This window comes from Tursiops truncatus, chromosome 15, assembly GCF_011762595.2.
Source record: "Tursiops truncatus isolate mTurTru1 chromosome 15, mTurTru1.mat.Y, whole genome shotgun sequence".
Classification (NCBI taxonomy): Eukaryota; Metazoa; Chordata; class Mammalia; order Artiodactyla; family Delphinidae; genus Tursiops; species Tursiops truncatus.
In genome coordinates this window covers 20218641-20456928 of record NC_047048.1, presented here as the reverse complement: position 1 = coordinate 20456928, position 238288 = coordinate 20218641, and the positions used below count along the sequence as shown (strand labels likewise).

Genomic DNA, 238288 nt, shown 5'->3' with positions numbered 1-238288 from the left:
GTACTGAGGGCCGGGGTGAAGATGGATAATGGCCCCATCTCCAAAAGCAGGCTCTGGGTCAGACAGACAGGCATTCCTCTCCCCTCCGGATCTAGAGGAGATACAGGCTGTCCTATTCCTACTCTGGGTTCCCATTAGAGCCGTTTAAGGGTGACAAATTAGTCTAGCAGGGCCAAAATTGCCCAGAAAAATGGCATTCTGTAATTCCCTCCTCTACCCGCAAAGGGAAGGTAGGTTACAGACGCTAGAGGACTACGAAATTAGCAGCTATTGTGCACTTGCTACATGCTGTTGCTCCCACTGTGTCTCAGTGGCTCTTCAAATAACCCTATGAGTTAGGTACCGTTATGACCCCTGTTTTTCGGATTAGGAAATGAGGCTCAGAGAGGCTAATGACTTTCCCAAGGTCACACAGCTGAAAGGTGGCAAAGCTGGGAATCAAGACCAAGCCTGTCCTAGTGGCACTCACCCACACTGGCACAGAGGTCACTGCAAAGAGGTTTCCACTTCAAAGCAGCTCTTTTCACCTTCCAGGTGACCAGCTCCCACTCCAAGGCGGGAGCCAGGCTCAAGCCCTGCCAGACACTCTGTGATCCACCACATGAGAAACCAAAATATTTTTCTTGGTGTGGATTCACAGCTGATGCTCTTTCGGGGCCAGCCAAACTGGTTCCCAAGATGTGGGGACAGAATGTGTGGGAAGCCCTGGATGACAAGCCCAGAGAGACACGGCCCTGGCAGCCCAGTGGGGCTGGTTCAGAGGCCACATTCGCGGCAGTGCCCCTCCGGAGGGCTGGCACAAGCAGGCTAAACCAGCTGGGATTATCCTTTCCTGCCGAATCCTCAGTGCAGACAGCACAGCACATGAGAAGCACCCAAATATTCACTGAGGAAAGAAAACAGCCTTCTTTCATTTCATAGTACTTATTAATTGCACTTTCAAGACAGGATCATTTAAAAAATCATCTGAAAATTCCTCCCTGATAAATAATACACCTCTAATTTACAACCTTTTTTTTTGATTATACAAATGAACCACATCTTTTTGAAATGAATTCTGCCCAATCCCAGGCGGATTTTTAGAGCAAATCCATTCTGGGGGCTTCTCTGGCCCCGGAACTCCAGCCCCGACCCTCTTACCAGCCGGGCGCGTGGGGGTCAGTAGTCCACAGCCCGCATGGCGGCCACCGTGGTGGCGAGGCGGCGGGGCAGGCCTTTGCTGACCTGTCTGTAATCCTCGGGTTTGGCCTTCAGGAGCATCAGGATGTTCTGGAGGGTGCGGGACGGCTGCAGGCCCAGGGCGTCCATCACGTTGATCAGGTAGTCTGCGGGGAGGGAGCAGACAGACACAGCTCGACAGACTCAGCACCGAGAGGATGAGCCCCAAAGGCCTCGCCGCGGTAAGGGACAAGACACACCCCCAACCCCCAAGTGCTGGCTGCCAGGTCTGCCCTCAGCCCACAAGCCTTCACTCTGAGGGCTTTTCCAAGGGGTCAGACCTGCCTGTGAGCTCGGCCCGGGTCCAGGAATTCTAGTCTCATAAAGGAGTTGCCAACATCGCCCCATCCCCGCCACTCCCACTGCACACTCAGCTCTACAGCCTAGCCGACCTCAGCCGAAGCTCTACCCTCGGGACCCCTGCGTTCCCAGCCCTGCTCCCCAGCGGACCCCACTGACGACATGGAAAACCCAAGGGGTCAGGAGACACAGGGCTTATCTAAGCAGCTCCCGAAGATTTCCCAGCAGAGCCCCTACAGGCGGGACTTTGGACGGTGCAGGGGGCCAGGCCTGGTGTAACGCAGTTCCCACACCTCCCAGATAACCCCTTAGGGTACGAGTTAGGACAGATTACTGAGCCCACCCCCAGGCCAAGTCGATGAGCATTTCCAAGAGAGGGTCTGAGGCTCCTGTCCTTCTGAAAAGCAGCAGTGCCCTCCAAGCGGCAGGCAAGCTCGGGCAGCGCCGGCGGAGTGGAGGAGAAAAACGGGTTTCCGAGGTCAGGGTGACCTCAGTGACTCCATCCACCTCCCGAGTCTCTACTTCCACCTGTGGATGCAGTTTGTACCCATCAGGCAGCATGTTCGGGGGATGAAGTGGGACAAGGACCGGGGACGTGCCTGACGTGACGCGGGTGGTCAGTAACCGGCTGCTCCTTCCCTTCCTCTTCCTGGGCAGCACGGCTGGCCGAGCCCGAGGCAGGGCGCTCTCCAGCCCCTCCCTCTTCCTGCTCTGCGGGACTGGGAGACGCATCACCCGGCAGGTCCCTCCTTATGTTCTGATGACCACCCACGTTAATCTTTTCTGCCCAACTAGGCTGGAGCTCCAGGCACGGCTCTATCTTCCCTGTGTCTTCTTTATGAGGCCCGGCTCAGGGCAGAGCCCATAGGAGATGCCTGCTCTGCCCTGGCTGCCTGACTCATGTCCTAGCGAGCCGCTTCCCAGGAAGGGCACCACCAACCAGTCAGGCACCTGCCTCTGGCACATATTCACCCATGAAACTGTGAATTCCCTTCGACTGTCGGCCAGGACCTGCGAAACGGCAGCCCATGATCTACCATGACATCTTCTGTTCAGACGGCAAGAGTGTTTTTGGTTTTGTTACTTTTATTTTTTTTCTGGCTGTGTTGGGTCTTCGTTTCTGTGCGAGGGCTTTCTCCAGTTGCGGCAAGTGGGGGCTACTCTTCATCGCGGTGCGCGGGCCTCTCACTATCGCAGCCTCTCTTGTTGCGGAGCATAGGCTCCAGATGCGCAGGCTCAGTAGTTGTGGCTCACGGGCCTAGTTGCTCTGCGGCATGTGGGATCTTCCCAGACCAGGGCACGAACCCACGTCCCCTGCATCGGCAGGCGGACTCTCAACCACTGCGCCACCAGGGAAGCCCCTTGGTTTTGTTACATTTTAATGCTTAATTTGAGCGTCTTTAAGGCGGCCACACACTGCCACAGACCTCTCCGCTCTCTATCGTGTTACCACCTGGCAACTTCCCGGCCCTTAAGCACACTCCCTCACAGCATAAGCTCAGTGAGCACAGGAACTGTCCAAACCTCTCTTGCATCCCATCTCCTAGCACAATGGCTGGCACATAACAGACACTCACAGTCAATGCTGAGCGAGTGAGCAGATGGATGTGGACAGCAGCTTAACGGAGGAAGATGCGATGTGGACAAGTGAACTGTAGGGACCACCCCCAAATCTCACTCACTAGTTCCGCTGGTTCTCTCCTCAATGCTCCCGCCTATACCAACGGGGACCACCGACGAACATTTAAACCTCTTCATCTCTTCTCTGAACCTGTGCCCAGTGAGATGACAAAAGCTGGCTGCTGCCCTGTAACGGCTGAGAGCTAACCACGAATTAGCACAGAGCTGGGAGCTGGGGCAGCTGGGTTCCAGGCCTGGCCCCATCACTCACTGCTCTGGGACCCGGAGCAAAGGGCCTCACGTCCATTTCTCCCTCAGCAAACAAGAGGCTGGCTCGGGCCTGGGGTCACCCAGGGCAAAGCTCTGGCTGGGTCCCCAAGGAGGTAATCTTTAAGGCTCCCACCACCCTCTCCCTCACCCACTCCAAGAGCTGCCTCCAGCTAAAAAACAGGCAGGCAATGGACTGATACCAAGAGGCTGGGGAGACGCCCCGACCACCTGCCTGCAGTACCCCCAGCCTCAGAGCACCCTGCAGGCGGCATCACCTCCAGGGACGTGCGCCAGCAGGAGCAGGTGGGCACACGCCCCTGTGACCCGGGAGGCAGACAGGTACTCGGATGGAGACCACGGGGCAACCCCGGCTGGGTGGCCTGGTGTTGCACGTGCTCTGTGCCCCGCTTCCTCATCAGTGATGAAGGCAGGGGCGCTGAGCTCACAGGGGATTTGAAGATTGCGTAAGCCCGTGGGTGCGTGAGCGCCTGGTTCAGCACCTGCCATGCCTGCGCACAGTGAGAGCTTATTCAATGTCAGTTTGCATGATGATTCTGTCGGTGGGCAGAAGGCAAGGCGGGGCAAGGCGGCATCACACAAGTCTGCCTCACTCATCCCAGCCCATCTCGGCAAAGCGCCCCTTAATGGCTCTTAGCCTCAGCAGCTATCCGAGTCCACAGGGACACCTGTCAAAACACTGGTGTCTAGGCTTCTATCCTAGGCTTATTATGTCAGAATCTCTGGGGGTGGGGCCTGGGGAGTCCACATGTTTAACAAAGCTTCACAGACAAACCCAGAGCTGAAGTTGAGAGGAGACCTGGGACGACACACCTGGAGGGCAGGGGGCCTGACGGATGCAACAGGGCAGAGCTGACCCTCCCCCCACCCGTCCCAGAGACCCACCGATGTCGGTGGCCAGCTGCTTGGTGGAGTGCGGGGTGAGCTCAGGGATCTGGAGGACCGCGTCACAGTAGGTCTGCATCGTGGCTCTGGCGATAGAGCCCAGCCAGCTGTCGGCCATGTTGTCCAGCTCGGGCAGTTCGTCCCCTGGAAAGGGAAAGAGGGTCACCAAAGAAACACAGCCTGGCCAGGAAGAACCAGCCACCAACAGCTCTTATGGGGCTCTTCAGGGTGACCAGGCCCCATGATAGGGGCCACATGCAATATGCAAAGCTACAGTCTCCAAGGACAACGCAGGAAACAGAGGACAATTACATCTTAGGTCAACTGGTATTGACTCAGTACAATGAGGATTCAGAAAAGAAAGCAATCAGGTGAGGCGGGACAACCTCAGAGGTCTCAAAGGCTGGGGGCAGATGCAGCCAGGCAGGCCAGGAGGAGTTCTGCAGACAGAGCAAGAGGGAGGGGGGCCCACACCACAGGTGAGAGGGTGGAGAACTGGCACAGCCCAGCAGGAGACAGATGGCAGTGCTGAAGACACAGGCGGCACATCAGAACCGAGACCTGGGTTCAAGACCAAGCCTGCCACTAATGAGCCGGGTGCCACCTGACTGTTTGCTTCATCGGTAAAATAGAGATAACATCAGTCCTGGCTTTTCAGGACCAGTGCACAGTAGCCATTAGTGCTAGAATGATTATTGGGGGTGGGGGGAGTATGTACAGGGAGCAGAGGGAAGTGTGTTAGGGGATTGGACTGGGTCACAGAGGGCACCCCGAGGACCGCGTGCACCCCATGTAGTAGGGTGGAGGCAGTGACTGCAGCTTCCCTGCAAGGTTGTGAGAAGACGAGCCCATGTTGGGAGGGCCTGCCAGGCCAGGGCGGGGTGAAGGAGGGAGATGCAGTGGCCATCCAGGCACGAGAGGCACGGGCCTGACACCTGAGGGCAAGGGGGATACCTCGCAGCAGAAGTGGAAAGAAGGGGAGAAATGAGAGCAACATTTTTTTATAAGTAAGTATGGAGCCAAGCAGTGGAAAATTAGAAGAAGATAAGCAAAATGCTACTACTACCACCACTAATAATAATAGTAACAGAGAATATAAAGTTACTTATAAACACCATCTGCTTAGAGAAGAGCCCAAAGGGCACGTGGGAACACGGCAACACCTGTGAGTGCAACGGTGGGATGATGTGATCTAGTTTCTTTGAAAACTGTGACCTGTTTAACACAGAGCATCTGTACAACAAATACAAGCCAGAAGGCTAAAAATCAAAACAGGATAAACACAAATGAGGACAAGGACAATAATGTGTGATCTAGCGTTTCCGCCTTGGAACTGGACTGGCTATAGTGTGGCCAGAAACACAGCTGGGAGGGAGGCTGGTCTGGGGGACAAAGCTTCTTCTCACTGACTCTGACCCAGAAAGGGCTGAACCTAACAGGTCAGAGCACCAAACACCTAGATTCTAGGGTTGTCGGACAGAACTGAAAGCTGATAGAAATGGATGAGAGGGAGACATGAAAATGAGTAAGAGACTTAGGCTGGTGCCTTGGGAGACCCTCCAGGTCAGGGGAAGAGGAGCCCAGAGACACAGATACATGGACACAGCGGGTGGCGGGCAGTCGTGTGTTAATTGCATTAAGTCCCATTTGTGGAGACCCTGCCGGGTCTGGCACTGTCCTGGGTGGCCCTGCCCTTCAGGCACCCTCTGGCCAGGCAACAAAGACAGACCTCAGTGAGGTCAGGGCTGCAGCAGCTGCACATTCTGAGTCCAGCAGGAGCCCACAACCAGGAGCGAGTGCCTGTGCTTACTTGGACAGATGGGCAGTTTGCCAAATGCACACAAGGAAAAAGAGCATTCTGAGCAGAGAGAACAAAACTCATTTTTTTTTTTTTTTGCGGTACACGGGCCTCTCACTGTTGTGGCCTCTCCCATTGCGGAGCACAGGCTCTGGACGCGCAGGCTCAGCGGCCATGGCTCACGGGCCCAGCCACTCCGCGGCATGTGGGATCTTCCAGACTAGGGCACGAACCTGTGTCCCCTGGATCGTCAGGCAGACTCTCAACCACTGCGCCACCAGGGAAGCCCAAAACTCATTTTTAAAAAGTGCCCATGATAAACAGAGCACATGTGAGATGATCCTGTTTGTGAAGAAGTGCGGGTACGTGCAGATCCGTAGAGAAAAGCACATGGGGAGAATAGTCCCTCAGATGCTACCAGTGACTGTCTCAGGGCAGTAGATTTTTTTTTTTTTTTTTTTTTTTTTTTTGTGGTATGCGGGCCTCTCACTGTTGTGGCCTCTCCCGTTGCGGAGCACAGGCTCAGCGGCCATGGCTCACGGGCCCAGCCGCTCCGCGGCATGTGGGATCTTCCAGGACCAGGGCAGGAACCCGTGTCCCCTGCATCGGCAGGCGGACTCTCAACCACTGCGCCACCAGGGAAACCCAGGGCAGTGGATTTTTAATCAAAACTTTTTTTTAATTTTGAAAATGAAGAAAAAAATCCTTCTGAGTGGCTGGAATGTGAGCACGTGGGGCACAGGAGAGACAGAAAGGGAGGCGATGAGGCCGCAAGCACTCCCCTGGGCAGGACTGGGAAGGGTCCCCAGTGCCAGGCCACGAGGAGTTTGGATTTAGGACCTTAGGACCTGTAGGTCCTAAGGGGCCATCAGAGGTTTTTAAGTGGGCAGGGAATCATTAGTCAGAGGGTGAGGGCAAGAACCAGGAAAGAGAAGCAAGACAGACAAAATGCAGGAAAGAAAAGAAATCTCAAGAAAAAGGGGTTTAAAAAGGCCAGGCTGGGCTCAGCAACGCTTGAGCTTTTGCACTGACTTCAGCAATGGCCTGGCCACGACAGATGGCGGCCCCTTCCTGAGCCATAGTCCCCGCAGGGCTGGCTCTTCCCGACCGAGGGCCCACCACGCAGCAGCAGCTCCGCAGAGAGGCTGCACCTGCCCATCAGATGACCTGCCGGAACCAGGAGCTGGGCCCTCTGCCTGTCACCAGGCCAGAGAGAGTGCAGGAGCCTCCCGGGCCCAGTGCCACACCTGGGAAGCACTTTTTCCCAGTGCCCAGAATCATGACTCCACGGCAGCTCCGGCTGCCTCCACAGATCTCCCAAGTCCACTGCAGCCAAACCTGGTAACTCCACAAAGGAAGAGGACCATGACATGTGGAGATTGGAGTTTTCCTGCAAATGCCTCTGCTCTAACCCACTGTGTTTGTGACCCTTGGACACATCCCTTTACAATTCCCAAAGTTCAATTTCCTCACAGGAAAAAGACTCACAATGATTTTTAAATCTCCCTCCTACTTATCATTTATCTAAGCCAAAAAGCTCCTATTGGCTGTTTAACCATCTGCTTCATAAAACTTTCAATGTTAAAACGGGAGAAAACTAGAACTAGTGCCAACTATTATATATAGGATGGCTAAACAATAAGGTCCTGCTACTGTATAGCACAGGGAACTATATTCAATATCCTGTGATACACCATAATGGTAAAGAATATGAAAAAAATATACGTATATGTATAATTGAATCAGTTTACTGTATACCAGAAACTAACACAACACTGCAAATCAACTATACTTCAATAAAATTTTTAAAAAAGAAAAAGAAAACTAGAACTAGAATGCTAGTTCACTGGGTAATTCTTTCCTATTTTCTGTATGCCTGAAAATTTTCATAATAAAACGTTGAATGAAAGGTAAAAACAAAAAAATTACCTGGATCAGCTTCTTGTTGTTGTTATGTTTTCAACCATTGTTACAATGTTACTTTATGGCCGGGAGGTTTTTCCTTCTGAACAATGCTCAACCCAGAGCCCAGCACACAGAACGATTAATAAACATTTCTTAAGTGAGTGAATGAATGAACGAGTGAGCAAATGAAAACAATCATATATTCACTAAATCTGTATATATTTATTTGCAGTGGAACAATAAGACATTATGTTCTTCCTGATGTAAGGCAACAGACAATGAACAGAGAACCACATTTTCTTGCCAAAGAATCTGAACCTGAATTTAATCCTTATCAGTATGAGATACATAATGAAGTATTTATAGATGAAATAACATGATGCCTGGGATGTGATTTAAATACTCTAGCAAAAAATGTGAGCAGAATACATGAAACAAGAAGCCATTCTTGAAGCCAGGTGACAAGTGTCTGGGTTTCCTTGTACTAGTCTCACTACTTTTGTGTGTGAGTTTGTTTACGTGAAAAGTTCTATGAAAAAAAAGTTAAAAAAATTTTTAAACTTAAAAAGTGTATTAGCCAATAGATGAAAATAAGAATCACTTGGAGCCCTTGAGTACAAGATGGCAGCACAGGAAGACCCTGAATTCACCTCTTCCCCCAGCACACCACACCCACAACTATTCATGAAATCACACCCACTGCATAAGAACTGAAAACCAGCTGAACAGCTTCCTCCGCAGCAAGGGAGAAGAGGGCCACACGAAGATGGGGAGGAGAGGCAAGATACAGCCTCACCAAACGCCCCACACAGTAGGGCAGGATCTCATGGGCAGAGCCCCTTCCTGAGCAGCAAGAGGTCTGTCTGTGCCCCGCGTCGGGCACCCCAACCCTGGGACCTGCAGCCAGACGAAGCCCCCCAAACATCTGGCTTTGAAACCAATGGAGTTTATGTGCAGGGGACCCAGGGGTCTGTGGGAATCTGAGGTACTCCTGTTGAGGAGCTCGTGCACAGACTCACCCCAGGAACCAGCGCAAAGGCAGCAGTTTGAGAGGTGACTAGATTCTATGTGAAGGAGATTCCGCTGCTAATCTTAAAGCATCTGCCAATGGGGCAGGGAGTATCTAGGGTTGACCTCGGGGACAAAGGGGCTGGAAAAAGCCATTTTGCACTCTCCCTCTCCCTCGGGCGCAGTGGACAGGCGCAGACATGGCCTCGGGAAAGCTGAGGGTGTGCCCGGCTCCACACTCTCTTCCCACATCGCTAAAAGCACAGGTGTGCCCTGCCCCCAGGGCTCCTTCCCAACCTTGCTAACGCCAGTGGGCAAGTGCAGTCCACACAGGGAACACCTCGACGGGCCTGGCTCTGATAACCAGAGGGCTTGTGCTCCTGGGCACAGGACTGTAACAATCAGAAAGTCAGTTCTGGGCAGGATATCACACCCAGGACACTATGCAGCAGACTGAGTCACATCCCCAGTCTGCAGGTGAAAAAGGGCCATTTAATTGTCCTGGAGCTTCAACCTGAGGGATAGGCTTCAGGGCTACAGAGGTGCTCTCAGGGAAGCAGGCAGGGAGGCACCATTCTTGCACCCTCCCTTGGCCTCACCACTGCTCACTGGTACCTCCTAGCAAGGAGCTTATACACTCGTCTGAAGTCCCGATGCTTGCAACTGTTGCCCAGGAGACACCTCCAGATCTCCCAGTCTGGAGGTCAGTAGGGTCTATGATTGCAGTCCCATAGGACTGTATACATCTGCATACTTCAAAAGCTGCTGCCTGAGTATCTGGCTTCCAATCAGCCTGAATCTGGGTGCTGAGTGAGATCATTCCCTTTGGAACACTGACAGGTCTTGGTGCATCCTCAACAACGGGAGCCTATCAAGAATAAGCCAGGCTACTCAGACAATCACAGAGGTTTGAGAGACAACCAAGAGCTAGGGAAAGGTTGAATGATAAGGCTCATCTCCTATACAAGGTCACTCCTTCAAGACTGGGAGAGGTGGCTCCTTTGCCTATTACATAGAAGCCAACATAGAGAGTCAAGCAAAATGAGGAAACAGAGGAATAATTTCCAAATGAAAGAATAAGACAAAACCTGAGAAAAAGGTCTGAATGAAACAGAGATAAGTAATCTACCTGATAAAGAGGCTCACCCAACTTGGGCAAAGAATGGATAAACATAATGAGAACATCTACAAAAAGGTAGAAAATGTAAGCAAGTACCAAACAGAAGCTGGAGAGCTGAAGAATACAATAAGAGAACTAAAAAATACATTAGAGCGGTTCAATAGCAGACTAGATAAAGTAGAAGAACAAATCACTGACCTGGAAGACAGAGCAGTGGAACTCATTCAAACAGATCAGCAAAAAGAAAAAAGAATTTTAAAAAGTGAAGATAATTTAAGAGACCTATGGGACAACATCAAGTAGATATAACATTTGCATTATAGGGGTCCCAGAAGGAGAAGAGAGAGAGAAATGGGAAGAAAACTTATTTGAAGAAATAATGGCTAAAAACTTCCCTAACCTGGGGAAGGAAACAGACATTGAGGTCCAGGACACACAGAGTTCCAAACAAGATGAACCCCTAAGAGATTCCCACCAAGATACATTATAATTAAAATGTCAGAAGTTAAAGAAAGAATCTTAAAAACAGCAAGAAAAAAAACCCAACTTGTATGTGCAAGGAAACCACCATAAGATTATCAGCTGATTTTTTCAACAGAAACTCTAAAAGCCAGAGGGACTGGCATGTTATATTCAAAGTACTGAAAGGAAAAAACTTCCAACCCAGAATACTCTACCAGGCAAGGCTATCATTCAGAATTGAAAGAGAGATAGTTTTCAAGACAAGCAAAACTTAAAGGAGTTCACACCACTAAACCAGCCTTATAAGAAATATTAAAGGGTCTTCTTTAAGCTGAAAAGAAAAGGTACTAATAACAAGAAAACATATGAAAATAAAAATCTCTCTCGTGAAAGATGAATATATAGTAAAGGTAGTAGATTACTTATAAAGCTAGTATGAAAGTTAAAAGAAAAAAGTAGTAAAATTAACTACAATAATTAGTTAAGGGATACTCAAAATAAAAAGATGTAAAATACGACATCAAAAACATTTAACGTGACAGGGGGGAGTAAAAATGTAGAGTTTTTAAAATGCATTCAAGGGCTTCCCTGGTGGTGCATTGGTTGAGAGTCCGCCTGCCGATGCAGGGGACATGGGTTCGTGCCCCGGTCCAGGAAGATCCCACATGCCGCGGAGTGGCTGGGCCTGTGAGCCATGGCCACTAAGCCTGCGCGTCCGGAGCCTGTGCTCCGCAGCGGGAGAGGCCACAACAGTGAGAGGCCCGCGTACCGAAAAAAATAAATAAATAAATAAAATGCATTCAAATTTAAGTTGCTACTGGGCTTCCCTGGTGGCGTAGTGGTTAGGAATCCACCTGTCAAAGCAGGGGACACAGGTTCAAGCCCTGGTCCGGGAAGATCCCACAAGCCTCAGAGCAACTAAGCCCGTGTGCCACAGCTACTGAGCCTGCACTCTAGAGCCTGAGAGCCACAACTACTGAAGCCTGCATGCCTAAAGCCTGTGCTCCACAACGAGAGAAGCCAACACGATAAGAAGCCCACGCACTGCAACAAAGAGTAGCCCCTGCTCGCCGCAACTAGAGAAAGCCCGCATGCAACAACGAAGACCCAACGCAGCCAAAAAATAAATAAGTAAATTTAAAAAAAAATTTAAGTTGCTACCAACTTAAATTATACTGCCATATATATATATATATTTGGCAGTATGCTATATATACATATTTATATATATATTTAATATATATTAGTATATTTATATATGCTAATATAGTACATATTTTTATATATACTAATATAGTATATTTTATATATATGTGTGTGTGTGTATATATATATATATATATATAGAGAGAGAGAGAGAGGGAGAAAGAGCGAGAGAGAGAGAGAGAGAGAGAGCCACTGTTATATGTGAACCTCATAGTAAGCACAAAGCAAAAACCTACAGTAGATACACAAAATATAACGAGAAAGGAATATAAACATAATACTAAAGAAATTCATCAAACCACAAGGGAAGAGAAGAAGGAACAGAGAGGAACTACAAAACAGCCAGAAAATAATGAACAAAATGGCAGTAAGTTCATACTTATTACTTTAAATGTAAATGGACTAAATTCTCCAATTAAAAGACACAGAGTGGCTGAATGGATAAAAAACAAGACTCATCTATGCTTCCTACAAGAGACTCACTTCAGATCTAAGGACACACACAGACTGAAAGTGAAGGGATAGAAAAAGATTTTCCATGCAAATGGAAATGAAAAGAAAGCCAGTGTAGCTATACTTATATCAGACAAAACAGACTTTAAAACGAAGAATGTAATAAAAGACAAAGAATGTCATTACATAATGATTAAGGGGTCAGTCCATCAAGAGGGTGTAACATTTGTAAACATTTATGCACCCAACATAGAAGCACCTAAATATATAAAGCGAATATTAACACATCTAAAGGGAGAAATTGACAGCAATACAATAATAGTAGGGGGCTTTAATATCCCACTTACATCATTGGATAGATCATCCAGACAGAAAATCAAGAAAATATCAGCCTCAAATAACCTGTTAGACTAGATGGCCACGTGTGTGTGTGTGTGTGTGTGTGTATGAAACATTCCAGCCAAAAAGCAGCAGCAGCAGAATACACACTCTTCTCAAGTGTACATGGAACATTCTCCAGGACATATCACATGTTAGGCCACAAAACAAGTCAATAAATTTAAGAAGATTGAGACCATATCAAGCATCTTTTCCAATTACAATGGTATGACACTAGAAATCAAGAAGAAAACTGGAAAAATCACAAATATGTGGAGATTAAACAACATGCTACTGAACAACCGATGGGTCAATGAAGAAATCATAAGGGAAATCAAAAATACCTTGAAACAAATGAAAATGGAGGTACAACCACCCCAATCTATAGAATGCAGCAAAAGCAGTTCTAAGCAGGAAGTTCAAAACAATACAGACCTACCTCAAGAAACAAGAAAATTTTCAAATAAATAATCTAACTTAACACCTAAAAGAGCTAGAAAAAAGAAGAAGAAATGAAGCCCAAAGTTAGTAGAAGGAAGTAAATAATAAAGATGAAAATGGAAATAAATGAAATAGAAACTAAAAAACAACAGAAAAGATCAATAAAACTAAGAGCTGGTTCTTTGAAAGGATAAACAAAATTGACAAACCTTTAGCTAGACTCACCAAGAAAAAAAGAGAGAAGTCTCAAATAAATAAAAGCAGAAATGAAAAGAGGAGAATGATATCACAGAAATACAAAGGATCATATAAGACTACTATGAACAATTATACACCAAAAAACTGGATAACATAGAAGAAATGGATAACTTCCTAGAAACATACAATCTTCTATGATTGACTCACGAAGAAATAGAAAATCTGAATAGACCAATTACTAGAAAGGAGATTGAATCAGTAGTCAAAAACCTCCCAACAAACGTAAGTCCAGGACAACACAGCTTCACTGGTGAATTCTACCAAACATTCAAAGAAGATTTAATACATATCCATCTCAAACTCTTCCAAAAAACTGAAGAGGGGGAACATTTCCAAACTTAATTCATAAGAACAGCATTACTCTGATACCAAAACCAGAAAAGACACCACAAAAAAATAAAACTACAGGCCAATATCCCTGGTGAACATAGATGCAAAAATTCTCAACCAAATATCAGCAAACGAGGAAGTCCCATCAGCCTCGTGCACTACCTTCCCTCCCCTCTCTTCCTCGGCGCTGCCTACGGAGGTGGCCACCATCTCCTACTCAGCATCATGGCTGCCCTCAGACCCCTCGTGAAGCCCAAGATGGTCAAAAAGAGGACCAAGAAGTTCATCCGGCACCAGTCAGACCGATATGCCAAAATTAAGCGGAACTGGCGGAAACCCAGAGGCATTGACAACAGGGTGCGCAGGAGATTCAAGGGCCAGATCTTGATGCCCAACATCGGTTACGGGAGCAACAAGAAAACAAAGCACATGCTGCCCAGCGGCTTCCGGAAGTTCCTGGTCCACAATGTCAAGGAGCTTTAAATGCTGCTGATGTGCAACAAGTCTTACTGTGCTGAGATTGTGCACAACGTCTCCTCCAAGAACCGCAAAGCCATTGTGGAGAGAGCAGCCCAGCTGGCCATCAGAGTCACCAATCCCAACACCAGGCTGCACAGCGAAGAAAATGAATAGACAGCGTGTGCAAGTTTTGTTTAATAAAACTGCAATAACAGCCATCTGGCATTTCCCCCTTGGTTTTACTCTTCAGTTTGTTTGACAGCTTGTCACAGAGATTGCTCTTTTGCCTGTTCGTGCTCTGTGGAACCTTCTGTTTGGAAGGCGCTTTTGTAAAGGATATGTGATCCCTCCTTCATGGGGCCCAGGCCTCAGGCGCCCAGAGCAGCCTTGGTCAGCTCCAGGTGGGCTCGGGAAGATGTGGCCCTCAGACCACGGTAGGTTCTGAGACCCCTGGTTGAAGGACCTTCCATCTTGGAGCAAGTAGTCATTTTTAGCCTCACTTTATAAAGTTAGGAATTACCCTGTGTGGTTCTTGTGAAGATTGAGGACAATCAAGTTTCCTTTTCAACTACAGTCCTCGACCTTAGTCAACAGTACCTAGAATTCAGCTGTTTTATGAGGCTAAGAGGCCATTTTTCCAAGACATGGTATTAAGTGGCAGCCCAGGTCACATGGAATAGGGCATGTGGCACTCTATAGCACAAGATCGGATTTAAGGCCCTTAGTTCAGTAGATAAATGTCTTACAGATTGGCTCCTGTTCAAAACTCAGTCTGAAACATTTGAGTAAATTGTTGGTCATTGTGTGACTGCTTTGAATTGACATGGGAAGCATTCTGATAGTCTTTTGACTACTGAGTAGAGGAACTGTGCGGAGAAAACAGTAACAGTTTAGGATCTGTCCTTTATTAACCTGGGATAGCAGAAAATTCTTTGGCCTGTCGCTTAATGTTTCTGTGTCCTTGATACTAAAAACTAGAAAGGACGTGTTCACAAACCACCTGGTTACATCTCGATGGGGGGACATGAAAGGTGGTTTGTACTTTTTCATTTGTGCTTTCCTGTCTCTCAGTTTGCTACGTTAAGAGTTTTGGGATTAGAAAAAAACATTACATCTAATTCCCTACCCCACTCACCTGCCTCTGCAAAAATAATACACATTTCTGATTTATCACTGCCAATGAGAAATAAAGCATTTTGGATTCTAAAGTGTGAAAAAAATATATATATATTAGCAAACGAAATTCAACGATACATTAAAAAGATCATACACCATGATCAAGTGGGATTTATCCCAGGGATACAATATTCACAAATCAATGTGATATACCACATTGACAAAATGAAGGATAGAAATCATAGGATCATCTCAATTGACATTTGACAAAATTTGACATTTGACAAAATTCAACATCCATTTATGATAAAAACTCTCAACAAAGTAAGTATAGAGTGAGTATCTCAACATAATAAGGGCCGTATATGACAAACCTACAACTAATATCATACTCACTGATGAAAAGCTGAAAGTTTCTCCTCTAAGATCAGGAAGAAGACAAGGATGCCCACTCTTGCCACTTTTATTCAACTTAGTGTTGGTAGTCCTAATCATGGTAATTAGGCAAGAAAAAGAAATAAAAGGCATCCAAATAGGAAAGTAAGAAGTAAAACCATCACTATTTGCAGATGACACAATTCTACATATAGAAAACGTTAATAGACTCCAGCAAAAAACTCTTAGAACTAATAAATGAATTCAGTAAAGTTGCAGGATATAAAATCAATATACAGAATACTGATTGGGTTTCTGTACACTAATAACAAACTATCAGAAAGGGAAATCAGCAATGCAATCCCATTTACAATTGCATCAAAAAGAAAAAATACCCAGGAGTAAATTTAACCAAGGAAGTGAACCACCTGTATACTGAAAACTGTAAGACACTGATGGAAGAAATTTAAAAAGACACATATACGTGAACAGATATTCCATGGTCATGGACTGGAAGAATTAATATTGTTAAAATGTCTGTACTACCCAAAGCAATCTACAGATTCAGTGCAATCCCTATCAAAATTTCAAAGGCATTTTTCACAGAATTAGAACAAATAATTATAAAATTTGTATGGAACCACAGAAGACCCTAAATAACCAAAGCAGTCTTGAGAAACAAGGACAAAGCTGGAGAAATCACACTCCCTGATTTCAAACTATATTACAAAGCTATAGTAATCAAAACGGTATGGTATTGGCATAAAAACACAAAGATCGATGGAACAGATTACAGAGCCCAGAAATAAACCCACACATATATGGTCAATTAATTTGTGACAAAGGAAGCAAAAATATACAAAGTGGACAGGACAGCCTCTTCAAAAAACGGTGTTAGCAAAACTGGACAACCACATGCAAAAGAACGAAACTGGACCACTGTCTTACATCATATACAAAAATTAACTCAAAATAGATTAAAGACTTGAATGTAAAACCAAAAACCATAAAATATCTAGGCAGTAAGCTCCCTGACATTGTTCTTAGCAATATTTTTTTGGATCTGACTCCAGAGGCAATGGCAATAAAAGAAAAAATAAACAAATGAACTACATCAAACTAAAAAGCTCCTGGGGGCTTCCCTGGTGGTGCAGTGGTTAAGAATCCGCCTGCCAATGCAGGGGACATGGGTTTGAGCCCTGGTCCAGGATGATCCCACATGCTGCAGAGCAACTATTGAGCCTGCCACAACTATTGAGCCTGCACTCTAGAGCCCATGAGCCACAACTACTGAAGCCCACGTGTCTAGAGCCCAGACTCCACAACAAGAGAAGCCACAGCAATGAGAAGCCTGCACACTGCAATGAAGAGTAGTCCCCAGCTGCCACAACTACAGAAAGCCCACGCACAGCAACGAAGACCCAACACAGCCAAAAATAAATAAATAAAATAAATAAATAAATAAATAAATATTTAAAATAAATAAATAAAAAGCTCCTGTACAGCAAAGGAAACCATCAACAGAACAAAAAGGCAACCTACTGAATAGAAGAAGGTACAGTAGTCCCCCCTTATCTGTGGTTTTGCTTTTTGAGATTTCAGTTACCTAAAGTCAACTACAGTCCAAAAACAGTAAATGGAAAATTCCAGAAAAAAAACAATCCATATAGCAAGCTTTAAAACGCATTAAGTAGCATGATGAAATCTCATCCTGTCCCACCCTGCCCCACCCTGTCCCGCCTGGGACATGAGTCATCCCTTTGTCCAGTGTATTGTTACTGTATATACCACCCACGCATTAGTATAGGAGAAAACACAGTATATACAGGGTTCAGTACTATCCATAGTTTCAGGCATCCATTGGCGGTCTTGGAACACAACCCCTGTGGATAAGGGGGCACTACTGTATTTGCAAATCATATAATCAATAAGGGGCTAATATCCAAATATATAAAGAACTCAATAACAAAAAACAACAATCTGATTAAAAAAATGGGCAGAGGGCTTCCCTGGTGGCGCAGTGGTTGAGAGTCTGCCTGCCGATGCAGGGGACATGGGTTCATGCCCCAGTCCGGGAGGATCCCACATGCCGCAGAGCAACTAAGCCCGTGCGCCACAACTACTGAGCCTGTGCGCCACAACTACTGAGCCTGTGTGCCACAGCTACTGAAGCCCGTGTGCCTAGAGCCCACGCTCCACAACAAGAGAAGCCACCGCAATGAGAAGCCCGCCCACCACAACGAAGAGTAGCTCCCGCTCGCCACAACTAGAGAAAGCCCACGTGCAGCAACAAAGACCCAACGCAGCCAAAATAAATTAATTAACTAATTAAATTTATTTAAAAAATAAATAAATAAAAATAAAATAAAATATATGCCTGTATATATAGTCAATTTGATAGGCTGCAAAATGATCTATCCTACTTTCATTTGCAGCTCTGAGGATTATTAAAGTTAAAACATTTCTTTATATGTTTTAGCTTATTTGAATGCCTTCATGTTGTTTACTTATTCTTCCGTGGGTGTTCATCTTTTTCTTACTGACTTGTAAGAAATTTTATAAAATGAGGATATTAACCATCATCTATCATATATGTTGCTATTATTTTCCAGTTTATCATTTATCTTTCAATTTACTTTACAGTTTCTTTTTTTTTTAAATATTTATTTGTTTATTTATTTGGCTGCACCGGGTCTTAGTTGCGGCACGTGGGATCTTAGCTGCACCATGCAGGATCTTTAGTTGTGGCAGATGGGATCTAGTTCCCTGACCGGGGATCAAACCCGGGCCCCCCGCGCTGGGAGCATGGAGTCTTAGCCACTAGACCACCAGGGAAGTCCCCTCCTTTACAGTTTCTATCTTTCATTTCAAAAAAGTCTTCCCTTCCCTATCACGAAGATTAATTAATATTCACTCATAGTTTAGCTTAGCAGGTTTCACATTTTAAATTTGAATTTTAAATAGAATTTTTTTTCAAAAATTATATAAGTACCATTAATGTTTATAATCCTATGAAACTTATGGAGATTTTATTTGTATTACTTTTGCAAACAGTTTATAGAAATTTGACAACTATGCCTATTCTGTGGGATAAAAATCTTGACATATTGATTCAATCAAATGTGCTTATTATACGGAACAATTCCTCTTTTCTTCTCATTAATTTTCCTTTTCGATCTGTCAAAGCCTAAACGAGAGGTACAAGATTTTCTCAGTACTAATGTGGTTTTGTCATACGTCTGCCAGCTTCTTCTTTATATACTTCAGTGCTGTGTTACTGGCCACATAAGGGTACCTGACTACTACAGGTTCACTGTGGAATCCACCCGTTATTGACATAAAGAATCATTTAGTCTCATTTATTATCTTTTGATTTGATTCAACTTCTTTAATAATGATGCAGTCATCTTGTTTTCTTTTTATTTGAATTTACATGAGATGTCTTTTAGCAACCCTTTATTTTTAACCTTTCGATGTGATTTTATTTTCAGTGCAGTACCTTCTCTTGAGCTGCTGAATCCTTTATATACCAAGTGATTTTTTTTCTGTCTCTTCAGTATTACAGAGGGAGGCCTATAATGCCCAATGTTAGGGATAAGATGATTTTGGATCAGAGAGTATGTGGTCCCTGTTCAATCTGTCAGGCCCAGACAATGAGAAAAAGGAAAAGTGTTAACATATTATATTTTTTTTACCTTGCCAGTTTAGAGATCCACGAGCCTTGGGGAGTTGGAAGCTCACTACAGCCAGAGGCATTTGGACAGAAGTGTTGTTAACCTCTACACTGAAGAGCTTATTTTTTATTTATTTATTTATTTTTTTCAACAAATTTAGTTAGTTAGTTTTGGCTGCATTGGGTCTTCGTTGCTGCGTGCAGGCTTTCTCTAGTTACGGCTAGCGGGGGCTACTCTTCGCTGCAGTGAGCGGGCTTCTCATTGCGGTGGCCTCTCTCGTTGCGGAGCACGGGCTCTAGGCGCACAGGCTTCAGTAGTTGTGGCCCGCGGGCTCTAGAGCGCAGGCTCAGTAGTTGTGGCACATGGGCTTAGCCGCTCCGCGGCACGTGGGATCCTCCCAGACCAGGGCTCAAACCCATGTCCCCTGCACCGGCAGGCGAACTCCCAACCACTGCGCCACCAGGGAAGTCCCTGAAGAGTTTATTTTTGTCTTGACAAGAAAAACTCTTCTTATGAGGTGCCACTTTACTTGACAGGTGGTCCACACAGAGGGGGAACAAAGAGAGAGAAAACACCTGGCGGGTCCCTTGCCCTGTGACCTCCCTTCTATCACCAATGAATGCCTACGACCCCAGGCCCACCTGCCACCACCTCCCAACTGACGGCACTGGGGGAGTTCCCCAGGGATGCCCTGCATACAGTAAGCCTTCCCTAATCCACTCTGTCCCGCAGAAGTCCCTCAGAGGGTGCAAAAAGAGAACCCCAATCTTTCTCAGTCACGACTGTACACTTTGACAACTATTTCAGTGCGAGTGTGGAGGACGGGTATGATGAGGGTAAGGTGCTACAAGGGGCATGCGATCACATCCAAGCCCGCCGCTCTCTTTCCTGCAGGTCTCTCTTACCTTGCTCAGGAGGAAACGGCAGCTTTCCAGCGTGCAAAGCCAGCTCTAGGGCTGAGTCCTCCTGAGTCACAAATGGCTCAAGGTTCAGGGGGAGGGACATGATATACTGCCCGATCTGAAACAAAAGAAAGCACTGTCAGCCCAACGTTGACACATGCGGCGGTAATTATTTCATGCAGTACGTTTATGTGAAGGCAAATGGTGGACAGACAAAACTGCAAGACCTTACAGCAGCTCCAGGTCTGATCTTTCCAGTGTGTGGTAATACTGGTGAGGCAACATCTGAAAAAAAAGTCACCGGTAGTTTGCACATAGATCATAGATTCATCCTTCTCACTCATGGCCTCAGTTTTTTGGAATGCATTCAGTGCGAGCTCTACCTCAAATGAGTAATGGATACTGAAATGCTTTGTAAAATTTAAAGCACTTGTGTAAATATAAGTCATTATTACTGTTCATAGATGAAAAACCAGTAAGATGCTAATGTCAACAAGTGCATGGTCAAGCAAGAATTTCAATCCTGTCTTCTGGATTTGGATCTGGGTCTCTTCCTTCTAAGTGATTTAACCAGGCGAAGGAAGGAATTTTGTTGGGGAAAAAAGCAGTTTATAATTATAAATTAATCTGGAGGGAAAACTGTATGTTTTCATAATACAAACTCTAGAAAATAAACCTTCTTGGTTGGTTAGGAATCGCAAAGGCAGGGTTACAAGACATTTGGGATAAGCCCATGAGTAATTCAGGATTTGTCATGTGTTTGTCAGATACACATGACTGTCATCATGGATACATTTTAGACACCTATTTCTATCACAACTCACAACTGTTTAGCATTTTAAGGTAAGTATATGTGTCATTTCAAAATGAGGTTGATTTTCAGGTTATGACAACGTAATATATATTTTCTTCAAAAGGTATTGGAGCCTGTTGTTGATTTTTTTGGCTCCATATTGATTTCACACATTCATTCCATCTTAGAGTTGATACTGATTCTGCAAGCTAAAAGTCCAAGGACTGTTAGAGAAAGATCTTCTCGATCTGGCCTTACATACACCTATACGGTAGCAGGTGTCCAGAAGTTAAGACAGACTCCCAAAATCTACCAGCCCAGAGGACTACAGGATGGTTACACCTTCATCTCCAAACACTTAATGTGGCCCATCGTGCTAACAAAAAATTGTGTTTGGTCTCCCTTTAAAGCGCTATGTACATAGATGGTAAAATGAAAAAAATCAGCACCTTTTCCTTTCATTTACTTAGTAAGTAAAACACTCTAGTTTGAGTGTCTTTCACTCAAACTAGACAAGTGGTCACTTACATCACTAATAACCACAACCACTGTACATTATTTCAGCTTGAAATGGCAACAAATTCATCATTTTTCCCCAAGGCTGGAGGAAGGGAAGGATGCTGACTTCTGGGGTTAGGATTTCTCCATTGTAATTCCACTCAGCAAGCACTTCCTGAATACCTACTATGTGCAGAGACCACAGGCATATTCCTGTATTTGGTACCCCTTTCATCTGTAGCCATCACCTCTTGGCTAAATCCACAAACCCAGCTTTACTTGAAATAAAGAATCATCATCGATATGCCTTGCATCTATGTTGTTTTATTTCTTCAAAGGATTTTCTCCTATTTCATCCCTTTATAATGCTCACACAGTTCTGCATGGGTGAGGGCATTCACCAGCAAGGCAAAGCATCGGTTAGGTGCAAATTTTCAATAATCTGACATCTCAAACTTGAATTAAATGGCCTTAGACTGTGAGGATTGCTGTGTTTCCTAGAGAGATTCCACAATGCCAAGTTTTTCTTGGGAGTTCTGTCTATGTTTATTTCTTGGAAATCAACGTGGGAAGGGATGCTCACCATCACACCTGTAGATGTTTGTCTGCTATTCTCCCATATTCAATAAATACTCCTTGATATCCTGGCTGGGTAAGCGCAGTGACTCAGGAAAAATGAACAGCTCTGTGGTCAGAAGGACCTGGGTTTGAGTTCTGCCTCTACCACTGTGTGACGTTGGGCAACTTACTTAATCTGTCGGGGCCTTGGTTTCGCCATCTCTGAAATGAGGGTGATCTCATACTTACTTCAGAGGGCTGTGGCAAAGATGAAACTAATATGCGTGAGACACACATAAAGCACCAGGCTTCCTAACAGAGTGACTGCTGAATGAGTGGCTTCCCTGCCCCACTCCCATCCCCCAGAGCCTTGGTGCTTCTGACCGCAAAACACGGCTGCCACCAACCGGCTCACAAAGTTGTTGTTAAGATAAAATTCGGTCTATACTGCACACTATCTCATGGCACCAATAAGAGCCTAGCACTGCCCCTGTACACAGTACGTGCTCAGTAGATATTCATTTCCTGAGCCGAGGTCATCAGGAGATGACCTCATAAGGACGATGCCTACCTGGGGGCTGACAAGTGGCAGCCGGTGGGAAAAGAGTCCTGGCCTGAAAACGCCCCCTCGCCTTCCTTACTCCCCTGTGTTTAAAATCAACTCGATAGCCTTTCGAGTTCCTTCTAAGCAACATCGTTTCTGGAATCAATTTCGATTGCAATACACATGTCTCAATTCTAAAAATAAGATTATTCTCATTGGTTGTAAAGACCAACCAACATTTTTAGTTCCATCCGTCCAGGGTATTGAATAATGCCCTGAAAAACAGAGGAAAACAATTGCTGTTTTGGACTTGCTCAGTGAACAGAGAGAGGAAAGCCATCCTCCTTGCTACTCACCAGTGGGATCACACACACTTCCTCTAACTGTACAATATTTACTTCTAAAATTCCTTTGCAGGGGCCTCCCTGGTGGTCCAGTGGGTAAGAGTCCACACTCCCAATGCAGGGGGCCCGGGTTCGATCCCTGGTTGGGGAACTAGATTCCGCATGCATGCTGCAACTAAGAGTTCGCATGCCGCAACTAAGGAGCCCGCATGCCGCAACTAAGAGCCCACATGTCACAACTAAAGATCCCGCATGCTGCAACAAAGATCCCACATGCCGCAACTAAGACCCAGCGCAGCCAAAATAAATAAATAAATATTTTAAAAAATAAAATAGGGCTTCCCTGTGGCGCAGTGGTTGAGAGTCCGCCTGCTGATGGAGGGGACATGGGTTCGTGCCCCGGTCTGGGAAGATCACACATACCGCGGAGCAGCTAGGCCTGTGACCCATGGCCGCTGAGCCTGCACATCCGGAGCCTGTGCTCCGCAATGGGAGAGGCCACAACAGTGAGAGGCCCGCGTACGGCAAAAAATAAAATAAAAAATAAAATAAAAATAAAATAAAATTCCTTCGTATCTATTACAACAGTCATAACTTACACAGGGGTGGGTTCTAAAGTGAGAGCTCAAGGCAGAAATCACCTATCTCAAAATCACCCCTGAAAATTGCAGAACTCCCTCATAGTGTGAGGAAGACACAGTTGGGGTCTATCATTCCTGTACAGCATTTCTTATGCTCACTGACATTTAAGAGCAATGGAGCTGGACTCATACTCTGAGGCCCTCAGGCACTGGCCACACCTCATATTGAGAGGGATGGGGGAGGGGCGGGAATGTGTTAGGCTTTGAAATCAGCATGTGTTTCATCAGCTGATTTAAGGAAATCAACCGCATTTCCTTAAAGTCATGGATATGGATGGGGACTATCCAAAAGCAAAGGTCCAGACAGAACCGATGCAGCAAGGACCGCTTTACCCAGAAGGGCCAGACAAGACAAGGTCTCAGATGCTGTGACCAGCGCAGAGAAAAGCGCACAGAGTCTCTTACATTGCTGATGTACTCAAGAGGAGTGAGACTGAAGGTGGGCAGGTCATCGGTCAGGGTTTCTCCAATGCCGGCGGTGTTCCAGCTCTAGGGGAGGAAGGAGAGGAAAGAGTCAATGTCACAGCACCCAGGCAGCACACGAAAGCACCACATGCTGGAAACTACATGAAGAACGCAGCATCACCACAGGCACTATCTTTTCTCAGAGCTGGCCTTTGGAATCATCACCACGTGGCAGACCAGGGATTTCTCTTCTTTAAGGCATCACCTTGAAGCCTGCCATAGAGAATGTAATCCTCTCTCTCTCTGCATCCTTTCAGATCCATAAAGCAGGAAATCCCACCTTCACCCCTCAACTGTTTGATGGGAACTGATCCCTTCTGTGTTTACCCGCTCAGAACGTGAAAGGAAGAGTTGGATATTCTTGTTCTGAGTTTCTCTACAGGGTGAGGGCAACCGGTTAACACCTGCTGGCACAGGTAGCCTCACTAACTCCCGGGTCATCAGCCAGCACTCTGAAGAGACCAGGACCCCCTAAAATCCTCCACAGAGACCATATGTGAATTGGAAGCCCTGTCTGGTTGCAGGAATATCCAAACCACATTCACCAACACTGCTTTACTAAGTTAAAGGTGCTGCTTTTATTCCACCTGCTTTCTGTATCTATGTCTCAACTGACTCAGAACTCAAAGGGAAAGGGATGAGAAGGAGCCTCCAAACTCCACCAACAGCTCCTTTGTCCTCTTCAGGACCCCCTGTCTGGAGACCTGCAGCACCAACACGTCTTCTTTCATTATTCAATGGGACTATGACGTCACTGTGGGAGCCTTCCCAGCCTCCCCTACAGAGTCAGGCCAATTACCAGCACACAGGTGGTTAATTATCAGTATGGCACAGCTTTCCACAGAAATCTAGTTGCTTAATTCTTACCTGAGTCACCCTAAGGCCAGCCTGGAAAACAAGGCCCTTTCTGGCTGGACTCCTGGAGTGACTCCCAAGGTCACGTGGTAGCTGCTCTCTGCAGCCACCTGATGCCCGATCTGGTTGCTTGATCCTTTAAGGAGCTTTCCGGGAATGTCATGACCGTGTCCACCCCTGGGATCCCAGCCCAGGCCAAGCCTCAGCCGTCCTCCCCACACTCTCTAGCACCAACTCGACTCTAATTTTCCTGCTCTAGACAAAGCCTTTTCTTCCCCACCCCTGCCCCTATAGTTTTCTAAACTCCTTGTTGTTTTTTTATAGATGTATTTATTTGTTTTTATTTTTGGCTGTGTTGGGTCTTTGTTCCTGTGCGTGGGCTTTCTCTAGCTGTGGTGAGTGGGGGCTACTCTTCGTTGCTGTGCGCGGGCTTCTCATTGCAGTGGCTTCTCTTGTTGCAGAGCACGGGCTCTAGGCACGTGGACTTCAGTAGTTGTGGCACGCAGGCTCAGCAGTTGTGGCTCGTGGGCTCTAGAGCACAGCCTCAGTAGTTGTGGTGCACAGGCTCAGTTGTTCCATGGCATGTGGGATCTTCCCGGACCAGGGATCGAACATGAGTCCCCTCCATTAGCAGGTGGATTCTTAACCACTGTGCCACCAGGGAAGCCCTCCTTGCTGTTTTTTGAGAATCGTCTTTCGTTTCAAAATATCCTCCTTTTTTCAGTTAACTCCCACCCCACAGGGAAGGAACACGCCAATCATGCACGTGCACCGAGTGCCCATGCTGCATAGCACCCTGTGCCAGGTTTTGTAGGGAGGAGACAAAGAATTGGCAATCTTAGTTCTTGCTCTCCTTGGGGAACCAAGACCCCTGACACACTCCCACCCTATACCCCCTACACCTACACACACACACACACACACACACGCACAGGCTTCCACTTCAAGAGTTCTCAGTGGTAGGGCTTCCCTGGTGGCGCAGTGGTTGAGAGTCCGCCTGCCGATGCAGGAAATACGGGTTCGTGCCCCGGTCCGGGAGGATCCCGCATGCCGCGGAGCAGCTGGACCCGTGAGCCATGGACGCTGAGCCTGCGCATCCGGAGCCTGTGCTCCGCGGCGGGAGAGGCCACAACAGTGAGAGGCCCGCGTATCGCAAAAAAAAAAAAAAAAAAAAAAAAAAAGTTCTCAGTGGCAGAAGTTCTCAGTCAGGTTTTATACAATAAGAGTTCAGAGAAGCAAGAACCTAGGGTGGCTAGAGAAGGGGCCGGCCACAGGATGCATGAGGTGCAGAGAGGGAAGGCTAGAAAGAGAATGCACAGCTGTGAACACCAGGCTAAGAAAAGAGAAAATGACGGGGCTTCCCTGGTGGCGCAGTGGTTAAGAATCCGCCTACCAGTGCAGGGGACACAGGTTCGAGCCCTGGTACGGGAAGATCCCACATGCCGCTGAGCAACGAAGCCCTCGTGCCACAACTCCTGAAGCCCGGGTGCCGAGAGCCTGTGCTCTGCATCAAGAGAAGCCGCCGCAATGAGAAGCCCGCGCACCGCAATGAAGAGTAGCCCCCGCTCACCGCAACTAGAGAAAGCCTGCGCACAGCAACAAAGACCCAACACAGCCAAAAATATATAAATAAATAAAATAAATTTTAAAAAAAGAAAAGAAAAGGGAAAATGAAAGAGAGAGAGAGAGAAGAGGGAGGGAAGGAGGGAGGTTGGGAGGCAGATAGAGAGAGATGGAAAGGTAACCTGTAGAGTTCAAAAGACACGTAAAAGACACATCACACATCCCCCAATCCCAATGTGCAGAACTAATCTGGACCCTGATTCAAACAGTTAAAGCATCACATTTATAAAACAACTGGAAATTTGAACACTGATGATATTAAGGAATTATTTTTAATTGTATTTTTTTTAAATTATTTTATTTTATTTTATTTTAATTTTGGCTGTGTTGGGTCTTCGCCTCTGCGCGAGGGCTCTCTCCAGTTGCGGCGAGCGGGGGCCACTCCTCATCGCGGTGCGTGGGCCTCTCACCATTGCGGGCTCTCCCGTCGGAGCACAGGCTCCAGACACGCAGGCTCAGCAGATGTGGCTCATGGGCCCAGCCGCTCCGCGGCATGCGGGATCCTCCCATACCAGGGCCCGAACCCATGTCCCCTGCACTGGCAGGCAGACTCCCCACCACTGCGCCACCAGGGAAGCCCTTTAATTGTATTTTTTAAAGGTGATTATGATACTGTGATTTTTTAGAGTTCTTATTTTAGATAAGGGGTATACATGAAACAGAACGGCCAGGAGTTGATCACTGACGAAACAGGATGGTGAGGACACCCTCTACTCGTGCATATGTATGAAAATTTCCATAGCAAAATGTTGTTTGAAATAGACGATCACACTGACTGGGGGGAGCCAAGCAAGGGATCTGAATGCGGAGAGACAAAATCAGAGCGATGCTTTAGGAAGATTCATGCAGCAACTCTGAGAAGGGCTGTGGGCGGAGAGGAAGATGAAAGGCTCGAGAAACAATTCAGAGATGACGAGAACCCAAACCAGGGCAGTGGCCATGGAAACAGACAGAGACAGATTTAAAAAGAAGGAACAATACAACCTGGTGGTGAAGTCCTGGCACAGAGGAGCACAGGAGGGAGCAGAGGTGGTGAGGGTCAGTGAGGCAGAGAAGGGGAGGCCAGGAGCAAGGTCTGAGTTGCGGGGAAAGAGCACATCACCGGAGTGCATCTAAAGGACCAGCACCGTGGGCTGCAGGCCCCGGGAAGGCTTCACAGAGGAGGCGGGAGGAGCGAAGTTGGAAGGTGATCGGGCGGAGGGCAGAGGGAAAGAAGGGCCAGAGTGGAAAAGTACTTTAGAATAAGGGCGAGACAGAGTGGGCTGATGAGGGAGGGCCTGAAAAAGCAGACAGAGAGGGGTGGACCTGAAGAGGGTCAATAGGGAAATGATGCAGATTATTTTTGAATTTAAAATTTCCTTCAAAGGGCCACCTGTCACCAGGTAATGCAGGTAAACTTCCCTGTTTTGAAAGGGAATATAGTGCTGGTTTATATTCTTGTAATGTACAAGAGCAATACAATTTACCAGCAAACATTAAAAACAAACATTGAATGACCAGGGTTTAATTTTCAAATCCTTAAGGCCAAAGTGTTTGCCTTTGTATTGTGTGCTTTCACGCTGGCACTCTGGGAGAATTCCTCCTAATCGCCAAAGCTGCCTGCGTCCATTCCCAGCGCCCCAGCCATTGTGGTGAGGCCTGAATGAGAAGGCGAGACCAGGCAACCAAGGACCGGGACAGAACAATGAGTGTGGAATGCAGAAGTAGAGGAAAAAGGACAGGTGGGAAGCACCGAGCTGGGCTCAATGGAGAAGAAGACTAAATAACTGGCAAAATTAAGGTTTCAGAACAGAAGGTCAAGACTTTAACCTCTGACAAAATAAAAATAATAAAAACCACCAAACCGGGGAGGTTGGGAAGGAAGATGAGAGATGTAAGGAATGCTAATCCCATCAGCTTTCAGGGCAGGTGAATCAATGTCAATTTCTATCTAAAACAGAAACATGATTAACAAAAACCAAAGACTCCCATCTATCAGTAGTTTTCATAATCTTTCTTTCTTAATCTTGAAGAGATCTTCTGGGAACTGATACCTTTCATGGTGAAGAAACTATTATCTCAAGTTCAACCATTCCTTTGGTTTCATTTATCTTCTTTTTCTAGTTAAATTCAAATAACATTTATATTGTATACATTTTATGTTTTTTGAACAACAGCATGTGTAGCACAATTCCATTTCTTCCTATGGATCATTTCCCTACCAATGCCCGTCCAGCCTTCAACATGTGAGTGGGTAGGAAGAGATGTCTGGCTTGATGATTTCTGGTCACTGGGACTTTGAAGGGGTTTACTGCTTTTTTTCTTTGTACTTTCCTATATTGCTTGAATTTCTGAAAATGAATATATGTAATTTCTATTTTTAAAAACTGTCATTAGTCTTGAGGATCACAGAAAAAAAGAAAACCACCACGTATTAAGCATCTACTCTGTGACAGGGGCTGTGCTAAATTCTATCATATACACACTCTCACTTAATCCTCACATACCCATATGGTGAGAATTACTGTATCCCCATTTTAAAGATAAGGAGATGAGGCTCACAGAGGAGGTAACAGCCTCAGCCATGTGACCCAACAAGACCACGCATGGGCGGTGCCCGGTACAGCTCCATCGACAGCACTTCCACTAGGATGTGACAGCAGGGGCCCCACACCACCAACCCCACACACAGCCCTGCCCCAGCCAGGCCAGAAGTGCAAAATCTGGTTGGAGTAGATCTCACGGCATTTCGCACAGACCTAACCAGATCATACGGTGAATAAAGCGAGTGGCCCTTGGCTCCCGGCCTAGTATGCTTTCCAGAGGGCAGCAAAAAGCAAAGGACTTCCTTAAAGGATCTCTTGGTTAGTAAAAGCCCATAACTGGATCTTTCCCAAAAGACCATCTTTACTGTTTTGTTTTGTTTTGTTTTGGCCGCGTTGGGTCTTCGTCTCTGCGTGCGGCCTTTCTCTAGCTGCGGCAAGCGGGGGCTACTCTTCATTGCGGTGCGCGGGCTTCTCATTGCGGTGGCTTCTCTTGTTGCGGAGCATGGGCTCTAGGCACGCGGGCTTCAGTAGTTGCAGCATGCGGGCTCAGCAGTTGTGGCACGTGGGCCCTAGAGTGCACGGGCTTCAGTAGTTGTGGCACGCGGGCTTAGCTGCTCTGCAGCATGTAGGATCTTCCCAGACCAGGGATCAAACCCATGTCCCCTGCATTGGCAGAAGGATTCTTAACCACTGCACCACCAGGGAAGTCCCAAGACTATCTTTAAAATAAGCCAAATCCAGATAGACTTGAGGAGTCAGTGAGAAAAATTAATCAGGGGACTGTCTCAGAAATCTGAAAGGAAAGTCATGCGATCTGGACCCAGGGAAAGTCAGAGCCAGTAGAGAAAACAGGACTGATAGGCAATTCCTTGAAAAGGAATAAGGACAACCAGAAAAGAAAAGAGTGTGCAAGGCAAGGAAAGTGAGATGTTCTACGAATAGCCAAATAGAAAGAGTATCAAGGATAGAAAAGAGCAGAACCCTTCAAAGTCTCCTCAAAAACACCAGATCAAATCTAGTAAGGCACTCTCCTGAACAAAGTTCCAGAACCAAGTCTCCACAAATGTTTGGCACGAAAACAATTCAACCTCATCAGTCAATTAGCTCCTCTGACCGGCCCCAACTTTTCCAGTGGCACATAATCTCCCTTACTTCTCCCTGAGAGGGCACAGCTAAGCTGCTGTGAAAGTTAATCAAGCAATAGTAATAATCCCAAGAAACAGTCTGAAAACGCAGCATCACGGTAACTACAATTAAGATAGGACAGTCTCGCTAAGCAATGAGTTGCAAGGGAACAGTGACTCTACAGCTGGACTTCTAGCCTAGGAGAGTCAGAGGGGGCACCACCCAAAGCTCGGGGAAGGGGACATTAGGCCTAGGCTGGGGGGTGAAGGGGCACGTTTTCCAGTTGGTGGGAAACTTACATCCATCTTGGAAATGAGGAGCAGCTGCTGTTTGATGCGCAGGAAGACGGAATCGAAAGCCAGCTGGTGGGCCTGCTGGTTAAGCCGAGTCAGAGCCGCTCGAGACGCCGACAGCAGGTTGTGGTTACCTGACCCTTTTTCCTAAGACGAGAAAATGCAGAAGGCATGTTGTTATGCCCTGAATCCAACCAAGGTATTAGCTAAGGGTTTTGAAAGGCCACTGAAAGGAAAATAGTAAGAGGGTTCTCTACTACAGTAGCTTCCAAACCTGGCTGTGCCCCAGGACCCCCTGGAGAGCACGCTGAGTTACAGATACCCAGGGTCTACCACAGAACTACTGCATCTGGATCCAGTGGGGTTCTGGAGCCCAGGAAACTATTGATATATTTTTCATTCACTTTCCCAGGTGACTCTGATGCATTTAAGCTAATATAAGCTCATGGATTGGTAGTTTAGGAAAAATTAACCTGTGACTGTCCCTCAGGGATAGAGGAAGAAGGAAAAAATGATCGGAAGTGTCATGTAGAAACAAGAGTGATAGACAGAGCCCTGATTCCCAGTGAGGTCAGGTCAATTATACTCGGCTGTACACCAGAGTGTGCACCACCTGTGTGAGTCCTGAGGTATTCCAAACAGCCTGAGAAAACACAGAGGTGGAAAATGTAACCTTAGTTTTGCTATTATAAATGAACTGATTACAACAAACAGACATAAATCAGATCAGCAATAAAGATAAACAGAGTTGCTTTAACGTAATCACAGAAGCACGGATGAATGAACTTGCAGAATGGCTTCAAGAAGTGTTTGTCAAGCTCAAATGCAGCCAGTTGGTGGGTCAAGGTACAGAGGGATGGGGGAGACCCTGTGAGGGCAACGCTGAGGCCTCAGACACATCCTGAGGCACACTGTGCAGTCACCTCCAGAGCTCGTGGCCCATCAGGATAATTTCAGATTGAACTTGGTGCTATGGGAACAGCCGTACCTCCTTGGCTTATCACCGAGAGTGAGGTTCAACTAGACTGGGGGTGGGGGTGGCTCTGGAAAGGAGGCCGTGGCCCTCTAAGAACCCTGAGGCCATTCCCAGGGAGCGTGTGGCTCACTCCATTTGCTGGGAGGTCCCCCGTCCCTGGACCCCAAGAGGCCCAAAGCTCAAAGTCAAGGGCCATTTTATGGTAGACAAACGAACAGTTTAAACCAAAGGAACAGCCAGGAGGGAACACTGATTCCCACGTCGTCGTGTTGCCACACGGAAGAACCTGCACCCGAGGGGCGCTCCTGGCTCCTCCCCACCTTGCTCCTCCTCTGGCTCCTGGGTTGGGGTCCACCTTCCCAGGTTCTGCCCACGCCCAGGCAGTACAGGAGTTCCGGTCCCCTCTCTGCCACTCAGTACGGGGGGGTGGGGGCTGTGCCCGCGTGGGGGCCCGGGGCCGTCCAGCTCCGCTCACCCTGCTGACGGGCCTAACTCCGGAGAGGAGAACAGCGAGCTCCCGCGGCTGCAGATCGAGAGCCACACTCTCCAGCCTCCCTTTCGTCGGTAATAAAGCTCCATTTATCCAACTCCTCCTACAGCTGTGTTTCAATTGCTTCGACCCCAGTTTAGTTGATTAGCTTCTTAAAACACCAACATAAACGAGACAGAGACGTGGGAGGGCATGCCACAGCCCAGGGCCCACACACAGGGGCAGAAAGCCTGGGTTAGGGAAAGGGTGAGTGGCAAGGGAAAAGTTTTCATTTGCAAGAATGCCATCAGTCAGGTCTCATACCTTGAGGGTATAGAGTATTTCCATTAAACTGCCATATTCGGCAGGGCTGTCTTTCTGAAGGTAATTATATTCTTGCCATGGGTTCCTGGCAGAGCTCTTCTTGTCTGTCAAGATGCTATCCTGAAAACCGGTCAGGCTCCGAGGGCTGTAGGACTCAGAGAGATACTTCCCAGCTGTGGACAAAATCCTGTAATGAAAGTGATGACCATTATGCCCCAAGCTATTTGTATGGAATTTTCTTCTTGGAGCATTCAGACTGCTCCTTACTAAATCCCAGAATATCCTCATGAGGCAGATTGATTTAGGGTCCATTTCATAAGGAAATGGAGACGCCCTTGATCCTTTAGGAGGGAGCTGGACCTCAGGTACACAATAAACACCAGGTGTTTTTATTTCCTATTTAACACTCTAACAGAATATGCCATCTTCCTAATATAATGCACAGCCTACAGGGCAGCCGTCAATTCACTACAATCCGGGAATACTGTGCACTTTCTATATACGAGCTATATTAGCATCACTCTTTGGAACAGCCAAAGCCAGGGGAGCCACTGGCACCGCAGTCAGAGGCACGAGACACAACAGTGCCCCTGGAGAAGAGTGACAGCAGCTCGCTGCACACCTCTACCCACAGGACTCACACTCTCGCACACGCTGGGCTCGTGTGGTGTTTGTGTTCATCGGCACCGTAAAGTTTACTTCTGAGGTTTAGAGAGATCTACTGAGAGAACCTGGTGCTTTCCTGAGAAAGAACAATGCCTGGAGGAGGTTCTATGGGATGATCAACCTCTGGCGCTGCTTGGGAGCAGGATCTCTGTCTCCAACAAGGATGACTTCCCTTGACGGATGCCGAAAATCCTCACTCTGTTTCCTCCTTAGCCCAACCTCACCATTCGGCCTATACGTTTAAATGTGTACAGAATTATACAAACCTATGTAGCCAGAAGACTAGACACTGTAGTACATCCCAACTGTGCCTAGTTCCCCAGTGCCTCCTTTACCACAATTTCTTATAAAAAAGATCACTTTAGACATGGCAGCCTGTAGGCACTCACTTCTTCAAAAACAAATCCCATGAGCTTGTCAAGAAATGCCTGTACTTGCAAACAAATCCTGGGGACAGGACTTTCCTCAGGAACCACTGCTGACACAAGTAGCCACCTGCCTCTGCCACTAAGGTCAAGTTACAGTTTTCCCTGTTGGTTACACCTACCGGTAATTTCGGTTGCATCTCTTCTCTGTGAAACTGTGGCCTGTCCCTGCCGCTGCATTACTTCCAAGTCTTCACTATTTCTTGTCTGGATCATAGTTGCCTTCCCTTCCACACTCCATTTAATCTGTCCTCCTAAGGGTTACTGGAATGATCTTTCCAAAAGGCAAATCTGATTTTGTCTTTTTCCCAAAGATCCTTCAGTGCTCCCCAAGATAAAACTAAAAATGCCTAGGCATGGCCCCCAGCGCCCTCCATCGCTGGAGCCCCTGTATCCTTACAAACATTCCCGCTACCATGCCAACCGCCCCCAGCCCACACACCATGCTTCACGCCCTTGCGTGTCTTGCTCGCACGCTACTGTGATCTGAAATGCTCTCCCCTCCTTGGTGCACCTGGAAAAATCCTACTCCGTCTTCAAGGACCGGTCCCAGGGGCATCCCCCCAGGCACTCAGTCTTCTAACTTCACCAGCCTTCACCTCTCTTACACACTAGATGGTGAGGCTAAACCACAGAGTGGTCTTCATCTCTGAATTCCCAGCACTTAGCACAGTGCCGGGAACATAGCAGGCGCTCCGTAATTATTCTTTGACTGACAGGTGACCCTGGGTTTGGTGAGCAGGAAGTTGACAGCTGAGCTTTCGTCTCTGCCCTCCGGGAAGTCAGCTCTCCTTCCTGGGGTTACTGCAATATGTGTCTCAGTCTCAGGCTGCCAGGGGCAAGTGGCATCAGTCTGCCATCCAAGCTGAAGAAAAACAGTTATGCTGGGAATGTTTTGAGTATTAAAGATTATAGTTTAAGGGACTTCCCTGGTGGCGCAGTGGGTAGGAGTCCTCCTGCCAATGCAGGGGACACGGGTTCGAGCCCTGGTCCGGGAAGATCCCACATGCCACAGAGCAATTAGGTCCGTGAGCTACAACTACTGAGCCTGCGCTCTAGAGCCCGCGAGCCGCAACTGCTGAGCCCGCGTGCCACAACTACTGAAGCCCGCGCGCCTAGAGCCCGTGCTCCGCACCAAGAGAAGCCACCACAATGAGAAGCCCGCGCACCGCAATGAAGAGTAGCCCCTGCTCACCACAACTAGAGAAAGCCCACGTGCAGCAACAAAGACCCAGTGCAGCCAAAAATTAATTAATTTTAAAAAATTATACTTTAAAATGTCACAATAGTGTGCTCTAGAATAAAAACCAAATCTAATATGGGCTTCCCTGGTGGCGCAGTGGTTGGGGGTCCGCCTGCCGATGCAGGGGACACGGGTTCATGCCCCGGTCTGGGAAGATCCCACATGCTGTGGAGCCGCTGGGCCCGTGAGCCATGGCCGCTGAGCCTGAGCGTCCGGAGCCTGTGCTCCACAGCAGGAGAGGCCGCAGCAGTGAGAGGCCCGCGTACCGCAAAAAAAAAAGAAACATTTTCTCAGGACTTCCCTGGTGGCGCAGTGGTTAAGAATCCGTCTGCCAATGCAGGGGACACGGTTCGATCCCTGGTCCAGGAAGATCCCACGTGCCACAGAGCAACTAAGCCCGTGCACCACAACTACTGAGCCTGCGCTCTAGAGCCCATGAGCCACAACTACTGAGCCCACATGCTGCAACTACTGAAGTTGGTGCACCTGGAGCTCGTGCTCCACAAGAGAAGCCACTGCAATGAGAAGCCCCCCCTCGCCGCAACTAGAGAAAGCCTGTGCGCAACAATGAAGACCCAATGCAGCCAAAAATAAAGAAAAAAAAAAAAAAGAAACGTTTTCTCATCATTTTAATGGGCTCTAAGCCAGGTCTTGGCGATTATCAGATGATTATACATAGAGCTTGCCCTCAGAAGCTCAGAGATTAACAGGAGAGTCCATTATGTGCCAGTGCTGTGCTACCTGCTGAGCCAGGAGAAGGCAGTGAGTATGAGCAGAGGTGGGAGGGACTAACATCCCAATTCCATCTCCTTCCTCAACTCATCTCCTTTTCTGGAAAAGTTGCTGCCCACTCCTCAGCCATAGGAACCTGGACATTTATTTTGGATTCCCCAAACCTCACTGTCCCACTGAACTGTGCCACTAAAACCTTGCCCTAGTGAAAATACCTCTGTTCCAAAAATAAGTGGTGGGCACCATAAGAGTATAGCGGAACCACAGCAATCTCCCTGTATGTCACCCAAGTACAAGAGAAATCCCTCGCGTGACACCCAACTCAACCTTGCTTTACTCGCCCCACTAATCACAAAACGATCTCTGTCTGCAAACAGGTGATCTTAAAAGCCCAGTAGCCAATGTCACTCCTGTTACTGAAGTAATCTGCAGTGTTTCGAGCTACTGCCTCTGCCACCCGAGGGGAGTGGCCCTAAGTTGCAGCCTGGGTCTGCCAGTGAAACCGGCAGGGAGGTAAGCTTCATAGGTGGCAGTCACATGCATAGGCTCCCTGATGGGAACACAGATGATGACTGTTACTCTTTTCCCTTCCCAGGCTCAGTGCTTCCAGAATGACGTCATCTCTTAAAAAGGCTCCCTTGGATACACCCAATCTGTTCTCACCTCACACCAAAGCTCGGGCCAGGCTCTCAGCCTCTCTGGGCTGCAAAATGCAGTTAGAGGGGCTCAACCTTTAACTGTCATGCCCCCATTCACCTTCTTAACCAGATCCTTCCTTACCCTTTAGAAGGTAATACTCATCTTCATTAAAAGATTAAGGCAAGTCTATACGTTCTGATATGGAAAGACGTCTGATATATATGCAGAGAAACCCAAGTCTGAGGACGGACACTCATCTGTGAGGAAGGACAGTGTGGAGGTGATACACACTCGGGATGACTCAGCTGATGTCCAGGTTCAGATCACTGCCTCTTAGATGCATCACCTTAGACACAGCTCTTTCCACAGATAATTCCTTTTACTTAAAAAGTTACTACCGGTGCCAAATTCTATGCCTCAATGTCTCTTCATGTGTAAAAATGGGGGTAAGAATAGTACCTATCTCTTTGGACGCCCCGGGAGGATTGAGGAGTTAATTCATGTAAAGCCTTTCATGGCAGAGCTCAACAAATGCGATGTGGGGGCTTCCCTGGTGGTGCAGTTGTTGAGAGTCCGCCTGCCGATGCAGGGGACACGGGTTCGTGCCCCGGTCCGGGAAGATCCCACATGCCATGGAGCGGCTGGGCCCGTGAGCCATGGCCGCGGAGCCTGCGCGTCCGGAGCCTGTGCAGGAGAGGCACAGGCTCCGGACGCGGGAGAGGCCGCAGCAGTGAGAGGCCCGCGTACTGCAAAAAACAAAATAAAACAAAACAAAAAAAAACAAATGCGATGGGGGCAGGGGGGCTGTTAACGTTTCTTCTCAAGAATTTTTGGGGTGAGTAGATTTTCAGTTTTTAATACTTTGTACACTCGTGAACTTTTAATTTTTGAGCTGGGCCCAGGCTGTAATCACCACCGTAATCAAGAAACTAATAAGCTACATGGCTTTCTTTTAAATATATAAATGTCAAATTTTCATCTTTTCTTAGGGGCCCTTCGTGAACCCAGACCTACTCACCCTTCCGCCATAGGCTCCCCTCACTGTGTGCGTGTCTGTGTGCACGCACACACGTGCATATAAACATGAGCATACGTGTGTGTGGGAATGGGGAGGGAGGAAGGGGGCGTTTACCTCATCATTTATAATATTTATACACACTCTGCTGTATGCTTGTGGTGCTCTGGTTTTATTCATTCCAAGAAGTCACATGAGCTCTATGCTGGGCTGTTTGGGAGCTATGAACTGCAACAGCTGCCCATTCCAACCCACCCCCGCACCCCTGGCCCCCGCAAGGCTTTCTCCATAATGAGAACCATGCTAAAAAGTCTTGGGACTTGAAGGCAACCCGTGGGTTCAGAAATGAAAGGAGACAAAGAGTGGCGAGGAGAAGAAATGACCAACTCAGAGCCCGGACCCTGCGGCCGGTCTGACGACCTTCCCCAGCAGTTCAGCCCTACTGCCCACCCAGTCTCGAGGCCTCAGCTTGCTTTTCACTTTGTACCACTGCCAGAAATTCCCTCCTGCAGAGATAACTTTCTGAGTTATCCCAGAAAGAGGTGAAGGGACTGCCGCTAGGCCCTAACACCGTTGTAGGAAACAGACTTCTTCCCCTGAATTCCTGCAGGACAGAGAAAGCAGCTGCACCACGGCAATCAGAAATTCCGCTGAAGAAGTGAGGACATTTGGGAAGCCTGAAGCCCTTGGAGGGAAAAGCAGGTCCGAATGGGGTCACTTCGGGGCAGTGTAAAAGCCCTGGCAGGTATCAGAATGGAGGGCCTGACCCCAGACATCCTCCTTTGACACACACACCGGCTTCCGCAGCACAGAATCCTACTGCAGAACCCAGAAGGCAGGCTGGCAGGATTCATCCCGATTCTGTGGGCTGGCCCAGGGGACCTCGCACCACCTATAACTTTCCATCCCCAATAACTGACTTGCAAACATGCAGCGGGAGCCCTGCCCACTCATAATTTGGAGACAACATGTACTGCTTCCTCATTTAGGCTGAAACTTCCATATCTAACTAAAGTTATGTGCCAAGGAGGTCAGAGCCTTGCTCCTTTTAGGTGCTCAATAAATGCTGAATGGTGACAACACTGACACCTCGTATCCTAGGTACAGAGAGTCCTCAAGCTCTGTGGCTTCAGACGGTGCTGCGCACTCTATCAAGGTTTTCCCCAGCTGAGAGCCCAGGGGCCGGCCCACAGCCCTCTCCTACCTGTTGGCTAGCTGCTGCTCCAAGTCCCCGCACTGCCGCAGGAGCTCTCCACAGGTGGCTATTATCCTAAACGAAACAAAAAGCACTTCAAGTATCTGGAATGCCGACATTTACAGGACAAACACTGTCCCATTCATAAAAATTCTAACTATTCACCACTTTTGGTGGTGTGCTTGTTTGTGGGAAAGCAGTTAACCATTTGAGGGCCTACCTGAAACGTTCCATTCATTAGTAATTCATGTAAAAGGGAAATGCTGGTCCCTTCTAATATCCTCCTGTCATGTGTCTCTCTGCTATGAATCACAATTCTATCCAACATGATCTCAAATAATTTTACATTTCCAAAAATACTGAGGTTGCTTTTGGGCTTTGTCCTCAAGAAAATGGGTTGGAGGGAATTCCCTGGAGGTCCCGTGGTTAAGACTCCACGCTTCCACTGCAGGGAGCACGGGTTCGATCCCTGGTCAGGGAACTAGGATCCCACAAGCTGCACAGCGTGGACAAAAAAGAAAAACAAACAAAACAAAACAAACAAACAAATAAAATGGGTTGGAAATTCTTTGTATCTAAAATTTAAAAACCAAAATTCATTAATATTTGTCAGCTGCCTGCTATTTGCCAGGCATAGAAGAGAAAACTGTTTTGATCTTAGAATTGTTTCTCTCTGATCACATGAAAGGCAGATGAAGATTAATCCATTTGTTTCTCAGAGATAAGCCTGAATGATCATTTCTGTATTTAATAATCCTTTAATTTTCAAGTAATTTTATGCTAGGCCTCAAACTCCAGCTACTGAGTCCTTCAACACCAAACTATAATGTCAGGACAAATCCAAGGATTAAAAACATCTTAGGTCTAGTTAACTTTTAACTTTCTCCGAAAGTGTCTATCATCACCAGGATATCTAGGCATTCCATCATAAGAAAGGTTTATGAGAAAGTGAAATATTCCACTCACGCCAGTTACAAGAGAACAACCTTGCGCATAATATTTTCTGGTGTACCAAGCTGCCACAGCTGATAAGGGATATTGGCATCTAGAACATTAAATTTCATCAAAAAAAAAAGTTCAGATCAGAGCCCATGAGGAGACACTCCAAATGGTCCTGGGAGGCCCCGGGTTTACCCTGATTAAAGACAGCTTTTGGAGGGTCTGGATCTGCACTGAGACCCACATGTGCCATGGGCACTCTGCACATACCACCTAGGCCGGGGGTCAGGCAAGAAATGTAAGTGGGGGGAGAGCAGCTTGCCTTTTCAGAACGTATGTCTGCAAAGAATGGTTGTAAGGAAAAGAAATTTCTAGATCGCTTTTTATCTCAGGCTGATAGTACAGTTGTTAGACCTCATAGGAGTGGGAGAACCACAGCACAACAGAGAACATACACCCTAGTCAACCGAGGCTTCGGGTCACAGCCTTGGGACGATGCAGGCCCAGTGCTTCCAGAGCTTCCGTCTTTTGTGTTTTTTTTGGGCCGCCCCGAGCAGCTTTCAGAATCTTAGTGCCCCGCCCAGGGATCAAACCTGTGCCCCCTGCAGTGGAAGCACGGAGTCCTAACCACTGGACTGCCAGGGCATTCCCTCAGGCTGGACACATCAAGGGCCAAACTCCTCAGGCCACTGCCAATCACACTCCCACCAGACCTCAGGGCTTAGGGCAACATGGTGTCTACCTAGTGGCCCACAGGTCACACAGGCTACGCCAGAATCTGTCTGTCAACAACGACTTGGGAGGGTCACCTCAAGGCCTTTCACGGGAACTCTTACACGGCTCTTTGCAGGCCAAATAGCATTGACTTACCATTTAGTTCTGTGGCACAGATCCAGAAACAGGATCTAATCAGCTGTGCATTTTCTAAAATAAAAGCTCTAACTTATTTTACGTTTGTAGAAACTATAGGCTAAGGGGAAAAAAAAAATCTCAAACCAAACATAAGAAAACTTAAGTCACCAAAGGAGATGAGTTCATAAAGAACTTTTAAAAATATTTTAAGAGCAAGAGGGGTCTTTTTGGTGTTTGTTTGGTTTGCCTTGTTTTTTTTGTTTATTGGCTTGTTTTCAGAGTCTAGAGTATTTGCTTTAAAAAAGGGGGGGGCAGTGAAAGAGAAAAAAGAACGCCTACACACACATTTATCATTTTTATATACTATATTATGCATGTTTACCCCCACTTTACCTAATGGAATTCTGAAAAGCCGCCCAATCTTCTTGAAAAAGGGAGTTGAGAGGAATATCATCCAGCCTATACTTCTTTCGTATTGAGTAGAGAGTACTGGTGAAATCAGACACATACCTATGGGGACAGAAAAAAATGACAGTGGTATCATCATAAACTCCTCAGACCTAGAGACACCTGGAATTACACAGCTTGGGACAAACTGCTAATGACCTTGAGAGCACCTTCAGAGGCTATCCTACCAAGGGTTGTCACTACTTATAAAGCTCTGACCACAAAAAGGTCTCCTCTATGTGGCAAGGCTGTCTTTCTCACCTGGCAGAGTGGCTTTAAGAGATGCTCAAGATGAGGGGGGAAGGGGATGGCCACTAAGACCAAGACTCTGACCAACCAGGTGAGAGATGATGCTGGTTAATTACTCCCTCATCCTAACAGGGGCATTTCTTTGGAAGCTGATTCAAAGAACTGTTTGAAAACGTCATGGTCCCACTATAATACCCAACTGTCACCTAGGATACCATAAGGCAGTTCACTGATATCCAGGGTACTTCTATACCACTCAAATCCTTGAATTTAGATTAAACAGCCAAGCTCCATGGCAGGCAAGAGCCCGACTTTAATGGTACAGGAGCATGAAACTGGATTCAAAACTGAAAACCCTCCCTCCTCACAGACTGCTGTCTGCTCCCACCTATACCACATACTTTCCTTCATAGCACTTAACACAAGTATAATTAAATAGCTTATTTAATGTATGTGTTTAATGTTTATTGCTGTCATCAGACTAGAAGCTCTGGGAGAATAGGGACTATCCATTTGTAGGTCATAATCGTATCCCCAGGAATTAACACAGACCTGGGCATAAAGGAAACATCCAGAAATAGGTCCTGAGTCAATGACAGACCTGCACTGCAAGTACCTAGCTGTCTTTGGGCCTCAGTTTCCTCATCTTTAAAATGGACTTAATGATGACTTCTGTACTGCCCCACAGACTTGTCATGATGATAAAATAAAATAAAATGAATGAAATAGTAGGCACAAAAGCTCCCTGAAAAGTATAAAATGAAAGCTGATGTGCAGTGGTATCGTTTTTATGTATAGTACTCCTTGGGCAGCCATGAGGGACTGATTTCAGGATTGCCCCCCTCCTCCCCCAAAGATACAAAAATCCATGGATGCTCAAGTTTTTTATATAGGCATAGTATTTGCATAGAACCTAGGCACATTTTCCCGTATACTTTAATAGATCATCTCTAGATTACTTACAATACCTAACACAACATAAATGTTATGTAAATAATTGTAAATACAATGTAAATGCTACATAAAGAGTTGCCAGCATGCAGCAAATTCACGTTTTGCTTTTTGGTACTTTCTGGAAATTTTTTTTCTGAATATTTTTGATCCACAGTTGGTTGAACCCGCAGATAAGGAACGCTGGATACACAGGGCCAGCTGTATAGTTCTTGGAACATGAACACATAAGTCCTTGGGAGGGTGTGGTAAGGAGGACAGGGGTGGATGGTCATGTGCTCTGGAAGCCAATAGGCTCCCTAAAACCCACGACACCTGCATACATCACAAGAAGTCTCGCCTCTCTCCCTTCCCAAACCACGAGCTCTAGTGAGGACAGTGGGCTGTGATGACCCAGGGCACGGCTCTGAAGAGTAAGTCTGTGTGGTGGAGAGAAAGGCCGCTCAGAGAAGCAAGTGGAAGGAACTGCTGCAGACCACTCCAGTGAGGGACAAACGCCACTGCTGCTCCCTTCACACAGGGCCGAAAAGCTACAAAACCAAAATGCCACAGACAGCACCTTCCCTTTGCACCCAGAGAGGTGACAGCTTTCCTTGGGGAGGGGGAGGGCCCTCAGGACACACTGACAGGGAGCTGTTGAAGAACGTTTTAATTGTGCTTTAGCTGAAGGACGTTAAACAAGAAGAACACTCCGTCCAACAAGACATGAGCTCCACAGAACCTCCCGACAGAGTCCCCGGAACAGTGAGCAGCCGCTGAGCACTGAGGCGGGGCCGGGGGGAGACGGGGGGTGGCTGTTTAGCCATAGCGGGGCTCGCACGTGATGTGTGTATCACGTCACATTTTTATGGCATTTGTACCAAAACCTTCTGATTCTCTCACAATACACGTTTCCAAGTGTCTCTACCATGTAAGAGCTGCTGCATTAGGTGCTTTAATTATATGCTTTCACTCAATATTCACAACCACCATGGAAAGGAGATATTATCACCATCAGTTTACCCAAATAAAAGATACCAAGACTCAGAAAGGCACACTAACCCACCCAAGGTCCCCACTAGTAAGTGCCTGAGACAGGATCTGAGCCCAGGTGGCTACAACTCCAGGGCCCAGGCTCCCGTCACAGCTGTAACACCCCTCACCCTGCAACACCCCATCAGCAGCTATATTCTACAGCTTCAGCAGAGTGCAAGTTAGGCCAATCTCCTCCTGCTCTGCCTGCGTCCTCCATCCTCCCTATCCCTGCCTTCCTGAACACCATCCCCACACCCTCCCCACTCCTGAACAAGGTCCCACTTGAACCCTGGGCAAGTTAGCATCATCCTCATTTCCCTAATTTTATAAACATCAGCTGTCTTGGTAGCTTCAAAACCTTCCCTTCTAGAGCAGGTGACCTGTTTTCATCATACGTCCTTTTGTACATTTTGAATTTTTAATATGGATTTGTATTACTTTTTTTTTTTTTTTTTTTTTTTTGCGGTACGCGGGCCTCTCACTGTTGTGGCCTCTCCTGTTGCGGAGCACAGGCCCCGGACGCGCAGGCCCAGCCGCCATGGCTCACGGGTCCAGCCGCTCCGCAGCATGAGGGATCTTCCCGGACCGGGGCACGAACCCGTGTCCCCTGCATCGGCAGGTGGACTCCCAACCACTGCGCCACCAGGGAAGCCCCTGTATTACTTTTTAAAATGAAGTAATTGAAGTAACCAACAGAAGAACTAAAAGTGAAAATATCACCAACAAGAGGAGGAGGAGAGGGGATAAGAGACAGCACCAGCCTCAAGGAGGCTCAGTTCCTCACCTTTCAGAGTTGCCTCAAGACATAATAGTTAAAGGTAATAAACAAAAAAATCTTTAAGGTCTGGAGAGAAGAATGAGAAGACTCAAAGCAAAATGTTTAAAACTTGTGACTCCTGAGGACTGCCTAAGGATGCGCAGGAAAGAAGGAAGACTTTCACCTTTTTACACCTTTTCATATTTAAATATATATGTATTTCTAGAAGCATTACTTTTTAAATTTTATAATAAAATTTTTAGATCTCAAAAAAAATTATTTTATCCACAAGATCCCAGCTGGTGGCAGAGAGAGAAAGAGATAAATTTTATTTCATTAAACTTGTTGCTGATGGGCTTCCCTGGTGCACAGTGGTTGAGAGTCCGCCTGCCGATGCAGGGGACACGGGTTCGTGCCCCAGTCCGGGGGGGATCCCACATGCCGCGGAGTGACTAGGCCTATGAGCCATGGCCGCTGAGCCTGTGCGTCCGGAGCCTGTGCTCTGCCACGGGAGAGGCCACAACAGTGAGAGGCCCGCGTACCGGAAAAAAAAAAAAACAACTTTTTGCTGATGTTTCTCTTCCTGAGGGACATGTCTGGGCTCACCTGGCTCCCCCTGTCCTATGCAGGGGACATGATCTCGCAGCCCTCAGTGCCTTCCTGTGAGCCACCCTGGAAGGTGCAGACTGCCCATGGCAGTGACCAACAGTACTGGGTCCAAGGACCCTCAGAGCTCACAGGGGCATGCTCAGCATTTCTGGAATGACAAGAGCTCCCTAAACTTACAGCAGCAAAAGAGCATTCAGTTCAGTATGAGGAATTTCTTGAGACTCGTGGCAACTTCACTCTAGAACAAGATTTCTTGGAGAGCCTAAGAATGTATTTGTCTATAAGCTAGAGACTAAAGCATCTAACCTCCTGAGGGCCCTTACATCTCAATTACACAGGTCAGAGAATCCAGCCTTATATTGATTTCTTTTTCTTTTTTCTAAGTAAACTTAACTTTGGTTTCCCCTTCTTTCTTTCTTTCAACAGCTCTATTGCGATTTAATTCACATACCACACAATTCAAAGGTTTTTAGGGTAGTCACAAAAACCAGTTGTGCAACCATCACCACAATCAACTTAGGAACAATTTTCATCATCCCGAAAAGAAACCCCATAACTTTTAGCAGTCATCCCTCATCTCCTCCAAATACTCCCCCCTCTCCAGCCCTAGGCAGCCACTCATCTATTTTCTGTCTCTACAGATTTGCCTGTTCTGGACATTTCATATAGATGGAATCATATAACGTGTGGTCTTTTGTAACTGGCTTCTTTCACTTAGCATGATTTTATATATTTTTTATTTTATATTTTTAATTACATTTTAAATATAAATTAATTTATATTTTTAATTTTTTAAAAAATCAGAAAATAACAAATAAAGCTAAATCCCCTATGACCACCACCTTAGTCCCTCCCCATCTCCCCAAAGACAACCAGTGTTTTGAGTTTGTTGCCTAACCTTCCACATCAGGGCTCAGCAAACTTTTTCTGTTAAGGTCCAGGTATTTTAGGCTTTGAGAGTCACAAGGTCTCTGTCCTAACTACTCAACTCTAACTTTATAGTGAGGATTTACAGGCCATAGTTAAGTGAATGGGCATGGTGGCGTTCCAATATAGCTTTTACAAAAACTTGTACAAAAACAGACTTGGCTCATGAGCTAGAGTTTGCTGACCTCTATGCTATAGGAATATATAATGCATTTTAAAGTGACAAAAAAAGATCTAGAACAGGAATTGGCACTCCTGGTTTTCTGTAAATAAAGTTTTAGTGGAACAGAGCCACATCCACTCATGTATGTGTTGTCTCTGGCTGCTTTTCTACTACTAGGGCAGTGCACTACAAAAGTCTCTGTTGGCTGTAAGGCCCTCAAAGCCTAAAATACATACCATCCGGCCCTTGGCAGAAAAAATTTGCCGAACCCTGCTACAGAAAATATACTCTATTTTTTGTATATTCTTTTCACACACTGTATGAGACTCTATATAGTATTCTGCAACCTTTTATTCACTCAGCAGTATGTTTTGAGATCTATCCATGTTGTTATGTGTAGATCTAATTAACACCTTAACTGCCACATAGGGAACTCCCCTCATATGAATATACCGTATCTTATTTGGCCATTTCCAAATGGATGGACATTCACGTTGCTTCAGATGCTCCACCATTACAAACGTGCCACAGTGTTCTTAACGTCCTTAAGAACACCCCCTTGGGCTCAGGTGCAAGTGCCTCTCCCGGGTTCATGGCAGGAATACAGGGCACACACATTTTTAATTGGGAGAGACATCATTCTCCAATCAGGCTGGCCCTGACCCCACTCCCCCCAGCCTTACTTGGCAAAGAGGGATTTCAGGGCTGTCAGCAGGCCACAGGTCCCCAGGCCGTTCGTAAATGTGATGCATCTGTCAATGGCTGCAGAAGCAAGGCCAAAGAGCTTGTTCACAGAGTGGCTCAGCTCCTGCACACAGTCAATGACTTCCCCACGCTCCTGGTCAGCAAACAGAGATAAAAAAAGCTGCCTCAGACTGAAGAACAAACGAATAGACAACATGAAGATGGGGAGAGCTCCAAACCTCCTCATTCATGGTAAATCACTTAATAGGTGCAACAGAAATGCAGTCCCAAACTGTGACAGCTCTTTAAGAGCCCGACCTAGGGAAGAACAGTCTAAGTGGTCAGTGAGATCACAGAAATAAACTCCTGGCTAAAAAGCATGATCAAATCCTTATATTCATCTTTACATTTTTCATCTCTTTCCTCTTTTTCTGTCATTTAAGATGGCATCTCTCCCTCTGGCTCTCAAGCTAGGATTTGAATTCTCCATACCACACGCTCCAAAAGAATGCAGTGAAAGGAAAATGCTTCCTTCAGAGGCAAGAACATAACTGAGCGGAACAGACTTTCTAGGTACGTCCTTAGAAAACGGAAAAGCAGCGGGAGGTGGCAGGTTTTAACTACTGTAAGATCTATTCTTAAATGTCAACTCACATCATGCTAGGCAACCTTAACATTTACAATGGAAATTCCCCTCTGGTGCCCACCTGGTGAACCTGGCCCTAGAGTACTGTCCACGAATACTCAGCTCCTGTGTCCATTTGCATATGCTGCCTTAAACAAAAGATTGTGTGATAATGACTGAATCAGGGGGATAATCAACTTACTCTCAAGAAGATTTAAGCCTCTAAGTTTTGCTAGAGGATTTTAAATAAAAAACTGGTAGCATATCTGTGGTCTCATTTTACATTTGGATTACAAGAGCCCAGGAAGCACTGAGAGCCCAGTGTTTGCACACCAGTTCCCACTCTTTGCATTCCTAATGCCACCTCACACCTTCTCTGACGCATCCCACCCACCCCCAACCCTAGGAGTCTGGCAAATAGAATGATTCCCGAATGGCCACTGCCGGTATTATGCCATTACCAGAGGCACCGCGCTGATCTGGAGGAGGAGGTTCTTCTCTTCCATGTCACCGTACTTCAGCTGGTAGGGTCTGTACGGACCATACACAGCATCCACCAGCTCCACGACTTTCACCAGGGTTTGCTCATCTTCAGGGAATCAGAAATTAAATGCAATAATGAACAAAGAATTGGAAATCAATTGCTGAAAAACAACAGGTGCAAGGACCTCCACTGGAACTTTTCCTATTTCATCTTAGGGATGACTACTTTCTGTTCATCTGCTTTTACCATTCATGGAAGCTGAAGCAATCATGTCAGTAAATCTTCTGATACATTTGAGCTTTGTGCATTATGTGCCTAAGGCACTATTAAAGATACCAATCCCCTTAATCCTACAACCCGTCATAGTCAAGAACCTCTTCAAATGATAACCCTCCTCAGGGTCAAGTTCAAGAACTGCTACAGAGAAAAGGCTCTGCAGAAAGAACATTTTCCATCTGGAGCCCATACACTAGGCATTCCCAAAATTCCTATATTCAACTACATAAAAATTTTAATGTGCATATTCTATGGCACAGCAATTCAACTTCTAAGAATTATCTCTTCAGTTGGAATCCAAAAGCTTTTCCATAGCCTACAAAGTTCTGCATCGTTTGACCTCAGGGGGTGAAAGGGGGTGGTAGTTAAGGGTGAAGGCTCTTCTATTGAAGCTCTACTGCTTCCTAGTTAGGTGACTCTGTGCATATGACTTAACTTTTCAATGTCTGTTTCCTCAACTATAAAATGAAATTAATAATGGCATCAATTTTATAAGGCTTAACTGGAGATTATATAAAATAGTACGTGTCGGGCTTCCCTGGTGGCGCAGCGGTTGAGAGTCCGCCTGCCGATGCAGAGGACACGGGTTCGTGCCCCGGTCCGGGAAGATCCCACATGCCACGGAGCGCCTGGGCCCGTGAGCCATGACCGCTGAGCCTGGGCGTCCGGAGCCTGTGCTCCGCAACGGGAGAGGCCACAACAGTGAGAGGTCCGCGTACCGCAAAAAAAAAAACAAAAAAAACCAAAATAGTATGTGTCTAGCATGTATAAGCACTTAATAAAGGCCAGCTACTTTTATGTTTACTTCTATAGACTCAGCCTCCTTCACAATTCCCCTAGCCTCTAGCCTTCCCTCAGCTCCTCAGAAGCTCCCCTCTGGCCACCTGCCACTACTTCTGTCTGAAACGACCTTGTTCTTCCCTATCCCTCTTCATCTGGTTAATGCCTATTCTTCCTTCAGTACTCACTAAACTCAAGTCTGCTAATCTCAATCTCTTTATTTGCTTAAAACCATTTTGCTTTTCTCCTAGAACCATTTTGCTATTCTTCAAAGTACTCATCTCACTTTGTAATTATACACTCATTAGTGGATTATTTGGTTATTTCCCACTGGAACATACATTGTATGAGAGCAGGGACTGTGTCTGGTTTTGCTTAGCATAGCATCCTCAGCATCCAGCACTCTAGAACTAGTCCATTTGTAGTTGAATAAATAAACTAAATACATTTTGACCTATCCATAATAGGGTCATGAAAAATAACTGTATGTGTATATAACACACACACACACACCACATGCACACACACACACACACACACACACGCACTGCTGATGAGAACCAGAATTTTCACTGTAGGAGAAAAGAGATGCAACTGAGAACAGCAAGAGGTAAAAATCTATTGGTGTTGCATTTGATTTGGAAGTATCAGTGTAAACTGGTAATTTTAAAAACTATGCATTTCCTAGTTCTGTCCACAAAGGGCATAGGAAGTAATAATAGTCCAGCAACAATAAGCATCCCTGGTGCCAGATCTTGGTTTCTAAATACCATTTCCCATTAGAAGAAACCAAGCTCCTCGAGAATATGGCTGATTCCCGGTCTGAGGCAGAGAAAGTACAAAGTGTTCCTGGAACAGTGTGTGCCAAAAAACAATAAAGCACTCACAGGCTGATAGGGACGCGTCAAAATGATACGGGAGCCAGCCTGAAGGGGCAACCACTGACCAAATCTGAAATAATTCGAGCATCAAAATGAATAATGAAAATAATGGATCATAATACAATGAATAAAAAAAGAATCCAATGAGTTCATAGTGATATCAAAGAGAAAGAAAAATCTCCTCTTCACAAAAGTATGCCGGCCAGGGACTTCTCTGGTAGCGCAGTGGTTAAGAATCTGCCTGCCAATGTAGGGGACACAGGTTCGAGCCCTGGTCTGGGAAGATCCCACATGCAGTGGAGCAACTGTGCGCCACAACTACTGAGTCCATGTGCCACAACTACTGAAGCCTGCACTCCTAGAGCCCGTGCTCCGCAACAAGAGAAGCCACTGCAATGAGAAGCCCACACACCATAACGAAGAGTAGCCTCCGCTCACCGCAACTAGAAAAAGCCCGTGAGCAGCAACGAAGACCCAACGTAGCCAAAAATAAATAAATAAATAAATAAATATTTTTTTAAAAAAGAATGCCAGCTAATACATGTAAAAGGAATGAGAGAATTAGAATATTACCATTTTATAATCAGCAATGCAAAAGTTTATTCAGACAAGGATTACCAATGGATGCTAAAGTCACTAGGTAAATATTTCTTAAGTAATAGTATATTCCTATGGGCTCAAAATGTCATGCCACAGATACTTACTAATTACAAAGAGGAAAAGGTAACTTTACAATGGAGTCATCTGGCAGGTACAACTACCAAGTGATTAACCCATCACCAATAATTGGACATTATGTGTCTCCTGATGTGATGCCATAGGAAGTACACATCATCACCAATGTAGTATTCTTACTAAAAATGTTTAATCTAAATGTAATCACAAGGAAACAATTAGATAATTACAGAATATGGAACATTCTACAGGAAAACTACCCTGTATTCTTCAAAGACATCAATGTCATGAAAGACAAAAGATGAGATGACTCTTTTAGATTAAAAGAGATTAAAGAGACAGGACAACCAAAGACAATGCATGTACACTGACTGGATTTTAATGCGAGGTAGGGAAACAGCTATAAAGACTTCTGTGGAACTGGGAAAACTTGTGTTTTGGATGACAATATTGAATCAATATAAAATGGGGGGTGATAATGATAATAAAATATTCTATTAAAAACATTTAAGTACCCACACACTCATATACAAAATTTGCATGTGTATATAATCCAAAATACTGTTTCTGGACAGTTGGTTGAGCACGATCATTTTCCTTCCTTGTATTTTCTGGTTTTTTCTATACTGAATACATATTGCTTATTAACTATAAAGTCAACAAATTATTTAACTTTTTGACTTTCTATTGCATAACCTTTTACATATTTTGAATTATACTATGTACATTATTAATTATTAAAATGGAAAAGTGTTAAAGGCAAACCAGAAAGTTAGAAAATACATCTGCAACATACTTGATAAGAAAAAAAAATCCTTACTATATAAGGATATTTAGGGAATATACACCAAATTTTTAACAGTGGTTATTTCTAGCAAGCGGGATTATAGGAGACTTTCATTTTGTGTTACAGATAGCTATATCATGAATTTTTATAACAATACTTTGTTGCTTTTTATAATATATTTAATAATATATTGCTTTAAATAAATTGCTCTTATAAACTAACCAGAAATAGATTAAACCCTCAAACAGAAAAAGAAGCAAAAGAATAAGAAATTCAAGAAAAAAATTTAACTTTTTATAATATAATTTTCAAACTGGCTAGTAATCAAAGACATGAAAATTAAAATAATATATCATTAACTGTCTAAGAACCTGGCAAGGGAAAAAAAAGATAGAGCCTAGTGCTGGTGAGGGCATGTGGGAATCAGCAGCCTCATTTACTACCGATGGACGTGAAAACAGGTAGAAACTTTCTAAAGAGAAAAATGTGACAAACATCTTTAAATTTTTCATTTATTAGCAATTGTAATTCTCAAACTTATCCCAAGGAATAATCAGAGCTGGACTCCAAAATTAATATGTAAGATTGTTAATAATAGTTTTATTTATAACAGCAGATTTAAAAATTAAAGTAAGCCATAGTTATCAAGTGGTCATTAAAAACCATGTTTTAGGAAAATATTGAATGACATAAAAAATGCTCATTATATTAATTTGAGCAAAAAAGAGAATATAAGATCATATAAACTAATATTTTGGGACTTCCCTGGTGGTGCAGTGGTTAAGAATCTGCCTGCCAATGTAAGGAACAAAGGTTCAATCCCTGGTCCAGGAAGATCCCACATGCCGCAGAACAACTAAGTCCATGCTCCACAACTACTGAACCTGAGCTCTAGAGCCCGCGAGCCACAACTACTGAAGCTCGCGTGCCTAGAGCCCGTGCTATGCAACAAGAGAAGCCACTGCAATGAGAAGCTCATACACCGCAACGAAGGGTAGCCCCTGCTAGCCACAACTAGAGAAAGCCCATGCGTAGCAATGAAGACCCAATGCCGCCAAAACTAAATAAATAAAATTTTTTAAGCTAATATTTTAAAATATGTATGTGCATATATATTTATATATGCATATACTTATATATGCATATATTTTATATTTATTTATGAAAATGTATAATTATATTTGAATTACTGGGAGGAAATAAAATGTTCCCATGGCCTTCTCTGAGTCATGAGATTATGGATCATTTTTACTCTTTTATTTTTATTTTTGTGTGTTTCCAAAGTATTTTTAAATTTAAAAATGCGTATACTTTTTAGGGCTTCCCTGGTGGCGCAGTGGTTGAGAATCGTCTGCCTGCCGATGCAGGGGACACGGGTTCGTGCCCCGGTCTGGGAAGATCCCACATGCCGTGGAGCGGCTGGGCCCGTGAGCCATGGCCACTGACCCTGCGCGTCCGGAGCCTCTGTTCCGCAATGGGAGAGGCCACAACAGTGAGAGGCCCGTGTACCGCAAAAAAAAAAAAAAAAAAATACGTATACTTTTTTGAAAACATCAGTAGGAATCATTAAAAATCTAAACTTCCATGGCTGACTAACAAAGCATTTTCATGATTCTTCAGAGGGTGGTTCTCTCTTCTTCAATAATGTCCATCACCAGTGGGAGAAAAGCAATCTGCTCCTTGCCCTGCCTTCATTCCACTCTGCTCCACAGGACGCTCAGCCTACATACTCTTCAGCCACTAGGACCACAGCATCCAGGTCCCTTGAAAGCCACATCCACCATGCCTCTCCCACAACCAGGGCCTGACCAGTGAGTGTGCCAAAAACACCGATGAGTCATCAGGAACTCGAACAATAAACACACTCCCAGGAATGTACGAGGTAATTACACACAAGGGTAATTAAAGAGAATAACTATTAAATAAACCAAGTCAGTGGCACACAGCAGCCAAACGGCAGAAGCAGGCCTTCCTGAAGCGATTTCCTGATTTGCCGGCATTCGTGATGAAGTCTGTATGACTGAAAAGTTTATGATGCTTTTAACCTAGATGGGAAACAGCTGGGGAAATGCAACACACCAGGCATTGTTTGCCTAAATGGGAAGAAGGAGTGCTTTGCTCTCAGATGGCAGCTGGGGAAAGCCCAGTTTCCTTATAGCCACCCTTAGTCCTAATGCAGCAACCCTGCCCTTAAAAACTTGCTGTTGTCCTATCAAAAAGCTCCTCTAATCCATTTGTTCTCTTAAACTTACTTTTAAGGTTGACTTACCCAAGGTTCTGTGATGCCTTGAAAGGAAGAGGACACTACCCTCCCAAGTGTAACTCACTGCCAACTCGTTGCCACTAATGTCTACCTGCCTCTTGCATTCTAAGCCCCTGCAGAAGTGTCTATCACTTCCCCAGAGTGTGTAAAAGCACCTAGGCAGCACTGGAGCTAGGCAACAATTATTTCCATAATGGCAATGTTTTCATGGAAAAGGTTTTCATATCTGTTGAGAAGGAAAACACTGATCCCTTGCATTTCTGTAAAATCAGTCACCAGAAAAGGCAAACAAACCCAAGCCCCAGAAGCTTCAAAAAGAGCGAGTAAAAGCAAGCCCGCGAGGGCTTCCCTGGTGGCGCAGTGGTTGAGAGTCCGCCTGCCGATGCAGGGGACACGGGTTCGTGCCACGGTCCAGGAAGATCCCACATGCTGCGGAGCGGCTGGGCCCGTGAGTCATGGCCGCTGAGCCTGCGCGTCCGGAGCCTGTGCTCCGCAACGGGAGAGGCCACAACAGTGAGAGGCCCGCGTACCGCAAAAAAAGAAAAAAAAAAGAAAAAAGTCCGCGAGCTGGGAGGAAGGATGTTTACCTGCATGGGGAAGCAGGGCCATCTCCAATCCCTTGGCAAAGTGGGCGGTGGCGTCGTAGAAGTCCAGCAGCTTGACGAGCTCCAGCTCGGGCCCTGCCCTCTCCACACTGGAGCTGAGGCAGATGGGCAGAGAGGGCACCAGGGCCCCCAGGGTCTGAATCAGCAGCACAGTCACCACCTCGTAGGGGTTCCTGAAAACCTGCAGAGGAAGAGAGGTATCTGTGTTAGCACACTGGAGCAGACCTTCTAAAGAAGCAGACTCCTGTACTGCTCAAAGGAATCCTTCCAAGCCGGAAAGCGGTCTAGTCAAGAGCCCCAAGCTTTCCTCAGCACCCATGTGAACGTGCTCAGAAAGCCAAGTAAACTAGCAAGACTTGCATCCTGTCCAGGACAATTGGCTACTTTCTGTCTATTGCTGGCCCCGCCCTCCGCTCACCTGCTGTGTGGCCCGGTTTCTAACAGGCCGTGGACCCTGGGGTTGGGGACCCCTGTATTAAGTACAGATTCACTTAGTCAAATGTGAAACAAGATATAAGACTGTTCTTATGCAACACTAAGGCCAAAATAAGTGTAAGTTTAGAAATTATAAAATCAATCAATTCACATTTTTATTAGAAAATATCTTGAAATGAAGGAAAATGGAAACCAAAACTTATGGATACAGCAAAAGCAGTGCAAAGGGGAAAATTTATAGCTGTAAATGCACACATTAAAAAAGCAGAAATATCTCAAATCAATAACCTAACTGTACACATTTAGGAATTAGAAAAAGAAGAAACTAAACCCAAAGCTAGTAGAAGAAAGGATATAATAAAGATTAGAGCAGAGGTAAATGAAATAGAGAACAGAAAATCAGTAAAGAAAATCAACAAAATCAGAAGTTAGTTCTTTTAAAAGATTAACAAAATGGCAAACCTTTTACCTAGACTGACCAAAAAAAAAAAGAGATTAGATTCAAATTATTAAGATCAGGTATGAAGGTGGGGACATTTACTACCAATTTTATAGAAATAAAAGGGATTATAAGAGAATACCATGAACAGTTGTATGCTAACAAACTGGATAACCTAGATGAAATGGACAAAAAATTCCTACAAATATTATTTACGAAAAGTGACTTCAGAAAATCTGAATAGACCTATAACTAGTAAGGAGACTGAATCAGTAATCAAAAACCTCCCAATAAAGAAAAAACGAGAACCAGATGGTTTCACTGGTAAATTCTACCAAACATTAAAAGAATTAATACCAATCCTTCTCAAACTCTTCCCAAAAAATTGGAGAGGAGGGAGCATGTTATATTCTGAATTGTGTCTCCCCAAAATTCATATATTGAAGTACAAATCCCCCAGTACCTCAGAATATGACTATATTTGGATGGAAGGCCTTTAAAGAGGCAATTAAGATAAAATTATAAAAAAAAAAAAAAAAAAAGATAAAATGAGGTCATCTGGGTGGGCCCTAATCCAATCTGACCAGTGTCCTTATACAAGAGGAGATTAGGACACAGGCACACATAAAGGAAAGACACAGGGAAAAGACTGCCATCTGCAAGCCAAGGAAAGAAGCCTCAGAAGAAATCAACCCGGCCAACACCTTGACCTTGGGCTTCTAGCCTCCAGAACGAATTTCTATTCTTTAAACCACCTATTACATGGTACTTTGTTATCGCAGCCCTAGCAAATTAATATAGAACACTTCCTAATTCATTCTATGAGGGCATCATTAACCTGATACCAAAGCCAGGCAAATACTAAAAGAAAAGAACAGAAAATTATAGACCAATATCTCTTATAAATACACATACAAAAATACTCAACAAAATACTAGTAAACTAAATTTAGCAGCATATTAAAAGGATTATACACCATGACTGAGACTGATCTCCAGAATGAATGGTTCAACATATCAAATTACTCAATGTAATATACTATATCAACAGAATGAAGGGGGAAAAAGCTCATTAATCTCAATTAATGCAGAAAAAGCATCTGACAAAATTCAAAACCCTTTCATAATTGGAAAAAAAAACACTCAATAAACTAAGAATAGAAAGGAACCTCCTCAACATGATAAAGGCCATATCAGAAAAACCCAGGGCTAACATCATATTCAATGGTGAAACACTGAAAGCTTTTCCCCTAAGACCAGGAACAAGACAAGGGTGCCTGCTTTTGCCACTTTATTCAACATAATACTGGAAGTTCTAGCCAGAAGAATTGGACAAGAAAAAGTAATAAAAGGCATCTATATTGGAAAGGAAAAAGTAACATTATCTCTTTTCACAAATGATGTAATCTTATATGTAGAAAATCCTAACAAATTGAAAAAAAAAGTTAGCAGTAATAAACAAATTCAGCAAAGTTGGAAGATGGAAAATCAACAAACAAAAATCACTCACATTCAAGGACTTCCCTGGTGACGCAGTGGTTAAGACTCTGCGCTCCCAATGCAGAGGGCCTGGCTTTGACCCCTGGTCAGGGAACTAGATCCCACATGCATGCTGCAACTAAGAGTTTGCATGCCACAACTAAGGAGCCCACAAGCCACAACTAAGGAGCCCACCTGCCACAACTAAAAGACCCAGTGCAACCAAATAAATAATTTTTTTAAAATCACTTGCATTTATTTCTATACTAGCAATTCTATTCTAACAATCTGAAAAGAAAATTAAGAAAATTATTCCATTTACAATAGCATCAAAAAGAATAAAGTATTTAGAAATAAATGTAATGAAGGAACTAAACGACTTGTACACTGAAAATGACAAAACACTGCTGAGAGAAATTAAAGAATACACACAAAAAATGGAAAGACTTCCCATGTTCATGTACTGGAAGACTTAATATTGTTAACATGATAATACTACCCAAAGCCATCTACATATTCAATGCAATCTCCATCAAAATCCCAAAGGTGTTTTCTGGAGAAACAGGAAAACCCATCCTAAAATTCATATGGAATTTGAGGGAACCCCAAATAGCAAAAACAATATTGAAAAAGAGGATCATTGGCTATCTCACACTTCCTAATTTCAAAACTTACTACAGGGCTTCCCTGGTGGCGCAGTGGTTGAGAGTCCGCCTGCCAATGCAGGGACACGGGTTTGTGCCCTGGTCCAGGAAGATCCCACATGCTGCAGAGCGGCTAGGCCCGTGAGCCATGGCCACTGAGCCTGCACGTCCAGAGCCTGTGCTACGCAATGGGAGAGGCCACAAGAGTGAGAGGCCCGCGTATTGCAAAAAAGAAACTTACTATAAAGCTATAATAGTCAAAACAGTGTGGTACTTGCATAAGGATAGACCTATAGCCCAATGGAATAGAGAGCCCAGAAACACACATACATGGTCAAATGATTTTCAACATGAGTGCCAAAATCATTCAATGGGAAAAGGACACTCTTTTCAACAAATGGTGCTCAGAAAACTGGATACTATGTGCAAAAAAAAAAAAAAAAAGTTGGATCCTTACCTGATACCATATACAAAAATTAACTCAAAATTAATCAGACCTAAACGTTAAGAGTAAACTATAGGGCTTCCCTGGTGGCGCAGTGGTTAAGAATCCGCCTGCCAATGAAGGGGACACTGGTTCGATCCCCAGTATGGGAAGATCCCACATGCCACGGAGCAACTAAGCCCGAGCGCCACAACTACTGGGCCTGCACTCTAGAGCCCACGACCCACAACTACTGAAGCCCATGTGCCACAACTACTGAAGCCCGCACGCCTAGAGCCCATGCTCTGCAACAAGAGAAACCACCGTGGTGAGAAGCCCACACACTGCAACGAAAAGTAGCCCCCGCTCACTGTGCACAGCAATGAAGACCCAAGGCAGCCAAAAATAAATTAATTATTATTATTTTTTTTTTGCGATACACGGGCCTCTCACTGTTGTGGCCTTTCCCGTTGTGGAGCACAGGCTCCGGACATGCAGGTTTAGTGGCCATGGCTCACGGGCCTAGCCGCTCCGTGGCATGTGTGATCTTCCCGGACCGGGGCACGAACCCGTGTCCCCTGCATCGGCAGGTGGACTCTCAACCACTGTGCCACCAGGGAAGCCCTAAATTAATTTTTTTTTTAAAAAAGAGTAACCTATAAAATTCTTAGGAGAAAACATACGGCAAAATCCTCATGACCTTGGATTTAGCAACAGTTGGCCCTCCATATCTACACGTTCTGCATCCACAGATTCAACCAACCTCAGATCAAAAATATTCAGGAAAAAAAAACAAACGTCCAGTAAGTTCCAAAAGGCAAAACTTGAATTTGCTGCATACCAGCAACTATTTACATAGCCTTTACATTGTATTAGGTATTATAAGTAATCTAGAGATGATTTAAAGTATACAGGAGTACATGCATAGGTTATATGCAAATACTACACCATTTTATACAAGGGACTTGAGCATCCATGGATCTTGGTATGGGGAGGGGGGTGGGTTCCTGGATCAATTCCCTGAGGATACCAAGAGATGACTATAGTTTCTTAAGTATGATACCAAAAGCATAGGCAATAAAGGAAAAAACAGATAAACTGGACTATATCAAAATTAAAAATCTGTTAAAGCACGTTACAAATAGAGTGAAAAGACAACCAATGGAATGGGAGAAAATATTTGCAAATCATGTAACTGATAAGGGATTAATATCCAGAATATATAAAGAACTCCTACAACTCAACAACATAAAACCAAACACTACAATTCAAAAATGGGCAAAAAACTGTAATAGACATTTCTCCAAAGACGATAATACAAATGGCTGATGAGCATGTGAAAAGATGTTCAACATCATTAGTCATTAGGGAAATACAAATCAAAACCTCCATGAGATACCATTTCACACACACTAGAATGGTTATTTATCAAAAAAATGGAAATTAACAAGTGTTGACAAGGATGTAGAGAAATTGGAATTCTTATATGCCTTGCTGATGGGAATGTAAAATGGTGCAGCTGCTATAGAAAACAGTCTGGCAGTTTCTCAAAATGTTAAACATACGATTATGATATGATCCAGCAATTCCACTTGTAGGTATACACCCAAAAGAACTGAAAACAGGGACCCAAAGAGATATTTGTACACTTTCAGAGCAGCATTACTCACAATAGCCAAAAGATGGAAGCAATTCAAGTGTTTATCAACAAATGAATGGATAGACAAAATGTAGTAAATACATACAACAGATTATTCAGCCATAAAAAAGTAATGAAAATTCTGAAACATGCTACAACATGGATGATCCCTGAAACCATTATGCTAAGTGAAATCAGCCAAACACATAAGGACAAATATCATATGGCCCTACTTATAAGAGGTATCTAGAATATGAAAATTTATAGACACAGTAAAGGTTAAGGTTACTAGGGGATGGAAGAGGGCGAAGTGGGGAGTTATTACTTAATGAGTACACAGTTTCTGTTTAGGGTGATGAAAAAGTTCTGGAAATAGATAGCACGATACTTAATCAACACTGTGAATGTACTTAATGCCACTTGATTGTACACTTAAAATGGCTAAAATGGTAAATTTTATGTATATTTTACCACACATAAAAAATTAACTATCAAACCAATAAAATTCAAAATAATAGGACAGATGAAGATGTTTACTGCAGCTAAACTGCCTTTTTCATCATCAATAATTTGATCTGACTGCTACAGCACAGGTTTTTTTTGAGTTCAGCCTGCCTATGCTTCTCTGTGGTATGTGAGGAGAATTTTTACACTGCTTCTATCTCTACTCAAACTACAAACTACTAAGAAAACATCAAGTTGGCAACGGCATTAAACAGCACTCACTTGGCACCAGCACTTACATTATCTAAGCATTAAGTTTGTCTCTTTTTTCACTGGCCCCCAATAGAACAGGGGTACCAATGGGACTGTCAACGGAAAAGCACCCACTGAAATTACATGGCAGCAGTTGGTTATAAGGTGGTCACATACATGACCCAAAATATGCTTATATTTTTTCTTAGATTATTACCAAAATAGAAAACAAAACTTTTAAATTCTCATAGAGAATTCACAAAACTTCAACAAACACCTGTTTAGTTTAATAAACATCACTGCTGGGGTCTGAGAGAAAGAAATAGAGGAAATGCAAATCTAACCCAACAAATACCGAAATGACCCATTTATATCCTGAGCAACAGCTTCTAGCCATCTACTGGATGTCACCATTAAGCTGAGCCACTCTCACTTGGAATTTAAAAGTGTCCTGAGGGCTTCCCTGGTGGTGTAGTGGTTGAGAGTCCGCCTGCCAATGCAGGGGACACGGGTTCGTGCCCCGGTCCGGGAAGATCCCACATGCCGCGGAGCGGCTAGGCCCGTGGGCCATAGCCGCTGAGCCTGCGAGTCTGGAGCCTGTGCTCCGCAACGGGAGAGGCCACAACAGTGAGCGGCCCGCGTACCGCAAAAAAAAAAAAAAAGTGTCCTGAATTGGAATTCATTATTTTCCCACTGACCTCCCCAGGTCTGTTTCTATCAACTTCCTTATTTCTGTCAGTAGCATCACCATTCAACCAGAATAAAAATCTCCCTTTTCACTTTCCTTTCTTTCAGTCCCTTTATCAGTTACCAGGTCCTAGCAACTGTTCATTTTTTAACTGGGTATCTTTTGCTACATTACCATTACCATCCTAGATCAAACATAGCTTCCTACCTGTCTTCAGTCTTTCTTCATCAATTCACCCTATTTACCACCGCCAAATTCATTATTTTGAAATGTTATTTAGAATTTTTCTTACACTTTAAATGTTTAAATACTACAAGATTCAACAATCAACATTTTGCCACAACTGCTTTATTCCTATTTCTCTCTAAGCCATTGGAAAGGTAATCACAGATATCACGACACGTCACCCCTAAATACCTCAGCGTTTATCTCTTAAGAATAAGGCCATCCTCCTATATTACAACACTGCAGATAATCAAATGTAACCTTGATGTAATACTTTTACCTGCCACAGTCCATGTTCAAATTTCCCCAATTGTTCTTTCAATGTCCTTGATAGTTTTTTTTTGTCATCATGCAGAATCCAATCCAGGATCATGAAATTACATTTAGTTGTCTTTTTTTTTTTTTGTCTCCTTTAATCTAAACAATTTCCTGACTTTTTTTCTTTCATGACACTGACATTTTTGAAGAGTCTAGGACAGTTTTTTTTTTTTGCGGTACGCGGGCCTCTCACTGTTGTGGCCTCTCCCATTGCGGAGCACAGGCTCCAGACACGCAGGCTCAGCGGCCATGGCTCACGGGCCCAGCCGCTCCGCGGCATGTGGGATCTTCCCGGATCGGGGCATGAACCCATGTCCCCTGCATCGGCAGGCAGACTCCCAACCACTGCGCCACCAGGGAAGCCCTAGGACAGTTGTTTTGAAATATGGTCTTTGATTTGGATTTGTCTGCATGTTTCCTCATGGTAAGACTTTTTGGCAGAGAAACTACATAGGTGATATTCTGACACCAAAAGCATTCTTAAAACAGTAACATCATCATTCACTCTATTGCTCCAGAGGCTCACTATCTTCTAGAGAAAGCCAAACTTCTGTCTAGCATTCAATGTTCCCACTCCCTCCACACAAAGCTGCACCAATACAAACCCTCCTCTGTCTCCATCCAGTGTATTCCCCCCACAATCCCCCAAACATAAGAGAACCATAGAGACCTTTACATATCACCCAGTCCAATGTCCTGATTTGACAAAAGAAACATTTTACTACAAGAAAGGATGGGACCAAAGGAGAAAATGAAAACTATTCTTATCTAGAAAGAGAAATCCTGACTCCTCTCCTTGAACTGTGAGAAAGGACTAGGCAATGAGTACCTACTTCACTCTTAGCTCCTATTTAAGTGACCTGAGGCTGGGGTGCTGGGTGGAGGGGGGAGAATTAGACTAAACGACTCTGTACCCAAGCGTTCTAATTGGTTGGTCAGCTGAAACTATGTTTATAGCTGATAGTTCCAGCTGACCAACCAACAGGTCCCCTATGCTCAAAGGTGTCCCCTTTCCTTTAAAGCGATCTGGCAAAAGAGATGCTCTGGCCATTTGCCAAACAAGAACCAAAAGTTCAAAGACTGTAAGACCAAACTTAACAACTAGGGCCATAGAATTAACCCAAACAGCACATGCAAAAACAATCTGACCTTACCCTACACTACACACAAAAAATAATTCAAGATGGGCCATAGAACTAAATGTAAAAGCTCAACAAGCTCCTATAAGAAAACACAGAAGAGCTTTGCAACTTGGGGAATGGTGATGGTTTCTGAGGACAAAGAAAGCAATAACCATAAAAGAAATGATAAAATCAAGTTCATCAAAATCAACACTTCTGCTCAAGCCACAGACTGGAAGGAAATATCTACAAAATATATCTGATAAAGAACTTATACCTAGAATACGTAAAGAACTTCTATAACTCAATAATAGAAAGGCAAATTACCCAATTTTTTTAAATGGGTAGAAGACCAGAACAGATACTTCACAAAGGAAGATATACAAATGGCCAATAAGCATGAGAAAAGGTGTTCAACATCCTTAGTCATCAGGGAATTGCAAATTAAAACCACTGAAAGAGGGGGCTTCCCTGGTGGCGCAGTGGTTGAGAGTCCGCCTGCCGATGCAGGGGACATGGGTTCGTGCCCTGGTCCGGGAAGATCCCACATGCCGCAGAGCAGCTGGGCCCGTGAGCCATGGCCGCTGAGCCTGCGTGTCCAGAGCCTGTGCTCCGCAACGGAAGAGGCCACAACAGTGAGAGGCCCGCATACCGCAAAAAAAAAAAAAAAAAAAAAAAAAACACAGAAAGATACTACAACACACCCACCAGAATGGCTAAGATTAAAAACACAACACCTAGGGACTTCCCTGGTGGTGCAGTGGTTAAGAATCTGCTTGCCAATGCAGGGGCACAGGTTCGAGCCCTGGTCCGGGAAGATCCCACATGCCACGGAGCAACTAAGCCCATGCACCACAACTACTGAGCCTGCGCTCTAGAGCCCGTGAGCCACAACTACTGAGCCTGAGTGCCACAACTACTGAAACCCATGCACCTAGAGCCCGTGCTGTGCAACAAGAGAAGCCACTGCAACGAGAAGCCCGCACACCACAACAAAGAGTAGCCTCCGCTCACTGCAACTAGAGAAAGCCCGCACACAGCAACAAAGACCCAACATGACCAAAAATAATAAATAAATAAAATAAATTTTAAAAAAAAGAATCTGCCTGCCAATGCAGGGGACATGGGTTCAAGCCCTGGTCCAGGAAGATTCCCACAGGTCGTGGAGCAACTAAGCCCGTGTGCCACGACTACTGAGCCCACGTGCTGCAACTACTGAAGCCTGCATGCCTACAGCCCATGCTCTGCAACAAGAGAAGCCACCACAGTGAGAAGCCCATACACCGCAACGAAGAGCAGCCCCCATTCACTGCAATTAGAGAAAGCCCAAGTGCAGCAACGAAGACCCAACGCAGCCAAAAATAAATAAATAAATAAATTTACAAAAAAAAAAAAAGACAACACCTGACGTGTAGCAATCAGAACTCTCACATGCTTGTGTTCTGGGAATGTAAAAAGCATACTCATTTTGAAAAAGTGCCGATTTCTTTATTTCTTTATTTTTGGCTGCGTTGGGTCTTCGTTGCTGTGTGCGTGCTTTCTCTAGTTGCTTCGAGCAGGGGCTACTCTTTGTTGCAGTGCGCGGGCTTCTCATTGTGGTGTCTTCTCTTGTTGCGGAGCACAGGCTCTAGGCGCGCGGGCTTCAGTAGTTGCAGCACGTGGGCTCAGTAGCTGTGGCTCACAGGCTCTAGAGTGCAGGCTCAGTAGTTGTGGCACACGGGCTTAGTTGCTCCGTGGCATGTGGGATCTTCCCGGACCAGGGCTCAAACCTGTGTCCCCTGCATTGGCAGGTGGATTCCCAACCACTGCGCCACCAGGGAAGCCCCAAAAGTGCTGATTTCTTATAAATCTAAATATAGACCTACTCTATAACCCAGCAATTCCACTTCCACGTCTTTACCCAAGAGATATGAACATGTGGTGTCCACAAAAAACTTACAGAACAATGTTTAGAGTAGCTTTATTTATAATTGCACTAAACTGGAAATAGCACAAGTGTCCATCAATAAAAGACTCAATAGGGCTTCCGTGGCGGCACAGTGGTTAAGAAGTGGTTAAGTGTTAAGCCACAACTACTGAAGCCCGTGCTCCGCGATAAGAGAAGCCACCTCAGTGAGAAGCCCGCGCACCGCAACAAAGAGTAGCCCCTGCTCGCTGCAACTAGAGAAAGCCCGCGCACAGCAACAAAGACCCAATGCAGCCAAAAATAAACTAATTAAATAAATAAAATTTTTAAAAAACCTCAATAAACAAAACTGTCATATATTCACACCATGTAAGAGTGTTCAGTAATAAAAAGGAACAAGCTACTGATACGTACAACAACATGAATAAATCTCCAAAAACATGCTGAATGAAAGAAGCCTCGCCAAAAGGACATACACCATATGATTCCATTTACATGAAATTCTAAAACGGGCTAAACTAAATTATGGTGGGAAAAATCAGAACAGTGGTTGCCTTCAGGGATGCTGGTACTAAGACTGACTGAGAAGGAACACAAGGGAACTTTCTAGTGTGACAGTCATGTTCCATATCTTGGTAGGGGAATAGGTTAAACAGCATTTGTCAAAGCTAACTAAATGGCATATTTAAGATCATTGCATTTTATAATTTTACCTAAAAAAAATCCCAGTAAACAAATACTGAACTCTAGTTAATAATACGTATGTTCTGAGAAAAGGGAACACTCTTGCACTGCTGGTGGGAATGTGAATTGGTTCAGCCACTATGGAGAACAGTATGGAGGTTCCTTAAAAAACTACAAATAGAACTACCATATGACCCAGCAATCCCACTACTGGGCATATACCCTGAGAAAACCGAAATTCAAAAAGAGTCATGTACCAAAATGTTCATTGCAGCTCTATTTACAATAGCCCGGAGATGGAAACAACCTAAGTGCCCATCATCGGATGAATGGATAGAGAAGATGTGGCACATATATACAATGGAATATTACTCAGCCATAAAAAGAAACGAAATTGAGCTATTTGTAATGAGGTGGATAGACCTAGAGTCTGTCATACAGAGTGAAGTAAGTCAGAAAGAAAAAGACAAATACCGTATGCTAACACATATATATGGAATTTAAGAAAAAAAATGTCATGAAGAACCTAGGGGTAAAGCAGGAATAAAGATGCAGACCTCCTAGAGAACGGACTTGAGGTTATGGGGAGGGGGAAGGGTGAGCTGTGACAGGGCGAGAGAGAGTCATGGGCATATACACACTAACAAACGTAGTAAGGTAGATAGCTAGTGGGAAGCAGCCGCATGGCACAGGGATATTGGCTCGGTGCTTTGTGACAGCCTGGAGGGGTGGGATAGGGAGGGTGGGAGGGAGGGAGACGCAGGAAGGAAGACATATGGGAACATATGTTTATGTATGACTGATTCACTTTGTTATAAAGCAGAAACTAACACACCATTGTAAAGCAATTATACCCCAATAAAGATGTTAAAAAAATAATAATAATAATACGTATGTTCTGAAGTGAATGATGTTTGCAACTTACTTTGAAATGAATCAAAAAATAAGATGGGTCAATGAACAGATACACATGGATAGATGGACAGATTTGTGATAAAGCAAATATAGCAAAATGTTCATTGTAGAACACAGGAGGTGGGTATGTGGTGTTCACTGTACAATTCTTTCAAATTTTTTATATGTTGGAAACTTTCCATATTAAAATACTGGGGAAAGGGAATTCCCTGGCGGTCCAGTGGTTAAGACTCCATACTTCCACTGCAGGGGGCCGGGGTTCAATCCCTGGTTGGGGAACTAAGATCCCACATGCTACGTGGCATGGCCAAAATATAAAAAATAAAATAAAATACCAGGGAAAAAAGTCTTTAGAGACACATTCACCCTGGCTCCTTTGGTTTTCTTCTGTACTCTACTGAGCTTCAGGAGATGACCATCACCTATCATGCTCACATTCTGAAAAGAAAATGGGCCATGGGACAAAAGTGGAAATTAGCATAAACTTACATCTTACAAAACTTGGGGTGAGGCCCAAAAAAAAGTGTGAGAAGTCGAAATCCTTTTTCCAAGATGCTGAAGGGCAATTGTACTTATAGGCATGAACTGTTTTTATCCTCAAGATATAAGCAGTAGACGAGACAAGGACACAGAAATGCGTGTGGATGGACAGGATCACTGAAAACTGACGATTACATAAAAAACGGGAAACTTCTACAGGAGGTTGTTTTTAGTTTTGTTCGCTGGTTTGGGGGTGTTTTTGTTTCTTTGGGTTTTTTTGTCTGAATGAGGTTGGTTCAAGGAGAAAGAAAAGAGGATGGAGAAGAGCACTTCAACCACCTTGAATGACATGACCCTATATGAGGAATTCTCTCCAACTACAGTGGAGTCCATTCCAGCAAATTACTAACCAATATGCGAAGGGTGATTCACAACTAATTCTGAAAAAAATATAAGCCACACCATAAACAGGCCCAGTCAGTCATTACTCAGACATAAGACAGCCTTTTTCCCCTTCTAAAGAGAAGATCTAGTGCACCTCCTGGCATCAAGACAAGGGACCAATGTTTCATATCCTTCAAGACTGAAAATGCCTAGAGACTTTAGGAAAGTAAATGATGGAAAGTTCATGAAAGTAAATGAAATGAAGTTCTCTGTGTCACCTCTCCCCTAAGTCAGAGGGTGCCTTTAAAATTATACTGTTCCTCTAACTCTCGGCCTATTGTGAGAACAAGGGAAACTAACTTTAGGCCGGGTAAATTTTACCCAAAGTTAAGATTAAAACAGCCTTGTTCACTCAAGCACCACCTGACTGAGGCCCTCCTGCTTTTAGATCAGAAGATAATGGCCTCCAGGAATTCCACAGGGCTCCCCTGCTGAACAACAAGCAACATTGTCACATTAGATTCTATTTAAGATATAGATAAGAGCGATAAGAAGAGTTAGAACAGAGACCTAAAGATTTTCCTGCCCCTTTGGTGACGACAGCAAATGGGGAGGTTCTTCAAGCGGTGCTCTCTCTGGGTGGCCTGGGTGCTCTGCGGTCGGTCGAGCAGCCCGCTCCCAAGGCCATCACCCTCTCCCTCGGCACCACAGGCTTTGTTCTCGCTAGAACCCAAAAGAGCTGTTACCTGCATAGCCCACTGGATTTGCGTGTGCAAAGCACCGAGCAAGGCGTCATAGAGTCCAGTGAGCTGCCGGTCCAGGGGTAGGTCAGTCTGGCACAGCTCCTGCCAGGCTGCTAAAAGCTGGACCTGCAGAGGCAGAACAAAGGAGGCCTTACTGGGTCCGCCAAGACACGCTGCCTGCTGCAACTGCCCTGCCCTCCTACCAGGGCAAGCGACTGGCCACTGCCTACTCTCCCAGGCAATCGGGTACCCACGGACGACGATTCACTTCAAAAGAGGCAGGAAAAAAAAATTTACAGTCACCTGCTCTGATCATCATCCAGAACTTGAATCTGTTGCCCTCCAAGTGATCCTTTCTCCTTTTTTCTTGCCCCCAAAGCATGCCAATGTACTCAGCATGCTACCATTCTTCTGAATAGACCTCAGAGGTGGGCGTGAATATGTGTTTTAGCTTCGTGTCCTAACACCACTGCTTAAAAGACAGATGGGCACTGGACTTGAAGGAATTAACAAGTTAGCCCAGGAAGCTGTCAAGGTTTTCAGTAACCTAATTTCAACAAACCTAGAAAACAGATAAAATTCTTAAGGCTTGCTGAAGGCATAATAAGCCTAATCACCCTTAAAAGACAAAAATAGGAAAAATTAAAACTCTTCAATCTGTAAAGGAAATCTAGTTATAAATACAAGTGGGGCTGAAAACTAATGACTTTTTTCCAACTTGCAATTAAATGAATCCACAGGCTGGACCAAGAGCACCCCCTACTGGCTAATTGAAAGAAAAAGACCAGAGGGCAGGGAGGCAAATATTTTTACCTTTGAGTAGGAAACTGGGATTCAAAACTGATTCTGTAGCCCAGTTCTACAAGCATTCCACAATGGTAATCACTCACAGCTTCTCACCTTGTGACACTTGTAGTAGTATGCAAGAAGTTGGGGCATCCGGTCAATTTCAGTAAAAACCTTCACAAACACTTTGGACTGATCTAAAGAAAAACAATGGAAAACATGTACATACTGTTACAGGTTTTCTATTGCAGCCAAGAGAAAGAATTCAGCAGGATAAATGTGGATTATACATGAGCTAGTATTCAGAAGTTCCCACCAAGACAATGAATTAACTCATGTGTGGAGATCATAAATATGAAAAACAAGTGAAGTTAAGGGTAGAACATGTGACTCAATCAGATACCACATGCCAATGTTCATTCCACAAAATGGGTTTAATTATTATTCGCAAAACAGTCCCTGAGTTTTCTCATTTCTATACCATTCAAATATATATTATTCCTTCTGCCCTAAATACTTTTCCTCACCTATCAAAATCTTAGATCCATGAGAAAATGCTCATGCTACATTGCTGACTGCGAGCAAAAAAGATATGAAATTGCATATACTCAATGTACATACTTTCCTTAAAAGAGATATGTACACAAAGGGAAAAGAACTGGAAGAAAATACTAACAGTCATCTCTGGGTGGTGAGTATATCATTTTACTGGTATATCATTTTCTTTTCTATATTTTTCTCCATTTTTCAAATTTTTAATAACCTATATATGTATTATTTTATAATCAGAAACAATTAAAAAATTTTTAATTCATCTCTTTCAAGGTTCTGCACACATACTAGCTCTTTCATAAAAGCTTCCTCGATTTTGTTTCATCCTTTCCTTCATCCTGGGGAGGCCTAAGGCAGTTTTCACATTCCATCTTGTAATAAAATTATTTGTGTACTTGTCTTCTCCCAGCCTCACCCTCCATCAGTGTGTAAAGTCTTTGAAGGATATCAATCTTGGGACTTCCCTGCTGGCTCAGTGGTTAAGAATCTGCCTGCGAATGCAGGGGAAAATGGGTTCGAGCCCTGGTCTGGGAAGATCCCACACGCCATGGAACAACTAAGCCTGTGCGCCACAACTACGGAGCCTGTGCTCTAGAGCCCACGAGCCACAACTACTGAGCCTGTGAGCCACAACTACTAAAGCCCATGCGCCTAGAGCCCATGCTCTGCAACAAGAGAAGCCACCACAATGAGAAGCCCATGCACCGCAACGAGAAGCCCGTGCACCGCAACGAAGAGTAGCCCCCGCTCGCCGCAACTAGAGAAAGCCCGCACACAGCAATGAAGACCCAGTGGAGCCAAAAATAAATTAATTTTTAATGATTATTTGCTTTTAAAATGCTTATCATTTTCATAAGATCATTTAAATAAATGAATATCCCTGCCATATGTAAAATCAGGCTCCAAAAAGTTGCTTCACTTTATCAACTGAATTCATTGGTTGTGTAAAATGAACCAGGCATGTATATGTGAAGATTGTGGGTAATGTGTTGGGGATGTACTAATTTATCAGATTTTCCTTTAAAAACTGTTAGTAAAGAAGCACCTTGGCCTTCTAGGAAAGATGACTGATTAAAGAGCATATTACTTCCGTGGCAGAAAAAAGCCCTTCCTGATACTCACCAAAATTAACCACCCAGGGACTTCCCTGGTGGCGCAGTGGTTAAGAATCCACCTGCCAATGTAGAGGACACGGGTTCAAGCTCTGATCCAGGATGATCCCACATGCCGCAGAACATTTAAGCCTGTGTGCCACAACTACTGAGCCTGAGCTCTAGAGCCCACGAGCCACAACTACTGAAGCCCACATGCCTAGAGCCCATGCTCCACAACAAGAGAAGCCATTGAAATGAGAAGCCCATGCACTGCAATGAAGAGTAGCCCCCGCTCGCTGAAACTAGAGAAAGCCCGTGTGCAGCAACGAAGACCCAATGCAGCCAAAAATAAATTAACTTTTAAAAAAATATTCAAAATTAACCACCCAAAGAAAAACACAATATCATTCATCTGTGTTGAAGCCAGGAAAATGTCTGTACTACAAACTTCGGAGGGGATTTCCCTGGCAGTCCAGTGGTTAAGACTCACGCTTCCAATGCAGGGGGCGTGGGTTCAATCCCTGGTTGGGGAACTAAGATCCCACATGCTGCAGGGCATGGCCAAAAAAAAAAAAAAAAAAAGTCAAACTTCACAGAATACCAATCAGATATTCAATCATTTTGGCAGATGAGTGGGGATTGCTGGGAGAACTCTGGATGTATCACGCATGGAGCAGCGTGATGGAAAGGTAAAGAGTGGGAGCCAAGGGAGGACTGGGCAGGCAGGGGAAGGCCTGCTTCCATACCAGCTCAGCAGTGGGACAGGGACAGCCACAGGGCTGAAAAGCGCCATTTCCCCGTTCTGAATCGGCATCCTGCCTACAGAGAGTAGAATCTGGAATCAAGCCTGATTCGGATCTGTGAATGAAAGCTGTCAAAAACAGCTAACCCCCAAACCAAAGCCCATGATCCTGACCCACAGAGCATTCTTCAAACCTGATTCCAGCACCAAGTAGCCAACTCACACAGAAGGAAAGGAAAAAACTTAAATTCATGGAGCTGCCCGCCGCCACTCCTACTCCCCTAACCTCACATAACTAGACATACACCCAAACCGCGCAGGTGAGTTCCATGGTCTGTAGCTGCCACAAATTCATGAGAAAACATGAGGAATAAAGCTGCCAGATGGTGATTTTCCAAAGGCCCGGCTCCAGTCCTAGAATCCTGCTAATGAGAAGAAGACTCAAAATAAAGAATTGACAAATGGGGAAGATATGGAACGAAAAGCCTGGAGATGAGTCCTGAACCCATGCTCTTTGGGCAACTGAAACGCACAACACAGAACGTAGCCTTTAAATCAAGGGCAAGAGGAAATCTCTCAACCAAGTCCAGGTCAACAAAGGAGGGGTTTCCAAGGAGGTCCCATGCTAACTATTTTTCAGTGAACAGTAGACCCAGAAAAAAGCACCCACATACAAATATGAATAAATAGAAACAAATACAAACAAAAAAATTCCAGCATGTGACCTATGCAAAAGTACCACAGGGGGTAAAAAAGAAAAGGAACAGAGCATACAGAAGGTGCATGCAGAGAGCACGTCAAGAACAACCAGAGAGAAGATAATAAGGAAGCAGAGACTTCAACAAACGCTACAGGGCAATTAGACCTAACAGACAGTACAGAACACTCCACCCAACAATGGCAGAAAACATTCTCCAGGATAGACCGTATCTCAGGCCACAAAACAAGTCTTAATAAATTTTTAAAGATTAAAATCATATAAATCATATAGTATCTTTTCCAATCACACTGGTAGAAAACTAAAAATCAACAGAAGAAAGAAAACTGGAAAATTCACAAATATGTGGAAATTGAACAACATACTCCTAAACAACCAATGGGTCAAAGAAGATACCGCAAGAGAAATTAGAAAATGACAAATGAAAACAAAAACCTAACATACCAAAACTTATGGGATGCCACAAAAGTAGCCCAAAGAGCTAATTTATAGCTGTACATACTTACACTAAAAAAGAAGAAAGAGCTCAAATCAACAACCTAAACTCTACATCTTACAGAACTAAGAAAATAAAAAACAAACTAACTAAACCCAAATTTAGCAAAAGGGAAGAAACAATAAAGAGCAGAGCAGAGATAAGTAAATAGAGAATACAGAAACAAAACAAAAATCAACAAAATCAAGGGTTGAAAAGATGAACAAAATTGATAAAACTTTACTTAGATTCACTAAGGAAAAGGAAGAGGACTCACATAAATAAAATCACAAATGAAAGAAGGGATATCACTACTAATTTTACTGAAATAAAAAGAATTATAAGAAAGTACTATGGACAATTATATGACAACAAATTGGATAAATTAGATGAAATGAACAAATTCCTAAAAATACTCAATGTACCAAGACTGAATGATGAAGAAATAGGAACTCTGAACAGACCTAAAACTAATAATTGAATCGGTAATCACAAACCTCTCAACAAAGAAAAGCACACCAGATGGCTTCACTGATTAATTCTACCAAACACTTAAAGAATTAATACCAATACTTCTCAACCTCTCCCCAAAAAAACTGAAGAGCAGTGAATACTCTCTAATTCATTCTATGAGGGCAGCATTACCTTAATACCAAAGCCAGACAAAGACATTACAAGAAAAGAAACCTACAGATTAATATTCCTGATGAATATTGATATAAAAATCCTCAACAAAATGCTAGCAAATTGAATTCTACAGCATATTAAAAGGATTATACACCATGACCAAGTGGGATTTGCTCTGGGATGCAAGGAAGGTTCAACGTATGAAAATCAATGAATGAAATACACCACATTAACAGAACAAAGGCAAAATATCCACGTGCACGTGATCATCTCAACTGATGCAGAAAGGCATCTGTTAAAATTCAATACTTTTTCATGACAAAAACACTCAAAAAACTAGGAATAGAAGCAAACAACCTCAACAAAATAAAGGCCATATATGAAAAGCCCCCAGCTAACATAATACTCAATGGTGAAAGACCATTTCAAACTTTTCCTCTGAGATCAGGAACGAGACAAGGATGCCCACTTTTGCAATTTCTATTCAACTTAGTACTGGAAGTTCTAGCCAGAATAATTATGCAAGAAAAAGAAGTAAAAAGCATTCAAACAGGAAAGGAAGAAGGAAAAATATCTTTGTTTGCAGATGATATGATCTTATTTATAGAAAGCCCTAAAGATTCCACCAAAAAAAAACCTGTTAGAACTAATAAGTTAATGCAGCAGAATACAATATCAACACACCAAAACTCACTTGCATTTCTATACAGTAACAATGAACAATCTGAAAAAAACATTAAGAAAACAATTCCATTTATAATAGCATCAAAAAGAATAAAATAGTTAGAAATAAATATAATCAAGGAGCTAAAAGACTTTTACACTGAAAGTGACAAAACACTGCTGAAAGAAATTTTAAAAGACACAAATAAATAAAAAGACATGCTATGTCCATGAATTAGAAGATTTAATATTGTTAAGATGATAATACTATCAAAGCCATCTACAGATTCAATGTAATCCCTTCCAAAATGGTGTTCAATTGTGTTCTCTGGAGAAACAGAAAAACCCATTCTAAAATTCATATGGAATTTCAAGGGACCCCCAAATAGCCAAAACAATCTTGAAAAAGAAGGACAGCATTGGTTGATTCACAAGCCATGATTTCAAGTTACTACAAAGCAACAATAATCAAAACTATGTGGTACTGGCATAAGGACAGACATATATACAGCCTAATGGAACAGAATAAAGGGCCCAGAAATAACCTTCACATACATGGTCAAATAATTTTCAACAAGGATGTCAAGACCATTCAATGGGGAAAGAACAGTCCTTTTAACAAATGTGCTCAGGAAAAAAAAATGTTGCTCAGAAAACTGGATGTCCACATGCCAAAGAAAGAAGTTGGACCCTTACCTTGTACCATATACAAAAATTAACTTATAATGGCTCAACAACCTAAATGTAAGAGCTAAAACTATAAAACTCTTAGGAAAAAAACACAAGGGAAAAGCCTCATGACCTTGGATTTAAATCTGAAATTTAGGGACTTCCCTGGTGGTCCAGTGGTAAAGAATCTGCCTTCCACTGCAGGGGACGCAGGTTCGATCCTTGGTTGGGGAACTAAGATCCCAAGTGCTGCTGGGCAACTAAGCCCGTGCGCCACAACTAGACAGAAGCCCTCACATCACAACTAGAGAGATGCCCACATGCCACAATGAAGAGCCCGTGCCACAACGAAGACCCTGTGTGCTGCAACTAAGACCAGACACAGGGCTTCCCTTGTGGCGCAGTGGTTAAGAATCTGCCTGCCATTGCAGGGGACAGGGGTTCAAGCCCTGGTCCGGGAAGATGCCACGAGCCGCGGAGCAACTATGCCCGTGCGCCACAACTACTGAGCCTGCGTGCCTAGAGCCCGTGCTCCGCAACAAGAGAAGCCACTGCAGTGAGAAGCCTGCACACCCCAACGAACTCACCGCAACTAGAGAAAGCCCAAGCACAGCAACAAAGACTCAACGCAGCCAAAATAGATACATAAAATAAATAAATAAATAAAAATTTTAAAAAAAGACCAGACACAGCCCAAAAAATAAATTTAATTAATTAACTAATTAAAAATAAATAATAAATAACAAAACTGAAATTAAAAAAAAACTTTTCTTAAAAGAGAGAGCACTTCAAAAGATTTACCTTAGGGAAGAGGAGAAAATTTTGCACTACAACTGCTTCACATTCTCAAGGAAATTACACAAGGTATACGCTTTCTTCAATAGGATCTAAGGTATCACAATGAGATATAAAGGGAGGCTGGCAGAGCTAAGAAAAAAAATGAGGAAATAAATAATGATATGATGAATTAAAAATTAATTAGAAGAACAAAGAGCAGAACACATACTTTAGAAAATGCTATTGATCAAATGGAAGACAGACTTTTGAAAAATAACAGACTATGGAGGAGAGGAGATTGTTGGCAAAGAGCCAAAATAGACCAGCGTGAACATATTATATGTTGAGGGGGGAAAGGAAGAGCTAATGAACAGATAGTTGATGTTCTCAAAAATGAAAAAGAAAATAAATGAAACAGAAGAAAAAGTCTTTTTAGAAAGAAATTTTCTAGAAATGAAGAAAAATATGAATCAGCAAATAAGATACTATGTTCCAGAAAACATTAAAAATTTTCAAAACTGAAAAATAACCTAGTAAAGTAACTAAACTACAGGGTAAAAGAATCTCATAAGCCAGAAGTCAGCAAACTATGAGCCAAGTTACCAACTGTTTTTGTAAATAAAATGTTATTGGAACACAGCGAAGCTCATTCATTTACATATGAGTTTTCGTGCCACAACTGCAGAATTAAGTATTTGTGCTACAGACCATATGCCCCACAAAGCCCAAAAATTTATTATCTGGCCCTTTACAGACAATGTTTGCCCACCCTATTTTAACTATTCAAGGAACATACTACGTACAAAGAAAAAACTAGGCAGGCCAGTCTCATACTGAACATCAGAATATAGTTGGCAGAAGACAAGAAGCAACGTCTCTAGCTTTCTGAAGGAAAAATAGTATGAACCAAGAATTCCAAAAGCAGTCATTCTTTTCTACATGGAAAAGCAATAAAAACACATTCTTTACTTAAATACCAAGGATATACATATGATCCCCACGCCCTTCCTGAGGGAAAAAAAAGTCTACTTAAAAACAGAATCCTTCTAATGAAGAGAAGCCTCAAAATAAAGAATTAACAGGGAATTCCCTGGTGGTCCAGTGGTTAGGACTCCACGCTCTCACTGCCGAGGGCCTGGGTTCCACTCCTGGTCAGGGAACTAGGATCCCGCAGGCCACGCGGTGTGGCCAAAAAAAAAAGAAAAGAAAAAAGAATTAACAAGGGGGGAAAATGTGGGATGAAAATCTGGAAATGAGACTGAATCCACTTAAAAACATGATATTAAGCATAGACAACCATGGCAATTTCTGGTTATAAAACAGTTATATAAAAATAAAATATTATAAAACACAAAAATTTTATAATGTTTACATTTCAGAGAGAAAGCTACATGATAAAAAAATTATTAACTTGATGGTATACCATGAAGAAAAATTCTAGACTATGCAATATTCTAGAATAGGGCAGGGGAGGGTGAAGGGTGGGAGAAAGGGAGGGGAGTGTAAATGCAGTAACTGAGGGAATCATATATTGTTTCATTTACAATGTTGATAAACTGAGAAAAAAAATTAGTTTATTATTTGAAGTCATAAATCACTAGTAAAACTAAAAACAAGTTATGTATCTTTCAAGTTATCCATGAGAAAAAAACACAAAGAAAACATAGCAAAATATAGAGATCAAAAGAAACATAAAGAAGAAAATATAAAAATAGAAACATGTAAGACTGGAAATTTCTGTTAAAAAGAAAAACCTAAATGGGATAAAGTCACTGATTAAAAAAGAAATACCAGGATTAAATCAGAAAATACAATTCAACTATGTGCCACCTCCAACAGACAAGTCTAAAATAAAACATCTCAGGAAGTTTGAGAGTTAAGACAAAATAGGCAAAGACACAGTAAAGCAAATACAAACAAAAAAGAAGGCAGAGGTCCTCATACTTATACCCAAGCTGAACTGCAGACAGAAAGCCTTCAATGGGGCCATGGCAATATTTGATAAAAATGCTATTTAAATCCTAATAGTAAGAAAGAATGAAACGGTCCCAGTTGTTTTTGTGAAGCCAACACAATCATGATACTAAAACCTAACAGAGATATTCACTTACAGGACCTCAATTTAAAAATTTTAAGTAAAATTTCAGGGGAATTCCCTGGTGGTCCAGTGGTTATGGACTGTGCTTTCACTTCTTTGGGCCCAGGTTCGATCCCTGGTCAGGGAACTAAGATCCCACAAAGCCTCGCAGCATGGCCAAAAAATAAATAAATAAAATACCAGCAAATATCTAGTAGTATATTCACTCTCTCTCTCTCTCACACACACACACACACACACACACACACACACACACACACGGTGAACAAGTAGGGCTTGTTCTTGAATTGTAAGAATGATGTAAAATTAGGAATGCTATTAATATGATTTGCCATATTGGTAGGTCAGAGGAAATAAAAACAACACATTCGATCTTGAAAGATGCTAAAAGGCCATTTAATAAAATTTGACAATATTTACCTTTTTAAAATTACCTAACGGGATAGTATCAAGTACTGACTGAGACTTGTTTCTGTCTTTGGAGTTACTGAACAGCACAGGGATTACAAAAGAGATGACTCGCTCCTGGGCACAGACATACACAACTCTCCAGGGCTGAGTTCCAAGAGGTCCCCACTTTGGTGTGACTTCACCACCAGGGCAAGGGAGGCCAAACCTTTGCAGGCCTTGACTATTGAGAGAACTGGAGTGGAAAGAAACCATCGTTGGAGGGAAGATAGTGTTACTGTTCAGAATGAGGAGGTTCAGCTGCTCTCACCCACACTGAAAACTCAACTATCCAGAGGGTCATTCTCTAAGGGTTCTATACTGTATGAGTACAGGGGTGACTATATGTCCCAGCTGGCCCAGGACAGTCTTGGTTTATATCTGTTGCCCCAGCTGCACTATTGAAAGCACTCCCTTTTCCTCTCAAAAGTGTCCTAGTTTAATAATAAATTACATGGTCAAACTCAGCATACTGAAATTTTATAACGTTTTTACGTATGATAAGAATTTACATGTGCACATGCCTGCATATTCATATATAATTATCTAGCTATAGACTTTTCTTAATTATTAAAGCCTAGGCTCACCCACCCTAAAACAAAATAAAATACCAATCAGAACTCTTAAGATATCAGCACTTCTCACTGCTGCATTATTTACAATAGCCAAGATATGTAACCAACTTAAGTGCCCATCACCAGGTGATTGGATAAAGGAGATGCGATATATATAGTGGAATACTACTCAGCCATAAAATAAAAAGATAAAATCTTACCATTTGCAACAAGCATAGACCTTGAGAGTATTATGCTTAGTGAAATAAGTCAGATGGACAAAGACAAATAACGTATGATTTCACTCAAATGTGGAATATAAAAAACAAACAAAATAAATGAAAAAACCAAACCAAATAAAAACAAACACTTAGATACAGAGAAGAGAGTAGTGGTTACCAGAGGGGATGGGGCACTAGGAGGGCGAAATTGGTAAAGGGGATCAACTAACTGTATGGTGATGGACGGAAACTAAATTTTTGGTGGTGAACATGCTGTAGTGTATACAGAAGTAGAAATATAATGCTGTACACATGAAACTTACATAATGTTATAAACCAATGTTACTTCAATAAAAAAATAAATTTTAAACAAACTAGAAAAACAAAGATATCAGAACTTCTTATGATTTAATTTCACCACTGGAACTGTACCATTATATAAACAAAACTGATGCTCCCTCTCAGAAGCCAAGGGAAGAAAGCATTCTCAGAACAGGGGGGAGTAAAAAACATTGTTAACTGTTGCTGACAATGAGAAACAGAAAAGTAGGGCTTCCCTGGTGGTGCAGTGGAGAAGAATCCACCTGCCAATGCAGGGGACACAGGTTCGATCCCTGGTCTGGGAAGATCCCACATGCTGCGGAGCAACTAAGCCCGTGCGCCACACCTACTGAGCCTGCGCTCTATGAGACCATGAGCCACAACTACTGAAGCCCGCATGTCACAACTACTGAAGCTCGTGCACCTAGAGCCCGTGCTCCGCAACAAGAGAAGCCACTGCAATGAGAAGCCCATGCACCACAACGAAGAGCGGGCCCCGCTCACCACCACTAGAGAAAGCCCATGTGCAGCAACGAAGACCCAACACAGCCCAAAATAAATAAATAAAATAAAAATTAAAAAAAGAAAAGAAAAGTAATAAAGTGATATTAGGCCTTGGGGTTTGGTGATGATACAGCTGTTGGAGACCTTCAACAGAACAGGTTCAGGAGAACATTAACCCCAGAGGAGAGGGGCTTGCGTGATACATGAACAAGAGTGCAGGAAGCAGGGCAGTGGATACAGACTACAGTCTGCCAATGTAAATAGCTGTGAAGGTAAGAAAACAGCTTTACTGCTGCTGCTTCTTGTTTAACCAATAGTTTTGTGGATGAAATGGAAAGGGAGTTAGATAAACTTATTGGTTGAAAAAAATCACTGGAAAATAACACAGCATCATAATGGACTTGATCAGCATCTAAACTCATCAAATGGTACACTTAAGATTTGTACATTTTTCTAAATGTAAACTTTACCTCAAAAAAAGAAAGAATCATAAACCAACACTGAACTCTAGTTATTGATATGAATGCTAAAGTGTTTAGGAGTGAAGTATACTGATGTGTGCAACTTACTTTGAAATGCATTAAAAAAAATAAGGTGGATGGATAGAGAGGTGAATAGGTGGGTAGATATGTGATAAAGCAAATGTGGCAAATGCTAACACTAGGATCTAGATGGTGTGTTCACTGATGGTTATTTCAACTTTTCTGTATTTTGAAAAAGTTCATATAAAATGTTGAAGAAAAGGCAACCACCATAAAGCTACAGACTGACTTCCAATCTACATTATTTATTTATTTATTTTTGCGGTACGCGGGCCTCTCACTGTTGTGGCCTCTCCCGTTGCGGAGCACAGGCTCCAGACGTGCAGGCTCAGCGGCCATGGCTCACGGGCCCAGCCGCTCCGTGGCATGTGGGATCTTCCCAGACCGGGGCACGAACCCATGTCCCCTGCATCGGCAGGCGGACTCTCAACCACTGCGCCACCAGGGAAGCCCCAATCTACATAATTTAGTCACCATTAAGACATTTTAAAGATTGAAGATTTGGAAAGCCTTACCTTCGTGAAGAGGTGTACAGAGAGATGATAAATGGCCAGCACTCACCTACAGACTGAGATGTGAATGCTGCTACGATCTGGGGGCTGGCCAAGGCCTCCAGCCTGTTCTTCAACGCCTCCAAGTGCACACATTTTTCTGAGTAGTCTGGTGTATCAACAAGCATCATTAGGCTATTCTGCATACCTGTGAGCTTGGCAGAAATTACAGCTATGTCCTATAAAAAGACCAGAATAGAGGATATTTATGTTAAAATATTCCTGCTACTTCAATTAAGAATGGACAGGGCGTCCCTGGTGGCTCAGTGGTTAAGAATCTGCCTGCCAATGCAGGGGACACGGGTTCAAGCCCTGGTCCAGGAAGATCCCACAAGCCGCAGAGCAACTAAGCCCGTGCACCACAACTACTGAGCCTGTGCTCTAGAGTCTGCGAGCCACAGCTACTGAGCCCGAGCACCACAACTACTGAAGCCCACGTGCCTAGAGCCCGTGTTCCCCAACAAGAGAAGCCACCACAATGAGAAGCCCACACACCACAATGAAGAGTAGCCCCCGCTCGCCACAACTAGAGAAAGCCCGAGCACAGCAATGAAGACCCAACGCAGCCAAAAATAATAAATAAAATTTTTTAAAAAAAGGTAACAATAACTGACAGAATAATAGATTGTTAACTGAAAAAAAAACGTGTGAAGCAGTATTCACAATGCACTACCATTTGTGGGGGAAAAACAGGGCAAGGAACATATATGTGTGTGCATTTATCTGGAAGAACAGGCATAGAGCTGACAACAGGGTTTGTATTTAGAAGGGAAATTAGGGAATTGGGAGGGTCAGAACTATGAGAAAGACTTATTTTTCACTGTTTATTCCTGTTTACTCAATTTTTCCCATGTGCATTTAGAACTTTTAAAAAACTTTTACAAGTTTTTTTTTAAATAGCAAAAGAGATGATAAATAATTCATTTTGTTTTACAACTGAAAAAAAAAGTTTTTCGTAAGATATCATCTTACTTCATCCTTATAATCAGGTATCCAAAATATCACTATTTTCCACACTTTGCCATCCAAGGAGGGTAAAGTAACTTGCTGAGGTCCCGTGGTGTGTAGGGCACCCCTGCCCAAGTTCCACACTCCCATTTACTCCATTTTCTCTGTCTTTTTAAGCTTTTCCTGAACTCACTTTTGTGACTAAAACGCTTCAGTCAAGCAGATGGTACAAACTAAAGGAGGTGGAAAAACTCAGGGCAGTCTCAGATCGCCCCCAACCCATGCCTGAATATTCCCACACCGGGCTACTTACCAGCCCTTCTGATTGTGAGCGGCATAGCTAGCTCATTTGTTTCTCCAAACCTCAAGTTCTTGCTTAAAGAGATGTCACAACATCCCCTAAACAAGAAACCTACTTGAGTCTTAAATGTCTCCTCGATATCAGCACTCAGTGTGCTCCATTTGTCGGCTTCTTGAAGAGATTCTGCGGCAAGCTGCATTCGGGACTTCACCTGGTCGATTTCTACCAATACCTAGAAGAGAAATGAGGGGTCGAACACTAAAGAAGTGGCAGTTCCATTTCCTCTACCTTCCATCAGCGACTCGAAACATAAGTATTGTGGCATGCTCCTGCCTTTAGGGAGCCTCTGTACCCCGTACAACACTGCTTACATGGCTAAATTGTTCAGCAGTGCTAAAGAGAGATGAATAAGCTGAAAAAACCAAACAAAAGAGTAGTCTGAGTGCTTGGCAGAATTTTGAGTTAAGGTTGACCTCCCACTAGGAAAGTGAACATCTTCCAAAAACAAGAGTCAACACTTAGGACAGGAGCCAAAATACCTGCATCGACTGAGATGTGTCCTGTTCAAATTTTTTAATGTCCTCCTTGACAAGAATCATTTGTTCTTTCAGAAAAGATGCCTCCTGTTTAAGGGCTTCTACATCACGGAGCACTTTGGGCATGTTCTGAAGGGCCTGGTGACTTGTTTCTGCAGCAAGAACCCAAGAACCAAAGGTGAACGTCAGATCACTCACCAGTGAACAATATGAATAAATCAGACGGCAGGAAGCAAATCTTCCCTAAGGCACTACCAACCACGCAGTTTTCTGAGCCTGTGGAAAGTTGTGGTGTGGGAGGGGCGCAGAGCTGGCCTATGCCGGGTCCCTGTCTTCCCCAGAATGATGGTGAGGGCCCTGTGAATAAACTGTCGACCTGACCCAACATCAGTTGTCTTCTTACTACAACTCCTTGGTTTTTGGGGTTTTTTTTTTTTTGGCCACACCACGTGGCTTATGGGATCTTAGGTCCCCAACCAGGGATTGAGCCTGGACCCTGGCAGTGAAAGCACCGAGTCCTAACCTCTGGACCGCCAGGAAACTCCCAAGCAACTCCCTTTTCAAGGAAGGAGAATGGAGGAATGTGACAGTGGCAAATGCCAGCTCTGCACCAGGTGCTTTATATGCATTATATCACCTAATGTCCATGGCAATCATCAGCAGCCACCTCTTACAGATGAGAAAACTAAGTCTCAGAAGAGGTTAAGTAACTTGCCCAAGATTTCAGAACTGAAACAACGTGTGTCTGGACCCAATGTCTGCTTTCCACAGTCTTTTCAAAATGTAGTCCACAGACCAACAGCATCAGCTGGAATGCAGTTAAAATGCAGGTCGCCAGGCCACCTGCCAGAGATTCTTATTTAGGAATCCTGGTAGAAGATCAAGATCAAGGAACCTGCATTTTTTTAACAGGTATCCCAAGTGTAGAATAAAATCTGAAAATTCTTGCAGACCATGATGTGTTATCTGGAAACAGGAGGGTTAACAGCATAACCCTTTAGCCCTTTAAATAGCAATTCGCTGGGGAATCAACCAAAGAAGTCCAGAGCCTTCTGCTCCACCAGTGCATTGAACGGAACCTTAACATCTTGAAGACGTGCTTCAGGAACCTGTTCATCCAGCTCTGCCATAAAATAACAGTCTGTCTCCAGCACTGACCTTAAGTAAAGTTTTAAGAAAACAAAGGCAGAACAAAGAGTTCTTCGAGGCACAGAGACTTCACTGATTTTTTTTTAATTTAATTTTATTTTTGGCTGAGTTGGGTCTTTGTTGCTGCACGCGGGCTTTCTCTAGTTGCGGCGAGCTGGGACTACTCTTCGTTGCAGTGCGCGGGTTTCTCATCGCAGTGGCTTCTCTTGTTGTGGAGCACAGGCTCTAGGTGCACGGGTTTCAGTAGTTGTGGCGCACAGGCTTAGTTGCTCCGTGGCATGTGGGATCTTCCCAGACCAGGCCTTGAACCCCTGTCCCCTGCATTGGCAGGCGAATTCTTAACGACTGTGCCACCAGGGAACAGTGATTTCTACAGCGCTGATTTTTACAGCACTGTCATGGTCCCAGCCTGGCCCCCTGCCTGCGGAACCTCAGAGTCACTCTTCATGTCTGGCTGAACCTTCTCTTCCCTCTCCACAGCATGCCCACACACAAATTGAATTCTTTCTAGTATCCATTTTAAAACTATCACCTCCTGGGAATTCCCTGGCAGTCCAGTGGTTAGAACTCCGCACTTCCACTGCAGAGGGCTTGGGTTCGATCCCCAGTTGGGGAACTAAGACACCACAAGCCTTGCAGTGTGGCCAAAAAAAATCAAAACAAACAAACAAAGTCTCACCTGCAGTGGTTGCCTCTGGGAGGGTAAGGGCCCTGTGAAAGGGGACTGGGGCTCCTCCCGAAGTGATGGTAACATTCTACATCTTGATGGGGGGTTGAGCTACACTAGCGTATACATCTGTCAAAACCCAAACTTATCAGATAAGGTCCCTCCATTTCACCTTATGTAAATTTTATCTAGTAAAAAAAAGAGCCGTAAACAAGTATTGAACTTTATAATTTTTAGGGTTCCAACTGAAATGTCTAGGGGTGAAGTATACTGATGTCTAACTTACTATGAAATACTGATTTATTTCAAAATCAAAAATAAGATGGACGAATGGATGGAGAGAGGGATGGACAGAATTGTGATAAAGCGAGAACAGCACACTGCTCATTGTAGAATCTAGGTAGCGGGTTATGAATGTTTACTACAAATTCTCTCAACATTGCTGAACACTTGGCACCTCCATCCAGTTGCTCAGTTCAAGAATCTACCATCATTCTTGATTTTCTTCCCCTTTCATCCCTCATTCCAATCCATCAGCAAGTTCTCCCCTTTCTTCCTCCTAAAAAATACCTTAAAGCTACCCATTTCTCACCATCTCTAATGCTATAACCTCAGACGAAGCCACTGTCACCTCTCTTCTGGACTACAGCCATAGTCTCCTGAATGGGGACATAAATCAAACCATCTCATTCCCCTGCTTAAAAATCCTCCAGTACCTTCCCATTACACTAATTTTAAACCAAATCAAAACTCTTTAATGTGACATTAAAATCCCTGCATGGGGACTTCCCTGGTGGCGCAGTGGTTAAGAATCTGCCTACCGATGCAGGGGACACGGGTTCAAGCCCTGGTCCGGGAAGATCCCACATGCCGCGGAGCAACTAAGCCCGTGCACCACATCTACTGAGCCTGCAAGCCACAACTACTGAGCCCGTGTGCCACAACTACTGAAGCTCACACGCCTAGAGCCCGTGCTCCGCAACGAGAAGCCACCACAACGAGAAGCCCGCGCACCACAACGAAGAGTAGCCCCCACACGCCACAACTAGAGAAAGCCCACGCACAGCAACGAAGACCGAACATAGCCAAAATAAATAAAATAAATTAATTAAAAATAAATGAAAGAACTAAAAAAAAAATTGAAAAAAAATCCCCGCATTCCAAAAAAAAAAAAAATTAAAAAAAATTTTTAGAAAAAGAATCTGTGCTTCCACTGCAGGGGCCGTGGGTTTGATCCCTGGTTGGGGAACTAAGATCCTGCATGCTGTGCAGTGCGGCCAAAAAAAAAAAAACAAACAAACAAACAAACCAAAGAGGGACTTCCCTGGTGGCACAGTGGTTAAGAATCCGCCTGCCAATGCAGGGGACGTGGGTTCGAGCCCTGGTCCGGGAAGATCCCACATGCCACGGAGCAACTAAGCCCGTGCGCCACAGCTACTGAGCCTGCGCTCTAGAGCCCACAAGCCACAACTACCGAGCCCGCGTGCCACAACTACTGAAGCCTGTGCGCCTAGAGCCCATGCTCCGCAACAAGAGAAGCCACTGCAATGAGAAGCCCACGCACTGCAACGAAGAGTAGCCCCTGCTCGCCACAACTAGAGAAAGCCTGCGCGCAGCAACAAGGACCCAATGCAGCCAAAAATAAATAATTAAATTTATAAAATTAAAAAAAAAACAAAGAAAACAGGGGTGGTAAATGCCACCTCTGCACCCCCCCAATATTTGGAAGTTGGTAGGAATTTTTTAGTTGCTGCTATGGTAGGACATTTAGTGGAAATGACCCAACAATGCTTAATGTCCTGCAGTGCTTGGGAGAGTCCTGAGCAATGAAGAAGTGTCCTGGCCAAACTGTTAATAGTTTCCCCTCCGCTTGGCATGATTATCTAATTTTAAAATGACAGTAATCCTTAGAGTTAGGCATAGTTATTATTCCCACTTTATAGCTGTAGAAACTGCGGCTGAGGCCAGTAACTTGCCCAGCATCATGTTGCTAATGAATGGGGAGCCTGGATTTGAATCCAGGTAACTGGTTCCAGATCCCAGGCTGTTATCCATTATACTTTACTACCTCTCTGGTATTAAAGGGAGAGGGAACATGCAGAGGCATGTGGGTATAAAAAGGCCTAACCAGTCCAGAGAAAGGCGGGAAGTTCAAACAGAGTTTCATCAATAACATCAATTTATATTAGTCATTAGTGTTATTATTATTGAAGGATTGCACTTTCATGGGGGGAACTTCTGCTGGAGGTAAGGTAGAAAAGTAGATTAGGATCAAACTGTGAAAGGTGCTTTGCCCATCCTGAAGGTTTGGATTTCATCCCGTGGGCAGTGAGAAGCCTTCGGAGGTTTAAAGCTTTATTTTTACGGACGATGAAACAAGGTCCCAAGTCTGCAGTGAAGAGAAGTTATTGCAGAGGCTCAAACAGGAGCTGTTGAGGAACTCTAATAGGAGGATTGATTTGTTCATTTATTCAGTCAGTGGATATTTATTGGGCACAAACTGTTTTCCAGGGTCTGGAGATACAATGTTGAACAAGATCTATTCTTAGGTTGGAGGCGTTGGCAGGAGCCAGATCATGCAGGGATTATTTATTTATTTACTTATTTAAAAAATTTTTTTGGCTGCATCAGGTCTTAGTTGCAGCACTGGGGTCTTCTTCGTTGAGGTGTGTGGGATATTTTGTTGCGATGCGGGCTTCCCTCTAGTTGTGGCGTGTGGGTTTTCTCTCTCTAGTTGTGGCGCATGGGCTCCCGAGCGCGTGGGCTCTGTAGTTTGCAGCACACAGGCTCTCTCACTGAGGCGCGCGAGCTCAGTAGTTGCAGTGTGTGGGCTTAGTTGCCCCGCAGCATGTGGGATCTTAGCTCCCCGACCAGGGATCGAGCCTGCGTCCTGTGCACTGGAAGGTAGATTTTTTGTTTTTGTTTTTTTTGGCTGCTTTGGGTCTTTGTTGCTGCACGCGGGCTTTCTCTAGTTTTGGCGAGCGGGGGCTACTCTTTGTTGCAGTGCATGGGTTTCTCAAGGCGGTGGCTTCTCTTGTTGCGGAGCACGGGCTCTAGGCACGCGGGCTCAGTAATTGTGGCTCACGGGTTCCAGAGCGCAGGCTCAGTAGTTGTGGTGCACGGGCTTAGTTGCTCCGCGGCATGTGGGATCTTCCCGGACCAGGGATTGAACCCGTGTCCCTTGCACTGGCAGGCGGACCAGGGAAGTCCCACCACCCCTGTTGAGAACCACTTAGTTAATGCATATAAAGTACTTAAAACAGTGCCTGATGTATACCAAGGACTCAGATATTTGCGATTATATTATTATTAGTGTCCTCCCCATCTTGGCCCTGTGAGGTCTTCCTTCAAGGCCTAACACAGGGAAAAGCCCTTTATGATTCTCCCAGACAAGAGATAATTGCTTCCTTCATCCAGCTCTCAGCTTCCGGTTCTACTCTCAGTAAAGCCACCCTTCACTGTAATTAAACAGTTCACGTATGCTCCCCACAGGGTAGCAAGCTCTAGAAAGGTAAACTTTTCATCCCCAGCACTCATTTCTTGGCAGGTGCATAGTAGATGTTCAATAATTACTGAAAGATGCAAAGTACAATAAAGAATCTGCAGTGAAATAAAGCGTCCCCCCACCTCCACCTTTTCTTAAACAGTGGACACATCTATAAAACAAAGTTCTATTTACAGGACCATAAGCTCCCAGTGTGGGCAGTCTGAGCCTCTTTCCCACAGAGCCGAGCAGAGAGACTGGCTGCAGTATGCACTGAATAAACATACAGTGAATGAAAACCAGGTCGAGGAGTTAATGAAATGGTTCTGGTGTGTTATTTTTTATAATTCACTATTCTGGTTAGTGAAATCGATACTTAAAAGTCTCCCGTCAGGACAGCCCATCTTCCCACTGACATAAAGATCCACTAAAACAGGGGCGGTGGGGAGGGTTGGATTGGGAGTTTGGGATTAGCAGATGCAAACTATTATATACAGGATGGATAAACAACAAGGTCCTACTGTATAGCACAGGGAACCATATTCAAGATCCTGTGATGAACCATAATGGAAAAGAATATGAAAAAGAATGTGTATATATAAATATAGATATAAATATAGATATATATAAAACTGAATCACTTTGCTGTACAGTAGAAATTAACACAACATTGTAAATCAACTATACTTCAATAAAATATATTTTTTTAAATCCTTTAAAACAATGTTTCCCAGATTTGTCATTCCTATACACCTTCTATATGTTTTTTTGCCAAATGTAAGGATCAGCTGACTATTATTTAATATTCTTAAAATTCACTCTTTTAAGTTTTAAAAGGAAACTTGACAGCACCGCCAGAGGTGGAAAACCAAGATCCCAAGTCCGCAAGTGTTGCAGAGAGAGAGGAGTAGCGAGACCTCCTCCTGGATATCCCGGTAAGCACTGCGGGAGAACCGGAGCAGGGCTCGCTCGCTCTCCATGGGAGGCGCCGACGTTTACGGCCCACTACGTGCAACCCCGGGGGCCCCGGGCCCGTCTGGGAGCCCTGCCCGGCCGCTTACCCTCAACGGCGTGGTTCACCTCCTGGATGAACAGCTGCAGCTTCATCACCAGGGTGGCCGCGTGGCTGTCCGCCTTCCCGGCCGCCACTTCCTTGGGGCCAGCCCTGAAGGCCGCGTTGATCCACTCCTTCACGTCGAAGTCTTCGGCAAGGAACTTGGAGAAGTCCATGGCTGCACCGCCGCACCCCAGCGTCCAGGCCTGAAGGGCTGGCTTTGGGCGTCCGCGAGGCTGCAGAAGCGAGCGGCCCTGCGAGAGCACCCGCGCGGGTCTGTGAGGCGGCGGTCCGGGATTGACGGCGCCGCCAACTAGCCTCTCCACTGCCTCTCAGTCAGCTCGCTGATGTATACGGCTGGGATGGACCCTCGCCGCACGCCGTACTTATTCCGGAAGTAGGGGGTCGTTACTATAGTGACTGCCTGCTTTCCGCGAAGCGTGGCGGGCGGGCGGCCAGAGGGTATGGGCGTCTCTCTTGCTCTGCTAACTTAAGTGACTTTTGGGCACTTAAATATGTGCTGACGCTAGAGACCTTACTTGTATGAGCGCACTTAATACTCACAGTCCTATGAGTGCTGTTATCCTCCCCCAACTTAAAGAGGAAGAACTGAGGCAGTTAAGCAAGTGGTTCAATGTCACGTAGCTAGAAGGTAGCGCTGTGGGAGCTGAACTCAGCCAAGCCTGCTACTGGAGCCTGAGCTCTTTTTTTTTTTTTTTAAATAAATTCATTTATTTTATTTTATTTTAGGCTGCTTTGGGTCTTCATTGCTGCCACGCGGGCTTTCTCTAGTTGCCCGAGCGGGGGCTACTCTTTGTTGTGGTGCGTGGGCGTCTCATCACGGTGGCTTCCCCTGTTGCAGAGCGTGGGCTCTAGGCGCGCGGGCTTCAGTAGTTGTGGCTCACGGGCTCAAGAGCACAGGCTCAGTAGTTGGGGGTGCACGGGCTTCCCGGACAGGGGCTCGAACCCGTGTACCCTGCATTGGCAAGCGGCTTCTTAACCACTGCGCCACCAGGGAAGCCCATGCCTTCATTTTTGAAGGACAGTTCTGCTGGAAATAGAATTCTTTTCATATTTAGATCATTGAATATGTCATCCCACTGCCTTCTGACCTCTATTATTTCCAATAAGAAGTAAGTCAGCTGTTAATCTATTATGAACCTATTGTATGTCATTTCTCTCTTACAGCTTTCAAGATTCTATCTTCCGCTTTGGTTTTTAAGTTTGGCTCTAATGTGTCTATGTATATGGGTTTCTTTGTGTTTATCCTACTTGAAGGTTGTTGAGTTTTATGGATGTGCAGATTGTTTTTCAGCAAGTTTGGGAAGGTTTTGGATATTATTTCTTCAAATAACTTTCCTGTCCCTTTCTCTTGGTTGTCCTTTTGGGACTCCCATTATGTGTATGACACCTGATGGTGTCTCACATATCTCTGCAGCTCTATTTATTTTTCTTTTTTCTGTTTTTCAGATTGGATAATTTCTACTGACCTATCTTCAGGTTCACTGACTTTTTCTTCTGCCATCCCAAATTTTTGTTGAGAGGCTCTAGTTAATTCCTCATCTCAATTTATGTACTTTTCAATTCCAGAATTTCCATTTCTTTTTTATACTGCCTTGCTATTGAGAATCATCCTATAATTCCTTAAACATGGTTTACTTTGGTTCTTTGAACATATTTATATTAGCTACTTTGAATGCTGATTGTTAAATCCATTGTCTGAAGACTGAGTTTCTATTTACCGCTTTTTCCCTCAGTATGGATCTTTCCTTCCTGTTTCTTTGCACATCTCATAATTTTTTATTGACAACTAGGTATTTTAGATAATATATTGTAGCAACTCTAGATTCTGGACTCCCCAAAGATTGTTCCTGTTTTTGTTTGCTTGTTTAGTAGCTTGCCTGAGATAAATTCATGAAATTTCTCCCCTATGGTGTGTAGCGTCTGATGGCTCTATTTTTTTTTGTTTTTATTTTAAAATCTGACTTCCTGTGTCTACATAGCTGAAAGGCAGTTAATGATCAGACTACAGTTGTACCAAATTTTTTGAGCTAGTAGGGCTTCTGTCCTGTCAGTGGATCTGTGTGTGGGTAAGGGAGCACATTCAAAATATCAGGTCACTTTCAAGTTGGTCCCAGCTTTTCCTTTCCACTGTACCCCTTTGTTTCCTCAGCATGTGAATGCAGCCTGTGTCAGCTGGGATTGTGTGGTTAGCTTGGGCTCTCTCTGGTCCCTGATGTACATGTGCACATCTTCGTCAACATACATGCTTTTTCTAATGATGACCATAACATCAAACTAGTGGAAGTGCTGGCCCTCCCCACTTGCCCACCACAGCAACCGTCACTTCTGCTAACATCATTTCAAAGAAGATATCAATCCTACAGAGTTGGTGCAAGGGAGAGGCTGGATGCAGCCCCAGGGAAGAATGACAGAAACTGCAAATGTTGTTTACCCAAACTTCAGTGGCTTTTCAAGCATAAACACTTCTCAGATTGCTATCTACTTTGATTTCTGTAGCACTGAAATGGTTGTTTTTGTCAAATTGGTCTAGCTTTATAGCTAGCCTTTTTGGAGACAGGGCTTGCAAATTTCCTTACTGGGCCATAGCCAAAAGTTCTGCCTCTGAGCCCACACTTTTTGAGACTTGCCAAAACTGAGTCACCCTTCCCTAAATGGGCGTAATGCTTGTCCAGGTCACCAGCCTGGCTTCATGTGGAAGAGTTTTGCTTCTTACCACACCTGCCCATGAGGAACTCTTATGGACAGGTTGGTAGGAACGGCTGTTGGAAGTGGAAAGAGAGGACACTGAAAGATCTGGGACTGTCATACCAGCTCTAGACTCACTCCCTCTGGGTTCTTAAATTTGGTTAATACATTTCCTTGCTACCCCATGTATAGGGAGGTGTGCCAGCACATCATAACATGGTACATACCTTAATAGCCCCTGCCAAAGGTATATAATATTGTTGTCTAGCAGGTGAGTCTGTCCCATAAGCAGAGCACTCAACAGAAAGAAACAGCTGAAAAATAACAGGATATCAGAAAAATGCCCAGTGATCAGAATCAGGTTGCAGCTGCATGTCTGGATCATTGGCATAAACCAGGTTTACCAGAAGAGACTGTGTCTTCCTCCTGAGAGAAGATGTGTGGAAGCCTCTCCATTTCTACTAGACAGATTCATAGGTCAGGGAAGAGTCCAGACTGGCTACAGCACAGGACCCATCCATCCATGTGAAGGAACAGAGCACTAGATTCCTTACATGTTTACAGACCTTTACAGATTAAACTTGCTTTCCCTTACACTTCCATTTTAATCCTCACAGCCTTTGGAGTCAAGGCAGGTATTATTTTTATTTTCCAGGAAGGGAAAATGAGATTCAGATGAGGCCAAGACTGGATGAGGCTATACTATGGAGAACCTTGAATGCTAGGGAAATTGGTTTTACTTAATCCAATGAAATGATCAAAAGGTTGAAGTAGTAGGGTCAGATTTGTACTTCAGGGAGATTTAGTAGAGTAGCAATGAAGGTTAATGACAAAGCCTTTAGCAGCATGCCTATATTTGGAAGCTTAGGGTGGGAGGAAGAACTGGGGGAAGAATCAGAAGAGTATCAGAAAGCCATGGGACAGGAAAGCATCAGGAGTGTGTGGCGGACACTGCTAGATATCTCCTGATTCTATTCTGTTCTCCCCAGCGGGTCCATAGCCTCTCAAGACAAAGACATCTCCCAGCATTCTTTAAAGTTAAGTGTGTCCAAAAAAAATAACACATACACACTACTGTATAAAAAATAATCAACAAGGACCTACTATATAGCACAGGGAACTCTACTCAATATTCTGTAATAACCGATATGGAAAAAGAATCTGAAAAAGAATGGATATATGTATATGTATAACAATCACGTTGCTATACACCTGAAACACAACATTGTAAACCAAATATACTCCAATATAAAGTTAAAATTAAATAAGTAAATGAATAAGTTAAAAATTAGCTGTAAAAAAAAAACCAAAAAAAAAAGTTAAGTGTGTCCATGTGACTAAGTACTGGCCACTGGAACGTGAGCAGAACTTTTATGTGGGACTTCAAGGAGATGTTCTTAAAAGAATGGCGTATACACTACTCTCCTTTCCTGCTGGCTGGAATGTGAACGTGATGGCTAGAATTATAACTGTCATCTTGAACCATGAAGTGTTTTTAGGAATTAAGTCACTCACGGCAGGGCAACAGATTGACGGCATCTAGGTGCCTGACCATGGACTGCACACCAGTCCTAGTTTCACTACCTCTGGGGTTCTTGAGAGTGTTGTGGGTTGAACTGTGTCTCCACCCGCTGACCCCCCAGAAAAGATACAAATCCTAACCCTAGTCCCTCAGAATGTGACCTTATTTGGCAATAGCATCATTGCAGATGAAACTAGTTGAGATCTTACGGAAGTAGCGTGAGCCCCTAATCCAATATGATCAGTATCCTTACAAGATGGTCATGGGTGACACACACAGGAAGAACGCCACATGACAATGAAGGCGGAGACGAGTGATGCAGCTAAAAGCCAAGGAACGCTAAAGACTGTCGCAGATCACCAGGATTCTCCTGCAGGTTTCAGAGTGAGCATGGCCCTGATTTCAGACCTCTAGCCTCCAGAACTGCCAGACGATACGATCTAAGTATCTTTTAAGCCACTGTTACCTTGAGTTTTTTCCATTTCCTGAAGTTGACCCTAATCTTACAAATATAGAGAGGATGGTCAGATTTTATCAAATGCAACCCTTTTTGCTGTCTCTGCAAATATTAGGTTATTAGTATCCTTAGCAAAATTTCACTGGTTTCCATGAGAGCAGGAGAGCTTTTGAAATGAACATAGTGACGAAATGGAAGTCACCACAAGTTAACGTAGTAAATTAAAAAAGAGAAATCTCAGATGAGGCAATTTGAGGAGAAATAATAGCACCTATATTTAAAGAGTACCTATCATGTCTGGTATCTTGGTGACCTCATTAAATCCTCACCAAAACCTATGAAGTATATTTTTAACATTTTTACCATTTAAGGATATAAAAACCAAGGCCGAGTTAAGTGACTTGCCCAAGGTGGCAAGAAAACTAGAAACTTAACCTGACCCCAAAACCCATGCTTGTTTCACTCTACCATGCAGGGCTACCAGAAACAAGGCAGGAGGAAGGGGGAGGGTTGCAGGGAAGACTCAAGCAGGCTTGGGCCCACAGGAATGGAGCCAGTGGAAGTGAGAGGCTGGAGATGCATGGAAACTATCGGCAACTTCATGTGCCAGTTTTAATGCCAAGCACTTTCAACATATAAGTGATTGATGCCATCTGCGGTCAGAAGAGAGGAAAGCAGGGGCTGTTCTTTTTTATTACACAGTTCATACTGATAATGGCATTATCGCCAAGTCATCTATATTATTACATTAAAAAAAAAAGCAGGGCTTCCCTGGTGGCACAGTGGTTGAGAGTCCGCCTGCCGATGCAGGGGACACGGGCTCGTGCCCCGGTCCGGGGAGATCCCACATGCCGCGGAGCGGCTGGGCCCGTGAGCCATGGCCGCTGAGCCTGCGCGTCCGGAGCCTGTGCTCCTCAATGGGAGAGGCCACAACTGTGAGAGGCCCGCGTACCGCAAAAAAAAAAAAAAAAAAAGCAAAGTGTGGAACAGTTCATTTGTTTAAAAATGCCTAGAATATCTCCAAGGACAGATGAGGAACTAGTAATATTGTCTCCTAGGAGGGTAATCGGTTGGTGGGAAGAATTTCCACCTTTTGTTGTTTTAGTTTTGAAAAACTAACATTGAGAATTAAAAATAATGCTTTTTCAGTTTAGAAACTTTAGAAAATTCAGATAAATTCTGAAGAAAACAAATCTGTAATTCTACGACCCAAATATAAACAGTCATACGTACATACAAATACCTGAGTTGTTTGGTTTTAAACAGTAGAACAGGTGGCCATAGTGTCTTATGGTAAACAGATAAATTGTTACAATATCCAATCTCCCCTTCTTCCTTAGCCAAGTGTGTGGCATTGTATGCAAATATGACAATTTCTTAGCCTTCTTTGCACCTTGGAGTGGCCACGCTACTAAAAAGCCAATAAGATGTGAATGCAAATATCATATAAAATTTCCAGGAAACCTTAAGAACGTCAGCAGTTTTCCTCTATTCCTGGCTCCCCCACTCCCTTCCTGTTGCCTAGAGCAGTCAGCAGTTAAAGCTTGTAACATAATGTTGAGGAGCACATCCTTGGGTGCTGACTTAGGGCCTAAGAATGTCGCTTGCCACTTCCGTAAACAAAGGATGTTGCAGCCATAAAGCCATCAACCATGGCAGCTGCCCCTGTGGTGTACTCTGAGGGGAATCAGAATGGAAAAAAACAAGATACTGGCCCTAGATAGTTAAGGCACGCATCAAAGGAATGATTTCAGAGTCCAGGCTCTTGCATCTTTCCCATACATAGAAAAGCACTAAAATCATTAACTTGAGATGTCTGTTTTTGTGATTAAAAGTAATTTTTTGATGTTTAAACACATGGGGGAGAGTGTTGTTTTTTTCCCCAACAAAAACGCCTATATATCCTGGCACTTCCCTTACCTTTTTGGAACAGTCCCTCAGAGCTATGAGTGGCTGTATCGCTGGCTACAATTCTCAGTAGGTCTGCCAAATAAAATTCTCAACTTTTAAGTTGTGCATTTTTTTTCCGTTGACACCACAAATGGTTTGGGACTATTTCTGGCTTTCTTTTGAATGAGAAAATAAACCTTTGTGTTTAAGCCACTGTTGTCATTTCCTTATTAAACATCATGCTGGTTGTTTGATTCTATTAGGAATAAACAACGAATGAGAGAAAATGCCTTTTCTACATCTATTGAGATGATCAAATTGTCCATTTGAGCTATTAATGTGGCCGACTGCACTCCCAAAGGCTTTACACAGTGTATTCTTTCAATACGCCACTAGCTTTACTTATTTTAGCCACGCCACGTGGCTTGCAGCATCTTAGTTCCCCAACCAGGGATCGAACCCGTGCCCCCTGCAGTGGAAGCGCGGAGTCTTCACCACTGGACCGCCAGGGAAGTCCTGCCACTAGCTTTAAAGTTAATATTTTACCTATGCATTCAGAAACAAGAATAGACTAAAAGGTATCCGCTTCAGATTTTGGTGATAGGGTTATGAATTTTAGAATTACATAGTCTTGTTTACAAAATTTAACTGAATGTTTTATAGGAAGTGTTGATTAGTTTCTAAGTATATTGTTACGGATTTCTGCTTTTGACTAGACTTATGCGTAAGGTTTCCAAAGTTTTGCTACCTTTCTATCCTTGACATTTACTGCATCTCAGTATTAATCTGAACCTTGCCAAAAATTAAAATATTTGCTTGATTTCATGAGGTAAACTTCAAATAGTCATAGGGACTTCCCTGGCGGTCCAGTGGTGAAGACTCCGCGCTTCCACTGCAGGGGGCGAGGGTCCGGTTCGATCCCTGGTCGGGAAACTAAAATCCCACAAGCCTCACGGCACGGCCAAAAAAGTTATGGGTAAGTCAAGTCTGTTCATGTATTGGAAGCCAGGTGGACAAGCAAACAGTAAATGAAATATGAGTCTTAGCTTAGTCCTGTGAAGTACTGGAGTCCCTTCACATTCATTAACTCACTTCTCAAAACAGTCCTATTATGCACTTCACAGGGAAGGAAGCGGAAGAGGACAAATTACTTGTCTCAGGTCACATGGCTAGAGGTAGTACGTGAAGCTAAAGAATGGAATTACAAGTAAGGGTTGATTTAATTACTTCAAACTGTTGGGGCTTCAGAAGACCTCAAACTTTAAAAGCCTATGTATCTGGAGCCTGTAACACTGCAATGTTTTTCAGCTTCTAAAATCATGGTAGTACCTCTAGCTGTGGGATAAAGTAAGTGTTCAAGAATAAAAGTCAAAGGAGCAGAATGTGTACACATTTTTAGATGCAAGCTTTCTCAGAACGAACATGGTATAGCTGGGAATGCATTGGGCAAGGGAACTAAAAGGCCTGGAGTTTTTCCATTTCAGCTTACATTAAATGTGTGATGAGATCTCTGGACCTTGGCCTTATCTTCTCTCAGGATACTTCCTGCTTATCTACTTGACTCCGTCTCTCTCCAGATGAAAGAGGTGAGGCTGTTACTGCTTAAAAAAAATATGAAACAAACTATGGCTAGCACTCTATTGTTTTCTTCTTAGTTTAAAACAAACACACTAGTTTGTAGAATTTTATATTTTGGGCCTGGGTAAGCACCTTCTATATTAGATATATTCTAAGAATTTGTGATTTATGAACGCTGTACTAAACACTATTTGTATGAGAATATCACCTTCGCTTTTAACCTTTCGTGTCTGATCTCTCAATTTACACTACTTTATTTTTAACGGGTAATATTCATATTTTTGGTCATTATTTATCCTTTTTTCAACGTTACTAAATCCACAGCTCATCTACTCTCAACGAGTGGCTCACAGATAGAGCAGCATTTTAGCCCAATCTTAAATCACTGACGACACAAAAGGAGTCAATTACAGGTGTAGTCAAAGAGATACGAGAAAATGTGGTATTATCAAAACATGAAGGGACTTTCTTGTGGCTTTGGCAAAGTGTCCTCTATTCTTGACAGATGACGCCAGAAGGGTAAGGAGCAAACAAAGTTACAGAAGGGCACCGAACGCCAGAGTAAACTTGAATTTGGCTGCAAAGGCTTTTAGGGCATTAAGAAGCCATTCAGTTTTTCAGCAGGGGTCAAGTGCCCAGGTATGTTACAGAATTCTGATGCTGGCAAGTATAATGGCTCAGAGGAGAACTGAGAGGCAGGCTACGGCACCATCCAAAAAAAAAAAAAAAAAACAGCAAAACCAGGGCAGTGACAATGTGAATGCAAGATGTGATACTATTTAGAAATAGACTAGACGAGACAAAAGTATTGAGGAGGATGGAGATGAAGCAAGAATCAAGGACCTATGAAGGCTTGGATAGGTGCTTTCAAATAAAAGAACAGAGAGAGAATGAGAGAAGTGGCTGTGTTCCATTCTAAGCACTTGGAGGCAACAGTGGAACCTCCAGATAGATATCCATTAGACGGCTTAAAATATGGACCTCATGTCAGCAAGGAGGTGGAAGCCTGAGATACAGGTCTACCACCCATCTAGTAGTTAACTGCCCAGAATGCCTAGAAAAGTCCTAAGGACTAAACGCTATGGAAACACATTTAAGGGACAGAGGGAAAAGAACAGTCAGAGGTAGGTCAAGAAATAGGGATGAGCAGGATCCAGAAGGAAGAGTTCAGGATAGGGGAAAATACTGGATGGTCAGTGCCAACTCTCCAACAGACACATTATGGATTTGTCTCTCCCCATCAGAAGACCCGCGAGGGCAGGGACCTTCTATCACTGCTGTATCGGCAGTGCCTACAGCAGTGCTCGGCTCACAGTAGCTAGTCAACAACAACTTGCTGAGGGAATAAAAGATACGGGTTGGTTCTTCTTAAGTGGTCGCTGAACTTCATAATTAGAAGGCACTGATAACATAAACCAGGGCCACTTTCAGGACACCCACCTCCCTACCCCCTTACCCTTGTCCAACTCTATCTAAGCAGAGCACCACTGCGAGTCTGTCTCCCAGAAGACAGAAGAACGTTCACACGCAGTGAGTCTACCTTTTAACTATGTGATAAAGGTTTTTTCATGTGTAGGTCTCATTCACCCTTTTTTTTTCTTTTTTTCTTTTTTTGCGGTACGCGGGCCTCTCACTGTTGTGGCCTCTCCCGTTGTGGAGCACAGGCTCTGGACGCGCAGGCTCAGCGGCCATGGCTCACGGGCCCAGCCGCTCCGCGGCATGTGAGATCCTCCCGGACCGGGGCATGAACCCGTGTCCCCTGCATCGGCAGGCGGACTCTCAACCACTGCGCCACCAGGGAAGCCCTCATTCACCCATTTCTGATGGAAGTCCTAGGTAGGCATCGTCTTTATGATGGGCACCTCTAGGAGACTTTATGAAACAGCTAGAGCCTATAAAAGCTATATAGAATATTTGAACACAAAATTTTAGATTAAAATGGACCTTATGAGTTACGCCAAATGAAGAAGTCACCCCATCATTTATCTGTTTTATGAGTTTTCACATTTGCTTTAAAAGTAACATACCTTGATTTTTTACAGCTCTCAGCCCCACCATAGTGCTGGCACATTTCCAACTATATGTAGCAGGTAAAAGATCAGACTGTAGAGTACCAGATCCTGTGACAAAGAGCCCCAAACAGAGCCCTGCAGTTTCTGAGGCAGAATCCTACCCAGCCAGGTGAGCTGCTTGGATCTTGCATCCTTCATCAGGCCATCTGAGCCAGGCTCAGCTCTCTTCACCCATCCATCAGGCCAAGCAAGACTTGTAAAACATGCACACATGCCTAGCACATTGTAGGTGCTCAGTATTAACTGACTGCAGGCCTGAACTCTTCCTTCACACCATGACTGTAACAAGAATCCACCTCTCTTCCAGCTTCATTCAGATCCTCAGGGCTTCTCTTCACTGAAGCAGTTCTTAAGGTTCCACATCCCTCAGGAAGTCTTCCTTACTTCAACAGATGAATGATCCCTTCAAGCCTATTATCTCTAAAGGCAACAGGCTTTGCATCTCCTACTTACTCAAAACTCCACAAAGTGTATTTGCTACACGGGTATTTATTCAATGACTTTCTGTATTTAGTCATCACTTTTCATTGCTAAACTCACTTCGTATCTCATTTGCATCACAGTTCTTCATCCTGGATTGTGAAGTCAACAGGCCAGGGCGAACCTGTTAGTTATGATTTACAACGACTGGCATGGTGTCACAATCAAAGAGCTCTGGGTAAATGCTTGTGGTGAAAGAGGATGAGGATGGAGATGAGGGTCCTGAGGAAGGGTCCAGACAGGCTGCCCGACCCATGGAACCTGAGGCCTGAATAAGGCCTGGGATCTGCTTTCCCCTCTGCCCTGAAGGGTCCATCTATGGGCAATTCTAAGGCACAGTGGTGAAGGACATGATTGGCCCACCAAGCGCGGTCCTCTGGTCTAGTGGCAGCCCCTCGCCTAGAACACAGTGCAACAAGCATTCCATTTAGAAGATCTTCCTGAACACATGCAAGCAGCATTCGCTAATGGAAATGGAGACAAGGTCTTTCTTGGAAGAGAGTGTCCCAGAAGACACTCTGCCCCAAGACCAACCAGGTCCCTTTAAAGGTCCCTGAGAACAGCAGCCTGGGAGCAACCAAGTCTTTCAAAGGCTGACAAGGCACAGAGTGGATGAATGAAAAGATAATAATACATGGAAAACAACAACAACAACTTTGGCTTATAAAACCTCCAACTTGAGGCAGGGACATCAGTGTCCACCAACATGCAGAACCAGATATGATCGTAGCAGATGGTTATCAGAAATGCTTTAGCATTTCCCACACCGCCCACATCCCTGCCCCTCAGCCCCCGGGCCACACACACACACACACACACACACACACACAATATCTGCAGAATAAGTCAGAGGTTGGCATCCAGAGCCTGATGTCAGGATAGAACTCTTGGCACTCTGCACTACATCACTGTGATTAGTCCTATCTAGACAGCAAAAGTAACACTGGCCTAAGCTTGAATGGCAGGGTCTGTCCAGTGAGGAGTTAGGCTGCACCCAAGACTGCCAGGTCTGGAAAGTCTTTCACTTCTCCTACTTCGCTGAAAGGCTGTCCACCCTGGTTGAATGTCAGCTTATACCGTAACCGGATGGGCTCCTGAGCAAAGATAAAAGATGTTATATTAGTGGGGAGTGAACACAGAGACAGGCCCAGAGTAAAAGCCTTTACCCACCTCGTAGTCACCAAGTAACAGTATATGTATGTTAACTCCACCCAAGTGAGGGCTTCAAGCAACTGTATGACAGGCATACCCTGGCCTTGACCCTCTGGGACTACAAACACAAAGGGAGCCAGGCTTACATCCTGGGAATCCTCCCACGCTTTTGCAGTCCTGGAGACCAGCTAAGAGGACAGATTGGCCTCACCCTTTCAGAGAATTCCATGGGATTAGGGAGAGTGTGTACCACTCCCTTGGTCCCCAGCTATGACAATCTGGTCACAGATCTTTCAATAAGCCCCAAAAGAAAACGGACTCTGGCCAGGGACATTCTACCACCATCCCAACCAAAGCAAGACCTCAATATACCTCTCTCCACCTGCCCAGCTGCCTCCCTAGAGTTCAGGGGCCCCCGTTTCCCTGCTACCACAGACACCAGAACATACTTTGTGTGGATTGTCAAGCAGCAGCATCTGAGAGATCACTGCTGGAGGCATCAAAGGACTGAAAGCAGGAAGCTTGGAGCTGGACGCTGGCTGTAGTTTCACTCTCATTGACTATTGGGGGCAAAAAGAATCCAACATATAACTCATTCCTAACAAACTACAGCTTTAATGAGGGAGATCAGGTGAACAGGAGAGCTTGGCCTCCACCCCACCAATTGATGAAAGGATCCAAAAGCCCTTCCACTCATACATGGAATGTATCTGAAGTTGTGTGATCAAAGGTTGGCTTCTGAGAGGCAGCATGAAGAGTGAGAGCATATCTTGAGTTGAATTCTAACTCTGCCTCTTACTAGCTCTGTGATTTGGGGCGAAATATTTAACCTTTCTGAACCTTGGATTGATCATTTAATTTATAAGATAGAGGAATAATAGCACATGCCCTATAAAATTACCATGCGTATTAGAAAACACATAGTTTATTTTTGTCTGCTTTGAATCCTTCCTTTCAGGACAGGCCCCTTGCCCATTTCTTGTGATTCTGGTATGGCTGTTAATCTGTGGGGAGCTACTTCCCTCGAGAAAAAAAACATAACATGCAACTTGGCCAGAGTACCTCATACCCCTTAACACGAGTTACTGGTTCAAGGTATGCAAGTAATACCAACAAGGCCAACCCTAGCCCTTCCTTAGGTAATCAATATGCATGCCTCATGTCAGGGGAGAGTTTCCTTCTGGGATAAAAAGCGATAAGGACCATGTAACTCTGGAGCTGCTGATAACCATTTTCCTGCTTGGTGGAGGGAGTCTATGAGAGAACAGGGTCCAGAGAGGAAAAACCAAGTCAAGAGATGGAAAGTGACAGATTCTTAAGGAACTGTTTAAGAATTTACCTGAATCCAGCCATATCTGAAGTCAGACGTTCAGGAGTCCTCAGTTAAATGAGCCAACAAAACTCCCAGTTTATCTTAACCTACTTCGAGTGAAGATTCTAGCCCTTCCACCTAATAGATAACATCCCAGCAAAGGACCTGGTGCTCAAAAATGATAGCCTTTATTGAAAAATTCAAAGGAGCGGGCCAGCCGCTGACTCACCTTTGGCACAGCTACTTGAAACATGATGTCCCAGACAGGTTGGGTGGCCGTGCTCATCATGGTCAACAGTAGCACCTGTACCTCTGGGTGGCCAGGGGCCCCAGTCTGGGAAAAGTGGAGCAGAATTCTGAATCCATTCCGGTCATACACGATAAGAGGAGGCAGGTTGCCTGGTAGAGAAGGACCCGACCAAAAGGATTAGCACTGTTACAGACTCCCCTGAAAGAGCAGCCATGCTTGAAAGAGATGTGCACCTATCACCAAATCCTGTTGCTTCTCCAGTCAGAACAGCTCCTGAAATTAACCCTCTGCACCACCATAATCTAAGTCTCGTTACCTCTAGTTGGACTCCTGTGACATTCCAAACTGATCTCTCCCCTCCATCCAACCATCCAGTACCAGTTTAAGAAAAAAAAAAACAAGCATTTTTTTGAGCAAGAAATGATTACGATTAAAATAATGTATGAACACTACAGAAAATACAGGATACCATAAAGGAGAAAATAAAAAACACCCTTAATACTCCCCAGAAACAAGCACTGCTAACATCTGGGCCTATATCCTTCTGGTTTCTCTTGTATGACTACATACACATAACATCTCTTATATTTAATTTTACAAAACTATAAAGACAGTAGATCTCTTCAAATTAATTAGGTCTTGGAAATACTAAAGGGATTGTTCTACTTTAGCTAAGAAATGATTCGTAAGTTAATTTTGGGAAAAGATACGTTAGACTAACCATTAAAAAAGAAGGGAGAGTAGGGCTATTTGCATAAACAAATACTCAGATATGTACGAAACTGCAATTGAAAACAGCATGCAGAACAGACCCAAATACGAGAATTTAACATGTCAAGAGCATATATTTGAAAATCACTGGCTGATTCAATAAATGGCAGGCAGCTTGCTAACCAACTGGAAGAAATTTTAATGAAGATCCTTATTTCATGCCAAACATCACTTATCAAAACGCACATTATAAAAATATAGTTTGACAATGAAACTGTCGGAGATTTAAAAGACTGAAAATATTCATGAGGTATGGAGGTGAGGTTATGGGGAAAAAGGTAACCCCCTTCCAGGAAGGAACTTAGTGACGAAGATCAAAATTTTAAATGTCTACACCCAGCATTTCCACTTTTAAGCATATATCCTAATGAAATAATCAGGAAAGTTTCAAAAATGGATCTCCATTTTTTGCAATGGGTGTTCACTGTAACACTGTTTATAACAGTAAACAACTGGAAACAAATTATCCTTCAGAAAGAAACTGAATAAATGAGTTACAGTACATGTTAGTGGCATAAGAATGAATTCATTTTTAAAAAATCAAGGTTTTGAAGAATAAGGGCATGAAACAATGCTATAGCTTAAAATATTAAATAAAGCAGGATATAAAACAGTATATATACTATGGTGACAATTTACTAAACATACATACATGGATAAAACAGGAAAATACATCAAGACATTAATAGAACTTTCATCTCTGGGTGGTAACGGTATAGATGATTTTAATTTTCTGCTCTATCTTTTCTAAAACTATATTGAATTTTGTTTTTTAATAATTTCAGATTTACAAAAAGTTACAAAAACACAAAGAATTCCCATGTATCCTTCACCCAGCTCCCTCAAATGTTAACATTATATATAACTACAGTGCAATTATCAAAACCAGGAAATTAACAATGAACATTTATTATGTTTAAATAAAAATTAATAAAGTAAGTATGCAAAGGGCCCCCACTGCTGACTTTATTTCCTCTGCCTGGTTCCAGGGCCCTCTGTAATCTGAGCTCACCACACTGAGCCACAGGAAGGCCCTGTGCCCAAGGAAGGGGCCCAGGCCCTAGATCTAAAGACCCCAGTTGTTTCCCACTCACATACCAGCGTGCTGACCACAGGCAGTCTCACCTTACTTAGCTGGGCCTTCCGTTTCCTTTTCTTTGTAAGGGAGGTTAATAGCTACTTTTCCTGCTTTAATGAGGATCATTAGAGAGGAAGAGGATCACCAGCCAAATTCTTCCTTTCTAATTCCACCTCTTCTGAGTTATTTCAGATCACACTGAACATTCCCTTCTTGAATTCCAAATGAAGATCATCTCCATAAGTGGATTCAAGGCCCCTAATTAAATTCCGCCTGCCAATATCCTTCAGTGTCAACTCCAAGACAGAGAAAACTAAAAAAAGTATTAGCTAAGAGACATGGGCCACCCGCCTTATCCTCTGTCCCCAGGCAGGATCTCTCCCCGACTCATCTTCCCCAGTTTAATGCATAATAACAGAAAGGGAAAAAAAGGGTGAAACTGTACTTACTGGGCTTAACAGACTCCAAAGGGACAAACACTTGAGCCAGAGGTGTATTCTGGGAAGACGGAGAAGAAGCCAATGGGCCAGCCTCCCAGGACCAACCTGGAGAGGACTTAGTACCTGGTGGCACTTCCCTGGGGATACTTTTCTGCGGAATATAATTCCTGCAAAGAAATAATATCAAGACTGGCAAAAACTGTAGAGAATTCCAGGAATCTGATTAGGTTTTGTGAAAAATAAGGGGAAAAAAATAAATATATATATGCATGTGTATATGTGTGTATGTATATATTTTACGGGTGTATGACTTTAGACGAGTAATCTAACCCATGCCTCAGTTTTCTTACTGTAAAATAGAAACAGTTTAGTATCTATCTCATAGGCTGTTACAAGAATTAAATGAGAAAGTATATGAAGAGGACTGAGCGGAATGTGTGCATACAATAAGGACCCAATAAAGTAATTAATGTTGTAGTTGTCAGGCAGTCTCTGACAACAAGTAGCTCAGTCAGATGGTTTCCCATACATGATCACCAGCGTGACGTAAGCTAGGAAGATGACAGCACAAGTTACACTGACCACTTCTTTCATACTTCATGATTTTGTCCATTTGGAATACAAATCAAAAACATTTATGGAAAACCAAACTCCAGACGTAAGTAACCCACCAAAATTAGAATTATTACTGACCCCATGTCAAGTGGTTATAAACAGTAAACTAGGAAGAAACCCCCTACGGGTACTAACAAGAATGACCTCCCAGCACATCTCCATTTCCACCCAGCTCTGTGGTCTCCACCAGGGACACAGGCTCTCAGGCTGTTTGGGGGAAGGCAAAGTGTTCCAGCCTTGCCAGAGGCAAAGGGACAGGATCTATGAAAATATGTTTATACTCATACCTAAGAGCACCTCTACTTTTATAAATCTGTACTATAGAGACACTCCAGGTTCCTCCAACCTGGAAGCTATGTAAATATCCACAAGAGGGAAATGATTAAATATATATTTTATATGTATATGAATTATTATTCAACTATTAGAATGAGGCAAGTTTACATAAATTGATGAAAACGCATCCAAGATGTGTGATATAAAAAACCACAGTGGAGTACAGTTTGTAAATTATAATCTCATTTGTGTAAAAATAAGCCACAGCAACACATTACTACATGTGTAGAAAAAAAGCAAAGAAGGACCATTCAACATTGTCTTTAGAGAGTGATATTTGGGACTTTCTATATTATCTATTTCTCTAGTAATCAAGCTTTGCTTCAAATTACACTGAAATCAGGAAAAAAAAAAAAAAAAAACCTATAAAGACAAAAAACATCATCATCATCACTGCTGTTGCTCCTTAAACTGCGTTTTGGAGGTCCTGGCCAAACGTGTACTTTCCTGACTTAGGATGCGGAATAAAAGGAGAACACACTGAACTCCGACAGAAAGGAAGCAGCCCTTCACGGGGAGCAGCAGCCCTGGGCCCCGCTGCCTGGCCTCGCGCAGCGAGCGAGCACCGTACACAGGAGCCACTCTTCTACGCTCCTTGCCCACAAGACTCACAGAGGTCCCGGAGACGGCTGTGGGGAGAGGAGATCCAGCAAGTTCCTTTCTGCAGAAGGGCTCTGGACACCACCACCCGGCAGTGTGCTGGTGGTAGTGTTCCTCTTTTCCTCACCGCAATTCTGACTCGCAACCTGTCAAAACCAGGAATGACTAAAGTAAGGCCAGGGCATGAGTGACTATGAGCCATGGTGACATTGTGGCACAGCTCTCCTGACCCCAAAGCCCAGGCTTACTACATTTCCTGGGGCAGGTGGAGAAAGGTCAAGAGGACATGACTCCTCAGCAGACCTTTAGTAAGCAGGAGCCTGGATACAACAGAAAAGGGTAGGGAAGAAGGAGAGCAAAATCCCTCCAGGGGTTCAAGCCAGACAGTAGAGGTGAGGATGAGAAAGAGGCTTTGGACCTCTGAGTCCACAGTGCCACCAGGCTATGCTGTAGCCCTCCGCCCTCCCCCAGGCACTGCTGCCCTCATGAAGGTAGGTTTGAGGGGCTTCCCCTCTCCTCTCCGCTCCCTAGGAAGAGCTCCCTTACCTTTTTGGTAACTGGGCCATCACTGATCCCTGTAAAGAAGGAACAGAGTGAGATGCACATCCGTAGCTCTACCTGATATGAATGGGAGACTGATACCATCATCCTTTCTAGAACATTTAGAAAGTCTAGACAAAACAAATTACCCAAAGTCATTCAACTCATTCATGGCAAATCTGAGACTGAGTACAGGGAGGACCTCTCTGAACTTCCCGGTATACGCAGTTCCTTCTAAAAACCGGCACACTCTCACCAGGGGGAATGGGCTTACTCTCTCCCTGGGAATCAGGACCATTCTGTGCCTGCTGCCCCTAAACAGCACCCTCACCTAAGGCTGCCAGGTCGTGATGCAGTAAAGATGGAGCCACAGTCCCAGCCAGCTCGGATCCACTGTCCACCTCCAAGTCAATCAGGGGGCAGTTCTTCATGCGGCCTGTTGGATTCTGAAAGACTAGAAAACAGACAGTTAGGAAAATAAGTCAGTCAGAATAAGAGCAAAGTCTCCACTTAAAGGTTACCAGTTTCCCTCAGGCCTCCTCCCAATCAAAAGACATCACATCACCCCACCCTTAAGCACACCCCAGATGAACCTTCCACCTCAGCTGACTGGCTTGACTTACAGCCTCGAGTGGCATCTGAAATACGAGGTAACCAGAGGAACTGCCTTCCCACCCCAGTAAACACAGAATCCTCTAACGGTCCATTCAACCTGGACAGTAGCAGAGCTGACTGCTCCAGGTCAGAGGCCTTTGAGGTTCTGACCACAGTGAATCAGAATCATCTCGAGCGCTTGATAAAAATGCGGGTCCCAGCTCTAAGTAGTCTTGATTCAGAAGGTCCAAGAATCTGCATTTTAACCAGTACTCCAGATGATTCCGATTAGCTAGCCTGGCACTAGGAAACACCTGAAGAAGGTCGTATTTTTTTTGGTGTGAGCTCCCATAAGTAAGCACTCATGAGAGGTGCAATCCAAACCTGGGCACGGTGTAGCCACCGCTTCTGTTTACAGCCAAAGCTAGTTCCAGCCTAGCAGTCAACCCGTGATGGCACGTGGGGCAGAGGCTGGCTAGATAAAACCAATTCTCAAGGGAAAGGGAAAAGAGGACATGCTCTCTCATTTCTATACCATAACCCAGAGAGTTCAGGGATCCATTTCTTTCCCGGTGTTTGCAGGCTGCCCCACGGCAGAGGGTGGGAGAGGCTCTCTGCACATACCTCTGGAGACAGGTATGTCTCCCAAAGAGCTGACCACTGTGTTCCCAAAGGTGACACGGCCCTCCATCACCTGTTTGTACAGCAGAACTCCCTGGGTGAGGAGGTCATTTGCCTGGAGAACCTCCGCTGAAGAATGAGAGAAAAATCAGAATCCCCTGGTTTAGCTACCAACAATCTCAGCCTTTTTTAAGCCACTCCACAAAGCAGCTGTCACACGGCTCTACCAGGTTCAGTATATCCATGCCTCCTGCCCCCAGATCACGAGATCAGTCCCCTGGCACACCCAGTCAGTCAGTCCCTGAACCTCAACACTTTCTTCGCAGGACGTAGGAGGAACCAAATTTTTTCACTTTCTTTGTCTGTACTGTCCAATATGATGGCCAACACTTGAAATATGGGTCTTTCAAGTGAGGAACTAAAACTTTAATTTTAATTCAAAACTTAAAGCTACTTTGTCAATGTGGATGCAAATATTAAAAAAAATTTTTGGTACTTTATTCAGTTATTGGGAAGCGTGTAGGAAACAAGCTGGTACACGAATCTACTTTTTCACCTGTAAATTTTATAAAATCTAAGTACAGATCAAGTATTCCTGATGAAAATCTGACATCCAAATTGAAACATCCTGTAAGTATAAAATACGCAGTGGATTTCAGAAATGTCAAGAGTATCTCATGATCTGGTTTACCTGCAAGAAAGCCTTTCCTAGGAGAGAGACAGAACAGCAACAGGGCCAGGGGCTATGCATAACACTGCAGGCCATGGTACTAGGAAAACACTGCAAGAGCGACCAACTATTCATTTCCTGTCAATTTTTAAACTGGATGGAAGTTGTGAACTAACACGAGGTTGAATTCACCTGGCAAAGTGTTTTATTTGGCATGTGCAAGGTGATTAAAATTTAAATTTTGTGACCTCTGACTTCATTGCAACCCGAGGAAATAACGGGTTTAGACAATAATTACATCACATAAAACCCAGAAAACCAGATACCATGGGCCTCTTCACATCACCTGTGAAGCATTCTTGCTCCCCAGCACACGCCCTACCATTTGAACCTGAATCTGAACAAGCCTCCTGATCCAAGTTATAAGAAAGCAGGAATTTCAGAAATCTCAGGAACAGAGAAACATTAAATACCATGGGAGATGCCATCAGAAAATTGAGACCAAGAGAAACTCTGCAAGTCAAATGTTTTTCATGCATGAAGTAAAAAAGAACGGGGGTTACCCATTAAAAGGGACTTAAATATCAACCAATTACAAAGCGTGGTTTTTCTTTTTGATACTGATCTACAACAAACTTTAAAAAAAGAAAGAGGGTCAACAAGGAATGATTAGAGGGAAAAATGTCCAGGAAAATCTGAACACTGACTGGTTACTTTGAAATGTTTGGAATTTGCTTAAAAATAGAATTGGGAGGACTTCCCCGGTGGCCCAGAGGTTAAGACTCTGCGCTTCCACTACAGGGGGCACGGGTTTGATCCCTGGTCGGGGAACTAAGATAAAAATAAGTAAGTAAAGTAAATAAATAAATAAATAAAAGTAAATAAATAAATAAATAATTTTTTATTTATTTAAAAATAATAAAAAAACTAAGATAAAAATAAGTAAAGTAAATAAATAAAATAAAAGTAAATAAGTAAATAAAAAAATAAATAATTTTTTATTTATTTAAAAATAAATAAAAAAGTAAATAAGTAAAGTAAATAAATAAATAAAAGTAAATGCATAGACAGTCATCGAACAGACATCTAATAAGGTGCCAGATCTTATTAAAATAAAAAAAAAATAGAATTGGGGATGTAGGGGGGAAGATGGAGGGAGAAAGCAGTACAGATAAAACAAGATCAAAAGACAGGCCATGAGTTGGTAATTATTAACAAAAGGTGAAGAGTACATGGGGATAGAATAAATCCCTTTTATGTGTTTTGAGATTTTCCATAAAATAAAATAGTTTTAAACGTTTCAATACCTGTGTACAGGATTACAGTTCTCCCCTGTGCCTTCCACTTGGTATCCTCACTTAGACTCCCCACCCAGCCCCTGAAGGCACTTTGGGTGTGAAATCTTCCAAGGAGCCCCTCGCAGCTGTTTCTCAGACCTCTGAGAAATGTTCAGCCTTTCTTCAAGCCTTCAATTGTAGCCGCTCTTTCTTCTATCCCCTTCACACCCAATCTACATGGTAAATTTCCACCCTTTTCTATGCTTTCAGACTTGCGGCTCATTTCTTGCTCAAACATAGTAGATTCCTCTGGAAATCAGAAGAATCAACTCAGGCCACACCCTCCCCAAGCCCAACCACCATAACACCTAGGGGCTACTGTCTTGTTTCTGCGTCAGCAGTAAGGCAGGAAGCCCCATGTCTGCCCTGCACTCTTGGGTGCTGTCTATGCCTAAAGAATAAGACTGTACCAAGGGACTTCCCTGGTGGTGCAGTGGTTAAGAATCTGCCTGCGAATGCAGGGGACACAGGTTCAATCCCTGGTCCGGGAAGATCCCACATGCTGCGCAGCAACTAAACCCATGCGCCACAACTATTGAGCCTGTGCTCTAGAGCCCGCGAGCCACAACTACTGAAGCCCGCACGCCTAGAGCCTGTGCTCCACAACAAGAGAAGCCACCGCAATGAGCAGCCTGAGCAACACAACGAAGAGTAGCCCCTACTCGCCCCAACCGGAGAAAGCCCGCACACAACAACAAAGACCCAACACAGCCAAAAATAAATATATATATATATATTTTTAATTAAAGAAAAAAACATCATACCGAGCGCATCGTCATCGTCGGTGGTGTCGCTTGCCAGCCGGAACAGGGTGGGCCGCAGCTTTTCACACCTCTCATACACGACCTATAAAACAGAGCTTGTTATGTAAATTCTCAGTAAGCGTGTTATAAAAAAAGAAAGATCCCAAGACGTGTAAATGTGAAGAAATGGGAAATCTCTACACTGCTTTCAGAAATACGAAATGACACAAACACTCTGGAAAACGGTCTGGCAGTTTGTTAGAGTTAACTGTGCATGCAGCGGATGACCTAGCAATCCCACGTCGAGGCATTTACCCAAGAGAAAGGGAAGTGTATGTTCACGCAAAACCCTGTATACAACTGTTTACAGCGGGTTAATTCATCATCACCCAGAGCTGGAAACAACCCAAATATCCATCAACAGATGAACGGATATACACATTGTGGTATACGCATACAACGAGTACCACTCGGCAGTAAAAAGGAATACTCTACTGGGACCTCCCTGGCGGTCCAGCGGTTAAGACTCTGCGCTCCCCAGCACAGCACAGGAAGATCAGCTCGGTGCTTTGTGACCACCTAGAGGGGTGGGATAGGGGGCGTGGGAGAGAGACGCAAGAGGGAGGGGATATGGGGATATATGTGTACATATAACTGACTCCCTTTGTTATGTAGCAGAAACTAACACACCATTGTAAAGCAATTATACTCCGATAAAAATGTGAAAAATGATAATAATGAACACTGCTTTGCAATCACGCTCTGAAAGCAGGGGCCATGGGTTTGATCCCCAGTCAGGGAACTGAGACCCCACATGCCAAGTGGTGCAGCCAAAAAAAAAAAAAGAATGGGTCTCGGGTCTCAAATAATAACGCCAAGAGGGAGAAGAGAAGCCAGACCAAAAAAAAAAGTGTAATACTGTATCATTCCATTTATATAAGAGTCTAGGAAAAATATACTAACCAGAACAGAAAACAAATCAGTGGTTGCCTGGGGATGGGGAGAGAGGCAGGAACAGAAGGGAAGGGAATGAGGAAGTTGGGGGCGGCTGAGGGACATAAATTTTGATTGTATGATGACTTCTTGAAATATATGTGTATTCCCAGTATGTAAGTGATACTCAGTGCCACCTGAAATTTAGTTTTAAAAAGAGTACCTGCAAGGCTGCCTGGTCTGGTGGGGCCTGCCCTGGCCTGCGGTACATGCTCAGCATTTCCTGCAGCACCTTCACATGGCTCCGTACCTCCTCCACAGCACTGACTCTCTTGGACACCTTTTCTGATTTTTCTTGTTCCTTTTGGGAGAAAGAGGATGAAGTGAGGGAGTAGAAGCTCTGAAGAAAGCCTGAACAAGCGCCGGGAAAGGGGCGCTGCACTGTGCAGAGCTCAGGGAAGCCACCAAAACACGGAGCGAATGGAGTGTTCACTCAGCAGGTAGAGAAGATGCCCAAGGCCCGGAATTCCTGGGACAGACAATGCAGTTTGGGGAGCTGGGACTACTCCTTTGTACCACCAGCCTAAATCCCTCTGGAAAAGAAATTCCCAAACCTGGATTCTATCCACACCAATACCGGTCGCTGGGATGGAAACTGGTGTCTGTGAAATGCTTTGAGTTCCTAGACGGAAGTACTAGAGAAACACACAGCAGTTTCTGCTTCCAGTCACCACCTTGCTGCCCTTCAGGGAGCCCACAGCTGTTCCCCGGTTCAGGGCTAGGCAGCCATCCCTTCTCCCAGACGACTGTGTACCCACACCCTCCAGCACACACACACATATACACTGTCCAGCCCCTGTCAAGTGCTGCTTCTGCAGAACCCCCTGGAAAATGCCCACCTCCTTGACCAAATTCTTGATCAGCCGGTTTGCAGCCTGAAGATCCTCAGGATGGTTGCTCTTCAGAAGCCTTGTCAGAAGCTGAAGAGGGAACAACACTAGGTGAAACCAATTCCCTCTGTGTCAAACGGCCCAGACTGATAGCACCAGCAACAGCAGAGTCAGCACTAATAACAGCTCGCACATTTTATACGCATTACCTTACCAAATCCTCACAACACAGTAACCTAAGGATTATGACCATACCCACAGACCACTGGTTTTTCCATGGGGTAGGGCGGTGGATGTCCCCAGGGAACCTCTGGCAAAGTCCGCAGACATTTTCGGTTGTCACAACTGGGGGTACTCCTGGCATCTAGCGGTTAGAGGGATACTGTACACACTCTATCCTACAGTGCCTAACGACCTCCAACAAGAAAGCTAACTGGCCCAAAATGTCAACAGTGCCAAGGCTGTCTTGGACCGCATACTATGATGTGACAGACCTTGGCGATCTCGTCCACCTTATTCCCAACAGGTAGAGGAGTCACTCACTCTTTGTTGGATGGGTGGCAGGACAGGTGGAGATACTGAGTGCCAGGGAGTCTAAGCAGCTGACACAAGACCATCTTTCTGAGAAGTCCATGCCACACCTCCTCCCCCGTTCCTCCCACCCTCTGCAATGGTGAAGCACCTGTAGGAGAGGAGCCAGAGGGAAAGCCGCCCAGAACCCAGCACAGCCCTGCTCACTCTGCCCACAGTGAGCACCTCGATCCAAGGGAAGAGTACAGCTGACAGTTGCAGCTGGAAGGCAGAGGGTACCAGAAGAGACCCCTCCTCGGACTGCAGTCTTCCTGGTTCTACACTCACCAGACCTTGTGAGGGACCAAGAACGCTAATGACCAAAAGCACTGCCACCTTTCAGGGGCACCCTGGAGTTATCCCTGGGTCTTGGCCTAGGTTTGGACCACCTTGCTTTTCCCTTCCCTCTCCTTACTGATGTCTGAGGAGCAACAATTCTGGGAGACAAAAATGGAAGGAAAATGGGTGAGATCATGCTTACTGACACTAAAAAGATCTGAGCCAACATACAACCAATTCTTTACTGCCCACTCTCCTCCCCCGACACCACACTCTGGATATGACCGACGACCCACATTACCCACTAGGGTTATCCTTTCGTACCTTCTTTCCCTCAGGAACACTGAACAGATAAAGTGAAAGATATAAAGAACAGGACACTTATTATTTGGCCCATCCACAAAGAAAACATCCAGACCTTCAGCTACCTCTCTCTGCTCCACAGGGAACTCAAAACCCACCTCCCCACACTCTCCCACACTTTGGTTTGGGGTCAGGGGACATTGCAGGAGAGTCCCTAAAAGAAGGGATCTGTGGGGGTGGGATGAATTGGGAGATTGGGATTGAGATATATATACTAATATGTATAAAATGGACAACAAATAAGAACCTGCTGTGTAAAAAGGTAAATAAAATAAAATACAAAAATTCAAAAAAAAAAAAAAGAAGGGGTCTGGTTAGACCCCAGGTAGGCCACCAAGGTCAGGGAGAAGCTCCTTACCTTTGACTTTTCTTCATCGGCATCAAAGATGGAGCTCTTGGGCCAGGGAGAAGGTGGGGGCAAGATTTTATCCACTGGTAGTTTAGGGTCTTGCTTTATGATTCCTAAAACATGCAACTCATGAATATACAGATATAGGTACCCGTTGACTTCAGCAGGATCCAGTATAAAGCCCAGAAACTCCTGGTTCCTGATGTCCCACCAGGAAAACACTGTCAACGACCTTACAGAGATACACCCAGGGTATGATCAAGGCTCTGCATCCTCCCTTGGGAGAATCCATGGAACCAGTACAAACTTGGAGAGGTCAGAGCCAACTAAATCAGAGCAGAACCGGACCGTAAGGCTAGTGGTCAACGGGCCTTACACTATACAAATACTGATCGTTTTATGCAGGTATACAACCTCCCAGAGCCCAGAAATTAGTGTAGAATCCCTAATACTCCTAAAAATGTTGAGTGTATGCGACAGGGAGAAAAATAGTCCATGCTGAATCCAGGCCCCTCCCACAGAGCCCAAGAGAAAAGGAACATGGACTCCCAGCTTCTACACAGGACACACTCTGGGGCTCACAACGCAAGAGGAATAGGCTCATTCTCCAAAGGCCTCACAAAAAGAGAATGGGAGAGGCCTGATGGCCCACTGAAATCCTTCTCTCCCGACAGAAAAGCCTCACACTGCTGGGGGAAGGACACCAAACCTGTTGTCCTTAGAACAGTGGTGAAAACCTACTGAGCTGGAAAAAAAAGAAAAGAAAAGCCTGTGCCCCTGGGGGAGGGGCAGCAACGTGTCCCGGCCCAGACCCGAGTCGGGATGGGACAGCATCACAAACAGGTCCCACCAAGACCAGGGACACATGCCTGCCTGAGACTGAGGCTTACTCACAGCAGAACCAGCACCACCACCACCAGGCTACGGGCACTGAGGAACAAGTAGTAAGGGTCTACTGTCAGGAAAGGCGATGGAATAAGACCCCCTCTGAGGTGTAGAGTAAGAGGAAGACCCAAACCTGAGAGTAGAGCAGATACTGAGAGAAACGCTCTAGCAAGTCAGCCTCCACCCTCAACACAAGCTAACACTAGAGGAGTCTGGAACCTGGCATAGTGAGGGTAACTACAGCAACAACCATCTCAAACCTAGCTCAACTCCCGTCAACCGGAAGGAACGGTCTACCCATTTCCAGGGATCAAAATTACTGCGTCAGCCTCTATTGTTGTATCTACTGGACACAAGATCTCCAGCTTTCACCCCAAACTAACAAAGCGTACAAAAAAGCAAGAAGGAACAACTACTGTGAAAAGGGAATGCAACATAAGTAATGGTAGTGAGACCTTGTTTCTTCAGCATCTGGTAAGCATCTCGGATCTTGATGTCTTCTGGAAACCACACTGTCCAACTGAAGAGTATTTCAATGACTCTTCCTTTAACTTTTTCTGTGGTCCAGGAGCCTAGGTACTGAAAAAGGAAAGGGAATTACAGAGCTGGAAGGGACTTGGTGAGACGGGAGGGAAGGCGGCAAGACGTAACCTTTAGAGAATGACACAGCTGTTGAGAATACGACATAAACTGGTTAGAACCGATTAGGCCCAAGATGGTGTAAGATTTGGCTTCCAGTAGACCTTGAACTTCAGTATATGCTCATTGTAATACATTAGCTAAACGACACACCCACAGGTGCCATGACCGTTCAGAGGCTGACCATAAAAGGCCAGAAAGTGAGCGGTGGCCCAATTCCTGGAAATCTCTGCCCCTTCCCCAAAACAGCTGGAATAATCCTCCCACTCGTTAGCCAATGAAATCACCCAACCCATAAAAACTAACCACCCCATATTTCAGGACTGCTCTCACCTTTTGAGACATTCTACCTTTGGAATGTATATCTCTCTAAATAAATCTGTTTTCCCACTTAGTTCTCGGGGCAGAGCCACCTTGCCTGCGCACTTGTATCCCTCACAGGCGTCCTATATTAATAAATCTACTTCTTGCCTATCACTTTGCCTCTTGCTGAACTCCTTCTGTGCAGAGACATAATGAACCTGAGCTTCAGTAAGTCCTGACACCAGGTGATTGATTTTAATTAAAAGACACTGGGTTTGGGACTTCCCTGGTGGCGCAGTGGTTGAGAGTCCGCCTGCCAATGCAAGGAACACGGATTCGAGCCCTGGTCCAGGAAGATCCCACATGCCGCGGAGCAACTAATCCCATGCGCCACAACTACTGAGCCTGTGCTCGGGAGCCTGCAAGCCACAATTACTGAGCCCGCATGCCACAACTACTGGAGCCCGCACACCTAGTGCCCGTGCTCTACAACAGGAGAAGCCACCGCAATGACAAGACCGTGCACCGCAACCAAGAGTAGCCCCCGCTCGCCACAACTAGAGAAAGCTGGTGCGCAAGAACGATGACCCAATGCAGCTGAAAATAAACTAATTAATTAATAATAATGATAAAAAAAAAAAAGACAGTGGGTTTGAGTCCCAGCCTGTGCATTCAAGTCCCAATCTGAGCTTTGGCTGGGTTCAAATCCCATCCTAGTTGTGCAGTTTCATTAGTAGACTGCCCAGCCCACACTATCACTAAAGAGATGGCCGCTGAGACCCAGAGAAGTGAGCTGCCCAAGGCTGGTAGAGCTGAGGCACAGCTAGAAGACGAATTACCTGGCACCCATTTCCAGGGCTCTTTCTGGGTTTCAAAGAATCAACCTATAAAGCCACTAAAATTAAATCCTACCATATACTGGCCTAGGTTAGAGCCACTGGGGACACTCATTATCTGACTGTGGCAAGTCTAGAATAAAAATGTATTTGGAATGAAAATAAGGTAAAGTGAAAGGAATTGCTGAAACTTAAATGTTTTGAAGAAATAAAATATATATATACATATATATGTATATATATATTTGTATATATATATATATATATATATATATACATATATATATATATATATATTGACCCTTGTTCTCAGTTCCTCCTGGCACAGAATTTCAAAGACCCTAGGAATTTCCTAAGTGACAGGAACGTCTTTTGTTATTTACAATGAGCCCCCATGGACCATACCTGAGTTTCTGCTAAACACTCCTGGTGGGCACTTAGTTTCAAGGGAGGGATTGACCATGTGATTAGAGGGTTGGAACTTTCAGCCCTATCCTGACCTCCCCAAGAGGAGAGGGAGGCTGGAGACTGAGTTCAATAACATGGCCAGTGATTAAATTAATCATGCCCACATGATTCCAGATAAAAACTCCGAAACAACCAGGTCCAGAGAGCCTTCTGGTTGAACACATGGATGTGCTGGGAGGGTGGTATGCTCAGGTTCCACAGGAGAGGGCATGGAAGCTCTGCTCCCCCTTCACCCCCAAGACCTTCGCCTATGTATCTCTTGCATTTACATCCTTTACAGTAAAAGAATATTAGTAAGTATAGTGCTTTCCTGTGTTCTGTGAATCTTTCTAGTGAATGACGGAACCTGGCAGAGGCGGTCAGAGGAAGCTCTGAACTTGTAGTTGGTCGGGCAGAAGTGCAAGTAGCTTGGGCATCCCCGAGACTTATGACTGGTGTCTGAGGTAGGTGTAGTCTAGGTAGGACTGAGCTCCTAACCTGTAGGGTCTGTCCTAACTTTGAGTACTTATTTTCAGAAATGAATTAAATCACAGGACACCCAGCTGGTATCAGAATTGCTGGGAAGCAGCAAAGGAAGGTTCCACCAATGTTAGTTACCCGAGAATGGTGTTGCTAAGACACAGGAGAAAAGCTACAGAAGACAAGGAAAGAAGGAAACTTAAAGCTACACCCAACATGTCTTGTTATCTCTACCAGGAAACCTGTGCCCACCAGCTAGGCCCCTCTGTGCTCGCCCCTCTAGGCCACCTGTCTACAAGGCCATTTTTAAAGGGAGAATTTGAAAATGCTAACCATCAAAGGGCGGGGATCAGCTGATGACCATGACCATCATCCTACACCTTGGAGAGGAAAGCTTTCACCTCTCAGCTCTCACAAACCTGGGACAGCCTGGCAGGTTCTATCCATGAGCAGGTCTGCCTCTGGACCAAGAAGGGTGACAGGAGTTTGAAACCTGGGGTGCATGCAGAACAGTGAGCGAAGCCAAGCCCAGGGTACTCACCTTTGGGGACAACACTTTGATGAGCTCGTTCAGGAAGCGGAACTTGGCCACCTCATTGTGGAACTTCTCCCCACAGTGGTTCACACACACCTCCAGCACCTGTGCAGATACAGGACCCCCATGAGAAGGGGAAACCATTGGCTCCAGGGCTCATTTCAAACCTGGTAAGTATTTGCTGAAATCATGGCTCAAGACTCAGGACACTAAAGATTGGGAGAAAGGGTGACACTTTTAGATTAAGAAAAAAAAGAACCTGTTTGCTCTTGTTGTAACTGACAGGTTTGTGCCCAGGAAATAGCTCAGTGGGGTACTCTGAGGTCACCCCACCTTTTTTTTTTTTTTAAATATTTATTTATTTATTTGGCTGTGCCAGGTCCTAGCTGTGGCTCGCGGGATGTTCGTTGCCATGTGCTGGATCTTTGTTGTGGCGTGTGGGATCTTTTAGTTGCAGCATGCGGGATCTTCTAGTTGCGGCATGTGGGATCCAGTTCCCCGACCAGGGATCGAACCCCAGCCCCCTGCATTGGGAGTGTGGAGCCCCAACCGCTGGACCACCAGGGAAGTCCCTCACCCCACCTTTTAAGGAGACCCTTTGGGCAGGTGAAAGCAGTCAGAGAATCACTTCCTTCTTTCTCCTTCGAGGCGGAAATTGGGCGTGGAATACCCAAGAACTGTTAAACTACGGGCTACCTACTGGCACTTGAGTGACAAATTGCGCCTGTAAATGTCTTCTTTGGTCCACAATCTTGTTTAACATTTCAAATCAGTCACCAATATTGAAAAATTCAGAGAATTCATATATTTAAAAATCTAGATTCCCAGTTTCTCTTAAACAGAAGTCCTAGCAACACTGGGCCCAAACTCACGCCTGGCAACAGCCAGCAGGTCCTGCACTGTAGCCGCCCTCTTTAGACTGGGCATGGGCTCTCCAGTTCCTTGGTCCCCACCCAGCAGCTCATTCACTTATGTTACCAATCTGGCCCTGTGGGACTTGACCTTGCCAGCCCGGGTCTAAAAAGGGCGAAAAGAAATAAAGCCTTCCTTTCCTTCTCGCAAAGCGGGCTCAATACTACTCTCCAGAAACAGATCTAGAATGGGGCGATCTGAGCCCGGAACTCCCTCCAGCCTGCTTTCTCAAGGCCAGTGAAGGCGAACTTCTCAGAGCCTCTTCCCCACAGAAACGCTAGCCTCAGGACAGGAGAGCTTAGGCTAAGGGGCAAGCCGAACTCACCGTTAAGGCATAAAGAGCTTCTTTCTCTTGTGGAGACTGGATCTTGTGGGCCAGTAGCCAAGGTGCATGGGTTGAGCTAAGGGAAAACAAAGACACCTGGACTCTGGGCGGAGAGGAACACACCAGTCTGGCTGAGCACACCCAGTAAAGTCCCCTCTCCTCCAGGAGCTCGGGTCCCAGAGCAGAGGTGGGATGTGACTGCACACGGCCAGGCATGAGCCCCTGAAGGCGGCCGACTCCCACCCACCCTTCTCATAGCTACACTTCCAGGGCACACCATCCTCTCCCCAGTCAACCCACCCCTACAACTTCCAGACCTGTGAGTAACTTGGTCGTGAGCAGCACAGACCTTGTCTGTCATATGACAACTGCTCAGTTAACACTAGAGCAGAAAATGTGATCAACCTTCTTGCTCGTTTCAAAATGAATATTCAGCAACATGGAGATAAAACATCCGGATGACTGACTCATTTCTTAAGTTCCTATCCAGATACTTTAGAAACCAAATTCAACAAAATCTTACCCCTTTTCCCCCTGCTTTTCCTTAAGAAAGACTGCATTTAAATTATGGAGAACACACTGATCTTTCACATTGCTGCGTACCCTAGCTACATTCTGTCCCTAACATTCAGAGACCTCCTCAGGAGCAGTGTTTCATAACACTATTTAAAATGTATTAAGTAGCTGCCAGTTACAAACTGACTATTTGTTTTTTAGAAAACCACATGAATTTGCTATTTCTAGAAAAATAATGTACTCAGTAGGTCACGGAGGGAGAAAAAAACGAAACAACAATCTATGCTACGTGAAACAATCCTGAGAAACAAAGGCATGCACAGTCTGAGGTGCCCCCAAAGTCAAGCACGTGTGTGAAGTCACCTTACCCACTGGGATCAGTGTTCACTTGGTCACAGAAATTCTGAATAGCTGACCAATCCTGTTCTGACATGCTTGGGTCTGTGGCTTTATCTGTCAAGGAAATAAAAAATAAAATTAAAGTATAATAAAGAGAAACAAACACCTCTCCACACCACTAGCCCCCCAAATATGACAACAGCCAAGGACTGTGACATCACCTCTAGGGGATCAGACCCAGGGAGCAGACAGCTGAAAGGGACAGGGGCCTGTACTCATCATCACTGTCAGGCACAGTGTCTGGCCCATGATACGGCCTCAGCGACTGTTTGCTGACTGAATGAACAGCTCAACTGGTTAACACGCTACTGTCCTGAAAGGGGCTCCACTCCCAGTGCAGGGGATGGCCTGTGTGCACCTTCTTCATGCCCGTGTCAGGACTCCCCCACTTTGGCCCTGCAATGAGGACGGGCTTGGGCCAACATCTGGGCGTGGGCCAGAACCTGTAAGCTTCTTAGCCATGTGACAGGAAGACTAGAACATACAATGAAGCCCTGAGCGGCTCCCACCATATCCTCAAAGTAACAGGCCTAAATCTGAGCCTCCTTTTTCTGAAATCTCCTGACCATCCTAAGTAAGAAGCTTCTCCACATGTCAGCGGCTTATCCAGTCTGACAAGAGGACCTCCTTGTCTTCACTCCTCAAAATGCTATTTCTCTCTGCTACCATACACATGGCCAAGGAACCCAGATCTAGTCACGCTAGGGTCTCCCCCATTGGAACATTCATATTCGGATGAAATATGAGGACACGGAGCATGAAGAGCACGAGGGCACAGCCAGGAGCAGGAGATACCTGGAGAAAGAGGGATTGTCAGAAGGCCTAATGTTGAGACCATGCTCCACGGAAGGGAGGGGCAATCCTTGACTTCCTGGAATAAGGGGTTGTGTGTATCCTTCCTGGTGCTTGACGGTAGCAGCTTCCTCCTCTCCTCCCACTGCTGCTGCCAGAATCCGCAGCCAGCAACCCAACAAGGATGCCCATTCCACACGCCCCGCCCGCAGACTGAACCAGGCCACATTCTCACAAAGGAGTTGCTGAGACTGTCTTCATCCTGCCCTTTCATAACATTTCCCTTACTCCCCACTGTCCAGCCTGTCCTGGCCTACCTGGCTCTCCAGTGAAATATCTTACTGGTCCTGACAGAGAAGCTCTTTCAAGCTCTGCAAATAAGTAATTCTTATGGTCACATCTCTGACACTATTCCTCTTGCCTGAACGTCCACTTCTCTCCTCTCAAAATCCTATCCATTCTTCAAGGCCACTCTGAATTTCCGTCTCCTCCCAAAACCCTCCTCCCACTGCTCCAGCCCCTACTAATTCTCCTCCCTTCTGATCACTTAAGACTACACAGTCATCCAGAGTTTAACTTTTCCAGACAGCAGTCACATTTATGTCACGCAGAAGTCATGTGCCCCACAGCTCAACAATGAGATTCAGAGGACAGGTACTCAATCCCCCATCTTCCCACCCACCAACTCCATCCTAAGTGAAAAAAGACAACAAAGGAGAGCAAAGGAATTAGATGATCAATTCCCATATGCCCCTCACCTTTTTCCTCCTCAAAGCTCTTTCCCTATGTTCCATCTCTCAAAATGCCGTTCACCTTTCGAGTCCCAATTCAAATGCCACTTCATAAAGACTTTCTTAATCTTTCTATCTCCCACCCCCACAAAACAGAAGCCATCCCTTTCTTCTCAGAAGGCCCACATCTTATCTGCTCTTTCAGGATGGGGATCTCCAGCTCCATCCCTTACTAGTTACATGTCCTTGGGCTCTCTGAGCCTCAGTTTCCTCAACTATAAAATAAGGAAAATAGTACCCTCCTCATGGGATAGCCATGAGATTTTTAAAAGACAGTGTCTAAAGTACTCAGTATAGCAGCAACCATTAAGTAATCAATAAAAGATAGCTAATCTTATAATAGTCTCTGTCTATACTTTAGTATGTACACATGACTTAATTACACTTAAACTTCAAAAGTTTATTCAAAATGAAGGCAGAGGGACTTCCCTGGTGGTCCAGTGGGTAAGACTCCATGCTCCCAATGCAGGGGGCCCGGGTTCAATCCCTGGTGGGGGGACTAGATCCTGCATGCATGCCACAACTAAGAAGTCTGCATGCCGCAACTAAAGATCCCACATGCCGCAATGAAGATCCCGCATGCCGCAACTAAGACACAGCAGAGCCTAAATAAATAAATATTTTAAAAAAAAAGTTGGTAGCAACATATTCAGTAAATGTTAAAAAAAAAAAACGAAGGCAGGGGCTTCCCTGGTGGCGCACTGGTTGAGAGTCCGCCTGCTGATGCAGGGGACACGGGTTCGTGCCCCGGTCCAGGAGGATCCCACATGCCGCGGAGCGGCTGGGCCCGTGAGCCATGGCCGCTGAGCCTGCGCATCCGGAGCCTGTGCTCCGCAACTGGAGAGGCCACAACAGTGAGAGGCCCGCGTACCGAAAAAAAAAAAAAAAAAAAAACGAAGGCAGAAGCCATATGTTTCCGTGCTTAGTACAATGCCATACCCATAGGCACAAAATAATTACTCATGAAATAAACTTAAGGCAGTGATTTCCAGAGAGTCTGATTAAGGAGATCTGACTCATCTAAGATAATTCTTTACCCTTTAAACTTCATTAAGTTTCACTTCACTACAAGGTCAAGCTTGACACCTAAAAGGCATTCAGACCTCAACACTTGACTCTACGCCCTAGTGGCAGAGAAGAGCAGGCAGGACCCCAATTCACCATGCAGAATCCAGCTCTCTCCCTCCTCCCCTACTGCCAGGTCACCAGTTTTTCCAAAGAAAGGAAGGAAAAAACCTCTATAAGGTTAAATAATGTTCTAAACCCTTAACCAAGGCAAAGCAGCAAAAAGATCTATAAAGTGTAAGTTATTTTATTTGCTATATCTTATATGACAAGGATTCCCTCAAGGTTTTTCATAGCTCCCAAATAATAGCAATAATAGTAATAGCTGCCCTCCCACCCCGCTTTGTTTTTGCTGTGGGTCAGACATGATGCTGAGTGTTTTCCAAGCATCCTTTCCTGTAAACCTCAGAACAACTGAAGTTGGTACTATTACCTCACCACTGAAGAAACCTGCCCAGCCACAAAGCTAGAAAATGGCAAAAATTCAATCCCAGGTCTGCCTGATTCCAGGGCCCAAATGTTTCTCAGGGTTAAGTCTTCAGTTCCTTGGCAAAGGCAGGGCCTCTTTTGGGAACTAGCTTCCTTGACTTTCTTACCACTAAGTTATCAGCTCCCTAAGGCAGGAAGAAGGTCTGTCTCATTCACCTTCCCATCTCCAGCACCCAGAATAGTCATCAGCATGGACATCTACTAATGAATGAATGATTCATCTTTTACTATGCAGAGTCTGGCCAGTTGGCTGCACATATTGCTGACACCAGGAGATGGCTATTCCAGTTCTGAACTAACTGGATCTCTGAACACCTAATTCCATCCTGCCAAGCTATTTCAGTGGCTTTGAGCAGCTCTAGAGAAAATGACCCCCAGAGGACCAGTAGCTCTGTCTGATCAGCCCAGAGCAACCCTCCACGTCTGTTTGACTCCAATTTACCCCAAGGAGTGGCTAGGAGCCAGACAGGGCCTGGCCAGGTAAAAACTCAAAAAAACCTCTACTCTGGGACTTCCCTGGTGGCACAGTGATTAAGACTCCACGCTCCCAATGCAGGGGGCCTAGGTTCCATCCCTGGTCAGGGAACTAGATCCCACATGTATGCCGCAGCTAAGAAGTCCGCATGCTGCAACAAAGTTCCCGCATGCTACAATGAAGACCCCGCGTGATGCAACTAAGGAGCCTGCGAGCTGCAGCTAAGACCCAGCGCAATCAAATAAAATTAATTAATTAATTTAAAAAAAAAAAAAACCCCTGGGCTTCCCTGGTGGCGCAGTGGTTGAGAGTCTGCCTGCCGATGCAGGGGACACGGGTTCGTGCCCCGGTCTGGGAAGATCCCACATGCCGCGGAGCGGCTAGGCCCGTGAGCCATGACTGCTGAGCCTGCGCGTCCGGAGCCTGTGCTCCACAACGGGAGAGGCCACAACAGTGAGAGGCCCGTGTACTGCAAAAAAACCACAAAAAAACACTCTACTTTGCTTCACCTATCACTGCCCCATCAAGAACGGCTATCACTGGCTTCCCTGGTGGTGCAGTGGTTAAGAATCCGCCTGCCAATGCAGGAGACACAGGCTTGAGCCCTGGTCCAGGAAGATCCCACATGCCGCGGAGCAACTAAGCCCATGCACCACAACTACTGAAGCCCGCACACCCTAGAGCCCGTGCGCTGCAACAAGAGAAGCCACCGCAATGAGAAGCCTGCGCACCGCAACGAAGAGTAGCCCCCGTTCGCTGCAACTGAGAAAGCCCACATGCTGCAACGAAGATCCAATGCAGCCATAAATAAATAAATTAATTAAATAAAATAAAAGCATTTATCTCATCACAAATGCCTTTATCATTAAAAAGAATGGCTATCCTGGGCACCAAGGTGGTTTATTTAGCTGGCACTCGGGCAGGACAAATATAGGACTACTGCCATATATTTGCTTAATAAAAGCAATGTTTGTATGCATTTCAAGTCTGCTACAGCAGGGGTCCCCAACCTCCGGGTGGACCTTACTGGGTCTCAGCCTGTAAGGAACTGGGCCACACAGCAGGGGGTGAGCAGTGGGCTAGAGAGCAAAGCCTCATCTGCCGCTCCCCCATCGCTGGCATTACCTGCTGAAGCATCCACCCACCCCCAGCCCCCCTTTACTCCCCCGTCCGTGGAAAAACCGTCTTCCACGAAACCAGTCCCTGGTGCCAAAAAGGTTGGGGACCGCTGTGCTACAGGGTGAGAGGTATTAAGAAAACAGCTGAGGGGGACTTCCCTGGTGGTCCAGTGGTTAAGACTCTGCACTTCCACCGCAGGGAAGATCCTGCATGCCATGCAGTTCAGCACGGTGCACTCACCCACCAAAAAAATTTCTTTAAAAAGAAAGATTGAAAAAAAAAAGAGAAGAAGAAGAAGGAAAGAAAACAGCTGAGCCCTCCACCTGTGAATGAAATGATTCATCTTTTTTTGGCCATGCTGTGGGTTTGTGGGATCTTAGTTCCCCGACCAGGGATCGAACCCTGGCCACAGCAATGAGAGCACTGAGTCCCAACCCCGGGACCATCAGGGAATCCCCTGAAATGGTTCATCTAACAGTGACTAATTCAAAAGTCAAATCATCTCACGTCAGCTGCCACCCAACCACCAGGGTCATGACCCTGGCGCTAGAGCAGCCTGTGCTAGTAAAGGGAGCCCTGAGGCTGTGGGGAGCACTCACTTTGAGAACACTTAGAACTCAGCCCCGTAGCAGTGCTCACTGCATGGGGGAATCCTACATGGGGTACACATCGACCCCTATATCCAGCAATCATTCAATTAAGCACACGCTGAAAGCCCAAGCAAGACCCGCCACAGGAATGATCTACACTTGGGCTCCAAGATAACCCTTGAGAAGCTGGGAGAGTATAAATAGAGCCACTCCCATCCCCAAAGGAGGCATGAAAGCGAGGCTAGGGGACAGGACTTTTCACCTGGGAGTAGGTCCGAGTGGAAGAAGAGAGAGATTTACTGAGCAGCCTGCCTTACCTTTACTTAAGCTACTGCCTCCTTGGCAGCACTACCAGAGCTAGAGACCAGGAGGCCCCAGGGCTGCTGTTAATAGCACAAGACTCTCAGCAACCCGAAGTGTCCACTAACAAGGAACTGGTTAAACAGAGCATAGCACCCCAAGGAATGGGGCACACGAGGCGTTTCATTAACAAGAAGGAGGCAGCTCTAAATGCAGTCATTGGAACAATGCCCAAAATAAACTAAGTGGGGTAAGAAAAGCTGCAAAATGCCCAGAAGCTGCTACTTTTGTTTCTTTTTTTCATTCTTGAGACGTTTATTAAAATAATACATTCAGGGGAAAAAAATCAATACAATTGTATACATCATTACTGAAAACTGTATACCATCATACAAGAAAGGATTTTATTTTGGGAAATCGATTCCTAATTTATGGCAAGTTTTACTTTCAGAAATAAAACCACAAAACAACACAATCTAATTCAATCTTAAAGGCTGGCATGCTGAGCAAGGAATGTTCTTATTCTTTGTAGGAGCTCCTTCTTTACACCGTCAGGTACCAGGGCTCTGCCTTTCGGTGTGACTTCAGCTACCAAGTCATCAACAGTAACGTGTTCTAGTCCTTTTTCTTTTCTTCTTCTTTTTTTTTTTTTCTTTTTGCAGTACGCAGGCCTCTCACCGTTGTGGCCTCCCCCGCTCATGGGCCCAGCCGCTCTGTGGCATGTGGGATCCTCCCAGACCGGGGCACGAACCCGTGTCCCCTGCATCGGCAGGCGGACTCTCAACCACTGCGCCACCAGGGAAGCCCTAGTCCTTTTTCTTTAATTACCTCTTTACAGTGTGCCTTCAACTGATCCTTCCAGGCACATTCAATTAATTTGGCTCTCAGCAACTCTTTGAGGCGTTCTCTTTCTCCAGTTTCTATCAACTTTTGGTTAATGGCTGCTCTCATCTGCGCATCTTTGTTCATCTTGCTAACCACACTCTTCAGCTGCCTGGACCTAGACCCTCAGTAGTTTGCGCACCAAAGCACACAGAAAGCTAGCACACCTGCTACTTGTATTTTTAAAGCATGAACTTCTGCTGAAACAGCTTCCTAGGTCTGACGTTTTTCTTTTCTTTTTTGGTAACACAACATGAGTTACTCTCTGCCACTCCCAACTAAGAAGACTAATGATAATAATAGCCAACACTGTGTGCCAGGCAGTATCCTGAGCGCTTCACATGTACTAACTCCTCTTAAGCCCCGAGACGGACATGGTATTACATTCCGATCTTAGAGGCACAGCTGCCTTGCCTGCTGAGGTAAGACCTGCCAGTGAGCTGAGCTCGGCAGTCCCCAGACCCCCCCAGAGTGACTTCCTTCTCCATCCAGTCCAGACTCACGGTGCTTTCCTTCAACGACACTCCTGTCCTTGCCCCACCACCAGCTCTTCTACCCCTTGTCCTCCCACGTACCACCTCCACTGCGCCCCAGCCCCCCAGAAGTCTGGTTTACACAGTCCACTTTCTCTGCCCTATGGAGGGGCGGGGGCGGGGAGGTGCAAGTCCCACAGCCACGAAGATTACAAGATACATTTCTGCAGTCCACTCCACACTGCAGAGCCCAGACTCAGAGGATCTCAGGCGGGCAGGGGAGAGGTGAGTCTGCCCTCTCTGCCAGGGCACATCTGGTAACGTCTGGAGGCATTTTTGGTTGTCGAGACTGGGGAGTGGGTGTGTGCTGTTGGTACAGGTTCTAGCCCTACCTGAACAACTGGAAGATCTCACAACTCTGGGACCACACTGGCTGGCCTAAAACAGCTGGAGCTTCAGGACCCCCTCCTTGAGCAGCCACGGTTCCCTTCTTCTCCCCAACCTGTGTCGGCCGCTAGCTGGCCTCTAACTCGGCCCACTTGATTTTGCAACTCCACTGCCTCCTAGTCAACCACCTTCTGTCCCCACCATTTAGCACTAAGGTATTTCAGTAACCTTTTAGTCGCCAAATTCGAAGTTCCCCCTCCTCCTTCCTCCTCCTACTCTCTCTCTCAGCAGCAAAACCACCTACCAACTACATCCACCTGCAGCTCCCCACCGTCCAAGCTTCCCCCTCCACGCCCAGCCTGTAGCCTCCGCCTTCTGTCTCCAGGCTGCTTTCCCCACCTGCTTCATCCATGTTGAGATTCTCCATGCTCCATCTGCAAACCTCTACTCTTCCTAACGGGCACAGCCTCCCTGAACAAGCTCACTGCCAATGAACTGAAGGTCCCAAGTTGACCTCCAGCTCTTACCCTCTCTGGAGCCAACCAACTGCCCAGAGAGGTTCTCTTTGTGCCACAAGCACCTCAAACTCCACAAGTCAACAAGTGAGATATCTGTAACCAACCAGTTACCTGAGCCTGAAACCTGGGATCCATCCTAAACGCCTCCTGGTCTCTGGCCTCTATTCTAATGCATCGAACCTGCTGATTGTACTAGCTAATTATTTCTACTCTCCATCCCAATACCTTTGTCCTATTTCACCCCCGACACACTACCAGAAGAGCTTTTCATCTACTCTCTCTGCCTGAACTCCCCAATCCCTATCCAATTCGGCTCTTCTCATGGCTGCAGGTGATGCTTTTAACAAGTGTACTTGATCAGAGTCCCAGGCTGAAAACGCCAACATCCTCTCCCCTACTGCATCAGGGATAAACTGAACTCCTTGCTGCAACATACAAGACCCTTGAAGATCTCACCCCAATTAGCAGTGCAGCCTCTTTATGCTTTGCACTCCTGCAGTAATGACCTCCTTCTTCCCAGAATGCTCCACACCCTCCTGTTCCCCCAGCTTTTGCACATGCAGTTTCCTGCATCTGAAACGCTGTCGCCTCCATTGTCCACTCAAATGCTATGTCCCCGAGACAATGCCCAGGTAAACAAACCCAACTCCCACCACCGCACTTTAAACCCGGCTCCCTCCCAATCTTCAGTTAATGTAACAAAGTGCTGTTATTGTCGGCTTGTACCACCCACTTAAAAATGTCTTTGTGAGCAAGGACCCTGTGTTACGCATCTCAGTACTCCCAGCACCCAGCAGAGCCCAATACAAGGAGCATATGCTTTATTCTCTTGGAATTTCGAGTCCCCACCGGTAACGTAGGAACAAAAACGACTCTTAACGACTGCCGTGAGTCTTCCAGGAGACAATACACATAAGAAACCCGGCCACAACCAACATGCACAAGAGGTGTAAAGGGCTTGTTTTGACATTAAAGTCGGCAGCCAGAGACAGCTCCTTCCCAGAGGATGGGTATGTTGCACAACTGAGGAAGTCGAAAGGTCCCCATCTGTAAAACGAGGTTAAAAACAGAAGCTGTCTCTTGGGGTCGTAATGAGGATTAACAGTGGCTGAAATGCTTTTCAGCACAGTGCTTGGCATAAAAGCAAAGCTCAATAAACCTTAGCCATTATGTTGTTAACAGTGTTTATGCACCGCGACTGGGGGAGGTTGGGAGGAGGAGGGGGAGCAGGGCGCCCAGCCTCGGGTTCGCAGCCCTGGCGGATTCCTGGGACTCCTCTCGGGGCCTCCCCGCGGCGATCCTCCCACCCGCGCCGGGCCCAGCCCGCCTCCCCGGGCGCCGGCCTCCCCGCGGCCACCTGTCCGGCCGCCGGTCTCAGAAGAAAGGCCCAGGGAGGCGGGAAGCCAGGCCTCACGTGGGGCGCTGGGCCCGCGCCGAGGGGCGGCCCTGGCTACTCACTGAGCCACAGCTCCAGCGCCGCCGCCGGCCCCGGGGGCCCCTCGGCCGACTCGGCCCCCGCCGCGGCCCCGGCCCCCGCCGCCACCGCCGTCGCCGTCGCCGCCATAGGCCCAGCCCCGCAGCCGAGGCCGCGGCCGCCCCTGCCCTTCAGCCGCCGGCGTCTGGAGTGTTCCTGGGCTGCCGACGCGGCAGGCGAGGGTCGGCACGTGATGGGACGGGGCCTGTGGCGCCTCGCCCACACACCAGGCCCCGCCTCCGCGCAGGCCCCGGCCCGGGGGTGCCGCCTCCCCGACAGCCCTCCTCCACGCGCGGGTCGGGCTCGCGGACTGGTCTTGCAGACCCGCAGCCAGGTCAAAGTTGGTCAAGCCGACCTCGCAAGGCCTGCCAGATGAACTAGAGGACGCCCCGTTAAATTTGAGTCTCAGGTAACGAATTCTTCTAGCATTTTTATTCCGGACGGTCTTTATGGACCATCACCTCCTTCCATACTTTGCTTTATTTTCTCCGTAACACATTACACCATGAGCGTACTAGATATTTACTTACTGTGTCAAAGGGTAATTGCCCCCCCAAAAAAGTCATGGTTCTCATGAATTGTAAAATGAACGCGTGTTAAATATTTTAACTCTAATTAAACGAGAGAACTAAGCGGATGTCATAATCCGTTCAAAAGGGAAGTCAGAAAAAGGGCAAGTTTATACAGAATAAACGAATGTTGGAACAGATGTGCAGGTGGACACAAAACTAGCTCAGAATTAATTTGCATTTTTAAATTTTTATTATTATTATTATTTTGGCCACGCCATGGGGCTTGCGGGATTTTAGTTCCCCGACCAGGGAAGCACGGAGTCCTAACCACTGGACCGCCAGAGAATTCCCCAATTTGCCTGTTTACAGGCAAGAATTATTTGCGTTGCTCTCAGTTATCTACAGCTAAGAGTGTAAGACATCTCTGAGGCAGTGAAAGGAAGGATAGGAACTGGAAAGGTGTGCTCTCCAGACAACGTGTAATTTTCCTTGGAAGCACACATTCTCTATACTCAATTACCTGCTTCACCCCACTAATATAAGCAGGAATTTTGTACACTTTTATGTCCCCAATACCTAGGGTAGTGCCTGGCACACCAGTGCCAATACATATTTGTTGAATGGCCAGATGAACAGTGGAAGCAGTAAGAGGTAGCTACAGGATTTTAGGTCCCATCCCTACCCCAAATAAACACACGGTCTAAGTTTAAATGTACATTTGCTGTGCTATTTCAGCTGCAAAATAAGTCCAGACACACATCTCCATCTGACAGATTGCTGCCTTCTATTTGGAAGTTATCCGACTGAACTCCTCCCTGTGTGCCAGGTTCTTTTACAGTTGTTACCTGTCTTAGTAAACTTGGGCTGCTATAAAAAATACCACAGACTGGTTGGCCTAAACAACAGACATTTCTCACTGGAGGCTGGGAAGTCCAAGATCAAGGTGCTGCTGATGGGTTCCTGGTGACAACCTGCTTCCAGGTTTGCAGAGGGCTTTCTTGCTGTGTGTTCACAGGGTGGAGAGAGAGAGATCTCTGATATCTTCCTCTTATCGGGGGACTAATCCCATCCTGAGGGCCCCACCCTCAGCACCACATCTAAACCTAATTACCTGCCACAGCCCTACCTCAAATACCATCACATGGAGATAAGCGCTTCAGAGTGTGAATTTGAATTTTAAGGGGACACATTCAGTCTGTAACATTATTCATGTTTGGGAAATTTTGTATGAAATCAGTGAAAACTAAGCATTGTTTACAGCAGCCCTTCTGTGTTATCTGATTTTGGTTCCTTGGGAATTATTTTACCTCTCTGTAAACTGTAAATAACTGAAAGCAATGGAAAATTATTCTTGTCTATAGTCATGCAAATGATTCTGTCCCAGGAAGACACACACAAAAAAAACAACAAAAACCAGCAACAGAAATTGGGTAAATAACCAGACATTGGACTTTGTTTTTTTAGTTTTTGAATTTTATTTTATTTTTTATTTATTTTTTTTCAGTACATGGGCTTCTCACTGCTGTGGCCTCTCCCATTGCGGAGCACAGGCTCCTGACGTGCAGGCTCAGCGGTCATGGCTCACGGGCCCAGCCACTCTGCGGCATGTGGGATCTTCCCGGACCGGGGTACGAACCCGTGTCCCCTGCATCGGCAGGTGGACTCTCAACCACTGCGCCACCAGGGAAGCCCTGAATTTTGTTTTTTTATACAGCAGGTTCTTATTAGTTATCCATTTAATACATATTACTGTAGATATGTCAATCCCAATCTCCCAATTCATCACACCACCAACACCTCCCCTCCCCGCCACTTTCCCCCCTTGGTGTCCATACGTTTGTTCTCTGCATCTGTCAGACATTGGACATTTTTATGGCAGGGACACAGTGGGACTAAACCCTGTTAAAAGATCAAGAGGTCATACATTTCCCATCCTTGGGGCAAGGGAAACACTGCACATGCGCATAAAAGCTCCTTGGGGGTCAAAAGGAGGGGCACCACCCCATAATATGTGATGCTAAGGCCATCCCATAGGCCCCTGGGCTGGAATCCATCTTGGAAAAAAGTTGCACACATACGTTGGGGAGGGTCCTAGGGCATCAGGTGTGGAAAAAGAAACCAGGTGATTGGCCAAAGGTAAACAAAGACCTGGAAGAACTGCTCTATATAAATGACCTAACCGCCTCTTTACTGCATGCCTCCTCATTCGGGAGGACGCCCACACCCTTTCTCTCTGGGGGCATCTCTGCCTTGCTTCTGTCTTAACAAACTTTCTCTGTGTGCCCTCCCATTTGTGCTATGTCTCTAATAATAAACTTTGTACCTGTTTTTACAGCTCTTGCCTCTGTGAGAAATGCATTTTTCACTGGGGACAAGAGCTAGGGGGTGTGGTGGCTGGGATTCCTGGTTTTTATCCAGGCTACCCAGGTTCAATTCCTGGGCAGGGAGTTAAGACCTCGCTTCACGCCACCACTCACTACTGCCTCTCCGAAATCAAGACAAGAGGAGTTCTCTAGATAGAGAAGGCTGCCCCCTCCTTGGCTAGGCTGTCCTACTGCAATCAGGGTTGGGGAAGGGGTGGTAGGGGGCAGAGGGGAGGGCACTCGGGCCTGGGCTGGGACCCCAACATTTTGCCCAGATATGAAGGCTAAGTTGGAGATCCCCAGGCCGTGATAATGAGTTTAATGAGTACCAAGCCAAGCTTCTACAGCCTTCTATATTTTAAAAAATGCATATCCTGGGGCTTCCCTGGTGGCACAGTGGTTGAGAGTCCGCCTGCCGATGCAGGGGACACGGGTTCGAACCCTGGTCCGGGAAGATCCCACATGCCACAGATCAACTAAGCCCGTGTGCCACAACTACTGAGCCTGCGCTCTAGAGCCCACGAGCCACATCTACTGAGCCCATGTGCCACAATTACTGAAGCCCACGCGCCTAGAGCCCGTGCTCCACAAGAGAAGCCAGCCACTGCAATGAGAAGCCTGTGTACTGCAACGAAGAGTAGCCCCTGTTCGCCACAAGTAGAGAAAGCCCGCACAGCAATGAAGACCCAATGCAGCCAAAAAATAAATAAATTAATTAATTAAAAAGATCTGAAGGCTGAGAGAGAGCTGACCAGGCAAAAGGGCAGAAGAGCATATGGACAGGGCCTCCCTGGTGGTGCAGTGGTTGAGAGTCCGCCTGCCGATGCAGGGGACGCGGGTTCGTGCCCCGGTCCGGGAGGATCCCGCATGCCGCAGAGACGCTGGGCCCGTGAGCCATGGCCGCTGAGCCTGCGCGTCCGGAGCCTGTGGTCCGCAACAGGAAAGGCCACAACAGTGAGAGGCCCGCGTACCGCAAAAAAAAAAAAAAAAAAGAGCATATGGACAAGAGTATTCCAGACAGAACAGGGGCACAAAGGAAGGCTTACATGGTGGGAGACAAGAGAAGGGGGCGCGTGTGGCAGGAATGAGTGAAGTGAAGCCGGAAAGGTAGATGGGGTTGGGGGGGGCGGTCAGGCTGTGAGGATGAAACATGGTTTTATCGTGTTTCCCTCTTTCATGTCTCATTTTCCTACCAGGGCTCCCCGCTCCTGGGCCAGCCCTGCTCAAATCTCTCTTCAGCAAAGCTGCCGGAATGATCTTTAAAAAAAACACAAATCTGATCTTGTCACTTCCCTACTTAAAGCAGTTCAGTGGCTCCTCACCTTCCACTTCGTGAAGACCCAACTCATGTCTTCGCTAATGGACCCCCACTTTATCCAGGAACCCAGGGAAGAGCTGGCCCCGCCCCCAGCTCTGGGTCTGACTGATCTATGGGGACTCCCCTGCCCACTTCCCCAAAGGGACAGGTTGAAGAATGGGGAAGTCACGAAGGGGAGGGTGCTGGAGAAAAGTTTCCTTGCTTTCGGGGAGAGAGACGCAGAAAACCACGCTCTCTCTGACAACATGAAGTGCAGAGAGGCCCGAGCACTTTAGGCAGACAATTGTGAGCCGAGAGAAGCAACCCAAGGCTGTTGCCAATGCTGGGGCCAATAGAACAAAGATATGGAAAGACCCTAAGTCCTCACTGAGGTCACTGAACGCTTAATTAACCAACCCCAGAGCCTGCCATACCCCCGAACTTTCTGCTTTGCGGGATACTACATCTTCCTTTTCAAGCTGGCTTGAATCTGGATGTTTTGCTATTTGCATCAGATGGCACCTTGATACCCTTAACCTGGCAAAGGGCTGTTTGGATTTCCCTCTGCCTGGTTTCTCAGCTACTTCTCCCACTCCCTCAACTCCTACCCTTGGCTCCACCCAACTTGGTGAAATTCTCTTTCATCCTTTTGTTTGGAATACCTTCCAACCCCCATTTATCTGGAAACTCCTACTCATCCCTCAGAACCCAGTTCAAAGGTCACTTCATCTGTAAAGTCCTCTGACATCTATGAACATGAACGCATGAACTACCCTCTCCGGGTTCTGCCCTCACCCAGGAAGTCCTCATTTTCTAAGTATTTATTATCCTGGTCCATGGGAAGGTAGGGAATTTCATCATAAGACAAACGTATTTAATCAATTAGACAATTTCTAATCTAGGTCCCACTAAACACCCCTCTATATTGAAGTATTCCACCTATCTCAGTCTTCAAAGTCTTTGTCAAAGGTCAGTCTCTCACAGATAGCTGGATTTGGTGCAATTTACAGGCAATAGATCAGATAGCTAACTACAACTGCAAATCTTGCAAAAGAGATGTGATTCCCCAGAGTCAATGAAAGTGAAACTGGGAAACTGTTGGAATCTGGCAGAGTTAGATCAGCTGATAATTGCCACTTCTGAAGAAACTGATCTGACTGATGAAGGCCTCAAACATTTTTTTCATCATGAGAGCTTACCTGACTCCCTACTATGTGTCAGACAATGTGTCAGGTGCTATGGTTACGACCAAGAATAAGAAAAACTTATTGCCTGTCTCAATCTTATCTTTAGAGTAAGACAGACAATAAACATGTACAAATACACTATATAATTTCATATAGTAATGAGCATTATGAGGAAAAAAATAAGCTAGGATAAAGGCAATATGAATGAGATTCCAAAGTTGCCTACAGAAAAATAGTAATTTTCTGGCAAAGGTATACTCTATAAACTCCATGGAAAGAGAATACGCTCAGGGGGAGGAACGGCCCTCTCCATCACTAGAGTGGTCTCCTGCAGCCATGATTGCTTACATGACTCTGTCCCACTGGCCACAGTTGATTGGACCAGGGGTAGACAGCTGACCCAAGCTAGGCCAATCAGATTCTCTCCTGGGATTTTGGACATGGAATACTAGTTATTGAATTGGCAGTGTAGCAGAGGGGAGATGATTCAGCTTTAGGGCTGGGGCAGTTGTTCAACAGCTGCAGAGATAAGAGAAAGCCAGCCTGCAGAAGAAAGATGAGAGTAGCAGACACCCAGACAGAGACGAAGGTTAGAAACTGCAGTTTCAGAGGGATAAAGGTGAGTGTGTTGGGTCCTAATAGGTTTTTGGGTACAGATTCCAGTCTCTTGTAAAGTCCAGCTGGAAGTCCTGCCCTTGGGATCTGTGGGTCCTAAATCTTCCAGTAAATTACTTTCATGGTTTAAGTTAGTCTGAGTGTGTTTCTATGTGTTGCAACCAAGATCAGCATCTCTAAGGATGAAAATACTGGTGATGAGGATGACTGCAATTGATAACATTTGTTGAGTGCCGGGCACTGTTTTAAGAACTTTACATATGTCATCTATTTTGATTCTTACAATTTGCTGAGACAGATACAACTGTTACCCCCATTTTAACAAATGAGGAAACTGAGCTACAGAAGTCACACAGTAAGTGGCAGAACCAGTTTTTGAGTCTAGACAGTTGGCCTCTATGGCCTTCACTTCACTATAGTCTGAAAAAACACTGGGGGACGGACTTGAGGTTATTTAAACTGTGAAGTCCTTTTACACATTCCTTCTGATCCTGAGCAAAACCCCAGAGCAGAGGATACATGCTGCTTCTCAGACAACTCACTCCAACCGAGGAAGTGGCCACAACTTTATCGACTCAGCAATTTGATCACTCATTTTGTTAAAACAGTCAGATTCCCTAACCAAGATCTAGAGTTTCTTGTAAGCATATTTGATGTCTTAGAATCGAAGGCTCTGATGTCACTCAGAGTGACAAGAGTTGAGGTTGGACTCTGGGTTGTCGTAAGCCTCATGCTAAAACCTCAGAAGAGTTGATCAACTTTTCTGAGCCTCAGTCTCCCTATCTAAAACATAGAAACAACAACCATAATAATAATGCCTATCTCATGGGGTTGTGAAGATTTAAAGAGATGATGAACTAAACTGTTTACCAGCATAATTTTTTTTTAATATTTATTTACTTATTTTGGTTGTACCGGGTCTTAGTTGCAGCATGCAGACTCCCAGTTGCGGCACGCATGCAGTATCTAGTTCCCCGACCTGGGGTCGAACCCAGGCCCCCTGCATTGGGAGCATGGAGTCTTAGCCACTGAACCACCAGGGAAGTCCCCTACCAGCATAATTTGAAACCCAGAAGTGGTTGAGGCTCATGTGAACGCAAAATAAATTGCAAGCATTATTATTCTGTGTCCCCTTTGGCGGAACACCTGTTGTTTCTGCCATTGCCCCTTCTTCTGGAAAAACCACCCTACTTCTCCTTGGGAACTTTTCCTCCATTGGATATATTCCTGGCTGAGGAATGGTAACATGACCTCAGTTAGCCCAACCACTCTCTTCTTAGAATCTGAATCTTTAGCTGAATCATCCAAAACTGAAAGGGAAAAAATACAGAGAAACCATAACAAAAAATAGTTAAGAGTTCATGTATTCCCACTGAAGAACACAGACAAGACTGGCCATGAGCTCCTGCTGCCTGCATGCTCAGAGCTTCCCTGGTTCCTGTCTTTTCCAAGACCTGGTTCTTTGGCTTTCCCATAGAGTCTATGACTTTTTCACAAATTTAAACTCCCATAAACTTAAAGTCTCCAATAAACCTAAGTTAGGCAGAGCTGGTTTCCATTGCTTGCCATCAAAGAACTTTATCTGATGTACTTTTCAAGCAAGGATTAGGTCTCTGTGAAACTCAGCAAATTCTTTAATCCCCTTTCCCTATTCCCCTAGAAAAGGACAGTGTATTAGCAATTTCTTACTGGGTAACAAATTATCCCAGAGCTAAGTGGCTTTAAACAATAAATATTTATTATCTCATAACTGTATGTCTGAAATTCAGGAGCAACTTTGCTTAGTGGTTCTGGCTCAGGATCTTTCAAGAAGGCTGCAGTCAGCACTATTTACAATAGTCAGGACATGGAACCAACCTAAATGTCCATCAACAGAGGAATGGCTAAAGAAGATGTGGTACATATATACAATGGAATATTACTCAGCCATAAAACGGAACGAAATTGTGCCATTTGCAGAGACGAGGATGTTCCTAGAGACTTTCATACAGAGTGAAGTAAGTCAGAAAGAGAAAAACAAATATCGTATATTAACACGTATGTGGAATCTAGAAAAATGGTACAGATGAACTTATTTGCAAAGCAGAAACAGAGACATAGAGAACAAACGTATAGATACTAAGGGGGATGAGGGGGTGAGATGGATTGGGAGATTGGGATTGACACATACACACTACTATGTATAAACCAGATAACTAACGAAAACCTGCTGTATAGTACAGGGAACTCTATACTCAATGCTCTGTGGTGACCTAAATGGGAAGGAAATCCAAGGAAGAGGGGAATATATGTATACGTGTGGCTGATTCACTTTGCTGTACAGCAGAAACAAACACAACATTGTAAAGCAACTACACTCCAATTAAAAAAAAAAAAAAAAGAACGCTGCAGTCAAATGTCAGCCAGCATTGCAGTCATCTGAAGGCTTGACTGGGGCTGGAAGACTGACTCCCGAGATGGTCCATTCATACGGCTGTTGTCCAAAGGCCTCTGATCCTTGTCTCTCTGACTGTCTTCACAGTGTGGAAGCTGGCTTCCCACAGAGTAACGGATCCAAGAGAACAACATGGAAGCCATGACACACCACACAGAAGTCAGCCCTATTCAGTGTGAATGCCAGGAGGCAGCGATGACTGGGGGCTACAAAGGGGAAGCCCAGTAGCTGTGTAGGGGTCTTTGTAGCCGGCCACCATCCTCCTTCCACTTCAGCTATTCCTATTCACCCCAAGAAGAACATCTCATTTCAGAAACCCACAGACAGTGATTTACAAATGATGGGTGGAAGAAGGAGGCAAATATGAAGAAAAAGATGCAGAGCAGGCAGGGTAGAGGTCTCCAATCCAAGGACCGGGGGAGAACTGGAAAAGAGGAAGAGACAAACTTTAGGGAAGGGAGATACAGGCTGCCCCAAGCCCAAGGACAAAGAGTAGTATAAAACGTTAAGTGTTCCCCCTGGGCAGATTTGTGGGTTCTTCCCTTATAAGCCCCAAAGAAAGTCTAACAAGCCACTTCAGCCCAGCTTGTCAGTCATTGCTCCAGACTCAAACTGGGGGCTTCCCTGGTGGCACGGTTGTTGAGAATCCACCTGCCAATGCAGGGGACACGGGTTCCAGCCCTGGTCCGGGAAGATCCCACATGCCATGGAACTAAGCCCGCATGCCACAACTACTGAGTCCACGTGCCACAACTACTGAAGCCCGTGTGCCTAGAGCCCATGCTCCACAACAAGAGAAGCCACCGCCATGAGAAGCTCACGCACCACAACGAAGAGCGGGCCCCCGCTCACCGCAACTAGAGAAAGCCTGTGCGCAGCAACCAAGACCCAACACAGCCAAAAATAAATAAATTAAAAAACAAAGTCAAACTGGGCCCGAGAACTGGGACCCAGGGATCCAGGCTGCTGCCAAGCTGTTATGCATGGGCTGAGTTGTGTTCCCCTCAAAACTCACATGTGAAGCCCTAACCTCTCTGTACCTGAGAATGTGACAAAATTTGCAGACAGGGCCTTTAAAGAAGTGATTAAGTTCAAACTGGGCCGTGAGGGTGGGCCTTAACCCAATCTCACTGGTGTCCTCTTAAGAGGGCCTTTGGACAAACAGAGGTACCGAGGGCACACACAGAGGGAAGGCCTTGTGAGGAGAGAGCAAAAAGGCAGCCGTCTGCAAACCAAGGAGCGAGGCCTCAGGAGAAACGAAACCTGCCAACACCCTGATCTTGGACTGCTGGCCTCCACAACTGTGAGAAAATCATTTTCTGTTATTTAAGCCACCATTCTGTGATATTTTTTCATAGCAGCCCGAGCAGACTAAAACATGAGCTGCGACTGCTCAGTGAGCCAGCTCCTAACCTCTGCTGTGTACTGTGGTGTCAGAACCATAAGTGAGGCCTTCCTTTCCAGCGTCAGGTAGGTGAGGGGGGCTCGGTGACCCTGGCCAACTGATAAGGATGGGCCTGGCGTGGAGCCATAAATGCACCTGTGCACCCAGAGGTTGTGTGTCCATTCTTGGTTCCTTCCACAAGCTTCCGATGGGCCCCAGGCCTCCTGCTCCTCCCCTCTGAGGGCGGGTCCCACAAGAACAGTTCCTGTGGCCACCTCTGCTGTCCTGCACACCTTCTCTCTAGCTGGAAAGCACCTTCTGTATTCGTTCCCGCACTTCCTTTGGTCCCAAGGACAACATCATCTCAGCTACAGGAGGTCCTTGCTAAGAACAAAAAGAGAAAACATTGCCTTAAGATGCCTGAGGAATGAACACCCAACTTGGTCTGCAGAAGTTACCCCTAGGCCAACCCCAGCACTGCTGCCTGCATCCCAAGGAGCAGAGTCTGCATTTTACGGGCTTTGATTTCTAAGGATGGGTCCCAGAAGCCTGCTCTTGCTGGATTGGTAGGTCCAATAGCCCCAGTCAACCGCCGGCTCCATGAAGGCAGGGAGCACATGTGTTTCACTCACTACCGTATCCACTGTACCTAGTATGGTGCTTACACATGGTAGGTACTCAGTTAAGTATTGTCTGTTGAATGACTGAATGAGGGGGGTGGTCATGTTTCATTCATCTTTGCAGCCCCCAAACTGAGCTTAGTGCTGCCGGTGAATGTTAGCTGAGTGGATAAATGAGGGCTCCAGGGCACAGTCCAGCCACCCGCCTCACCAGCTGTCCACTGAGGGCCACTCGGAGGAGCTTCATCACGTTACTGTGTTTGGTGCCTTCCAGACCTTCTGACAGCTTCTTCAGTTCTCCGTTCAGCATGTCCTGAGTTAAACTCATACCGGGTCCTTCTAAAAGCCTAGAAGAGGGCCAGTCTATAAGGGGCCAGCATGGGCCAGTGGCAAGTGGGTGGAAGGGAGGACTTCAGAAGATTCATCCATCAGCTACAATATACATTAACAGCACAACCAATGTTCAAGCCTGCCTTGTGGGTGGGGGATATCTACTACCCCCATCCCCATCCTAGTTGCGGAAGAAACAACCACCAAGAGACTACAAACACAGAGAATCCAAGCAAGTGGGCATAAAATAGGGAAACTAAGAGGAAACCATAGAGGATTTACTGATTACTACCTGTGCCATGTAATCTTCATGCCTCAGTTTTCTCACCTGTAAAGTGGGAATAATAAGTGTCTGCACCTCACAGGGCTATGGTGGGGCTAAGTTAAAACTTGTAAAGCACTAAGTACATTGCCTGAACAGATGGTAAGTACTTGAAAGGATGAGCTCTTATATTTCAATAAAAAGTTAAATATTAGCTAATATTTATTACATCCAAGAGCTCAGAGACATTGCAAGAGGATCTGAAAAGACACTTAGGATTGGGTTACACATAGGATGGAAGAATGAAGCCCTCTGGGAAATGATCTGAAACACAGCTTCAAGACTTCTGGGGGATGTAGCGGAGAAGAGCAGAAAGAAGGAAATCGGGAGACCCCAGCTCCAGTAATGTCCCTGCCGCCAACTTGCTACAACCATTCTTTGCTCACAAATGAAACACTTAAGGAACTAAAACAGGCCAGCAACCATTCCCCCCTTTCCTGGCAGTCCAGCTGAGACCCTCTCCCCAAAGCACGTTTGAGCTCAAGAGAAAGTCCCCAATTAGTCAGAGCACGACTTGCAAAAACTTCGTCCCAGCCCTGATTCTGAGTTAGAGCAAGAGACAGGAGCAGGGCAGGGGGAGTCATTCCACACGGAAGAGGGACCGAGGCTGGAGATCTTCACTAGTGCAGACGATCCTCGACGCCACCTCTGACACCACCTGCTCCCGAAAGGGCCCAGACACTCCATTCCCCACATCAGCTCAGGGTGGAGGGCTACCGGCTCAGGGACTGGGTTCATGAGGAATTGAAACAAAAAGCCTTTTAGTGCAGATTTCCTTACTCACTCCAGTACTTGAGCAATTCAGTTTCAATTTGAGAAACATAATCATCTGTATTGCATTTAAAACCGGACCACATGATTGCTATTTATGAAATGGAGAAGAGGAAATATTGAAAATATGAAATGTAATGTGGTTTGCAGCAACATGGATGGACCTAGAGATTATCATACGAAGTGAAGTAAGTCTCAGAAAGAGACAAATACCATGATATCACTTATATGTGGAATCTAAAATATGACACAAATGAACATATCTACAAACCAGAAACAGACTCACAGACATAGAGAACAGACCTGTGGTTGCCAAGGGTGGGCGGGGTGGGGGGAGGGAAGGATTGGGAGTTTAGGACTAGCAGATGCAAACCATTATGTATAAAATGGATAAACAACAAGGTCCTACCACAGAGCACAGGAAACTATAGTCAATATCCTGTGATAAACCATAATGGAAAAGACTATGGAAAGGAATATGTATAACTGAATCACTTTGCTATATAGCAGAAATTAACACATTGTAAACCAACTATACTTCAAAAAAACCCAAAAATGTAATGTGGGAAAAAACCAAACACACTCCTCAATGTCACTGTGGGGAAGCAGGCTGCCAAGGAGCTGGTGAGAGTAACAGGCCCCAGGCAGCCAACACTGGCAGCCAGGGCATGTTAGAGCTGGTCCAGGCCTTGGTGTGGGCACAGAGGGACTTCCAGAGATCCGGCAGCTTCTAAATATTTGGGCGTCAGCTTTCTTGCCTTCAGTGGGAGCCCCCGAGGGTCTCTAAAATCTAACCCCATGGCAGGGGTGGGGAGGTAAGACATTAGCCCAGTGAACTAGAACTAACAGCCTCGTGTGGAATGTCCTAAATTAAGGGAGTATTATTACTAATAATACCTCTTGGGAATTTATCCTGGAGATTTACTTGTAAGGGTGCTTAATGATGTCTATTCAAGGTTACTCACTGTGATTGTCTGTAACTGCAAAATTTGGAAGCAATCCAAATGTCCACCAATAGGATATGAATTATATAAATCATAGTAAAGTGGTATAAAAAGGGAATAGCTGTAGCTGGGAAAAGAATGAGGATGCTCTTCTAAGCCCTGGACAGATCTAAAGATAAATTGTTAAGGGAAAAACAAACAGACAAACAAGCAAAAAAACACATATAGACACTTAGGGAAATACAGCCATTATTTTGTAAACTTTAAATGAAGTATAATCTATAAAAATACTGAATCACTATGTTGTACATTTGAAACTAACATATTATAAATCAACTATACTTCACTAAAAAAATAAAAATAACACAAAAATCCCACCCAAAGACAACAGTGTTATTGTATCGTATTTTTTTGGCCGCACTGCTCGGCTTGCAGGATCTTAGTTGCCCATCAGGGACTGAACCCAGGCCCTCGGCAGTGAAAGCACTGAGTCCTAACCACTGGACCACCAGAGAATTCCCTGTATTGTACCTTTTGTGTAAAAAAGCTGAAAACTAAGGGTTATTTAGATATAGTTATGAATAGTAGTAACATCCAGAGAGGGTTCTGGAACAGGGCAGACAGGGGACAAGGATTAAAAATGGGACTCCTGATATATGCCTTTCAAAATAATTTCTAGGTTTTAAACCTAGAGGTTCAAGAGGTTTGAATGTATTAATAACAATTAAGTTTTAAATTCAAAAAATTGGAAGAATGGAGCTGTATACACATTTCCTTGAATCCACAGACGTTTCACAAAGGAAGCTGCTGTTTGGGACTGCCTTTCTGCTGGGGGCTGAGTAGGAGGGAAGACCTGTGATGGCTGCTTGCTATCAGGGGCTGTCCAAGTACTTTACACCAAAGATAAGCAACAGAGAATATGACTGGACATACGGTCTCTCGCCCCAGCCGGCTTGCGTCTCAATCCCTGCTCCTTCAATTTACTAGCTGTATTATTTTAGACAAGTTACTTAACCTCTTTGTGCCTTGATTTCCTCACCTGCTAAAATGGGGCTAACAGGAGTTCCTTTATTAGGTTGCTCTGAATTCAAGTGTACACACACACATAGCATGCACACGTATCCGTGTACACATCTAACGTATATGATATATAACACAGCATGCTGTAGGCACATGTGTAAGCAAACCCACACGAGTGTTTGCTATTATTATCTAATTTAATCTTTATAACTCTCTCCACAGGCCCTAACTCTCCCTGTGGAACTACCTGGCTCCATCCTCAGCCCATGTGCTTTGGCTGGGTCGGGGGCGGGGGGGGGGGGGGTCCACTCAGGGTCCCACGTATGACCTAACCTAAGCCAGTCAGCACATCACATTCTCCAGGCCTCAGTGACTAGTTCGGAGACAGAAAAACCAGGCCAATCAGGCCCCATCAGAGTGACTCTTAGGACACAGCTGGAGCCAGAGGCTAAGGTTTTGCTGTCTTAACCACCACAGTGGAGACTGTGAGAGAGGCTGCTTCTGCCCCTGGTATCCTTTCTCCCTCTCATGTGTACTGACACAATTTTCAGCTGGGCACCTGGTCCCCAAGGTAAAAACTACATTTTCTAGACTCCCTTGTAGCTTGGAGTGGCCGTAAGACAGGCGTTCGGGCCAGTGGGATGCAGGTGGAAACGAGTGTGTCACTTTTAAGTCAAGTCCCTAAGGGGGAGGAGTATCCCGTCCCCCTCTCCCTTCCCTCATTCTTCCTCTGGCTGAATTGTGAGCCACCATGGACCATGGGGACAAGAGCAAAACCCAGGGATGACAGGACCCTGGAGATGTGGAGAAAGCTCTTCAGCCCAAACTGCCTGCTCTGGATGCAGGTAAGGGAGAAAGGCGCTTGTCTTGTCTGGTAGAGCATCCGACGCTCCATCTACCCAATACAGAACCCCTGCAGAAGGAGTAGCGGGCGTGGAGGAGTGGGGGAGAAAGTCAAAGGGGCAGAGGGAGAAATTAGGTCTTGGTGCCGTATTTTTGGCCCCAGCTTTAAGCTGGACCTCAAGTTGGCTCTTCTCCTAGCCTCTGCAATTACGTACACCAATCATTCCCCCCCTTGCTTAAGCCCGTTTTGGTTGCACTTTGTGCCCTCGTAATCTGGAGAGTTCTGCTACTGTTAAAATAAGACCTCGTATCATCTCCACCCTATAGATGAGGAAATGGAAGCTCAAGGACGTGCAGTCACTTGGACAAATCGAAGCCCCCTGGGCAAGTGAACTAACTGGGCCAGCGAGGGGTGGGGCGGGAACGGAACCCAGGTGGGTCCGATCCCAGCGCCAGACCACCGCCTCTTCCTGGGAGAGCCTGGGCTCCTCAGGGTCAGCCCTTCCGCCAAGAGAGCCGTGAGTGATCGTCTCACGGAGAACCTCTCGCTAGCTCTGGGGCTGTACTGCAGGCCTGACAGCCGAGCCCTGGAGTGAAGGGGGCCCTGGTGGGGAGAGAGGGAAGAGAGGTGCAGAACCCTGAACTCAGCCTGCGGACACTCACCCCAGCACACGCTTGGCAATGATGTCCACCTTCTCCGAGATGGCGCCCAGCTGCGCTCGACTCACAGCAGGGCGAGTCCACAGGTAGGAGTGCGCTGGGGAGACCAAATCCTGCAGGTGGCAAATGTGACCCTGGGGGAAGAGGCGGTCACTGAACGCCCTGGGATGGGGCTCTGATGCAGCAGGAGGGGGAGGAGTGGGGCGCCACCCGCTCCCTGGGTCCCCCCGAGCTCCCGACACCACACCTGTCTCAGCAGGATGATCCTCTCCACGTAGGCTGCGTCCAGCACATTCCTGTCTTGCAGCTGGCTCCCGAATGCCTCCTCCACGAGAGCCTGTAGCTTCCCCACCAGCTGGCGTCTCTGGGTCTCATCGCTCACCAGCCGGCGGAGGTGCAGCCTGCCGGGGAAGCCAAGGGACCGTCCTGCCACGGGCATCTCCAGCCCAGACAACCCTCTTCCCCAGTGGAGTGGGTGGGGTTTGAAGAATGACACCTTCCAGCTGGAGCAGAGAGGAGGGTGCCGAAGGTCTGCCCGTCCCTCTGCTCCCCAGGGCCTCTCACATGGCCCGCCACCCTCCTCTGAGCTACCTGCCTGGCCTCAACAGGCACCTGAGTTTACAAAGCAGAACCTGGCGGTGCCTGCCTCCTCGCAGAGTTCAAAGCATGGGGCTCTGGAGCAAAAGGGCAGAGGTCGAGAATATGGATTTCTAGGATTCAAAGCCATGTCCAGACGGCACAGTTCTCTGAATTCACAGCTCACAGTTAAAAAGCTCAAGTTTTCCTGTCAGGTCAAATCTTTCCCTTTTCAGAATTCTTCTAACCGCCTTGTTCCCTCCTTCAGAAGCAACAAAGCCTCTAAGACTCCAAGCCTCAAACCAGGCCCTGTCAGTCCTGTCTCTGGGCTGCCCTCACCCTGTCCCCAGCACGACTGGAGGGACCCAAGAGAGCGAGCAGCGAGGGGCCGAGGGCCATTCTGTAGGCGCTTGGGCCCCTGTCCCTGCCGCAGAAGAAAGGCAGGCAGCAAGGGACTCTTGATCATCTCATGGGCTCTGAGACTGCACAGGCCTGTGGGTGAAGCCAGCTTTGCCAGATGTCTGCAGCAAGTTACACAACCGTTCGGAGCTCAGGGTGCTTGTCTGTTACTGTGGGAACAACGGGGCCTCCCTCACAGGGCGCTGGGCAGAGTAAATGAGGAGCTGTCTGTAAAGCACTGAGTACCAGGCCTGCGTTACTGCCACACCCGGCAGTTGGAGACGGGCAGGGAGTCTGAACACAGGGTGGAAGGATGAGACCATCTGGGAAGCAATCTGGAGCACTCACTGGCCCAAAACCATCACTTTCTAAAACGAATGAAGAGAAATCACATGAAATTTGTACTGAAACTGTTTCTAGGACCTCCTTAGTAGTTAGATGAGACAGTGGGAAGAAAGAAATCAGGCTTGAGATAGTCCACGGCCTGGGACGTAGCCAAGTGCTAGATAAATGTTCGTTACCATCACTACCTCCACCACACCACTAGCACTGCTATGACAACTACTATCTTTACAACTGTTACTGAAATAATCATAGCAGTGGCTTGATTACAGAAACAACTAAAGAGAACAGCTTCGGCTGCACAAAAACTGAGGGCATCTATCCCAAGCAAAAGCCCACTGCCGTCTCCCTCTGGCTCCCCCTCATGCTTTGCAGAGGACTGGAATGGGTCACAAAGTATCTCCCCCGTTCCAACTCCATTACTCCCAGGGATATCGCTTTCTCCATAAGAAAGGTAGAGAACAGGCTGCATTCAATGTGCACGCTGTTTGCTCCTGAATGCCCCACTCAAGAGATGCCCACTCACAGTGGTTAAGAATCCGCCCGCCAACGCAGGGGACAGGAGTTCAATCCCTGTCGATCTCTGTTCGATCCCGGGAAGATCCCACATGCCGTGGAGCAACTAAGCCTGTGTGCCACAACTACTGAGCCTGCGCTCTAGAGCCCGTGAGCCGCGACTACTGAAGCCCATGCACCTAGAGCCCGTGCTCCACAACAAGAAGCCACCGCAATGAGAAGCCTGCACACCGCAACGAAGACCCAACGCAGCCAAAAATAAATAAATAAAAATAATAATAAAAAAAAAGATGCCCATCATTACTGTGTGAACTTGAACTTGGGCTGGTTATTCAACTTCCTGACATCTTGCTCTCCTTGTATGCACACTAGGGCAAAATCATACAACTGACCTTATGTCTGATGTGGGAAGTACATGAAGTAACGTCCTTGACACACCCTTGACACACCCGCAGTCGATGTGAATGCCCTGGGCTCATGCCATAAAGCACCGAGAAGAGCCTGCCCCCAAACCAAGGCTCAAGAGAAGACATCAAAGAGTCCCTGGCCCTTAAGTACGGACCTGTCCTCTGGCTTTCCCTCTAATGCCCTTAGCCTGAGACGTGGCAACAGTGATCCGAACTGTAACTGTGGCTGGAGGTTTCGCAGGGAAGAACTACTTGAAATGTAAAACAGACGCCATGAGACAGCACTGTTACTGTGTTGGCTGGGTAGGGGAGGGGCTGAGCAGGAATAATGGTGACTACAAAAACCGTACCTGCCATTTTACTGAGCGCTTTCTATGTGCAAAATAGTTTGAGGCTTAATTTAACTGAACAATCGCCTAAGGTGAGAAAACATTTTAGAGAAAAGAGGCTTGAGGAGGTTAGGTGACTTACCAGTGGTCACATGGCACTAGACACCTGAGCCCATGGTCAAAATCAAGTGTGTGTGACTCCAGAGCCCACTAGACCTTCCACCGTGGGGACCCAGCATCAGCCGGGGAGCCCTTTTCTCCTGGGGGTGCTCCAGATTCCCCGCTCACCTGTTGAATTCTGGGAGCTTCTCCAGGTCCAGCAGGGCTGAGTGGCAGGTGACCCGGGTCAGGTCAAACTGTGAGATCAGCTCTGGCAAGGTCCTGCCCATCTGGTTCTCTGCAAGTGAGGCAGGCCCAGCTGCTCAGCACCCACTCCCCACCCTGCCATTCCACCTTCAATCACAAGGGAGGCTGCCCAAACAGATTTGACTTCTAGGTATTTTATATACCAAGGGCCCGAGTGAGCTTTCATTTGCAGAAAGGGTTCTGTCACTAAAGAACAAAAAGCTTGAAAACAATCCGGCTAAATCAACCCTCACGGCCCTCAAAGACACGAGCTGCAAGAACAGCCTGCTCACTGCCTGGCTGCGCCCCAGGGATCTGACCCGACTGGTTTTGGATGGGGTCTGAGCAGGACTGCATTTCACAAGCTTCCTGGTGGATTCCAAAGTGCAGCCAGAGTGAGAAGAGCTGAGGCACGAGCCGCTTCTCACGCGCGGTGGCCCCACCTCACGCAGTCAGTGGGCATCCTGGTTAGGCTTGAGCCTCTGCCACAGCCCTCACTAGCTGTGTGACTTCGGCAAGTTACTCAACCTCTCTGAGCCTCACAAGCTTCTAACAAACAGTGGGGGTAATAAATACCCCTCAAGGATATTTTAAGGTTTAAATGAGATACGAGCAGAAAAAGCAGGAAGCAGACTATGGCCACATTTTCAGAAATCGTCCCCCCTCCAAAAGGTCATCCTATTTTGTGCATCATCAAGATGTGGGCCTAAGTCTTTGGTCAGCTTGGAATAAACTAGAGTCACAGTAATACTAGTAATACTGTCAGAGTACCTACTTGTACTTCTATTAATAATGTAATTACAATAATCACAGGATCTGTAATTTTTGTGCTGTTGTGTGGCAGATACTGTGCTGGTGCCTCATAGTCAGGAGCTCAGTGAACCCTAACTTAACCCTGTGAGGTAGACACTTAGCCCATTCTACAGATGAGGCAACCGAGGCTCACAGATCATAAGATCCTTGAGGGCAGGGATTACAACTACCTTGTTCACCATTGTAGCCCCAAGCACGTAACACGGTGTCTGGCTCAATAAACACTTGTCAAATAAGAGAAGGAACATGTATAAGATCACACAGCCAGTGGGCGGCACAGCTGGGACTGAAGGCCAGGCGGCCTGACCCAAGGCCCTGGCTCTTCAGTGCTATGGTTCCACCACTACCTCTTGGGGAGTGGGTACCTGCAAACCCTGAGCCGCAGCTGGTGATGATATCGAGCAAGGCATCTGGCAGGAAGTCGGCGGCAGCAAAATGCTCCAGGAAGATGTCCCCTTGCCTCTTGGACAGTTTGCTGCCATCCCTGTTGAGGAGCAGGGGCAGGTGGGCAAAGTGCGGGGGCTGCCAGCCCAGGGCCTGGTAGAGGAGCAGATGCTTGGAGGTGGAGACCAGCCACTCGGAGCCCCGCAGCACGTGGCTGATGCCCATGTGGTGGTCGTCCACCACACAGGCCAGGTGGTAGGTGGGGAAGCCGTCGCTCTTCAGGATGACTGGGTCCCCCTCCACACTGGCCACCTCATGCCGATTCCAGCCGTACACCAAGTCCTGGAAGGCAGGCGCCTCCCCCTCCAGGTGGAAGCGGATGGGAGGCTTGGGGTCTTTGGCCAGCTTCTGGGCCACCTGCGCCTCGCTCAGGCTCCGGCACCGATTGTCATACCTGTTGGGAAGCAGAGCAGCACAGTAACTAAGAGTTACTAAGAGTAGTGGTGACAGGCGTGAGCCCTACCTTTGCCTCTGATAACTGTATGACCTTGGGCAAGTCATTTACCTCTTACAGCTGTCTCCTCAGTCTTGAATGGGGATAATAAGGTTATTGCGTGGGAGAACTAAGTGAGATAACATAGCACAGCAGTCACAAGCCTGTTTCCCTTCTTCCTTGCTAATGAGGAAACGTCAAATGTCACCCAAGGGGGTGAATCATGACTGATTTTGCTTAGCATGCAATCTCATTCCCCTAAAGCATTGACCCATCACTGAGATTCAAAAAAAAGTATGCTTGTGGGGTAGCGGAGGATGAAGGTTCTGGGAAAGATTTTCTCTCTAAGTGAGAAGCGGGCGAGCCACAGGGTGCTGCAGCCACTTGTAACTGATGGGGGAGGGGGGCAGCAAGGGAGGCAGCAACAGGCCAAAATAGAGTCTCGCCTTCTCAAAGCTGCTGGCTTCATCCTGGAGTCACCCACCTGCAGACTTCTGCAGAAGGAGAAGATGAATGTCTATGTGGTTTATGCTTTGGCTACTCAAAGTGTGGTCTGTGGACCTCCAGCGTCAGCCTCACCTGGGAGCTTGTCAGAAATGCGGCATCTCAGGACCTGCTGGACCCACCCTGGACCTGCTAAATCAGAAGCTGCCCGTTAACTAGACCCTCAGGTGATTCTTCTGCACATTGAAGTTGAGAAGCTCTGGTTTGTCCCTTTTAAAAGAGTATTTGTTACTTGCTCCCAAAAGCGTCCTAAATGATACACAAATGTAACACTTGTAAGTACCATCCTTGACACTGAGCTAAATGTTCAATCGTAAATGGCTGTATGGGACTTCCCTGGTGGCGCAGTGGTTAAGAATCTGCCTGCCAATGCAGGGGACACGGGTTCGAGCCCCGGTCTGGGAAGATCCCACATGCTGCAGAGCGACTAAGCCCGTGTGCCACAACTACTGAGCCTGTGATCTAGAGCCTGCGCTCTAGAGCCTGCGAGGCACAACTACTGAGCCCGTGTGCTGCAACTACTGGAGCCCATGCGCCTAGAGCCCGTGCTCCGCAACAAGAGAAGTCACTGCAATGAGAAGCCCGCGCACTGCAATGAAGAGTAGCCCCCACTCGCCACAACTAGAGAAAGCCCGCACGCAGCAAAAAAGACCCAATGCAGCCAAAAATCAATAAATGTATAAAATAAATAAATAAATGGCTGTATGGATCCAGGATAGGACATGATCGTAATTTTAAAAAATAATCTTCTGTCAATGGGCAAGTAGACCGTTTATGATTAAAAAGGCAATGCTGCAGCGGATGGCACGACCTTGTATGAGCATCCAAGCCCTTGTCCAAATAGTTCATTGAAACTGGAACTTGAATGTTATGATGCTGATGGGAGTACAAGCTAGTAGAGTGCCTCTAGACAGCATCTATCAAAGCTATAAGTTGACCTGCAATTCCAAATCTAGGGAGGTAGCCCAACAAACACATTGCACATGTGCCAAACGATGTACGTCAACATTATTCATCACCGTTCCCTTTTGTTAGTAACAAAAGATTAGAGATAACATAAATGTTCATTAGAAAGGAACTGATCAAGTGAGTGATGATACAGCCCTGTGATGGAATACTACGCAAGCAGAGGAAAATTTATGGACTCGTACAGACTGATCCTCAAGACAGTAAGTGGGATCTGTAAACTGCATGACACGTATCTTGTGGGCTACCATTTGAGCGGGGAAGAGGAGAATGATCCCTGCCTCATGGTGCTTTTCCCATGTCCTCCCCGCCCTTGAGCGTGGGCTGGACCTAGTGACTTCCTTCTGATGCACAGAGCACGACACAGCCGTGAGATGTCACTTCCCTGATTAGGTTATGCAGAAGCTGTAGCTTCCACCTTCCTCGCTCTCCCCTGCCTTCTCCCTGGCTTGCCCTGAGGAAAGCCAGCTGCCAAGCTGTGAGCTGCCCTGTGGAGAGGCCCACATGGCTCGGAACAGATGCCTCCAGGCAACAGCCTGGGAGAGGCATGGAGGCAGATCCTTTGAGTCCAGCCTCGAGGTAACTGCAAGCCTGGCCAAGACCTTGACGCAGCTTTGAGAGCAACCCTGAGCCAAAGGAGCCAGCTAAGCTGTGCCCAAACCTGACCCACAGAAACCCTGAGATAAGCCAGTTGGGGATAATCTGTTACACAGCAAGAGCTAACGAACACATCCACCCCTGGGGAGGCACCCGTGACAGGCTGGGGCTCTCACCGGGGTGTCTGATGGTTCCTTAGGGCCTCCCTCTTCAGGAGCTCCAGCCGCTGGGGTGAGCAGAAACACGGGTATGCAGCGCCGCTCTTCAGCAGAGCTTCGGTGGCCTGGGCGTAGAGCGCAAGTCGCTGAGACTGCAGGTAGGGCCCTGCAGGACCTCCCCGGCGGGGGCTCTCGTCAGGGGGGATGCCTACAACACAGGCAGAGAATAATCACCAAACGGTAATAACTACGATGCATAAGACACTGGTTCCCAGGCACTGTTATAAGCGCTTTACACATATAGCAAAGCTTCTAACCCTCCTGACAATCCATGAGGCTGTTACTCTTATGATTTCCCTTTTCCAGATGAAGAGTTAAAACACAGAGAGGTTAACGCTCAAGATCATGTGGCTGGTGGATAAGGAGTCGGATGGAGGTGCACTGGTTCCACGGCCCATGCCCTTACAGGCACGTCCTCTCCCTCCATCCTTGCCCTGGGGAGGGAGAAGCCAGCAGGGCTGGAACAGGGGACTTGGGAGAAGAAGCGTGGTTCAGGGACAGCCCATTCAGCCTGGCTGGGCTCCTGGCCCTGCCCCTGACTGGCTGTCACGAGGGATAGTGCCTTGCACCTTCCAGGCTGCTTTTATGTTTTGTGATCGCTGTTAAAGCTCAAAACCACCCCACCCAGTAGGGGCCGTTATTACCCCCATTCAGTAAGGAGGACATGGGGGCGTAGAGGGGCTGTGTTATGTCACCTGGCCAAGGACCAAAGCCAGGCTAGCTGGCCCCAAGTCCGCACTCTTAACCACTTGGTGGACTGCCTCTTGCATTCCTTAGCCTTTCTAAGCCTCGGTTTCCTTCTCTGAAAAGTGGAGCTGAGAGTCTACTGTGCAGAGTGACCGAGACGTAAACGCACCAGTGCTTACACAGTGCTTAGTGCAATGGCTTCATGTAGAACAGCTGCAACATACGCTGTTAGATTAAATGTGACCTATTATAAGCGAACCGCCAACCCCAGGTCTGGTTTCCTCAGGTCACAAAGGATAGATTTAACTTATAAACGCTTCCGGGAGAGGTAGGGTGGACACAGAAGAGCTGGATGACGGTGTTTCTGCCCTGAAATGGCTTTCAAACAAATTAGGAAGAGGACAGGGCTAACCCTGCACACCCGACGTCACACAGACTCTGGAGGCTGAGGGGCCTGGGTTCAAGTGCACTGGCCAGCTCTGAGGCCAGGCAAGACACCTACCAGAGCCTCCATTTCCTCCTTTACAAAAGAAGGAAACAAACATTTACTTTCTGCTGAGGGTCATCACGAGGCTGGAATGGGACGGCCTACGGGAAGGGTTTGGCGCTTTGCCTGGCACATCTCGGTGCTCAGCAGGTCCTGGCTGTGGCCATCGTTGGTACTGCTGGTATTGGTATTTCTTCATTTGTCAGAGAAGGGGGGGGTTAGGTGCATCTGGGGCTCCTTCCTGATCTACCCTTAACGTGTCCAGCAGGGTTTAAGAGAGACTCCACTAGGAAAACTGAAAACAGAGTCACATAAAAAATAGTATGTAAATGTTCACGGCAGTTTTACTCATCATAACCAAAAAGCAGAAACAATCCAAATGCCCAATCACTGACGAATGGATAAGTAAAAAGTGTTATTTCCATACAATGAATATTGTTTGGCATAAACGGGAAAGAAGAACCAATTCATGCTACAACATACACGAACCTTATGCTAAGTGTAAGCCAGACATAAAATGAAACGTCCCAAATAGGCAAACCACAGAGACAGAAAGTAGGTTAGTGACTGCCAGGGGCAGGAGGGAAGGAGGAATAGGGAGTGCCTGGTGCAGGGTTTCGTTTTGGGGTGATGGAAATGTTCTGGAATTAGAGAGTGGTGGTGGATATACAACTCAGTGAATATACTAAAGACCACTTTGAGATGGTAAGTTTCATCCTATGTAAATTACATACCGATGCCCAAAGCAAGAAGCTCCAGAACTGAGCCACCTGGGGTGCGGATCCCTGCCGTCTGCCTCACCAGAAGGCTCACACCGTCGCGCCGAGCTGGAGGCTCCTCGGGGCAGGACACATCAGGCAGTCTTGCTCATCACGGTACCCTCGTGCCTAGCACGGTGTAGCAGGTGCTCCACGCCACGTGGCCAATCACGGGCTCCTGCCAACCTCCCTGTCCTCACGTCTCCAGGTCCTCTGTTTACCTCACCGTGCTTGGGCCACACTGGCTTCCTTGCTGCTCCTCAAATACATCCAGCACTAAGCTTCCACAGGGCCTTTGCATCTGCTATTCCCACTGCTTTGAGCATTCTCCCCCTAGGTAACCAGAGGGCTGGCCCCTCACTTTGTGCAACTCTCTGCTCTACCGTCCCCTCCCTGGGGAAGTCCCCCCCCATCTCCAAGACCTGCTCCCTGCTGGTTTCCTCGCCTGCTACCTTTCCCTCCACATCACTTATCATCACTTAATACTGCAGTGAGAATGAGTTCGCCTGTTATTTATCTGTCTCCCCTGCTTACTGAGCGCAGGGTCTTGGTTCCATGCTTGAACACTATCACTACCTGGACCACAGTAAGTGACTTTGGTGCATGAATTCTTTTATTCAACTAATCTCAACTGAGTTTCTGCTACAACCTTCTACAGTAGAGGACAGAAATGAAATCAGTTTTTGCCCTTCAGGAACCCCAAATTTAGTTAATGATTTACCCGAGACTAGAATACACATGTCAAGACAGACTGGTGTTTTTGGCATTTTTCCTTGGCGAGCTTAAATAGTCATACCTGTTCTGACAGGAAGGCAGCTACTGACCTGGGGAACACAAATACACTCCTCCTCGTCCTCCCTGAGCTGAGCTGGCCTCAGGGCTAAACTTCCCTTAAAGAGACTGACTTAAGGAGCTGCACGTGTTTTGTTTGGCTCGTACAATGTGGTTTAAAAAAAAAAAATCTGAGCTCAGATTTAACAATGGGAAGTAGTCATCAAAAACAAAAAAACCCCAGAGTTCCGGCTCCTCCCGGAAATCAGAAGATTTGACAAGCTGGGCCAGGAGTCCCACATCAACTGGGCTGGCGCTTTCTCGGGCTTACCTCACCCCTGGAGACTCCCGGTCCATCTTCCACTTGGCCTGTGTTTCCTGCCCGCTCCCAGGAGGAAGTGAGATTCCGAGATAAAAACAAGAATCTCCAAACAGCCTTGGAGCTTTTTATTCTGCCCTGCCCCAGGAACTTCAGCGTCTTTCCAGGTGGAACCTGCCACCCCAGGCAGCACAAATGTACTCATTCCTCCAGGGACTCCGCATTCTCCACCCTGGGCCATGTGAGAAAACCTTCAGGCTCCTTTTCCTGCTCCCTGCGCCTTCCTTGAAGAAGGGGCCTCTCCCGGCCAGCCTCACCTGCCCACTCCAGCATGTCCTCTATATTCTCCGCTGCCCCAGGCACAAGGCGGGTCTGATCCGTGTCCTCCAGCCTCAGGATGAAGCTCCCTCCGTGCTTCTTGGCAAAGACGTAGTTGTACAAGGCAGTGCGGAGGCCACCAAGGTGCAAGAAGCCTGGCGGAAGAAGAGAACAGCTCAGACAAGATGGGGAAGACAAGGGGCAAGTAAGTTCTGCTTGTGACACAAGGTCTCAGGGAACATCAAAGTCTAAGAAATGGCGCTACCCTGTCCCATCTCCCCGTCAGGCACCCAGGCAGGCAGGTTGCCACAGAAGAGGACTGGGCTGGTTGACTCATTTACCCTCATCCTGGAAGTGGAAGAACACTGAAGTTTTGGAGCATGTCATTGGGTAAAATGGCTCCAAATCTCCCCAACTGCACCCATCATTCTACTTTGACATTTGCCTTAAGGCCAAGTTTCACCCAAAGGAGAAGCAGACAGTTATTCAGTGAAGCCACATCACACGTGCATCTAACTTATGCAAATTCAAAGAAGTCCTTGGACAAAAAAAAAAAATTAACTACTAATTAAAAGTACTGTAAGATTACATTTTGCCCATACCCTCCATGCACTGTACGTGACTATCCACATCATACATTTTAAATTTTGTCTACTTGACACTTTAAGTGCTGGCTTTAGATACTAACCGAAAGTAATATTCGATGCCACTGTATTTCTCTTCACCCAAGTTTAAACACTTAATATTTTACTTTTTCATCATTCCTGACTGAAAAGTTAAAGTGAACAGTTTTCCCAGGGCTGTCATTTCCCCCCTTACCCTTCCTTCTTTGGGCCAGGTGTAGCGGAATAACTGAGGACATGGAAAGGAGACGTGACCCATGCCCCCCCGCCCCAGCAAACTGGGGGCTGGCGAATAAGCCAGAACTGTAAACAGTCCTGATTGCTTTGAGCCCCCCCGGCAAACCGGGGGCCTGCGAAGAAGCATTGAGTGCTTTGGGCACTGATCCATGAGATGTCCTCAGCATAATCAGAATGGTGGGAACGCAAGGAAATGTCCTTGTGCTACTTCAGTGTAATCAGAATGGTGGGAACGCAAGGAAATGTCCTTGTGCTACTTCAGTATAATCAAAATAATGGTGGGAAACTTGTGCTGCTTTTGCGCTCAAGGACGAAGCACGGCATGTTTTCAAGAAAGCCCGTTATTGCCTGTATAATCAATAGAAACATATGTTGCTGCTTTGGCATTTCTGAAATGTTAAGAAAACAAGTCTTAAAATGTAAACATAGATAATGCTTTAATAAAAGCTACCACAGCAGGACAGACGGCGCTGCTTTGCCTGAGCGAACGGCAGCCCTCTACTGCTGTGCTTCGGCACAATTCATCTCGTGTGATGAGCTTGCTTTCGGCCCTGTCATAAGATAAACTACGACAGCCAGGCTACGGCCCTGTCTCCACAATGAGCTTGTCTGCATCTCCAAGTACAGGAGGCAGCACGGGATAGGAAATGCTTCTCTGGAGTCAGGTAGACTCCAGCTCAACACTGATTATGTATGTGACCTTCAGCTAGTTACAAGGTCACCACCAAAACCAGAGGTCCCCAAGATAGAGGACAGGGGTCCAGTAGTTGAAAGCAAGACCTTTTAGATCAAATAGACCTTGATTCAAATTCTGCTACCCCTTGGACACTCTACTTGACTTCCGTGTGCATCGATTTCTTAATTTGTTAGAGAGATTAACAACAAAAAATAGAAACCTTCCTTGCAAGGTTGCTGTGAGGCATAAATGTTGACCAGAGTACCCTATTAATTTTAGTTATTATAATGATCTACATTCTTCTATCTGTAGTCAACAGCCTTTCCAACATGGGCTCTTCCCACAGATCAGCAAGGAAAGGAGAATTAAAATCATCACAATGGAACCTTCTGCTTATTAAGTGCTTTCCATGAGTACCAGTCCTTACCCCGTGCCTCAGTTGCATTAGCTCAAACCATGAGGCAGGTACTATTACCAGCCCTGTTTGACAGATGGTAAAACTCAAGAGGTTCAGAGAAGTTAAATAATTTTCTCAAGCCACACAAATAGGAAGTGGCAAAGCCAGAAATTTGGGCCCAGACAATTCCAGGCCTTGGCACCCAAACCAGAGCTTGTCTGCAAACTGTTGGCAGTTGCCAACCAAGTTGACAGCAATTTGACAGAATAACTTTATATCTGTTGAATTCAACAGTCTCATATTTTGTATGCTTTTACGAGTTTCCTTTTTCTACTAATTTCTTTATATTGATTTTATAAAAGTATTAGTCCATAATTGACTGGAAATCAGAAACGAGTCCTTTCACCAGGGGTGGTTTGAGAAGCATGCTCTACACGATACTGCCTGCTGAGAAAGACCCCTGTCACTCTGTGTAGCTGAGACCTTGTCACAAAGGTAGCTCTGTGACCCTGGAGTTCAGAATGAGAGGCACGCTTGGTGTGAAGAGGGCAAGCAGGTTGCCTTGATGAGAAAAGAATTTGGGGAACTGGTGCGGAGGCCCTGGCAAGATCGCCGCTAGGGTATACAGTGGGGCCCTGCCTGACTCTCTGGTTTGCTAGGCTCCAATACTAATCACAGGGCCTTTGTACCTCCAATTTCCTCTGCCCAGAAGGTTCCTTCTATAGGTTTCACATACCTAGCCCCTTCTTGTTATCTGGTTCTCAGCCCTTATGACACCTCCTCAGCAAGGCATCCCTGAGCATCCTACCCAACCCCCAGTCCCCTACCCTGCTTCATCTTCCGCATGACACACGTGACTGTTTAAAACTAGTTATTTTTATACGTGTTTGTTGCAGCCACTACAGTGTAGGCTTCTTGGGAGCGGGGGCCCTACTTTCTCCATGTCCACTGTACCCCAGCGCCTAAAACATTTTGTACTGAATACACATTTACTATATACACAAAAGAAAAAAGGGGCCCAAAGAAATGGTACAGTACAATAAACACGAAATTCCTGGCAACGTGAAAATTTTCCTCTCGTAAACCTATTTCTGCCTCTGTATAATAAGGCCGCACTACCCGCCCAGTCTGACTCCACCGGAAGGGATTCGCTCGGAACGTTCGGGGGGCGGGCAAGAGACGGTGGGCCTAGGCCTGCAGCGTCACGTCCGCCAAGGTTACCTGTGGGGCTGGGGGCGAACCGCACTCGCACCGCAGGCCCGGCATGAGTGCCCAGACTGGCCTCGCGCCGTCTCAGGGGGCGGCCCAAGGCCTCCGGGGGCCTCCGGGGATGCAACAACCTCTTCAGGAGCACAGCCATGTGGAGTGGAACCGCACACGTGGGCTTCTCCGTGCATCACTTCCGGGGACTCCTCCCAGCAAATCCGCTTCCGCCACAGCAGGCGCAACCCCGCCCCTTAAAGGCGCAGGCCCCCTAGCCTACAAGCCCACTCCCCCTAGCCTACAAGCCCACGCCCCCTTGCACGACTGCGGTCCCACTCGGCCTCTAGGGGGCAGAGTCCAGCGAGCGGGCGATTTCCCGGGCCCGCCCCCCGGGTTCTTGAAAGCTAAAGCGTGGCAGGGGCCGGGCCGGGGAAGCGGAGGAGGCGGGTCTCCATAGAAACCTCCACCTGTTTCCGGCCAGGCTGTGCGCGATTAGGGGCTGTTACCGGGGCCAATCTCAGCCAGCTCGCCTTTTCCCGGCGGCCTCTGCGGGAGCGGTGGGTGTTGTACACAATCATCATGGCGGCGGCCGGAGCCCCGGATGGTGAGTGTGGAGGGGGTGGCGGGCGCCCGGGTCGGGCCGAGGTGAAGCGGGAGCTCCTGGGGGATGCGGCCTGGCGCGGCGGGGGGAGCAGTCTGGCTCGGGAGCGGCGGTCCGGCGGGCGCCCGGGCAGAATCCGGTCCCAGGCCCAGCCCGCGGCGAGCGCCCACCCCCTAACCCCCTTGCAGGCATGGAGGAACCGGGCATGGACACGGAGGCCGAGACCGTGGCGACCGAGGGGCCCGCGCGGCCCCTCAGCTGCTTGGAGGCCGAAGCCGCGGCGGGGGCGGCGGCCGAGGACTCCTGCGCCGCGCGAGGCAGTCTGCAGCCTGCCCCGGCCCAGCCCCCTGGGGACCTCGCGGCCCAGGCCTCGGTCAGCAACGGCGAGGACGCGGGCGGCGGCGCGGGCAGGGAGTTGGTGGACCTGAAGATCATCTGGAACAAGACTAAGCACGACGTGAAGTTTCCCCTGGATAGCACAGGCTCCGAGCTAAAACAGAAGATTCACTCGATTACAGGTAATCCCCGTGGCTCTGACAGTCTTTCCCACTTCACCTACCTAGTGTTGACGCTGTGCTAGGCACCGCGCTGGCCTCTTTCCTTGCATCAGCGTTCTCAGTGCTCACAACAGTCCTCCCAAGTAAGTAGTAATGTGCCTGTTATTCAGGTGGGGAAAATGAGACCCGAAGTCAGAGCTAGTCAGTGGCTGAGCTGGGATTCAAGTCCATTTCTGACTCTTCGGCCCAAGTTTCTAACTTGTGCTTCTAACATCTCTAATAAAATCACCTAAGGCGCTTGTGAAATTTACAGCTCCTAGGCCCTTCCCCCTGGAGATTTTGATTCAGTGGGTCTGGAATGTGGCCAGGAATTATTTTTAGCAAATGCCTCAGGTACTTCTAATAAGGGAAGTTTAGGAAACACTGTTTTTGGCTCTCATGCTGGCCCCTTCACAGATGCTCGTGTTACTTAGTTTTTTCTTATTTACAGCAGTTTGCCATCTGAAATGATTTTCTTTTTACATTTTCTGCACGTATTCTGTAAGCTCCATAAAAACAGAAACCTTATTGGTTTCTATATCCCTGAGGTTTATGGACTCTCACTTAATATTTGAGTCACAAGATGGTTGAGGAACAACTTGGAATGAATAATAGCTGATATTTATTGGTCAGTTATTAAATACCAGGTGCTGCACTAAATGCTCCGTATTTATTATATCTGAGTCCTTAAAACGAGTTCGTACAGAAGGAACTATTGTCATTACTCTTATGAAGTTCTGGAGACTCAGAGAGGTTGTGAATTGCCTGAGTGCACAAAAGTAATTGGCAATAGAGCAGTATTCACTTTCGGGTCTGTTGTGCAAGAATGTTTTTCGTTTCTTCCTTTCACTGTCCTCTACCTTTTCTCGAGGTCTCCCGCCTGCCATGCAGAAAGTCATGTATAAGGGACTTGTCCCTGAGGATAAGACGTTGAGAGAAATAAAAGTCACCAGTGGAGCCAAGATCATGGTGGTTGGCTCCACGATAAATGATGTTTTAGCAGTAAACACACCCAAAGATGCTGCCCAGCAGGACGCAAAGGCCGAAGAGAACAAGAAGGAGCCTCTCTGCAGGCAGAAAGTGAGTCTGTCGTGTGATTGTTGGTCCTGGGAAGTGTGAGGCTTTGTCCTCTCAAGCCTAGGCTGGTTGTATCCTTTCTAGAATAAGCTCCTTTTTGGACAGGGCCCATGATGGAAATTTATGGCAGCAGTTGGGTGCGGCTGGCTGTTGAGTGGAGGTGACAACTACCTGAGATTTGCATCTTTGTCTCATCTGGCGGGTCAGTGTGTCTCAAGTCTATCTACTTTAGGATAAGACCTTTGTAAAGGCAGGCTTTAGACCAGGTATTGAAATGAAGCAGATGTGGGTTTCTCTCCTATTTAGTGCCAGAGAAAAATGCCAGTGTTGGAATTAATCCTCCATTTTACACAAGTGCTTGCATTTGTTTTTTTGTCTTGTGGCTTCCCTCACGTCAACAAGCCCTTTTCTGGATAGGCATGGAAATCAATAGCTTTCAGAGGTTCCTCTAAAACTGACTGTTTCAGGAAGCCAAATGAAGCTGACTAGGAAGATAACTCTGCTGATTTTCTTTTTTCCCTCTTCCTGGTCTGTGAAATGGGGGCCTGAATTTTTACATGCTTTGTTGGTCATTTTGGATGGAAGAGATCCGGCCTGTTTTGTGCTCATTGTAGCCATTCAGATTCTTTTTTGTGATTGGGAAAAGTAAGCGTGTTTCACTGTGGAAGGAACTGATTGGAAGAACCATCACTTGTGATCTTATCACCCAGCTAACCCCACCTGTAGTTATGGAGTCTCCTGGCTACTCTTAATGTGTTCCAGGAAAATAGATATTCTCAACTTAATCTGTATCCTGAGGAGAGTAAACCAACCTTGACCAACATCAGTTTCAGTGACCTTAGGCACCAAGGCACATGGCCAACAGTGTGAGAAGGACACAATTTTCTGTTACAGGTCCGTAATCCCTTATATGTGCTTCCAGAACCCCAAAAGAGTCTGAAAACTCAAGTGCTTTTATAAATTTGGCAGCAAAACCTGATCAGAATTAGTGTGAATAGTCATGTTTTGCCCTAGAAATATTAACATATTTGGTAACAAGGTACTGTCCTAGACTCCACAAAGAATATTATGTAGTGTAGTTTAAAACCATATTATGACAAAAAAAGAAAAACTGTATTACGTTTACAAAATTCTTAAAAGTTTTAGACTTTATAAAGTACAAAATATTTGTCCTTAGGGTTTCAGATAAGAGACTGTAAACCTATATTAACATCTAAAATGTGTTTATTTGGATATTTTTGCCTCTAAATATGGGATGATAATGTCTTGTAACTAAATGAATGCATTTCCATTTTCATATCTTCCTCTGCCGCAATGTATGAAATTGTCAAATAGGAACATGTCAGACATGAATGAGCCTTCCCACTGGTTACACCCTTGGAGCATAACATGCCTCTTAAATACAGGTTTTGAGTTACTAATGGTAGCTTAACAGGCTTTAGAAGTGTTCTCCACAGTGAAGGGAAAATTCTTCAAAAGGTACTTGTGAGGTATGAGTCCAGTTAGGCTTCTAATCCACGCAGCTTTGTTCCATTGATGCCGGTTATGAGGCATAACGTGGCCTACTGAGAGGGACCCGTTCTCCTGGCTTTTCGTCAGCTTGCTCAAGAATCTAGGGCTGATATGTAGACTGACCTTTTGCTAGTAGTCTGGCAGTGTTGAGTTTATTCCTGCCAGAGGGTTTCCACCATGCCCGTGCGGGTTTAAGCTGGCTCTTGGCCACCTGGTCCGTAAATTCGATTAAATGTTTACCCTCTACCCACTTGTTACCCTATAGTTCTAGCTTGACCAGACAGCGACTGTACCTGTAAAGCCACAGATGGAGAGGAAACAAGACTCAGGCATTTGGGCCAGACAGAAACAGTTTTAGGGGGCCATGAGCCTAATTAGAACCCTTAATGAGCTGCTTCAGACTCCTGAGGTGGGAGTGGGGTTAGAGACTTCTTAATGTCAGGCTTTAGAGTAATCAGCATTTCTCTTTGGAAATGTGGCTCCTGAGCTTTCTGTTTAGCTGGGGTTGAGGGTGGGGTTATGGGGAAGATTTGTGCAATGGACTGAGTCTCCATTTGTTGAAGGAGTGCCCCTTCTAGGGCAGCTAAGCTGATTATCAGCATCCTTGTAGGTTTCTCTGGGAGTTTAAGTTGACAGAAATGGCTGTCCTGTTTCGTACATGCCAGGAGAGCAAGCACCCTTTGTGGCTGTCTTATCTTGATGTTTAATTCTTTCAGTGGTGATTTCGGGGGAGGGGGAGAAGGAAGTGGAGTTTATTTGAATTAGCAATCTGGAAATCCTGATTGCTCTAGAGCTTTGATGTCTAATGCGGTAGCCACATGTGGCTGATTAAAGTTCAGTAATATTAAGAATTCAGTTCCTTACTCATGCTAGCCACGTTTCAAGTGCTTAATAGCCACAGGTGACTCATGGCTACTGTTTTGGACAGCATAGATATAGAACATTTCCATCATGGAAATTTCTGCTGGACAGCACTGCTCTGTAGTGTCAAAGGACCCATATCTGTAGTCACAAAAAGCTTTTGAACCAAAACATTAAGGCTTTCTTCATTCTCTTTTTCAAAGAGGTAATAATAGATAAAATGCAGTCAGCTGTTTCATTTAATTATCTCTTCTGACTTATAGCAACACAGGAAAGTATTGGATAAAGGAAAACCCGAAGATGTGATGCCGTCTGTTAAGGGTGCCCAGGTAAGCCGAACTCCTTTGTGAGCATTCTGAAAAGGAACCAGACTCACCTTCTGACTTCCTGAGGTTCCTGCAATCAGGTCCTCGAGTCTTGTCCCGTCTTCTTTTCCTGTCTCGCCTTGTTTCTGGTTCCTCCCTCTCTTACCATGCTCTTGTGTCTCCAGGAGCGCCTGCCAGCTGTACCCTTATCTGGCATGTACAATAAGTCCGGGGGAAAAGTGAGACTTACCTTTAAGCTAGAACAAGACCAGCTGTGGATCGGCACTAAAGGTACGGACTGCTCTCACCTCTTCCTGGCCCCTGCAGGGCGTGGCCTTGGGTGCAATTCTGCTCCTCATTCTGAAATCCTTCTCCACTGTGCTTTGTGTGCTCCTGGCTTTCAGTTTTTCTTTTTGATGCTCGCCTTCTATTTGGACCCTCTTCCCTCATTCTTTTTAGTCTGATCTCAGGGCCAATCCATCAGACATTGGCTCTTCAGTTGCAGCCAAAACCAGAGGTTCCAAACATGTGGCCTTAGGGCCAGGTCTAGTCCACAGACGAGGGTTTTATGAGTTTACACACAATCTGTGAAAATCGGGAGGTTTCACTGGATCTGATTTTTTTTTTTTTTTTTTTTGTGCTTCTCTTGAAAAGAAGCAAAAGATCTAGCCATTCTGGACCTGCATTTTCACATGGCAACGATCAGACGGAGCTGAGCAGTGGTTTCAGGGGGTCCATGCTGTAGTCCTCACTGTTTCATTTATCTTTTATTGTAGCCAGCTTTATTAATTTATGTCACCTGCCTGGCTCCTGTAGATCAGAGTTTGCCCCTGTACTAGGGACCTGCCCCTCCTTCCCTGCCTGGTTGCCCTCTGCTTCCCCGCCCCTACCCTGCCTGTGCCTGTGAATCAGGCTTGCTTTTTGCTGGGAAGTGTCTCTGACTGTCCTCCCTCTCCCTTCCCCCAGACGGTTCAAAGTCTTGTCAGTTACATTCCAGAATTATTTGTGTCCCTTTCTTTGCCACTCTGTTGCGCCAGTTAACTCCTAGCATCTCAAATCTTGGTCTGTTAAAGCAAATTAACCTATATCCCTGCCCCATCCGGGATCTCTTTTGTCCTGCCCATCTTCTGTACTGGTTTTTCCTCACTGGTTCCTGTGCTCAAAAACCTTGCGCTCTTTAAGGCCAAGTTCAAATGCCTAAACACAGTGTCCCGTATTCTCAACGGTGGGGCCCAGTTTAAGTTTCTGACCTCACTTCCTGCCCCACTTGCATTGTTGTGCCCTACGTACTTCAACTGCATCACTCCCTGAGCTTCCCACCATGCTTTGCACAGCTCATGTCTTTGCTCATTGCTGTGCCCTTACCCAGAATGCCTATTTCCCATTCCTGTTGTTAACAAAGTCTTCTGAGGTCCTACCTAAATGTGCTCTCCTAATGAAGCCTTCCCTGATATCTCCCCCACCCTCCAAATGAATTGCTGCCCCTTCTGTTCATAGAGAGCCCCATTATATCCTCAGAGCACTCATTACTCTCTGACTTGTCTGTCCCCCTGTTAGATTCCTGGAGGGAACCGAACATGCCTAATTCACCTGTTTCTGGCCAGCACTGTAGGTATTCAGTGTTCGAGGTAAATGGTAAAGAGAAGTATAGGGGATCTCATCGTCTGAGGTTACGTGGTTTCAGGGACAGGCCATTTAGTATGATTCTGCTTAAAATGGGACCAAAGTTTTATGGAAAATAATTGGAGTAGGGGTGATGGGGAGTGAGATTTTAATCATGTGAAATATGAAAATGTTTCTGTTTTCAACCCTATCCTGATTCTTAAAATGAACAAAAATTGAAATGGCCAAAATGCTTGAGTTTCCTAACAAGTTTATGATTCCTTGCTATAGTCTTCATTTCACTTTCGACTCTAACTGCATGGGCAAAGCAAGTTGTGCATAATATTTAAGGGCTTTCCCAGCATTCCCAGGGGCCTTTGAACCCTTTAGCAGGTCATTCTCTTCTGCAGAGCCTGTCACATCATCAGTTTTTTTTAATTGTGAGCTGCCCTGCCTCTGTCAGGTCGTCACTTATTCATGACCTTGCAGGTGATTTTGCTTAGTTCTCCACCATTGCATTGACTTGCTGAGAGCCTGCCTCTTCCTAGGCTTGCACTTTCACTCGGGCAGCCTAATGGGAGGCAGGGACTAAGGATGCTGGCGCAGAGGGTGGGTGCAGGCTGGGGAGCTGGACGAGGACTAAGTGTGTCAGTGTTCGTTGGTTCCTCAGGGAGTGTTTTCAGGTTATGAAGTTGTATAGGAGCCAACATCGTAACTGCAGGGGCTAAAGAGAACCTCCCACACGTGAGTTAGAGGTTTTATTTCAGCTTGTAGGAGCAGCTGCCTTTCTGCTTTGGCACAAAGGCAGAGCTCTAGAAGAATCTTGATGTATCAGGGCTTCAGAGCTGTTGAGAGCCGCATTACTCACTAGCCTTGTTAAAGAGCCTGGCCGTGAACATTCATGTCTTCAAGGGTTGACCAAGGCCACGCTTTCCATTCCCACCCAGACTGCTGTGTCAGTGTACCTCAGGCTTTCTTCTCACTTGGGAGCCCGGTAGTCCTGTCACCTGGGTGTCCTCAGCACTGTCCGAGGAGGACAGCTTGTTCTGGGAGTTGGCTGCCAGCCACTGGCTTCATCTTTCTGCTGACGTGACCATCCCAGCTGCTAGTTGGCCTCTTTCTCCATGGGGTGCTTTACCGAGTGGCACTCAGGGGCTTCTGCGGTAGCGTGTGTAGAAGGCAGCACTGACAGCCTCAGGCCCAGTGGAGGGGGAAGAACGAGCTCCAGGCAGGAACTGGGACCTGTGACCACGTGGAGCCGCCTCGGGGGAGCATGTGCCCTGCTTGTAGGGAACTCGAGTCTCTAATCTAGCTGATTGCTGTCACTCAGGAATGTGGGCCCAGGATTGTTGAATCTTCTGTGTTTTCAAGAGAAGCCAGAAGTTCATATTTTTGCGTGAAATCTCTGGACAATTCAAAATGGCTGATGTTTTTAAAAGTTTCCATCTTAAAGATAAGTGCTGGTCAGGTCCTACCTGTGGGTCACTGTTTTAGAGCCAATGAAAGTCAAAATCTGAATGAACATCTTCAGGTCCCATCTCCTCATCCCCATTTTTCAGAGACCAAGGCCCACAGGATGGAAGTAACATGTCTCAAGTCACCAACTAGACGACAGGTCAGGGCTCTGAGTTCCTGGTTTGTTTTGTCAACTTATTCGTTTTCCAGATTTTGCTTTCTGCAAAGCCTGTAATGAGTTTTCCAGCTTGGTTTCTCCATGTGCTGAGAACTCCTCCCTGAGGTGTCTGCTGCTTCTGGGCAGTGGCTTTGTTGTGTAGGTGCCCCCACCTCTCCTGCCACCAGCCCTGTCCTGCTGCCCTCAGCTCACCTCCAGTCTCATCTCACTCCAGGCATCCCTCGCTGCCTCCTCTTTCTTACCTGCCATCCTTAAACTTGCTGCAAAATGTCTTCTCACCCCATGTGATAAGTGGCATTTAGAGTGTTAATCATAAGAGGTTATGAATGCTCTCGGAGAACTTCTTCAAGTGTGTGTATTTGGAGGGGTGGGGGACCAAGGGAGGGAATGGGGGGGCGGTGAGTGAGCAGGATCAAGGGATAGAAACTGGTCTTAAAGCCCCAAGCATCCCCCTTCCTGTACAAGTCACAGGGGCATGCAGTTGCCTCTTTTTGGTCCCCTTGGCTATCCCAGGTGCCAAAGACCTCAGCCAGGGCTGGGCTTGGCAATAAGGGTGCAGAGGAATTTCTTGGGTGTTTATTAATCATCAGACGTTACAGAGTAACACCAGGCAAGCTATACCTCTGCTCTCAGAAACCTTTAATATACCTCTGTCAAGTCCAGTTCCCCATTTGCCCCTAAGAAGTTCCCAACTCCCAAGCAGGGCTGGAGGTGCACTGACCAGATCTTTCCCGTCGTCCCTAGAGGGTGGGGAGAGATTCCCCCAGCCACGAGCCCTGAGGAGGGACTGCTAAGTCACAGGAGTAGAGCAGGGGGGCCTTTAATAATCACTGTAATCCCTCTTAACTTAGAGCGGACTGAGAAATTGCCCATGGGTTCCATTAAAAATGTGGTCAGTGAACCTATCGAAGGACACGAAGACTACCACATGATGGTAAGTAGCCGGCGTGGCCTGGCCCTCCCTAGACTCCTGCTTCTGCTCCTCTAACAGGGGATGGATGTTTCACTGAGGAGAGTACTCAGTGTTGAGAAGACGCGCAGGGTTAAGACCCTCATGTTGTCTTCCCATTCTTAGAACTTAATCTGTGACCTATTCCTCGTTCTGTTTATTTTGCAAACCGCACCCCGCCCCCAGCAGTTTAAAGGGGAGACACTTTATCTCTGCTGCATCTTTCATATCTGTAATGTTTTGTTTTTAGACCAGGAAAATAAATATGAAGAGGAGGTTAATGGCTTGTGGGTCTTCATTTTAAGTTTTGTCTTGCGTATGAAACAAAACCTCCCACTCGCCTTGGCGTCTGTGAGGGCACCAGGCTGCCCCTTTCTGCAGTGATGTTGCTTATCCCAGGGGGCAGCCCTCGAGGGGCCGAGGACCCTGTGGGGAGGGTGGAGTCTGTGACCTGGTTAAGCAAGGAGTTGTGCTCTAAAGAGAGCGGCTGCTCTTTCCCAGACAGCACATCTGGAGGCATTCCCCAGGTCTGCAGAACAGAGCAGGAGTTCCGTGGTGAGACTCCCTGAGCAGCTTAGGCAGACACCTGTCTCCCCAGCACTGTTGAAGGGACTGCTTTAAAAAGGAAGTTCAGCCACCTTGCTCCGAAGTTGCTGTGCCAGAGACCTGAGCTGAGCGGTGATAGGGTGTGGGCGGGGCTGCCTCCCTTGCTCGCTGAGGAGGTGACAGTGATGTAGCCACGGCGGCGGCGGCCCAGCCCAGGGAGGAGCAGGAGCCAGCGGTCTGGGCTGCGGGTTGGCCTCCAGGGTTCACGGCGCAGGGAGGTGTTGGGAGGTCCGGGAAAAGGGGATCTCGAGGTATGGCGGTTCTCTCTGGGCAGATGACAGGTCCCCTGGCTCTAGGAGGTCAGCCAGTCGTGTCCCCTCTGCTGCCCTGTCGGGGTCTGTCAGCTCAGGGGCTTCGTCAGGCCATGGCTGGCCATGCAGCCCTGGGTGCACAGCTCATGGGTGTCCTCCGGGCAGTGGCGACGACGACACAGGCTCCTTTCAGGCCCTCGGGTGGCCCTTCCGCCACTAGTCTCTGTAGTCTTTAAAGGATTGCAGGTGATTTGTTTTGCCTGCTCAGTGAATTTTTCTGTTTTAAAAGTTGGATTTTAATATTTTCAGTTGGGCCCCTTCACTCCCTTTCGAAACATCTGTCTCACCAGTTTGACCCGGTAGGGTTTGCAGTCCCAGTTTTCAGACAGCCTGGGAAGAAGGATTTCAAACAAGTAGAGTGGACCATTTTGGACATCTTTTAAGGAGGTGGTGTGGACGGCTAATGCCTTTGTATTTAGTTTAAATGCTGATTTCCCTCTGGAGTCATTGCTGGCAGAGGTGGGTTCTAATCGCCCCATTTCTTTTCTAAACGCCATTAAGTAGCACCTTGGCCTTTGTCTTAATGAAAGTGTTTATTTCCCTCTTTGCAGATGCCATTTCACTAGCTAGATTCACGGGTCACCTTAGAAAAGGGGGGAATGTCACCTTAGAGAAATGTTACGAAGCATAGAAAAGGACCGAGAGTGCTACAACAAACCCATATATCCATCACCAAGAAGTGACTGTTGTAAATACTTTGTAACTTGTTTTCAATCTTGCTTTAAATAAAAGAAAATATACCAGCAGTGAATATGTCCCCGTTGTCTTCCCCTCCCCCATTGCCATTATCATGATTTATCATGTGGATCCTTCCATCTCTCTGTGCATTTATTTTCACGTATATCCATGACCAAGCTACAGTATTGTTTTGTGTTTTTTCAGTTTTCATAAATGGTATCATGGTATGTATCGTTCTGCAACTTGCTTTTTTTTGGTTCGACATTACGATCTGTCTGTATTAACTCTAGATCCAGTTCATACCTTGTAAAAGTAAATCTAGTATTCATACGAGTAGGTCACTTTTAATTTTGCGTTCCCTTACTGATGGATATGTAGGTTGTTTCCAGGTTTTTATCATTTCTGACAGTGCTGCTTTGAACACTCATGTCTGTTTCCTCCTGCATGTGTGACAGTTTTCCTAGGGCAGTGGTTCTCAAACTGGTCTCTGGATCAGCAGTATTACATCACCTGGGAACTTGTTAGAAATGCAGATCCTCAGGCCCCGCCCCACCTCTCTGGAACCAGGAACTTTAAGGGCTGGAGCCCACCATTCTGTTCTAACAAGCCCCCAGCTGGCTCTGCTGCACGCGCGAGTTCGGGAACCACCGCTTTAGGATCGGCTATGCTTAACTCTCCCACCTTTTTATGTTTTATTTATCCATTTATTTTTGACAGGAGAATGCTCCCCATGTGCACAGTTTTTTTTTCCCCTTCCCCTTTTAATTAATTCACTTCTCAGCCCTCCCCGTGTTTGTTGTGCTGCCTGCTCAGTCTCCCGACCTCTGAAGTACCGCTTGGTTTTCCTTTTTCCCTTCCAGGCGTTTCAGTTGGGCCCCACGGAAGCCTCTTACTACTGGGTGTACTGGGTTCCAACTCAATATGTGGATGCAATCAAAGACACTGTGCTGGGGAAATGGCAGTATTTTTGAAAGCACTTTCACCTCTGGCCCAGGAGACTGACCCAAAGTGAAGGACATTGCTGGGAGAGGCCTGCAGCATCCCTGGATTTCAGAGTTCTGGAACTTTGTTCAAAAAAAATCTATATCCAATCTAAGGTGATGTGGTGACTGAAGCCAGAGGTGATGTACTTTCACCATTAGCTTAATTTTAACTTAAAATCACCAGTTCCCTTTCTTGCAGTCAGCTTCATACCATTTTTAAAAGTCAATATGGTGGAAATCAATAAATCTGAATTCTGAACATGTTGTGTGGAATACTCTTAAGTGTGTTTGAGAGTAGATCTACCAATTTTGTTTAGAAAGCAATTATCAAAAGCTTTCTGGTTTCTTTCTTTTTTTTTAAGTGATTTCACCTGAAATATTTTCATGACTCTTTGGTTGCAAACATTTGGACTGTGTTGTGATGAGTTGGGGTGGGTTTTTCCCTCTCTTATATGAAATTGTATGCAGAATGTGGGGTTAGTAAGCCATATTTCTCTGTCCATTGATTCAGAATGAATTCTTTCCCTTTTTATTTTCCCACTTCCTGGATTGGAATTTATGTTTTAAAAACCCAAAGATGTCAGTTCCTCCTCTTGTACCTCATCACCACTTCCTTTCCTGGCTTCCCTCCTGCCACGCTGCTGCTCGTGAGCACTAGGCGGGAGAGGAAGAGCTGTGGGTCTGGTCGGGGTCGCTCACACTGGCCGTGGTGACTGTTGAGCAGCAGAGTGTGTCGCAGTGACTCCTGTCTGAACGTCTTGCCCTTTGGGCCCCGATCTCTGGGGAGATCCGCTGCTGCTTTGACGGTTGTCTGCAGCCCTCACTGATTCGGCTTTGAGGCCCAGCCTGGCACAGGTGTGCCTGGGTATGCCGACAAAGACCTCTTTGAGAGGAGCCAGGTGGAAGCCAGTTACACAGCCCTACAGCCACAGACCCAGATCCTTCTTTCCTTAGAAGTTTCGAGAAAGTCTTCAGCAGTCCAATGATTCTTTCAGTTACGCGTCTCCATTGGGTCCTTCTGCTCATGTGTTATGTTCAAGTGTCCTTCATCCCAGGTTCAGAGATGCTGCCTTTCTCAAGAAGAAGACATCTGACCTAGTGGGTTGGCCGATGTATTTAAACATCGAAAATGGGATAAATGGCTTTCGTGATTAGCTCTCCCTCTTCTGGTTTTAGCCCTTATGTTCTTCGTCCACGTGAAGTTCTGTTGTCTCCCGATGGCTTGGTTGACTCTGGAATGAGGGACGGTCTCTTGGTGAATGATACCCTTTGTGCTGTTCGCTGTTGCTCTGCTGCTGTCTTTGCAATTCTCGTCTCACTGGTGCAGGCCCTCATAGTAAGGTTTGGCGAGAGATGTTCCAAACTTCACATTTTGGATTCTAGACTGTTACCCCTCATTCTGTGAAATGTATTAGCATGTGTTCGCCTAAGATGACTATTCCTTGTGAGCCAGTTTATGGTGATATTCTGCGCCCTTCCCTTCTAAGCTGTAGTTCAGGAATCCAGCCCATCCAGACAGACTCTTGCTTTTCGTGGTGTAGTCAATGCCAAGTTATGCATCTGGGCAGGAAAACCTACTGTTGCTTTCTTGAGGGGCATAAGTATGTATGGGAAGTGTGTAGTGTTCAGGAAACTGCCTGGTTTTCATCCTTGAAAAAGGAGCAGTGACTGTAGCTTTTCTGTCCTCGTTGGCCCGCAGCTCCTGGAGAAAAGAGTGCTTCTTTGCTTCTTGTTGAAGCCTCCCTCTGCAGTTGACAGGCCTACAGAGGAAGCGGTCACGTAGCAAGAAGAGCGTCACCTCAGTTTGAATACTGCCCTTGCTGTTGGCCGGCGTCCCTGTCCCGGAGGCTGGTCCTGACAGTGCCACACGCCTGCTTTTGGTCTCTTGAAGCACGCGTCTCCGTCCCCAGACTGGCCGCGTGGGGCTGCTCTCTGAGGTCCTTCCTGCCAGGTCTCCTCACTTCCCCCACTTGTGCGGCTGCCCGTGCCACCTGACGCCCCTCCCTCCCGGTGACAGCGTGTGTCCCGTCTGTCTCCCTGCTCCCCGAGGGCCAAACCGCCTCTCGCTCAGGCTGGTGTCATCTCAAGACAGGACCAAAGCCTGTGTGAGCCTTTTTATTTTAAGTAAAATGGTGCTTTTTTCCTTACTTGGAGATATATAAATAATGTAAATGCTATCTTTTCATATGGACCTGTCTGAGTGTTGCTTTACAGAGCTCACTAAATCTGCTGGAACCATCTTGGGCTCTGGCTCCCGACTCCGTGGAGACCTTGCTGGAAGCCCCGGAGAGCCGAGGGGGCGGCACCAGGAGCCGCTGGGAGGAGTGTGGGGTGTACAGCCGTGCCTGGGTCCCAGCAGTTCACTGGCTTGTCACTCGGCCCCGTGAGTGGTCGCTTCATCATCTTACGGGCCAGAACGTACTGACTAAACCTGTGTTAGCAAACTGAGACTCTGTGCCCTTCGGTAGCCTCACGGTGTTCATTTTTCCCTCAGGATGCTTTCTGGGCAGAGCCCTGGCTGTGATCCCCTCGCCGCGGCCCGGGGCGTGCGTGCAGGGCAGGGTGGCCGAGGCCGCTGCTTTCTCTCGGGAGGTCGTGCCGGCGGTCCCCCTGCAGGGCTCGCTCGCTCGCTCGCTCGCTCGCATGCTTGCAGGCAGCCTGCCTTTCCTTCCCTCCCTGAGGCGACTTGGCAGGATGGTGACAAGCTTGTCCCTGCGCGGCCTGGCCCCTCAGCTCTGTTCCGGTCAGTCCGGTCAGAAAATGTAGAAAGACAGTCCCGACACATACTGGAACTCTTTGGTATTAAGTATTTTAATCGATGACGGGCCTTTGGCAAGTAGCATCAGCTCTTTTTAAATGAAGTCGAACTGAACTAAGGATGCACTTTCTCCGGAGTTGCTGCTTTAGATTACAAGGGCCAAGGAAACTCACTTTGCCACGTCTCTGAAAAGTTGCCGTATTTCAGCCGGAAGGGGCTGCCTTTCTTCTTACTCTCACTCTAACCACGTGCCTGGAGGAGCGGTCCTGGGCTCCGCACTTGGCTCGCCCTCTTTGCCGGGGGCAGGGAAGGGCGTGGGTTGGACCCCGGGTGCCAAGGGCCACTCAAGGGCGGCTTGCTTTCCACTGCATCCTCTGAGGGACGCCTCTTTCTCTCCTTGCCTCTGCTCATGCCTGTTGTCTTGGGAAAAGATGGTCCCTTTGTCTTAAGGCTTTGTGAAAAAGTCATCTCCAGTTAGGACTGGCCCCTGTTTCCTTCTTAGAGGGGCCTGGTGGCCTTTTTGAAGTTACAGGCGGTCAGGAGCCCTCCAAGGCGCGCGACATCTGGCAAGTTTACCTGCCAGGCTGGGTGGTTCTACTGCTTTCTGAATTTCTAAGAATCTCTTCGTTTCTTAACCAGTTCTGCAGAATTATTTGACAATATATATAAGTACCATGTTTTCCTTGTGGTGTACGCTCTGTTCTGGTTTTTGTTTTTAATCAAATGCCTGTTTGGGAGGAGATGAACGTATTTAGTCTTACTAGATTTGCGCTGCTGGATTGTTTTTTTAAGTGTAACCTTGACTAGCTGTCTTATTGTTTATCCTGTAAGATTAGTCTATCAATTAAAGTTTGATAATTAATTGCGTCTTCTTTTCCTTACAATTCTTCACGCGCCTAATCTGTACTGGGGATTGACCAACATTTGGAAATGAGCCCAGAGCCATTTTTGGCCAGCTGTGGTGTACCATGTTACTGTCTTACTTATTTGGCGTATAAGTATATCCAAGTTTGTTCCTGCTGAAAATAGTTGATAAAGGGGTTTGATTTGTTTTACACTGTGTTAGTCAAACTACCCCTCGGCAGTCAGCCACGTCCCTATTAGGGCTGTTCTCCTTGGCCCGGCCCCCAGGCATTGGAGGGGAAGCTGCCTCCCAGCCCTTACGCCTCCCGCCTAGCACCTCGTGTGACTTCACTCTTCGAGGACGTGTTTGGTGAAACACTGAGATGGAGCTGTAGCTCTAGCCTCAAGCTACAAAGACCCAGGAGGAGGGAGGGAGATCTGTTACCAAAAATGGGACAAAAGCAGAATCCTTGGCACAAAGAGTGACTATAGTTTGTCAGAACTGGTTTTGACCCAGCACCACTCCCACTGGAACCCTCTCTTCTCTTCCCCCTGCGTTGTAAATGTTCCTGAAGGTTCTGGTCTCACTGCCCCTTCCTGGCTCTTTTCCACTTTTCCAATACCTCATAATCCTGAAACAACACTGTTAGATTCTTAAGCCTCTGACTGTTATATGGGAGGGAGGGACGGGTGGGGCTGTGCTATATGTTGCCTGCTGCCCGCCTAGGGAATCTTCGGTCTGCACAGAGGGTACTTCTGGACTCTATCCCAGTTCTGAACTGTTATTGCAGGCACCTTAAAACGAATAGGATGATTGACCCTCCTAAGATGGAGAATGAGATAAACTCCAGTCTGAATTTCTTACCATATTTGGGGGGGGAGATATCTTGGCATTTTCTCAACTGTGGGTAGCTAACAGAACACTTTCTACAACAGGACCCCACAGAACAGACTGTCACTAGGGCAGGAGGCAAGGACTTCTTCCTGCTTTTGCCCGAGCGGTCTGTCTAGCCCATGCCAGCTGTAGGAAGTTGACGTGCTTTCCACCCTGGAGGCCTGTGCCAACACCACCCGGCTGCTTCCAGCTGGGATTAACCTCTGGCTTTTCCAGTTCATCAAGGCTATTTTTGTTCTGAAGCCTTGTTAGCCTATCTTATTCTACTGATAGAACCTTTCCTACTCTTCACCGCATTTTATAACTCCTAGCTCTCAAGTTTCTTCTATTTTTACCACTTTCCTCCATATCTAATTTCAATCCCTTGCTGTCTTCCCTTTTTTGTTTTGGAAATTTTCAAACCTACAGAAAGTTGAAAAATGCTAGTGACCACCTCATGCTTTCACCTGGGTTCATCAGTTGTTAAACTATTAACTCCATTTGCTTTCTCTCACATACTTTATTTTGCTGACGCATTTGACAGGCATGCAGACATCATGGCACTTCACCTGTGGATATTTAAGCAGCATCTCTGAAGAATAAGGCCATTGTTATACCTAAGTATGACACGGTTATCTCACCTAAGAAAACTAACATCAATTCAGCAATATCATCTAATATACAGATGATATGATGTTAGTAATATCACCTAATATATCTTCTAGAACTGTTCTTTCCAATCAAGAATCCTTATGTTTTTGAGTCCTTCTCCCAAGTCTTGTATTTTTTTTTAAATGGCTTTTTTCTCTCACTTTAAAGTAATCTCCTCCCATACGTTTTTAATCTTAATTTCACAGTGACCCCTACTCTCTTTCGCTTCCCGTCATGAGTCTTGTACTGTATGTTACTGCAGCTTCTGGAGCTGGGGTTCAGGAGGAGGTTGTCAGGGAACTCGCGCCCCCGCTGGGTAGAGTCCCCTTGTCTTCTGATCACTCTGGCTTCCCTCCCACATCTAAGTCTGAGATTTAAGGACCCCAGGGGTCCGTGACTGAGGACTCTTGGTTATTGGTGACAAACCCAATTCACATGAATTACGCAAGAGGGTTTGGCTCATGTAACCAGAAAATCCGCAGTGTCAGACCTAGGCCTGTGCAGGCGCTTCAGTCTCATCAGGCGCCTGACCCTCCACCTCCTGGCTCTGCTTCGTTCTCTCCTGACTTAGCTTCTACCAGACTTGCAGCCCCAGGGGAAAGAGAATTGTTTTCTTCCGCAAGAATTCCAGAGTAGAAATACCACACAGGGCTCTTATTGGCTTGTTACTCTGCCCTCCACAAACACACAAACATAATAACCTTAGTGTCCGAGACGTGTTAGTTGACTTCCATTCATTGTGAGTCTGGGGCTTTCGGGTGAATACTGCGGACTGTAGAAAACGGCAGCTGTGGCAGACCACCCAGCAGGGATTGGACCTCTTGCTGTGTGCCAGGTAAATCACTTGGAAAGGACCTTCTTTAGGGCTCCAGCCTTGGTGAAGAGTGGGTTCCTCTTCTGGACCCTCTCTCCACGGGGGACTTGCTCTTAAATACTCTGCCTGCAAGTCCCGTAACGTCAGCTCCTTCACTGAGTCTGTCCATTGGCAGGCAGTGGGTCAGATTACGCACACGCGTTACGTTGTCACCACTCCACCATGTCCATCTTGTCAGCCCCACTTTACCCATCGGAGGAAACTTAGGCTTAGAGAAGTGACTTAGCCAAGGTCATATGCTTGTCAGTGACCAGGGCTGTGATTCAGAACCCAGATTTGCCTGATGCCAGAGTCTGCAGATGCTCGTGGTATTGAGAACTTAGGAAAGAAGTTGGCTACTTCTTGTTTTGCTTTCATACTTTTTCTTCTTTTCTCTCCCCAGTTTAACGTCTTAAGGGCACTAACTTGTGTTTATGACTTGATTTTTAAACTTCAACCCTTAACATTTATTGCTTGGCTACCATTTAAAAAACTAAGACAGTAAGTAATATATGCACTTGATAGAGAGATTTCAAGGGGTAAGTCTCACACAGTTCTCCTAGTTTCTCCACCCCGGCCCTTCTGAAGGAAGTAGAATTCACTTTAGGCTTAAGCACTAAGAGGCCATCTCACGAGTGGAGGGTCAGTCATTCCCACGTAAATCCCTTATCAGAGGGAGAGGGCATCCGCAGTGGGAACTTCGCAGTAGCGGGGAACAGGCCCAGGCAAAGCATCTCACAAACACTCTGACTCCAGCCCGGAGTTTTTCTTGAGATCTGGCTCATTATCTGTCATCTGCTTGGGTATCCCACAAAAATCCATCGTCCCAAACTGAAATTATATCCCTCTTCTTTTTTTTTTTTTTTTTTTTGCGGTACGCAGGACCCTCACTGCCGTGGCCTCTCCCGTTGCGGAGCACAGGCTCCGGACGCACAGGCCCAGCAGCCATGGCTCACAGGCCCAGCCGCTCCGCGGCATGCAGGATCCTCCCGGACCGGGGCACAAACCCGTGTCCCCTGCATCGGCAGGTGGACTCCCAACCACTGCACCACCAGGGAAGCCCCCCTCTTTTTTTTTTTTTTCAACTTTTTGGCTGTGCCACGTGGCATGCAGGATCTTAGTTCCCCGACCAGGGAATCGAACCCACTCCCCTGCAGTGAAAGCATGGAGTCTTAACCGCTGGACCGCCAGGGAAGTCCCTGTCTCCCTCTTCAATCCGACCCTCCTCTATTCCCTGTTTCAGACAGCAACTCACCCAGCACCAGTAGCCGAAGCCATAAGCTTGAGAGATACCCTAGACTTAACTTCCTCCATCATCTGACCAAGTACTGCTATTTTTATCCCCAGAATATTTTTGCAGTCCATCTCTCTTTATCCCATCCTCCAAATCTGTGTCTTTCTCTTGGGTTCTTCTAGTAACCAGCAGACTCATCCCCTTCAGTCCACCCTCTGCCGCCAACCGCTGAGCTCAAGTATAGCTGTGTCTTCCCTGCAGAAAATCCTGCACCCACTGCCAACAAGTTCCTTACCAGACAGTAGGGCCCTACTTCGTGACCTGATCCCGGCCACAGCTTGAACCACAGGTCACCCCACCCATGAGTTCACGCTCCAGCCATATCCCTGCCTGAACAAATGACATCTGTGCACACGGGGCGCTTCCATGTCTCCTGCCCTTGCCATGGGGCTGACCCTGGCAGAGCCTTAGAAACTCTGCTCAGGCTTCACTGCCCAGGAACGCCTTTCCCAAGCCTCACTCCTCAGCTTCTGCTGAACTCCTCTCAGTTTTCACAGATTTTTAATACTTCTGTTTTTCGTTTATTACACAAAACATGGTATTTATAATTTAGAAAATACTGATTAGTGAAAATAAGCCAATGTTATTTCTACCACGTGGTGGTAATCTTTAACATTTTGGTATGTGTTTTATGGAAATGGAATCATGCTGTTTATAGTCTCTTTTCACTTAAAACACCAATCTTTCATTGTGTAAAATTATTTCTATTTAACCAATCCCATATCATTGGATATCCAGTTGTATGCCATCAATATACTTTTTGTTACATGTATGTATCATGTTGAATTTTCTCTTTATTTTGACAAATTTCAAACAGGATAGTTGACAGTGGTACAGTGAACGCCCATATACATGCATATACCTGTCAGCTAGTCACCATTTGTTAACAGTTTTGCTACTGTTCTTTTTCCTGAACCATTTGAAAGTCAGCTGCAGACATCTTGATGCTTCAAGATGTAGTAAGTATGCATCTCCTGAGAATAAGGTTAGTTTACTACATAATACTGATTATATCTAAGAAATTTAACACTTGTTTTATCACCTATGTAGAGTTCAATTGTCCTCAAAATGTCTTTTTAAGTTTTTTTTTCCCCAAACCTTTCAAGCTTCACATTTCCCATGAAGTTGATGTCTTTGGTCTCCTTTAATTTAGTTGCCCTGTCCTTTTTGTCCCATATCATTGGGGTTTTTTTTAAAGTCCCACCTTCTGGATTTGTTTCCTCATCAGTTTTATCAGCACCAGAGGTGACATGTCCTCAGTTTATCACGTCAGGTATTGGTGATGCTGAATGTGAAACATCATGTGGATTTTAACTGTCTCCCTTATTAGATGGCGAGCTACCTGAGAGCAGAGACAATCTTATCCTTGTGTACCGAGGCCCTGCCTCGGGGAGTGTGCCGCACATGGTGAGCACATCGTTGTTTCACTGGGTACATGAGTGCACGGGCTGTTTGGGAGACACAGAAGAGCGACGGGGCCACACACAGGTCATGACAGGCCTCCCAGCCACCCTCTCTCAAAGGGCCCTGCCTACAGCAGACACACTGATCCTCGACGATTTAAAACTATGCACACAATCCCATTTATTCTAATTCACGCACTTTGGAATGCTACGTTTGGCCAGTTTGCTGCCTATGTATAGTGGCACACAGGTCTCTCAAAGAACTTTGCAGCAAGTTTTTAGACGAGAAGGGCCTCTGCTGTTGTCTGAACACCCAGATCTGTAATAGCATCATCAATGAGTGATGTGTGTGATTCAGTGAGCTTTTTTTTCCTCATTCTGGCTCCCTCGGGACTTAGAACAGCTATAGAATGATGTGAATGGGCTGTTTCACTGCAGGTGTATGGTTAAGAGGTTAGCAAGCAGTCATTTCGGTGGCAGTACTGCTAGACTGCATGATCTTAGGCAGCAGTAAACACAGATGCAATTTTTGGTAAAATGTGCAGCTGCCATGGAGGTTAAAAAAATAGCGAGAAGGACATTTACCCCAGATGTTAAATTGTGGTACATTCCCAGCAAGGGAGTCTTGTGCAGCCTGTTTTGTTGCCTGTTGGACCTCTAGTGCCTAATAAGCACTCAAACTATTTGCTGAATAAATGCAGTTGTGAAAAAGAACAAGGCAGTGCCTTACGCTCCAATTTGGCAGTTTTCCAAGAATACCTTGTTAAGTATCAATATTAAAAAAAATGCAGTATAACAATGAATGCTTCCTATTACTGAAAAAGGCCAGAAATACAGCTGCCTGACCTTGTCTGTAGTAATTCTAGAGTGACACAGAAGGAACTGGCAACATTGGGTACCTCCAGGAAGGAGAAGCAGGTGGGAGTGTGGCCTGAACCCCAGACCAGACTGCAGAATCTTGCCATGTCATCCCTCAGCCATGAAGCTTCTCTGCTGGCTGAGGGTCACTCAGCCAGTCCCTCCACCTCTGTAACGCTACTTCCCACTTAACTACAAGACCTCGGTCTCCTCCCTCCTACAAACTAGAAGTTTCGGGAAAAGTAGAGAAGTATTTTATGATAGGTCTCTCAAGTTAAATCTCATCAAGAGCTAGGCAACTGCCTACATTAATTCCAAAGACCTAACGCAGTGCTAGGAATAAAAGGAGCACAAGTTAATACTGATATATGACAAACAGACACAATGTCAAAGTAATCTTCTAGGAGGAAAGAGAACCTTTTATCCTCCAAAATTACTAAATTCCATTAATTCAGAAATGGATCCTTAGGTCAGGGATGAAAAATTAGTCCCACACGCTGGTGTCAGCTGATATATGGAATAATCAGTAAACTAATGGAGGCATAAATATATTTGAGGCAAAATGTTTTTTATCACTAATTCATTCCTCATGCTGAAGGTGATGTCTCCGGAGAGCAACTTGTTTCAAGTACCCTGCTGGAAAGTCATATTTTTGATATGCACGAATACCAATGACAAATCAGACAAATCTCTAAAAATGCCAAGCAACGTCAATATAAAGCAAGCACTTTAGAGACGTAATTAAAAAACTGAAGACAGAAGAACGTTGGTTTTATAGATTTATTTTCAACAGGCAAAAACACTTAAGACAATTTAAGTACAAGTCTAAACAGAATTACTCTGTCAAAGTCAGCAATGATGCAGAGATGCGTTCTCACTTCCAGACAGTCGCCAGCATCTTCTGAGTCTTCTCTCCGTGAAGAAAAGGGGTCTGGCAAAAGATAAGTTCAGTGTTTCTCTCTGGTGCTACTGACTTTAAGTGATAATCTCTGAGGTGCTAAATCCAGGATGACTGAGGTTATAGACTCTAATAAAATGTTTTATTTTAAAAGTCTGATCAGTTGATTATTCTACAGCCTAAAGAACAATAGCCAATATTTATCATGAGGCTTCTTTACATCAAGCGTTGTATTAAGTGATTTACACACACTATTCAATTTTACCTTCACAGAAGCCCCAGGTAGGTCCTATCATCATCCCCATTTTACATATGAGGAAACTGAGGCCTACAGAGGCTACGCAGCCTGCCCAAGAACACAGGCTTACAGAATGTTGCAGAGCTGAGAATAAGCTCGGGTGTCTAACGCTAGAGTCCATCCTCTTACTCACAAGGCCTCTCCTGCCTAATTAAGAGCCAGGCCATCTCAGCTTCCTGGACAGTTACCCTTGGGTGGGTAACTGAGGGAGGCAGAGGTCTCTGCTTCTGGGTCACCTTGCTCAGTTTTTTGTACGAGGCTGCTTTTACGAGGAGGGCTGACAGCAAGAGAGTCCTGTCCAGGAGTGAACTGCTGTCAACACCTCTGGAGGAGAAAGATGATCACTAGGGCTGGCCTCCTTGGAGTGGCAGATAACCAGAAGGTGCCAGCATTTTATAACCAGTGAAAATCTGTCAAGCACTTCCATTTTTCCATTTCTTCCCAAGTCTGTCTTTATTGAAGAACCACAGAGGGGTTAATTCTATGGGAGAACATAATTCCATAAATCAAATTATTTACCTGATATTTTATTCATATACGTCCTTCTTATCTGCAATGTAATCTACAATTTCTTGTGGGCACATTAACTTCTCCGCATCTATATCAGGAATTTCAAACCCTGAAAGTAAAATGTGCAACAATGCGTCAGTGTAGGAAATGCCAGTCCTTTAGAACTGAAAGTATCTAACACTTCAGCAATACCCAGAAGTACATCAAAAATTTCCAGCAACCCTGAATCCCATTTAAGTTGTGAGCCTGTTATGTTTCCAGGCAACATTTTAGATATAATTCACATATTAGAAAATTTAAAGTGCAAAATTTAAATGTTTTTTAGTATATACACAAGGTTGTGCACCATCACCATCATCTAATTCTAGAACATTTTCATTACCCCCAAAAGAAACCCTGTAGCCCTAACCAATGCCATCCCTCTAGTTAGCATACTCTCTGAGGAACGGTAAGTTCTGCTCTGTAGGAAGGCACAGAAGTCCCTTGGCTTCCACTCAGGCAATTCACCCCCAAAATGGGCTGTGGAACCTTGTAAAGGTCTCATTTGCACAACTAACCGTCCCAGACAAGGGTAAGTTGGAGTGTGCATGGGAGGCACTGCAGGAAACCAAAGCGTGTGTGAGTCTGTGCACGCACACGCCCTATCCTTGGCACACCCAGCACTTCTCTAGACATTTAGGCCTAGCTCATCGGGGAGGTGGGGAGGAGGGAGATGGTGCACCGAGGTGTCATCAGCTTCTCCACAGGTGAGGCTATGCCCTCATCTTGGAGACCCACCTCAAGAATCTCCGTGCCACACTCCCCCAGGCCTCTTCCGGTCGCTTAGCCCTTGGTATTACACCGGGCACTCTGCGGACCTGCAGTAAGTGCTCTCCAAGTAAGTGCACTGTCCCTAATAATCACTTCCCCCGACAGTAAGCAGGGGTGGGGGAGGGGTGGGCACGACTGTTGCAAACCCCAATCAGGCTCCCAGCACTCCTCTGCATTTAATCCACCGAAATCAAGAGCCACGACAGGCAGGTCCAAGACTCAGCCCGTGTGTGTTACCAAATTCGTCTTCCATGGCCATGATAATCTCCACTTGGTCCAAACTGTCTAAGCCCAGGTCTTTCATAAAATGGGAATTTACTGAGAGCTGCAAGAAAAGAAACACCAAACGCAAAATTCAGTCTGTGAGAGCGTTTGTTTCTCAAGATAACTGAATGGTGAAATATCAGTCATTATACAGAAGATTTTTTAATATAAAAAGGCCATATTTTAAACATAAAGAGCCACAACTAACATTATACATTGAACGTGTGCCAACCCACACTTGGCGTGCTTTATATGTTAACTTACTCTACCTTATTTTGAAATGGTTAGCAATATATATAAAGCTAATGATGAATTCACTTTATATATTTTATGATGATCTCTGATCACTGTTCTGAATGACATCTGAGAGTCTGGTTTTTCTTGCTGCCTTACCACTAAGACACCACACCTTAGAAGTGAATTCTGCTCCCTCAAGAACAGCACACAGTGTCTATTATCACCCTGTCTTTAATTTAGACCTCAAGATCACCAGGAGGAATTCTGCTCCCTCAAGAATAGCACACAGTGTCTATTATCACCCTGTCTTTAATTTAGACCTCAAGATCACCAGGAAGAATTCTTCAAAAACCACATCAAAAACAAACTACCCTACCCACACCACAGATTCTGTTATTAAAGAAGGAATGTTTTAAGGTAGGACTGTGAGAAAAACTCCAAGAAGAGTTAAGTTAAAAAAGCAAGGTGCACAACAGTATTTACAGTGTACTACCGGTTGTGTATTTTTAAAAGGTTGGGAGATATAGATCACATAGTACATATAATATACATACATGTACTTGTGTGTGTGTATGTATATATATATATATATATATATATGCCCTTCCATATGCACTGAGAATCTCTGGAAAAATACTCAAGAAGTCAGGTCAACTGGCACCTCCCAGAAGGAGAACTGGGTGCCTGGGGTGACTTTTTACTTAATGTCCTTTAAACCCTTTGGATTTTGTACCATGTGACTAAATACTCATTTAAAGAAAAAACATTTAAACCACATCAATTACCTTTTCTGGGTCAATCTTGTCATAGAGTTTCAAGACGTAAAGAACACGGTCCTTGATGCCCTCTAATGTCAAAGGGGGTGCATCACTATACTGGCGGCACAGCGGTGTAACTCCACCTGGAACCTAGACCAAGGGAGGGAAGCACTGCTGTTGAGCCTGAAATGCCTCTGAGTAAAGGCATTGGCCTACAGATGTCTTTCACAAAGCTTTCATGGGGTTAGCAAACCCATCTCATCTGATTCTGTGGCCATTGGGACACACCGAGGCCTCATGCTGGGTAGTGTCAGAAGCCCTAGCAGTTCAAGAGCATAAAAATGGATCTCCTTTCCCCTCAGAGCCAGGACCGGCCCCCTTCTTTCCTCTGTTCAGCCATCAGGCTTTGGACATTGGTTCCACTCAGTAACACTGCCACTAAAACCATCTAGGGCCTGCAGAAGAGCCTAAGGCTTCCCATGGCATCTTAAGCAGTGCACTGCCTCTGTAAGGCACTGCCACCTTTAATACCCAAGTCAAAATAACTCATGCCAAGAGCTGTCAGGGTGAACTGAAAGGCAGCTCACACTGAAAACCATACACTGGAAGGATCTAATTTGGCCCCAGCAGTAATTACACTAACTTTGGCCAAGACAAATGAAGCCAGTACCAACCCAAAGAAGAGGATGATGGAGCCTGACAGGCATACACTCCAATCTATTTTCCTTCCAAGTGGGCTTGCCTTGTTGCCACCAACTAAATAATGAGCCATTCTGATCTTTGCCATGATGGAGTAGTATCTCAAATCTCTCTCCCGCTGCGGAGCATAGGCTCCGGACGCGCAGGCTCAGCAGCCATGGCTCACGGGCCCAGCCGCTCCGCGGCACGTGGGATCCTCCCGGACCGGGGCACGAACCCGTGTCTCCTGCATCGGCAGGCGGACTCTCAACCACTGCGCCACCAGGGAAGCCCCACACTGCTCCTTTAACTCAACTTCAAGGTGACACTTTTAACCTTTTGATTCATCGATAAGACAATGCCCCCTGAATGAATCCACTACACTGTCAGTAAATCTTGACACTGGCTGCATAAAAGAATCACTGGCAACTTTCGAAAACCGATGACCAAGCCCCACCTCTAGAGATTCTAACTGATTTGGCCAGGGCATCCTTAGTTTTTATTCTCATATCTTAGTCAAGATTGAAACCACAATTACATGAAGTCCTGGAGTTTGAAAAGGGAATTCTCAACTAAACCTTGGGAGTCTATCCTACTTTAAGACGATAGTTCTTAACCTTGAGGCGCTTCAGAATCACCTGGGGAACTTAAACAAAAAACATGTCAGTGCCTCATCCAAGAGGAGTAAATCAGATGGGGAGGGGGAGAGCCCACGAGGGATTTATTTTTCTTTCTCTTTCATGCTACCCAGGTGACTTGAATGTGCAGCCAGGGTTGAGAATCACTGACCTAAGGAGAGTTTCAGTCTCAAAAAGGTTTCATCAGATTAAAAAGAAAACAAAACAAAACTAGATACTACTTGTTTCCTATCCTTCCAAGAGACCCAGAAACAGGCAAAAGGAGCCACAGGGAGAAATCCAGGGAGAGAACTGCTGTGAAGAAGGCTGTAGGCCAGGGTGTCTTCCTCTCTGCACCCCGTCATTATTTTTTCCTAGAAAGCTATCACGGTATTTATCATTATCACTACAATTAACGGCAACCAGTATTGTGAGAGCTTACCAAGCACCGCCCTCGGTACTTTACCTGTATGATCTCCTCTAAACCTCGCTGAAACTCCACAAGGTAGAAACTAGTATCCCATTTTTACGGCTCAGACTGAGGCTTAGCGAGGTTACAAGGCTTTTCCAAAGTTCCGGGGTCAGCTTTCGAACCCAAGGGTGTTTGACTGGAAGATCTGTGCTGTTGCCCGTAATCGCTAGGTCACCCGGGTCCCGGCAGGGATCAACCAAGCACCTTTAGGCAGTGGGACGGAGAGCGAGCAGGCGTCCCCGGGTCACCCCCACCAACAGCAGCCACAGTAGCTGCGGCCCAGCTGCCTGGCCCGTCCCCACCACCCCGAGCGGGCCCGACGCCTGACCCCAGCCAAGCCCCCCCAAAGTCACCGCGAATCACCTGCGTGAGCACCGAGGCCGGATGCGGAGCCCAAGACCTCGCTCTGGCCCCCGCAGGGAACAGGGTAGTGCAGAGTGACCGGGCCGCCGCCAGCGTGGGGAGCCGGGGCAGCGGCGCGAAGGCGGCGGGCAGTCGGCGGACACAGACCCAAAGGACACGAGCCGCCATGGCTACGCCGACCCAGGAGGCACTGCGCCGCGCCCTCCGGTCCGCCCTCCTGAGCTCCGCACAGGTGACGCATAGAGAGGCACTGTCGCGAGCCGCCCGCGGTAGCGGCCCCTGGCGGCTCCTGGCTGCACTGCGCCCTCAGGGCGCGCACTGTCCTGCCCTCCAGGTCCGGAGGCGAATGGCTGGCTGCTAGAGCCAGAGCTAAAAGGGCGAAGATGTTCTTTCCCTAAACACTATAATCACTGACGCAAGAAAGGAACTTATTTTTGTTTATTCTCTGAAAGTTCTGAAATACATTTATTTAAAAGTTTTGATGGCGGGAATTCCCTGGCGGTCCAGTGCTTAGGACTCCGCGCTCTCACTGCCGAGGGCCCGGGTTCGATCCCTGGTCGGTAAATTAAATCCCATAAGCCGCGGGACACGGCCAAAAGAAAGAAAAGTTTTGATGCCGCGATTCTTCCATAGAAGAAATAAAATTAATTTAAATTAAAATTATTAAATAATTAAATTTATTTAATAGGTCAAAACTATTAAAATTATTTTTTAAATTATTTAATAGGTCAAAACTCAGTATAAAATAAGAATGTGAAAATATGAGTTGATGTAAATATATAACTAAGACTAATAAATGTGGGAATTACAATAAAAGCAATATACATATTTTAAAACTTGACAATATAAATAATATAGCTCACAAAAATGGGTAAGTGGGAGAAAGTTTAAGCGTGCTAATTCATTCATATTTCTCGGCAGTGAAATCCAAACATATAGAACAATGGCTCCAAACTCTGAATATTGCCTGGATGAACAATTCAACAATGCCTTCAGTTTCTTTTTACTTTTGTTAAATTCAAGTAAAATAAAAGGTAGTGCCTTTAATTTAAAATAGAATGCATACTATGATCCTACTGTTGTAATTTCTATTTATGTATTCATTAAAATATCCAGAATCTGTTATGTGCTAGTTGTTGAGGCTACAGCAGTGAGCAAGCCAGACTGGGCAGTCTATTTTCAGATTTTACATGCTAGTGGGAAAATGTACAATAAACAAACAAAAAAAATACAACCCCCTACCCCCCCACGGAAAAAAAACCCTCCAGGAAGTAATGATAAGTACAATAATGGACAATAAAACAGGGAAGGGGAAAATGAGAGCTATGGGAGGTGTGTCATTATAGCCAGGGTGGTCTCTGAAGGCCTCTCTTTGGAGGTGATACTTGAGCCAAGACTTTCATCAATCAGGGGGATGGAAAAGAAACCCCCCAGAATCACCCTGCTGTTGGTGATGCCAACCAGAGTCTCTATGGCCGTGCTAGCAGTCCACCCCAGGCTTCTGCTGCAGGCTGATTTAATCACCACCACTTCACTGCTTATTAAGCAATTGGAAGAGCAATTGTATCACCTCTTTGGAATGGTCAGTGAATAAACGGCCAAGCTCCACCTCAAGTAGCAGCCTTCCATTTCTGCAGAAAACTGGTGCCAAAAATCTGACTGGAGTCCAAGGATTAGGGCCGATAAGATCTGCTTAAGTCACCAGTGACACAAAAGCCTCTGATTACACCTTCCTGGCCATGCTCTGTGGCAGACCCATGGGCCAGATCTATGATGGTCTCAGAAGGAGCACTCAGGAAGAGCTTGATAGCCTACCAAGTTCATGTTTGGAACCCTCTCTTCCCATAACCTCTCTGTATTTCTGGATAACATTTAATTCTTTTGGTCAAACATAATAAATCACCTCTTTTGAAATGACATATTTTGGGAGAGCTACTTTTCCCTTCAGCAAACACATAAAGAGAAAATGTCAACCTAGATGGGCTGTAGGGGAAAAGGTTCATTATTAAGGTTGAGATCAAGTCCTTAGCAGCTGGGGAAGATTTATGGGAGAGCGCTGGTGCTTTTCAGTAGCACTGCCATCAAAGGATGTGTAAGCATAAACTATGTCAGCTTCTTGCACACATCACCCCACCAGCCCACCAGTCATCCCTCCCTCCTCCCAGCGCATTTGCACTACTGTCACATCCCTTCCTGTTCCCCCTGGGACCTTGTACCACCAGTCCTCTCTTCTACCCTACATCTTCAACCTCTCCTTTGCTTCTGGCTCTTTCCCTTGAGCCCATAAACATGCCAAAGTTTCTCCTAGCCTAAAAACAAGGCCAGAGACCTCCTCCAGTAGCCTTTGATGTATCTTTAATATCACCATTCCTCCTTCCTTTCATAGTCAACCTTCTTAAAGGAATAATCTGCTCTTTCGGTCTTTAATTCCCCACTTCCTATTCACTTTTTTTAAATTAATTTTTATTGGAGTATAGTTGGTTTACAATATTGTATTAGTTTCTGCTGTACAGCAAAGTGAATCAGTTTAGATTCTTTTCCCAAATAGGTCATTACTAGGTATTGAGTAGAGTTCCCTGTGCTATACAGTAGGTCCCCATTAGTTATCTATTTAGTATATAGCAGTGTATATAGGTCAATCCTAATCTCCCAATTTATCCCTCCCCGCCTCCTTTCCCCCTTGGTAACCGTAAGTTTGTTTTCTACATCTATGACTCTATTTCTGTTTTGTAAGTAATTTGTCCTATTCACCCTTTAATCCACTGAAATCTAGATTTACTTGACCTCCCACCCCCAGCACTAAAACTTTTCATAAACCTCACCAATGCATCTTAATTTAATCCAATAGACACAACTTCTCTGGCCATTCCTTTCCTGCCTTCTTCATGGCTTTATTTCCTCCGTTCATCATTTAAACATTGATTCTGGGGGTCTGTCCTTGACCCATTCTTGACTTTAAACATACAAGTTTTCAGAATTGATTCACTCCAGAGGTTTTAATTGCTACCTGCATCCAACCTGGCCTCTTCTCTGAGCTTCACAGTCCTAGATCCAATTGCCTATTGCCAGATGATCTATAAGCACTCAGATCAGTTCATTCCCCCTTGTGTGTTCCTTATTTCAATTGCTGACACCATCACCCCAGTAAGACAGAAACTGAAGACTCCTTCACCTGCTGCCTAATCATGCATTCACTTAGTCCTCCTGCTTCTTTACCCCCTAAATCTCTCTCTGATTCAGCTGTTTCATTCCCACTGCCCCTGCCACAGGTCAGGCCCTTCTGGGCGTCTCCCTGCCTCTACTCTTGGCCTCCATAAATCCATTATTCACTGTGGCTACAGTGGGACCTTATCGCCTCACTCCTCAAACCCTTCAACAGCCCCTTCACCTGCAGCATAAAGTCCAGGTTTGTTAACATGCCTCACAAGCTCCCTGGCTACCTTTCTAGCTTCCTGAGTCCATTCCCCGTGGCATAATCATCTGGTAACCTGAGTTGTTTGTAGTTCACACCATACCGTCCTTGCTGCCTGGAATATCCTTCGCTTCTGCTCTGACCTCCTCACCTTGCAAGACTCAGCTAAGTTGTCATTCTTCATGAAGCTTTTCTTGAACCCCCTGTGTTGTGCTTGCCCATTTAAGCTTCCACAGCCGAACTCTGAACACACCCTTTCAATTTAAAACACAGTATTTAAATTAAATCACTAACCTGTGCACTTCTGAGGGGTGGGGGCCTCACGGCAATCATTTTCACACCTACTATGTCAAGTACATACTCAGTGTTTGTTCTAATGTTACTAACTTAGATCTACTCAGTTTTCTTACCTCTTAAAATCAAGATAACATGTTTCCCAGGGTTCCTGAGTAAATTAAATCTTTGTGAAAGTCCATCTATTATCTATGATGTGCTTGCAAAGTATTAACTCATTTGAGGTTAGAGACAGTGAGAAAAGAATTAGTATAGGAGAGAAAATTAAATCTTTTATTCAAATGTATTAAAGGGTAGTAATGAAGTTAGCGAAACCCACTACAGTAATAGCATAAAAAGGTATCTTTAAAAGAGAAGTAATGGTGCAAATAGTTACCTTATGTAGATCATGAATACATACTCTTAATATACTCAAGAAAGTTAAGCAAATAAATACTTGTCGATTGGGATGAAGTTTCCAATGATACCACCAGATTAGGACTTTAAAAACTGCCGTCTCTCAAACCACTTAGGCAAAGGTGAAGATGATGTACTCAGTAAAGCTGTGTTGTTGACTCCAAGTGACTTGTGAAAATGCAGGCACTGGTATCAAGGGTGCACGTGAGAATGAAAAAGCACAACAGCATTTCTAAATTAGCGTTTCAATAGGCAGATATGTGAAAATAAAGTATTGTAAGTAGCATAAAAAGTAATTGCGTATTAGTATACTGAGTTAACTGAAATTTACTTTTACTATGCAAGCATCATTGACTAAATATTCTAGTTGTAAAATAATTAGTTCTTGTTTCTGAAAATGGTCTTTATAGGATAGGAAAAAATATGCCAAACAGGATGTATCAAAATAAATATTTATTAACATTTGAAGCTTTATGTAGATACACCTTTAAAAGCAAATGTGCAAATGTGAGGAATTACAAAAATCAACCTAAAATCCGTTTCTCCCAAATAAGTATAAATGAACATTCAAGATTAGTAGGGCCCCTGCCAACGGAGTGAAAAGTCTGTCTGAATGAATACAGGTAATTATTTTAAATGACTTTCAAATAGTCTCCTTTATAGTAACAACTCCAAAAAGTACTAAGAGGCCGAAAATATCCAGAACACGGTGTTTCAACCTTACCCTAACTCAGTAGTAGCGGTATACAAATATATTTCCATCTTTTTGTCCAGCCAGCAAATGAGAATCTGCACCTGACCATTTAACAAAAGACCAGTTCTGGTCAGAGACAGGTGGAAGGAGAGCAGTGCAATGACCTAGGAGTAAGTCCCAAATGGCAATGGTTCCAGAAGTTAATACTGCTGCTGCAAAATGATCTTTCACGTCACCTTCCAGGAACCTAACAGCAAGCAGAGAAAAGACAATTCAGACCACATATCAAAAAAACAGACAAACAGAAAAAAACATGAAAAAAACAGGCCCAAACCATGCTCTCAGGAAGAACAAAATTACCTGGAAATAGGAATGCCTGTGTTTGCAATCCAGGACTGCTGGCTATAATCACTAGAGACCCTGCCTGTCTCTCTGATGCACCTCTGTATCCCCTGCACACCAGCTCACAGGGGCCTGCCTCCCACTCCTCAAACCAGCTGAGCTCCGTCTCACCTAATTGTCTTCGCTTTTGCTCTTCCCTCTCCTTGGCAGCTCTAACCCGAGAGCTTAACCTGGCTGGGCTTTGGTCATCATTCAGGCCTGCCACCTCCGTAGAAAGGTCATACCTACTCAGAGATCTGAGAGCGCACACACACATACACTCTGCTCCCTCTCTATCGCAGCACCTCTGTTTATCTTCACAGCACTCCTCACTATGGGAGATTCTCCTATTTCCGTGTTTGGTCCCACAAAAATGTAAACATCATAAAACAAATCTGGTTGTCTTTTTAAGACAGGGCTCTGCAGTCAGCTACCGGGGTTTGAATTCTAACAAAGTAAGAGATGTGCAACCCTGGCAAGTCATTCCACTTCATCAGTAAAACAGGGATATGATGATATGAGTACCTACTTCATAGGATTGTTGTGAAGTTTAATGAAACAGTTGATATAAAAAGCTTAGCACAGTACCTAACACACAGGAAGTGCTTAATAAAAATTAATGATTATTCCTTACTGCCATATCACCAGCACCTTGCACAGAGCCTGGTACACAGTCAGCCCTCAGTGAATATTGTGAGTGAACTGAATGATATATTTTATCTCTGGCTCGCACCCAACTTTGTATAGCTGATTCCTAGCCCTTCTTTTGAAAATCCATCAAGTTTTCCTTGACAGTCTCTCCCCAACCCTCCACTGCCAATTAAGGTGCCTTTCCATCCTTTGTGCTCCCCAAAAGTGCAAGCCTCATGGCATTGTGTGCCCTGAAGAGCAGTCACTAGTTGTTTCTTTTTTGAACAGAAAAAGGCTTATTGCAAAGGCCAAGCAAGGAGAACAAGTGGCTTGTGCTCAAAAACTCGAGCTCACTAGGTTTCTCTTCTAACTTCCATGAGATTAGAAATAGTAGTGCTTCCTACAGGATTGGCACCAAATAGGCTTTCAAGATTTACTAAACAAATGGGTTTGAAAAGTGACAAAGGAAATGTTTGACCAGGTAGTTATCTGTATCCTCAATTTCTAGGCCAATGACTATGGTTCTCTCTTCATATCCAAGAAAACAAGTATTATGCAAGCATATATTGCAGATGAGAGTTCTGAGGTTCTTGTTGACCTAAGAGCATTTGCAGAAATGCCACAGCTGGCTAAGTACATAGGGAGAGAGACTTTTAGAACATGCCATGATCTTGCAAGCTTTGCACAAGATCCAAAGAAACATAGAAATATACATTGTAACTATCAAGGTTCCTTACCCTTGTGAGTTACTAAAGCTAAACTTTGTCATCCTGATTTACCAGGTCTATTTTCAAACATTAATAAAGGCAGTCTTTATAAATGACACCTTCAGATGTTGCTCGGTTCGCCTAATATCAGCACTACTTCAGAGCTTTACATAGCTCAGAAAACTGTTGGGATGACAGTAACTGTGGCATTGGGAAATAGATCTTCTCATCAGTCAACAGACAAATATTTATCAAAAGATAAATATCAACTGCCTCCATGACAGAGATTCAGTCAAGATTTCAAAGTAAAGGTGTCTTTGTACATTTAAAACTTCCTTAATTTAGGTTTCATGAAAAGAACATAAATTATAGTAAGTTTTTTGTAGAGAATATTAATTACTTTGTATTTGAAATGTTTTTGGTATGGGAAAAAACAGGGCATGAAAACACATAAAATACCTATCCAGTGCCATACAAGTGGGGATCATAGGATGTAGGGAATCTGAGGTTTGACTCAGATCTACTAAACTTCATACTTCATCCCACTTCTTTTTTTTTTTTTTTGGTGGTACGTGGGCCTCTCACTGTTGTGGCCTCTCCCGTTGTGGAGCACAGGCTCCGGATGCACAGGCTCAGCGGCCATGGCTCACGGGCCCAACCGCTCCACGGCATGTGGGATCTTCCCGGACTGGGGCACGAACCCGTGTCCCCTGCATCGGCAGGCGGACTCTCAACCACCGCGCCACCAGGGAAGCCCATCCCACTTGTTAACGTTCTTTACTATGATCTGTAGTATGTCATGTTTCCATTCATGTTAGTGACACAAAAATATCTGGTTTCTGTATTTGCACAAATGCTTCTTAAAATGTCATACTCATTAAACGGCAATAACACACTTGCCTTCCAGCCTGCCCTTGAGGAAGGCAGTAGAGCATCACGCCCACACTCAGGGTCGTCTTTGGGTTAATCACAATCAGCTGAAACACAGGGCTTCCCAACAACTTGCTCTCTTTGGCACAAGGGTGACTCAGAACAACAAACAGGAGCCCCTGATTTAGGAGAAAAATTAATAACCAAGTAAATCATCAAGAGTATGTGGGGAAAAAAGCACTGGCAGAGACAAAACTAAAGAATTACAGGTCAACAGGCTCTTAAATTTCCAGAATTTAATCCCTGGCTCACTCTTTCCCAGGCAGAACTGTGAGGGTATCCCTGAGCTGGACTTCTGGCTTCTCCAGCAGAGGGCTCCCCATGACTTTACAGCCAGTCTTTGCAGGCATGACTAGCTGACTTATCAGCTTCCTCCACTTTACAGCCTACTAACATCTCATGCCATCTCTTTGGGAAAATGCTGGCATAAGAAAAAAGGGCATATAAACACATGGAGGGAGTCCTCAGACTAGAAATGTTCATCTGTAAGTTGGTTTTTGAAACTTCAGAAGACATTTTCTCATAAAAACAACCTTTTAAGTGGTGGCTGCATTTTCAGGCCAGTCTGCAATAGCCTGTTTATTTATAGAGTAAAAACGACCAAGAAAAGACACCATCACCTATAGTTGTTTCTGTGGGAGAATGTGGTACAGACCTCTCCTGGCTTTAAAATTACATGTTCTAATAATAACATTATTGTGTGTGAAAATATATGTCACACATACATGTATATACACATATATATGTACGTTGTACGTTGAAAGTAGTTATTTTGGGGGGTAAAATAGGGAAAATTAATTATAGGGCCATCTTAAGATTAATAACATTCATTTCTAATTCATCCATTTCTATCAATAGAATGACTGAATTCTTATAATGAGAATGAATTACCTTTATAATTAAAAAACAACCAAGAGTCAAAAAATGTTACATGCTATACACTTAACTAGGGGTTGGCAAACCGTGGCCTACAGGTCAAATCTGGCTCAATGCCTATCTTTGCATGGCTCATGAGCTAAGAATGATTTCTGCATTTTGAAATGGTTGGAAAAAAGAGGAAGAACGTTTTGTGCCACATGAAAATTATATGAAATCCAAGTCTCAAAGTTTTATTGTCCAAAACGTTTTATTGGAACAAAGCCACATGATTTGTTTATGTATTACCTCTGCTGACTTGGGGCTGTAGTGGCAGAGCAGAGTAGCTGCAACAGAGACCACATGGCCTGCAAAGCTGAAAATAGTTACCACCTGGGCACTTTACAGAAAACGTTTGCTGATTTCTGTACTGAACTATTAACTATTATTTCTGGAGGTTGGCTTCATGGAGAAATTTTACTTCCTATCTTATACATTTCTGTGTTAAATGTTTTAATATCAAATAGGTATTAATGTTGTAATAACAAAAATGTAAAATTATTTAAATACCTAGTAGGTATATTTAAGCATTCCAGAAATAAATTCAACCCTCTTATTTTAAGATGAAAAAAGTTAGCCCCTGGGCTTCCCTGGTGGCGCAGTGGTTGAGAGTCCACCTGCCGATGCAGGGGACACAGGTTCGTGCCCCGGTCCGGGAAGATCCCACATGCCGCGGAGCGGCTGGGCCCGTGAGCCATGGCCGCTGAGCCTGCGTGTCCAGAGCCTGTGCTCCGCAACGGGAGAGGCCACAGCAGTGAGAGGCCTGCGTACCCCAAAAAAAAAAAAAAAAAGTTAGCCCCAAGATAATGTGATAGATTATCTAAGATCACACAACATTTTCTTTGTGGCATACGGGATCTTAGTTCCCTGACCAGGGATTGAACTCATGCCCCCTGCAGTGGAAGCATGGAGTTTCAACCAATGGGCCTCTAGGGAAGTCCCTAAGATCACACAACTTTTGAGTTCATTTCCACAGATGCTGCTAGACTAGGGAAAGATGCATCCTTTGTGTTCAGAGCTTCTGGGTGCTGATGCTCACAGAGCTGCCACTGCGGCTGGGCCAGTCAGTCTCCACACAGCTCTGAGCTGGCTGCTTCTGCCTCTGCTCATGGATCAACAGTGGATACTCAGACAGTTATCCCTGACTCCTGGACAAATACCTTCACCCTGTTCAGATGTTAACACTGGACTGTAAGCCAAGTCTATTAATGCAATGGCTAAGAAGCTGTGTTGAGTTCTATATGAGAATCCTAAAGCCTCAGAGAAAAACATGTCTAGGACCACTTAATCATCCTTCCTAAAGGCATTCATTCACATCATAAATCATTTATGGCAATGTGGTTGGGAGCCAGGTCTGATAATAGGCCTACTATCTCCAGGTACAAATTCACAGCTGGAAATCAAGGTTTGCCCTTAAGTCATACAGCCAGAAATTTTACCCAGTCATATTGTGCCATCACTTATTCTCACTGATAAATTTTAAGAAAGAACAAACACTGCTATCCAATTTTGAAAAAAAAATAGGCACCAGGAAGGGCCAGGTAATTACTACTTACTAAGTTATTGCTCTCACTCAGTGAGGCCAACAGTAACACACAAAGTGGTCCCAGCAGATCATTACTTACCATTTCAGAATAAGCTTTGTGACAGACTGAAGCTTGGTAGGAATCACCAATGTGCATCTTTTTCAGGAGTTGACCAGTTTTTAAATTCCTTGGACACAAAAAAATAAATAAGTTGTAATATTCTTCCAGCAAATTGGTTTTGACATAATGTTCTCTTATTTATCACAGAATCCTTTAGGAGGTGACCAAGGGAAAAACTAAGAGACACGGCACCTTAGTTTTGTTTAGCCACCAATTTAGCTAAAAATAAAACTATAGTTTAACTTTGCCAACAGTGTAATTTAATAGTTTAGCTTTAGATCGAATCTGCTATGCCACGAGGGATAAATCTTTTCACATTCCATGAGAAAAGTTTTCCATTATCTCATTTTACTTGTATTGAAATTAGGCACATGGCATAGCTCTATTATTAGGATTTTATCACTCTTCTTGTTATGCCTATATTTTCCATGGAAGACAATGGTCAGGAAACCAAATTTGGTTAGGGGAGAGACTACACCTAAAATAGACTTAGAATTATGTCTCTATAATATATGTTTATACTAGAGCTAGACCAAGATAATGGAGAGAAAAGATAATGTGGCTAGTCCAAGACAATGGAGAGAAAATGGACTGAGATGGGATAAAAAATGGAAAAAGGAAGACAGGAGAGGGTGAATACAAAGAAGAAAAAAATAAAGTTTGTTGGAACCACTCCTTAGCTTTATTGAGGATTTGTGACACTGATTAACTGTTCTACCATGTGACTCTACTGGTGAGAAACTTTCAATTGGCTCCCCATTAGCCACAAGATAAAGTCCGAATTCTTTTTCATGGTACTTATAACCCTCGTGAATCCAGCGCTGCAACACTATATTACTCACTGCTCCCTTACTTGAAAGCTTCTCATTGTCTGGACAAAATATTGTGCATATTCCTGGCTCTATATCCTTGTTCAAGCTATCCCTCCCAACGCGCTCCCCATTACTGACTAATTCTCATCCCTGTTATTGACAATGCCCATCTATTCCTTAAGGCCTAGATTATGTCCCATCCCCTCCCAGCTGTATGAGCTCAATTTAGATTCCATCACTCCTCCCAGTCTGCACCAGTCCACAGAAATCTCCTCTCCTCCAATTCCCTATAGTACTATCCATAGGCCTCATTTTTTATTTAATATATACTGTAATAGGGTATAATATATTCATTCAACAAATACTTCTGAAGTTTCTATGCACCAGGTACTATGTATAAAAACTGAAGAAAGAAAACTAAATTCTCATGTACTTATGCAAGGTTTTCCTCATATAAAGAACATCAGAATGGTTTATTCCTTACAAAGGTTAGTACAAGTTCCGTATTTAGTAACTGCGTTTTCCCCAAATCCCAAAGCACTTTGTTTAAATCTCTATCACTTTGACCTTATGTAAATTGTAAAGGAATTATATACTTTGAATTGCAAAGCAATCTTATTTCCCTACTAGATTTTAGGGGGCTTGGGACCAAAATTCATATCTGATTCATATCTGCATCTCTCACAGAGAATGGTACATAAGTAGAGATTCAAATACCTAGTAAATAATTGAAAGATGGGTGCTCTGTTAATATAGCTTGATCAAGATTAAATATTTAGACCTTCAGCAATAGTTTCAAAAAGGACCACTGAACCTTGATTATAACATGAATCACTTTAGACATCTAACATATCAGGTCAATAGGGAAAGTGAACAACTACTATATGTAAATGTAAAGTTATACAGAGCCCAAAAGGTAAATGATAGATTTTGATAGACATCTATGAGTAACTACTCTAAGCAAGGAGCTAAGACAGACACTGAGAATAGATATAAGATACAGTACCTATCTTCAAGGACTTTCATAATACAAGGTAGTATATGCTAAGTTAAAAATAAGGGCAATATGAACTCAGAGAGGAAAACATCAATGAGGGTTGAGGTGCTACAACAGAACTTAAGGCAACTTAAGGCAACCTTAAACTTAGAATTTAAACTGATACTTACAGGTTAAGTAGAGAGGTCCCTTCCTAGCCTCAAATTCCACTGTGATCCCTTATCTATGAAATGCCAAAGGCTATTATTATTAGAAGGGGGGAACTGAAGGATGGAATGAAAAAAGGGAGTGAAGGAATAGGGAACAGGTGGAGAGGAATTTTTGTGAAGCATAAGGGAAATGAAAGCTGCAAAAAGCAAAATGGGCCCCCATTGAAGGTTTTATTTTTGGCGGCGGGAGGTAGGAGGACTGCGAGGATGAGTATTTATAAAGTAATAGTATAAAAGATGATCTGGGGGCTTCCCTGGTGGCGCAGTGGTTGAGAGTCTGCCTGCCGATGCAGGGGACGCGGGTTTGTGCCCCGGTCCGGGAAGATCCCACATGCCGCGGAGCGGCTGGGCCCGTGAGCCATGGCCGCTGAGCCTGCGCGTCCGGAGCCTGTGCTCCGCAACGGGAGAGGCCACACAGTGAGAGGCCCACGTACCGCAAAAAAACAACAACAACAAGAAAAATGATGTGGAGGTTGAATATTGATTGATGGCAAGGAGACCAATTACTAGATTATATAAATAGTATAGGAGCCAAACAATGAAAGTCCAGACTACAGAAAGAGCAAAAAGAATAGAAAAAACAAGTTTTATTAAGAACACTGTTCTCAAACAAGACCTATGTGTGGAAACCCTGAGGAAAGTGCCTGAAGTGGAAACCTGCTCCTTGAAGACAGCAGGACATCTGAAAACAAAGTCTTCTGGCAGATTAGGTCATGGTCAAATTCCAGAGGCTCCCTGGTGGGGAGGGGACAAAGTTTCTCTCAGGGGTCATGCTTTCCTCGTTTATTCCTAGAGGGTTAGGACTGGAAAATGCAGCACAGGCAGGTAGCAGTGACACTAATATCTTAACTTTCTTTCACCAAGACCCATTCTGGCCCCAAGGGAATAGTTAATGGAGAAGCCTTCTGAGAAAAAAAAAAAAATCAACTTCTTCTCCTACTACAAATTAACCTTACAAATGCCTGTGGCCGGGTGTGGTTCTCTTCCACGGTCAGGAAAGAGAGGTGGCTGGGGACTCTTCGACTTCAGTTACCCTACCACAAATGTGTTAATTTGAATCTTGAAATCATGTTTTATACATCTAGTAATTCTGGATAGTATTCTAGACATTATGAATGACACATCACATAAACTCTACATTCTGTTAGGTTCCTCTGAAAAATATTGATTTTTTTCCCCCTAGTAAACAGTGAAATTGGCTAAACTCAAATTCCAAATGCCGAAAACCCGGTTCAGTTCTTTTTGCTTTACCTGGGCTGCTTCAAGTCTGTCCTGCATACATGCAGTTTAAAGGTCAGCCAGATATTTAGGTAGAGAATATAGCCAGAGTTTAGGGCTCCTTCTCTGGTTCTCTACTTTTTGGGATTTTTCTTTCTCGCTTTCTAGCTGCTGTAGTTACCTTGATCTCTATCCTTCAGTCCTTTAAGCCAGCAGGACAGAACATTTTCTATCAGGCTCTTAATAACTGAGTGTGCAGACTGGGGCCTGCCCGCTGAACAGGAGATTCGCCCAGTGACATTTCCTTCTTCTAAGTATTGAACTTCCTCCAGCATATTTCTTTTTTTCTTGCTCTCTAGTGCTTTCAGATAGTTGATTTTTATATTTTGTGCAGAGTTCATAGGTATTTTAAGTAGGAGAATTAGTCTGAGAAAGCTACTCAGCCATTAACTGGAAGCAATTTTTTTTTTTTTTTTTTTTTTTTTTTTTTTATTTTGGCCGTGCGGCGAGGCACGTGGGCTAGTTCCCTGACCAGGGATCAAACCCGGGTCTCTGCAGTGAAAGCGCCAAATCCTAATCACTAGGCCACCAGGGAACTCCCAGCAGTAGATTTTTGTCAACAAAAAAAAATTTCATTTATTTTAAAATTGTCTGCTTGGACTGTCTGAATTAATCTTGTTAAGACAAGTATATAGCATTTGATAGTAAACAAACAAAAACACAATCATATTTACAGACTCTCTTATTTAATCTTAATAACCCTGTGAAATTAGAGGTAAATCCTTATATTACAGATGAGGAAACTGAGGCCCTTGAGGGAAAGCTTACCAAATAACAATGTTGTTCATTACAGTGGTACCAAGCAGAGCTTCCTGCATCCCTTGAACCTCAGCAAAAGTTAGTATAGTCTCTTCAGGGTGCATCAAAAACTGTTTTTCTTTGCTTCTGCATTAAAAACAGTATTAAAAATCAGCACTTTCTACCAAAGCAGTTTCTAAGCAGCCCTTCTACATTATTATTGAACTATGCATAATAAACACTAACCTAATGCCAGAAAAAAAATTTCAGCCAAAAAACACATGTATTCTAAACTTTCTACAATGAACATTTATTACTTTCATATTACCTACCTGGATATATTGCAAGCACCTCAAATTCATCATATCCAAAATTAAACTCACCAGCTCTCTCTTTAAACCTTGTGTTTCTTTCTGCATTGCTATCTCAACTAACCGTTCCACCACCCACCCAAGTGAGCAACCCAGAAACATGGACTTTATCCTTGTGTCCTTCCTCTCTATTTACTCAATCACCAAGTCCTAATGACTTTATCATCTCATCTCTCTCAAATCCATCTGTTTCTCCCCATCTCCACTAATGCTTTCCTAATTTAAGCAAACAATTATTTATCTCTTGCTTATTTTACTGCAACAGGTCATGGATTAAATAAGACAAACAAGGTCCATGCCCTCCGTTATTAGGAAAGACAAATAAATAATTACAATAGGGCTTCCCTGGTGGCGCAGTGGTTAAGAATCTGCCTGCCAATGAAGGGGACACGGGTTTGAGCCCTGGTCCGGAAGATCCCACATGCCTCGGAGCAACTAAACCCGTGTGCCACAACTACTGAGCCTGCGCTCTAGAGCCCGCGAGCCACAACTACTGAGCCTGTGAGCCACAACTACTGAAGCCCGTGTGCCTAGAACCCATGCTCTGCAACAAGAGAAGCCACCGCAATGAGAAGCCCGTGCACCGCAACAAAGGGTAGCCCCCACTCGCCGCCACTAGAGAAAGCCCACGCACAGCAACAAAGACCCAACACAGCTAAAAATAAATAAATAAAATAAATTTTTAAAAAATCACAATAAAGTGTAACGAGTGTATAACAGACATAGAGGATGCTATGAGTTCCATTTTTAGCATGTTGAATTTGAGGTAACCACGAGATGTCTAACAAATAGGCATGCAGGTCTAGAGGTTGAGAAAGAGCTCAGAGTTAGAAATATATGTTTGCAAGTAGCCAGCATCCAGATGGTACCTGAAGCAATGGAAACTGAGTTTGTGAAACCAGAAAAGGGTATAGGATCTTGAGGTATTTGTAATACTTAAAGGATACACAGAGATGTCAAGGGAGACTGAAGAACAAACTACACTTGCTGAGCCTCTCTGCTCCACTGCCTTCTTCCCTGCCATGTCTGGCTCCATTCCTCTGAACTGCTTCTATGTTATAGCCCAGTATTAAGGCAGAACCTGCTATACTACACATATAGCAGAGAAAACAAGATGCTACTGATTCAACTTTCTCTGAAACCCTGTGATAAAATCATTCTTGATCTAATAGTTAAAATCAACCAATGCTTTTCTTACCCTCCATCTTCTGCAAACGTCATGATTTCTACTTGTTGATCACAAAGGGTCCCACTGCTACTGACTAGCCTCCTCTTTGTCAGGCCAAGCACAGCTTTTATATTTCCAGAACTCAGCAGCACTTGCTTTTCACTTTTACCATCAGGAGAACAAAGTAGTGCCCTAAACCAAATATAAGGAAAAATGCAGAGAAGTCAGGAGTAAGTCTTTAATATTAAAGAACTAGGTTCAAACCTTAAAAGGAAACTTCAGTTAGGGATGTCATTGATAGTTTTGTTTGTTTGTTTTTTAACAAATCTCTCTTTAGACTAAATTTAGATTCTTTCAAGACTCAAGACTAGGTTATAACTTGTGCTCAAAACAAGCTGAGGGGCTTCCCTGGTGGCGCAGTGGTTGAGAGTCCGCCTGCCGATGCAGGGGACACGGGTTCGTGCCCCGGTCTGGGAAGATCCCACATGCCACGGAGTGGCTGAGCCCGTGAGCCATGGCCGCTGGGCCTGCGCGTCTGGAGCCTGTGCTCCGCAACAGGAGAGGCCACAACAGTGAGAGGCCCGCGTACCGCAAAAAAAAAAAAAAAAAAAAACAAGCTGAGAAAGATCAAGGGAAAGAAAAGAATACTCCTTGAGAATTACATACCTGATTTCTCTGATTTCCAAGTTTCCCAAAGCCACACACACAAGGTTACAAACATCAGGCACTAGAACTATCTGTAATACTGGGACCTAAATAAAACAAAACAGCCAAAAATTATATTTGGTTGTTTCATCTTTAATTAATCTAAATTTTCCAAAATTTGTCACATTCCTTTCTAGTGTCATTATACCAGGATAGTTTCCAACATCTGAACAAATGTGAAAACGTTCAGCAAACACCCTCTTTTTATAAGCTTAAATCCAGATAAGCTATGTGCATAATGGTGTTTACTGTGGCATTTAGTTAACACAATCTATGCTCTAGCAATGGGAGAATAATTAAATAAATTCTGGTATGTGGATGAATGGAACAATCTGTAGCCATTTAAAGTAAGTTTATTCACTGAATGAATATTTATTGAGCAACACTCTGCAAAGCACAGTGCTAGAAGCCGGGGTATACTGGAGAACAAGAATGAAATCTGCCAAGACAGTAGTAAATCTTAAGCATTCTCGCCAAGAAAAAAAAAAGGAAACTGTGAGGTGATAGATGTGTCGATTAACTTGATTATAGGAATCCTTTCACAGTGTGTATGTATATCAAATCATCACATGTGTACATCACAAATGTACACTTTAAATATATTACAATTTTATTTGTCAACTATACCTCAATAAAGCTGGAAAAATAAAATTCAAAATAAATAAATAATTAAGTATGAAGAATATGTAGAAACCAGGAAACATGTTTATATGGTAAGAAAAGGCAGGCTTAAAAATTTTAGGCACACTAAGATTGCAACCATGTAAGATACGTACAAAGGTAGACAAGGACAGAAGAAAGTATATACAGAAAAAAAAGCAGAAATAACATTTTGGTGAGAGGTAAGGAACAGAGGTATCAGCAAGTTTAGAAGTCAGAATAGATATGAAATTCCAAGCTCCTCCAGCAGATCTAGCATAAAAATGCATCTCTGGATAAATATATGATAAAGCAAATAAAGCACAGTGTTAATTGTTGAGACTAGATGCTGGGTATATGGGTGCCCCCTGCACCACTTTTCTGTATGCTTGAATATTTTCATAATAAAATGTTGGGGAAAAACCGCATCTCTGCTCTGTCTTGCATAGTCATAGATCCCATATTTTTGGTAAGCTGCACATCTATATTACCATGCAAATGATTGGAAAGATCTCTTTCAGCTATAATATTCTGACTTACCTCTGCGAAGTGCCAGGAATAAATTTTTTCCCACTGCCAAGTATCCAGAGGTTTCCAAAGAGAAACTACGTATTCACAAGCAGTTATGATACACCGTTCTTTGAAACCAGCTATTTCCCACCACATGGCACTCACATCCACAGAACAGGAACCTGAAGGATTCTAACACAGAATGGCAACAACAGTTATGTTAAAGGGATCCTTGGGGGCTGCTTAATAAAAAGAATAAGTATGAAAAGTAATGGATTACAAGGATTAGATGAAATACCAACTAAATGTAATTAAAATTTTATGCAGGTCAAAAGAAAGAGCTTTGTGGGTCTTACGGAACTACAACAGTTGTCCATACACACTTACAATGATAGATTTAAAAACATGTAGCTCCAGACTGGAAAAGATTCAGATTTAACCACAAAAAAACAGACCATAAGAACTAACTGGAACATTAATTAGCTCCATAAGAACCTTTGGAAATGAAACATTCTGATGAAGCACCCATGGGTTGAAGAGGGAACAAAACTGAAAGAACATATTATTTCTAAACGAACATGCAGAATCTGGTGGCCAAAGCAGTATGCCCCAACCCCCCGAAACAGAAAAAAACACAAAAACCTATAATTATAAAGGTATTTACAAAGTAAGCAAGCAACTCAAGAAGTTAGTAAAAGAACAATGAAATACGCACAATGATAAACAGAAGGAAGGACTTACTAAGGATAAAAACAGAAAAAAAAATGAAATAGGAAATCAAAAAACTCAATTAACAATCAACACAACCAAAACCCAGTTTTTTTGGAAGACCTATAGGATGGACAAACCTCTTAAGTCTGATATAGGAAAAAAATACTTTTATATAGAAATGGGGAGTGAGAAGAGAGAGGCTTAACTGCATATACACAGACCAAAAAGCTATAAGAATAATAAATAACTTTTTACCTACAAATTTGAAAATACGAATGAAATGGTTGATTCCTTTAAGAAACTAAGTTATTAAAACTGATTCATGAATAGCTTTGAAACAACATAGGTATCATTATGTGTTTTTTATAGAAAAGGAATCTGGGGCTCAGAGGCTAAATGATTTGTCCCACGTCACACAGCCAGTGATCCGGAGAAATAGTTTATGTGGATTTAAAGCTCTTTCTTCTACACCAGTTGTTCTCAACTAGAGGCAATTTTGCAACCCTCCCCTGGGGGACAGTTAGCAATATCTGGAGACACTGTTGGTCATCAGTACTGGGAAGGGGGTGTTACTGGTAGATACCAGGGCTGTTGCTAAATACCATACAATGCACAGGCCAGTCCCCTACAAGAAAGAATTATCCAGCCCCAAATGTCAACAGTACTGAGATTGAAAAACGTTGCTCTACACCATCCTACTTCAAGTATAAAAAGTTAACCAGGACAGGGGTCTAATCCACTTCTCTGGATTTACCAAAATATCATTAACGGAATACTATAATTCATATTTCTCAGAACCATATATAACACATAGCATATGAAAATTAACCATTCATTATGTCATAACCTAGAACTGCTACCCATTTTCTTACAAATCACCACAAGTGATTCTTCTAGAAATACTATATCATTTGGGTAGGAGAGTCATGAATGACCCCCCCCACCCGTCAAAATACCTGATTTAAAATTTAGATACAGAGAGTTAAGTTGTTCTTGGCAATAGCTTGACATATAAACTTCTTCAGAAGATCTCAAAATATATTCACAGGTAAATATTGTGGAAAACAAAGAATTTAAATCTGTTTTTCTGAATCTATTCTATCAAGTTTTTCTAATGATCAAATTCTTCCGCATTTTCCTATCAATTCATCACATTTTTCACATGTAAGACACAAGACATATTATAAGTTAACAGTCTTCCGACCTTTAACTTTGAAACCAATTGTAGGGTGCCTGGGTTTAAGCTATCACAAGCAGGAACGTCTGCTATTTCAGTCTGTGGAAACAAAAGTCACATAATTAATTTATACTTTATGTATGATATCAGCCTGCATCACTCACTCATCAAACTATTTCCTATGTTTTATTTTCTATGGTAACAGCGGCAAAGTTCCAAATGCAACAGCTTCGTTGATAACAAAGAGAACAGGATCCCTTATATTTAAAAATATATATTTTTTAATTAATCCTAATTTCCCCAGAATGAACTTAATGTTTATAGTGAAGCCATATCACAGAAACATGTTAAAACATTCTCAAACACTGAGGAACCGATGTGTAAGGTGGTCACGCTGTCCATATTCACTAAGATACTTCATTTCTTCGGAGAAAATTTCACAAAGGAAGCAGTCTGTACCTGTTCAGTGGAATGTTTCCGTAATTCCTGGCACGTGTTTCCACGGAGCTGATTTTCTTTGTAGGTTGATGACTCGATGGGTAGAGCTGTTGCTTGCGGACCAGAGTCACAGTCACGGGAAGGCTGTCCTTCCCTTCCTGCCACATGCAGGCTGCTATCCAATTTTGGTGGGCTGCTCCAAAATTGTTTATGGTCACTAGCAAGGCTGACTGCGGCTTTTAAGTGAGAAAGCTGGGGTGTAGAGCAAGCTTGTCCAACAACCTCTGCAGACACCTTTTCTCCATGGGCTTGGGAGCCAAAAGCTGGAGTAGAGCCTAAGACGGGGAAAGCAGGTGAGCATAGCTCTGCTGTCGGTCTGTCATTATCATCAGATACAACAGTATTTACAGGAGTGAAAAGTAAAATGGATGAAGAAAGCCCCTTCTCCTGCGGCTGGCTTTTTTGGTTTGGCATTTTAGGATGTGCCTTTCCTGGCAGGATGATCCGTTCCTCTTTCCCATCCTCCTTCTCTATAGTGATTCGTTTAGGGGTCAGTTGCTCCACAGCAACACAATTTCCCCCTTTAAGATGTCCCTCTCCATATATTTTTGATCCAAAAGGCTCCATCAGCTTTTCTGAGCAAGACTTCAGTTTTTCAAGCTTAAGAGGCCCAAAGTCTTCATCAGGTAACTGGAAGTCTGTGATTTTGAGAAAAGGCGACAGATGCTTTAAATTTAGCGTTTCACTCTTATGAACTGGAGAACTGAAAGCATCATCATCCAAAGATAAATACACGTAATTACTGTAAGAAAGGGAGTCCTCTTTTTGACAATGACCTTCCTTCTCTAAAACAGAAAGCAACAGAATACCCAACAAGAGACATTAATTCCCAACGAAGAGTGAGATTCTAAACTCCAATATAGTGCAGAGTTCATCACTTTTCCCACCCATGACTCTGAAATCTCAGCGAACAGTTCAAAAATCAGCCATAGGTTAGTGGTTAACTAGCAGCTCCTCCTGTAGGAGCAAAATCAATGTGGTGCTGACAGCACTAGCTAGAAGGGAGATGGGGGTGGAGTCCCAGCTCTGCCACTGATTCCCTGTGTTACCTTGGGCAAGTCAATTCACTTCATTTTCTTTGTCCCTCCTAGGGGAACTGGACTAAGAATCTCTAAAGTCCTTTCTGATCCAGAACTATGATTCCAACAGGCTACCAGAGTACAGTCTACAAAATGCTGGCCCTTCTCACTGAGGAAAACTTAGTCCCCTTTTCAAGCAAAGAGTAATTTACTAGACTTAAAGCGACAGGAATTCTGTATCACTCAAAGTGTAGCTGCATCCAACACCTAATAAACAGATAAGAAAGCTGTGGTTCATGTATACAATTGAATATTATCCAGCCATAAACTGATACAAGCTACAATGTGGGTATATCTCAAAAACCAGCTAAGTAAAAGTGGCCAGACACAAAACGTCACATATTGTATAATTTCATTAATATGAGATACCCCCAAATAAGTAAGTCCACAGAGATAGAATACAGATTGGTGGTTGCCAGGGACTGACGAGAGGAAATGGGAAGACACTGCTTAATGGGTATGGGGTTTCTCTTTGGGGTGATGAAAGTGTTTTGGAACTAGATAGCGGTCATGGTGACACAACACTGAGAATGTACTAAACATCACTTAACTGTTCACTTAATTTAAAAAGGTTATTAACTTTATGTTATGTGAAGGTCACCACAAGAAAAAAAAATTTTTTAATGTACCTGCAGGTTACTGAAATCACAGCAGATTATTTCAAAGTATACAAAAGAACATTTCAAATTTATTATTAGATTGCCCTATATTGCCATTCCTTTGTTTTCTTGTTGGCCTAAAATATGATGATAAGAAAGTCATGATTATTATTTCTAAATTAATTAATGAATCGTAGCTCATAGACCAAAGCCTGTGTCCAGTGGTATAGAGCAGCTGGCTGCCTGCTGTGTAAATAAAATTTTATTGAGATGACCACATTTACATATTGTCTATTGTTACTTGCACACTATACTCATGTAGCTGTGATGGAGCACAAAGACTATACTTCGTATCTGGCCCTTTACAGAAAGTTGCTGAGCTCTCACACAGAACTGGAGTGAATGATCTAGATTTTGTGCTCAGCTTATCAGATATAACTCCTGAGTAAATGAATAAAGAAGTTTAAATTATAACATGTCACTTGATATCCTTCAAAATCTGTGTCCTACAAACCTCAGAGAGACTGTATTAGATATTTTACCCCCAAAAGTGGCTCAGAACAACTTCATTTTGCTAGACAATCATCCCTAAGAGTTTGTCAGGGGACTCTTACTCTGACACAGATTTAATTTTATTTCAAAAACATTTCCTATATTAGTTACTTCTCCCCATGGATAAAAGATTGTATGGTACCTGAATAAACACTAATTTTAGGTAAATATCCAATATATTTTCCTCCTAAGTGTCAACTTTTTCACCCGTATTTGTGAACTCTGGCACCATCCAGCTAGGGTTGAATTCTGACTCTGTCATTTTAAAGACAGAGTACTTTGATCTCCTTGCCTTAGTTTCCTCATCTGTAAAGTGAAGATAAAAATAGATTCTACCTCATGTACAGTTGGTGTGATGATTCAGTGAGTGTATGTACAACATTTAGAAAGTGCCAGGTACATAGTGCTAGCTACCACCACCATCAACCACAACTCAATTTACCTTTACCTCTCTTCTTACCATGAATAATTGCTTTTTCATTCTGATCTCTGTGCAAGGCAACTTCTTCCTTGGACCTATTAACACCTGATGTGCCAGAAGTTGGCAAAAGTAGTTCATGGTGATCTAACAGAGGGGTGCAGACTGACTTTCTTCTTCCTTTGCGTTTTCTACCAGATGGCTGGGTAACCGCCTTCCCAGAAAAGTCATTTTTAGTGGGGCCAGCGGGAGAGTTGACCTCAGTTAACGAGAGAAGTTTCTGAGGACTTTTTGAACTTGGTTGTTCTGCGTATGTGTGCGACATCTTAATTTCACTTTGGTTAGTTTCTTCATTGGAAACGTTTAACTTTTTAGCAGATTCCTTATTTTTATTTTTAAAGCCCTTTTTTCTGACATCCAAATGACTTTGTATTACAGCCTCCAGGGCTACTTTCCTCTGGCAATCTGACATGCGTCGTGTTGTTCTAACATAATACTCTGCAGGAAATAGAAGGCCTTCAAGCACTGTGCAAGAATGTGTTTGATTTTCTGTAGAAACGGGAGAAATTACTTCTAGGCTAAGACTCTTAGACTGACTTGGAACTTCTTTTTCCAGACGACTTTCGTTTCTACCACCAAGAGCATTATTGGGAGATTTAAAAGACATCTCTGTGTGATTTTGTTCTTTTAAGTTTTGGTTTTCATTTGCCACTAAGTTATCATAGGTGAGTTCATTTATAGAACATGAATTACCTGCCTCCAAGTTAGGACTTCTAGGTGGCTGGTCACTTGCACTTATACTTTTGTTTACCTCTGGGTTATCTGTAAAGACAGTCATTTTTTTGTTTTGTGTCTCTAAGTTTACAGGCGAAGCAGGGCTAATGTTTTCTAAACTGTGAGTAGTGAGTTCACAGTTACTTTTAGGAGGCTCATGCTCGAGGTGCTGACCACTACTGCTGACTGATGGAACATGCAAAGGAAGAGTAGTCACCCTGGGGAAATTATTTCCTCTTAAGAGTGCATCAACATCTCTCTGCGGTTTGGCGTTTGGCAGAATTAATACACTCCCTACATTAGTTCCTGTAACTGGTGCTGGAGAATCGGGAATGTCAGACTTAGGACTTGACGGGTAAGTTCTTATCTCAGTTACAGGTGTCTTAGGATTTTCTCTATTGATTTCTTCCTGTTCCTTTAGTCTTTTTCCAGAGAGTATGAGCGAATCAATGTCAAAGAAAGACTCTCTCTCCTGTGAAATAAATGTTCTCTCCTGTTTCTTTCTTCTCCCTAGCAGCTTACTCTGCCTTTTCTTACCATCAGGGCCACTGACCCCGTACGGAAAATGTTCTTGGATATCGTCTGATCTTTGTATGCGTGATCCTTCTGCTGGGATTCGTCCAGGGCTAAAGGACTCAGGCTCAAGGTCAAGTGTGATAGGTGTCTTTTCTCCAGTTTCTTTATCGACGTGGGTGTTGATTTGCAACGTGTCACAAGGAGATACTTTATTTTTAGGTTCTGAGGACAAAAAATTACATAGTTAATATTTTCCTTGTAAAATGACATAAAAACTACCCCATATTTATTTTTAAATATTACATATAAATACTACAAAACATTTATTTAAAAGAGAGTCAATGCTATTTCATTCAGACAGATCAAAGTTCAAGGTTTTTTTTGTTTGTTTTTTGTTTTTCTTTCTGCGGTACGCGGGCCTCTCACTGTTGTGGCCTCTCCCATTGAGGAGCACAGGCTCCGGACGCGCAGGCTCAGCGGCCATGGCTCACGGGCCCAGCTGCTCCGCGGCATGTGGGATCTTCCCGGACCGGGGCACGAACCCATGTCCCCTGCATCGGCAGGCAGACTCTCAACCACCGCGCCACCAGGGAAGCCCGAAAAGATTTATTGCAATCATCTTTTCTCTTAGTTTTGTCTTCCAGCTTCATTGAAGTACAACTGACAAATAAATATTGTACATATTTAATGTGATGTTTTGGTATATGTATATATTGTGAAATGTTGCTAAATCAAGCTAACATATCCATCATTTCATATAGTTACAATTTTTTGTGTGTCATGAGAACACTTATGGTCAGCTCTCTTAGCAAATTTCAAGTATACAATATAGTATTATTCCTTTTTTTTTTTTTTTGGGCCGTGCAGCACACAGGATCCTAGTTCCCTGACCAGTGATCAAACCTGTACCTGCTGCAGTGGAAGCGTGGTGTCTTAACCACTGGACCGCCAGGGGAGTCCCTACAAGGGACCACCAGGGAAGCCCCATGTCTTTTTTTGACTAAAGTAATTTTCACATCACTTTTCTGTTCTTTTTTTTTTGCCGCACTGCACGGCATCTGGTATCTCAGTTCCCTGACCGGGGATTGAACCCATGCTCCCTGCATTGGAAGCAAGGAGTCTTAACCACTAGACCACCAGAGAAGCCCCTCATACCACTTTTCTACTTCATTAGCTTCCAATTTTATGATTATAAATTACCTGACTTCTAACATAAGAAATGATTATTGTTTTTTATTAAAATGTTCCCAGTCAGACTTTTTTCTTTGTGCATATATAATTTAAAAAAATCATCTTTCCGGGCTTCCCTGGTGGTGCAGTGGTTGAGAGTCCACCTGCCGATGCAGGGGACATGGGTTCGTGCCGTGGAGCAGCTGGGCCCGTGGGCCATGGCCGCTGAGCCTGCGTGTCCAGAACCTGTGCTCCACAACGGGAGAGGCCACAGCAGTGAGAGGCCCGCGTACCGCAAAAAAAAAAAAAAAAAAAGTCATCTTTCCAATATTTAAGCAATAAATATAATCGCTAAAAGTTAAGAGAGGAAAAGAGCAACTAAATATGCAATCCAACTGAAATACAGTTTACTGCTCACAGAATGGGAGAAAATATTTACAAATCATGTATCTGATAAGGGTCTAATAACTAGAATATATGAAGAACCCTTACAACTCACCAATAAAAAGACAAATGCCTAATTAAAATATCGGCAAGGACTCGAAGAGATATTTCTCTGAAGAAGATATACAAATGGTCAACAAGCACACAAAAAGATGTTCAACATCATTAGTCACTAGGAAATGCAAATCAAAACCACAATTAGATACCACTTCATATCTACCAGAATGGTTATAATCTTAAAAATAGAAAATTACACGTATTAGCAAGGATGTGGAGAGACTGGAACCCTTGTGCATTGCAGTGGGAATGTAAAATGGTACAGCCACTGTAGAAAACAGTTTGGCAGCTCCTCAAAAAAGTTAAACATAGAATTATCGTATGACCTAGAAATTCCACGCCTAGGTACATACCTGAAGGAACTGAAAATATATGTCCACATAAACACTTGTACATGAATGTTCATAGCAGCATAATGGCCAAAATTCATAATAGCCAAAAAGTAGCAACAACCCAAATGTCTATTAACTGACAAATGAATATACAAATTATGGTACATCTATATAATGGAATATTATTCAGCTGCAAAAAGGAATGAAGTACTGATGCATGCTTAGATGAATGTATAGATGGATGGATGACAGTTGAAAACTTTATGCTAAGTGAAAGATAGTCACAAAAGGCCACATATTTTATGGTTCCATTTATATGCAATGTCCAGGATAGGAAAACCCACAGGGACAAAAAGTAGGTTAATAGTTGCCCAGGGGTTAACGGTAGGATGGGCACAGGGTTTCTTTTAGGGGTGGTGAAAATGTTCTGTAATTAGATAGTGACTAGATTATACAATTTTTTGAATATACAAAGAACCACTGAATTGTACACTTTAAAGACTCTACTGCTACTGCTTATCTTCTGACCGTGAGAAAAAGAACCACAGCCAAGTTTACCTGGGAAATAAATAATAAAGCAAGTATAAGTGAATGGGCTCGCTTTACCTGTGTCAGTTAGCTGCGTTGAAACTTCCTGCTGGAGCGAGGAATCTTGTCCTTCTACTGTTCTCTTAATGGAATTCTTAAACTTCTCAGCTCTCTGGGCACGCTAGAGAAAACAAAAGCAGCTCACGAAACAATTTTACAAAAAAGAAATAAATTTTGGTTAAAAGCTTTATTCAACGAAGAGCTGTTTTTATATTCTTTGTACCACAATACCAATTTGAGAGAATAAGATTCACTTACCTGAAGGCGGGCCAGTGTCTTGCTGTATTCCCTTTTCAAGAATGCTAATTTTTCCTTCAACTGGAAGAAGAAAAACACCAAACAAAACTGAGCAGGTAGAAAGGAGGCATCAGAGAGAAGGGATGCAGTGCCTATCAGACACAAGCATGCGGCGCCCAGCTGGCCCCTCATCTAGAGGCAGTGGAGGAAGCGGCACTGACTCATTCTACTTTCAGTTCTCACAGAACATCAAGCTCTACAACATCTCAGCATCTCTGCATAAGTTGTTCCTATCACCTGGAGCATTTCCTCCCCAACTCACTTTGCTAATTCCTACTGATTTCTCAAGACTCAGCTTAGATTTTTATTTCCCTGGGGTAAACTTCTAGGTCCTTCTCCAAATCCAAGTTAGGCATTCCATCTCTCCTCTGTGCTTGCTTTATCACAGTACTTATTACACAGATTGTCTGTTTGCTTCTGTTTCCTCCCATCTCACTGTGAGATCCCTGAAGGTAGCAGGGGCTGTCATCCTCAGACAGTCATTCGACTAATGAATCAGTCATTGGTCCAGGTATCTCCAGCACCTAGAACCATAACTGATACCTACCGTGTGTCAGTTCCAGTTCCAGGGGCTAGGTATACAGAGTGGTCAAGACCCCTGCTCCCAGGCAGCTTACACATAGTGAGGGGTACAGATAATAAACAAGGAAACAAATAAACAGGTGAGATGATTTCACATGGTCATCAATACCTAGACAAACAGGGTGATGTGAGAGTGTCTGGGCTACAGAAGAATGGACTACTTTAGAGACAGTGGTGAGGAAGGCATTTCTGAGGACTACCATTTGAGCCCAGACCTGAAGGAGGAAAGAGCTAGCTTTGGGAAGATCATAGGGAAAGCAATTCGTCCAAGATGACACAATTCATAAACGGCATGGTTCACACCTAGACTGCTTCTCACAGCTTCCTACTTATCACCGTTCTTATCAACGTCTGGGAATTAGCTTGTTGACTTGTAAATGACCTCTGTCACCCCCACCGCAAGGCAGAATGGGATAAGAGGACTGATGAGTTATTGTGAATGAAGAGTTTCAGCACGATGCTTGGAAGAGCCAGCCCAAGATGCATTCGAGTTAACATTCGCCGGCCCACGTACAAGGTGTCATGTATAAGGATATTCAGAGCAGCACTGTCGTACAAAGAAAAGCTGCAAACAACCTAAAAGGCTCTCGACAGAGTAATATGTAAAGAAAAGGCGGCACTTCCACGCTGCTGGATACTATAAAAAACTTTTAAAAATAAGGTAGGTGGGCTTCCCTGGTGGCGCAGTGGTTGAGAGTCCGCCTGCCGATGCAGGGGACACGGGTTCGTGCCCCGGTCCGGGAAGATCCCACATGCCGCGGAGCGGCTGGACCCGTGAGCCATGGCCGCTGGGCCTGCGTGTCCGGAGCCTGTGCTCCGCAACGGGAGAGGTCACGGCAGTGAGAGGCCCGCGTACCGCAAAAAAATAAATAAATAATAAGGTAGGTAAACATGGACTAATGTGGATGTTAAACACGAAGAAGGAAAACGGAAGTTGCAGAACCATCCGGATCATACCATTTACGAACATTCACCTTTCCAAAAAAACGTATTACTTTTTGGTGGTTAAAGAACACAACTGCACCCCTCCACACCCCCACCGCCCGTTCAACACGCGCACACGCGCGCGCGCACACACACACACACACACACACAGGTGCACAAAAAGGTCTGAAATCCAGATTCTTAAGAGATTTACTTAAGGGGGTGGGGTGGGAGAAGCCAAGATTGAGAGTGTGCAAGGTGGGCGGGGGAGGGTGTCAAAGCGAACTTTAGCTTTATCTACAGTTTTACATTTTGTACTTTTGCATTTCTGCTGTAAAGAAACTTCGTTCTTCAAACGCCACCACGGGAGCACAGGGCTCTCCCACACTTTCACTTCCTGTGCCCCCTCAGTCCAGGGAAGTGGGTGAGAGGTCACTGCCGCCCTCTGATAGTGGAGGAAACAAAGACAGGCCTCAAATCCTGGGAAAGGGGGTCAAAGTTCTGAGTCAACCCTTCCCGCATCCCCGGCACCTTTTCCTTCTCCTCACAGCTGAGGGGCTTCCCAGGAGGCTCTTCCATCTGGCCGGCGGCCAACAAAAAGAGCATCTGTCGCTGGCCCCGGGCCTGCGGTTACGAGGAGCCCGGCTGGCCCTAGGCCCCGAGGCTCCCGGGGAAGGTACGGGGTGCCCGGGATCCAGTCAAACCACGGTCAGCCGGCCCACGCGGGCTGGGTGCACCAATCACCCCTTCCAATTACATCCGCCACTCGGCCTGCGCACGCGCAGCTAGAGACCGCAGAGCAATGGAGCGAGGCCAGCTAGCGGAGAGCCGAGCTATGGATGAGACCGCAGACCGCCCAGAGCGGAAGTGGAGGAGCAGCCGGAAGTGGCCGGAGTCTGAGGCGGAGAGACAGGCGGACAGACTTTGACAGGAGTCGGAGCTGCGCAGGGGGGTTGGTGGCCATGGAGTTGGGCGAGCTTCTCTACAACAAGTCCGAGTACATCGAGACGGTGCGCGTGTCCAGACATCTGCCCTCCCCTCTCCAAGCCTGCATCCCCTGAGGCCGCCGTCTCCATCCTGTCCCTGCCCCACCCCAGGTCCCTTTGGCGTTTAGTCCGAGATTACGCAGTGAGAGTTCATGTATGGTCTGGCTTCGTTATGCATTCCTTGCATGGCCAGTTTAGGCTTTTTAAAATTTATTCCTGATTTCCTCGTAGAGATAAAACGCCTTGCAGAAAGCAGGACAGGTCTCATCCATCCTGATAATTACAGCTCTGGGCTTCAGGCCTTTAAAAAAAATTTTTTTTGTAAACTAACGTGTCATAATTTATTACTACGTGCTAAAGACTGTTAGGTTCTTTTTTGTTTGTTTGTTAGGTTCTTTATAGTCAATACAAACTATATGTAGATGTGTGTTAATTGCTCGAAACCGGGTTAGTGCTCAGTCAGCATTACCCTTTATTTTTTCATTGAATTCTCACAACTCTATGCTATTGGTAAAGTCATTATCCTGTTTTTAGGGCTGTAAAACCGAAGTGTAGAAATGAGAGTCGCTGCCGCTAGGCTATAGACGTACCACGTCCAATTTCTGGGTCTGTTCCTTGAATCCCTAAGTTCCTAATTCATCCTTGCTTTTTTGATATCCTGACACATTCCACTGCAGACGACACCCCATTGCAAGTCCTTTTCTCTCCAGTATGAGCTTTCTTGATGGAAACCTGTAGCCCAGAACCCACTCAGTTTGCTCACCTCGTTTTTCTGCTCTTTCCTTTCAGGCATCTGGGAACAAAGTTAGTCGCCAGTCTGTACTGTGTGGAAGTCAGAACATCGTTCTCAATGGCAAGGTAAGGGACGGAGCCAGCTCCGGGATGCGTATTTCTGCTTTCTTTCCACTGATTATCACATTAGCAGGGCAGATGAAATGTTGTCCCCAATTTATTGCTATATATGCTAAAATTCTCTCTCTCTTTTTTAATGCTCCAAATTGGATTTATTGAATACAAAAAATATGCAGTAAAAGGAGGCAACAGAAAGCCTTTTTCCTGTTATTCCAGGCACAAAATACAATGACACCTAGCACTGAAATTATTGGACAGTATTGTAGTGTGTCCTGTATTACTGGACACAAAACATAAATAGACAGCACAGTATTTTAGTGTAGAAACTAAAGTGATACTGATATAATTATCTGTTTACTAATTAATGATTCATTATTAACTGAAACTTAAAATTAATTTGAGAATTGGGAAAGGTAACTAAAATCTGAAATGCATTTGAAAAATGGAATGTGAAAGGCTCAGAATCTTGTAGTCTGAATAAACTGAAATAGCACAGAGATGAGCATAAACCTGGGATAATATTAGAACACTTTAGAACCAGAGAAAGTATCAAAATATATTTGAGCTTGACAAACACTGAAGTCCATAGTTTCTTCCTGCCATTAGGAGCACTCAATTTTCCTTGAAATATTAAATCTGTAACTTCTAGAGGTAAAATAATCTCATTGTAATCAAAAGATCACAGATATTTTCAGTAGAGACACAATTACTGTGTCTGTTACCCCATCATACCATGAGATTTAATAGAAAAGAAATAGAGTTTGGTAGTTAGATATAATTAGTAATTATAGATACACTGTTTTAGTACAAAATTAGAAAATTCAGTTAACTCCACCTGACTCGTTAGCAAATATGTGGAGTTTTCTTTGAAATCCTTCAGCTAATTCCAAACCATTTTCTGTGATTTTGTAGGGAAGATGTGTGTGTGTGTGTGTGTGTGTGTGTGTGTGTGTGTGTATTTATGACAAAATTCGCCACTTTAAGCACTTTTAAGTATACAGTTCATTGACATTAATTATATTCACAGTGTTGTGCAATCATCACCACTATATCTATTTCTAAAACATTTTCACCACTCAGACGGAAGCTCTGAACCCATTAAGGAATAACTCTCATCCCCTTTCCTCCCAGACCCTGGTAACCTCAATCTACTTTCTGTCTCTATGAATGTGCCTATTCTAGATATATGTCATTTAAGCACAGTCATGCAAGATTTGTCCTTTGGGCTGGCTTATTGCACTTAGCATAATGTTTTCAAGGCTCATCCACACGTATCAGAATTTTATTCCTTTTCATGACGAATATTCCATTGTATATATGTATATTTTGTTTATTTATTCATCTGTTGATGGACACTTGGATTGTTTCTACCTCTCCACTATCGTGAGTATTGCTGCAATGAACATTGGCATACAAGGATGTATTTGAGCTCTGTTTTCAGTTATTTATTACATACCTAGGGGTGGGGGTGTCTGGGTCATGTGGCAGTTCTATTTTTCAGCTTTGCGAAGAACTGCCAAATTGCACCATTTTACGTTCCCACCGCAATGCAAGAGAGTACCAATTTCTCATGAACACTTGTAATTTTCTGGGTTCTTTTTTTTTTGGATGTGTATATGAAAGGTATTCAATATTTCATTGTGTGTTTTTTTCTTAATTAGTTACTTTATTTATTTTATTTTTGGCTGCGTTGGGTCTTTGTTGCTGTGCGCGGGCTTTCTCTGGTTGCGGCGAGCGGGGGCTACTCTTCATTGCGGTGCGCGGGCTTCTCGTTGTGGTGGCCTCTCATTGTGGAGCATGGGCTGTAGGTGTGTGGGCTTCAGTAGTTGTGGCACGTGGGCTCAGTAGTTGTGGCTCATGGGCTCTAGAGCTCACGTTCGGTAGTTGTGGCGCACTGGCTTAGTTGCTCCGCGGCATGTGGGATCTTCCCAGACCAGGGCTCAAACCTGTGTCCCCTGCATTGGCAGGCGGATTCTTAACCACTGCACCACCAAGGAAGCCCCTCATTGTGTTTTTTTTTTAATTAATGTTTTATTGGAGTATCATTGATTTACAATGTTGTGTTAGTTTCTGCTGTACAGCAAAGTGAATCAGCCATCCATATACATATATCTACTCTCTGCTAGATTCCATTCCCATATAGGTCATTACAGAGCACTGAATAGAGTTTCCTGTGCTATACAATAGGTTCTTATTAGTTATCTTTTATATATATAGTAGTGTAATTTGCATTTCCCTAATGTCTAATGATGATGAACATCTTTTATCTTATTGGCCATTTGCATATCTTTGGAGAAATATCTATTCAGTCCTTTGACCATTTTAAAATCTTGTCTATTTGTTGTTGAATTGTAGGAGTTCTTTATATTCTGGGTGTTAAATCCTTATCAGATTTATGATCGCAAATATTTTCTACCATTCTGTAGGTTGTCTTTTTACTTTCTTGATAATGTTCTTTTTACTTTCTTGATAATGTTCTTTGATGCACAAGAGTTTTTAATTTTGATGAAGTCCAGTTTATCTATTTCTTCTTTTGTTGCTTAAGTTTTTGATGTTGTATATCTAAGAATCCTTGCCAAACCCAAGATCATGAAGATGTACTCCTGTGTTTTCTTCTAAGAGTTTTATGGTTTTAGCACTTGTATTTAAATGGTTGTTGATCCATTTTGAGTTAATTTTTGCATATGATGTGAGGTTGGGGTCCTAATTAATTAATTTTGGGGGGGGGTGGAATTCTACTTGTCCCAGCACCACTTGTTGAAGAGATTGTTCTTTCCCCATTGAATGGTCTTGTCATCCTTATAGAAAATCATCTGGCCACAGATGTATGGGTTACTTTCTGCACTCTCAATTCTATTCCATAGTTGATATATCTGTCCATATGCTAGTTCTACACTATTTTGGTTACTGTAGACTTCTAGTAAATTTTATAATCAGGAAATATGAGTCTTCCAACTTCTTCTTTTTCAAGATTGTTTTGGTTATTCGGGGCCCTCTTTCTTTTTTGAAAGGTGTTTTATTTGGCAATATTTGGTGCACACAGAAGACTGATATGTGATATATATGTTATGAAGCATAAAAATTAAATCAACACCATGAACCCACCACCCAACTGAAGAACTGGAACATAATCAATGCATAATAATACAGTACAGCCTGAAGTTCCTCTCCCATTTCTTTCTTCTACCTCCTTCCAAGAGGATACCACTATTCTGAACTTTTTCTTATAAATTCTTTATTTTTCAAAACAAAATTTTTACCACATATGTGTGTATTTCTAAATAATATATATTGTTTAGCTTTACTTGGTTTTCTGTGACTTACTATTTTTACTCTCAGTTATTGTAATAATGACAATAGAAAACATATATTACATTTAGTAAGTAACATCATTCTCAGCTTAGTTTCTAAGATTCATTGTGGTTTATGCATTTTCACTGCTGTGTACAATTCGGTTTATCCCGTCTTTTATAGGTGGATAGTTATTTTGTTTCCAGCTTTTTGTTATTATGAACAATCCATTTTTGTTTCCAGCCCCTGCCCCTTTCAGAACTTTGACATTTCTGTTTTCCATCGGGTGTCACAGTGCCTGCAGGAAGAGACAGGGATCAGATGAGCAAAGAGGACTGGGTGTAAACCAGAATGGTGGGGCCTAGTGAATTGGAGAATACAGGACCTAGCTAAGCTTGGGCTGATTGTTGCCATTGGGAGTGCAGACCTGTACTTGCAGAGCTTCTGATTTTCTCAAAAGAAACTGGAAATCTGGATTTTTTTTAAATGTAAAATGTCCTACTATTCACATAATAGCATCTAATTTAAATGATAAAAATGGCTGCAGAGGCCAGAGAAAACCATTTCTAGGTACAGCCCTCAGACCCCCAACTTGCCACCTCTGCCTTGTCCTTGTTGAGTTCGGTGAAGTCTGCTTTAATACTGTTTTTCTCCCTGAGAGGTCTTTTTAGGCACCTCCTTTCATTTTAACACCCTGTTGCCTCTTTTGTTTTGTTTTGTTTTAAATACAGTACACGGCCTCTCCCGTTGCGGAGCACAGGCTCTGGACGCGCAGGCTCAGCGGCCATGGCTCACGGGCCCAGCCGCTCTGCAGCATGTGAGATCTTCCCGGACCGGGGCACGAACCCGTGTCCCCTGCATCAGCAGGCGGACTCTGAACCACTGTGCCACCAGGGAAGCCCATGTTGCCTCTATTTTTAATCTGACTTCTCTTCTTTAGCTCCATTCTTTATGAGATAGGAAACCAGGGTTTGAATACCACTTGCTAAATTTCTTTGACCATCTGTGATATCGTTTCTTTCTTATGTTTTTTGTGTGTTTGCTTCCTCAGTGGGAATGTAATTTAGGCTGACTGAGGGACTTATATGGATTTTCTTTATTTCTAGATTAAGATTGTTATCTTTACTTAAAACACAATAAAACAATAACAGCCATTACCAAATACTCAGAACTCTTGGTATTCTGTTTTCTTCCAAAAGAAAAATAAGTCATTTTCTCTGATTGTAGATGGAAACACAAGCTGAAAAACAATGATTGAAGTAAATTAAGGATCTCAGATGAAAGAATTATGTACTAGAAATAGACATCTCTCTAAGCTTGAAGAAGATAGCTTTTAAAAACCAAGAGAGGAATTCCCTGGCAGTCCAGTAGTTAGGACTCGGCACTTTCACTGCTGGGGCCTGGGTTCGATCTCTGGTCAGGGAGCTAAGATCCCGCAAGCTGCATGGCACAGCCAAAAAAACAAAAACAAAACAAAACAAAACAAAAAAACCAAGAGGACCTGTAATACTTTACAATCAGCAACAGATGTGAAAATTTCTTTTTACCCATAGAGGTTTTATAGACTGAACATATGTGGGTCAGATTGGTAAACTCTTCCAGGTGTGAGCCCATTTCTTTTTCAGTATCTTCTCAGAGCCTCATGTTCTGGCTAGTGATTTGTCTAAATTCACCTATATTTGAGGTGTTCCCATCTACTTCTCTAGCCTGACCTTCTATCTTGGGCCCCAGACCTTTATTTACAACTGCCTGTTGATCATCCCACAGATTCCACAAACTCAGAATTTCAAAATTGAATTTATCATCTAATCCCCAGAATTGCTTACCCTGTCCTAGATTCTTTTTCTCTTACCCAACATCTAAACAATGACCGAGTCATATAAAATCTCTTCTTTTTTTTTCTTTTTAAATATTTTATAATGGAACATTAAAAAAAATCATTTTTAGGACTTCCCTGGTGGCGCAGTGTTAAGAATCTGCCTGCCAGTGCAGGGGACATGGGTTCAAGCCCTGGTCCGGGAAGATCCCACAGGCCGTGGAGCAACTAAGCCCGTGCGCCGCAACTACTGAGCCTGTGCTTCTAGAGCCCACGAGCCACAACTACTGAAGCCCACGTGCCTAGAGCCGAGCCCGTGCTCCACAACAGGAGAAGCCACCGCAATGAGAAGCCCGCACACTGCAACGAAGAGTAGGCCCCGCTCACCGCAACTAGAGAAAAGCACACACACAGCAACAAAGACCCAACGCAGCCAAAAATAAAATAAATAAATTTATTTTTTAAAAAATCATTTTTATTTAGGTATATTACATACAATAAAGTGTACCCATTTTATTTTATTATTATTTTTTTTTTGTGGTACGCGGGCCTCTCACTGTTGTGGCCTCTCCCGTTGCGGAGCACAGGCTCCAGACATGCAGGCTCAGTGGCCGTGGCTCACGGGCCCAGCCGCTCCGCGGCATGTGGGATCTTCCCAGACCGAGGCACGAACCCATGTCCCCTGCATCGGCAGGTGGACTCTCAACCACTGTGCCACCAGGGAAGCCCAAGTATACCCATTTTAAATATGCAGTTTGAAAAGGTTTGGCTGATGGGGACATCTATGCAACTAGTACCACAGTCAAGATATAAAATATTTACATCACCCTAGTTTCCTTGTGTCCCTCTGCAGTCAAGCCTTCTTCTAGCTTTGCCCAGGTAACCTATGTAAAATGAATAGAGGTTAGTTTTGCATTTTCTCAAGTTTCCTGTAATTGGAATCATGTACTTTTTGGGGTGGGGGGGGTCAGCTTCTTTCCCTCAGCATAATGTTTTTGAGATTTATCCATGTTGTTGGATATATTCATGGATTAGTAGTTCATTACTTTCTATAGATGAGCAGTATTGTTATGGAACTTTTAGGACACATTTAAGAGTAGAGAGAACAGGGCTTCCCTGGCGGCGCAGTGGTTGAGAGTCCGCCTGCCGATGCAGGGGACATAGGTTTGTGTCCCGGTCCGGGAAGATCCCACATGCCGCAGAGCGGCTGGGCCCGTGAGCCATGGCCGCTGAGCCTGCGAGTCCGGAGCCTGTGCTCCGCAATGGGAGAGGCCACAACAGTGAGAGGCCCGCGTACCGCAAAAAAAAATAGAGTAGAGAGAACATATAATGAGTCCCTATATACTCATTCACCAGCTTCTACAATTAGCAATATTCTGGCATTCTTGCTTCATCTCTATACTCACCTGCCAAGTTCAAACCAATTTTGGAGTGGAATATTTTAAAGCAAATTGCAAGCATAATATTATTTTACCCATAAATATTTCAATGTGTATCACTGATATTTAAAGGCTTTAAAAAATGTATAGAGGACCGTTATTATATTTTTTAAAAAGCCAGTCATTCCCTAATATCATCTAATCTAATCCTCAGTCCATGTTCAGTCTTTCCATTATCTTTTTCTTTTGGCTGCGTTGGATGTTCGTTGCTGTGCCCGGAATTTCTCTAGTTGCGGCGAGTGGGGGCTACTCTTCATTGCGGGGTGCAGGCTTCTCTTTGCGGTGGCTTCTCTTGTTGCGGAGCACAGTCTCTAGGCATGTGGGCTTCAGTGGTTGCAGCACGCAGGCTCAGCAGTTGCAGCACACGAGCCCTAGAGCGCGCGGGCTTCAGTAGTTGCAGCGCGCAGGCTCTAGGGCTTGCGGGCTTCAGTAGTTGTGGCACATGGGCTCAGTAGTTGTGGCACACGGGCTCTAGAGCGCAGGCTCAATAGTTGTGATGCATGGGCTTAGTTGCTCCATGTGGAATGTTAGTTGCGGCATGTGGAATGTTCCCGCACCAGGGATTGAACCATGTTCTCTGCATTGGCAGGCGGATTCTTAACCACTGCGTCACAAGGGAAGTCCCTCCATTATCTTAAGATGTCTTTTTACAGTTGGCTTGTTCAAATCAGGATCCAGACAAGGTCAGGTACACATTACTGTTTGGTTGATGTGTTTCTTAAGTCTCTTTGAATCTGTAACAGTTCTCATTCCCTGCCTCGTTTTTCTCCGCATGCCATTTATATGTTGAGGAAACTGGCTCACTGTCCTGCAGTATTTTCAAATTTCTGAATTTGGCTGATTCTGTTTACACAGTGTTGCTTAATGTGATCTCTGTCCCCCTCTCCTTCCTCTAAATTGGTAGCTAGATCTAAAGGATTGCTCAGATTCCTCTACCTCTGATTTATTTCTCTTTCCCTGATGCACAGCTTTTGCCTTAGGTAAGGCCCACCATCTCGTTTCGCCTTGATCCATCTGAAGGGTCACATCCCCTCCAGTCTTGCCTGCCTCCATTCAGGCTCCAGACTGCTTCCAGAGTAATATTTCTAAAATGAAGCTTCGCTTGTGTTAATCCTGTGCTTAGAATCTTTCATTGATTCGTTATACCCGCTAGGGAAAAACATCTGAACTTCTGTACTCAGCACAGGTAATTCTTCATGATCTGGTCCCTTGCTTACTTTCCCAGCCGCAACCTCAGCCACGTGCACTTTTTTTTTTTAAACCTCATTTATTCAGCAGACATTTCAAGAATGCCTACTCTTTACCAAGCATGGGGCATTAGTTCCCCCCAGTTTCTGGGTTGTGTTATTCAGCCCCTCCTGGCAACCTCTGGGGAAGCCAGATATCACACCTTGCAGTGTAGCACATAATCTAGGTCCAGAAATTGGGAGAGGAAGCAGAACCTCAGTGGGTCCACCTCTGGAGCATGAAGTTGGAGATAGTACTGTTAGGAGATTAGACAAAGGTGGGAACAGCCAGGACTCTCACTGAGCAAGCAGCCAAGGCTTGGGGGCAGGTGGAACCAAGTGCATCTGAGGAGATACACAGACCAGGTCTGCCACAGGTATTCTCAATAAATGTTTGTCCATCCATTGAGTCCTATTCATGGGATAATAAGGGCAAAGCCTGTGATGTACTGGGAACATCTTGAACTGCAATCAGTATTATGAGGGCAATTCTCTTTACCTTAAAAGTTATCCCTTTTGACAGAACAGGTGATTCAGTAGAATATAGCATAACTCTCAAACTGTCTGGTTTCCTACTCTTTTTCATTATGTTTTAGGCTATGTTAGTAGCTTTTTAAAATATGCTTTGTTTTATAGACCATTGTGATGAATGACTGTATTATTCGAGGGGATCTGGCAAATGTAAGAGTTGGACGTCATTGTGTTGTGAAAAGTCGGAGTGTCATAAGGCCACCATTCAAGAAATTCAGCAAAGGGTATGTAATTTAATGACCTGATTCAGTCTTGGGCAAGATGCTGCTACTGGTGGTACTATCCATGCGTTGAGTTGTGGGGGAAGGAGCAGGTCTACGCTATTGTTTGGGACACTAAGTAAGAATTCACCATAATGAACACAACTCTGGTGTTGGTTGTCTTAGTCTAGTTGGTGGTTAGTTGCCAGAAACAATCCACTTGAGCTGGCAAAAGCAAAGGGGGTTCTGATTAAACAGCCACAGGCATATTTGATGGAATTTAAGGGTAGAAAAAGGGGTCAGGCTTCACAAGGGACTAGAACCTGGAACTGGACAGCTAGCCAGAGTCAAGACCACTATTCTGTCTGACTGCCGCTCTGTTACCAAGGTTATACTGTTTCTTAACTGTTCTTCTCTCTGCACTTCTGCTTCCCTCTTTTTTCTTTCAGCTATATCTTCCGGCTTTTCTAATGGAGCCAACCTTGCTGCCTCAGCCCGTTTTTTTACATCACTTCTCCATTTAGGCTTCCAACGGATACCAACCAGAGATTTTAGGTCCTATCAACAAAATGTTGGGAGAGAGAACACCCCCAGTCTAAAAACAGCCCACCCCCAGTCTAAAAACACCCAGTCTAAAAACAGCTTTGACCCAGAGAGCAGGGTCAAGTCAGGCCCCCTGATCTCTCAGTGGGCATAAGGATTGTCTAAGAAAGGGCATGGACAGGGCAGGAAAACCGACCGCTATGCTTGATATGATGGTATTCTCTTTGCCTCTCTCTCGCTTTGCCCTCCTCGTTCCTACCTATGGCACCATCTGCTTTTCATCCAAGAATTCAGCAAGCATTGATTGAGTGCTTTCCTTATGCCAGTCACTAGGTTATAAGCTGGGCATATACAGATGGATCAAATAGGGTCTCATAACCCAGTGTTAGAAGTAAAACAAACTAGTGAATGTAAAAAAAAGAGACAGACTCACAGATATACCGAACTAGTGGTTACCAGTGGGAAGGAGGAGGGGCAAGACAGGGGTAGGGGATTAAGAAGTACAAATTACTACATATAAAATAAATAAGCTACAAGGATATGTTTTACAGCACAGGGAATAATAGCTAATATTTTATAATAACTATAAGTGGAGTATAACCTTTAAAAATTGTGGGTCACTGTGTTGTACACTGAAACTTATATATTGGAAATAAACTATACCTCAATTAAAAATACAACAACAGGGCTTCCCTGGTGGCGCAGTGGTTGGGAGTCCGCCTGCCGATGGAGGGGACACGGGTTCGTGCCCCGGTCTGGGAAGATCCCACATGCCGCAGAGCAGCTGGGCCCGTGAGCCATGGCCACTGAGCCTGCGCATCCGGAACCTGTGCTCTGCAATGGGAGAGGCCACAACAGTGAGAGGCCTGCGTACCGCAGAAAAATAAAATAAAAATAAAAAAACAACAACAATAACCTAGTGATAGAAAGAATTACGTAAACAGAAAGCTACTATAGAATGTGATGCTGTAACGTGATAGCCACTATAGAATGGGATACTCCTGTCAATGGGGCATGAACATGGTTAGGGAGGAACAGAGAAGAGGGCAGCTAACTCAGACTACCATACCTGGGTGTATATCATGCAGGAATCGTCCTGCATTTCCCATAGTGATGTTGGGCTCCAGGCTTTTATTATGTACAGGAATTGGAGCAGGGAGTCATTGTAAATCATATGAAATTTAGATGAAAGCATTTGCTCATTAGCTCAGAAGGCTATTTTTTTTTTTTTTTGGCCGTGCTGTGTGGCATGTGGGATCTTAATTCCCTGACCAGAGATCGAACCCGGGCCCCCTTCAGTGGAAGCGCAGAGTCTTAACCACTGGACCACCAGGGAAGTCCCTCAGAAGACTGTTGAGGGGAGGGGACTTCCTTGGTGGTCCAGTGGGTTAAGATTCTGTGCTCCCAATGCAGGGGCCCCGGGTTCGATCCCTGGTCAGGGAACTAGATCCTGCATGCATGCTGCAACTAAGAAGTCCACATGCTGCAACTAAAGATCCCATGTGCCACAACTAAGACCCAGTGCAGCCAAAATATTAATAAATATTTTTTAAAATTAAAAAAAAGGACTATTGAGTGGAAATCAGAAAACCCTGTGACACCTTTTCATGGTTTCATACAGTGACTGATGCTCTGCTAGAGTTGTTGACTCCACCTCCTGATAAAGGCATTATTGGGCTGGATATGGTCCAGGAAGAGGACTGAGAATGAATAAGAAGCTTATTGGTGAATGGAGGGAAGTGTAAATTAGAATAGTCCACATGAGAAATATAGAAATATGAAAGTGTAAATAGCAACACGTGAATAGAAGGTGAATGTCGATTTCCTCCCCTGTATATCTCAATACCAGGACCAGCTGATAGTATAAAGTTTGGAGTTTTTAATTTAAAATTAAGGAGTTGATAGTACTGTTGTAGACTATGATAAGATCAAGGAATCCATTGCCACACAAGGGGTCCAGACCAAAAATGCAAATGAATTAAGGAAGATTTAAATAAAGTATAGGTCTGTGGAGGACAGGTATCATCTCTGACAAAATATTCCTGATAAAATAGAACACAGGACTGGAAAGAGCCAGTGAGCATCCAGCTGCTTTATATTAGTTCTAGTCCAAATATTTTACATCCCAAGGTACCGAAATTTCTTGTAAATATGATCACAGACCACAGTCAATGACATTTGAGGAGTCCTGGAGAATGGGAATGATGTCACAAGTCTGGAGAAAGCCGACTGACTCCTTAAGTCCTGGCTTAAATGTCACTTTCAATTACTTAACCTCCAGTCTGAGTAAAGTCTCTGTTATATGCGCTCATAATGTTATTTTTCCTCTGTAGCACTTATCACAGTTGTAACTAATTACTTATTTAATCATTTATTTAGTCTCTCTTTTCTTCTCTTGTTTGTAAGCTCCATGGGCATGATTGCATCCCTTTTGCTCACCATTGTATTCCCCAGTTCCTAGCACAGAGTCTGGCATATAGTAGACTCTCAATAAAACCAGTCAGTATATAAATTTTTAGCATGTTGAGAATTATATCCCATGAACCTCACATCAGTCCCCTGAAGGATTATAGAGCAGATTAATGAAAATGTGATCTGTGGGCATTTTCAAAGGAGGCAAGAATGAGCAAAACATTCATTTGTTTTTATTTGGTGCCAGATTTTTTAGCTTTGAAGGTTTTGCTCTACTGTTCTGCTATTTCCTTTCAAATTTCCTTGGTCTAATATTTCTGATTTCGATTTAGTAGTCACATGCATCTTCTTCAACATTATAGAATTCGTTAAGCCTGAGGATTCTTTCCTTGCTAGGAACAGTCTTATTAAGAAAAGACGATGGAGTTGAGATTACGATCTTTAGTTCTATAAACCTTGACCAAAAGTATATCACCTTGACCTTTCTTTGTTCATCTTCTTTTTATTCTATAGCGTTGCATTTTTTCCTCTACATATTGGGGACCATGTCTTTATTGAGGAAGATTGTGTGGTCAACGCAGCTCAGATTGGCTCTTACGTTCACGTTGGCAAGAACTGTGTGATTGTGAGTATGGTGACTTGGCTGGCTGAGCAGCCTCACTCTCTCTCTAGCTCGTGTCCCTCACATCAGTGGGCTTCTGCTTCTGTCATCAAGCAGGGTAGAAGTCCTTTCTGGTCTACTGGTCTATCAGAATTATTACTGAATTTGGAGTTTTTCCTAGGCATTAATAATCATGGCTAACCTTTATGGAACCTCTTCCATATGACGTTAAACTCTTATCTTTGATTATTTCATTTAATTCTCACAACCATCCAAGGATACTAGGTACTGTTATTATCCCTGTTTTCAGGTGAGGAGACTGAAGACCTTCGATATTAGGGGATTTGACAAGGCTAGTAAATGGTAGTGCTGGGATTTGAACCCTAGTGGTATGAATAGCCATGCCGCTATGTGACCTACCTGTTGCTTCACCTCAAGAATCTTACAGTCTGGTGGGGGTGAGGGGATCTTGAAGGGTGCATCAAAATTGGCTCCTAGACCAGAGGAGAATGAGTGTTTCAGGGAAGACATTGGCATGTGTAAGGGTCAAAGTCACCAATGGGCATGACGTTAAGGGAGCTGCACGTAGTTCAGGGTGCTGGGTTTGCCAGGTGCGAGGGGGCCCCTCCCTCAGCAGAACCTGTAGGACCCTGGTCCACAGGTGCCTCGATATCAATTTGTTTAACCCAACCAAGGCTTTCCAAGGCTGAATTTCTTGGTATTTCATAGATGAAGAGGTTGATTTCAGTTAGGATTTCTGAGACCATCCTGAGTAAGAATGTTAATGATCAGAGCCAAACTGCCTAAATTTTCAGGGAAAATGTCTCCTACATTTTATGTTTGTCCCTCAGATTCTGGGAAAAGCCAAGACCCCTTTCATACATTTAAATGGCCACTCCCCTTAATTTAGAGTCAGTTCTCTGCTCTGGATAAGACTAGGACCCTAAAGTATCAGAAAACCTGCAGAAGCCATGCAGTCACATTCCAGGAGCCATGAGGGCACAGCAAAGGTGGACAGTGCAATGGAGAACCCCACTGCTGAGAAAAACATTCCAGTCTGACTTGTTACTCAGAATTAAGGGGAGAAGTTGTTTTGCCAAATATTCTTCTCCAGGGGAGTCCCTTAGTATGTATTAGAGACAGAATGTCTGTGGTTCGGGCTGACGTTGAGAAAAGGGAGAAGAAATCCATCCTCTCCCCTCACTCTGACTGTTTGACCAAAGCTGGCTTTCCAAGCCACAGCTGGGTTTTCCTGATATTTTCCTCAGCAATGTGAAGACATCACCATAGTAGCCTAGTCCTTTAGCCCCAGAGCCAAATGTCTGAACGGTTAAAATCCAAATGCTATTCCCACAGCTTAGGGAATTCTAGTCCTATTGTTAGGTGCTCTGCTTTTTGTATCACTTTTCAATACATCAATTCATGGTATTGTCATTGTTCAGTATTGACAGGGCTTATTTGCTGAGCCTTTAAAAATTCCCAAGTAATCTAAGGAGAATGATCCTTTGAGAATCTCAGAGCTAGCAGGAACTCATTTATAGTCCAACTGTCTTCATGACACACGGATCCTTCCTGTAGCATCTCATGTGGTAGTCTAACTTATGCTTGGATATGTGAAGGTGTGGGTGTTAATCAGAATTGCCCAAATGTCTGCAGGAAAAGCCTAACAGGCAATATTAATAGGCACTGTTAACCATGCCATGAGTTTTACTTTTGTCTCTAGTCTTGACAGCATCCCTACGGGCTTGGTTTTATATCCTATTTCACAGGATTTAAGTAACTTGCTAAATAACTTGCATAAGGAGATATGGGTAGCTATAATACTAGCAACATGTAGTTCTTAACTCCTTCTTGGAAAGTTCTCCAGGAAAGAATAAAGAAGTAGTTTCAGCTTTTTATCTCCTCAGCTATTGCCAAGCCATTCATGCCTAAGAAGTACCTGCATTTTTTATTCTGCTGCCATGTAATTGATCAGTTTACCCAGAATTCTCTGAAACCCAATTGAGCACATTTCTCTGAGTGGGCAGAATGGCCAACTCTAGAAAGCAGGTGCCCTCAGGCTGTGTGGTGGCTGGTAGTATGCAGTGAGAAGGTTCATTTCCACTGTCCCTCTCTTCCAGGGCCCTGTGTCTGCAGGTCCCTGTCTGTGAATGTGTCCTGCCATATGCAGCACACTCCTTTTACTCAGTGCCCCATGTGCTTAGTCTGAGTTATTAGGAGCTTAGGCGTCATAGGACATCTTTGAGTTAATTTGGGAGTCACCAGGGGAGCTGGCCATCTGCCCGATTTTTGATGTTGCCAATATAATAGGTAATTTGTGGAAGAAAACTTTCCAAGGAGAAAGGAGCTGCAGTCATAACTTGCTTCTGACCTAAAGATGTTGCCCAACTTGGCTGTTACCACCCAACTGGAGACAGCTTAGTTAGCCACTAAAGAAATTCAGACCTTAGAGGTATAAGCTTTTTAAAAAATTCATTTGGCAATCTACCCAGGAGTTCCTGGACTTACATAAGAGTTAGGTATTTAATACTGGGGGAAAATTTGAACACAACCAAATCAAAGTATCTTTCATATTCTTTGGTAAAATCTAAGATCTAGATGGGTTAGCATTATCCTGGTATTTGTTAGGTGTTCCGCATCTTCAGCCACCTGGGGATGTTTTATCAGATCATCTGACCAGAACACAAGTAAACTTATAGACCCGGATGATGTAAATGCAATCTTTCATTTACTCAGCAAGTTGTCTGAGACATAACTTTAACTGTATACAGAAGGCTCTCCTTTCCCTTAAGCCATGAAAGAGATGAAGTTCCCAGACCTTATTTCTTGCCCCCAAAATGCCGTGGGTGATGGCAGAATTGAAAAGTGATGACAGTGGATAAAGTCAAGCATTATGTCCAGCCTAAACCTTCTAATAACTACCACTTACCCATGGGGGAACAAATGAACTAGTAACTTCATATCCAGAAGAATTTGCCAAGACTTTTCCAGTTGGAATTGGCAAAAGAACAAACAGACCTTAAATTGGTAGGTTCAAAGCGAATGTACTGGCTAATATGAAGCAAGGGTACAGAAGTAGATCCTAATTTCATACATAAGTGACTCTGGGGGTTCAGTTGATGTCATGAGAATTAATCCCCTTCCCTTTTTTGTTTTCCTCTGGGAGGCTCTCAGGCAGGTCCTTTCCTCATGGAAACCAGTGGCTGGTCCAGGATTCTGTCCTGTCCTCTAAAATCCCCATTGGAGAGAGCTTTTCCCTGTAGTCCCAGCAGAAGCCCTGACATTGAGATTCATCATCAGCTCATACGCCGATTGCCTAAACCAGTGGCTGTGGCCAGGCTTGGGGTTCATAGTTTGGGATGGGAGGTGAAGCACATGGACTGAGATGGGGATGGGGCGGTATCCAAGGAAAATATAGCTTCTGTTACCAGAAGAAAGGGAAGTGGATGTTGGACAAGCGAAACAACAGATATCCACTAAATTATTAAAAAAAGGAAGAAAGAAAAGTAAACAGAATTCTTGAAGATTGAATTTCATGTAGTATGAAATGCCTAAGGTAGCTTGAACTGTCCCTAGTGTATGACCCCCACCTCAAATTTGTACACACTCACATTTTTACCTCCTGCTTGTCATGTACCACCTGCAATAGGGAATAGTAGCCAAGCCTCTTGTCACTGTCCATGACTATTGTATGATATCATGAATAGAGAAAATATAAATATATTCCACACAGCAGACAAGACAACTTTTACTCCCATTTCCTGGTCTATCTCCTATTAACAAGATTTTAATTTCAGGGGCGCCGGTGTGTGTTGAAAGACTGTTGCAAAATTCTTGACAACACAGTATTACCCCCAGAAACTGTGGTCCCACCATTCACCGTCTTCTCAGGCTGCCCAGGTAACCTTGGGTGTTGATTATTAAAACTCAAGTTTATTTTCTTTCACAAAAGTAATGCATGTGATTTCTATCTCTAACAGTATGTTGATCTAGCTAACTTAAACATTCTCCTGGTACAGAGTACTCAGAAATACTATCTAAAATATAACTAGATAAATCTGTCACCAGCACAGGAAAAGTATGAGGAAGCATGTCTCTCTTGCCTTGGGCTCTGGGTGGAAAAATAAAAAGTGTGTCCAAAGAATTCTATGGCCTTACCTTCACATTGGGTGGGGTTTGAACTTGTACTTCCCGCCCTGCCCAGGAATGCCCTAACTGAAAAGTTACCATAAAACGTGCTCTAAGACAGTGAGAGCTCTAGGACACCTGAGAGAAGCAAATACATTATCTTTTGACCTTTGCCCGTAGGCAAAGCCCTCATGAGCTCAGAGTTCCAAATTACAAACATGTGACGAGACAAAAGCAATCCATGCTCATGCTAGAGAGCTTGGAAAACACCGAAAAGCAAGAAGAAGAAAACCTCACATTTCCCAACCCCCACCTCAAGACAGTCTCTTTTCTTCTACATGTTGTTTTATGCAGTGGAAATCACGTAGCTCATGTAAAGGCACATCACAGATTCACAGATGGAAGATGATATGAAGAGAGAGATTTGACAATATATGATCTCTAACCACTGGGTGGTTTATTTGTTATTCCAATTTTTAAAAATCTCATTATTCAGATCACTGAATGCAAATTTCAAAGATGTACAGAATCATCCACTAGGATTCTTTGGGGGAGGAAATGGGCCATTCTGCTCTTTCATGCACCTCTGTTTGCAAAGGAGGAAGAGACTTTTATTTAGTAATTCTCCCCATAATGAGTTCCCACTGTGAGAAAGTTTAATAGTTCTTAGCAAGTGCTATATCAGCACGGTCTTGGCGATTGTTTTAGGAGTTGTGAGACAAGCATCTGAGCTGAGATGAGAAGTGTATTGCTGACGAAATATCTTAATCTCTTTTAACTTATTCAAAGCCCTTAGAACCAATTTATGGTCTTTGAGCACTGATGGCGTATGGCAGGGAAGCACTGCTAGATACTTGAAATCCAGATAAACACTGTGTGTGGAAGTTCTGCCTGGGACCTTAGAGATCATTGTATAGGTGAGGAAACTGAGGCCTAGGGAGGTTGAGTTGTACGACGTATCGGAGCTAGCTGGGGGAAAGCTTTGACAAGCACTAAAGACTCCTTATTTATTTATTTAAAAAAAAAATTTTTTTTTTTGGCCCCTCGGCTTTTGGGATCTCAGTTCCCCAGCCAGGGATTGAAATGGGGCCACGGCAGTGAGAGCACTGAATCCTAACCACTAGACCACCAGGGAACTCCCAGAGCTCCTTATTTAGAGTTCAGTACTTTTTGCACTGATAGGGTACTTCCCATGTTTATTTTATGTGACTTCACAAACAAATGCTAACCATCTAGATACTGCTGTTGGCAATCTCCCCCTTTAATGAAGAGGCATAGGGTTGCAGGAAAACTAGCATATTTTTGGAAGGCTCCACAGCATGAAACTGAGTCAAAATGAAAGGCAAACCGTACAGAAAGGATCTGGGTTAGGGACCAAAAACTCAGATGTCCACAGGAGCCTGGCAGATCATGTAAATGATTGAAGTAATAGCCTATCATAGCTGTTTAAGAATACAGGCATGATATCATGAGAACTTCTGGTGTTTCATGAGGAGCTCAAAATCTGAATTTTTGTATGGTATTTCTGAATTTTTAATTGTTGAGTACTAATTTTTTTTAGGAGATTAAATACTGTACAGACTAAACATATATTTGGAAATCTGACATGGGCTGCTAGTTTGTAAAAGGTGCCTGTGAGAATTGTGTATCTTTTAAGACCATTTTTTCTATCCTCCTTTCTCTTTGTATATATACAAGAGCATATGTGTGTGTTTTTATATGCGTATGAGTGTATAGGTATGTGTGTTTATATATATATTTGTGTATATAATATGAAACTGTTTTTACATGTATAAACAGAATCATACTCTGTTCTGTTAGGAAACTTGCTTCCTTAACAGTATATCTTGGGCATCTTTTCTTGTCAGTATGATGAGATTCACCTCATGCCTTTTAATAGTTTCATGGTTTTCATTGCATAAATATCCCACAGTATAACTAATCATCCTCTGGCATAATGGATCAAAAGAAGTTGCACCTGGTTTTTCATGATTAGAAACTTTGCTGCATTGATGCTTTCGTACATATATTGTGCAATTGGGCAAGATTATCTGTAGAATAAATTCTTAAAAGTTGGATTATCAGGTCACAGGGTATGAACTTTTAAAAGTTTTGCTAGATACTCCTAAATTGCTCTTCAAACGGTTGTATGAGTTTACACGTCCACCCAGAGTGTGTGAGAGTGCCTCTTTCCTAGAAATTCTTAAATAGGATTCCTGCATCTTTTGTCTTTCTATAGGGTGTTTCTGTTCTACTTCCATTTGTGATTTGAATATATCTAGCATGTCCGGGCCTTGGATTCAGTTTCATTGTATGAATAGCAGGGCAGTTTCTTCCCTCAAGAGCTCTTACCTTGGCTTGCCCAGCAGGCGTCACCCCAGAATCCAGGGGATGGACGAATCCTTGCCTGGAACAACGTCTGATGTAGTCAGATTTGCCTTAACTTTTCAGGTTATGCCATGATGTACTAACCTCTTTTACCTGGAATATATTTCTCTCTTTTTTTTAATTTTTTTTTTTTTTTTTACTTTTTTATTTTTGGCTGCATTGGGTCTTCGTGGCTGTGCGCGGGCTTTCTCTAGCTGCAGCAAGTGGTGGCCACTCTTTGTTGCGGTGCGCAGGCTTCTCATTGCGGTGGTTTCTCTTGTGGAGCACAGGCTCTAGGCATGTGGGCTTCAGCAGTTGTGGCTCGTGGGTTCAGTAGTTGTGGTTCGCGGGCTCTAGAGCACAGGCTCAGCAGTTGTGGCGCACAGGCTTAGTTGCTCCGTGGCATGTGGGATCTTCCCGGACCAGGGCTTGAACCCGTGTCCCTGCATTGGCAGGAGGATTCTTAACCACTGTGCCACCAGGGAAGTCCCTGGGATATATTTCTGCATTTTGGGAAAGTATTAGTTGTTTCTCTCACACACACACAAATTCACATCATCTTGAAGATGTGGTCAGTGGAAATATTCTGTTAGCACCAAAGATGGAAAACGTAGTATTTAGACATTCATGACTAAAGAAAGGAGACTTCTAGAGGTTTCAACAGAAGTCAGAGCTGCATGTGGGCCTCCTCCGGCTCCTCGTGGTTGACCAGGTCTTTCTTTCCCCAGGACTCTTCTCAGGGGAGCTCCCAGAATGTACCCAGGAGCTGATGATTGACGTCACGAAGAGCTACTACCAGAAGTTTTTGCCCTTGACACAGGTCTAATGTCTCTGCCTTGTGTCTCAAATTCGCTTGAGCTCTAAGATGAACTTGGGGACAAAGTGAGCCGGTCAGCATCTACAAAGAGCTCTTGTGTCTTTGACACCTGCCGCCCTCTTTCTTTCTTTTTTTTTTGGTTTAATTCTTTAGAGTTTCTCAATCCTCCCAGGCTCTAAGCTCTTAAGACTTAATAACAGAACGTCTAGAGGAGTTGTCTCCAAATGCTGTGCTTAAACCGTATCTATTAACAGTCACTCCGTACCGTTATGTGTGGAACATGGACTCATCTGTTTCCAGCACTGCCACCCCTTGGTCCTGTGGGTGGCTGGATGGAGCAGTGCATTCTGTCCCAGTGGGGAGGTTGTGATGCTCTTGAGCTGCCCATGGCCATGAGCTACCACAGTGAGCTCTGCTCACAGGGATCATTCAGCTTCCCTGCTGCTCACACATTTGACCAGTTGCCACAGCTGCTGATAATCTGGAAAAGTGTTTTGCGACTTTTCAGAGCCCAGATTCCTGTTGGCTACTAAAACTTGAAGGGAGGGTAGTTAGTATTTCTCTTCTTTCCAGAGTGACCTGAACTGTCATTTTAATTCAGGGTGACTAATAAAAGACTTTCTAGCATCTATTCTAGGGCCTTGGCTTTCACTAAAAGGGGGGCCCTTAGTGTCCAGATTTTATTTTTGCAAGGTCCCAGGTTTGAGTCTCCCACGTGGGTGGACTAGTCTGGCAGCCACTCCTTGCCTCATGGTGTTTGGGGACAGCAGTATATGCCTTATTTCACTGGAGATGTAGCATTTGTGACACTTGCTCCCTGGCCTAAAACCATTCAACCCACCCTTTCTTTGCCATAACCTCACAGTTCAGACCAAAATATCTGTACTTGGGCCCAATCTCATATGTACATGGGGGCCTCTTAAAATCATTCTGGGGGCACAGAGCCCCAAGGAGTAAACGAAGTTGGCAGGGCCGTTCTTATCTTCTGGATAATAGCACAACCCTTCCTGTTCCTCTCTGGCCTCTTGGCTTAGTAGGAAGATATAGGAGTGAAGACCTGAGAAGGCTGGTCTTGCTTGAAGCCCTGATGCTGCTGTGAATGGGGTAGGACAGTTTAGCCTTGAAGGTTAGTATCTAGCAGCAGCTGTCTTGACTTAATATCTGGTTATGGGGTTTGCAAAAAGAGCTGTATGTAGTCATCTCTGCTAGTTCAATGTAAAACTGCTTTCTGGTTTGTCACTTTTTATGTTTGTACATTAGAAGATTGACACATGAAACAAGTCACTTGAAGGTGATCACTGTCCACCTCCAGCGATGGCAGCCTCTCGTGGGCACTTCACTGTGTGCCTGGTGCCCTTCTGCGGGCTTTATATTCACTTGCCTACCTAGGGCTCACACCAACCCTGTAAGCTGGACGTTATCCCCACTTTACTGATGAGGAAAAAATTCAAAGATATTAGATAACTTGTTCCAGTCTTCGTGGTGAAGAAGTGGCTGACCCAGAAGTCACATACATGTGTGCATGTCTGCCTGGCTCTGCAGCCCACGCTCTTCAGGTCTGCCCTGGTACGATGGGGCAGTCTGCTGTGTCCTGATACCAGCAGTCCGTGATGGTTGCAGGTTTTTGGGGAGCCATATCCGCCAGCTCCCTTCCCCTTTTGTGCCACCAAAAAGGTGGATCTTGTAGTTGGCAGAGTTTAGATGTGCCCTAGGCTAACCTCTTGCTTCCTAGAGAAATCTTCCAGGGCGTGTCTGACAGATTCCCTTCCAGCCTGTGTTTGAATACCTGCAAAAGGAAGCTTGCCACTTTATACGACTAACTGTTCGTTTTCTTTTTAAATTTATTTATTGAGATATAACTGACATATAAGCTTTTGACTGTCCATTTTGTTGGTGAACAACCAAAATTAAGAGAAAATGGGGTCTTTTTTTTCTGAGTATTTTAAAAATCTTTAAGTAATTTGAGTACATGATTCCAAAAATCCAGTCCAGTTAGTAAAGAAGGGACCTACAATGAAGTAGATTTTCCCAACCCAGAATCCAGTCCCATGTTCTACTTCCCAGGGACAACTACTCAGAACAGTTTTGTGGGTTTTTTTGCGGTATGCAGGCCTCTCACTGTTGTGGCCTCTCCCGTTGCGGAGCACAGGCTCCAGATGCACAGGCTCAGCGGCCATGGCTCACGGGCCCAGCCGCTCCGCGGCATGTGGGATCCTCCTGGACCGGGGCACAAACCCGCGTCCCCTGCATCGGCAGGTGGACCCCCAACCACTGCACCACCAGGGAAGCCCTCAGAACAGTTTTTTTCTTTTCTTTTCTTTTTTTTTTTTCAGAACAGTTTTTGATCTGTCCTACCAGTGGTTAGTCTGCGCTTGGCACAAGCAGATATACACATACACACCAACCTCCGTATTCATACAGATGCGAGCACATGCTAGATGTGCTGTCCTGCACCTTGCTGCTTTTACTTAACAGTACCTTAGAGATTGTTCCATTTTGACACAGACAGGTGATAAAAATAACAACTGTTAACGTTTATGGTGTTTACCATGTACCAGGTACTCTTCTGAGTTCTTACCTTTGTTAGTTCCTTTAATCCTCACAATAACCGTGAGGTAGGTCCAGTTTTCCTCCCGAAGGAACAGAGGTAAAGTAAATTGCCCACACTTCTACAGCTAAGGTGATGGTGAATCCAGGCATTCTGGCCCTAGAGCCCATACTTTTAATCATTATGCAGGAATCCCTCCATGTTCTAATACCTTTCATTGCCCAAATTGGATCATTTGACCAGCCCTTGCTGTACAGAAAGCATTTTCAGGCAGGCAAGGAAAAGGGGGTTGGGGATGGGTATTGTTGACCCATCCGGCAATGTCTGCCACAGGCAGGAAACCTAATGCTCCCTCTGAGAAGACTGTCTTCTTGCTGTGGGCCCTGTTGTCTTGCAGCTACAATTGTGATCTGACTAGTTAAATGGGAGCCAGTTTCTTGGGAGAATTATCCTGCTTGCAGTCATTAAATTGCATCATACAGTTCTATACCACATGGTTGCACTCTATAAAGGAACACAGAAACTAGATTAGACAAAAATCCAATTAGAACGCTTGTTGCAAGTGGCAGAAATCCAGCTTGAACCAATTTAAGCAAAATAAGGGGCTTTATTGGCTTACACAACAAATCACGGAAAAGACTAGCTTGAGAAGCAATGTAATGTGAACCCTGGGCAAGTTAATTAATCTGTCTATGCCCTCCCATTGTAAGCTGTACAGTAGGAGTGACAGTAGCACCCCATAGAATTGGAATGGATTAAATGAGGTACTGCATGTAAACATTGTGGGCAGTTCCTGGCACTTAGAAGCACCCCATAAGTGATAACTTATCATTGCATGGACAACTATATGCAAGGATTTAAACCGCATCAGGGCTCTTTGCTTTTATATCTTTTTCACCTTCACATTAGTAGTGGTATAGATTGGGCTGCGAACCATCAAAATACAGAAGATTATTTGAATATGAAAGAGAAGGTTATTTTTCACTCACCTAACAGTGCAGCAATAGGCAGGTGGTCCAGGGAAATGTCATCAGGCACCCAAGTTTCTACTGTCTTGTCATGTGGCCACATTTAGCTGCCAGAGAGGCTGTAAATTTAGTGTCTAGCTGAGCAGCCAAAACTCTGAGGAGGGAGGTTCTGGTAGTAGAAGGAGAGGGAGAGAGTGGACGTGGGGAGACAGCAAGCCGGCCCCCCCAGGCCTGTGTGTTGGCTTCCTTTTCTGCTGCTGCAAGTGGGCTTTCTCCATGCATCAGGGCATGTGGCAGCTTACAGCTCCAGATTTGCATCCTTCCAGCTTGGTGACCCTGAAAGAAAGGTTTCCTCCCTCCAGTTCTAATTTGGAAAATTCCAGAGAAAGGTTCTTACTGGTTTGTCGTGAGCCCACTGTGGCCAATAGTGTGTGGCCCTATGATTAACCTGATCTGGGTCATGACCTTTCTTCCATCCCTGCATTGTAGAGAAACAGCAGAGCTCATTTCCAAAACAAGGTGCTGGGAAGACAAAAACAATGGCTACTACGAATAGCCAAGGAGTCTATAATTATGGACTGATACTGTGTGAAAGTGTGTTGACAGTTGTGTGTATCCTAGGAAAAGCCAGCTGGACTCTGTCTCCATGGTGGCTCTCACCCCAGGGACAATCTCTCACCAGACAATTACTTTATAACCCCAGAGAAGAGAGTCGCTTTGTCCTCAGAATACTCCTAGAAGAGTGGAGATGGAAGAGACCTTGGTTGGGACTCTTTCCAGTTGGCTTAGGGCAGAGAGGGGATTATTGGCTCATGTAGCTGATAAGGCCAAGTCTAGAGCTGCCCTTGTGCTGGATCCCAGCACTCACAAAAGCGTCGTCAGGGACCTGTCTCTTCAGCTCTTGACTTCGCTTTTCTCTGAGTTGGCTTCATTCTCAAGCCTTCACAATGTGATGCTGCAGCTCCAGTTATTGGTAGAAAGAGCTCCCCTTCTCTGACAGAACCCCTGGACCTGGCTCTCACTGGTCCAGATTGGAGGTATCCAGCCTCAAGTAACCACTGTGGCCAGGAAGATGGAATACACTGATCGGCTGGGCCTGGGGCACATACCCACATGGACTGAGAGTTGGTGCCTGGTGGCTGTGGTGGGGGTGATTTTACCAGAAGAGGAGATGAATGGGTGCCAGGCAGTAAAAATCATCAGGTGTCTAGTTCAGACCTTTTCCCCTTCTCCAGATGTCTTCTTTGCCCAGCCTTATCCCCTGCCCAATCTCTCACTACTCTTGGTCTTAGGGAGTACCTCCTGAGGGGTACCTGGGCCTGGACTGGGGGCACAGAGAGGATGTTGCTTAGCCAAAGTGGAGTGTTCAATAAAGAGCCATTTGGAGGATGCTCCTCTGCCTGGAGCTGCTTCCTCATGGGCCCCATAGCACCTTATGGAAGGGCCCTTGTCAAGGTCTCGGTAGAATTCTAGCTACGTACCTGTGCTCTTGTCTGAGTGCATGCTATCTGTGAGCTCCTGAGGAGGCAGGCGTGAGCCTGTGTGTATCCGGCACATACTTCATGGTTGATTACCTGGATGTGAGTCCCCCTACCCCTGGTCCCCACCCTACCCCAGATAAGTCTCACATTGCAGGATCCTGGGTGCAGGGAACAGGTTGAACAATTGACTTGTGAGCCTCCTGTTGACCGATTCTGTTTCACGTGGCTGCACAGGGCCCTTGTGGTTGGTTGGGATCTGTGGTGGCTTCTGAATTAGTCACTTCTGCATGAGCCAGTTCACTTAGAGCCGAGGCCACAGTGCCTTTCTTAGTGACTCTGGCCCATCTGGGTGATGACAGACTTGAAAGGAATCAGACAAACATTGCTCCTATTAACACATCCTGGGAAGTTTCTCAGCTATAAAGCAGCGATCCTGATGGCTAGGGAAGCCTCCCTTGGTGTCTTGGTCTGGCTGGTGTGAGCCCACAGTGTGTCCAGAACGTGGAGCTCCAGCCACGTTCTGACTCACCCTAAGCCATTTGCCAGGAGAGATTGCATCTAACAAAACTAGGGGGTCA

General features: G+C 44.9%; 8 protein-coding genes across 42 annotated transcripts; 3 read left to right on the top strand and 5 right to left on the bottom strand.

Annotated features, from left to right (window-relative positions):
• Nucleotides 1-882: 882 nt before the first annotated feature.
• Nucleotides 883-87450, bottom strand: COG7 (component of oligomeric golgi complex 7). 3 transcript variants are annotated; one of them, XM_019921785.3, is made up of 17 exons: nt 86819-87443; nt 80461-80609; nt 80037-80153; nt 78683-78851; nt 67232-67314; nt 66335-66457; nt 53095-53293; nt 46823-46950; nt 45736-45890; nt 40329-40445; nt 38154-38219; nt 32230-32416; nt 30467-30607; nt 23980-24063; nt 20200-20314; nt 4312-4455; nt 883-1325 (listed from the first exon to the last, which is right to left on the bottom strand). In XM_019921785.3, the coding sequence occupies exons 1-17, from the start codon at nt 86985-86987 to the stop codon at nt 1159-1161; spliced, it is 2313 nt and encodes a 770-aa protein (XP_019777344.1). In that variant the 5' UTR covers nt 86988-87443; the 3' UTR covers nt 883-1158. The 3 variants fall into 3 exon arrangements, with proteins under 3 accessions (XP_019777344.1, XP_033696037.1, XP_073648310.1); XM_033840146.2 differs by lacking the exon at nt 80461-80609 and having other exon boundaries at nt 86819-86950; XM_073792209.1 differs by lacking the exon at nt 20200-20314 and having other exon boundaries at nt 1141-1325; nt 86819-87450.
• Nucleotides 13843-14303, top strand: LOC117308158 (large ribosomal subunit protein eL32-like). The gene is given in 1 exon segment (XM_033840150.2): nt 13843-14303. A coding segment is annotated over 1 exon segment (408 nt). The 5' UTR covers nt 13843-13895.
• A 9493-nt stretch (nt 87451-96943) lies between the features above and the next one.
• Nucleotides 96944-127712, bottom strand: GGA2 (golgi associated, gamma adaptin ear containing, ARF binding protein 2). Of its 4 annotated transcripts, XM_073792210.1 has the most exons (18): nt 127579-127712; nt 118209-118293; nt 117325-117400; nt 116094-116192; nt 113303-113426; nt 111972-112075; nt 110411-110491; nt 109735-109872; nt 108600-108681; nt 105832-105957; nt 104945-105067; nt 104620-104648; nt 104086-104219; nt 102532-102689; nt 100213-100382; nt 99121-99231; nt 98468-98613; nt 96944-97918 (listed from the first exon to the last, which is right to left on the bottom strand). In XM_073792210.1, the coding sequence occupies exons 1-17, from the start codon at nt 127682-127684 to the stop codon at nt 98503-98505; spliced, it is 1857 nt and encodes a 618-aa protein (XP_073648311.1). In that variant the 5' UTR covers nt 127685-127712; the 3' UTR covers nt 96944-97918; nt 98468-98502. The 4 variants fall into 4 exon arrangements, with proteins under 4 accessions (XP_073648311.1, XP_019777407.1, XP_019777410.1 ...); XM_019921848.3 differs by having other exon boundaries at nt 96944-98613; XM_019921851.3 differs by lacking the exon at nt 127579-127712 and adding an exon at nt 127478-127495 and having other exon boundaries at nt 96944-98613.
• A 621-nt stretch (nt 127713-128333) lies between these two features.
• Nucleotides 128334-156468, bottom strand: EARS2 (glutamyl-tRNA synthetase 2, mitochondrial). Of its 3 annotated transcripts, XM_019921854.3 has the most exons (9): nt 156280-156458; nt 153125-153280; nt 149744-149933; nt 146989-147461; nt 145754-145862; nt 143144-143297; nt 142900-143030; nt 138218-138353; nt 128334-137770 (listed from the first exon to the last, which is right to left on the bottom strand). In XM_019921854.3, exons 1-9 carry the CDS (start codon nt 156416-156418, stop codon nt 137687-137689), a joined length of 1572 nt encoding a protein of 523 aa, XP_019777413.1. In that variant the 5' UTR covers nt 156419-156458; the 3' UTR covers nt 128334-137686. The 3 variants fall into 3 exon arrangements, with proteins under 3 accessions (XP_019777413.1, XP_073648312.1, XP_019777415.1); XM_073792211.1 differs by lacking the exon at nt 128334-137770 and having other exon boundaries at nt 138212-139386; nt 142900-143009; nt 143144-143399; nt 156280-156468; XM_019921856.3 differs by lacking the exon at nt 128334-137770 and having other exon boundaries at nt 138212-139386; nt 143144-143399; nt 156280-156464.
• Nucleotides 156469-156709: 241 nt separating this feature from the next.
• On the top strand, nt 156710-178500 carry UBFD1 (ubiquitin family domain containing 1). Of its 10 annotated transcripts, XR_012326078.1 has the most exons (9): nt 156710-156865; nt 157051-157380; nt 158270-158478; nt 161112-161177; nt 161339-161444; nt 162711-162761; nt 164315-164370; nt 165240-165322; nt 166806-167005. XR_012326078.1 is itself a non-coding variant. In XM_073792212.1 (7 exons), exons 1-7 carry the CDS (start codon nt 156841-156843, stop codon nt 175311-175313), a joined length of 822 nt encoding a protein of 273 aa, XP_073648313.1. In that variant the 5' UTR covers nt 156710-156840; the 3' UTR covers nt 175314-178500. The 10 variants fall into 10 exon arrangements, 7 of the variants coding, with proteins under 7 accessions (XP_073648313.1, XP_019777417.1, XP_019777424.1 ...); XR_012326076.1 differs by lacking the exons at nt 162711-162761; nt 164315-164370; nt 166806-167005 and adding exons at nt 175311-176595; nt 178048-178500; XR_012326077.1 differs by lacking the exon at nt 164315-164370.
• Nucleotides 178216-183559, bottom strand: NDUFAB1 (NADH:ubiquinone oxidoreductase subunit AB1). Of its 2 annotated transcripts, none has more exons than XR_012326079.1 (5): nt 183355-183559; nt 181252-181374; nt 180112-180290; nt 179165-179264; nt 178216-178380 (listed from the first exon to the last, which is right to left on the bottom strand). XR_012326079.1 is itself a non-coding variant. In XM_004320771.3 (5 exons), exons 1-4 carry the CDS (start codon nt 183520-183522, stop codon nt 179173-179175), a joined length of 471 nt encoding a protein of 156 aa, XP_004320819.1. In that variant the 5' UTR covers nt 183523-183557; the 3' UTR covers nt 178216-178380; nt 179165-179172. The 2 variants fall into 2 exon arrangements, 1 of the variants encoding a protein (XP_004320819.1); XM_004320771.3 differs by having other exon boundaries at nt 180203-180290; nt 183355-183557.
• A 4333-nt stretch (nt 183560-187892) lies between these two features.
• On the bottom strand, nt 187893-212253 carry PALB2 (partner and localizer of BRCA2). Of its 18 annotated transcripts, XM_019921982.3 has the most exons (13): nt 212036-212251; nt 209960-210019; nt 209720-209822; nt 205863-207332; nt 203134-203957; nt 202702-202773; nt 200817-200978; nt 199599-199684; nt 198963-199124; nt 197424-197540; nt 193339-193426; nt 190769-190917; nt 187893-188397 (listed from the first exon to the last, which is right to left on the bottom strand). In XM_019921982.3, exons 1-13 carry the CDS (start codon nt 212108-212110, stop codon nt 188187-188189), a joined length of 3579 nt encoding a protein of 1192 aa, XP_019777541.1. In that variant the 5' UTR covers nt 212111-212251; the 3' UTR covers nt 187893-188186. The 18 variants fall into 18 exon arrangements, 17 of the variants coding, with proteins under 17 accessions (XP_019777541.1, XP_019777540.1, XP_019777543.1 ...); XM_019921981.3 differs by having other exon boundaries at nt 209960-212198; XM_019921984.3 differs by having other exon boundaries at nt 203134-203810; nt 209960-212198.
• Nucleotides 212254-212369: 116 nt separating this feature from the next.
• Nucleotides 212370-233344, top strand: DCTN5 (dynactin subunit 5). The gene is made up of 6 exons (XM_004320770.4): nt 212370-212514; nt 213280-213348; nt 221751-221869; nt 225314-225425; nt 229199-229301; nt 232625-233344. Exons 1-6 carry the CDS (start codon nt 212467-212469, stop codon nt 232720-232722), a joined length of 549 nt encoding a protein of 182 aa, XP_004320818.1. The 5' UTR covers nt 212370-212466; the 3' UTR covers nt 232723-233344.
• The last annotated feature ends 4944 nt before the right edge of the window (nt 233345-238288 follow it).

Coding starts and splice junctions, on each gene's coding strand:
- COG7 (XM_019921785.3), bottom strand. CDS start 86,987: ATGGACTTCTCCAAGTTCCTTGCCGAAGACTTCGACGTGAAGGAGTGG. Junction 78,852..80,036: donor AGGAGACATTTAAGACTCAA/GTAGGTTTCTTG, acceptor GTCTTTTTATAG/GACATAGCTGTAATTTCTGC. Junction 20,315..23,979: donor CTCTTGAGTACATCAGCAAT/GTAAGAGACTCT, acceptor CTTTTGTTTCAG/ATCGGGCAGTATATCATGTC.
- GGA2 (XM_019921848.3), bottom strand. CDS start 127,684: ATGGCGGCGACGGCGACGGCGGTGGCGGCGGGGGCCGGGGCCGCGGCG. Junction 108,682..109,734: donor CAGACCAGGCAGCCTTGCAG/GTACTCTTTTTA, acceptor TCTGTTTTATAG/GTCGTGTATGAGAGGTGTGA. Junction 100,383..102,531: donor TTTGGAGTCTGTTAAGCCCA/GTAAGTACAGTT, acceptor CTTCTCTACCAG/GCAACCTGCCTCCTCTTATC.
- PALB2 (XM_019921981.3), bottom strand. CDS start 210,130: ATGAGGGGCCAGCTGGGCGCCGCATGCTTGTGTCTGATAGGCACTGCA. Junction 199,685..200,816: donor ATTCCTGGCACTTCGCAGAG/GTAAGTCAGAAT, acceptor TGTTTTATTTAG/GTCCCAGTATTACAGATAGT. Junction 188,398..190,768: donor CCTCAAGGGCAGGCTGGAAG/GCAAGTGTGTTA, acceptor GCTTGCTGTTAG/GTTCCTGGAAGGTGACGTGA.
- UBFD1 (XM_019921857.3), top strand. CDS start 156,841: ATGGCGGCGGCCGGAGCCCCGGATG. Junction 157,381..158,269: donor GAAGATTCACTCGATTACAG/GTAATCCCCGTG, acceptor CCTTTTCTCGAG/GTCTCCCGCCTGCCATGCAG. Junction 161,178..161,338: donor CGTCTGTTAAGGGTGCCCAG/GTAAGCCGAACT, acceptor TTGTGTCTCCAG/GAGCGCCTGCCAGCTGTACC.
- DCTN5 (XM_004320770.4), top strand. CDS start 212,467: ATGGAGTTGGGCGAGCTTCTCTACAACAAGTCCGAGTACATCGAGACG. Junction 213,349..221,750: donor ACATCGTTCTCAATGGCAAG/GTAAGGGACGGA, acceptor TTTGTTTTATAG/ACCATTGTGATGAATGACTG. Junction 229,302..232,624: donor CGTCTTCTCAGGCTGCCCAG/GTAACCTTGGGT, acceptor TTCTTTCCCCAG/GACTCTTCTCAGGGGAGCTC.
- EARS2 (XM_019921854.3), bottom strand. CDS start 156,418: ATGGCTGTGCTCCTGAAGAGGTTGTTGCATCCCCGGAGGCCCCCGGAG. Junction 147,462..149,743: donor AGGAACCATCAGACACCCCG/GTGAGAGCCCCA, acceptor GCTTCCCAACAG/GTATGACAATCGGTGCCGGA. Junction 143,031..143,143: donor GGATCATCCTGCTGAGACAG/GTGTGGTGTCGG, acceptor CTCTTCCCCCAG/GGTCACATTTGCCACCTGCA.
- NDUFAB1 (XM_004320771.3), bottom strand. CDS start 183,522: ATGGCGGCTCGTGTCCTTTGGGTCTGTGTCCGCCGACTGCCCGCCGCC. Junction 181,375..183,354: donor CGGCCTCGGTGCTCACGCAG/GTGATTCGCGGT, acceptor CCCTTGGTCTAG/GTTCCAGGTGGAGTTACACC. Junction 180,291..181,251: donor ACAAGATTGACCCAGAAAAG/GTAATTGATGTG, acceptor CTTTTCTTGCAG/CTCTCAGTAAATTCCCATTT.